General features: G+C 38.4%; 10 protein-coding genes and 3 long non-coding RNA genes across 21 annotated transcripts; 4 read left to right on the forward strand and 9 right to left on the reverse strand.

The window, feature by feature from the left end:
- Nucleotides 1-1,973: 1,973 nt before the first annotated feature.
- Nucleotides 1,974-5,711, reverse strand: LOC144084076 (uncharacterized). Its single transcript, XR_013303719.1, has 3 exons — nt 5,590-5,711; nt 5,128-5,187; nt 1,974-2,243 (listed from the first exon to the last, which is right to left on the reverse strand). It is a non-coding gene; the product is annotated as an uncharacterized LOC144084076 (long non-coding RNA).
- An 8,582-nt stretch (nt 5,712-14,293) lies between these two features.
- Nucleotides 14,294-24,335, forward strand: ankk1 (ankyrin repeat and kinase domain containing 1). Its single transcript, XM_077612170.1, has 9 exons — nt 14,294-14,593; nt 14,674-14,956; nt 15,659-15,810; nt 15,943-15,992; nt 16,424-16,579; nt 18,220-18,344; nt 18,933-18,966; nt 20,050-20,290; nt 21,510-24,335. The coding sequence occupies exons 1-9, from the start codon at nt 14,409-14,411 to the stop codon at nt 22,543-22,545; spliced, it is 2,262 nt and encodes a 753-aa protein (XP_077468296.1). The 5' UTR covers nt 14,294-14,408; the 3' UTR covers nt 22,546-24,335.
- Nucleotides 24,336-41,552: 17,217 nt separating this feature from the next.
- drd2a (dopamine receptor D2a) lies at nt 41,553-83,384 on the reverse strand. The gene is made up of 8 exons (XM_077612048.1): nt 82,958-83,384; nt 60,075-60,385; nt 56,590-56,699; nt 52,098-52,234; nt 48,111-48,319; nt 46,750-46,839; nt 44,998-45,379; nt 41,553-43,271 (listed from the first exon to the last, which is right to left on the reverse strand). Exons 1-8 carry the CDS (start codon nt 83,025-83,027, stop codon nt 43,075-43,077), a joined length of 1,506 nt encoding a protein of 501 aa, XP_077468174.1. The 5' UTR covers nt 83,028-83,384; the 3' UTR covers nt 41,553-43,074.
- Nucleotides 83,385-83,397: 13 nt separating this feature from the next.
- LOC144083888 (uncharacterized) lies at nt 83,398-89,406 on the reverse strand. Its single transcript, XR_013303661.1, has 3 exons — nt 89,338-89,406; nt 89,134-89,195; nt 83,398-85,343 (listed from the first exon to the last, which is right to left on the reverse strand). It is a non-coding gene; the product is annotated as an uncharacterized LOC144083888 (long non-coding RNA).
- Nucleotides 89,407-109,955: 20,549 nt separating this feature from the next.
- Nucleotides 109,956-121,404, reverse strand: scn3b (sodium channel, voltage-gated, type III, beta). Of its 3 annotated transcripts, XR_013303588.1 has the most exons (7): nt 121,113-121,404; nt 120,747-120,936; nt 117,868-118,046; nt 117,550-117,778; nt 115,290-115,428; nt 111,035-111,128; nt 109,956-110,010 (listed from the first exon to the last, which is right to left on the reverse strand). XR_013303588.1 is itself a non-coding variant. In XM_077611634.1 (6 exons), the coding sequence occupies exons 2-6, from the start codon at nt 120,799-120,801 to the stop codon at nt 111,122-111,124; spliced, it is 609 nt and encodes a 202-aa protein (XP_077467760.1). In that variant the 5' UTR covers nt 120,802-120,936; nt 121,113-121,404; the 3' UTR covers nt 110,473-111,121. The 3 variants fall into 3 exon arrangements, 1 of the variants encoding a protein (XP_077467760.1); XR_013303589.1 differs by lacking the exon at nt 109,956-110,010 and having other exon boundaries at nt 110,473-111,128; nt 117,563-117,778; XM_077611634.1 differs by lacking the exon at nt 109,956-110,010 and having other exon boundaries at nt 110,473-111,128.
- A 3,518-nt stretch (nt 121,405-124,922) lies between these two features.
- Nucleotides 124,923-156,877, reverse strand: LOC144083617 (uncharacterized). Its single transcript, XM_077611599.1, has 48 exons — nt 156,829-156,877; nt 156,371-156,586; nt 155,058-155,236; nt 154,108-154,204; nt 153,870-154,028; nt 153,620-153,782; nt 152,703-152,806; nt 152,422-152,601; nt 152,137-152,358; nt 150,986-151,165; nt 150,724-150,915; nt 149,461-149,604; nt 148,884-148,987; nt 148,294-148,496; nt 146,914-147,134; nt 146,693-146,839; nt 146,049-146,213; nt 145,792-145,943; nt 144,880-145,048; nt 144,672-144,780; nt 143,376-143,512; nt 142,558-142,683; nt 141,964-142,143; nt 141,327-141,551; nt 140,165-140,291; nt 139,796-139,995; nt 138,591-138,803; nt 137,866-138,011; nt 137,632-137,759; nt 137,342-137,486; nt 136,548-136,680; nt 136,308-136,454; nt 136,110-136,236; nt 135,831-136,042; nt 134,073-134,235; nt 133,898-133,971; nt 132,535-132,695; nt 132,333-132,450; nt 132,063-132,247; nt 130,883-130,931; nt 129,963-130,094; nt 129,532-129,867; nt 128,566-128,663; nt 128,406-128,482; nt 128,248-128,315; nt 126,781-126,809; nt 126,604-126,705; nt 124,923-125,703 (listed from the first exon to the last, which is right to left on the reverse strand). The coding sequence occupies exons 1-48, from the start codon at nt 156,875-156,877 to the stop codon at nt 125,482-125,484; spliced, it is 7,215 nt and encodes a 2,404-aa protein (XP_077467725.1). The 3' UTR covers nt 124,923-125,481.
- Nucleotides 156,878-163,004: 6,127 nt separating this feature from the next.
- Nucleotides 163,005-167,196, reverse strand: LOC144083618 (uncharacterized). The gene is made up of 8 exons (XM_077611600.1): nt 167,072-167,196; nt 166,778-166,941; nt 165,798-166,034; nt 165,546-165,718; nt 164,756-164,876; nt 164,004-164,154; nt 163,353-163,492; nt 163,005-163,084 (listed from the first exon to the last, which is right to left on the reverse strand). The coding sequence occupies exons 1-8, from the start codon at nt 167,194-167,196 to the stop codon at nt 163,005-163,007; spliced, it is 1,191 nt and encodes a 396-aa protein (XP_077467726.1).
- Nucleotides 167,197-172,290: 5,094 nt separating this feature from the next.
- Nucleotides 172,291-174,223, reverse strand: LOC144083154 (uncharacterized). The gene is made up of 3 exons (XR_013303488.1): nt 174,081-174,223; nt 173,657-173,803; nt 172,291-172,423 (listed from the first exon to the last, which is right to left on the reverse strand). It is a non-coding gene; the product is annotated as an uncharacterized LOC144083154 (long non-coding RNA).
- A 735-nt stretch (nt 174,224-174,958) lies between these two features.
- LOC144083619 (uncharacterized) lies at nt 174,959-180,386 on the reverse strand. Its single transcript, XM_077611601.1, has 10 exons — nt 180,158-180,386; nt 179,473-179,613; nt 179,220-179,405; nt 178,976-179,047; nt 178,775-178,901; nt 178,555-178,688; nt 177,736-177,933; nt 176,341-176,490; nt 175,287-175,466; nt 174,959-175,116 (listed from the first exon to the last, which is right to left on the reverse strand). Exons 1-10 carry the CDS (start codon nt 180,384-180,386, stop codon nt 174,959-174,961), a joined length of 1,575 nt encoding a protein of 524 aa, XP_077467727.1.
- Nucleotides 180,387-181,518: 1,132 nt separating this feature from the next.
- On the reverse strand, nt 181,519-191,114 carry LOC144083152 (uncharacterized). The gene is made up of 21 exons (XM_077610705.1): nt 191,064-191,114; nt 190,895-190,988; nt 190,723-190,810; nt 189,602-189,790; nt 189,418-189,523; nt 189,095-189,331; nt 188,927-189,028; nt 188,283-188,474; nt 188,054-188,164; nt 186,842-187,034; nt 186,637-186,773; nt 185,422-185,646; nt 185,189-185,330; nt 184,989-185,112; nt 184,141-184,332; nt 183,927-184,064; nt 183,088-183,270; nt 182,815-183,009; nt 182,081-182,229; nt 181,837-182,005; nt 181,519-181,759 (listed from the first exon to the last, which is right to left on the reverse strand). Exons 3-21 carry the CDS (start codon nt 190,771-190,773, stop codon nt 181,547-181,549), a joined length of 3,048 nt encoding a protein of 1,015 aa, XP_077466831.1. The 5' UTR covers nt 190,774-190,810; nt 190,895-190,988; nt 191,064-191,114; the 3' UTR covers nt 181,519-181,546.
- A 1,385-nt stretch (nt 191,115-192,499) lies between these two features.
- Nucleotides 192,500-204,929, forward strand: nrgnb (neurogranin (protein kinase C substrate, RC3) b). The gene is made up of 8 exons (XM_077611603.1): nt 192,500-192,853; nt 194,115-194,185; nt 194,282-194,319; nt 194,928-195,853; nt 197,424-197,571; nt 199,536-199,590; nt 200,958-201,113; nt 204,376-204,929. The coding sequence occupies exons 1-8, from the start codon at nt 192,700-192,702 to the stop codon at nt 204,397-204,399; spliced, it is 1,572 nt and encodes a 523-aa protein (XP_077467729.1). The 5' UTR covers nt 192,500-192,699; the 3' UTR covers nt 204,400-204,929.
- A 2,687-nt stretch (nt 204,930-207,616) lies between these two features.
- Nucleotides 207,617-214,152, forward strand: hepacama (hepatic and glial cell adhesion molecule a). The gene is made up of 7 exons (XM_077612369.1): nt 207,617-208,092; nt 210,497-210,844; nt 211,988-212,269; nt 212,363-212,453; nt 212,603-212,673; nt 213,280-213,350; nt 213,578-214,152. The coding sequence occupies exons 1-7, from the start codon at nt 207,744-207,746 to the stop codon at nt 213,941-213,943; spliced, it is 1,578 nt and encodes a 525-aa protein (XP_077468495.1). The 5' UTR covers nt 207,617-207,743; the 3' UTR covers nt 213,944-214,152.
- Nucleotides 214,153-218,351: 4,199 nt separating this feature from the next.
- pde9ac (phosphodiesterase 9ac) lies at nt 218,352-228,852 on the forward strand. Of its 7 annotated transcripts, none has more exons than XM_077612054.1 (20): nt 218,352-218,550; nt 218,659-218,826; nt 220,405-220,475; nt 221,235-221,312; nt 221,486-221,529; nt 221,615-221,669; nt 221,812-221,882; nt 221,954-222,041; nt 222,634-222,712; nt 222,791-222,865; nt 223,442-223,528; nt 223,749-223,853; nt 223,940-224,022; nt 224,117-224,273; nt 224,419-224,532; nt 225,038-225,142; nt 225,212-225,340; nt 225,399-225,494; nt 226,558-226,598; nt 228,148-228,852. In XM_077612054.1, exons 2-20 carry the CDS (start codon nt 218,758-218,760, stop codon nt 228,287-228,289), a joined length of 1,689 nt encoding a protein of 562 aa, XP_077468180.1. In that variant the 5' UTR covers nt 218,352-218,550; nt 218,659-218,757; the 3' UTR covers nt 228,290-228,852. The 7 variants fall into 7 exon arrangements, with proteins under 7 accessions (XP_077468180.1, XP_077468179.1, XP_077468185.1 ...); XM_077612053.1 differs by having other exon boundaries at nt 218,353-218,550; nt 226,552-226,598; XM_077612059.1 differs by having other exon boundaries at nt 218,353-218,550; nt 226,558-226,649; nt 228,148-228,295.
- The last annotated feature ends 1,766 nt before the right edge of the window (nt 228,853-230,618 follow it).

The raw sequence follows: 230,618 nt of genomic DNA on the forward strand, positions 1-230,618 counted from the left end.
CCCCTCCCGCCCTCACCCTCCCTCCCTCCCTCACCCTCCCTCCCTCCCTCACCCTCCCTCCCTCCCTCACCCTCCCTCCCTCACCCTCCCTCCCTCCCTCACCCTCCCTCCCTCCCTCACCCTCCCTCCCTCACCCTCCCTCCCTCCCTCACCCTCCCTCCCTCCCTCACCCTCCCTCCCTCACCCTCCCTCCCTCCCTCACCCTCCCTCCCTCCCTCCCTCCCTCCCTCACCCTCCCTCCCTCCCTCCCTCCCTCCCTCACCCTCCCTCCCTCACCCTCCCTCCCTCCCTCCCTCACCCTCCCTTACTTCTGATTCCATTCAGGCGTTGCATGGTTGAAGGACGACATCCATGGTATTCCTGGTCAGATCACATCGGGATGGACATCTTGCAGGTTCTCCTTGACAAAAAGCAAATGGCACATCTTGCACCAGGCATGTTTATTTAAATCCAATGTCACGGAGCCTCTGACCTGGAGCATGATTGGAGTGGATCTTATTTTATTCCGAAGAATCCCTTGAACAACCGAACAGATGTTGCCTGGCTCATCTTGCAGGTCTTCCACAGTTCAGGGGGCCATCGCCCTGTCACTCAAGTCGGCTGCCAACATTCGAATGTGCCACTCGATGCCCCTGTCGATGCTAGCAAACAGAAATCTGTAAAATCTCTGGTGTCAATGAGCCCCGCGGCAAAAACAACTCAAAACAAAACAAACAAAAAACTAAGTAAGCATAGACACAAGCAATTCCCTTCTGGCAACAAGTCACAATTTACAAATTTCACAATGCATCAAGGTAACAATTTATCTACCACCTGTAATCAGACAAAAATATAATTGTGAATACCCAAGATGGGTCATTTTTATAGTCATAACTGATGAGCTAAATTAAAACCGAACATGCAAACTGGAGATCCAAGATTTTTCCCAATGGGTAGTGGTCTAAAGTGGCTTGGCTGCATCTGTAAAAAAATAAATTAAAGTTGAAGTATAGATGCAGGTTCTCAACTTTTTTTTTTAATGCAATGAGCAAAACAAACGTATTTCGAGATTACTTGATTTTGCATCAGGTCTGTGACGTTTCAAATGTGCTCCATAACACAACTGCAGCAAATGATTAACCAAAGGAAGTAAAAATAAATAAATAAATTTGAGCGCTCGTGCTAGGTATATGATTTATGAAAAAAAAAGATCAAATTAAAGTGACATTTTTGATGCACATCTTTGCACATAAGGGATGTAGGAAGCAGAAATTTAATTAAAAGTTCCTTTTAATAACAAGTGTAAATGCTATATCATAATTCAATTATGATAGGTATCAGTTCCTCCATGTTGTAATTTACATTCAACAATTATTTCTTGGATAAACACGGAGATGTGCCGGAAGCCAAGATTCACTCATTAAGTATATAATAAAGGCAAATATGACTATTATTGGTTAAAAGCCATTGTCATTTTTTTTAAAAAAGCCTTGCTATACTTGGTAGTTTTTTTTAAAGAAAAAAGCCTTATTATACATGGTCATTAAAAAAAGCTTTACTGTACTTGGTTGTTTTTTTAAGAAAAAAGCCTTACTATACTATAAAATGAACATTTGATTACATTTGAAATGACTTTATTAGCAACTGATATTTGTTCTCGAATGCAAAACTTGTAAGGCCAGACAGATTAACCTGTTTAATGTGTTGTCACTTTTGATGAATGAGACAAGACTGTAATTAACCTTCAAAATAAACACTTGCCACTCTAAATATGTAATATTGAGTTTATTTCTTTAACTATCCTTTCTAAAAAAATGATCAGTTTCGAATTTCATGCCCATCTGCCATTGGACTTTATAAGTTTTGCACCTCCTCTACATGGACACTAATTGAAAAACTTCACTTTTAACATTTCAAATAGGTTTTAGTGTGTTTTAGTGATACTCTGCTTTTAAAAAAATTTACATGCTAGAGTCGTGTTTTGAAACACACTTAAGATTGGCCTTGTGCTTCTCCTTTCAAGTAAAAACTTTCAAACGATAGTCTACATTCAACTTGATGATAAAGCAAAAATAAACATCCGTTTACTCACGTGTCCTCAATAAGTCAAGCTTTTGTTGGAACGCTGACTGATGAACAACAGGACGCTATTCTATAGGAATCATTCATTAAAACAGTTGTCAGACCACTGCTGCGTCCTTTTTTCGCCGCCAACACATCAATTGGAGGAAGGCCAATTGATCACAGAGCTTGAGAGAAATAGTCTGAAAAGGGGAAAAGGAATGGAAAAGATTATTTGAATGCAGCACAGGCTGAAAATTGATGAAACAATTTAAAGATTAAGTCTCCCGGGCTACCAACCTTGACATTGTGCTATAAGCAACCAGGAGTAATTTCCTTTCATGAGTTACGGCGAGATTTTGGGGGATACCCCAGACTGGAATAACTGAGGATGTTAAAATAAAATCAATTTTCGCATGATGTGAGGTGTCATTCATCTTAGAAATGGTTGAAATTATTGCATTTTTGCTTTAATAGCAAGCTAATGATTTGTTAAGGATATTGTTAGTCACTGAGAAATGATAAAAAGACATGTTGGTCAATGTATGGTTTAAGTATACAACTTTGACAATATTTTTCAAAGAACTTCCTGGGATTCATTTATGGTAAATTCATCGATTTAAGACAAAGAAACTAAAAATCGACAATAAATAAATACTGTACATCGAAAGTGGAGTTCCAAATTAGTAAGGCTTTTTTTCGTAAAAAAAACTACATAGTATAGTAAGGCTTTTTTGTAAAAAACGACATAGTATAGTAAGGCTTTTTTTCTTAGTATAGTAAGGCTTTTTTTTTCGTAAAAAACGACATAGTATAGTAAGGCTTTTTTGTAAAAAAACGACATAGTATAGTAAGGCTTATTTTGTAAAAAACGACAGTATGGTAAGGCTTTTTTCTTAAAAAACGACAGTATAGTAAGGCTCTTTTCTTAAAAAACGACATAGTATAGTAAGGCTTTTTCGTAAAAAAGACAGTATAGTAAGGCTTTTTTCTTTAAAAACGACATAGTATAGTAAGGCTTTTTTTCTTAAAAAACGACATAGTATATTAAGGCTTTTTTCTTAGCATAGTAAGGCTTTTTTCTTAGCATAGTAAGGCTTTTTTTTTGTAAAAAACGACAGTATAGTAAGGCTTTTTTCTTAAAAAACGACCTAGTATAGTAAGGCTTTTTCGTAAAAAAGACAGTATAGTAAGGCTTTTTTCGTAAAAAAACGACATAGTATAGTAAGGCTTTTTTCGTAAAAAAATGACATAGTATAGTAAGGCTTTTTTTTCGTAAAAAAGTATTGAAGTAGAACATTATAGGGTAATTTAAATTTTACAGTATAAACTGTTGGATAGCAAATCTGAAGTTGCTTTAACATTTTCCAAGCATAACCATAAGCGTTATACTAAGTAATGATTTATGATTGTTACTTTCTTTTGGTCACGTACCGAACGACCATCTGTTTATAATAATAAAAAAAAAAAAAGAATATGCTTTGGGAACCCTTTGATAATGGAATGGAAATTGACTACTTGGATGCTCTCGAGACAAGACTGATTGAAAAACATAGAAATATCTAAAACGCTTAACTGAAAGAAACCACGAGAAATTTCCCAACGTTAATGAAAATGCAAATTATTTAGTGCCTTGCTCAGTTGGAGAAACGAATCCAGCATGAGCCGTGACACTCAAAGAGACGATGACCTTTATCTAACATGATTTCATCTCTCTTACCCTTTCAACTCAATTCAATTTAAGATATTGATTGCAAGCCGCTTTACCTTTCCACAGTACCCCCACCTCGTTTTAATTGGATGTGTTCGGCATGACGTTTTCCGTCTTTTTCTATTGTACGGGAGTATGAAGTGGGACGGCGTTGGTCTCTACGGTTAGTCAGCGCCCTGTCAAGTGGCGCCGGCCGGCCTCGCTATCGCTCAACGGCGAATGATTAATTACCGTGTAGTCTATGTGCACTGTGGTTCTAGGGGCTGTCTGAGGAAGGTGCCAAAGGCTAAGACAATAGAGAGTCGTTAACCGGATGCGAGTGGATGGTCTAGTGCTTTAAATTTGGTGGGGCGCTAACGGTGGGATGCCGCGAAAGAAAATGGGGGAGGCTGACGATGGCATCTGGGGAGTCGCGGTGAGAATCGAGTGCTAATGGGAGCTTATGTGATGAAAATCGTAAAAAGCAGGTATGGCCGTATAAAAGTCAAAAAGGGAGGATGTCGTTAAGAAGATGAAAAGTCATGCTTATAGGGAATACAGGAGGAATAATCGGCAGTTGCTTTTACGTGGGATGTGTTCGCTCGGAAATGATGGGGGAGGTTTGATTGACACATTGGTCGTGTCGTCATGCACTCTGGAGGTCAGATTTGGGCGTACAGGTTGAAGTAAAAGAGGGCGGGGCCGAAAAATAATGCGGATGTTCGGATTTTTTTCTATTTCCTGATGGTGTAGGAATAAACAATGTATGTATACCAACATTTTTTTTGTGTTTTTGCTGCTTTTGTCTATTTTTTATTGCATTTTGGTATTTCGTTTTTTTACTAGGTCTACAATGTCTACAATGTCTTCTGTGTCTGTCTTGCTACTGCAACCAAGAAATTTCCCAAATACGAAATATGAAATAAAGTTCGAACCTAACCTAAATACTTTTGAATCAGTTATTTTGCCGTGTAGATAAATAGCCATATATACCAATTCCTTTAAAAATAGCAAGATACAATAAATTTTCCAAATATGGGATGAAATAAAGTTCGAACCTGACCTAAATGCTTTTCAATCAGTTTTATATCATGTAGATAAATAGCCATATATACCAATTCCTTTAAAAATAGCAAGAAACAAGAAATTTTCCAAATGTGGGATGAAATAAGGTTTGAACCTAACCTAAATGCTTTTGAATCCGTTTTTTTGTCGTGTAGATAAATAGCCATATATACCAATTTCTGTAAAAAATAGCCTTGAACTGGATGCAATCAAATAAAATGACCATGTACGTATAGTAACTCATATAGCACATATGTGACAATGGGGAGAGGGCAATGTAGTTTGAAATGTATTTTCTTCAAAAGTACTATTAGAGACATGGTAGAACTTACCTTAAACGGACTTGCAGTAATTATGAAGGGAATCAAGCCGTAAATTAGCCACCACTCAACCTGCAAATACGAGCAATTAAGCATCCAAAGTTCCTCGGTTATGAACTATTCCTCAATATTTCTGGTGACCAAAAATCCACTCATAAAAGTGACATATTGTACTACAACACCATTGAGGCATTTCTAATAAAACAAATCGCGTGTATTGTAGACGTGAAGGTGACCTTGGAGGCGTCGCGCTAGCACCGTCGTTATTTAGCTTTGGATTATTTTAAAAAAGACGCGCAAAAAAACACACGCTCTTGGCTGACGCTGAACTTTGTTGAGCTGCTTTTGATTTCTTTTCCCATAACACACAAATCCATCTCTGCCCGGATGTCACTCTAAGACAGATCAGCCACAAAAAGCTGCGGGTTACATTTTACGGCACAAATGGATGTGTGATTTAAAAGGCGGTGTCACCTTAAAGTCCAAATCATTCTGTATTGCAGCTCTCATTTGAAAAGTCTTTGTTCCTGCACTTGAGATCCCAAAGTCAACATCTTGACATTAATCCTCCAACAGCAGCTGGTCTGCTTGGCTTCTTTGAGACAAAAAAGCATCCCTCATCTTTCTTCGCAAAAAAAGGCAATTACCCCTTTGCTACTTTGACACTTTAATACTCACACATTTTTCTATTACGCCGGTTTAGGCCCCAGCTTTTCTCCTTCAGAAGCTTTGTCTTGGGTTCTATGTTTGAAGAAAAAATCTGCCGTGAAAAGGGAAAAAAACTATTAGCAAATTTTTCAATAAAACATTCACTTTTAGTAGCACTATTTCATACAAATGTAGATTTAAATGGAGAAAAATCCTCAATCAAATTTAGTGATGGAAGCTAATTCATGTACCCCACAGGTGTCAAAGTGGCGGCCCGGGGGCCAAATCTGGCCCGCTGCATCATTTTGTGCGGCCCGAAAAAGTAAATCATGAGTTTCTATATTAGGATTAAATTCAAATGATGATAGATGTACATTACATTTCCTGATTTTCCCTTTTTTTTAATTAAATCAGTTTTCTTTTGTGTTTTTAGTTCAAAAAAGCATTTTGTAAAATCTAAAAATAAATATTTATATATTTATTTTTAGATCTTACAAAATGTGCTTTGAACTAAAATCACAAAATAAATAAAATTGGAATGAAAATACTGCAATGATTGATTTTAAAAAGGGGAAAATCAGGAAATGTAATGTACATCATCTATAATCATTTGAATTTGATCCTAAAACAGAAAGTCGGCACTCATGATTTACTTTCTCGGGCCGCACAAAATGATGCGGCGGGCCAGATTTGGCCCCCGGGCCGGCACTTTGACACCTGTGCTTTAGCTGATGCGACTTATAGTCCAAAAAATACATAAAATCAAGCATTTTCAAGCCCGTGGAGGGTTTCTCTTTCGTTGTAGCTTTATTTCAATAAGATTTAAACAACCTTCACTTGCAGCCTGCTGTTTTTTTGTCCGTTTTTTTTTTTTTAACGTATTGAGGACGTCTGCCTGCAATGACAATGGCCGCTGCCAATTGAGCAGATCATGTCCTTTACCAAAAATAGCCACAGTCAATTACATTAGTCTGTACTATTGTATTAGTCCGATATGAAACGTTCTGATTCGCACGTCAAGTCTGTTCCTATTAAACTTTCCACATCATTCCAAACACATTCTTTGACAAAATGAGTCACGGTCCGAATAAAATCGATTGTTACATCGTTGCTCATTCATATAGCTTCTACATAACGTGTGCATTTGTGGCCTTCTATTGAGCCAATTTGATACAGTTAAACAAGGGTGTCTGATAGAAGCGGAAATTCATGCTTGTTCATTACTGAAAGAAAATAAGAAGGCTGTTCTATATTGATCTTTGAATTTTAAACATCACTGGATCACGACGGTGTAGAATATCGTTATTATAAATGCTGGAATAAACAAAGAGCAGGTCTCATTCAGTTCCCACTCGAATACTCGCAAAGATTTCATAATCTGGTGAATACTAATATTTGTGTGTCGGGAGGTAAATCGATTTTCTTGTCAAAATGTGTGTATTCTCTTCTTTAATAAGCACATCTACACACCGTGTTAGTTTTGAAAATGACATCGCGTAGGAGAAGAGTAGCTGTTTATTATACAACTTGCGACCAATCAAAAATGAGCTGGGAAAAGCGAAAGCTTTCCCTGACCTTTAACAAATAAAGCAGTATAGAATATGGATTGCTGATGAAAATTTAAAACATGTAGTATACATTTATTTAATGTGAACCAATATAGAACTTGACCAGCCCAATACATTTTTAACCAATGTATTAAAATGCCCTATTACTTCAAAAAATCCTTTAAGGATGATATAAGAACACCTTTTTATAACACTATTGGATTATGTATTTAAAAAAACCCATTGCGGGCAGGACAGAAGATGAATGATTGATTCTAACTTTCACCAAAACTCGTGCGCTATTGGGTTGTATCGGATATTGTAAAAAATTAAGTAAATGATGATGAATATTAATAAAATTCCACTCATTTGTATCTTAACACACTTCACTGCAATATGGATTTCTGCCAGTGTCCAAATAGTGATGAATAAATACGGAATTATTTTTGATTGACCTCATTTCGGCGAAGATAAAAGGCGCTTTGTTCGACTTTGACTTATTTGACAAGAGACAGCACATATTTCTATTCATAAATGTTATATTTGTTGCCTGACAGATGCCTTGTACCCTTGAGCAAGACACTCCACGCTGTAAACAAGTGATTCGTGCAGTTAGTGGGAAAGTGATCTGAGAAATGGAAAAAAAACAAAAAAGTTAATTTCCTGCGGGGATTAATTATCATCAAAACTGATCTTTCCTAGTTTAGAAAGTCAAAAAAAAAAAAGATTCCACAAACTGACAATGAACTATTAAAGTACTCACGCAAGGCCAACAGAGACATCTTGATAGCAATCTAGTATTTTTTCCCTAAGGCTAATTATCAATTACCATGCACGCTGGTGTGAGACTGAGTACACTAATGACTAACGGTATTTGCAGGACAAGTTGTCAACACCCTGCAAAAAACCCACCCACCCATCTGGGGAAAAGCTATTTTCACTTGTATACTATCGATGTCCTGTGGATCCCTCATCATATTACAGTGGTACCTCCACATACGAGTTCCCCGACATACGAGCAAAATTTCGGGCAAATATTTATCTTGAGATACGAGACAAATTTTGATAGTGGACGCGAGAGGCTGCTCATAAGAACATCATGGTTACTGTCCTTCTGGTCGCAACTCCCTTGTGTAATGTCTCTACGAGCACTGGGCGGAGCATTGCATTTTTTCCATTTTTTTCCGTTAGTCAGTGCGAATGGCGGAGCGATCGCTAATACGAGAGGAGTATATACTACTTTCCGTTGGCAAGTGGTCGTGCGTTATCCTATTGTGAGGACATTTGTGTGCGTCTTTTTCGGAATATTTTGAAGGGAATACAAAAGCAAACAGCCCATCGATAGGATGCATCTGAAAGTCAGGGTGGAGGCGGGGCCAATATAGCCAACCCGGGAGAAGAAAGGTATCAAAATGTCAAACAAAATTAGAATTAAGTTTAATGTTAGGTTTGATTAAACTTATTTTTGAGTGTGTCTGCATCGTAATCCAAGTTCATTTAAAATTTGTTTGTTATGTTACAAGCGCGTTGCCATGCAAAAAGTCTACCCCCTGTTTCCCCCCCATCTCTGTCCCTCTCTCGCTACCCTCCACGAAATCCGTCTAATTTTAGTTCTATCAAACACATTTTAGTATACTATTAAACCACTAGTTATTGGTTACTTTGTTAATAGATGGCGAATTAGAACAAATAAAACAGTTTTTCCAATCCAATATCCTGTTTTTGGTGTTTATTCAGAGGGTTGGAACGAATTAATTTGTTTTTAGTTCATTTCTATGGGAACCGTTCGTTTGAGTTACGAGAACATCGACATACGAGCTCAGTCCTGGAACGATTTAAGCTCGTATCTCGAGGTACCACTGTACATAGTTTTTTCAAAAATACACGTGGTAAAATGTCGGTGCTGGTGACTGATTTAATTAAAGTGTGTTTGTAGCTTTTGAGAAAGCCATTAAATGGCGTGACGAGCAATCCGTCTGCTACATGGTAACGCTTTGGCGCATCCGTTGGCTTTGGCTTCGTTTCGGAAGTTGACGTGAAACATTTCAAGGACAATGGGATTTAAGCAGGTACGTTAATGGAGGTCGCTTCACAGGCTGGTGGCGTCGGCCACCCTGACACGTGTTGCTTCCCCCTCGGGTAGCCCATCGGAAATCCCTGCACGATTCGCTGGCTGTTCATCGGAACATTTATTCACGAGCCTGTTCCAAATAATTGTGTGAGCTGGTCGAGCGTGAAACTGGGGGTGCTGGTGAATGTTAAATTTATCAGGTGTGAAGGTAGAGGAGGCATTCGACAAGGAGCGCTGGTGCCAAGATCAAAATACGCTCCATTCTGGGATGCCATATTTCAAAATATCTATTCATTATTTTCCATAGCGATTAATGTCACAAGGGTCGCTGGGGTGCTAAATTGGTTGCCAGCCATTCACAGGGCACACTCACCGTTACACCGAGGGACCATTTAGGGCACAGGTGTCAAAGTGGCGGCCCGAGGGCCAAATCTGGCCTGCCGCATCATTTTGTGAGGCCTTTCTGTTTTAGAATCAGATTAAAATGAAGAGTATAGATGTATATTAAATTTCCTGATTTTCCCCCTTTTAAATCAATAATTGTAATTTTTTAATCATTTTTTTGTGTGTTTTTAGTTCAAAAATCATTTTGTAAAATCTAAAAATATATATAAAAAGCTACAATAAAAATTGTTTTAGATCTATAAAAAATTGAATATTCAGGGCTTTTAATCCAGTTATTTTAATCCATTTATGAAAAAAATATCTAAATATTATATCTAAAATGGTCCGGCCTACATAAAATCGAGTTGACGTTAATGTGGCCCGCGAACCAACCCGAGTCTGACACCCTTGATTTAGGCTGTTCAACTAGCCTACCATGTGTGTTTATGGTGTGTGAGAGGAACCCGGAGTACCCAAAGAAAACCCCCACAGGCACGAGGAGCACATGCAAACTAGACTCAGTTTAGGTTCAAGTGATATGTATATAAAAAAACTCAATAGGTTACATTAACAGGTGGCTATTTTGTTTGTTGTTCCTTATTTTACTATTCTTTTACACTATAACGGGTATTCTTAGTTTCTAATAAATGAAAAAGCTGCCCCCAAAAATGCAACTTATACTTCATTTGCGATTTAAATATTTTTCCCTTTCATTACGCTTTATTTGTTAGTGCGACTTATACTCAGGTACGACTTGTGTGAGCGTATAAAACAAAATGCAACGTATACTTCAGTGCACCTTAAAAAAATCCCTTTCATTGTGCATTATTTGTTAGTGCGACTTATACTCAGATACGACTTAGAATATATCATTTTCCCTTTCATTGTGCTTTTTTACTTAGTGCGGCTTATACTCGGGTGCGACTTATATTCCGAAAAATACAGTATGTGTACATACGTATGTAGAGAAATCAAGGTACTATAATTTTTGTGGGTGCTATTTGACTGTAAACTGATGTGCTTAAACGCTGCAACGATTGCATTAAAGAGGAAGACCGCGATTCCCCCCTGGAGCGACATGACTTAACGTGCCAAGCTCATCTTTAAAAGAGAACGACACCACGCTGTCAAAAAGGATAACAGTGTTGATGACGAGAGTCGCTCAACCCGTGACTCCTCCCCCCACGAGACACAATCTGCTTGCTAAAAATCACAATGAATCAATTTAACAACAAAGCAAAAATGGACCACTTCCCGGTGAGGGTTGCTCACGATTGCAAGTGTCATGTAACGGGCTCGCAGTGGGATCCACGCAGAATGGAAATCTACTCTAGATGATAAAACCCTTGGGAGGTGGCCCAAATATTTAGAGAGATGAAATTGGCTTGCAGTAACCTACATGTTCACAGAAACCACTCCATGTTTTTCCGTAATTGTACACATCTTTTTCTCTCAGGCTAAAAAAAATCGTCGTAGAGTTGCAACTTTGTTAAAAAAAAAATAAGCTGGGTGAAATACGAGTAATGAACCTGATTTGCATGTGAAAGTGAAACCAAAGGCTGACTAGATTTTGCCCGATGCAATTTTAACAAGCCAACTCATCCAAGTTTTCATCAATCAATAGCGTACTTTTTGTTAACTGTACGTTCTCCATTAGCCAATAGACGGACGGCATGCATTCGCTTTCATTTCGCTGGCCTTAGCAGACGTTTAGAGACCAAGAAGTACGGTCGTAGATCATTTGGAACTTGTTTCTTATCACATAAAGCATGGTTCGTGGGCCGCTTTAACGTCAACTTGATTTCATGTGGGCAGGACCATTTTAGATATAATATTTAGATTTTTTTTTAATAAATGGATTAAATGAACTGGCTTAAAGGCCCTGAATATTCAGTTTTTTATAGATCTAAAACAATGTTTATTTGAGCTTTTTTTAAATTGTTTTTAGATTTTACAAAATGATTTTTGAACTAAAAACACAGAAAAAATGGATTAAAAAATTACAATTATTGATTTAAAGGGGGAAAATCAGGATATTTAATATACATATATACTCTTCATTTTAATTTGATCCTAAAACAGAAAGTCGGCACTCATGATTTACTTTCCCGGGCCAGACAAAATGATGCGGCGGGCCAGATTTGGCCCCCGGGCCGCCACTTTGACACGAGACATAAAGTATAAGCAAGCATTGCCTAATCATGATGTCTCAAGGCACTTTTCAATACTGTCTTTTCAAGAACGTAGCCAAAGTGATGAGTTAGGTAGTAATTACAGAATATTTCATAGTCGAGTACATTTTTAGAATAATCATACAACCATGTTTAACCCTGCCACCTCACTACAATGTGTATCACACAAACAAATAATCATGAATTTAAAAATAAGACTTCATTAGACATTCAACGATTCATGCTGGGGAACATGTAAAATAGGAGATAACTATGAAAGGGGCATGGGTCACTCATTTTCTTGTTGTTCTGCATTTTGATAAAACCCACGTATGACAAAAAAAATAATACATGAAATTGTATTCTTTTGTCCAAATGGTGCTTGTTGAATTTTAAGTATAAAACAAGATTCTATAAGTTTTAATCATACGCCGTGACATTACGGCAAACAAGGAAACTATTCAGACAATGCAAATGAAAGTTTGGTGCCCTTTTGACATTATATATAGATAGCATAAAAGTATTCACTTCCATTTTTTCCTTTCACCTCTATTGAGAGAGAAGTTAGCATTCCGATCAGTACCTCGGAACTCCACAGCGTGCAATTTATCTCCGAGAACGATCGGCTCCGAGGCATTATCTACATGAAACACTTTCGCTTCTAAAATACAAAGAATAACCTAACGAGGTCAAAATATGCAGACGGATATGGATGTGTTTGGCAAATACCAAGTTTTCGGCATTCTTTTAAAAGCTAGTTTGTTTATTTTTTTAAACCAGGTTATATATCAAGTGCTCACAGATAACTTCATTGCACACCGTTAATCGCTTTAATGTGAAATATAGTTGGAGCAGTCGAGATGAAGTAGCTTGTTAAAGTGCTAATTTTGTCGGTTCATTAAGCACATTATTTAAAGATAAATGTGTATTGTGGGGATATCTGAAATACAATTAGAATGATATAGCTGGGTTCTCTTAGGGTTTTTTGATGAGCCTGGATTGAGGAATAGTGATTTAAACTAAATATTTTGAGCACTATGGATTGAAAACTAAATAAATAAATGATAATAATGTAAAAAAACGTGTTTTTCTTAAGTAGTAGGTGTCATTATAGTAGTGTTCCAGCAAATATGAATCATTCATGCAATATGTACGATCTTATTGTCTCTAGTCAAAAAAACAGATTTTGAGCACAATGGATTGAAAACCAAATAAATAAATGATAATAATGTCAAAAAATTGTGTTTAGTAGGTCATTATAATCTGCCAGCAAATATGGATCATTCATGCAATATGTAGGATGTTATTGTTTCTAGTCAAAAAACAGATTTTGAGCACAATGGATTGAAAACCAAATAAATAAATGATAATAATGTCAAAAAAATTGTGTTTAGTAGGTCATTATAGTCTGCCAGCAAATATAAATCATTCATGCAATATGTAGGATCTTATTGTTTCTAGTAAAAAAAACAGATTTTGAGCACAATGGATTGAAAACCAAATAAATAAATGATAATAATGTCAAAAAAATTGTGTTTAGTAGGTCATTATAGTCTGCCAGCAAATATAAATCATTCATGCAATATGTAGGATCTTATTGTTTCTAGTAAAAAAAACAGATTTTGGGCACAATGGATTGAAAACCAGATAAATAAATGATAATAATGTAAAAAAAATACTTGTGTTTTTCTAAAATAGTAGGTGTCATTATAGTCTTCCAGCAAATATGAATCATTCATGCAATATTAAGGATCTTATTGTTTCTAGTCAAAAAATGGCTTTTGAGCACTATGGATTGAAAACCAAATAAATAATTGATAATAATGTAAAAAGAAAAATAAGTGTTTTTCTAAAGTATTAGGTGACTGTAATGCAGTCTGCCAGTGAATATGAATCATTTATGCAATATGTAGGATCTTATTGTTTCTAGTAAAAAAAACAGCTTTTGAGCACAATGGATTGAAAACCAAATAAATAAATGATAATAGTGTAAATAAATAAAATAATTGTGTTTTTCTAAAGTAGTAGGTGTCATTATAGTCTGCCAGCAAATATGAATCATTCATGCAATATGTAGTATCATATTGTTTCTTGTCAAAAAAACTGCTTTTGAGCACAATGGATTGAAAACCAAATAAATAAATGATAATAATGTAAAAAATAAAATAATTGTTTTTTTTTTCTAAAGTAGTAGGTGTCATTATAGTCTGCCAGCAAATATGAATCATTCATGCAATATGTAGTATCTTCTTGTTTCTAGTCAAAGAACCGGTTTTGCAACACAAACCAGTTTTGGAGGTTTGCCTCCTTCCACATGACAAGAGTCGTTGACACCTCAAATCCGTGAATTTGTTTGTACACTACGTCTCGCACACTCCGAGGTGGGATTATGAGGCGGAATACTGTCGATGGTTGCGATTAGAGAGCACCCAAAGAAATTCCGTGTGACGTGGAGGACAGTGGCCGTCGCTCATGGATTATTCTGATGCGTCTAGCAGTCAGATCAAGAGCTTTAGGAAAAACGACTTTGAAAATGACTGGACTAAAGTGGCAGAGGGCAAATTTAGCAATGTTTATCGAGTCAAGATCAAGATTTGGCGTGAAACGTGTGCCCTCAAAGTCTATGACACCACTGTGGGTCTCAACCACCTTTACAGGTGAATAGAGAACACATTATTAATATTATTATTATTATTATCTGCTGTTTTTGTGTTCTACCACCATTATTTTGTTACAGGGAACCAATGGAGGAGGTAGCGAAAATCGCCAAAGTGAAATTCAAGTACCTGGTGTCTGTCTACGGAATGTGCAACGACGTGCCAGGCATTGTCATGGAGTTCATGAGCGGCGGTTCGCTATGCAATCTTCTCAACAACACTAACCTGTTGTGGCCCAAGAAGTTCCAGATGATTCACGAGATCTCCAAAGGCTTGAATTTCCTTCATTGCCTGAAACCGCCGCTCTTCCATCTCAACTTGAAACCATCCAACATTCTCGTAGATGACCATCTCCACGTCAAGGTTCGCTGTAATATGACAACAATGTGGAAATTTGGTTATCCGTGATGATTTTTTGGGTTTAAAGTCAGACTTTTTGGTAAACGTGGGTGTTCATCGTCATCTTTCTTTGCCTATTTTATGATTCTTTCATTAACTTTAAAACAGGCTGTTGATCTATTTCTTTCATTTCAAACTTGACGCGTTATAAAACTTTTCATTTTTAGAGCAGAACTGGTTTATCTGGCGCAATGAAGCATAACCGATGAGTTAATAAGTACTGATAGGCGGTTGAGTGGTTAGTGCGTCGGCCTCACAGTGGGAGACCTGGATTCAAATCCAGGTCCGTCCAGCTATGTGGAGTTTGCATGTTCTGCGTGGGTTTTCTCCGGGTACTCCAGTTCCCTGCATGGTAGGCAGATTAGACAATCTAAATTGCCCCTAGTTATGAGTGTGATTGGTTGTTTGTCTTCTCATGCCCTGCGATTAGCTGACTACCAATTCAGGGTGTCCTGAAGTCAGCTGGGATAGGCTCTATCACCCCCGCGACCCTATTGAGGATAAAGTGGGTCAGAAAATGAGATGAGATTGAATAGTTGGAGGTAAATAAAGTGCCTGGTATCGGAAGTAGTTTCAATTTTTCACATTTGACATGTCATCATTGCCTTTATTTTGTAAAAATACTAAAACTTTATTAAATTAACAGACATTTTCCCAATTGTTTAGATTTCAGACTTTGGCGTAATCCACTGGGAAGAGGGCACAGACAGGAGGTTGTTCTTGGAGCACCTGACAGCGAGAGGGAACCTGAAATACGTCCCTCCTGAGATTTTCAATCAGTTGTGTGATCCGCCTGGATTTCCCTTTGACGTTTACAGGTGTTTGCAAATCGGAAAATTCTTGTACTTTTCTGTGCAAATATGTGAAGTTCGGCTTGTGTGTTAGTGTACGCTCATTAGAAGAAAGCAGTCGTGTAAAACCCAATCTTCTCCCGCGTGTTTCTTCTACAGTTTTGGAATTTTAATCTGGGAGATTCTGACACAGCGGAAACCTTACGCAGGTAGGAAAACAAATCAAGCGAGTCAACGCCACAGAAAAGCAAAGGGAACAAGTACACGCTGTACGTTAATGGATGTAAAAGGAGAAATCTTTACAAAATAGAATAAAATGGCTCATCTTTGGGCCGTATTTCTCGTCAACATTTTACAAATTGGATTCCCTGCCGAAAGGGTAAAATCAAAAAGCCGTTTTGAAATCGAGCACCCTTCAATTTTAATTCGATTTAATTTTCCAAGGGCTTTAGGTCAGAGCGGATATGCATGACCAATTATGTCATCCATTTTTTTTCCTTTCCTCACTTCATTTTTACTGCATATCAATCTTTTTATGACTACGTATTTATGGTGAAGCTTTAAATCCTATTGTGCTTGTATTTAAATCAATCCAATGACTTTTGCATGGTTTTGGCTAGCATCCATTTTCTGTACGCAGGTTGCAGTACGACCACCGTGCTCTTAAATGTGTCACATGGCTGCAGACCCAGCATGGAAATCATACCCGAACAGAGGCCACGTCAGTGTGATGAGATGATCAGCATCATGAAGTGGTGCTGGCAGCAGGAGGAAAAGAAGAGGCCTCCTTTCTCAGGTATACAACTCACCCCAAATAAAATGATAGTGCTACATATCAAGCTTTGCATGGCAACGCGCTCATAACATAACCTAAACAAATTTAAATGAACTTGGATTTCGATGCAGACACACTCAAAAATAAATTTAATCTAACCTTACACTAAACTTAATTCTAATTTTGTTTGACATTTTGATACCTTTCTTCTCCCGGGTTGGCTCTATTTTCCCTGCCTCCACACTGACTTTCAGATGCAACCTATCGAGGGTTTTTCCGCTTTTGTCTTCCCTTCAAAATATTCCCAAAATGATGAACATAAATGTCCTCACAATAGGATAACGCACGACCACTTGCCAATGAGAATTACCGTATTTTCATGACTATAAGGCGCACATAAGTCTTAAATTTTCTCCAAAATAGACAGGGCGCCTTATAATCCAGTGCGCTTTATATATGGAGCAATACTAAAATTGTTATCACGATAAAATAAAATAAATCAGTGGATAGGGTACACCATCCTCTACAGCTCTCACAACTACGGCAAGCAGCCCCCGACTATTATTTTCCCCGTGGAAAAAGTACTGCGCAGTGACTGCTGGGAGATATAGTTCTTTTGTCAATACACCCAATGGATTGTGGCCTGTATACATCGACATCAACACAGCTTTACGAAGCATGGAAAGCAGCGTTGGAAAAGTTACGCTAGATACCATTTGCGAATGGATTGTGGCCGCCTGGACGAACGTATAAAACTCTGCGTTTTCGATGACTCATTTGGACAATTGTTCAATTCTGACACAGAAAATGAGGACTTTGATGGATTTGTGGGTGATGACGTGAGTACATTGTAAAATGGCTAAATAAAGTATAACCGAACTCAGTTTTGCTTCTGTCGCCTTTTGAAAAACGTGTTTTTAGCGCGTGTCCGTATGTTTAAGCTGGTGTATGTTTTGCCAGGCCTGGCTGCGTCTATAAAAACGGTGCGTCCTTTGTGTGTGTCAAATACAGAAATAGCACTCGTTATTGACACTGCGGCTAAAAATACGATGCGCCGTATAGTCGTGAAAATATGGTAGTATATATTCCTCTCGTATTAGCGATCGCTCCGCCATTCGCACTGACTAACTGGAAAAAAAAACTGAAAAAAATGCTCGTATCTCAAGATAAATATCTGCTCAAAATTTTACTCGTATCTCAAATTACTCATATCTCAAATTGCTCTTATCTCAAATTGCTCGTATGCTGAGGTACCTTTGTATACCCAAATCTCCGAATTCTTTTGACCAAACACGTAATACGTAGATTTCTAGATACACAAATACGTACATGCATACTATTTACAGTGAGTTGCTCAAAAGTTGACAAGTGCTAATAACATGAACTTGGCTCATGATAATTATTTGCGCTCCAGCAATCTCTTAAGCCACGTGAAGTCATGGTTATTCATAAACAGCTGCTAATAACATAGATAGCGTCTTTGAAAGCATGTAACACAGCAAGTCATGCGTGAAGGTGTGTTTTATGATACGGCGGCTGTGATAACAACCCTGGAGAGTCTTGGAAATCCCTGGAGAGTCTTGGAAACAAATGCAAATTAATAATTTGCTTTAATCGGGCAACTATATGCCAGTTCCTGACTGCTCTTGTTGTTTTTGCAGAAATTATGAGGAAAACAGAAGCCCAAAGTGAACTTTTGAGGATCCCAGGACCAATGGATTGTCCTGAGAGCTGCGCAAACGAATACATTTCGGAAGAGAAACATCCCATTTTTGCATCTTATGAAGTTAATACACTTTGATAAGTATAAACACATCACAAGTCCCACTCTTGGGCTCACACTGTTTCATGACCCAATTAGGAAAGGAACCCACTGCTGGGCCTTCGCACAAATTGATAACGATACAATTACATTTGAATACTAATGTAAAGCAATGATGATTGTGTCATACTTTGCTCACATATTCAATTATTCAGTGTGGAATGAGGCCAGATTCATCCATTTTTAGAGATTATTATTCCCATTGTGTACTCGACGAAGAAATATCCACCAAAATGAAATATTAGCCGGGCAGAAAGTTTATTTTAAACCTCGCTAACCCTTTCATTTTTTATTTAATCTATATTTCCACTCTAACATTTCTATAGACTGGACTGATATGTCTCCCAAAATATAGATATAATACATGTTTAAGGTTGTTTGTTAGCATTCCAATTGTCGTTTCTACTGACATTTAAAATAGGACATCAAAGTCTAGCAACTTTAGAAGTGTGGCGTTGTTATTTTACCGGGTTTTAAGCCAGATGTAGCACTGAAGCACAGGGAGAATGATATTCTTTTGTATCTTCTTTTCTTTTCATATTCCCTCCTTAGATTTCTCCGCCGGAGTTGTCTGACTCTTCTGCAGGTAAGCACAGAAAAGTGCGTCAAAGCAGCCACTTTATAAAAGTGTTTTTCACATCATTAATATACACGTAAACGCGCATGAAAAGTGAACTATAAGTGCATGAAAGAGAAAAAATATGATGTTATCACAGCAGTGCATCAGAGTTGACATCAGACATACTTGTAAATTTATAAGTTTTTCCAGTATTTTATACGTTTTTTAATCATTTCAAATTGTGTACGCCAGGGGTGTCAAACCCAGTTTAGTTGGCGGGCCACATTCATGGTGACCAGATCTCATGTGGGCTGGACCATTTTAGATATAATATTTAGTTGTTTTTTTATAAATGGATTAAAAGAACTGGATGAAAAGCCCTGAATATTCAGTTTTTTATAGATCTAAAACAATGTTTATTTTAGCTTTTTTAAATATATTTTTAGATTTTACAAAATGATTTTTGAACTAAAAACACAGAAAAAATGGATTAAAAAATGACAATTATTGATTTAAAAGGGGAAAAAAATCAGGAAATTTAATATACTTCTATACTCTTCATTTTAATTTGATCCTAAAACAGAAAGTCGGCACTCATGATTTATTTTCCCGGGCCACACAAAATGATGCGGCGGGCCAGATTTGGCCCCCGGGCCGCCACTTTGACACATGTGGTGTACACCATATAACATCTTTTGTACAGGATTTTTTTAAAGTACTTTTTTTTGTAAAACCAATCTCTACCCATTTCGGCTCACTGGTAGCAGACGAAAACGACATCGTCGACTGCTAATATTGTTAGCAGGCGCATTCCCCTTTCACCCATCTGCCTTTCACTACATAAATATATCGTGTCAGCAAGCAATGTACCCAGACAGTCAAGCTATCAGCGTCATACAGCAACATCTACAGAATCTTGAATTTGGTGCATACTGAAATTTTAGACTTTTAAGTGCACCCTATGTGAGTAAATATGCACTTATAATGGGAGCGAATTGGCCAAAGTTGACAAGTGTGACATCATATCATATCTAATGCTACTATAAACCAGAACTACAAGAGTGGAAGAGCATTCCAGTAACCGTGGTGTCCTTTGCTCTCATTTGACAGACGAGCAATGCAGCAAGGAGGCCGTTCTTTCGCTGCTCCTGGGGAAGAAGTTCTGTAATTTCCGAACTTCGGTGAAACGGGAGCACGTCAGCACGCACTATCACGGGAAAAAAAGTCTCCTGCACTACACGGTGGCCAGCGGGGATGCAAAAAGCGTGGAACACGTCTTGAGTCTGGGTGCTGAGGTCAACTACGTTATGGACAAAGGCTACACGCCGTTGATTGTGGCTGTCCTCAATAGGTCTGTAAGCTGACACATTGATGTAAAACAACAATATTTGGGGGTTGTTTGTTGAAAAAACTCAACTATTGTAGACTCATTCAAGTCTGGGAGAGCAGAATTCAGAAGGAACAGCATTTCTGTTAATATTTTATGCTCGTTTGAGATTGTCCGTTGCTTTCTTAGAATTCCTCGCTAAGTTGGAAACGGAATGTAATGGCCACCGGAGTTTTGAAAACACTTATGTACTCTTTGAAATGAAGCGGCGGAGGTTTAAATGGGTGTGATCGCAGTTCCGGTAATTATGCTGCACTTGTGGTTAGAAGGGAATTTTTGTTCGTTTTTTTCGTCGGTGCAAAAGTTGTGCAGAACTGAAACGACTAGTGTCGTTGGACTAGTTGACTTCTCGATGAACCCTTATTGTCAAGTTCTTCTCTACTTTCTTCAAATTTGGCCCCAAACTGGAAAAGGGGCCCCGATCTTTTCACAGCAGGAACAATCAAATCCTTCCAGTTTACAATTTTATTGAAGTTTTCCAGTGAGAGGAAAGAATTTGCTGTTTCTGAACAGATTAGCTTTTGCTGAAAGGGTTAGCTGTTATTATTGAAAGGATTAGCTGTTATTGTTGAAAGGATTAGGTTGAAAACGTTAAAAGGGACAGAAGGAAGCAAGCATGTGACATAATTCAAGGGATAGGAAAGTACAAAGAATGCAACTTATGGTTGTGAGAAAACAAACTAAGCATCAATCAGCTGGCATCTAAGTGGTACTTATATTTGATCCTACCAGTTGCGTGTGATCGGGTCTGAAGGGTTTTTCTTGTTCCTTTGTTGCCTGTCTTCTTTCAAGGCTGGACTACTGAATTTATATCCCGGTTCATGACCTATGACCTCAGGCAGGAAATGAGGGGAGGTGAGTTTGATTGGGTTTTCTTTTCTGCCCCCTGTTGGTCTGGAGGAGGGGCAGACATCTTCTCCATAGTTGACTTGACACTTATTTAAAAGGGAAAGAAAACACACTCTTTCCCTTAGGAATCCCATAGGATTCGTCCGTTTTTTTAAGCGTTGTTGCAAGTGGCTGCTGATTGGTGGAGAACCAAGAAGGCGTTTAGGCCGCTCTGCATTTTCTGAAACTTTTTTAAGCTTGTGATTGAGATGGAGAAATATTTTTTGCGTAAGTGAGTTTGTCAATTCAAGGTTTTGGCGAGGGTTTTTGATTGACGGTTGGCTTCTTCCGGCAGGCTTCACAATATCATCTCGTTGCTGCTGAAGCACGGCGCCGATCCGATGTTGGGAGACGAGGACCGCTGGATGGCCGTTCATTTCGCGGCGCAGAACGGCGACGATAAGACCGTACGCCTGTTATTGGACAACGGGGCGTCGGCGGACGCCCGTGAAAAGTCAGGATGGACGCCACTTCACTTGGCGTGCCAGAACGGCCACGAACCGGTGGTCCGCTTGCTGCTGACGCGGCTGTCCGTCAAAGCCGTGGAGGAGCGGGAGGAAGTGCAGGGAAGGACCCCTCTTCACCTGGCCGCCGCTTACGGGCACGTCAACATCACCGCGCTGCTCCTCACTCGGGGAGCCAACCCCAACGCCGCCGACGGGACCCTTTCGACGCCTCTCCACGTGTCCGCCGAGGCGGGGCATAACAGAATCGTGAGACACTTGGTGAACGGCGGCGCCGGGGTGGATAGCGCGGACCAAAGGGGACGAAGTCCGCTTCATCTGGCGGCTCTTAACGGCCACAAGGGAATATGCAGGCAGCTGCTGACCAACGGGGCCAACCCGGACTGCCGGACCCAAAAGGGCTGGACCGCCATTCACCTGGCGACCATGAAGCGACAGGAACCCACCGTGGAGGAACTGAAAAGCCTGGGGGCCAGCGTGAACGCTCCGGGCGAAAAGCGATGGACGGCGCTTCACCTGGCCTGCCACCAGAGCGAGTCCGACACGGTGGCCAAGCTCCTGGCCGCCCAAGCCGACCCCAACGTGATCGAGGACAGCCAGGGATGGACCCCGTTGCACCTGGCCTGTGCCAGCCTCAGCTTCCCCAGCGTTCTGCACTTGATTTCTCATCAGGCCAAGGTAAATGCGACCAGCACCGAAAAAGCCACGCCTTTGCACCTGGCCGCTTTGCACGGAAACGTGTCCATCGTCAAGGCGCTGCTGCTCAACGGCGCCGACGCTAATCTACGGGACTCTTCTGGGTCGAAGCCCGTCGAGGTGGCCCAGAGACACGGGAGAGATGAAATTGTGCAATTGTTGGAGGATTGACATCCAGGTTTCCACCGGCGCACCGGCTTCGTATTGGTCGAGCCGTGTCCCTTTTAATCCTGGAACTGAATAAGTGCGTGACCGGACGTTTGGTGGACCGGACGTTTGGTGGACTGGACGTTTGGTCGAACGGACGTTTGGTCGAACGGACGTTTGGTCGAACGGACGTTTGGTCGAACGGACGTTTGGTAGAACGGACGTTTGGTCGCCGGGTTCACTCGCTGTCAAATTATGACAGAGTTTACTGTTGATATTTTGATATTAGATATTTAGATATTAAACTCTCTCTCTCATGATTATAATTTTGGGAGCGGGTTTCAACAGTAACAACCCGGCGACCAAACGTCCGGTCGACCAAACGTCCGGTCGACCAAACGTCCGAGTACCGAATAAGTGGAACAGGTGGATATATTCTCTAAAAATAGACATTCAGGAGAAACAACAAACAATAGTTTATGAGGCCATAAACATGACAGAAAAGTTGTATTTTATGTAAAGTACATTATCCCTAAATACTGTACCGCCACCAATGAAAAACCTCATTATAGAAACCATTTGTTTTAAATGAGAAGTTAACCCATCCTTGTTTTTTTTTAAAAACATATTTATTATACCTATTAATTAAAGTTAATTCAATATGATCTGTATTTTTAAACGTCAACCAGTGTTGGGACTACCACCAGTCCAAAATTCAGTTCAGTGAGAAAAATTTAATAAAAACTAATATTTTATCGTTCAGAATTCAGAATTGAGGATTTTAACTAAGTGAACCATTCCAAAAAATTACAATAAAGAGTCCTAAAATAATTAGTTGTAAAAGAATATTTTCTGTAGGGTACTTTTCAACATGTAGCGAGTGTAAGTATTATATTAGTAAGTAATATTGACTGTATTATTCCTGAATACAAACAGAGTAAATTAACAATTGATAAATTTGTGTGTGTTTCTTTTAAACCTGCTTTTTTTTCCCTTTTACATCTAATCACTTCTAACACGTGGCCGCATTGAATTGAAAGGGGTTGTGAGGGTGTCTCCTCATTGGCTGTTAATTGATGCAATGAAGCAAAACATACTCCCAAAAAATCTTCCTCCACGTGTTGATAAATTTACGAACCGCGCCGAAAATAAAAATAAATCTCCGAGAAGCCTAGAAATATATTGAATGAAACAACAAACTCAATCTTCCTGTCATTTGTGGTACCATGACACTTTTTACAGAACTTTTCTAATTAGAAGCGTGTCAATGGAATGCAGCAAGATAAGATGTGGCGCGCTAAGATAACGCCAATGATTAAGTCTGTCCCGGCAGACAGAAAAAAAATGGCATTCCGCATGCGCGATGCTGGTTTACCGCAGTGACACCTTATTAAACTGAAATGAAATGCATGAAGTCTGGAGCTGTGTTGACTCCCGCATTCATATTTCAGTTTTTTTCTGACTCTGAAAGAGCCATTAGAGAATGAGATTTGGCGATTTGTGAGCAGAGCGGTATCAACGACTACCTTCTAGCGTTCATTCACAAGAAATGAATTTTTGAAAGGGTCGCTCGAGTACAGGGGTGGAGAACTTGTGGCTCGGGAGCCACGTGTGGCTCTTTTGATGGGTGCATAGGACTAACCTGTGAGGTAAAATATATACTTTAAAAAAAATGTAAGTTAGACTTCTGCATGCATACCCATTGATTAGCAACAGCTTAAAAATGTTGTCAAAATAATTCCGATATTTTTTTCTACATTAAAAGTGATGAAATTACAAAAAACTGACATATTTTTATGTATTTCAACTTAAGTGTTTTCAAAATTTTCTATTTTACGTTAAAAGTGATAAAATGACTAAAAAAACGGACATATTTTCATGTATTTCAACTTAAAAATGTTGTCAATTTTTTTACATTAAAAGTGATGAAATGACCAAAAAACTGACATATTTTCATGTATTTCAACTTAAATATATATATTATTTAAAATTAATAGAGATGAAAAGCCAAAAAAATTGACATTTTCATGTATTTCAACTTAAAAATGTCAATTTATTTTACATTAAAAGTGATGAAATGACCAGAAAACGGACATATTTTCATGTATTTCAACTTAAATATATATTTTTTTTACATTAAAAGAGATGAAAAGCAAAAAAAACGGACAATTTCATGTATTTCAACTTAAAAGTTGTCAATTTTTTTTACATTACGTGATGAAATGGCTAACAAACTGACATTTTCATATATGGGGATCGCAAGGAATAATATCTGAAAATATGAAATGTTCACAAAAGGTTCCTTCTCTAGTACTTTAATGTACAATAACAATTCTCTGGGAAAATGCGGACAAAAACCTATTGTCACTTTCACGTTAATGAATATTTTTTTCCATTTGCAATGGTTAAATGCCTTTTCTCCAATGTTCCACTCTTATTTCGTATTACAAAGCCTGGACTGTCCTTTCCAACTTGCAATGACCCCTGTTCTCCATAAATAACCACCCTCTTTTTCCCCCCCGAGCTTTTAGATAGCGATCAAAGAACACCCCTGATTTCCATGAGCAACACGCTTGATTTATAAAGTAGTCAAAGAGAACAATCAGTCGACCTTGTGTTCGCCATCATCATTTTTTCACTGGACTTTGCGGCGAGCGTGTACTGCTATGAAGTCTTATTGCGATGATTTATGAACTCTAGCCAGGCACTTTGAAAAAAAAAAAAAAAAACGATAACGCCCTCCGCATCTTACGAGTTACATAAAAACCACGGTGGGAACAGGCCACGCGTGCACGCGGCCGGGCGGACGCGTTCAAGCCCATTTTTTTTGCGCCTCCGCCTGTCAAATAGGCTTTCTGTGGGCAATGTTTACATTCCGGGCAGTCGGCCATTAGACTCCCCTTTGAAAGTACGTTTAATCAGCTGGATCAATTGCGCCGTTGCAACCTTTGGACACGTTGGGCGACACATTGGATCTCCTCGATTAGTCTCTAATTCAGTTAAGGCGGCTCAACTAATTTTATTTTCGGCCAGGAAGAAGGTTCCGCCCCCAGATTTCTGCAGGCCAATACGAGGAACACCATGTTTGTTTAGCAGTGTAATGCTAGGCTATAATATTGAATAGTTAAATCAATTCAATATTCTTATGGGATTTCAACCCTGGTCAACCTCTGCTTTAATGAAATTATTTGAAAAAAAATCATGTTTTCCTTTTCTGGACCATTTATCCTCACAAGGGTCACGGGGGATGCTGGAGCCTGTCCGAGCTAACTAGGCGGGGGACACCCTGAATTGATGCCCAGCCAATCGCAGGGCACAAGGATGGAAAAGGACAAGCAATCATCGCTAGGAGCAGTTAAATTAATCTAGCATTTATGCCGGAGAAAACCCACACGAGAAAATACAAACCGCACACAATTAGGACCAACCTGGGATTGAACACACGGCTGTAGGACTGAGGCCAACGCGCTAACCGCTCGACCAATGGAATTTAATTTTAAATTTCATTTGAATTTTTTTGGGAAAAACACAGCCAGCCAATCGCAGGCCACAAGGAGACAAAGGACAACCAATCATCGCTAGGAGGAGTTAAGAGTGTTAAATTAATCTAGCATTTATGCTTTTGGGATATGAGAGGAAACTAACATACCCGGAGAAAACCCACACGAGAAAATACAAACCTAACACAATCAGGACCAACCTGGGATTGAACCCACGACCCTAAGACTGTGAGGCCAATGCGCTAACCCCTCAACCAATAGAATTTCATTTGAAATTTCATTTTTTTTTTTTTTTTTAAATAACATTATATTCCTTTATTGTCATGATTTAGTACACATGTTTCAAAGTGGCGGCCCGGGGGCCAAATCTGGCCTGCCGCATCATTTTGTGTGGCCCGGGAAAGTCAATCATGAGTGCTGCCTTTCTGTTTTAGGATCAAATTAAAATGAAGAGTATAGATGTATATTAAATTTCCTGATTTACCCCCTTTTAAATCAATAATTATAATTTTTGTGTTTTTAGTTCAAAAATCATTTTGTGAAATCTAAAAATATATAAAAAAGCTAAAATAAACATTGTTTTAGATCTATAAAAAACGGAATATTCAGGGCTTTTAATCCAGTTCTTTTAATCCATTAATAAAAAAATTCTAAATATTATATCTAAAATGGTCCGGTCCACGTGAAATCAAGTTGACGTTAAAGAGGCCCGCGAACTAGTCTGACACCGTTGATTTAGTGTATTGCTTCCACTGTTACCAGGCAGATTTTCTATGAAAAATTTCCTCACACATTGAAGCAAAACGGGCCCAATTGAGGTTTGCATTTTTTGCAAATTTTTCAAGAGTTCTGTCAACGTTTTCTCAAAGAACAAGGCTTTATGTGTTCGTACTTACCGGCGGATGGGTGGGCTTCGTATGGCTTTGGCAGCTGAAACCGTGGTACCCCACATCTCCATCCTCTCTCCTGGGGGGGGTTTTGTCATCTCTTGTTGACCTCATTTTCTTGACAGTGGAAAAAACCCAAAGCAGGTTGCCTGTTGTCCTCATGACAGCTTCTCACAGGTTACCATGAAATGAAATGCTTTAGCGATTCAATTCACTTGATTCTCTGAAAAGACAAAAACACACACACATTCACAATGGTGTCTCGGTGGGGAGGATTTTGTATTTTTTATTTTTTTTTGTCTTTCTGAAGCTGAATTTATTTTCAGTGCTATTGAAGTGTGGCCTCAGAAGAGCCTTGTGGTCTCCAGTTTATTCTTATTATTCCTTCAAGCTGATTTTTCTTTGCTTTTGTCATGTTCCTATGCAATGATTAATGGTGGAGAACTGCTGCTATCTCTTAGGGACAGAACACAACCCTCTTTACAATATTTCAATGCAACGCACACGCTATAGAACGGCAACAAACACTTCTGTGTTTCTTGAAAGAAACCCTTGTGAGTTGAGAGCATGTTTATTTGATATATAACAGACTATCACAACGTACAGCGCGAAAAATACGAATCAGCCGACACGAACGCTGTTATTAATTGAAGTGAGAGTCAAAAACCATACATATACTACATAAATATAACGATACAGTGGTACCTCGACATACGATCGTAATCCGTTCCGAGACTGAGATCGTATGTCGAGTTTTTCGTAACTCGAGCGAACGTTTCCCATTGAAATGAATTGAAAACAAATTAATTCGTTCCAACCCTCTGAAAAAACACCAAAAACAGGATATTGGATTGGAAAAAAAATGTTTTATTTGTTCTAATTCGCCATATATTGACAAAGTTATAAATAACGAGTGGTTTAATAGTAATGAAATGTGCTTAATGGAAGTAAAATTAGACTCATTTAAATTAACTTGGATTAATATATACAGACACACTCAAACATACGTTTAATGTAACTTTACACAAAACGGAATTCTAATTTTGTTTTAATCTTTTTCTACCTTCGTTTTCCGGGTTAGCGGTTTGCCACGCCTCCACCCTCACGTTCGCTATCGATGGGCTGTTTGCCGTTTTATTCCCTTCAAAATATTCCGAAAAAGATGCACACAAATGTCCTCACAATAGGATAACGCACGAACACTTGCCAACGAGAAGTAGTCTTGAATGAGCGATCGAGGGAGCTAACGGGCTAAGGAAGGAATAACAGCCTACCCACGTATTGATTGTGGGTAATGAAGTTTGATTCTGAGAAAGGGTGCCATTGCCTATGGGTGTTGTGTGCACGAGTCTACTTCATTACCCAGAAAGCCCTCTTTTTGTCCGCGCATGCTCGTTGTGCGTTTCCTGGTCGAAATTCATCTGAATAAATCGTTCAGTGCTCGTAGATATCTGTAATACACGAAAGAGATGCGGCAAAAAAAGACAGTGCGCTACAATGATAAACAGCCTCTCATGTCATGGCCACCTGGCTTGGTCGCATCTCGAAATTTTGATCGTATCGCGGGCGAATTATTCGATCGAAATTTTCGTCGTACCACGAGCTGATCGTAGGTCGAGGTACCACTGTATATGCTAATTTTTGTTTCTAACCGATGTAATTCTAATCTTCCAAAGGAAATAACGTCCAAATAATCAAGCTCAAATCAAGTTTTCATCCTGGAGGACTTCCAATTAACGATGTATTCAATTAAGCGGCATTCACGGCACACCGCTCCAAACTTTCAGAAGCGTTATGTAGCGTCCCCGCCGCAATTAAGATGTCTGGAAAATGATGCATTCTGCTCGAGGAAAATGCGAAATCGACAACTCCTTTGTTTCAATTTAAAATTATGTAGATCGTTGCGTTCTGTACATCAAGTGGCCAAATACGTACAATCAGATTTTGGCTGTGTGATTATCGTACATGTTAAATTATCACTTGAGCACCCCCGACAATTCAGGCTTCATCCTGAGAAGCACTTCCAAATAAATAAATAACGATAATAATCATAAAAATAAACTTGCAGTGTTGTTTCGAGCAGAAAAGTGACGCACGCACAAATATGTTATAAGTCAGGATGTCACACCAAAGCAGAGTCATTTATAAAATAAATATGGTAAAACCTGCAAAGTGTTTGGTAGCTGTTTTTTTATGATTTTATTTTTGGGGGGTTAGAGCAGCTTGAATAAATTGAATAAATAAATAAATTCCCATGTGTAATCCAAAAACTTTTGATGGATGACGAACTGATGAGAAAAAGTGTGTTTTTTAAATTTATTTTTCTTTAAAAATGCAAAGAGGGGAAAAAATGGCTGCAGGCAAAGGACACATTTTCATGCCGAGCAACATTTCTGTTCTTAGAGCAGGAACATTTTGTCTCCAGGTATTTTTATGCAAAGTTTGACAAGTGTTACAAATATATACTGATAATCTATTACTTTAAATGGATTGTTTTTGATTAAATGTAGTCATATGGTATATAGTAATCATAAGGGTGATCCTACTTCGTGGTTTTTCAATTGTTGCGGCCATGTTTGGTCTACATTATCCGCGATATTCGAGGGATTACTGTAAAAAAGAAAATACATGATATATTGTGTGAGAAATGAATGACAAAAAGGCTAATATGCTGAGACATCATATGTACTTTGTTCTAAAAGTGTCTTTTACATGATTGTAAACTTACTATCACGATATCTGAGGGAGAAAATGACTTGGAAAATCCCGAAAAATTTAGTTTCTGAGCTTTAGGGAGTCCCCCGCCACAATAAAAGCAGCTGTCAAAGAATGTGCTCAGGTCTATGAACAGGCGCCTCACATCTACTAACTCACTCTTAATTGCTTTGCAGATATTTTGACAGAACTACGCACTTATCTTACTTAACTAGCCTGGTCAAAATCGTAAAACTCTTGAATGGCTGCTTGTAGTTTATTCAGAAGCCCTCTTAGGCTTTTTCCCCTTAAAGTGCAAGAAGAGTGAAGTCCTGATAGGACTATCCTTTCAGTAAGCCCATTTTTTTCTGTGTGGACAAAGTACGTTCAGCTTTTTCAAAGGCTCTTTTAAAGCTTTAACTTCATTTTTTTTCGCCAGACTGATGTAGACTTCAGGTTCGAAATATACATAAGTTCAGTCCAATCTCCAAATAGTACAATTCACTCCTTTTTTACACACCAAGAGCCAATTTCTTCTCACTTCTCCCCCTCATTTTCAGACACTTTAAATGGCTTTTTTCATCTTCTCCGGAATTCAAGTAGCTGTACTCGGAGCTAAAATTCAGAATATTTGCTATTTAATGCGACCCAATCTAAGAAGCGCATAGCTGTCAACCTCAGCCAATTGCTATTCACATAGGGCACATTTAAAAGTCTAAAATTTTCTGCAAAGTGGACGGGGTGCCCAATCAGTATGCACTAAAATCAAGATTCTGTAAATGTCGCTGTATGACGCTGACAGCTTGACTGTTGGTAAATTGCTTGCTGACGCGCTATATTTATTTCGTGAAAAGGCGGACGGGTGAAAGGGGAATGTTTTATGACAAGTATGACAATATTAGCGGTCGACGGTGATGTTTTCGGTGGCTAACAGTGACCGAGACGATCCGGATTACAGCCGAAGTGGGTAACACGAGATCAATTTTATAAAAAAATGTACTTAAAAAATCCCATCCATAAGTTGTTATACGGCGTACACAATTTGAAATGATCAGAAAACGCATGTAAAAACGGGAAAAACATACGTTGCCAGGTATGGAAGTGTGTTTCACAAAAGCTAATGGCGCCAAATTGCAGCAGTTTCTTTTCATAGAACTTGCGAAAAAAGGCAATGATTCCGATTAGAGCTGAAATGGGTAGGTAACACGAGATCAGTTTTACAAAAAAATTACTTAAAAAATCCCGTGCAAAAGTGGTTACACGACGTACACAATTTGAAATGATCAGAAAACGCATGTAAAAACGGGAAAAACGTATACGTTGCCAGGTATGCGTGTTTCACAAAACCTATTGGCACCAAATTGCAGGAGTTTCTTTTCGTAGAACTTGCGAAAAAAAGGCGATGATTCGGAGAGCCGAAATGGGTAACACGAGATCAGTTTTACAAAAAATTTACTTAAATAAAATCCTGTCCAAAAGTTGTTGTACGGCGTACACAATTTGAAATGATCAAAAACGCATGAAAAACGTATACGTTGCCAGGTATGCAAGTGTGTTTCACAAAAGCTAATGGGACCAATTTGCAGCAGTTTCTTTTCGTAGAACTTGCGAAAAAAAGCGACGATTCGATTAGAGCCGAAATGGGTAACACAAGATAAGTTTTGCAAAAAATGTACTTAAAAAAATCCCTTCCAAAAGTTGTTATACGGCGTACACAATTTGAAATGATCAAAAACGCATGAAAAACGTATACGTTGCCAGTATGCAAGTGTGTTTCACAAAAGCTAATGGGACCAATTTACAGCAGTTTCTTCTCGTACAACTTGCGAAAAAAAGTTGTTAATGCGGCCCCCAAATGTCGGCAGTCTCGGGATTAAGATTTCGGAAGGTTGTTGTCTTTCCCGGGATTACACACGCTCTGTCTATTTGTGATCCTTGCTGGTCTTTTGCTCCTAAGCAGCTGGCAAATAAATCCGCTCATGCCGAGGAGGGACTTTTCTCTGCTTTGTGGGTACACTTGGCCAACACTCACTAATTCGTTTTCTTTCAAAGAAAGCAGGCGGGCTGCTGAGCGTTTGCAGCTGGCCGTCCAAAATGTTCGTTTACAGATTGGCTAACGTTGGCTTCGGATTGCAGATGGATTTATTTACCGTTAAAGGTCTCAAAGGAAATACACGTGCGTTATTTCCAGAAATCAAAGCCGTGGTAAAATGAATTTCATAACATGTCCTGGCAAATGCTTCAAGAGGCATTGCATTTCTTATAAACTATTTGTTGTCTTGCTGAAATTAACCTATTTGAGATGGAGGCCCTGTCACATAAAAGTGAGAAAGTGGACATCAAACGGCAGCACGTCAAAATTCGGAAACATTAGGGAGCGACAACGCAAGGGCGATAGACGAGAAGGCGTCGTTAAGTAGAATTGGAAAGCCAACTGGACGTGCAGCTAATTTAAGTCTATTTTTTTTATAGGCATGGGATGAAGGCTTATAAAGATAGGACTTTTTTTTTTAAATATCATTTAAAAGTGTTGGCGCTCGGGTCATTACTAAATGGCCAACTTATAATGCATTTTAGAGGCAATTATTCTCTTCTTAGAATGGAGAATATATTCAAAACCTCATCATTATGAGTCATTGCTGTGATGATGGTGAGTTCAATGATAACAAAGACTCATTCTTAAACACAAGGGCAAACTCTGATGCTCGCATTTGATTGGCTAAAAATATGAGCATCACTGATAAAATAAACTGAACCAATGTCGGGCATTCCGTGGCTTTTATATACAGTTTCAATACAAAAAATTCAGGCTTTTTGGGTCATTGATTAAAATGATGACTAACATCACAAGGAATGCAGGGTAATCGCTAATGCTCGCATTTGATTGGCTAAAATATGAGCATCACTGAAAAAATAAACTGCACTATTTACGGGCATTCCGTGGCTTTTATATACAGTTTCAATACAAAATTCAGGCTTTTTGAGTCATTGATTAAAATGATTACTAACGTCACAAGGAATGCTGGGTAATCGCTGATGCTCGTATTTGATTGGCCAAAATACGAGCATCACTGATAAAATGAACTGCACCAATGACGGGCATTCCTTGGCTTTTATATACAGTTTCAATACAAAATTCAGTTTCTTTGGGTAATTGATTAAAATTATTACTAACGTCACAAGGAATGCTGGGTAATCGCTAATGCTCGCATTTGATTGGCTAAAATATGAGCATCACTGATAAAATAAACTGCACTAATGACGGCCATTCCGTGGCTTTTATATACAGTTTCAATGCAAAAATTCAGTTTTTTTGGGCCATTGATTAAAAAATATTGCGTACAGTAAAAGTGATGTTTGTCTCTTAGAATGTTTGAACTTATCAGCATGACAAGCTGTCGTGAAATGCAGTTTTTAAACGATTCAGGAAATAATGAAGGATTCTTACGTTCGAGAGATGCTTCTCCTCCAGTCACCGTCCAATGAGAGGTCACCAAAAGATGGAGGACATTCATGAGATGTCACGTTGTCTTGGAGTTAGACTGGGTGAAGAAATGGGGGGGGGAAAGGCCATTCAAGGTTAGGGAGGGTCTTCTGACTAAGAAAGCCGCATGGCTGGACGAAAACATCACCTGGAGAAAATTTGAGAGGACAGCACGGAGGTCATCAGGAGGGAAGTGAGCTCTCTCGTGGACGGGCATGCTGATATGATGTTTTGACAGGGAGTCTGCAATCCAATCACATCTGGGGCCGAGCTAAGAGCACAAGGACGCTCCACGCACCGACGCCATCGAGCTTGCCGGGTGGCGCCGTGAATAACATGTTGAATTTTCTGCCCGCTTGATGAGATGATAGATGGCAGGTGCGCTGGCTGATCAGCAATCAGACGGGTGCCTGAGGGTGACACACACAAACACACACACGTATATACACACTTGCGTGAAAAGGATTCAAATCACAGTATGATTTTGATTGGAAATGTAGCTGAGATTGAAACGCGCTAAATTGAGATCAATCTTATTGATGTCGCTATATTTAGAATCAACGGATTGTTTAAAAGATAACGTGGGTTTTAGCTAGGAAATTAATCTTAGCAAGGATATCAAATGACCACATATGATTTAAAACAAAAATATTATCATGATCTATCTTAAATGGTTTTTGGTAATTTTTGTGAGTTAGTTTTTCGGTCTTTTTGCCCCCGCGTAATTAAGAATACATTCAATATTACAATTAAAAATTACTTTAAAAAATATATTATCATGATCTTTCCAAAAGGTTTTCCCAAATATGAATTTGTGATTTTGGAGAAAGTTTTAAATTTATAAAATAAAAATAACTAAAGTTCTATCTTAAATGGCTTATGGTGCTTTTGCTCCCACGTAATTAAGAATACATTAAATATTACAATTAAAAATTACATTAAAAAATATATATGATCATGATCTTTACAAAGGGTTTCCAAATATGAATTTGTGATTTTGGGGAAAGTTTGGAATTTCTAAAATAAAAGTAACTAAAGTTCTATCTTAAATGGCTTTTGGTGCTTTTGCTCACGCATAATTAAGAATACATTAAATATTACATTTAAATATATATATATATATATATGTATATATATATATATATATATATATATATATATATATATATATATATATATATATGTATATATATATATATATATATGTATATATATATATATGTATATATATATATATGTATATATATGTGTATATATATATGTATATATATATATATATATATATATATATATATATATATATATATATATATATATATATATATATATATATATATATATATATATATATATATATATATATATATATCATGATTTTTCCAAAGGGTTTCCAAATATGAATGTGATTTTGGAGAAAGTTTGGAATTTAGAAAAATAAAAGTAAAACTAAAGTTCCATCTTAAATGGCTGTTGGTGGTTTTGTTGGTTAGTCTCTTGGTCCTTTTGATCCCACGTAATTAAGAATAGATTTTTCCCAAAGTTCTCCCATGTGGGAGGAAACCTTATTTAAAGACAAAACCGAGAGCGATGTTAAACGGAGCTGGAGTGGAACCACAGAAGAGCAAAGTCATCTAACAATGTGATTACAACTCCCTTCGTCAGGAGAGCAGTCACAATCATTCCTGCTAACTCCCGGCACAATTAGCAGCATCCCCTCGCTTCCTTTATTCCACGCTCATTGCCTTTGATTGGCTCGCTTGTGTATTGATTTAGATTGATATGCTGCCTGGGGGGATTAAATGATTAGAAATGCCTTGACAACTCATCTTTGCCAATTTCAAAAGAGAGCCAGACCGACCGATAACGAAAAGATTTGAGCGATTTCTGTGTATGTTACGACATGTGTTGTCCAATTGAAATTTTGTTTTTAATATTTGATTTCTACAGCAATAGTTTACCTAGAAGGCAATTTGTAATGGTAAAAAGTGCCAAAAATTGTACTTTGACATTGATTTCATTGGCAAACATGCATTTTTGACATTTAAAAATGAATAAATTGAATGCTTATATTGTCATTATACAAGTATGAGATTTAAAGCTTCATCACAAAGTGCATAAATAACATCAAACAGACAAACACAATAAAAAATGCATAAATAAATAAGTAGTGAGCATAACTAGTCATACATAAATTAGTAGGGAAGTGCACAAACAACAAACAGATAAATAATAAGAAATAATTAGTCAATAAATAAGTCATAAAAACTAAAATAATTGAAATGAACTAGTTTTAACTTCTTCAGGTGACATTTATCGGCAAAATATAAATGATTCCACTACAAAAGCATAATTAACGTTAATAGCATCACACTTTGTACAAGTAGATACATTCTAAACTACATATCCCACTTAATAGAGCTCTTAAAATGATCTTTTTAAAGGAGAGATTTTATCCCCATTAAACTGTTGGTCATTTATTCCCAGTAACACTTGTCGTGTTCACTGAATAAGATGATAAGAAGATGCCGTGCATGTTAAATGGAACAAATCACATAAATGTCAAATGTCGTGTCAAACACGGAGAGTTTTTTGTGAGGAGAAAAAAATGTGTTTTTTTGAAGTTGCACTTTGTTCTTCTTTTTCTGCTTCTCTGTGCATTTGATTTAGCTGAGCCACACTTGGAAGAACTACTACTACTCCGCTAATTTATAGCGTCATTAGCGGCGCTTCACCCTTCAGAAAATCAAGATGAACGTTTTGGCCTCGGTAACCATCCACACTGATCTGTCTGCTCCTTAACGCTTGGCCGATAATCTATGAGGAGTTTAAAAGTGCATATTAAAGAGCTTCACTTGTGATTGCGCTTGGAAATGAGTGCAAGAATTGCCATTCATTCTTTCACTTTGAAGCAACACACATTGGTCTAGAAATACTCATCATAGTATTGGATAGAAGGCTAGAAAAGTTAGAGTCAACCCTTTAAAATGTCAGAAGAATCTTCCTTAACAAAAAAAAAATCCAATAGAATTTAATTTTTTAATCTTCGATAGTGGAAAAAAAAATTCCAGTAAGTGAGCACCTGATTTTTATCACTGCCAGTACTATTTTAGCCAATCAAATCCATGTATCGCAAATTGCCCATCCTTTTTTTCAGTCCTTATAAACATAACTTTTCCTTGAGTCTATTTGTGTGAAATCACAAAAATGTTACCAGGTCGACATGATAATTAGATTATGTTATGTTGTTTTTCAAGCTATTTAGTTGGGCATTTCTGCTATTGTTGAATTGTTATTAACATATCTACGGGACTGAACACACGGCAACTAGTTCACGCAACACATCAGACTGACATCAAGTAGAATGCCGTGTTATTATTGCATATTAAGTCTAGTAAGACTGTTATTTGTCTACTTTTTAGTCTCGTGGAAGAACTTGATATGTTCGGCATCAAAGCTTCATCAAAGTTTCAAGATTCATGTTCTGGGGCACAACACGCATACCCCCCCCCAAAAAAAATGAGGGCATTGCAATTTGACATTTTACAATTTTTTTCTGTCTCGTTGTGTAAATGGTACAGGGTCGATTGGTCGCCGGTCTTTTGGTCGCCGGTCTTTTGGTTGCCCGGAAGGTTATTGATAATTACCATTTAAATCGTTGCTCAAATTCCCTAAATACAAACTGTGAATTACTATTTAGTCATACTTAATGCCCTATTAATTATTAGGCTAAAGAAAAGCTCCAAATTTCCCAGACTTTTATTGTTTTTTGTTGGAGAACTTGTTAAGACCCTGACTGACGTCGCTTCTTAAAGGGACAACGCATGTACATACAAACTCTTCTTCTACACTCACACATGTCGGCTCAATGAAACTGCTCATGGCCATTGTTGGCTTTTATTGATGCGTAGACCGTGTTGTTTTACCTTGTTTTGTAGCCGGTCTTTTGGCGACCAAAAAACGGCGACCAAAAGACCGGCAACCTAAAGACCCGCGACCAAAAGACCGGCGACCAATCAACCGCACACGCCTATCTTAACACAGTGGGCAGGTCACCTGTCAAAGTGACATCTAGCCCGTGTTGTTTTGCCTTGTTTTGTCGCCGGTCTTTTGATCGTCGGTCTTTTGGTTGCCGGTCTTTTGGTCGCCCGTTGTCGCGGTCGGGGCGACCAAAAGACCGGCGACCAATGGACCGCACACGGTGTAAATAGCCAAAGCAATAATATCGTTTTACAGAAAAAGGTCGTTGACTATAACTACGAACACTAAAGTCTACTGAGGCATAATGTTGATGACTGTATCTGTATTTTTTTGTCTTTGATGGGAGGTGGGGTTCCCCCTGGAACCGTCTCCAGCCCATTGTAGATGTCACAACAAGGCATAGCATATGTACAACGGATACTTAATAATTGTGAACCTTAGTAATTTAAAATAAAACCCCTTCTGCTCTCCTGTGACGACCACTGTGGCTTTTTTTAGAGTTGCTTGTCACCAAACTCTGGCATGACAAAAAAACGTCGGATCCCGCCATCATCCGCCGAGGTTATCTGACGCCGCCTCGGATATTCCTCCGGGCAAAAATCGATGACGGCTGGCGCGAATGAATAAATCACAACGGAGAACTGGCGCACAGTCATGTGTCATTTTAGGACGACACGTCGGGAGATTGATGAAAATATCCTGTGAGCAATCTGATATTTCCGTGTACGGATTAAAGCCACTTCAGGCGCACTTGCGTGTAGGTGGCCAATAATGAAGAGATTGCATCTAAAGTATTCCTGAAATTAATCCCTGCAGCAACAATAATGAAATAATAATCAAATTCTCAACATACACATAATCAGGTCTGATTAAATTACGCATGAAGACGATCCCTGCTGTGTTTTCATGCGCTTGCACGCCACAAAATCAAATAGTGCCTGGAGTTACTCATGTATTCAACTCGTGCATTCTTATCTCGTCACTTTTTAACTAACTGTAAGTTCAGTTACAAGGGGAGTTATTGACATTCATTCATTTTCATAGCCTGGCAAGGATCGTAGGGGGTGCTGGAGCCTATTCAAGTGGTTTGATGGATCTACATCCTTGATATCAGGGGTGTCAGACTCGGGTTGGTTTGCGGGCCGCTTTAACGTCAACTTGATTTCACGTGGGCCGGACCATTTTAGATATATTTAGTTTTTTTTTAATATAAATGGATTAAAAGAACTGGATTAAAAGCCCTGAATATTCAGTTTTTTATAGATCTAAAACTATGTTTATTTTAGCTTTTTTTAAATATATTTTTTAGATTTTACAAAATGATCTTTGACCTAAAAACAGAAAAAAAGGATTAAAAAATGACAATTATTGATTTAAAATGGGGAAAATCAGGACATTTAATATACATCTTTATTCTTCATTTTAATTTGATCCTAAAACAGAAAGTCGGCACTCATGATTTACTTTCCCGGGCCACACAAAATGATGCGGCGGGCCAGATTTGGCCCCTGGGCCGCCACTTTGACACATGTGCTTTATATGATTACTGATTATTAAAAATACTTGAAATAATGAATCATATGTGTGCCTCGCTATTTGATTTCGTGTGACACAGGAGCCCCATTGTGAATGTTCCGAAAGCCAATTGTAATTGACAGAACTCATTGGTTAGCTAAATAAAACACATTAAACTAGAGTCTGTAATTAAATTGCCTTTGTGGATATTACGACTGAAAGAGAGCGGCAATAAAATACGTGTCGGACATTATCGGAACGGAGGATTAATGTACGAGATTAGTTTACTTGGAGGGATTCCATATGGCAGAGATGGATCTCATTAAGTCGCTTTATTAGCAATTAAAACACATGAATTAGGCAACAACATGGTTTCTGCACATGAACATAAGGTCAGGGGTAGTAAAAATGACAAAAATGCTTCAAAACCTAACGATGTTTCGGTAGAATCTCCGACCGCAGAACGATGTACGGTACGTGTTGTATGCATTTATCGGAGTAATTTTCCTTCCTGTCCAGGAACCCTGTAAGCACTTGCCCCACCCACCGTACGTTAGCCAGGGGCCCCACACTACACCCAAATGTCCTTGGAGACGCTGTAAGTCCATTAAAGTGAGTCGCCAAGCATATCGCATCAGTCATTCACTGCCTGAAGGAACAGAGTGGAAATGACACGGCACCCTTCTCTCACTAAATCCAAAGCAAACCCACCTGAAATGTGCGCTGGCCTATCGCATTGCAGCGTCAAAAGCAATCCAACACGTGGCTTTCACTAATTATTTCTCTAAAAATACAGCAATGAATTTTATTAATTATACTTTGTAATATAATGCATTTAATTGTTCGGGAAATAAGATTAGATTACTATGTAGTATTTTGAAGGAGCTAGATAGTATTGTTCTAAGACACAGGTGTCAAAGTAGCGGCCCGGGGGCCAAATCTGGCCCACCGCATCATTTTGTGTGGCCCGAGAAAGTTAATCATGAGTGCCGACTTTCTGTTTTAGGATCAAATTAAAATGAAGATTATAGATGTATATTAAATCTCCTGCTTTTCCCCTTTTTAAATCAATAATTGTAATTTTTGTGTTTTTAGTTTAAAAATCATTTTGTAAAATCTAAAAATATATTAAAAAAAAGCTAAAATGAACATTGTTTTACATCTATAAAAAACTGAATATTCAGGGCCTTTAATCCAGTTCATTTAATCCATTTATAAAAATAAATCAAAATATTATATCTAAAATGGTCCGGCCCACATGAAATCGAGTTGACGTTAAAGCGGCCCGCGAACCAACCCGAGTCTGACACCCTTGCGCTAAGAGATCGACAACAAGTAAACTTTATATCGTAAATTAAGACAATTTGAAACGGAGCAACGATTGGTCGTAATTATGAACAAGATGCTTATTAGTTGACATTCACATTCAAAGGAATGGATTTGAAAAAGATTATTTTGGAGCCCAGTTGTGCATCAATAGGTTAACACATACACAACCCATACACCCACCCACCCATGCAAACCACATAAAAACTACTCTGCATTTGATTCCTGTCAACACAAGGACGACATTCCAATTGATGAATTACTTCAAAACACACAACAATATCGCCAACTGCTCAGCAAACATCAACCTGCCTATTTTTTTCTAACCAATCGGATTCTTCGAACCCAAATGTCATCATAACAACGGCTCGCAGTATTTTTTTTCTCATGTTCTCATGGAAATCTACAGAAATTGTAGCCACAGCGAGACAATTCTATATTTTGACCATTATTTCAGCCATTAAAAAATGCCAAATGCATCATTTACATTTTCTTCCACCTCAAAGGCACCCAACCAGACTCCCATCCCACACCTTTATTATAAAAGTTTTCTTTTGAAGCTTCTCTCCACATGATTTAAAATCTAGGGAACTTCAATCCTTCGTTATAAGAGACTGTTTGCATAATTTACATCATTTACGCCCTCATGGGTAAACCTACGCATTGTACTTTACCCACAGCTCGAATAATAACTACATTTACTTTTGCAATAAACCTCTTGAATGCATACTTCTATGAATTGTTCATCACTTTTTAAATCATGCAAATGTTTATCCTGCAGTGGTAAAACTCTGGATATATTATTTACAATATGTTGGTAACATGTTTCACAATCAATGGACAAGAAAATAGAAATCTTACCTTGCATGATGAGCCACAAAACTGATATCAAGGCATCACTTAATGAAATTACCTTAAAATCATGTGATACACTTTCCTTTTCTCCTCCATTTCTCATGGCAAATGAAATGGAAATCCATTTTTTTCACGATGAAACACCATAAAAAGACATCCTTTGAGAATATGTTAGCGCACACCTGAAATGATATTAGCAAAATGAGCATTTGCGCAGCAGTTTCATGGTTTTTCTTTTTTTAAATGGCATCCAAAGAAGCAGTTACTGAACAATTACAAGTATGAGATTCAAAACTTTCCCACAAAGTGCACAAATAACAACAACAAACAGACCAACAATAAAAAAACGCGTAAATAAATAAGCAGTGAACATAACTAGTCAAAACATAAATTATTAGTGCACAAACAACAAACAGATAAATAATCAGTAAATAAGAAATAGTCAATAAATAAGTCATAAATAACTAAAATGATAATTGAAACGAAATGACAATAGCTTTAACTTCTTTAGATGACATTTATCGGCGAAACAGAAATGATTCCATTACAATGTTTCCCCCGCTGTTGAATTATTTGTGATTATAAAAGCATAATTAACGTTAATAGCATCATACTTTGTACAAGTAGATACATTCTAAACTACATATCCCACTTAATAGCACTTAAAATGATCTTTTTAAAGGAGAGATTTCATCCCCATCAAACTGTTGGTCATTTATTTAACAATATCAGGCTAACCATATCCACAAATGCTAATACAAATACTGTTTTATCCAATCAAATGGCACTAGACAATGTATTATCATTTATTGGACACTTTTTTTGTCTTTTACAGTCGATGAGAAGCGGTTTAGCATGCATCACATTTCCGTCGCAGGCATATACAGGTCATATAAACACCGTAAATTGAGAAAAACCTATTTACAGCAAATTAAAACAAAAAACAATCATGTCATCTGACTTTCCAATTTATAAAATTGCAATAATGGAGGTACACTCTGTACCATAAAGTCTTAAGCCAAGAACAATAAGGATTTTAGAATATAGAGTAGCTCACATATCTTATTAGTTAACACTGAAATGAACACTGATATTCTTCGATTGATGTATATATACACGCCATGTACATATGTGTATATACCAGTGGCGGGCCATCAGGGCCTTCAAGGCCTTCTCTGCTGGCCTAAGAAATATCTGAATCATATATTATATTTTGTCCATCAATACTTATTCAATAATTCAAAATTGTCTGTCAGCTAGAAGGAAGAAAGGAGGATGGATATTGTGTACAGTTAAAAAGGATTTTTGGTGAGTAAAATATGGCTATATTCCGAAAAATATTTCAATTGTGGGCCAAGTTCTGATATCTGAAAAGCTCCAGTGTTTGTATTTAATCACTAAATGCTGCTTGGAAGTGGATTTTACCCCATTTTAGTGCATTTTTTGCCGTTTCGCCATTGATGTCCATCGCTGTCTGTATACATTTCGCGTATGGACGTATATGGACGTATCGACCATCATCGCTGTCGTTTTCCCGGGGAAATGATACTCCGGGCCTGGTTCTGATGTCTGAAAAGCTCCAGTATTTGTATTTAATCAATAAATGCTGTTTCCGGCTGGATTTTACCCTATTTTCGGGCAAATGTTTGCCGGTACGCCTTTGACGTTCATCGCTGTCTTTTCCCGGGAAAATCACCCCCCTGGCCCGGTTGTAATGTCTGAAAAGCTCCGGTATTTGTATTTAATCATTAAATGCTGCTAGGAAGTGGATTTTACCCCATTTTTGTGCATTGATTTATTGATTATTTTTTACGTGTCGCAGCTGTAGCTGCAGTTGAGGTTTTATAGCCATAAAATAGTTTTTGAGGGTTGGATTGATTCGTTGAAGGCGCTACGAGAAAATGCACGGACCGCCACTGGTATATACGCCATATATATATATAATTATATATGTATGTTTTGCATTTTTGGAAAGGGGAAATTCACACTAAACAGCAGTTCAAAATGTGTGCAGTGAATACGTTACACGTGACGAGCACAATGTTTTTCTTTTTTAACAATGTACGATTGACGGCCAAAGCCGCCATAATTACAGACATTTTTTTGTTTGCTTTACATTCAGAGTTTTGAAAGGGAGGGAAAATCCGCCCTTTAAACAATTCATAGGAAGTTTCCCGTTCATTTCAAGAACTCCCTGACTTGGAAAAATGAAACGTCGATTTCCCATCTGCAGTGCGGTTTTTTTCTCCTTTCCAGGATGAGGTATTTGTCCGTGAGTGGAAAATGCGCCGCTTTGTTTTTTTAATTTTTTTCTTTAGCAATGCAAAATCTTTATGAACGCTTTGCGGAATTCCACGTTAAAGGTGGTGTAAATGATGGGATTGACGGCGCTGTTGACGTAACCGAGCCAAGTGAAGGCATTGTACATCTCGGCGGGAACTTTGCATTTTGTGCAGTGGGTGTTCAAGATGTGTGTGATGAAAAATGGCAGCCAGCAGATGATGAAAACACCTGAGGAAAGAGGAGAAAATTGATATTTTCAATGACGGCTTTATGAACGGGGGGCACTCGCTGACAGGTGGAAGTGTGATAGCAACTATTTCCTTCCTCCATCATTGCACGGCTGCCTCCATAAGAGTAGTACCTAAACACCCACATTTTTTCTCCATATGTATTACCTGCAAAAGGGTTATTGGGCTGACCTTTCGTTTTTCTCTTTTCGTGTCATCTTTTTTTTTTAGGTTTAAAAGACAATACGAGCTGAGAAGGTCGTTTTCAATCGACTTTTGAGTAGGTCATTTTCTGGAAAACAGGTGAAGTTGCTAATGGGTTAAAATTGCAATATACACATTATGCACCTAATACTTGAATTTAAACTCTCGTATTATAAGATAATTAAATGCAAAATTAATCGTATCTCTGGAGTACATTTTCTATTTATTTATTTCAATAGGGGCATACAAACTCATCAATCATCCCCCTTTTTTAAGTCCATGTAAATTAACGCAGATTTTCAAGGTGAGCATGCACTGCATAGGTTAAAATTGCAATATATACATTACACACCTAATACTTGAATTTAAACTCTTGTCTCGTATTATAAGATAATTAAATGCAAAAATAATCGTATCTATGGAGTACATTTTCTATTCATTTCAAAATGCCAAGATGGCGCCGTCACGCGGAAGCCAGTGGCAGTAGCTCTGTCCACTCTTATTTGTTTTTCATGTTTTACAGGCCTTCTATATTTTTTTAAATTACATTTTAATATTTCTTAATACATTCCTTTTTACTTTACTTTGTACTTTATAATTTTTACTTTAATGTTTTTACAACTTTCTTTGTTCTGTTAGCCTGGCTTCTTTCTGCTACTTCTTTTTTTGGAACCATTCAGCCATGCCTACGCTGTCATACACATGGGACTAGCTGTTACAATATGCAACAGAAGGAGCAACACCTCAATACCGCAGGAAATTCGGAGCTGGGCAAAAGTGCAGGGAGAAGAAGCAACGTACTTTGTGCTTTTGCTTTGTTGTTCTGTCTAATCACCCTCTTGCTACTGCCACAATGAAATTTCCCGAATACGGGATGAATCAAGTTATCCAATCCAATAGGGGCAAAAAAACTCAATCAACCCCCTTTTTTAAGTCCATGTAAATAAACACAGATTTTCAAGGTGAGCATGCACTGCATAGGTTAAAATTGCAATATATACATTACACACGTAATACTTGAATTTAAACTCTTGTCTTGTATTATAAGATATTTAAATGCAAAAATCACCGTACCTCTATAGTACATTTTCTATTTGTTTATTTCAATAGGGGCAAAAAAACTCATCAATCAACCTCCTTTTTTAAGTCCATGTAAATAAACGCAGATTTTCAATGCACTGCAAAAAAATAAAAATAAAAAAATCACTCTTAACAAGAATGTGTCTAATTTTTGTTTAAAAAAATACTGCATCACACTAAGATACAATCTCCTAAGAAGTAGACCAGTCAGATATTAATGCTTAATTTTCAGAGATTTGTAATTGCTCTATTGGCAGTTTGGACATAATGTAATTAAAAAAAAAAAAATTCAAATAAAGCTGTGTAAAATTCTACTTGTTCTAACAAGGATCTTGACCATATAATTTTTTCAAATTCGTATTTTGCAAGCAAACCCCCCACAGCAAATATACATCCCAAAACTCCCCGAGTGCTTACCAAATCTAGAGCCAGTCTTAACTCACCGAGGACGATGGCTAACATCTGCGTGGCCTTCTTCTCCTTCTGCTGGGAGATCTTCCTTTTACTCATACTTTTCAACGAAGTCTGCGTCTTGCCGTTGGGCAGCGCCTGCGTCTGGAAGACTTTGGCCACGCTTTGCGTGGGCTCCTCCATGGCTTCCTGACCGGGATCTCCGTTCTTTTCCGCTCTCTGGCTCTCTTCGGGAGGTGTCGGAGGCGAAGAGGTAGGGCTGGCGTTGGCTCTGGCGGGCATCAACTGCTGGTGGCTGGTGGCCGGAGTATTTCCCAGGGTGCAATGTTGCTTCTGCTTATGGCTGCTGCTTCCGCTGTTGAGCTCATCCAGTTCCAAATCCTGGCTCTTGTGGGCGACGTCTTTAATAAATATCTGAAAAGTGTCGAGCGTGATGACGATATGGAGACAGATCATTCTCGTTAAAAGGTCACCCTTGTTTTTCTTGTCATTTTTCTCCTCCTAAAAAGGGACGCTAATCAGCATAGCGATGGAGTGAGAGCTTCAACCACTCATTTTTTAGGGTTGCACATTATTGACCCATCTGACAGCAACTAGCGCGTAGAGCATTTAATCACTATAACATTATATTAGCAACACTACGGCAGTTTAGCTATAGGTAAAAAACTGTGACATTACTTACCAACATTGCCATTGTTTATATGCACCTCCTCGCCATCTTTGTAGGGTGCACGCTGGGTTTGTCCCCAGGAAAATGGTCCAATAATTCATAAAAGGACCATGTTTTTGCCCTGTTACAATTTTGTTGTTGCCATCCTTAATTTCATTTAATCTAGTCATTGTCGCATATTTATTTATGAACACACTGTGGCAAAAACCTTGCACGTGCTTTCAATCTGTCTCGCAGACATCGGATTTCTACGATCTGTGACTGTTTCTGACTGCAGAAAAAAGCCAACCAATTACAATCTGGATTGCCTATTAATCAGATTTTGGCTGCCCGTCTGTACAAGGCCTAGACCAAGGGTTTCAGACTCGGGTTGGTTCGCGGGCCGCTTTAACGTCAACATGATTTCGTTTAGATATAATATTTAGATATATTTTTTAAATAAATTGATTAAAAGAACTGGATTAAAAGCCCTGAATATTCAGTTTTTTATAGATCTAAAACAATGTTTATTTTAGCTTTTTTTAAAATATATTTTTAGATTTGACAAAAGGATTTTTGAACTAAAAAAACAGAAAAAATGGATTAAAAATGACAATTATTGATTTAAAAGAGGGAAAATCAGGAAATTTAATATACATCTAAACTCGTCATTTTAATTTGATCCTAAAACCGAAAGTCGGCACTCATGATTTACTTTCCCGGGCCACACAAAATGATGCGGCGGGCCAGATTTGGCCCCCGGGCCGCCACTTTGACACATGTGGCCTAGACTAAAAAAGTAGTGTCTCTCAAATAGAGCCCTGCAGAACCCCATAACAGCTACTTCTGAAAGAATTGAAGTACAAACTGAAAGATTTTTCTTCCACGGGTGACAAACTATGCATTTCGCAAGCACGCACCAATTCGACAGTGCACATGGCCTGTTAATTCAAAACTAGATCATTTCTGAATCATGGAATAGCAAATTATTATGGGTATTCCTAGCTTAACACAGTGGGTAGGTCACCTGTCAAAGTGACATCTAGCTAAATCTTTTCTAGAGTCCATCAATTTCACTCTTCATCACAGACATGAAAAAAAAAAATAGAAGAAGATAAGTGTAAACGGGACGTACCACCTTCTTCTTCTTCTTGGCAGGGAAACTCCCGTTCGACTTGACAATCACTGTGCACAGCCTCACGTCCTCTGGATGAGTGCACTTATCCTGCATTTTGAAGACGGGATAAAAAAAGAAAGACATGTCAAGAAACCGTGTGTTGGATGTCGTCGGCTGAAAAGTGATAAACGCGGGCTGTCGTGGCAAAGATGGGGCAGACGGGAAGGTCAAAGCGGTTTAAACGAGCGTTGGCGAGGCAAGACGGCGACCCGCCGCCGAAAAGTCAGCCCATTAACTTCCTCGCATCATAAAATAGACACGGGGGGTTATTTGACTGCAGACAAACAAGTGCAGCGAGTCAGCCATTGGCTGTATCGAAATGTGATTAGTCTGCTCTATAATGATAATTTCCTCATCATAATCATTATCTGCTCATTTGTCAATACGCTACCGTATAATGTCTTCGCGGGCCATTGGATGTTGTAGCAATGTGCTATAAAAAGCCCACAAAACTTTGATTCCGTGTTAACATACCCACACCCACACCCACAGAGGAAGGTGTTTTCCATTCTAACCGTGCTTTGACTGCTTAAAGCAGGTTAAGTGCAGCAATAATTCTCTTGGAAGGTTTTTACAGGGTAAATATGGCGTTGTATCAGCTGTGTTAAGAGCTATTTCTGCCACAATTTCCAGTCTATAAAAGCTGTCACTCTAAAAAACTTGCCACATGATTGCCTGTCTGTGTTTTATTGGTCAAATGGAGTCAAACGTGGCGTTGGATTGATGAAAAAAAGATTCATTTGACAAGTATCGAGAATAAATGCCTGTAGGTACAGTGGAAGAGAAAAATATCACTTAGAGCATGGGTGTCAGACTCGGGTTGGTTCGCGGGCCGCCTTAACGTCAACTCGATTTCATGTGGGCCGGACCATTTTAGATATAATATTTAGATTTTTTAAATTTATAAATGGATTAAAAGAACTGGATTGAAAGCCCTGAATATTCAGTTTTTATAGATCTAAAACAATGTTTATTTTAGCTTTTTTAAAAAATATATTTTTAGATTTTACAAAATGATTTTTGAACTAAAAACACAGAAAAAATGGATTAAAAAAATTACAATTATTGTTTTAAAAGGAGGAAAATCAGGAAATTTAATATACATCTATACTCTTCATTTTAATTTGATCCTAAAACAGAAAGTCGGCACTCATGCATGATTTACTTTCCCGGGCCACAAAAAATGATGTGGCGGGCCAAATTTGGCCCCCGGGCCGCTACTTTGACACTTGTGACTTAGAGGAAGAAAAATAGAGTGAAAAGTAGCTTAAAATGGGAAGTAGGTGGTTCGTGTTGATGATAGGGAGACGGACGCCCACCTTGAGAGAAGTAGCCACGTCAGGAACGGCGGCCTGACACATGCGCTGCTTGGGTTTGGTGTTTACGCGCTTCCTGCGCTTCCGCAGAACCACGTAGATTTGAACGTAAACTAGCAGGGTGATGATGAAGGGCACGTAGAAGGACACGATGGAGGAGTAGACCACGAAAGCGGGGTTAGCGATCACACATAGCGACGCTTCTCGGGTGGCTGTGGGGAGAAAGAATAATACTTTTTAATATTTTGACTTCTGTACTGTATTTTGCTGTGTAATATACCCAGGTATGTTAAACGGCAGGGGTATATTAAATGGCGCACCAACGGGAAGGTACGATCCACTACGCACTCTTTATGCCGTGACGGGGTGCATCAACGTTTTGTAGACTTAAACTACTAAACGTACTGCTCAGGTTATAACTACGTACTGAATAAAGTCTGACTTAGAATTTTAATGAACTTAAGTATCTATAATTATACCCGCATGAACACCATACAAATCTTGCCAAAAAAGCTGAGTTGCCGTTTAATATACCCGGGTATATTAAACTGCAGGGGTATATTGAATGGCGCACAAACGGGAGTCTCAAAAAAAGCAAAAATCATTTTATATACCCGGGTATATTAAACGGCAAAATACGGTAGTTCTTAGGGGAAGCGGGTTTATTATTTTCTGCAATTTATCACAATAAGACATCTACTAAAGCCTACTTGGGAAAACTATGATCAATATTTTACCGTATTTTCGTTGGGGAAATAATTATGGCTCAACAAAGTTTGCTGTTAGGCATGTTTTTTTTAAATCTGGTAATTTGATGAATTGAAAGAAGGAATGAGAGAACAATCATTTGAAAAGAAAATATGTATTTTTCAATAGTCGCAGTGCTAGCATTTTTGTCCTTTATTTGCAAAGGTTTCTTCGGTGCATGACAGGGCGAACCTTGAAATTTCATTCACGGCAACAACTCAGGGTTGACGTTTTCAAACATCATAAAATGTGACGTCAAGTCGCTGGGAAGTTATTGACGCAATTTCCCGTCTCATTCTCTTGGAACATTTAGCTAAAAATCAAACAAATGACGCTTCAAGGTACCACTTTTGAAGGTCTTTTAGCTTTACAGACACATTTTATTGTCTTACTTTTTAATCAATATTTTAATTGAATATGCTACAAAAACAAGATAGGGTATTTAAATGTTGAAATGGAATGTTATCACGTTATATTCTCTCATTTAGAATTTGATACCGGCAACATATTTTACAAAAAGGGTGAAGGGAAAGCTGATAAAGTTAATAAAGTGAACTGTCAAAAAAAAAACAGCCAGATTGTTTTGGAAGATAAGAACAAGATGAAAAACCTACTGAACGTACTGCAAGTAATTTAGATACGTATCATCCTCTATAGCCGATAATATCATCTAATACAAGGGTGTCAAACTCGGGTTGGTTCGCGGGCCGCAATAACAACTCGATTTCATGTCGGCCGGACCATTTTAGATATAATATTTAGATTTTCTTTTTTTAATTGGATTATAAGAACTGGATCATAAGCCCTAATTATTCAGTTTTTTAATAGATACAAAAATGTTTATTTGAACTTTTTTTTCTTAGTAAGGGAAAACTAATAATAATTTGTTTTTCATTTCAAATGGAAACAATTTTTTTAAAAATTATATTCAATATTAAAGTGCAAAACCAAAAATATTTTCATATATTTATTTTTAGATTTTACTAACTTCTTTTTGACCTAAAAACACCAAAAGAAAAAAAAAGATAAAAATTGCAATTATTGATTTAAAAAGGGAAAAATCAGGAAATATAATGACCATTTTAGACACAATATTTAGATTTTTTTTAGTAAATGGATTAAAAAAACTGGATTAAAACCCCTGAATATTCAGTTTTTTTAAAGATCTAAAACAATGTTTATTTTAGCTTTTGTATATATTTTTACATTTCACAAAATGATTTTTGAACTAAAAACACAGAAAAAATGGATTAAAAAATGAAGATTATTGATTTAAAAGCTGGAAAATCAGGAAATTTAATATACATCTATACTGTTCATTTTAATTTGATCCTAAAACAGAAAGTTGGCACATGATTTACTTACTCTGGCCGTACGAAATGATGCGGCGGGCCTGATTTGGCCCCCGGGCCACCACTTTGACACCTGTGATCTAATATATAGATAACGATTTTAAAATAAATAAAAAAATAACCCTCATCACCAGCATGCTACCAAACTGTCACGTACATTTGTGACCTCCATTTTCCTTTGACCTGGTGGCCCCAAAATGCTCTTTCCTGGTTACAATCATATTACCCAGAATGCAAATGAAGGTTAAATAGGCTAATCCGTTCGAGTCAATGGAAAATTCCTTTCCTGACCTCTGCTACGTTTGACCTCATTAACCTCCAAATGAATCTAGAGTTTCCTAATGATGTCTTTATTGGTTCTTGAGTGATCTTGAAGCCAAACATAAGGACATATGAAATGAAATACCGGAGCGACCTCCACCTGAATGCATAATAAGCATGGCTGATGAAAATTCACATTCACTTTGTCTTCCATTTTTGAATTTACAGCAGGTTGAAAAGGATGTGCAAATGACTGTACTGTTTTCATTTGCATTTTACATGACGCAAATTCATGTTTCTCTAGTTTAGAGTCACAATTTGTCAACTTCAACTCATTGGGCGAAGCTTCATTTTTAAGACATTTCATGTTTTTCTATTCTCAAGTCACTGTTTGTCATTTTCAACTCATTACAAATATTGAACATGAATCGTATACGGTGAAGGTCAGCTCAACACAATTTATGAAAACTAAAATAACACAAGTCCAGGCTTCATACTTGTCATCTTATACGTTTTTTCCGTATTTTATACGTTTTTTGATCATTCCCATGTGTGAACACTTTTGTATGGGATTTTTAAATATGTTTTTTTGTAAAACCGATCTCGTTTTACCCAATTTCGGCTCTAATAAGGACCGCTCGGCCACTGGCAACAGACGAAAACGTCATCGTCGACTGCCAATAGTCCTGCTTTAAGCATACCACGTTTTCACTATATAAATATAGCGCGTCAGCAAGCAATGTACCCAGACAGTCAAGCTGTCAGCGTCACACTGACATCCACAGAATCTTAAATTTACTGCATACTGATTGGGCACCCCGTCCATTTTGGGGAAAAATCCTAGACTTTTAAGTGCGCCCTATGTGAGTAAATATGTGCCGTGTTGCATTTGTATCTTTTAAAAATCTTTTAATAAGTGGAATTGCAATCATTAATAAGGGTAGCAATTGGCTGATGTTGACAGGTACGAGACTTGATTGACCAAGGTTCAAAAACTTCAGGGGTGTCAGAATCGGGTTGGTTCGCGGTCCGCTTTAACGTCAACTTGATTTCACGTGGGCCGGACCATTTTAGATATCATATTTAGATATTTTTTTTTAATAAATGGATTAAAAGAACTGGATTAAAAGCCCTGGATATTCAGTTTTTTATAGATCTAAAACAATGTTTATTTTAGCTTTTTTAAATATATTTTTAGATTATACAAAATGATTTTTTAAACTAAAAACATGGAAAAAATGATTAAAAAATGACAATTATTGATTTAAAAGGGGTAAAATCAGGAAATTTAATTTACATCTATACTCTTCATTTTAATTTGATCCTAAAACAGAAAGTCGGCACTCATTATTTACTTTCCTGGGCCACACAAAATGATGCGGCGGGCCAGATTTGGCCCCCAGGCCGCCACTTTGACACTGTGGTTTAAGGGGAATTGCAATCATTAATAAGGTTAGCAATTGGCCGAGGTTGACAGGTATGAGACTTGATTGAGAAATGTGTTATCCACTTTGATCCCCAAGGTTGAAAATTTCTAAATGAAAGCAACGCAATCAATTGTTCCATCCCAATGCTAATGTTTGGGGGTAACAAGCTATTCCCCCCTTTTTAATGCCGTGCTTTTTCTTACCTGTGTTATTGAGCCCAAAGAGGAGAGGGCAGGATATGGCGAACGAGAGCACCCACACCACCGAGATCATGATGGTTACCCTTCTTCTAGAACTGTAGCGGGTGTTGTACAGCATCGGCATGGCAACCGCTGTGTATCTAAGAGAGGGGGGGGAATAAATAGATTTTCAGTTCTGACGGCAAAATAAATTCAGCTTTTCCAGCCTTTATTCCTGACAAGTTGTGCCCGTTTGCGGTGTGTGAGGAGTACCCGGTTATTTTCTAGCTTGTCAAGGATGTCACGGTAGTTTATGCAGCATGGCTAGAAGGTTTTGTTTGTTTCTGCGTAAAATCGTGGACGAGCCACCGGGCCAAACCAATTCACTTGCCGTCTATTTTTTTGAGTGGTGTCGTTTATGTTGATTGCTGGCCTCAAGTTGAAAGTGGTGACAACATTATTTGGGATATCTGACGAGCGACCCAATCTAGAACCCGATAAATTACGGGTGGAGGTTTTGATTTGTTTGTTGATTAGCGCCATTATGTTTACCCTGGTTTGATCACATGGGTGAAAAATTGAGTCTGACTACAAGAAAAAAAAGTCATTTGCAAACGTTTCCTCATTTAAAGAGACAGTGTTTAATATACCAACATAAATCAAAGTGTGTGATACGATCTTCCGTACGACACAAACCATATTCATTTACATCCGAAGTGGCGAATAAGTTAGACACAAAAAGAAAAAATGTTAAACGGTGAGCAGCATAAAAAAAAAAAAATCAGTCAGCCAAATTATTTTTTAAAAATACCTTATTATTATTAATGGGCTTTTTAGATCCGACGTGTCGTATAAGTTAGACACAAAAAGAAAAAATATTAAACGGTGAGCAGCATAAAAAAAATTCAGTCTGCCAAATTATTTTTAAAAATATCTTATTATTATTAATGGACCCTTTAGATCCGAAGTGGCGTATAAGTTAGACACAAAAAGCAAAAATATTAAATGTTGAGCAGCACAAAAAAAAAATCCAGTCTGCCAAATTATTTTTTTAAATATCTTATTATTATTAATGGGCCCTTTAGAGCCAAATTGGCGTATAAATTAGACACAAAAAGTTAAAATATTAAAAAGGTGAGCAGCATAAAAAAAAATCCAATCTGAATCTTAAAAATTATTTTTAAAACTATCTTATTAATATTATTATTATTAATGGGCCCCTGATGAATTTGAGTGTAATTTAAGAGAGAATAAAAATAAGAGAAACATAAAACGAGGCAAAGAGCCACAGCATATACAAAAAATAATATAAAAAAATAAAAAGCATTTTGGCTGGGAGCCGCATGGGGTTCGAGAGCCGCGTTTTTGCCACCCCTGGTCTCGTCAGCCACTTATCAATAATACTGATATCATACAGGAAAGGCAGCTAAATTCCAAAGGGCGACAAAAGCAATTAATAAGACACCCGGATTGAATATGTATTGCTATCCACGAGATATGACTTCAGACGGTACGTTGCGTAAAAAGCGATTGGTCGCTGCAAAGAAAGCAGACTTTTCTACTGTGAGTGCTGCAGGGAAATCTAATCATTTACCATCAAGTGACCTTGTTGAAAAGGCTAATAATCACAGGGAAGAAAATGCAGGCTTTCTCATACGCTGTACTTGCACGCTACAGCGCTCAAAAATGTATAATTAAATCATGTAGAATTTTATTTCATGTCCTGAATGCTTTTCACGTTATGTCAACTTTTCATGCCCTTTGGGGAAATTCTATTCTATTTTTATGCGTGTAACATTGGATTTCACTGCACGGTATTTTTTCCATATTTCACAATGGAAGCATGATACAATTTATGGACAAAACATCAGAGAGACAGATTGTTTGTAATTGTATGTGCCAATTAGGGAGCAGATTTGATTGTTTTCATGCACATTTTTTAGTAACTAATAAAAAAAAGAGATGGGGCATATTTCAATGCTGGTCTAGTTCAGTTTATTTCTATTACTATAATAGGTAGCATTCCTTAACATAATTAGCTTTAAAAACTAATAAAAAATAGATGGGGCACATCAATACTGGTCTGGTTCAGCTAATTTCTATTATTATTCTTTATGAGGAAAAATAGTTAGCATCCTTTAGCATAATTATTAGATGATTAGTGCTTTAAAAACAGAGAAGGCCATTTGAAGGTTGTTTTATACTTTAAAAAATGCCTGAAATTGCCTATTTTGCAATGTGGAGTTCTACAGAATGATTTCGTGTTAAAATATAGACTGGAGCCTGTAATGTGAGCCCATTTGCTTCATTTAGTGGAAAAAAAAAAGAACATGTCGATTCACGGGCCGCTTTAACGTCAACTTAATTTCACGTGGGCCAGACCATTTTAGATATAATATTTAGATTTTTTTTTAAATAAATGGATTAAAAGAACTGGATTAAAAGCCCTGAATATTCCGTTTTTATAGATCTAAAACAATGTTTCTATTAGCTTTTTTTTAAATATATTTTTAGATTTTACAAAATGATTTTTGAACTAAAACACAGAAAAAATGGATTAAAAAATTACAATTATTGACTTAAAAGGGGGAAATTCAGGAAATTTAATATAAATCTATACTCTTCATTTTAATTTGATCCTAAAACAGAAAGTCGGCACTCATGATTTTCTTTCCCGGGCCACACAAAATGATGCGGCGGGCCAGATTTGGCCCCCGGGCCGACATTTTGACACAAGTGCATAAACTTTCCATTCATGTATATATAAAAAAAGAAGGACGACGCTCAAGTGAACCAAGCATTTCACCCGAGAATTTCCCATGGATGAACGTTTATATGTTTTCAAGCAAGGGGAAAAATATCTTGGAAACCGCCAAGATCGTCCCCTTGAGGATCCACAAACATACGAGTCTTATAAACAGCATCTAAATGCAAATTGGGGTGTCCCTTACCTTTGACTATATACCGGCATTCTGATACAAACGAAGACGCATTAGTCAATTATGCGTAATAATGTGATTTTCTTGACAAACAAGAGACAAATAAGCAGAAATGTCTTTTTTTTCTGTGCAGGCATTCAGAACATGGTGTAAAATGACATCTGACAGCTTGATATATTATACCGTCCGTACATAACACATGCTTCTTTTCAGGCTAAAGTGGTTTGCAGGATTACATATTTACTCCCTATAGATTTTTAATGAAAGCAAAGAGGAGCATGCAGATCACAGACATGCACGGCTCTCGAGGAAAATCTATTTTCATGTCTTTTTTCATTTTTTTATAATGGCTTTTGATGGTTCCACCTCAAGACTTTCCTAAATAAAGCCCTTAGGGTGAACATGGTTTATTTTTTTTGTTTGTATTCAACGCTCATGATAATTCATTCCCGGCTAAACAAATAATTAGTTGATCATCTGACCCTGACGAAGGTTCTTTTCTGCATCTAAATTTGAACCGCTGCTAGTTGTGTGCTTTCCCTTGTGACTGGTTAAAAAGTCAAATTAGAATTCCAGCTAAGACCACAAACGATAGAAAAGTGGTCTTTACATAAGATATGTAGAAACCACTGACGGACATATTTAATTCATCTTTTCTTATTAATTGGCTCCTGCTGGTTGAACTTTTGGTAATTGTTCTGTACTCGTTAAATTAAGGGTGTCAGACTCGGGTTGGTTCGCGGGCCGCTTTAACGTCAACTTGATTACACGTGGGCCGGACCATTTTAGATATAATATTTAGATTTTTTTTTTTTAAATAAATGGATTAAAAGAGCTGAATTAAAAGCCCTGGATATTCATTTTTTATAGATCTAAAACAATGTTTATTTTAGCTTTTTTATATATATTTTTAGATTTTACAAAATGATTTTTGAACTAAAAACACAGAAAAAATGGATTAAAAAATGACAATTATTGATTTAAAAGGGGGAAAAACAGGAAATTTAATAAACAACTATACTTTTCATTTTAATTTCATCCTAAAACAAAGTCGGCACTCATGATTTACTTTCTCGGGCCACACAAAATGATGAGGCGGGCCAGATTTGGCCCCCGGGCCACCCCTTTGACACATGTGTGTTAAAGTGTTGAAGTAACATTTTGGCTTACTTTTAAGTGTCTTTAGAATGGATTACATTATTAATCAACTACATTGAATATTCACTTGCACACAATTACATTCAGATTTTAATTATAAATCTACATACAAACATTTTTCCTAAAAGTGTGTTTTTTTATCTGATCTTTTTATTCTAACTTTGATATTGCATTCTTTCATGTAATTTCATACGCATTTTTAGCCACCGTAATTTAACCCCTAAAGTCTGAAAATCCGCATGTGCTTGAAACTTTAGTAAACATTGTTTGCTAATTAGAAGAACAACAAAGAAATGTTAGAAGCGGCTCCCTAATTCCTCCGGTAAAGATTTCCCGTTATACAAAACCAAAACAATCCATGCAAGGAACAATCAAGACTGGGAAAAAAAACAAAAAAATGCAAGAATTAGCCAACTCACCGATCAATGCTGATGGCACACAGATTGAGGATGCTCGCTGTGCACATCATCACATCTAGAGTGACAAAGATGTCACAGTGGATCTTGCTAAAGCGCCATTCCCCGACGACCTAAAAAAGGAAAAAAAATACCAACAAAAGGTAAGCCACAAAGAAGAGGCAGTCAAAATATGTGCTTTGCGACATTAATTTCAATCATCCACGGAGTGCCGTATTGACAAAAAGGTGAAGCCTGATGATAGATGAAAATTGATGAATTCCTCTATTCCTTAAATGCATTCGTAATTAGAACGCCCTTGTTAAGAATGCCGAAAATGTGTCAAAATCTTCGAAAGGACAACGTTTATTACCGTATTTTGCTGTTTAATATACCTCCCCCCCATTTAATATACCCGGGTACCGTATTTTCACGACTATAAGGTGCACTTAAGTCTTAAATTTTCTCCAAAATAGACATATTTTAAATAATCCAATGTGCTTTATACATGGGAAAAAAATGTGTCATTCATTGAGGGTGCGCCTTAAAATGCGGTGCGCCTTATAGTCGTGAAAATACGGTATATTAAACGGCAGGGGTATATTAAATGGCGCACAAACGGGAAGGTACGATCCACTACGCACTCTTTATGCCGTGACGGGGTGCATCAACGTTTTGCAGACTCAAACTACTTACTGCTCAGGTTAAAACTACTTACTGCTGAATAAAGTCTGACTTGGAATTTTAATAAACTTAAATATCTATAACTATGCCCCCATAAACACCATAAAAATCTTGCCAAAAAAGTGGACTTGCCGTTTAATATACCCGGGTATATTAAATGGCAGGGGTATATTAAATGGCGCACAAATGGTAGACTCAAAAAAGCAAAAATCATTTAATATACCCGGGTATATTAAACAGCAAAATACGGTACAACTGCCACGTGAATGCGCATGTGTAAATAACGGGACGGCGCCGAATAAGATCTGACGGATAAAGCAGCAGACGCTTTTAGAGAGAAATATAATTGCAGGAATGGAATTCTTTCATATAGACGGAGGTCTTTATGCTCTGTATTGCAAGAAACACGCTTGTAAAATGGTTTAATGACTTTTTCCGTAGGAGTAACCTTACACTATTTGTTACTCGGAAAAGCAATATGATTATAGTACCGCTTTGTAATGATCAACAAAGCGATGATTTTCTTCAGTTTGTCGCTAATTAAACACTAGAAAAATACAGTTTTTTTCCTATCTAAATTGTCATTTCAGATAGGATAATCTCAAAGCATTTTTTTTCAGGTTGCCAAACTCACTTAGACAATCGAGTCACTATCCCGTCAAACTTTCCGATCAAAAGTGGCATGTTAAATAAAGTTATACATCAACTCGGACGAATAAATAAAGGCTAGCTAGTTTCCTGATTGTATCTAACAAAAATTGTGAGGCTTTATTTAAAACCGCCGAATCTGAAATGCTACTCCTTTATAAAACTTCTTGATCCGCATCCAGATTCCTATCAAAAGGCCATAGTGTTTAAATTTGCTGTCTTCTATGAACAACATTACTAATGTAACATGATCATCATTGCCCCGGAAGATCACCCATCTCACCTGAGAGAAACCCACCAGCTTCCTTTCCCCACTCTCAAAAAGGGTATTAAACGTACGCATCGGGGGGGTCGATTAATCTTTGTCCTGGAGGCCGTGTTGTCAGAAAATTAAGCGTCACATGTTTCTACGTTGACATGGATTACAGAAAGATAAGACCGTAATGAGTGGAATCCCCCCAATTCACACTTTCTTCCTGTTTTGCATTCATAAACCTTTCTAAACCTGATGCCTGTTTTGACCGACAACTTTTTTCTCTCCTTTGGAGTCGGAGGACTCGCCATTTTTAATATAAACACCAACACAAGTCTGATTTTAATCAGGATACAACAACACTTTTTAAAAGGTGACATCCCAACCAACATAAGGGAACGAGTCAGCAATGCCGAAACCGTTTATTCCCACTCGAAACTCTGGCCGACGCATACGTATTCCTTTAAAAATCTTCAAATGGTGTCAGCACTTTGGTTTAATATGCAAATGTGTTGGGATGAGAGATTGCAAAATGCCGTAATGGAGGCTGGGGAGCCAAAAGAGCAGATGGAGAGAGCAGTTTTGGAGGTCGGTTGGAATCAAAGCCATGGGAAAATAAAGGGGTGTTAACATATTAGTGGTAAAGAAATGGAGGAGATTTAAAATGCAAAAACAGCTGTTGAAAAAAAAACTGTTGCCACTTGACATCATTTCTCCCCAAAGCAACGGTATGCTCATTCAGATACACAAAAAGTAGGTTCATAAATAGGGAATAACGGAAAAAAGAGGTCAAGAATTGATCAGAATTCCACTATCACAACCCACAATAGTGAGCAAATTTAGTATCAAGAATAAAAACAAAAAGCAAAAACAACACTACTCAAATATGTGCCCCAATTAAAGTCCCACTCTATTACAACAATTTTCTACTCTAATTAAATATCGTCAAAAATAATTTAACGATCATTTCTAAAGACTAGCACGGGCCCCAAACAATTAAAATTGTGCAATAAAAATATTTTTTGTGGTGGTTTGCTCAGTAGAAATCAGTAGGTGAGACTCGATTTTATCGTGTGACGAGTCGCAATATGAAATTAAAAGACGGTCAGAGTGGGAAAAAAATTCTGGAGAATTAAAGTCCCACTCTAACAATTTTCCACTCTCAATTAAATATCATCAAAAAGTATTTAACGATCATTTCAAAGACTAGATAGCACCGGCCCCTAACAATTAAAATTGGACAATAAAAATGTTTTGTGTTGGTTTTCTCCGTAGAAATCAGTAGGTGAGACTCGTTTTTATCGTGTGACGAGTCGCAATACGAAATTAAAAGAGGGCCAGAGGGGGAAAGAATTCTGGAGAATTAAAGTCCCACTAACAATTTTCCACTCTCAATAATTAAATATCGTCAAAAAGTATCTCACGATCATTTCTAAAGACTAGAACCGGCCCCTAACAATTAAAATTGTGCAATAAAAATATGTTTTGTGTTGGTTTTCTCAGTAGAAATCAGTAGGTGAGACTCGTTTTTATCGTGTGACGAGTCGCAATATGAAGTTAAGAGAGGGCCAGAGGGGGAAAGAATTCTGGAGAATTAAAGTCCCACTCTAACAATTTTCCAAATATCGTCAAAAAGTATTTAACGATAATTTCTAAAGACTAGCACCGGCCCCTAACGATTAAAATTGTGCAATAAAAATATTTGTGTTGGTTTGCTCAGTAGAAATCAGTAGGTGAGACTCATTTTTATCGTGTGACGAGTCGCAATACGAAATAAAAAGAGGATCAGAGTGGGAAAAAAATTCTGGAGCGATCCTACCTCTGTAAATCTGGCTAAAACTTCAATGCTATCGAACTCAACATTAAGGAAAATATCACAATCGTACTACTTTGGTATTTGGTATGCGTATTTTGGTGGGAATACCTCCAAGTAGACCACCCATGGCATGACCAGCGTGGCCACCAGGAGGTCAGCGACCGCCAAGCTGACGATCAGGTAGTTGGTGGTGGTCTGCAGGGCTTTCTCCCTGGACACGGCCATGCACACCAGCACGTTGCCGAAGACGATGACGAAGATGAGCAGCGTGAGCAGCATGGCGTAGTAGTTGTATTCATGCTTCCTCTCTTGCTCCGTTTCGTTGAAGCCCCACGTTCCGTTTTCGTAAAAACTCTCGTTGTAGGCATAGTGGGTAAAGACATCCATCAGCTGTGAGTGATGCAGGCCAGCGACAGGCCCTGGAAACACACAACCACATAGCCATTAGAGATTGCACAAAATAAACAACCGATTGCTCAATGATTCAACATGGCGTCACAAACCACTCAAGATATAAAGACAAAGTTATAAAGTGCATTCTGCTAGATTTTCTTTAGGAAATAACTGTGGCTGTCTTATGGTGGCCGAAAATGTGAGGCAAGCGTTGCCCAAAAACACTACAAAAGAATAAAACATGAATGTAAATTGCCACATCATAAATGCCAATGGACACAACACAATGCAAATGTCCACAACACAAACCACACTGTCCACAAAATGAATCCAAGATGACAGCAAAACTGCAAAAAACTGCAAAATGAAGTTAGTCCTTTTCACCATTTTTTTCCCATAAGTCAACACTCTCACCCATTCAACTGTGTTGACTTTTTTTCTCCAAAATTGTTCAGCAGTATAACCATTTTTGGCCACAAAATGATTCAAAGATGACAGCAAAACTGCAAAAAACTGCAAAATGAAATTCCTTTTGGATCGGTAAAGAGCAGCACTTAGTCATTTTAACAATTTTTTTCCCATAAGTCAACACTCTCAACTGTGTTGACATTTTTTTTACAAAATTGTTCAGCAGCATAACCATTTTTGGCCACAAAATTAATCCAAGAGGACAGCAAAACTACAAAAACCTGCAAAATGAAATTTCTTCTTGGATCTGTAAAGAGCAGCACTTAGTCCTTTACATCATTTTTCCCATAAGTCAACACTCTCAACCATTCAACTGTGTTGACATTTTTTTTCTCCAAAATTGTTCAGCAGTATAACCATTTTTGGCCACAAAATGAATCCAAGATAACAGCAAAACTACAAAAAAACTGCAAAAAAAATTCCTTCTTGGATCTATAAAGAGCAGCACTTAGTCCTTTTCACAATTTTTTCCCATAAGTCAACACTCTCAACCATTCAACTGTGTTGACATTTTGTTTTTCCAAAATTGTTCAGCAGTAGATCCATTTTGTGTCTGTTTCTTGAGGTTGACAGTAAAATTGGACTGCCAATAATCCAAGAGCACTTGATCTGATTCATTAAATGATATGTATATGTTTCTGCCTGAAGCCAACTGGAGGAAAAACTGCCAGAAAGGTGTCAACTTCCTGTTTGTCAAAAGGTCATGACCCCACACACACACAAGACTTTTCATTGACTTCACTGACGCACATTTATTTTGAATAAAAATACTAAAATAGGCGCATCCAGAGCTGTAAAGACATTTATAAATAAAAACAAAAAGCTTCCACACCTCCTGAATCAATATGTTTTCATGCTGCTTCTTTTCAACCAATGACAATTGCTAATTCAATATCATTCCTTAAGATTGTAATGATGTTTTTGCATCAGTACAAATCAATATTAATGCATTTTGGACCACTTTGTTGCTTGGAAAAAATATGAACAAGGCGTGAAATAATTCTACTGACAACCTAGTTGTTGTTTTTGAACCAATTCTGGTCCGGAAAATGGCTGACGAGAACTATTGATTAACATACTTGGCAAGGCGGCAAGCCATATTTCATTTTGCCACGTCGAGGGTTAAGTAAGAGAGCAGCTGCAGAATCCAGTGAAACGAGGCAAACTGACCACATCCAATCGGTGTGGTGAAATGACCCCCATTGTCCCGAACACAATAAAGACCTTGACTTCTCACTGAAGAGGGAAAGGAGACAAAAACAGTGAAAATCGCAATTGTCTGGGAAGACTTCAATCTCTGTTTTCTAAGCTGTCCTTTAAAAATACTATTATAAAAGGCACTGTTCTTTAGTGAGCATTTTTGAGGACCATCAGCTCAGTGTGGCAAAATACAGGAGTATTGTGTAGCTAAGAAAAACGGTATTGGTAAATCTGTATTTAAGACACCGTAGAGCACAGGTGTCAAAGTGGCAGCCCGGGGGCCAAATCTGGCCCGCCGCATCATTTTGTGCGGCCCGAGAAAGTAAATTATTAGTGCCGACTTTCTGTTTTAGGATCAAATTCAAATGAAGAGTATATATGTATATTACATTTCTTGATTTTCCCCCTTTTAAATCAATAATTGTATTTTTTTAATCCATTTTTTTCTGTTTTCAGTTCAAAAATCATTTTGTAAAACCTAAAAATATATTAAAAAAGCTAAAATAAACATTGTTTTAGATCTATAAAAAACTGAATATTCAGGGCTTTTAATCCATTTATAAAAAAATCTAAATATTATATCTAAAATGGTACGGCCCACATGAAACCGAGTTGACTAGTAGTAGTAGAGTAATTTCGATCACCAAAAATGACATTTTACACCTATATCCATTTCCTATCCTCCCTATTCAACCTAAATGTATGGCATTGCTGACAAAAGGGAACCCTTTAGAAGCCAAAAATAAAAAACTAATCACAGTCTGTAATTTGGTTGTTTGGTCCTTTTCCCCCAAAAAACTGCGATTAAAACGCACAGTTCCGAACTTTCGTACCTTTTCTACTTCCCAATAACAGGTCTCCCATCTCCAACTTCAAAATCTCGCCTGGTCTTACACAAAGTTAAGTTGAAATACATGACATGAAAATGAGTTGGGGAAAAAAAAGTCCAAACTTGAACACCACATTACAAAAATGCGGGATAGTTACCAATTATGGTGACTTCAATGTCCGTTCCAAACGCCACGTATGGATGTAATTTTAAAATCATCAGACTGTTATGATGCCTCAAGGATCAACAACAGAAGCCTGCTGCGGTTGGTGAGCATATCTCAAAAGCCTGAGGCAAATACGCGGCAACATGCCTGGCAAACCTTTATAATATAAAGTTTCTATTAATGCGCACAAACACGTGGAAAAAAAGTCAACATCACAACGGGTCAAGGCCAAACAAGGTTTGCTAAAAGAATGGTGCAAAATAATAAAATGAGTAAACACAACCGCCAAGTCAAAAATAGCAAAGTTGACGTCATTGGGAATTGTCTTCATTCGTTTGTGTGTTCTTGAATGAAAATCCAACACAATATGAAGAGATGGCCACCACTGGAAAACTGACTAGGAAGCAATCCTTCGAGCCACACACAAAAAAGAATCAGCAATTATAGAGTAATCATACACAAGTGTCACAAGTACATCTCAATCAGCTGGACATGCTTGGCTTGAAGTACAATCTCGTAATACAGTAAGGGTCAAAAGATGTATTTCATGCTGTTTTCCCCCTTGAAAAGAAATGGAGATGTCCAATTATTATGACAGGTAGACTGCAATACAAATGCTAAAAATGAAATACAGTCTTCCCTCAATTATCGCGACTTCACTTATCGCAAATTCACTTTTTTTGCGATTTTTTGGGCTATTAATTATTTTTAAAAAGTTTATAAAAATGAGAAAATCCAAGCTGAAACTCGTAAGCTGAAGCCACTCCCGTCTTCCGTCTGCTACTAGGACTCCGCACGGAAGTGGCGATTTTTCGATTGATTTTGCCTGATTTTTAAATGCACAAAAATAAATGGGAAAAACAATCTTACATTGCACGATTGTCGTATCGTTTCAAAATCCCGCTGAATCGGTCTTTACGCATATTTTTGTTGTTGGAAATTAGCAACAACTGACTGCACTACCGCTGGCAATCACTGGGAAAACGTTAATCCAAATAAGAAGATTAAAAAAGCAAGATCTCACATTTACATATTCATTGGATTAGTTGATTAAATAAGGCCGAAAGAATAGCCAAGACATGACAATTTCAATAAACGAAATAAACAAAATGCAGCGGCATCTTCGTGACTTAGGACTTTATTTTCTTACATTTCCATCTCCAAATGATTCATCATCGGAACAACATCCCTCACACGCGACGCGGTATGTAAATATTCCTACATAATGAAGCCGTGTCCACACTTTGCAATGGTCTGCATCTTGGGTATGTGTAATGTGGGTGTGAGGGAATTTTTACCAGCACATAATCAGCCTCTTTAATAGGCGAAAATGCCAGAGGAGCCAGCCTCGGTGCATCGAGAGACGCTCCAATTTCAGCTACGAAACAATGAGAAGAAAGACTAAGTGAGTGAGTGAAGCGAGAATGATGTGCTCCGGGGGACCAGTTTGTGGATGTAGCCCGCGGATGCCCTGAGCTGTCCATTCTTATTTATTTTACTGGCGTTGCTTACCTACAGAATGAGAAACAGTTTTTACTTTAGCCGCCATAATTCCTCTGTATTTCGTCGATGGTTGAGTTGTGTTGTGTTTCATCATCAATGAAGCTCATTAGGACACATACATACTGTCTAAAAAGTTTACCGTATTTTCACGACTATAAGGCGCACATAAGTGTTAAATTTTCTCCAAAATAGACAGGGCGCCTTATAATCCAGTGCGCTTTATATATGGACCAATACTAAAATTGTTATCACGATAAAATAAAGTAAATCAGTCGATAGGGTACAACATCCTCTACAGCTCTCACAACTACGACAATCAGCCCCCGACTCTACTATTTTCCCTGTAGAAAAAGTACTGCGCAGTGACTGCTGGGATATGTAGTTCTTTTGTCAATACACCCAATGGATTGTGGCATGGCGATTGACATCAACACAGCTTTACGAAGCATGGAAGACAGCGTTGGAATAGTTACGCTAGCTACTAGCTCGCTACTATTTGCGAATGGATTGTTGCCGCCTGGACGAACGTGTAAAACTCAGCGTTTTCCATGACTCATTTGGACAATTGTTCAATTCAGACACAGAAAATGAGGACTTTGATGGATTTGTGGGTGATGATGACGGGAGTACATTGTAAAATGGCTAAATAAAGTACAACCGAACTCAGTTTTGCTTCCGTTGCCTTTTTAAAAACGTGTTTTTAGCGTGTGTCCGTATGTTTAAGCTGGTGTATGTTTTGCCATGCCTGGCTGCGTCTTTAAAAACGGTGCGTCCTTTGTGTGTGTCAAATACAGAAATAGCACTCGTTCCTAATACTGCGGCTTAAAATACGATGCACCATATAGTCGTGAAAATACAGTACATTGAAAAAATTCAGACAAAGAACAATTAAATAAACATTTTTGACAAAACACTGCTATGAAATAGTTGACGACAACCTATTTTAGCAACGTTGCCAATTAAAAAGGATTTTAACAATCTGAGATGAAATTATACTTGTATAATGACAAAAAAAATGCATTATTATTGTTCTGACATGAACTTTGATAACTTCAGCCAAAACATTGGATGTTTGGAGGATACTGAATTCCAATAAAGGTTCACATTAACAATTTTACAACTGACGTAGACATAATTAAAACAAATTATTGAATACCCGACGCGCCTCGGAGCCATAAAATTAACAGTCGTTAAAATTTTAGGATCCATGTGCTCGTAAAAAAAGACATACTGTCTAATATTGCAAAGGCAGAATAGTTGAAGCAAAATTGGAACAATTTGAGAAAATCACGACTTGTTTTGGATTTGTTGCAAAATGCCAAATATTCAATCTCCAACATTTTTCCCAAAAAATTATATTGACTTAAAATGTTGACATTTGCTAAATCCAGCAAACGATCACCAAAGTGTTCATAAAAAACATTGCATTATTCAATCAATTAAAAACATGTGCAGTCTTAAAATAGAATATACTCACAAAAAGTTAGAGGTATTCAACTTGTAAATCCAAATTTCAGGACGAATATAAAATCCCAAAGAAGCTGATGAACTGATTTCTGTCTTTCTGTTTCCGCACAAAATGTCTCAGGACAATAAACATCATTTTCAAGCACAACGGAGAGCAGACATGCCAATTTACTAAAAATACTACATATGCATCTATGGGAAATGTTTTTGGTGAAGAAAAATAGTTGAATGGCGTGCAGCCTGGGGGGCCTTGTGTAAGGTGCATGGATGGCGTGCTCAGCCAAGTGATGGAGGAAATCTTTCTTCCTCCCCTGTGCCATTGGGCTATTTAATCCCACCTATGGAGAGAATCAGATATCACATTTCCTCTGTAGTGCTGTGTAGTAAAGTAAAGGCTTCCCTCTTATGTATAATGTTCCTCCTTATAATGCCTCTAAATGGCCTGTAAAATTTGGACAGTGCCGGTACATATTTCGACTTTCCATTTTCGCACAGTACATTTGCAGTTTTTTTATCATCTTCATCACTTCATCAACAACATCCTTTTCTGTGTCTGTATTCTCACCCTCTTGCTACTGTGACAGTGAAATAATCTCGAATACGGGATGAATAAAGTTAAGTCATCACATCACATCTCATCATCTCCTCATATCATCTCCTCATATCATCTCCTCATCTCATCATCTCATCTCATCATCTCATCTCATCATCTCATCTCATCATCTCATCTCATCTCATCTCATCTCATCTCATCATCTCATCTCATCTCATCTCATCTCATCTCATCTCATCATCTCATCTCATCATCTCATCTCATCATCTCATCTCATCATCTCATCTCATCATCTCATCATCTCATCTCATCATCTCATCATCTCATCATCTCATCATCTCATCATCTCATCATCTCATCATCTCATCATCTCATCTCATCATCTCATCTCATCATCTCATCTCATCATCTCATCTCATCATCTCATCTCATCATCTCATCTCATCATCTCATCTCATCATCTCATCTCATCATCTCATCTCATCATCTCATCTCATCATCTCATCATCTCATCTCATCATCTCATCTCATCATCTCATCTCATCATCTCATCTCATCATCTCATCTCATCATCTCATCTCATCATCTCATCTCATCATCTCATCTCATCATCTCATCTCATCATCTCATCTCATCATCTCATCTCATCATCTCATCTCCTCATCTCATCTCATCTCCTCATCTCATCTCATCATCTCATCTCCTCTCATCATCTCATCTCATCATCTCATCTCATCTCATCTCATCTCATCTCATCTCATCTCATCTCATCTCATCTCATCTCATCTCATCTCATCTCATCTCATCTCATCTCATCTCATCTCATCTCATCATCTCATCTAATGCGTTAACATCAGTGGGGTCGCTGGCGTCTCATAGGGCTCCAGGAAAGACATTCCAGCAAAAATTATTGTCATTTTTTGTTGAGTACATTATGGGGGCACCGCCTAGCCACGCCTCTGGTGAACTTTGTAAACATTGTTGTCGACTAATAGACAAATAACTAACCTGCCAACCGATATTGCCTCTGAAATCCTAAACAAATCAGAAAAATAAAGAAAGATGGGAGTTAGGCCACAATCTGCCATTTTTATTATCATCTATATTGGGGTTTCCAGTTTTAAAAAAAAATACTGCTGTGAAACACCCGCAACGTCCACAAAGATGAAGCCGGTGAACTTTATGATGTTAATAATGTGCTTTGGAGGACTCACAAACCAAACCCAATTAGGCTTTATCAGAACACAACCTCCCTTTTTTAACATAGAAAAGACGTTTAGACACAACGAGACTTCAGTGACCAATAAAACTGTAAAATCACCACTTCTCTTTTTGCCTTAATCAGCAACTAACAAATTTTCTAACTACTGAATAGGCCAGTATCTTAATATGCCCACAGAATATTTCTCAGAGCAGCTAATTTATGAATAACAATCAATTTTTCTTTTCTTTCCCCGTCAAAAATCAAGCGCCGGTTTCTGTGGATAAACAAGTTTTTGCTCAACTTATTTCCGAACAAGCCACCACTTAAATATCACATCAAAATGATTATTTTCCCAGCTTCAATCTGCCTACAAATTTGACTGCAAACCTGCAACATTTAATCTTTATTCATTTCCTCTGACATTTTGCAATCCAGACCACTGTTGCTTTCTCGTATGAAACAAAATAAAACAATTACAAGTCACATAGTGGCACGTATATAAGTCAGTCAATTAAATTTTGCATGCTTTCCTTTAAATATGAAATCAAGCTGTGCGGTATAAGAGGATGATATTTTTTTTCAGGCTCTTAGCGTAATACCCACTTGGCAAACCCGGATAGTTACCGTTTTCAACTATTTTTCCCGCAACAATGCAAACACGATAACGGATGGAAACCTCTTGAATACACAATAACATTTCTGCTCTAATCCACTGCAAACAACTGGCAACACATTCCGAATTGAGCGAAAAGGACATTGGGCCAGATGCGTCTATCAATACCACAGATTTGCTTTGGCAGAGCGTAAAAGCGCATTCTGTCGTGTTTGGACTGTTTTGCATCTCTCCTGATCACTGGGCAAAATATGTGCTTCATTTGTGCCACTGTAAGCGAGCACAATAGACCGAGAAATGCTTACGATTTTCATTTGGAGCATGCTTTGTTGACTGATTCACTGATTCATTGGGAGGCCGATTAAAAGGCTATTTTAAAATTGCTGATGCTTGCACTGAGTCAATTTCTTTGCACTGACAGCACAACTAGAGAAGTTTCAACTGTCTTTTCAATTCCTCAAAATGATCAAGATCTTACTAAAAGTAAAATCTGATGTAATCCCTTAAAAATGACAATCAGTTAAAATTTTAAAAAGCCTCCGACAATTTCAAAGCATAATTCAAGCCATAAATAATTACCGTGATAACAATTTTAATATTGGTCCATATATAAGGCGCACTGGATTATTAGGCGCCCTGTCTATTTTGGAGAAAATTTAAGACTTAAGTGCGCCTTATAGTCGTGAAAACACGGTAAATAAATGCCAAACAAAAAAACTATTAAAAAAAAGAATATTAAATAGTAACCCACGGATTTGGATTGGATAACTTTATTCATCCCGTATTCGGGAAATTTAATTGTGGAAAACAAGGCTGAAATGTATTACTGAATATTTAACTTGAAATAAAACTCCCGTAAACACAGCAGTCTAACATCTTGGCTGATGTATTTGGGTGTTAACGTACACAAAATGTATTGTACTATGTGTTTTTAAAAGTTATTATAAGGTACATTTGCCTGATTTCACCTGTAATCAAACTGTATTTCTGGGCAAGAGTGTCTGATTTATGCACGCAAATTGGCCATTAAACTGTGAAAATGTGATAAGATCAACTATTTCAGATAATGTACACTTAATGGATTTCTAAAACAAAAAAATAGATGTGCCTATGATAGGCATTTTTCAACCGTATTTTCACGACTATATGGCGCACCGCATTATAAGGCGCACCCTCAATGACTGACACATTTGATTTTTTTAATTTTAAATCAGTAGTCCAATTTAAAAAATGAACTAACTAACTGACTTCTATGGAACAAAACATTGGAAAACGTCCACTGCATCGTTTTGTAGCTTGAGATGTTCCGAGTCGAGATAAGTACCAGAATAGCTCTTTTTTCTACACGCCATCTTTTATACTCCCCTCTTTTTCAAGTGCAGATAAGCAGGCCAGTTAATAAACTCATAATGTAGTATTAAAGCTTTCATTTGAAAACCGCTACGCTAACTCCATCTGACCATTAAAAAAAAAAACTTTAATTGGGTGCTAAAAGCTTCAGCTATAATCTCCCATATTTATACTTTCATAAATATCTATTGTCCTTAAAATAAATTAAACTCCAACTCTTCTCTATAGTTTGGAAACGTCTAGCTTCGATTTAAACAATTGAATATTTAAAATCAGGTTGAACAATGTAGTTCTTTAGATCAATGTAGACAGCAGCATACCATGTTTTTTTCTTTTAGGTTTTTTTTATATTTCTTAAATAAATAAAATGTTATTGCCAATTACCGTAACCGTAAAAGAGACATATGAGTAAGTTGAAACAAGAGTAAAATCCTTCAGTTCAGAGCATGGAGGCTACAAATCACATTTTAAGCGGAATAAAACCCTTTAAAAGTTTGTTCCAATAGTCTCCTATTTTTTAGCATAATTTAAAGCCATCTGCTATACTTTTTTATATCCGTTTTAAAACATAAAGACGTATTGCCATAAAAAACCATCTGCCAGCATTCCTTTATTCTGTAGTTATGTCAAAGTCACTGTTTTGCATGAGGAAAAACATTTTTAAAAAGAAGCCTTTTCAATCTATTCCATTGTTCAGGACTAAAGAAAGGAAAAAGAGGAATACAAAGTCAACCTGGTAGAGGAAATTTGATGATTGCATTGTCACACAAAATAATATTGAGGGTGTTTTGACAGCTGAGGCAACATTCTGACAAAGAAATTCTTAGCGTGTCTACTGTCATAACTGCAGAAACCAAATACAGTTCATGAATAAAAAGCACAAATTCCTTCTCTATACGTGCCTTTTATTCAACAAGGGACCAGTCCAACTTATTCTTCCAATTCAGTGAGCCTAGCTCCAGCTCCCTTCGACCCGGAACGGGACAAGCAATATAGAAAATGGATGGACACTTTTGAAGCGTCCCTCTGGTCTGTCCAATCTTTCACAAATAGACGTTAAAGCATACACACTGTAAACCTAAACTGACCTCAATTCTAACAGTGAACATTGACAGAATGTAAGTAACTGTAGAAAAGCATTTTTTTTTTTTAAAATAGCAGTCTTGGGCTAAACTAGAATGCAGTTTCGGACTGCAGATTCCATAATTCTAAAGCACAGGTGTGAAAGTGGTGGCCCTGGGGCCAAATCTGGCCCTCCACCTCATTTTGTGCGGCCCGAGAAAGTCAATCATGAGTGCCGACTTTCTGTTTTAGGATCAAATTCAAATGAAGATTATAGATGTGTATTATATTTCTTGATTTTCCCCTTTTTAAATCAATAATTGCATTTTTTTTAATCCATTTTTTTCTTTTTGGGTTTTGAGTTCAATTTTTTTTGTAAAATCCAAAAATATATACAAATATTTTCTGTTTTCCACTTTAGTGTAATAATTTCAAAGTATATTTTGTTTCCTTTTGAAATGAAAAACAAATGATTAAGAAAAAAGCTCAAATAAATATAGTTTTAGATCTATACAAAACTGAATATTTAGGGATTATGATCAATTAAAAAAAAAATCTAAATATTATATCAAAAATTGTACCGCCCACAAGTTGATGTTAATACGTCCCACGGAGCAATCCCCAAAATGAACATTGTGTATATTTAAACGAGCTGCCGAATTAGCGACACCGCAAAACTGTAATGAACTTCTTACGTAACAACAACGAGCTATGCGGGCTCCTTAAAATCCCTCTGCGGGCCGAAAATTATTAAAAAACAAATGACTTGACAACAACTGCAACATAAGCGCGTCGTATAAACTGCTGCAAACGGTGCAAGTTGCTTCACGCTGACTGACATGAAAAGATTGATCAGCTTCATTACTTTGTCCTCCAGTCTGACCTGCAACCATACGACTCTTGTTGGGCAATAATCTTTTTTTTGTTTGTCAAACAAAAAGACTTCAGCACAAGTGCAATACTTCCCATTTTATGAAAAAAAAGTCAGTTGACCTGTTCGGGATGAAATCCTTAAATAGCCTGACCTTACTTTCTACCCACAATCCTCGGTCTGGCTTCCGATCCAGACTACTTATTCCCTCGGTGACCCGGGGAGTGATCTATCAAAGTATGAGGAATTATCGGACTCTCCTGCACTCACTCGCTACGTTACAGTGACTGGACTCTCGGCCGGCTTGCAGATAAGAAGCACAGAAAGGATGTTTTGCTGTCTTCGCCAAAACTGTGTTTTTTGTTTCATCAGATAAAGCAAAAAAAAAATCTCACTTTCCAAAAGGCAATAGAAAGTGGATGTGACTTCTGACAGGAGGTCAAAAATAAACGTGACTGCAGTGCACAATGCCAGAGTGTGTTAGGGTGCTATAAAGCTAACTTTTAAACAGATTTAAACACTCTTGAACACATTTTTTGTGACGCAGACCAGTTGTTGGGGTGTCATTATTCCAAAGCAATGGGGCACCCAGATAATTTGAATAATTTAATAATCTTATCAAATTGGACACCAGAGGGGGAACCCAATTAACAAAGGTGGTGTACAGTTTTTGACAGTCGTTACCGGGATGCTAATAAGTGAGAATTCATTAGGAATTGAGTCAGTGATGTGATTTTCGGATTTTTCATGATTTGTTAAATATGGCATTGTCAAAAAAACGACATCAGCTGCGGGGACAACGACTAAACAAATTGTTTTTATTCAGTATGATCTCCATTATTTTCCCAATTTTTATTTTGATCATTTCAAGAATCGACACAAAGCACTCAAAAACTGACAGTTTAGTTTATCCTTCCAATATTTTGGTTCAAGACTGAGTATTCTCGTCAATTGCCTGACTTAAAATCCTCACATTTCTCCTTTGTTTTAACAGTAATCATTTTTCTTTCAAAAACCTTTGCAGTTCCCACCAATTCACCTGACCAGAAACTCAATAAAAACTCTGTTTTCCTGATTTCTGTACATCAAAACCCTCGCCCATCGCATCTGGTCAAAGTGCTGATTTAGCCGTTACTTCCACCTAATTAGCTTTCCATCAGCCAGCGGCATCTTAGCCGCTAGGTCAAAAGTCATCGATGCTGGCAAAGTGAACGACTATCACGTGAAAATCCATTTCCCCCTTAAAACAAAAAAAAAACCCTGCTACCGCGCCATATGAGGCTGGCAAAACAATCATGGCCGTGTTGTGGAGGCTGTCTGCGGAGGTGGAGGCTGAAAAGACTTTAACCGGGGCTGAAAATAACTCTGCGCATTCTGGCTTAAGCAATTACTGTGTCACCGTCCTGGCATTGCAATTATACACCCCTTCTCTGTGCACTTGTCACTATCAAAGATTTCAGTGTCACATCCTGAAAGCATGCGTTTATTCAAGTGGGATTGATCATTCTTCATATACGGGGCTGCAAATGATTTGATCAGGAATTGATGCGTCGCATTAATAAAGTCTAGCGAGGATTCAACTTGGCAAGTGGAAGCTCCTTCAATTAAATTAAGCTAAAACTAAGTATATGTTCTGTCCTGCAAATGGCAAAGTGGTGGTGCAAATATTTATTTAACACTACAGCGGTACCTCGAGATACGGGACTGAGCTCGTATGTTGATATTCTCGGAACTCGAACAAACGTTTCTCATTGAAATAAACTAAAAACAAATTAATGTGTTCCAACCCTCTGGGAAAACACCAAAAACAGGACATTGGATTGACAACGCTGTCGTAACAGAACAAAAACAAATGTAAATGAACTTGGATTACGATGCAGACACACTCAAAAATAAGTTTAATCTAACCTTACACTAAACTATATTCTAATTTTGTATCAAAGTTTGATACCTTTCTTCTCCCAGGTTGGCTCTATTTGCCCCGCCTCCACCCTGACCTTCAGTTGCAACCTATCAACGGTTATTTGCTTTTGTCTTCCCTTCTAAATATTCCCAAAATGATGCACACAAATGTCCTCACAATAGGATAACGCACGACCACTTGCCAACAAGAAGTAGTATATACTCCTCTCGTATTAGCGATTGCTCCGCCATTCGCGCTGAGTTACGGGGGAAAAAACACTGAAAAAAATGCAACGCTCCGCCCAGTGCTCGTAGATATCTGTTATACACGAAAGAGATGCGGCAAAAAAGACAGTGCTCTAAAATCATAAACAGTCTCTCATGTCTTGGCCACCTGGCTTTCTCGTATCTTGAAATTGGTCTCGTATCTCGAGAGAATTATTTGCTCGAAATTTTACTCGTATCTCAAAATGCTCGTATGTCGGGGTGCTCGTATGTCGAGGTACCACTGTATTTGCTTTTCCTCAGGTGTCCAAATAGCGATTCCCGAACAATGAACATTTTCTTCCCCAGATCATTTTCCCCCACTACGTAAAATACTATAATTAGGTACTCAACTGCTTAAATGAGGAGCCTTTGTCGAGCCGCCGTTGGCTGAGCAAAATTGCCAGCCTAATGGGACCCGGGTTTGTCAAAGTCAACCACAGCGGGGAAGCCGGATCCCCGCTTAGCACAGAATTTGAGCTTTTTATCCCAAAGTATGTTTGTAGTGTTGAGGAACGACGTCTCCTGCAGTTTAAGTACTTCCCTTTCACGTCGGATCACGAATCACAAATTAGGATGCTTTTCCTCAATAAGTCCCGCTTAACTTCCAAATTTAAATTAAAAGTAAGGAGATTAGATGTGCTATGGTAACCATGCTAATCCCGAATCGCCTACATTTGCCATACAACTTTATTAGACAATCTCACAGTAGTTTTAGCCACAACATAAATACTAATACAAAAGTCCAATAGCATCACTCCTGTTACCATGGTGACCATGAAACATTTACTCTAGTGGTCCATAAAATATCTTACACTGCTTCACTTCCCAGTTTTTATTCCAATTGTAGATCCACCATCTTTTTGAAAGTGGAAGCTTAACATAGCAATATCTTGCACTCTGGCAGAATTTTATAACAAAACAAAGTGGAAGCTTAACATAACAATATTTTGCACTCTGGCAGAATTTTATAACAAAACAAAGTGGATGCTTAACATAGCAAAATCTTGCACTCTGGCAGAATTTTATAACAAAACAAAGTGGAAGCTTAACATAACAATATTTTGCACTCTGGCAGAATTTTATAACAAAACAAAGTGGAAGCTTAACATAGCAATATCTTGCACTCTGGCATAATTTTATAACAAAACAAAGTGGAAGCTTAACATAGCAAATCTTGCACTATGGCAGAATTGTATAACAAAACAAAGGTTGAACGTTTTGATAATTCCAACATGTTTTTGCATTAACAAAGAAAAAACATACCTCAAATAAGGCTAAAATAGAGGACATTATTGTGATTAAAACTAGAGAACAAATAGGTGGTGAATCATCAACCTTATTCCAAAATAAATAAATAAAAAAGGAGCAAAAAGCCACTCCGTCATGGATTGAATGACCCATGCAGTGACCTGTTTTCCCCACAAGTGCTACTCAATGAAAATATTTTACAGCTGGGAGGGAATGACTCAGTCACAAAGTGATGAAAATGAAAAAATAACAAACACTCGACACCTTCCGGACGTGATATGAGAACTTGTATGAAAAATAGAAGGATAGGCAACATAAGAGGTGGTTGATTTCACTTTTTTTTTAAAGCCACCTAATAAAAATGGCCGAACGGCGAGAGAAACAGAGACAAAGAAAGATGCTGATAACAAGCTTCCATCAGACTCATTAGGATTGCTCCAACCTAGCAACCCGTCTCATGTGGCTCTCTTTCAAACACAAGCACACAAATCTACACGCATACACTCTTGCGTGCATTTCCATTACAAACATTAAACACTCACAAAGGAAAGCCTGCATAGATTATCTTCAATCTAAGACTGATGGGGGAATTGAACTCAAATGCGAGGAATACATACGATATACCGACCTTGAAGGCAATGAAATGAATCCAAGTAAACAAAAAAGTATTTGTTCAGACATGAACATCGATAAATTGGATGTTTGGAGGATACGGAATTCAAAATGAACAATTTTACAACTGACGTAGACATCATTAAAACTAATTATTGAATACCAGACGTGCCTCGGAGCCATTAAATTAAATGTCGTTAAAATTTTAGGAGCCGTGTGCTCGTAAAAAAAGATATACTATCTCATATTGCAAAGGCAGAATAGTTGGAGAAAAATTGGAACAATTTGAGAAAATCACGACTTGTTTTGGGTTTGTTGCAAAATGCCACTTATTCAATGTCCAACATGTTTTCCCAAAAATGATATTGACATAAAATGCTGACTTCCATTGATTTGTGTTATTATACTACTCATGTAGTCTGTATTAAAAGGTGAAAAATATTTGCTAAATCCAGCAAACGATCACCAAAGTAGTCATAAAAAAATTTAAAAAAATAAAAAGCCTTGAAAATTAACTGTCGTTAAAATTTTAGGATCCATATGCTCGTAAAAAAAGATATATCTCATATTGCAAAGTCAGAATAGTTGAAGTAAAATTGGAATAATTTGAGAAAATCACAATTGTCGCAAAATGCCACTTTTTCAATCTCCAACATTTTTCCCTAAAATGATATTGACTTAAAATGCTGACTTCCATTGATTTATCTTACTATATTACACATGTATGTTTTAGAAGATGAAAAATATTTGCTAAATCCAGCAAACTATCACCAAAGTAGTCATAAAAAAAATAAAAAATAAGCATTGAAGCCGCTTCAGAAAAATGTCAAGGAAGTTACAATTGAAAATGTTGTTTGGTACCGTATTTTGCCGTTCAATATACCCGGGTATATTAAATGATTTTTGCTTTTTTTGAGCCTCCCGTTTGTGCGCCATTTAATATACCCCTGCCATTTAAAATTACCCGGGTATATTAAACGGCAACTCAGCTTTTTTAGCAAGATTTGTATGGTGTTCATGGGGGCAAAATTATAGATACTTAAGTTCATTAAAATTCCAAGTCAGACTTTATTCAGCAGCAAGTAGTTTTAACCGGAGCAGTAAGTCGTTTTAGTCTGCAAAACATTGATGCACCCTGTCACGGCATAAAAACTGCGTAGTGGATCGTACCTTCCCGTTTGTGCGCCATTTAATAAACCCCTCCCGTTTAATATACCCGGGTAGATTAAATGGGGGGTATATTAAACAGCAAAATACGGTAGTACTTGGCAGATGCTCCAAATAATCTTGGAAAATGAGTCGTAGGTAGTCTGACCTGGTGCGTTTTGACCCATTGCCTTACTTCATCTTGACTGCGGCTTTTTTTTTCCAAATGTGACCTTTTTCAAGACGAGCAGAACCAAGTGATTAACTCAAGCGTTCTAAGGCAGCCGGGAGAAATAAATGTTGCCTGTGTGTCAGGTTTCAAGTGCTGCAATCAGCCTGGCTGATTTAACAATCGAGCTCAACATTTGTTTGCACACTTTCCTAAAAATCCGTCTTCTTATTTACTCTATTCTCTGATTTGTTAGGTTTTGATGATTCAACCATGTTTCTGGAATGAAAATTATTCAGAAAATTTAACCTGCTGGAAAATTGCTTTTACACTAACAACCTTGAAATGGTCAAAATTGTCTTTTTACAACCTTTTAATTTCAAATATTATGTACTAACTGGTTTGTAATGTTTTATTTTCATTATTTCTTTTAATTAACAGATGAATAGAACTATTAATGTGTGTTTATTATTATTTAAACATACTGTCAATAAAAAGTACAAATGTAATGGCACTTTTATAGAGTATTAGTATATAATATAGTATAACACTCATTCATATTGACTCAGTTTAAATGTTGATTTATTTATTTACAGAACTATAAAAACGTGTTTGTTATTATTTAAATGTATCGTCAATAAAAGGTACAAATGTAATGGCACTTTTATAGAGTATTAGTATATAGTATAGTATTCATTCATATTGAGTTAGTTTAAATGTTGATTTATTTATTTATAGAACTATAAATATGTGTTTATTATTTAAACGTATTGTCAATAAAAGTACAAATGTAATGGCACTTTTATAGAGTATTAGTATATAATATAGTAGAGTAGTCATTCATATTGACTTAGTTTAAATGTTGATTTATTTATTTACAGAACTATAAATACATGTTTATTATTATTTAAATGTATTGTCAATAAAAGGTACAAATGTAACAGCACTTTTATAGAGTATTACTATATAGTATAGTATTCATTCATAGAGTTAGTTTAAATGTTGATTTATTTAATATGCCTATTAAAAAGGCAAAACGCAATGATTCTCGGATTTTCTGTAGTTCTTGAGTCGATGATTATCTCTCAAAATTACACATCAAACATCTGCTTTTGTTTCATAAAACTAAGATATACTGATATAACAGAGTACATACTGTAATATACCATGATCATCCAATTTCTATTCATCTGAATTATGTCCATAATTGTCCATGCTTGACATGATTAGGGCTTTTTAAATCAACATTTCCGATGCATTTTCAGCCACGAGTCGTGCATTATCCACAAAATGGTGGCATAAGGATAGGATCGCTTTCCCCTGGCTTTTTTGTCAATTATCTTTTTCACACCCTCTAAATATAAAGGCAAACGTGTTTGTTAATTTCTAATGTTGTGACTTGAACACAGTGAGGCATGTAGTCTGCTCGTCACGTGACCACGTAGGCGGCCTAAGACGGAAATATGTGTGAACGCAATTCTAACAACTGCTAAAAATAATGACGATTCTGTCAAATTCAAACACGGCCAGGACCAAATGATGGGATATAATGCGCCAAACAATCCATAACAACGGATCGATGAGCAAGGCAGACGCACCGGGAAGCAAACACAACTTTAGGGCCAGATAATGATGAATCACCTTTGTTTGACTTGGCCTTAATTGCTCTTTTGCCGTTCATTTAAGAGATACAGCTGCTCCCCGGCAAATCGGATCTATTTCACATCCCACATCACGGGTGGCGAACATGTGGTTCCCGAGTCGCATGCGGCTCTGCTTATATTTTTGTATCATTGCATTTGATGTGTGTGTTGAGGTGGGCACTTACCAAGAATTCAATTATTTTATCGAGAAAATGGTTTGTGTAGGACATGTGTTAAAGTGGCGGCCCCGGGGCCAAATCTGGCCCGCCACATCATTTTTTTGGGGAAAAGGAAGAAAGTGTTATGGTGGTTTTAATTATATGTTTGTGTGTGTTTGTCTCTTGGCAGGTAGTGTGGCTTTTTGACTCAGTTTTATACGTTTTTCTCGTTTATTATACAATTTTTTTTATCATTTCAAATTGTGTTCGCCATCTAAGTTTTGTACGGGATTTTTTTAAGTATATTTTTTTGAAAACCGATCTGGTTTTACCCATTTCAATCAATCAAAACCCTTCATGGTCATCATACACAGCTGCGCATAACGAAATTGGTGGTGCTAATCCACAAAGTGCGTTTTCCCAATAAAATAACATAAATAGTCTAAGTCATACAAAAATATAAAGAGACACATATTAAGGTAAATTCTAAAATATTGCACTGTCGAAGATATTTCACATCTAATCTGGATCGTCTCGGCCACCGGTAGCAAAAAAAAAATGTCAACGCCGACTGCTAATAATATTAGCATGCTTTAAATATGATAAGAGGACACGCATTTTCACTATATAAATATAGCGTGTCAGAAAGCCGTCCACTTTGAAGAAAATTTTAGATTTTTACGTGTGACGCTTTGCATTTGTACGTTTTTTTTTAATCACTTAATAAGGGGAATTGCAATCACTAATAAGGGCAGCAATTTGACGAGATTGACAGGTATACAGTTTAATTTTTTTAACTAACTTGTTCGCCCCTGTCCTATATAATGAAGAGCTGGAGAATGTAGTCCATTCAACACCTGAAATATCTAATGACAACCACAAGACACGAGATGTAACAATCGCCAGCAATGATACAGACGGTCACCCGACACCTATCCAATATGCTTGAAAAATGTCCAAATTTCACTGCTGTTTCAGGGAAATGAACAGTGCCAGACGGCGTGTTATTTAAGGGTCATTCCTACCATCCGGTGGGTTAGTAGGAATGCAGGACGGTGCTCAAGTACTTCATCTCGGTGGCCTGATGATCCTGACGGAGGCACACGCAAAGGTCAGAGAAGCTCCTGTCAACATCCCTTTGCTTTTTTGGGGGGGCTGGGGGGTCGTGTTGGGTCAGATGAAATCGTTCTGCTCAGCCTTTTTCAGTCTATATTGCTAAGCAGAGTTATTGTAGGAAGCGCAATCGTGGATATTGGGAAGTTTCAAAAATATACAATGTTGATATTCTTACACTATAGCAGGCTGTGGTAACGTATATGCTAATTTAGTATGGTTTAACAATGCATAAAATGGTATTGAGCATTCAGGATGTTGTTAATTAGGACTGTTCTAGTTCAGGTGTGGAGTTTACGTAGGGAAAAAATGGTTGCCTCATTTTATATTAATGATTGGATTGGATAACTTTATTCATCCCGTATTCGGGAAATTTCGTTGTCACAGTAGCAAGAGGGTGAGGATGGAGGAATAGGAAAGGCATTTTAGACATAAATAGATAGGTAATAAGTAAGTTAATAAATAAATAAATACATGAATAAATAATCGTGTTGCTGAAAGAGATAGAGATACAGATAGACAGATACAGATAGACAGATACAGATAGACAGATACAGATAGACAGATACAGATAGACAGATACAGATAGACAGATACAGATAGACAGATACAGATAGACAGATAGACAGATAGACAGACAGACAGACAGACAGATAGACAGATAGACAGACAGACAGACAGATAGACAGATAGACAGACAGACAGATAGACAGATAGACAGATAGACAGATAGACAGATACATATATACACTTACATATACACATACGTGTACATACACACATATACATACACACATATACAAGCACATATATACATACACAGATGTACATGCATGCATACGGTAGGTCTTAACACTGAGCCATTTGTTTTGTTAAAGAGCCTGATAGGACGACAACTAAGACATTGTCGGTGAAGGACAGCAAGATGGCTGAATGGATGCATTTTTTTTATTATTATTGTGGTAATTTACAGTGGTGTCTGCGTATATGTTTCTAGTCTTGTTTATTTTTGTCAATATGACATCCAGTGTTTTGAACACCAAAAGGAAAATGTTGGAAACTACCACAGGATTGAAAACGATGCCGACTGCGATTGCTTGTTTTCCCTTTGATTAGACACAAACATAATCCCAATGTGACCACCATGTGGTAAGACTTCCCAGCATCTCCCCAATGTTTGCAAGTCACAAGTTGTGTTTGTTTTGCTTTTCTCAAATCAAAACTGTGACATGTTGGATTTGATTTTTGAAGACACGTGGCCTCTCTCTAGGGGATTTGTTTTTTTCCATTTAAATGTCAGTATTGACTTAGCAGTTGAGGAAAGTCATTTGACTATCAAAACACTGAAACATACACACACACACACATCCACACACAACAAAACTGTCTCCTTATCGCATGTAAAAGCTAGACTGGATGTGTCTTTCACACTTCTCAGTCTCCCTCCAGGAAATTTCATTCACTGGAGCTATTTCTGACAAATAAAAGAGCTTGATCAGTGCTAAAAAAAAAGCTGATGATGAAGATCCTTATGGGCCAATCCTTGAATACTACTCCAGCTGCAGAGCAAATATACATAACATCCTTTCTCATACATACGTATTACATACTGCAGAGTAAAGTGCCATTAAATTGGCCTGGTTTTGTTCCTACATTATGCATTTACATTGAGGAACTTGCTCAAAACCCAGCTGGTCTGAAGTTTCTGGATTAATGCAGTTCCAATTTGGTGCCGCTTGATAAAACAGAACAGCTGCTCAACGTATATCAAAAATATTTTTCTTCATGCACAAAGCAGCTTTTGAACGTCCACCCCGTGTGTCCAGAAAATGTAATTACACGGCCTCAATGCCTGCAGGTCAACAACAACAACAACAACAACCTTGATTCAAAATGTAATACAAATGGACTGAAACGTAATTATGAGCTCATATGTTGGAGCATCATATGCAATTTATTCCCAATGATGGCAAACTCAGATGATTGTCACAACAACTTAAACAGCACAGAATCATTTGCATATCAGCACAGTTTGGTTCTTTTTCATTGCACACAGCATCAAACCTGCAAGCAAACATTGTTTGTAAATGTTTAAACACCTGCAATAGCCAAAACCAGTTGTTTTAAAATAAACAAATAGGACTTTTGAAAAAACACAAATATTACCCTGTTGTATAATAAACCTAATGTGGCTTTCATGATATCTTTTCTAATGTTTCCTAAACTGGACTGACAGTAATTTCATTGGAGAGGTTGATTAGCACCATCTGGTCAATTGAAATATATATTTTAAGTGTTGGTGAAGATTGTTATTTCAGGAAGGAGGCAATTATACATTTGAACCCTGATGCAAAATAAACATAATGTGGCTTTCATGATATCTTTTCTGCAAAATAAACATAATGTGGCTTTCCTGATACCTTTTCTAATGTTTCCTGAATTGCAAAATGCATAATTTCATTGGAGTTGAAAAGGATAATCTATCTAATTGAAATACATATTTTAAGTGTTGGTGAAGATTGTTATTTCAGGGAGGGGGAATTACATATTTGAACCCTGATGCGGATTATAAACATAATGTGGCTTTCCTAATATATTTTCTAATGTTTCCTGAACTGCAAAATGCATAATTTCTTTGTAGGGGTTGAAAACGATAATCTATCTAATTGAAATATGATTTTAAGTGTTGGTGAAGATTGTTATTTCAGGAAGAGGACAATTTCACATTTGAACCCTGATGCAAAATAAACATAATTTAGCTTTCCTGATATATTTTCTAATGTTTCCTGAACTGCAAAATGCATAATTTCATTGAAGGGGTTGAAAAGCATAATCTATCTAATTGAAATATACATTTTAAGTGAAGATTGTTATTTCAGGAAGGGGCAATTATCCACACCTGCTTCTATGCAGGATTGCAAAAAAACAGACTGACAAACATTTAAAGTTCAAAATCAGGAACGCCCACTCCCAATAATCACCTGACCTCACCTGCACGTGCGAAACAAACAATTTCTCATACATGATCGATCTGAAAAAGTTTGGATATCTTACCTTCACGCCATAAGTTGTAACGTTTATCCGTCGCTGCCCGTGTTGCGTTCCCTTCCCTTAAATCCAGCATGGACGAGACGATCGCGGTCTTGGTCCCGGTCTCGGTCTCACGGAGCTGCGAGTGTCGGACGCATCGACTCGCGCGGAAGGCATCTGGAAGCGAACCACGCCGCCAAAGCCACAAAATCACTTTTTAGGGGAGGAACTAGAACATCCCGAGGAATGCGTAAGCCTTTTTAGGGGATCCACCGGACGCCAAGAACGGAGATCCAGTAGTTTTTGAGGGCTCGATGGGGAAGAAGAAGCGCGTTTTCTCGCATCCAGTGAGGCGGCTTTTACGCACGGAGATGCCTTGCCGTTACTGACTGAGGAGTCGCACGGTGAAGACGAGCAAAGGAGTGAGGGGGAAAAAAAGAGCAAAGAAGGCGGGGTTACTTGCATTACATCTGCCCAAATGCCCCCCCAAGTGTTCACTGTGCACACTTAACCCTTTATTGAATTCTATGTTTTTATTGTCATTATTCAAGTACAATGAATGAGATTTAAAGCTTTCACCACCTAGTGCACAAATCACAACAACAACAAAACAGACAAATGCATAATCAATAAATAAATAAGTAGTCCAAGTGAGATCAGCAGAGCAGAGCGACCTTGTTGTATCTGAAGTCCAGGTTTTGGTTTTGGAGACATTCAGTGCCAAGTTAGGGCACCACTCACTGAGTCTATGGGCTAAAAAATAAAGAATAAACAAACAGATAATGATAAATACATCATCAATAAATATTCATAGGTAAATAAGTGCTCAACATAATAAGTAGTATAAGTAGTAGTCAACACTTGTTCTATCTGAAGTCCAGGATGAGTTCCAAAGGTTTTGGAGACATTCAACGCCAAGTTGTTGAGAGCATGCCACTCGCAAATAAAAAACAACAAATAAACAAACATATAATGATAAATAAATCATCAATAAATAATAATAGGTAACTAAGTGCTCAGCATAATAAGTAGTAGTCAACACTTGTTCTATTTGAAGTCCAGGATGAGTTCCAAAGGTTTTGGAGACGTTCAGCGCCAAGTTGTTGAGAGCATGCACTTGCAAATAAAAAACAACAAATAAACAAACATATAATGATAAATAAATCATCAATAAATAGTTATAAATAATTAAGAGCTCAACATAAGTAGTATAAGTAGTAGCCAACATGGGTAAGTGGTGAGTAAAGTGGCTATTAATAAGTCTTGATTAGGTGTTAGATGCAGATCTCGAATTGGGTATGGTGACCCCTAGTGGGAAGAGACTGTTTGTCTTGGCTGTTATGGCTCTGTAGCGCCTTCTAGAGGGCTGCAGCTTGAACTGGTGGAAGCCGGAATGTGTGGAAAGTGATCGTTTTTGGTCATTAATAACGAAGAATTGAAAATCTAACCGCCAGGTCGCATGTTTTCCTTGTGGTTTTTTTCCGGGTACTCCAGTTTCCTCTGAAATTGCAAAAACATGCATGGTAGGCTGACGCCTCTGGTCGGAAGTGAGCTGGGATAGGCTCCAGCACCCCGTCAGCCTTGTGATGATAAGCAGTTCAGAAAATAAATAAATGAATATTCATTTGAAACAGAGAGGGTTCCATCCCCGCTGGGTTTCCGACCTTCGCGTATGGACCTTCTCCCTGTACCTGTGTGGCTTTTCTTCAGGTGCTCTGGCAGGTAAAAGGACTGCTGAAAAAAGGGCTAATAAAAGTAGGAAAAAAGTTCCATTTGGCCATGCCGCAGTGCCCTACAAGCAATTCAACGCAAACATGCGTAATGTATCGTCTGCGCTAGCTCGAGATGGAGTGGACACGTTTTTCTGCCTCGCCCCGGTTGTTAGCGCTGGTGGTAATGGCGCGGGAAATGAAAGGGGTATTAAGTGGAAATTAAATTTGGAAGGATGCGCTTTAAACAACGGAAATGGGGGGATGCTTGAGGCTTCATAAAAATACACACGACAAGACATCCTTCTCGTTTGAATGACCGTCTTTTTTGATGCAAATGTCCAACTTGCACAACATAAGTGAGAATTTAAAGTGTAAAAGCACCCCCTCTAATTGTGTGCTTGATTTGCCTTTAATGCCAAGAGTCAGCTGTCAAAAAAATAAAATGAAACTTTAAAATAAATGTATTTCTAAGATTTAGAAGTAAAGTGCGAAATGGGAAAACAACACCTGTGCAGTGTACTGTTGTACAAGTATAAACAAAGTTGAAAATAAATGAATAAAAGATAATACCCACTGGTATGAAAACAGTTTTTTTGTATTATGTGTTTCATTTTTTACCTTTTTATAGTTTGACAGTTCCTTGTGACATGAGTGTTTTTGATCTCTCGTACTTTTCCACCACATCACAAAATCAGATGCTGATAGGAAAAAAAATATACAAAAAAATAAACAGTTACCACATAGCAATCCTTCAAAAAAACTGTTTTTGCATGTGATTGATGCCAAGCTTAATGGTGATTCATTTGTGAGATTTACAAAGCTAAAATTGCCCATAATATATGTATTTTAACCTCATTGTAATCATTGAAATACGCTATTGTATAAAAAAAATCCTTCATGATAATAAATAATAAATAAAAAAACACTGACAGTTCTGCCATCATAAAATTATTTTCACAAAACCTACGGCAAAGTCATTATTTTCCCGTTTGTACATTTAAAAACAGGAAAAAATGCTTCTCGGGAATTTGTAAAAATCCGAGCCGTCGGGCAGAGAGAGACCTTGCCGCAAATGTGCTTTGCTTCCTTATTCTGACAGAAAAATAAAACTCCCCGAGTGCCAGCACGCAAACGTCAACTCAGGTATGATGCCCGCTTACGCATCCAGCCCGCTTACGCATCCAGCCCACATGCGCACGCACAACCTTGCAGTTTCTAGTGGGAAAACATATGTAAATGACGACTGCCTTCGGGAAAACTCTACAGCTCGCCGCCATACTAATATGGCGTCTATTAACCCGAGTTGACGACGAGGCGTCGGTAGATGGGGAACGTTGCCCTCTGTGCTTTTTTTTTCTTCCCGTTTTTAGAATTCTTTAGGTGGTCACCACTTTCGGGTTTCCATCCATTTTTCAAGAGTGGTGGTCACATAAAGCAAAGACATCTTGGCTTAAGATTGCGTCGGATTGTTCTCAGGAGAATCACGTACACGGAGGAGAAGAGTTATTTTCCGTTGGAGGGGGTTAAACAGCCCAAACTGCTATAAAACACGGACTTGTCTGTGTTAAATAGAGTCAGCCGAGGATATTTCAGGCGGCTTTCAGGCACAATTGTGGGAGTTTTTTTCACTCTGTGGTAGCTATCCTTACATATCTGTTGAAAAATTCTCCTTTTGTGCTTTTTCCTAGATGCCACGGAATAAGATGGTTAATGATGTCCGACCGGTGGTTAGGAATGAAGTCAGGCATCCATCATTGGGTTGTCGATTCATCACTATTGGACAGACTTAATCTTCATTATTATCTGTTTTTTGTTGTTATTTGTACACTTCCCTACCTATTTATGTTAGATTAGATTAGGTTAGATAACTTTATTCATCCCGTATTTGGGAAATTTCACTGTCACGGTAGCAAGAGGGTGAGAATACAGACACATAAAAAAGACATTTTAGACATAAATAAATAGGAAATAAATAAGTTAATAAATAAAAAATAAATATGTGTTGCTGAAAAAATTAAATAAAAAAATTATATATATATATATATTCATACATATATATATATATATATATATATATATATATATATATATATATATATATATATATATATATATATATATATATACATACATACATACACATACACAGATATACATGTATACATATGGTTGGTCTTAACATTCAGCCATTTGTTTTGTTAAAGAGCCTGACAGCTGATGGGAGGAATTAGTATTTATTATGTTGACTAGTTATTTATTTTTTATTTAATACTTATTTATTGATTATTAATTTCTCTTTTTGTTTGTTGTTGTTATTTGTGCACTTTGTGGTGAAGCTTTAAATCTCATTATACTCATGATACATTATACTTGTATAATGACAATAAAAACATTCATTCAATTCAATTAGTTGTTAGTATTACTATGGTTAGGTAATAGAGTGTTATTGTTCCAACCGTTCCGAATGTAAATATACATTCAGGGATTATTATTATTTATGGAGACAGTATTTTAATGAAGAAAGTATCTCGGCTTGATTCTTTAAATTAAAAATAATAATAATAATTTTAAATCAATGAAACTAGACACTATGGTAATGTAAAAAACATCAATCTTGATGACAAGCCACAAGCAGATTTTGACAAATATGAGAATCGTTTACAGTGGCCTCCATTTTCTATCAATGTTGTCCAACAGCACGGCTAGATAGATTCAAATATACAATGTCGCTTGGACATCGCAGGTCAAACAAAATCCATTGTTTGCAAAAAGGTGGTCGATAATCAAGCTCCCTTTGGGGGCTAAACAAACTACAGCGTGTGGCGTGAAATAGAAGCAGTGACAGAAGGGACACTGTCTCCTGGTTTTCTCAGCCCACAATAACGTCTCTAAATCAATCGATATGATGCCAAAGAACTCTTGGACTCAATAAATAGTGGTCTTGTACCACCACGCAATCTGGCCATTGTAATCTAGTCGCGTGACGCACTACAGAAAAATAAACTCTTTGAGAAGAAATATCAAGGGTACGGCAAACTAATAGAAGATTCTATCCAACATTGATCTGAAATGGAATCATTCCTAGAATATTTCAAAAATGTGTATGACACATACTTGCCTACTGTCGCCATTTGATTTATGATCGAATTTCAGCATCTCGTGCCCAAAAAGAAGAATTCTTGCACTGAATTCCTTCTTTTCAAACTATGAATACTTTCATGAGATCAATGTGGACATTCACGTTATCTTGGAAGTGTTTACTTCATTTTTCTGTTGAAGGTTTCTTCCTCTTTTGCAAAAAAAAGTAGTTATTTCCAAAGTCACTTTTCACCCGATCTTGGCTCAAGTTTTCCAATGAAAAGCTCTTTTTCATACAACAGGTGTTGAATTGAATGACAAATAAATAAAATTGACTTTTTCTTTCATAGCAAAACTGCAGACAAAGTCATAATTGCTTTCAAGAGACATCTCTAAAAGGAAAAAGTGACAATGACCGAAAAAAACAATTAAACTTTAAATTGTGTTGTGCAAAAAAAAAAACATTGAAGGTCCAAAACTGCCAAACTGAATAAAAATGTGAAATTAAAGTAGGAACTAAAAGGTAGAGGATTGATTTTTTTTTCCTGGAGTCGATGAAAAGCAAACTGTGTTATTTAATTAAAAGGGGAAATTATCACCATAGAGGGACAGACAGCAGAGCACCTTCATTTTTTTCTCCTTCGTAAAAAAAAACCATAATTTTATCGCACTCGCTCACCCTGCCAAAGCAATATGCGCATATTGGAAGAAAAATGCTCCCACTCAAGTCAACATATGGAGGCTGCCTGCAAATGGAGGATTGATGTCGACTCTTTTTTGTTTAACGACATCTTTTTCTGCACTCTGCAAAAGTATTGTACGGCGTTTCTATAGGCGTGCAAATATTTGACATTTTAATACAAGATTCATATTTGGCATTGGGAGACTTTTCGGTACTTCACGGCGGAAATCTTTGTTAAAAATGTCCCAATTGAGGCACTTGAATATGAGGAAATCTTATTAAAAATGGCCAAATTGAGGCACTTGAATATGATGAAATCTTATTAAAAAATGGGAAAATTGATCCACTTGAATGTGAGGAAATATTAGTTAAAAACAAGCTAAATTGAGGCACTCCAATTGAGGTCAAAAGATGCTAAAATGCTAATAGAGGCGTCTAAGGTTGGCAAGTCCTTCAATAAATGGCCTTTTGGCCGCTTTTGTTTGTGGAAATGAATTTGTTTTGGACGCATTTATGTTCCCTGATTCAAGAACATATAACTAGTGGACTGTATTGCATTTAAAAAGCTTTTATGTTTAGCCAGTGAATGTGAAGCATTTAAATGTGCCTTGGGACGTCAGTCAAATTGCCCTCATTTGGATATGAATTAAACGCCAGAAAAAGTCTTTTGTCTCATACACTTGCTGTACAAAATCATATTTCGAGTGCAAATGTAAAACTAATATTACCGTATAATGCGTATCCGGCTCCACACTGTCTTAGGATGGTCCTGGAACTCTTGTATCATGGACTAAAAAACAAATCAGACAATGCAATTAAGAATGGATTTACAGGCACAGATTTTACTCACAAATGCTAAGCATAGGAATTAAAATTAGCTAAATTCCTCCCTACAAATTTCCATAATGTCTGATGAAGGGAAGTCAGATTACCTGATGGTAAAGGCCATGTGGTGGAGGGATCCTAGGGGTCGAGATTCAGCCAATAATGACTAGCAAATCTGTCAATATAAAAAAATGGTTTACAGATACTGTTTTTTCACGTCTTCTTACCATTTTCTTCATGGCTGCCAAATTGTAAAAAATTCTTGATCTGTTGATTCTGTCGTCCGTGAAGTCGGTACTCGGACATTTCGTCACCGGGCAATTCGTCGCCGGACACTTCATCGCCAGACAGTTCGTCGAACAGACATGTCGCCGGACGATATGTCGAATGGATATTTAGTCGAAGAGCGTTTTGTGGAACGGTTGCTTCCTCGCGAACAATTGTTTTGTTGCATAAATAATTTGTTGAAAGCGATCAACCAGGTAATCTCTCTCTCAAAAATATAATCACCCTAACCTTAACCACTATCCCCTAACACTAATCCTAACCACTAACCTTAACGGTACTCGGACGTTTCGTCGAAAGACGTTTGGTCCCCGGACATTTGGTCGACCGGGCGTTTGGTAGAACGGACATTTGGTCGCCGGGTAGTTACTGTTGAAACCAGCTCTCAAAATTATAATCATGAGAGAGAGAGTGAGTTTAATATCTAAATATCTAATATCAAAATATCAACAGTAAACTCTCTGTCATAATTTGACAGCGAGCGAACCCGGCGACCAAACGTGCGTTCTATCAAACGTCTGTTCTACCAAACGTCCGTTCTACCAAACGTCTGGTCGACCAAACGTCCGGGGACCAAACGTCCGGGGACCAAACGTCCGGTCACGACCTTAACCACTATCCCCTAGCCCGCAACGAATTGTTTGCCGACGAAATGTCCGGTTGACGTACTGTCTGTCGACGAATTGTCCGGTCGACGAACTGTCTGGCGACGAATTGTCCGGCCACGAAATGTCCGGTCACGGTGAAGTCGCTCATACACAAAAGTAGTCGTCCCTTGTTTGGAGGATTTGTTTTGTCCATTCTTCTGGATCTTTGGAAAACCCCAAAAAAGGTCAAACCACTCTCTTTCCTCAAAGTTCAAACAGCAACCGGCAAAACGGTGTTGAAGTGACGTGAAAATTAAATTGACAAAGTCATATATATGGCTCTCAGTATAGGCAGTTATCCAGATGACATCACATCCACATTTCTCTCAAAAACATTGGAAAAAAAAACACAAATTCTTAAGTGGACGGCGAAGCGGTCTAGTTTTCAATAGCATAAAATAACATCCTTCATTAGAAATACACTCACTTTTTAGTATCTTATGCCTTTTTGCTAGCTGTTGTTGTAGCCAGACACACCAACACTAGCAGAACAAACAACCAAAATACCTTTAAGACCTTTGCATCGACCTCCATGTGTTTGGATAAGTGAACAAGCAACAGTTTGCTGTTGCTGGAGCCACAACACGGTCCATGGACAAACAAAAACGCATCGAGTGTAAGTGACCCCGTGGTTCAAAGAGGAGCATGCAGACGGATTCAGAAAAAAAACAGGTCAAACATGGCAGCATTTGACATTGTTTTTTTCGATCGATTTTTTCCTTCTTTTTTTGCTTGAGCTAGTTAGTTCATTCTTCGTTTCTGTGCTCTGGCCAAAGCACAAGTATATCACTATCACATTAATATGACACAAGACAGAGAAGAGAGTTGTTAACAAGCCTGACAAATTCAAGCCCTTCTACTCAGCTGTCTATCCTTTTAGGCGAGGAAGCCCAAAATAGCAATGCTTGACTCTTAAAGGTCCACTTGCACCTCAGGGGGAAACTTTAAAAAATTTGATAGATTGGACTTCACTGAGGCATAACCCCTAGTCTTTTTTCTTTGTAAAATAAACCGAAAACAGCGCAAAAACTTTGTTTTCATCCAATTTCGTTGAGCGGGAAGGCAGAGTCAATATTAGAAGGGTTGGAACGGCACCCTCACCTGTTGCTGTTGTGACCAAGAATTCAATTATTTTATCGAGAAAACGGTTTGTGTCGGACACGTGTTAAAGTGGCGGCCCGGGGGCCAAATCTGGCCCGCCGCATCATTTTGTGTGGCCCAGAAAAGTAAATCATGAGTGGCGACTTTCTGTTTTAGGATCAAATTAAAATGAAGAGTATTGATGTATATTAAATTTCCTGGTTTTCGCCCTTTTAAATCAATAACTGTGATTTTTTAATCAATTTTTCAGTGTTTTAGTTCAAAAATCATTTTGTAAAATCTAAAAATATATTTAAAAAGCTCAAATGAACATTGTTTTAGAGCTATAAAAAACTGAATATTCAGGGCTGTTAATCCAGTTCTTGTAATCCATTTATAAAAAAAAAAATCAAAATATTATATCTAAAATGGTCTGGCCCACGTGAAATGAAGTTGACGTTATAGCGGCCCGCGAACTAACCCGAGTCTGACACCCGGGGAGTAGGAAATTGCTCCTACATGAAGACTGCCAATATTATTTTTTTTCTGATTAAACGGCGAGCTAAGAGGATTGAGGACATGGAACGAAGTGGATTATCCAGTAAGTAGCCTATTCTGTATTTTTTTGGGGGGGATCAAAACGTATTAATGTAAAAAGCTTGGCCAATAAAAAGTTGACAATATTTTATCGTTTAAATAGTGTTTCAAAACTTGGCCATCCGAGAGGCATCCAGCTGAACAACATTTACAAAAGTTACCCTTGGTAAATGGTATAAATAATGCACAGTTGTCCCTACATCGATAGTAGAAAGACCAAGGTTGCCATGGGAATAGCAGGGACACAATTCTCCCTTATATGAAATCGTTTGACATCCAAATTGTGCTTTCCGCTTGAGACGACGTGACAGAAACAGGCGAGTCGTGGCAAAAAAAAAAATGATCGTACGAGTTGTGGTGATCGAATCAGCGGGGGCAACCAGAGCGGGAGCATTCTGATGGAAGACTTTGTAGCTAGTGAGCGAGTACCCACGCCAACGTGAGCCAAGAAGACCTGCCCGATTCGATTCATTGTCCGCTGACCTGCCACGTCGACAGCTTTTGCAAGACCCAAAACTCACATTGGTCTAATTCGCTACAATCCAGTACACGGCATTGAGTTTAAAAGCGGTTTCGCGGATTTGAATCCGGCCCGCTTACCTGGATAACCCGGATTATCCGTGAACCCAAAAGCAAAGCAATTAACGTAGAGCAAGGGTGTCAGACTCGGGTTGGTTCGCGGGCCGCTTTAACGTCAACTCGATTTCACGTGGGACGAACCATTTTAGATATAATAATTCGATTTTTTCATAAATGGATTAAAAGAACTGGATTAAAGGCCCTGAATATTCTGTTTTTTATAGATCTAAAACAATGTTTATGTTAGCTTTTTTAAAATATATTTTTAGATTTTACAAAATGATTTTTGAACTAAAAACACAGAAAAAACTGATTAAAAATGACAATTATTGATTTAAAAGGGGGAAAATCAGCAAATTTAATATACATCTATACTCTTCATCCTAATTTGATCCTAAAACAGAAAGTCGGCACTCATGATTTACTTTCTCGGGCCGTACAAAATGATGCGGCGGGCCAGATTTGGCTCCCGGGCCGCCACTTTGACACCTGTGACGTAGCGAGTACGGCAAAAAGCCACGAATTTCCTTGCCGGCAGGTTGGAGTGCGTTTGTATGCTTTGCGGTTCCTGAGTGATCGTTCCACAACCCCTGAACAACCCAAAAACCTCCATTAAGCTCTTGGAGGACTGTAAATTGTTCACAGGTCTGTTTGTGAACTTGTGTGCCCTGTGATTGGCTGGCGACCAGTTCGATAATAGTCTTGGACAACCCAATTAAAGTCAGGAAATAGGATGGATTTCTGGAACTTGAACTAGCAATGTTTACTAGATGCTCAATCACACATTACAGTTAGCCGCAATTAAGGGTTTTAAAGCAGCACTTTGACTGTCTTGGAAAGTGTTTTACATTTTACAGTACGTCGTGAAAATTGGAATCATTAAAATTACTTTCGGCATTTTTATTTATTGTTGACCAAAGTCAAAATTAACTGAAGAACTTTTTATGACTACCAATAAACTAATGTTCTAGCCTCATTGTGTACGGTAAGTCATCTTAAAAACAATATCACCAAAAGCAGTAATGCCAGTAAAATACTACTTTTTGAGTAACGTGTAATATTACACTTCATTATTTCCAAACTGCTAAGATGACTCATGACCAGCAAATCACTCCTCAAAACAAAGCACACAGAAAGATAAAATAAAACAAAATAAACAAGCATCTCAAACACTATAAAAAGGTCACACTAAGAACATAACATAATAATTTACCGAAACTCTAGTTTGTATTTCTTGAAAATCATATTTTTTGGCAGAATTTAAGCATTTACTCAATGTCAAATTTCAATTGATGTTGAAATTATAGCATCCGCTAAATGTGTTTCCAGCTGCCACATATGACAGTTGGATTTACCTAATGGCCCATATTTCAAGATGATACAAATGACCAAATAAATCAAATCAGGTAAGTCAATCAAATCAGGAAATGAAGACCTGCCTCACATCTTCTTTGGGCTTTTTTAAAATATATTTAAATTTGACGTACTTACCAAAGCTGAGCTTGTATCTCAAGGACGAATTTCCGAATTCTTTTCAGAGAACTGCAAGAAATGGAGATGAGAAGATGGACCTGAAATAAACAAGAGATATTTGCTTAATCTGCTGTGAGGCCATGAATAATACCAAAAGAACACCAAATCTTTTTGTCATCCAGTTCAAACCAAATCCTGTATTTAGAAGTTTTCTCAGTCGCAAACAAAAAGTATACTTGATGATCCATTTGGATCTAAGACGCCATACAGCACAGGTGTCAAAGTGGCGGCCCGGGGGCCAAATCTGGCCCGCTGCATCATCTAGTGTGGCCCGGGAAAGTAAATCATGAGTGCCGACTTTCTGTTTTACGATCAAATTAAAATGAAGAGTATAGATGTATATTAAATTTCCAGATTTTCTGCCTTTTAAATCAATAATTGTAATTTTTTAATCCATTTTATCGGTGTTTTATTTCAAAAATCATTTTGTAAAATCTAAAAATATATATTAAAAAAGCTAAAATAAACATTGTTTTAGATCTATAAAAAAATGAATATTCAGAGCTTTTAATCCACTTCTTTTAATCCATTTATTTAAAAAAATATATATAAAATGGTCCGGCCCAGGTGAAATTAAGTTGACGTTAATGCGGCCCGCGAACCAACCCGAGTCTGACACCCTTGCCATTCAGCAATCGTTTTTTTTTTTACATAAAGAAACTTGACAGAGTGTATTCGGAGGTTTTTGAAATATTCCTTGTGAAATATTCTTTTTTTTTTTAAAGTGTTCTTCAGGCCACCACCAATGCATCATCTGCGGCTTTGGCTGCTCTCCTGCCTGTCCTACCGCGATAGGAATGCCCGCCACGTGTAAAAGTCATTGCGTGTCAGCGCGTGCGGCGAAATGATTGGCGAGTCGTTCCCACTGAAGGTGGCGTTCACTGTCACATTGTGGAACCTTCACAACATTCACAATCAATTAATGTCTCGCTTCGTAGCCAAGAGGTAAGAAAGAATGTCCCTACCGGCTTCAAGGGCAGGCGCTGGAGATATTAGGTGGACCGGCGAAAGATTTCAAACATTTAATACCTCTAGTTATCATAAAGCATGCATTTTTTATATTTAATCCAACATGGTAATCCCAGGAGATATTTGCAGCCATTTTCCAGACTCAAGCCTTAAATCCTTCTATTTGCTATTCATGATGGCAGTCGTTGATAATAACGTTAGAATTAGGTATTTTTCATATTTGCTCATATTTACAAAGGTTGTGACATGCCTAGAGTATTTATGTCGGTTATACTAAAAAAAATTGTTCCACTTCCAAAAAAGGCTTTTATGACAAATGAAAAAAAGAAACGCTATTCATTTCCAAATGGTAAAAAAGTGTTTTTCTTTCTCCATACTATTGTAGTCAGTCTTGTAGGAAGAAAAAAACGTTCCACCCCAAAAAAAAGCTTTTTAGCCCCAAAAAAAAAATTAATTTCCAATTGCAATTCATAGAATTCACACATTAAAAGCAAATTTAAAAAAATCAGGATACAAAAAAGAGACAAAAACTACAAGTAGGATTGAGACAAAACTACAATTAGGATTAAGCCAAAACTACAAGTAGCATTGAGCCAAAACTACAAGTAGGAATGAGCCAAATCTACAAGTAGGGTTGAGCCAAAACTACAAGTAGGACTGAGTCAAAACTACAAGTAGGGTTGAGCCAAAACTACAAGTAGGGTTGAGCCAAAACTACAAGTAGGTTTGAGCCAATACTACAAGTAGGGTTGAGCCAAATCTACAAGTAGGGTTGAGCCAAAACTACAAGTAGGGTTGAGCCAAAACTACAAGTAGGATTGAGCCAAATCTACAAGTAGGCTTGAGCCAAAACTACAAGTAGGGTTGAGCCAAAACTACAAGTAGGGTTGAGCCAAAACTACAGTTAGGCTTGAGCCAAAACTACAAGTAGGATTGAGTCAAAACTACAAGTACAATTGAGCCAAAACTACAAGTAGGTTGAACCAAAACTACATGTAGGAATGAGCCAAAACTACAAGTAGGTTTGAGCCAAAATTACAAGTAGGGTTGAGCCAAAACTACAAGTAGTAATGAGACAAAACTACAAGTAGAATTGAGCCAAAACTACAAGTATAATTGAGCCAAAACTACAAGTAGGGTTGAGCCAAAACTACAAGTAGGAATGAGCCAAAACTAGAAGTAGAATTGAGCGAAAACTACAAGTAAGATTGAGCCAAAAACTCCAAGTAGGGTTGATCCAAAACTACAAGGAGGATGGGCCAAAACTACGAGTAGGGTGAGCAAAAAATACAACTAGGTTGTGTTATTTTACTGTGTTATTCTGTCATGCTATCATGTGAAATTATGAGCTGAAAAGTAAACAATCCAAATATGCATAAAAGCAACTTGAGAGAAACTGAAAAATAGCAGTTTATTGTAATGCTCATTTAAGGCTTTTGATTGAGCGTCTCAGTTGTAGACGTCTACCGACGCTACATCATGATTGCTCGTTAGTGCTTTTTCCTTGGCGCACAAACACGCTTATTGCATCTAATTATTTTTTAGAAGTGCAAGTGCTGCAAAACTTTAGGACTCTATTTTATCACAATGAATGCGTCAGGCATGATGATAAATGCCGACCATTTTAAGGCCGACTTTTATGATTATTTTGGGGTGGCTTATTAGTGGTAAAGGACGTGAGTTGGTTCATTTAAAGGGCCGTACATTTTTATTTTTCATGAAGATTAAATGGTTGGCAGATTTAGTAAATGAAATTGATGTAAACAGACTCAGGCTCTTGAGTAAAAAAATATTTTTTCTTTCGCACTTTAATCATACTTTGTATACTATTTTGTGACAAAGTGAAGAAAAGTTTATTATAGTTCTAGGAAATATTAAGAAAAAAACACATTTGGGGAGATTTTGATGCGTTTTTATACAGAAAAACAAAGTTTTTTGGGGGATTAAGAAGTAGGTTTGACTACGCAGATGCCATTCAACTGACCCGAACCCAACGGAGTATGCATTTTTGCATTTATTGTAAAGATTTGAAAGGATTACAAAAGGCTTTCAATTTCAATATGCAGAAGAAAGCCTAGAAAAATGACAACAGCCAAATGAAAGGCAGGGATTACATTTGAACTTCTTGTTGCCTTTTTTCATCTTTTTTGAATTACTAGATGTGTTCCACTCCTGAAACAGATGAACTTTTACACTGCATATATTCTGGCAAATAGGAAATATTGTATTGGGAAGTTATTCCAATATAAAGTAAAGAATATAAATGAATTTGTATTTTTATTTGGGCGTGGGCAGTCAATACAAAAGCGCCGGAAATAAAAGTGCACAATGAATTGTACAATATGACAAACCGGTAAGTAAGATCTACAATGGCTTTATTATAATCCATCAGGTTTTTTAATATGTCAGTAGAAATGAGAAGAAAAAGAAGCACATAAGTGAGCCTGTTGTCGAATGTCAAATAGACACGTGTTGCCAGGCGACGGGAAACGATAAGCATCACCTTAGCCCCTCACCCATCTACTCATTCCTGCCCATATGAAGAATCTGGACACTTGACCATGCTGCGAACCCCCCGTTGACCCCTTTTGTTGATTTTGCAGAGCTGTCAGCAATCAGACAGCTCCACCAAGATATTTCTATTGAAACTCTTTATGATTGAAACAATACATTTTGTCAATTCACCGTCTTCGTTTTTACCTAACTTTTAATTTCCTATCCAGGAGGCAAATCAACCCATGTTTTTGCTTAAAAAATATGATACAGAGCAATTTGAGGTTGTATTTCAAGAAGTTTTGTAATGGGTTGGGCTTAAGGCAAGGGTGTCAGACTCGGGTTGGTTCGCGGGCCGCATTGACGTCAACTCGATTTTATGTGGGCCGGACCATTTTAGATATAATATTTAGATTTTTTTAAATAAATGGATTGAAAGAACTGGATTAAAAGCCCTGAATATTCAGTTTTTTTATAAATTTAAAACAGAAGTGTCAAATTCGCGGCCCGGGGGCCAAATCTGGCCCGCCGCATCATTTTGTGCCGCCCGGGAAAGTAAATCATGAGTGCCGATTTTCTGTTTTAGGATCAAATTAAAATGAAGAGTATAGATGTATATTAAATTTCCTGATTTTCCCCTTTTTAAATCAATAATTGTAATTTTTAATCCATTTTTTCTGTGTTTTTAGTTCAAAAATCATTTTGTAAAATCTAAAAATATATTTAAAAAAAACTAAAAATAAACATTGTTTTAGATCTATAAAAAATGAATATTCAGGGCCTTTAATCCAGTTCATTTAATCAATTTATAAAAATAAAAAAATAAAAATATTATATCTAAAATGGGCCGGCCCACGTGAAATCGAGTTGACGTTAAAGTGGCCTGCGAACCAACCCGAGTCTGACAACCTTGTACATGATGTCCTTTTCTATTGTGCAGTAAAAGTATATACGAGAAAAGGTAATGAGTTTCTTTTTCAATAGAAATATTCTCAGTCACTGGCCACAATCAGGATGTTTTTCGACATTTTTGTGGTGCGCGATTACGAGCAAGATTCCGTTAAAGGGAGATCGGATTTACTCGGTTAAAGGATTTTGTGGTGGTCTGCAGATCAAATTCACTGGCTGAAGTCAATTTGATCCGCACTGCAGAAAGGTGCGGCACAAGGGCCTGTTAAAAGGGAATGGAATGCTTGTGTTGTGGTTAGAAATGACCTCTTTGGAGATCTCCTACATAGGCATAATTATCAATATTTTGTCTCTTGTAACATTCCTTGGGAGCTGAGGGACAGTCAATGGGGGAAAACAATATATTTCCAATGTTAATTACGAATCTAACTCTTGGCAGGTTCGCACGCTTTCATTGTTTTATTCAAACCCGTAAGTAAGTGATCACTCGTGATCTCGTATACATTTCAAGATGAGCAGATAAATACTTTTATGCTATATTTATTTGAAATCACCGTGCGCCACTCTAAATCCTGAGTGACAAAAAAACCATCAAAAACGATCAACCACATGACTAGAAGCACCAAAAAATGAGCAACTACGGTCAAATTGTGGAACTCGTATGGTGGCTTGAAGGACAAAATCATATTAAGTTACATTTTAAATGGGGAAATGAAAGCAGAAAGTCTTGGCAATTGCCGCAAAAGTGCCAGGATTGAGATTCTATGAGCAATTTCATTCAAGTCAAGTCAATTTACGAATAGGCTTAAATCACAAAAAGATTCCAAAGTACTCAGAATATTAAATGATGTCGTAATATTCATCCTTTAGCGCACAAGTGTCAAAGTGGCAGCCCGGGGGCCAAACCGGGCCCGCCGCATCATTTTGTTCGGTCCAAAAAAGTCAATCATGAGTGCCCAATTTCTGTTTTATGATCAAATTCAAATGAAGTTTATAGATGTATATGGAATATTTCCTGTTTTTCCCCTTTTTAAATCAATAATTGCACTTTTTTAAATCCAAAATTTCGTTTTTTTTTCATTGTGTTGTTTTTAGTTGAAAAGGCATTTTTAAAAATCAGTTTTAGATCTATTACAAACTGAATATTTAGGGCTTCTGATCCAGTTCTTTTAATCCAATATAAAAAAAATAAAAAAAAATCTAAATATGATATCTAAACTGTTTTTATTTTTCACTTTAAATGAACAGATTTTTAAAAAAGGCAATATTTACTATTTTTCCTTTTTAAATTAAAATCAACAGGTTAAAACATGATAGATTTAATATTTTCCCTCTTTTAGATTAGATTAAATTTACCTTTGTTAATCCTGTATTCGGAAAATTCAGTCTGTAGCAGTAGCAAGCACAGACACAGGAAAAGACAATGTAGACCTAGATAAAACTGGAACCACACACAGGAGGCTGGGGTTGAATTTTCTGATGAAAACAAAATTAAATACATTTGAAAAATCCATTACAAGAGAATATTTGCTACTAAGAGGCTCAAAAAGAAGATTTGTACTCATTTCAATGTCCCAAAATCATCTATCCATGATGGGAAAAGATGTCAATTCATTAATCGATTAATTTTGGCAGCCATGTTGGAAGACATAACGGCCCTCCGAATGAAAGTAGTTTTGGCTCAACCCTACTTGTAGTTTTGGCTCAATCGTACTTGTAGTTTTGGCTCATTTCTACTTGTAGTTTTGGCTCATTCCTACTTGTAGTTTTGGCTCAACCCTACTTGTAGTTTTGGCTCAATCGTACTTGTAGTTTTGGCTCATTTCTACTTGTAGTTTTGGCTCATTCCTACTTGTAGTTTTGGCTCAACCCTACTTGTAGTTTTGGCTCAACCCTACTTGTAGTTTTGGCTCATTTCTACTTGTAGTTTTGGCTCATTCCTACTTGTAGTTTTGGCTCAACCCTACTTGTAGTTTTGGCTCAAACCTACTAGGAGTTTTGGCTCAGTCCTACTTGTAGATTTGGCTCATTCCTACTTGTAGTTTTGGCTCAACCCTACTTGTAGTTTTGGCTCAACTGTACTTGTAGTATTGGCTCAAACCTACTTGTAGTTTTGGCTCATTCCTACATGTAGTTTTGGTTCAACCTACTTGTAGTTTTGGCTCAATTGTACTTGTAGTTTTGGCTCATTCCTACATGTAGTTTTGGTTCAACCTACTTGTAGTTTTGGCTCAATTGTACTTGTAGTTTTGACTCAATCCTACTTGTAGTTTTGGCTCAAGCCTAATTGTAGTTTTGGCTCAACCCTACTTGTAGTTTTGGTTCAAGCTACTACTGTTTTTTTTTTTAATGGATGGTACCCGAGGGGTGCCGACTTCCTGCAGAGACAGACAAATAGTGTTATTGAATACCTGATTTCACATTCACCTCTGTTTTTTCGCTCGTGTTTACATTTGCCGCCCTCGAAATGAAGCAATAGATTGACCATTGTTTTGAGAGCGACATGAAAGTGTGTGGGTAGTACGAGGTCAGCTTGAGCTTGAAAAGAAGTTCCTTTCATTTGCTTTCTGTTATTTCCATAAATATACTCGATTTCCGACTTAAGAGGCGATTTACTTTACAATCCTTTGACCCGATCTGGGTAACCATGGAAAAGAAAGCGCTGCTCGGGCTTTGGTATTGATGTATTGTCTTCATTACGTGGCGCTCCAAATGATGGGACGCTTACTTATATTCATCTCCGCTAGGTCAACTGGGGACTTGATACGGTCGTTTTTTATAGATCTAAAACAATGTTTATTTGATCTTTTTATATATATATATATTTTTAGATTTTACAAAAAGATTTTTGAACTAAAAACACAGAAAAAATTGGATTAAAAAATTACAATTATTGATTTAAAAGAGGGAAACTCAGGAAATGTAATATACATCTATACTCTTCATTTGAATTTGACCCTAAAACAGAAAGTTGGCACTCATGATTGACTTTCTCGGGCCGCACAAAATGATGCGGCGGGCCAGATTTGGCCCCCGGGCCGCCACTTTGACACATGTGCACTAAGCGGTTCAGATAACGAATGCATGAATGTTTAACCTTTTAATCTACTGGGTTTCTTACGTTCAAATATTCTTGTATGGGGTGATCGTTGGGGAGATGGTTTTGAAAATCCCTCCAATCTGCAACATTTGTTTGTCAAGCATTTGTTTACTCCCTCCTTAAACTGTTGAAGTCATTACCCTCTTCACGGCCCTGACAAATAACACTTCTAAAGTGGCCTCCATTAATAGTTGACACGTTCTCAACATGCAAGAACGCCCTTGATTCGCGACCTTTGCTGATTCAAGTGACCTGGAATCACTATGAATCTAGAGTGCTTACAGTTGTGGAGGCGACTGGACAGGATGGATTTTGTGGAGTCCCACGTCGAGCGAGGAAAAAAAAAAAGGGAAACGCTTTTGTTTGATATTTGCAAACGCGCAATCTTTGTGCAGCAGCCAAAGCAGCAGTTGGCCGATAATCCATTTTGACATTAGTGAGCCTGCAATGCAATCTCATGCTCACTGGTGTGTATTCATACCGAGTTCGGAAACACTAATATAATATGCACATACAGTACTGTACAAAGGTATTGGTCCACCATTATTATACATAACTATGTACACACCCCACACACAAACAATACAGAAGAGAGAATGAAATAAAAAGTTTTGAGAGAGATGGTGTAAAGGAGGAAAGCGTAGTACCCGAAGAAAACCCAAGCAAGCCCGGGGAAAACATGCAAACTTCACACCATGAAGACAGATCAGGGATCGAACCCACGATCACAAAACTGTGAGGCCAACGCGCTAAGCAATCGGCCGCCCTCAAGGTAAAACATTTTGTTCCAGTGGAAACCTCAAGGCTATTTCATTCATTTTACAACACCGCTCATCTTTGTCGTGGGGTGCCGGAGCCTATCCCAGCCAGACTACACTTTGGCAATGTTATGATATATGTTCGTCTAATTGACAGACTCCTCGTCAATGAAAAACAAAGACGGTCCTGGCGTGGCAACGTAATGCGGCGTTTAGTCGTGTTTTGTGTCGTGTGGTTTGGCACTCGTTTCACAGCCAGGTGTTCATTTCACTAACAATAGCGCCAACGCGTCATTGTGCGTATGCACGGCGCCCGTTTCGCCCTCTCACCATCGACGAGAGCGCAGTCTGACTTGTAAATGGTCTTTTTATTTAAGGCGTGCTCTTTGTCTGGCTAATAAAAGATGTCTCTTGTTTGAAATGCGGGAGAGCTCGGATTAGAAAGGTGGGAGACGGACGGCGGCGAGGTGATGCTTCAAGGGCTCTTCTTTAATTCGCTTTTGATTAGGAGCGCCGCTCTTAGACGGACTTGGTCTGGAATCGTACAATGTAACGCAAGGGTGTCAATCTCGGGTTTGTTCGCGGGCCGCAATAACATCAACTGGATTTCATGTGGGCCGGAACATTTTAGATTTAATTTTTAGATTTTTTTTTTTTTAATTGGATTATAAGAACTGGATCAAAATCCCTAAATATTCCGTTTTTTTTATAGATTTAAAACTGTTTATTTGAACTTTTTTTCTTAGTAAGGGAAAACATCTAATAATCATTTGTTTTTCATTTCCAATGGAAACACATTTTTTTAAATTATATTCAATATTAAAGTGGAAAACCGAAAATATTTTTATATATTTATTTTTAGATTTTACAAAATGCTTTTTGACCTAAAAACACCAAAAGAAAAAAATGGATGAAAAAATTGCAATTAAGGGAAAATCAGGAAATATAATATACATCTATAATCTTCATTTGAATTTGATGCTAAAACAGAAAGTTGGCACTCATGATTTACTTACTCGGGCCGCACAAAATGATGCGGCGGGCCAGATTTGGCCCCCGGGCCGCAACTTTGACACCTGTGATGTAAGGTAAAGTCCGAGTGAAAAAAAGGTACTTTTGAAAAGACTAACTGGAAATGTTGTAGCCTGGAAGGTCAGACGTAATGACTACCTTCTATCTCGGTGGGAAGTCATAGATTTTAATGTAACGTGGCCATTAAAAAAAGAAATTAATTGTTCAATATTTTCACTTTATCTGGGGTCGGGTGGTGAGGGGAGAAGCTTAATAATCGGGAAAGCCAGACTTTCCTCTTCAGAGTGACTTTATCCGCCTCCTCATGGGGCATCCCGATGCGTTCAAGAGCGTTCGGAAAAAGGAGATATTTTTCTATGGTTTGGCAAAGGATGGAAGAAACTTTGTATTTGATTTTTCTGCACGGGTATAAACGAAATTTGCGCTTTTGGACAGGCGAGTGATTAGTTTTGGGGTCGAGGTTTAGATCGCAGGTGAGCCATCACTATGTGGAGTTTGCATGTTCTCCCCGGGCCTGCGTGGGTTTTCTCTGGGTACTCCGGTTTCTTCCTACATCCCAAAAACATGCATGCTAGGCTAGTTGGTTGAACTCTAAATTGCCCCTAGTTTTATGATTGGTTGAACACTCTAAATTGCTTCTATCTGTGATTGGTTGTCCTTTGTCTGCTTGTGCCCTGCGATTGGCCGGCCACCGATTGAGGTTGTTCCCCACCTAGGTAACTGGGATAAGCTCCAGCACCCCCCATGACCCTTGTGTATATAACCGGTTCAGAAAATGAGTAAATGAATGCATTTGGATTGGGTTTTTTTGTAATTAACAGGCGAATCGTTGTTTTTTAACGTAATATATGCGACGTGCAGGAAGGTTTTGGCACTGTTTCAAGTCCAAGTGCCTTTTTCTATTTTTTTGTAACTTGTTCCCAAAAGCCCAGATACAGCTCCCTATTCAAGAACACAGATTTATACATTTTGCCATCCAAGGGGGAAAAAACCCCAAAACAAAACAACACGAGCGACCTGTTGTTGTACCAGAAAGGTGGTGATTCCATAAAAATGCTGATGCTTTGAATAATGCATCACGCAAAGACGCGGGGGGGGGGGGGGAACATCATCAAATAATTGTTTGCTAATGCAGACATTAGCCTCAAATTCATATCATACATTAAACAAGCAACCTTTTATTTTGATCACGAAGAAAGTGACGCCATATTAAGTCATTTGAGATGCAGGAATTAATGTTCTATTTAAATGGATTAATTAGAATTGCAACAGGGTTGAAAGCTATTTAGAAGTCGTCAAAATATGACAACCGTAAGCGGTAATTTGTCATGCTTCCAAATTAGCCGGTCTGCCAAATAAGGTTTTACAAGACATAAATTGGTTTTAAAATCTATGAAACTAATCACTTTGGCGGGCTTTATTATTTATTGGTTTGTGCGTTAAAATTCATGACTGTGAAGGAAACGGGATGACGTTTGGGAGAACACACACAAAAAATAAAAAATAAAAAATTAAAAATAAATAAAAATTAAAAAACAAAAAGCAACAACAACAAAAATATTTATTTTCTTTTGTTGTTGTTGTTGTTGTTTTTGTTTTTTAATTTGTATTTTTTTAAATTATATTTTATTTAAAATGCATTGTAATATCTTTTGCACACTGCCCTAAATATAAACACGTCAGCAACCACAAATTTTCCCTTTTTAGCAGGTTAATGGATCCGTATGGCGTGTGTAAATGAGGTCAAGCTTGGAAAAAAACAGCTCCACTCGAGTTCAATAGGAGACAATTAGAATGTTCGATATAAGACACCTTTTATAAAATGTCACCGTGTGTTTAATGCGGGTTGCTGCACTATTGAGCATAGGAAGAAAAAAGCATTGCTCTTGATTTATACCATATGACACAGGTGTCAAAGTGGTGGCCCGGGGGCCATATCTGGCCCGCCGCAATTTTTTTGCGGCCCGTGAAAGTAAACTTTTGGTTTTAGGATCAAATTCAAATGATATTTCCTGATTTTCCCCCTTGTAAATCAATAATTGCAATTTTTTATCCAATATTTTTTTTCTTTTTGTTTTTAGTTCAAAAATAATTGTGTAAAATATATAAAAATATTTTCTGTTTTCCACTTTAATAGTGAACATAATTAAAAAAAACTGACATGAAAAACAAATGATTTGTTTTCTCTTACTAAGAAAAAAAAAGCTCAAGTAAACATTGTTTTAGATTTTTTTTTAAATCCTGAATATTTAGGGATTTTGGTCCATTTCTTTTAAACTGATTTTTAAAAAAATCTATATGTCTAAAATGGTAAATATTTAAAGATTTGATTGATTTTTGGGGACTAGTCTACGTCTTGGTTGTCGTCCGCCATTTTGCATTCCACAGAAAAGTTCAATCCAGATTTGAAAATAAATACAATTAGAGCAAATAGAACTAAGGCCAGTATTCCAAATCAATGCATCAGATTTTTTGTTGATCAGTGGTATTTTTAAGGGACCCAATTTTGGATTAAGAAGTGGAAGAACACAGATTGGGAACAAAAAAAATCAATAACAAAAATATTGGAGGTGGGAGTATAGGTAAGAATTTTCATAGTATAAAACCACAACAACAAAAAACTGTCATATTCATACATAGTAAAAATCAATGTTTCCTCATTGTGGCCAATAAGTGCAGTGGGATGTATGGTCAGTAAAAAAAAATGTCATTAATGCCCGAAAAAACAAAAAATAACAAAGCAAAATCGTTATTAATAGTGTGTGTTTGAGAGATTTTTTTTGTCACAAGACATCATTACAGCTAAAGGACAAAAAAAAAGTGTGAATAAGAGAATTTCTGAAGTTTTCATGAGGGTGTTTGCACACGTACGTGTGTGTATGTGTGTGATAATCCTTAATTATGTCCCTGACGGCCCCTCAAATGAGAGTTCTCCAAAGCTCAGAGCATCATTACATTGACTGACACTCTACTTTGATGTCCTGCCTGCACTTAAACCTCACATTCAAACAACAATGACTATTTAAGGAATAATGTGACCCCAAAAAAAATGCCATAAGCTCTGTCACCTTCTGGGAAAGGCTGCACTAATTGGCTGAAAAATCTTCTGAAAAATGTTGATTAGGTTCGGTTTCGTAGAATGGCGTTATTTAAAATGTAAATTTAAACGTCTGCCAGTATGAGAGTGGATATTCATGAAAAAAATGGGGTTTTCGGGAGGTGAAATTTTATGACACTTCCATAGAAAAGCTAATGTGTAGTTATTTTTAGTCATTGTTTTAGTCTTCTTTGTTTTTGTCCTTTTATCTAAGTTAAAAAGCCACCTAGTGGCGATGCAAATCGGTAAAATACAGAATTATTATGCATAAACGGTATTTGTTTTTCCATTCCGGACACTCCTTTTTCATTAATATCTTAAACTGACAGCTTTATAATTACAAAACATCTTTGATGGATGTTTGGGGTGGATTAAAACGGATGCACAAGATTTCAGACGATTTGATCAATATAACGTACGTTTCTTAAGCCCAAACTTTTGTTTGATTGAAAACTGGAGAGTGGGTGCAGATTTAAGTCGAGTTTAATAAACGTACCTGGTCCAGAATTATTCCAGTCAGGTTTGTCTTGGATTTTTGGATTGATTTTGCTCGTCTGACAACCAGCGTGTCTTGGATTTTTTTATTTTTTTGAGGTTGGTGGAGCTGTCAAACAAGAGAAAGACAATTATCATTCTCATACTTTTTATCAGTAGCTTTCAAAAGTCTAATTCTATTGTGTGAAAGAACTCTACTTCTGAAAAAAAATGAATATCCTGAAAAGTGTTGTTTTTTCTGCTATTCATCTAAAAAGAAGAATTTGACATAGTAATAAATGATTGAATAAAATGTAAATCAATATATTTCTAGTTCTGTAAAACTAGTTGGAAAGGCTAAATTGCCAACATTAAATTGTTATTATTTTTTATTATTTTTCGGATTGTACTATATAATAGTGAAGACCTTTAAATGTTGCTATTGACCATAAAAAAAATCTAGTATTGTTTTTCTGGGACCAATTACCACAACTAATATTGTGCCACACCCTTCTGTGGTTGTCAAATTATAGCAAAAGAGACAACCAACTCATGAGACAATGAACCCTGTTCCCCCCCTATATAGTTGGGATGGCTGTAATATGCTTAAAGCCATATTCCAGTATTCTTTTGACTTGAAACCAGTATGTTTTACTTCACTTACTTGTTGGGAAATTCTACAGCCATTCTTGGGAATACCAGTGTGGTCACAGATCATAATAATGGCATCAGAAGGCACCTCTTTATTTGTAATTTCATATCTACCTGTGTCAACAAAGCAAATATGGAGTCATTTCTGCACACATTGAATGGCGCAATCGATCATAGCATACTTCATTTTTAAAATATCAACAGTCTTTCATTGTTGGCACTCTTGTGTCAGATGGTTGTAGTTCAATAAATGTAATACAGCACAGTATATTATATCTGAAGACTAAAATGTAGTTTAAAGGGGGCAATTCTTGCATTGGCTTGGAAATGCGGCAAATTTATGCCGACATTTTCCTTCTTTTACTGTCCTGAAAAAGCGCAATTAATAATAATAACTAAATAAATGAATAAATAAGAATTGACGAAGGCTATTGTGTCTGAAATTATTTTTTATATTCTCGATCTTAAAGATGATTTCAGTGTCAAAACAGATTTGCGTCCCATTGGGAATCAAAGCAAAGCATCACAAGGCCACACTTTGCATTGGATCAATACATCTATAATAACGCTTAAATGCTAGAAGAGATAGACCCCCAGTTTCGGGAAAGTGACTATTGATTGTCAATCCATAAAGCGTGTCTAGCTGCATCCAACTTTTACATTATCACGGAATGTTTCTTATCAACATGGCGCGCACCGCTCGATCCATCGATGACAAGAAACATGTCAAAATCAGTGTGTCATCGCGAGTAGCATGATGTCCTGGGGGGGCTTTGGGGGGGTCATAACTGTTGATAATACGGTGGTACCTCTACATATGAGCTTAATTCGTTCCGGGACTGAGCTCGTATTTCGATCTTCTCGTAACTTGAACGAATGTTTTCCATTGAAATGAACTAAAAACACATTAATTTGTTCCAACCCTCTGAAAAAACACCAAAAACAGGATTTTGGATTGGAAAAAAATGTTTTATTTCTTCTAATTCGCCATCTATTAACAAGGTAACACATAACTAGTGGTTTAATAGTAATAACATGTGTTTAATAGAACTAAAATTAGAGGTGGAGGGTACACAGACGGACATAGAAGCAAGGTGGGGGGACTTTATCCAAGGCAACGCACTCGTATCCGAACAAAGAAATTTAAATTAACTTGGATTAATATTTACAGACACACTCAAACATCCGTTTAATGTAACTTTACACAAAACTGAATTCTAAATTTGTTTTACATTTGTATACCTTCTGGCCAGGTTAGCTGTTTGCCACGCCTCCACCCTTACGTTCGCTATCCATCGGCTGTTTGCTGCTGTATTCCCTTCAAAATATTCCGAAAATGATGCACACAAATGTCCTCACAATAGGCTAACGCACGACCACTTGCCAACGAGAAGTAGTCTTGAATGAGCGATCGCGGGAGCTAACAGGCTAACGAAGGAATAACACCCTACGCACGTATTGATTGTGGGTAATGAAGTTTTATTCTGAGAAAGGGTGCCAATGGCTATCGGTGTTGTGTGCACGCGTACACTTCATTACCCAGAAAGCCCTCTTTTTGCCCGCCTATCCGCGTTGTGCGTTTTCTGGTCCATGTGTAGGATAAACTCGTGTGAAGAAACCATTCAGTGCTCGTAGATATCTGTTATACATGAAAGAGATGCGGCAAAAAAAGACAGTGTGCTACAATGATAAACAGCCTCTCATGTCATGGCCACCTTGCTTTCTCGCATCTCGAAATCTTTCTCGTATCTAGAGCAAATTATTTGCTCGAAATTTTTCTCGTATCTCGAGCATCTCGTAGGTAGAGCTGCTCGTATGTAGAGGTACCACTGTATAGGCCTGATGTGACATTACACTAGAGGGAGACAAACCCCCTTCATGGATGGAGACCGGTGACATAATGGTAGGATTAATACGTAATTAAAGAGTAAAATTGCTCCGGGTTGTCTTAGTAACGACCATATTGATCTAGGCATGAGTGAGAAAGGCTGAGAAAAGCTCCAAATCGGGTTGTTTCTACTCACGGCTTGTCTGATTGGCTGATGAGAAGCCGTTTTCAGCTTTAATTGAAATGGGTTTTGGGATGTGCGTCAGCCATATTGCTGGGCGGAAGGCGTTAGGAGGAAAGGAGTGATGAGGGTGCCGAATCAGGGCCGTGTTGCGCAATCAATAAGCAATTTTTGGGGACTTGATGGATGGCGGTGGGGATGGCGTACCTGTTAGTTCACCTGTTTATTTGGGGGCGATGGATCTGGTCCGGAAGAAATGCAAGAGTCCTTCAAAAGTCTGGAAAAATAAAGTATGAGGTAGAAAAATGTGTTTTTGTTACGAAACTATGTCGTGTGATCATCATTCCGCCATGAAATGGACCGTCTTCTGTCGCCGTGACAACAGAGGATGCTGTATCCATCTTTGCTCGGGTCAGTTTTGCATCCTTCTAGCCAGATTTATAAAACTACTTTAAAAAAAAACCTTTTATAGAGCACTTGTTTACCTCATAGCTTGACAATGACCGTGCTAGATGTCCAATCCATTCTGATTGGGAGGGTTGACAGCGATTATTCATCTTTATGGCCCTGAAACATGTGCATTTGGTAAAATCTATGGGTGAAAGATGAGTTCATTCAATTAAAATAATAAATAAATCATCTTTAGAGTGTTATCTTGGTCATAAGTACAGTGCATTGGTTTGTATTTTGTTTTATTTAGTTTTTAACATTTTAGTCATTTTTATTTTTTAGGGATGCCACTTGCTCACTTATATATTTTTTAAATAAAGAAAAAGTGACTTTTCCAATAGTGTTCGACTGATGTGAATAAAAAGCATTTTTATCGTCAACAAGATCTCGTGCCGCTCCCCAAAAAAATCGAGCATTAAATGTTATGGGTCTAAAGCGAGAAGTAAGTTTTTTTTTCCGCCGTACACTTGTGTAAGAGATAAAATGGCGATATCATTTTGTTTTATGATAGTGACAGTTTGACTCTGCACTGGAAAAAAAATCAAATAAAAAAAACAAACACACCCAAACTCGAGGCGGTTGCTTTCCAATTCTTATCTAAGTGGCATTTTAACTCACATATCTCACGTAACAATATTTCAGTGGAAACACGGACAACGCACGTGGAAATTAGTGGCATTTACTCAAAGATTTGCAGAACAAGAATCGGAAAAAATATGCGCTAAATATTCCAACGTAGTTACAAACCCTTTACGAGTTGTGCAACACCGGCAACAAATGCTGCGATTCTATTAAATATTTACAGAAAGAATAAAGGGGGATCAATTAAAAAGCATCAGAAAGACAGCAGGGGGAAGATAATCCCATTTCTCGATACATATACACGGCAGCAATAAAAAAGCAGTGTGATTTTAATTAGAAAATACACTCGCCGATATTATTAAAACCTGACTTGACATTTTATAAAATATGGCAAATTAAAAAGCTGCCTAGCAGTAAGTAGCATGTGGTAACTATTGATAACGGGTCCAAATGACAGAAGTAATCCAAAATAATCTCACGTGACAAACATATCATATTTTTAGTCATGTTACTACTATCGAGGGCACTTGAGTTTAGCATGGAAAGGTAAAAAACTGACATTTTTTGGGCTCTTCGCAGGGAAACGGCATCACTTGGGCAGGACTCGGTTAGCGCTGATGCTAGTTCAAAATTTTACTTCTTTCTGTCAATACCTGGCAGGGAAGGACATAAAGAGAGAAATATTAATATACATATACATATATATACATATATATACATATATATATATATACGTATATATGTGTGTATGTATGTGTATGTATATATATATATATATATATATATATATACACATATTTATACATATATATATATATACACACATATATACATATACATACACACATACACACACATACATATATACATATACAGACACACACATACATATATATATATATATATATATATATATATACACACACACACATATATATATATATATGCATATACATACACACACATAAATATATATACATACACACATATATATACACACATATATATACATATATATATATACATATACACATACATATACATACATATATATATAAAACCTATGTTTTGCAGACATGCAGTATCGAGACACAATTGTTATAATTTGATGCATAAAGGTTATCTTTAAAGCCATAAGAGTTTGATTACCATTTGGTTAAATTTGTATACGTTACAGAAAAAACTATTCAATACCACATGGAAAAAAAAGATGAACCCAGATATCAACCAAAAAAGACCTGTGCCTAACAAATTGCAGATATCTATGACCTTTGACCCTACCCTTCTCTTTTCATCATATAACGTGTGTGCTTACAATGTTTGAAAACAGCAAAACAATACGACACAGTGCTCAATATTTTTGTTTTTGTTCTCTGAGAAAACAATGTGAAGTCTCAGATCATCGATTCCTCCCCTCCTGATCCCTATGGCACATCTAAAAAAAAATCGATGTAGTATCCTTAGATTACTGGCGGATTTTGTATGGGTGCAGGCAGGTCTTGCTATTGATAACCTCATATTTCTTGTCCTCACGGACGGACAGCCGTCAAATCAGTTTTCTGTCACAACACAAAACCAGCAGTTGACGGAATAAAGCCTGGGAATTCTGCAGCTGTGGCTTGCGTTCGCTTAGAATGGTCTGTTCGCCGTATCGGGAAGATCGATAACGGCGCGGTCTATGAACCGTCTCAGCTGGAGGAACGGATAACAATTACCCTTCTGTCAACGTTCCATCACTTTGCACATGGACAACTTTGGCTCAATTAGTTTTGTACGCCTTTAGGTGTGGAAGCGCCGGGAATACAATGTTTGGTAGATTACGTATCTGTAGCTAACTAAAGTGCATCAGCAAAACATTGAGGAGATAGTGCTTTGAATACTTATTAAGTTTCGTAGTAGTTTTCGTAGTTTTTTTTTTTTTTTTTACGAGAGCGTGGAACCTCGAAGACTAAAAGCGAGATTCCTTTAAAAGGGGAAAACATTCATTCATTTTCTGAACCGCTTTATCCTCAAAGGGGTCACGCGGGGTGCTGGAGCTGACTTTCGGGCATTAGGCGGTGGCCAACCAATCGCAGGGCACGAGGAGACGGACAACCATTCACGCTCACAAATGATACGCATGCAATTTAGAGTGTTCAACCAGCCTACTTTGCATGTTTTTGGAATGTGGGAGGAAACCGGAGTACCTGGAGAAAACCCACGTAAGCTCGAGCAGAACATGCAAACCCCACACAGGTGGACCCCACCTGGATTTGAACCCAGGACCCCAGAACCGTAAAGCCAACCAGCCTACCATGCATGTTTTTGGAATGTGGGAGAAAACCGGAGTACCTGGAGAAAACCCACGTAAGCTCGAGCAGAACATGCAAACTCCGCACAGGTGGACCAACCTGGATTTGAACCCAGGACCCCAGAACTGTAAAGCCAACCAGCCTACCATTCACGCTCACAAATGATACACATGCAATTTAGAGTGTTCAACCAGCCTACCATGCATGTTTTTGGAATGTGGGAGGAAACCGGGGTACCCGGAGAAAACCCACGCAAACTCGAACAGAACATGCAAACTCCACACAGCTGGACCAATCTGGATTTGAACCCAGGACCACAGAACCGTAAAGCCAACCAGCCTACCATGCATGTTTTTGGAATGTGGGAGGAAACTGGAATACCCAGAGAAAACCCACGCAAGCCTGAGGAGAACATGCAAATTCCCCACAGGTGGACCAACCTGGATTTGAACCCAGGACAGAAAAGCCGGCCAGCCTACCATGCATGTTTTTGGAATGTTGGAGGAAACTGGAGTACCCAGAGAAAACCCACGCAAGCTCGAACAGAACAAGCAAACTTCACACAGGTGGACCAACCTGGATTTGAACCCAGGACCCCAGAAAAAAAATGTATTTTTGCTGGGTTCTTCCAATACCGAAAATAGTAGAGAAACTTTTTGAATGTAGTACATCTTCCTTTGTATCTTTGCTATCCGAACAAACATGAAAAATGTGTGATGCAGCAAATTGTCTGGCGCAGGCCTTCATTGTCAACGCCTTCTTAAGAGATTGATTTGGCGCATGGTGAAAAGACGGATGACTGTCGCACGAGGGTTCCAAACAGATGCGTTGCGGACTCAATGACTTCTTTCTATGCGTTTGACTGCTTTCTTCTCAGCTCCGTCAGCTGTTCGCTCTCGAGCCTCGATTTGATTGTCAACGACTTCCTGGCTTTTTAACACGTCAAAATGACGGATGTCATCTGCGAAAAGCCAAGCCACACAAAAACAACACCTATCATGTCGCGATGTAGTGTCAATTAGATGTAAGATACGACACGAGGAAGCCATCCATCCGGACGTTTTCTTCATTTCTTATCTCCGCGAAGGACATGGTTGAGCTAAAGTCTTTCCTGGATGATTTTGAGAGAGAGTTTACTCACAGAATGGTGGCAAAGTCGATTCATCTATTCCGAGTCTCTATTCCTAGTTACCGAATTTGTTCCTATATTTTGCATTGGTCGCTCCAGAATGAGAAAACATTTGGAATTCAAAGTTCTGGCAAAAAAACAAGTCATCACTTCTCTACTTTTCTTCTAAATCACGGGTGTCAACTCGATTTCATGTGGGCCGGACCATTTTAGATATAATATTTAGATTTTTTTTTTAATAAATGGATTAAAAGAACTGGATTAAAAGCCCTGAATATTCCGTTTTTTATAGATCTAAAACAACGTTTATTTTAGTTTTTTTTTATATATTTTTAGATTTTACAAAATGATTTTTGAACTAAAAACACAGAAAAAAAGGATTCAAAAATGACAATTATTGATTTAAAAGAGGGAAAATCAGGAAATTTAATATACATCTATACTCTTCATTTTAATTTGATCCTAAAACAGAAAGTTGGCACTCATGATTGACTTTCCCGGGCCACACAAAATGATACGGCGGGCCAGATTTGGCCCCCGAGCCGCCACTTTGACACATGTGTTCTAAATATTCATTAATATTAGACCCACGCTTTATCAGGTCATCGTTAAGCTCAATTATGAATTCATAACATTATAGGTTGGCTGTGTATTTGAAATAACCACAGTTGCAAATCCTTACTAATTTAGCTTTGCTGTCATTGGTGCAGAAAATAAAAGCATTTTAATAGAAATTCAAGCATGCGTTTCCCCTAGTTATATAGTTTCTTTTTAATTTGGTTTTAGGAAAACCTATTTAATGATTGAATAAACAGCGCGTTTCAATATTTTGTAAGTGGAATTTTAAATGTGGGAAAATAAAATTTCCTCCTCTTTTGAGTTTGATTAATTTAATAATAATACTAATGAACATATTCATGTTAATTAACATATATATGTAAATATGTAAGATTGTAGCCCAGCGGTTGAGCGGTTAACGTGTCGACCTCACAGTTCTGTGTCGAATCCAGGTGGGTCCACCTGCGTGGAGTTTGCATGTTCTCACCTGGCCTGTGTGGGTTTTCTCCGGGTACTCCAGTTACCTCCAACATTCCAAAAGCATGCTCTAAATTGCCCCTAGGTATGATTGGTTGTCTTTCTCCTCATGCCCTGTGATTGGCTGACCACCAATTCAGGGTGTTTATCCCCCGCCTGTGGCCCGAAGTCAGCTGGGATAGGATCCAGCACCCCCCGCGACCCGTGTGAGGATAAAGTGGTTCAGAAAATGAATGCATTTTGGAATGACCCGCCTTGCAAAATAAAACTGCAGCATCATCACTCTGCGATTTCTTTTTAAATGTCATCTTATTTTTGGCTTTGACGCTTCCTACCGACACATTTTTTTTGCAACTCACCCGGCGTCCGGCAGCAGCTCGTCGGACTTGGAGATCTTGCGGTAGCAGTACACCATCTCCACCAGCAACCAGAAGGTCAAGAAGATCAGGAGCAAGTACATCATGATCTCGGAGTAAAGGGCGGTGGCGTCCCGGCTGGCTGTGGGAGAAAAAAAAAGCAGCGCCAAATATTTTATTCCGTACATTGAATGCTCATTGTCATATTTCGAAAGAACGTGCAATGGACACTATTAACGGTCAATATTAATAAGATGAATTCAAACGCTGTTGACATGGAGGACGGATTGAAACCATGCTTTTCTTCTTTAGTTTTAAAAAACTACATTTTCTGAGACTCTCACCTGGAGAAAATGGAACGATGGATGGCGGAGCAATTTATTATGTAGAATTACAAAAAAATAATGGAAATACATAGATGTTTTTTTTTTTAATTTGTATTTACAAAGATCTCTGACCGTATTTGTTTGGAAGACGAGTAGCTTATCTCTTTCATTATCTGCTCAAAGTGCAAAAAATCATTTTCCCTATGGCTTATCCTCACTTATGGGGGTGCTGGAGTTTATCCCTGCCAATTGTGGGCAGCCAATGACATGTCGCACTGAGACAAAACAACCATTGACGCTCCCACTCACGCTTAGGGTCAATTCATAGTATTCGACCGCCATGTTTTAGGGATTAGAGAGGAAACCGAGATACCCGCACAAAACCCACACAAGCTAAACACTTAAACGCTCAATCACTGTCTCGCCAATATGCATATATAAGCTATAAAATAGCCTTTAACTATTCAAATGAGATGATTGATGCCTCGTTTTAAAGGTTAGATATGACTATGTAAAATGTGTAACTGCTTATATTTGTCTGATTAGAACTTCTTAATCATATCTAAAGTCGACACAGTGAGAAAGAGTGCCAGTGAAAGGAAGGTGGCAAATTTCTGGGTGTGATGTGAATCTGAAGCCTCTGCAAATAGAGCCTGTTGTCATTTAATCTCCTACATTGCAAAGCACACACAAACACACACACACACAAACACACACACACACACACACACACACACATGCACACGCATACACTTTTGCTGCGGGTTGCATAATCTCTTTGACAACAACGAACATCATTACTGGAACATAGTAGTGTCCTACCGTGTAAAGAACATGAGGGATTATTACAATTGTGATTTGATTGTATTTTACAGTAAATAAAGTCGATTTGTGAGCACAGAACCATTGGCTTATCTTGCTCTAATAAATATAATAATGACTTCAACATGAGCAATTGAGGATTGCGTCATGATGAAAATAGGTTCAAATGTATTCTGTTCTTTGAGCCAATAAATATATTTCTTTTTGGAATAAAGTTTTAGAATAGATGATGTGGTGAAGAGATTGGGATGCAAGCAAAGGATGCAGAAAGCAGAATGCATCTCGTTTGTTAAACTCAATGACTGATTAAAGAGGCGATGTGACACCATTGTAAAATCTAAATAGCGCTTTTAAAGTGCCATATTTTCCAGATTATAATTCACACTTATTTCATAGTTTGGCTGAAACTCCAACCAACGAATACTCAAGTGTGACCTATACATGATTTTTTTTTCTCTGGCAACCGACAGCCTGTTATGTTGTTTTTAAAGCTATAATTATCTTAAAAATAAGGTATGTTACAGAGGGCTATTTAGCCATTTGACCATTTTTAGGCCAATGTATATTTGTTCTTGGTTTCTGCTAAAATAAACAATTGACCTCCCCAAAAAAAAAAAAATTATACTCCAGTGTGACTATATTTCACATGTGTCAAAGTGGCGGCCCAGGGGCCAAATCTGGCACGCCACATCATTTTGTGTGGCCCGGGAAAGTAAATCATGAGTGCCGACTTTCTGTTTTAGGATCAAATTAAAATGAAGAATATAGATGTATATTACATTTCCTGATTTTCCCCCTTTTAAATCAATAATTGTCATTTTTTAATCAATTTTCTCTGTGTTTTTAAGTCAAAAATCATTTTGTAAAATATAAATATAAATAAAAAAGCTAAAATAAACATTGTTTTAGATCTATAAAAAAATGAATATTCAGGGCTTTCAATCCAGTTCTTTTAATCCATTTATATTAAAAAAAATCGAATTATATCTAAAATGGTCCGGCCCACGTGAAACCAAGTTGACATTAAAGCGGCCCGCGAACCAACCGAGTCTGACACCCTTGCTATATTTTGTTCCTTCCTTGTGTATTTTAAATACGAAAATAAAGAGGCGCACCTTTTTCTATCACCTTCAATGTGATGTTCTTCACGACGAGTGCCGACGGAGCGAAGGAGTCAAACTCAAACACGCGAAGCACGTGGCACTCGTAAACGCCGCTGTCGTTGTAGGTGACGTTGACGATGCTGATGGAGAGATCTTGAAGGTCTTGGCTTCCGTTCCACACCAGGCGCCCTTTGAAAGGTCCATCTAAGGCCGTTGGAGCATCGCCTTCATACTTGTAGATCTAGAAAAACAAAAGAGAAATGAGATATTCAGTTTAGTTTTATTAAGATTACTCTTTGTTTCAGTAAATGATATAAGGGGGCAACCTACAGGGTTTTTTTCAGGTGTGGGATCTTGGTCCAGATTGGTCATGTAGAACCAGTCCACGTAGGTTTTGGCTTTGACTTCCTCGCGTTTTAAGCAAGAGATGCAAGTCAGCTTCATCATCTTTCCAAGAACTGCAGTGGTTTCTGAAGGCACTTCCACGCAGACTGGTTCGCTTAAGTGAACTGGAATCGGAAATTAGAGCGTTTTTATCATCGCCCAGCAAAAGTATGGCATGAAAATTTGGGGTTTACTACCCTCTAATGCAGGGGTGGCGAACAAGTTAGACCAAGGGTGTCAGACTCGGGTTGGTTCGGGGGCCGCTTTAACGTCAACTTGATTTCACGTGGGACCATTTTAGATATAATGTTTAGATTTTTTAAAATAAATGAATTAAAAGAACTCGATTAAAAGCCCTGAATATTCAGTTTTTTATAGATCTAAAACGATGTTTATTTTAGCTTTTTTAAATATATTTTTAGATTTTACAAAATGATTTTTGTACTAAAAACACAGAAAAAAATGATTAAAAAATTACAATGATTGATTTAAAAGGGGGAAAATCAGGAAATTTAATATACAGCTACACTCTTCATTTTAATTTGATCCTAAAACAGAAAGTCGGCACTCATGATTTACTTTCCCGGGCCACACAAAATGATGCGGCGGGCCAGATTTGGCCCCCGGGCCACCACTTTGACACAGGTGAGTTAGACACAAAGAGCAAAAATTTTAAACTGTGAGAGTCAAAGAGCCACACCTTACCTCAGGAGCAGCATAACAAAATCTGTCAAATTATTTTTAAAATGTAATTTATTATTTGTTTTTGATGGACACTGATGAACTGGAGTGTGTTTTAAGAGAGAATAAAAATAAGAAAAGACCCACAGTATATAAAAAATATGATACGAAGAAAAGAGCCGCATGCAGCTCGAGAGCCACATGTCTGCCACCCCTGCTCTAATCCAGAATGAAAACATTTACACATCTGGGCAATAACAGTCCTCAATTTTCATAACGGTTTTGGAGTATAGTACTAACCACCATGTCAAAATCACACTTAAATAACATGCATTTATCATAATTTATCACTAAAATAAGGAATTATATTGTCTATGTCACAGTGTACGACTGAAATAATACAAAAGACAAATTATTAATGATTTAAGAATAAAAATAAAGGCTCAGGCCTTTTGTTCAATGGACACGGATCGATCTTGGCCGGCGTACAGTCCACACTAAATCTAATTTGGAGCAAATGGCAAAGCTCAGTAAGCATTAAAGTGACGTCCACTCAATTTTCCAGCTCTGTGAGCAATGGGAAAGGCCTTGACTCTCAGTAGTTGATCGCAAATCCCAGTTTATCCAGGCCAGTAAGCACTAATGATAGCCTCTACCCATTAGTATTGCTTCAAAGGGGCAGGACAATATAGCAGGACCTGAAGGAGAAGGAAAAATAAGATGACTGTGGAATTGGAGGAGACGGGATAAAGTAGAAAAAGATGTACGGGGGTAAATAAAGCGAGAGATGAAGGCAAAGACGGATGTCTTCCAGAGTGGAATGTGACGGCGGCGGCGTGTACGAGTGTTCCACATGGATGTCTCTTGTGTGACTGGGTAGTGTACAATTATATAACCCAAAGACCCCCCAAAGGCAGACTCTGACAACATTGATTTCATCATTTCTCATGCAGACGCAGAGGGAAAAGCAGCACAGAAAGCCTGGGGAATTTAATATAATATGGGATAAGTCACAGAATTACTTCATAATCTGCAAAGTTTAGTATTGAGGGAATACATTTATATGGGAAGAACTTTTTAAAATCAGTTTGCATCATTTCTTGAAAGCATCCACAAAGTTTGGATCGATGAAGTCGGTGTTATGGTCTTAGCAAAACTGATATTTGAGTGCATGGAAGGTTTCATCCCGGCAGCCATTATTGTCTGCCGCTCGCTAATGGTCGCATGGCTAGGATTTCAAAGTGATACAGATGGGGGGAGGGAATATTATCCTCATGATTAGAGCTTTGATTTTCAAACATAGGCGTCTACATTTGAAAAATATATCTATACGGCGCTTTGGGCACGATAAAACGTGTCAATAAAAGCCCTGAATAAAAGAACTCTCAATTTACCATTTCAGGAATCAAACTTCAGTGTTAGGTAAAGCGGGCCGCTTTAACGTCAACTTGATTTCACGTGGGCTGGACCGTTTTAGATATAATATTTAGATTTTTTTAAATAAATGGATTAAAAGAACTGGATTAAAATACCTGAATATTCAGTTTTTTATAGATCTAAAACAATGTTTATTTTAGCTTTTTTTATTTTTAGATTTTACAAAATGCTTTTTGAACTACAAACACAGAAAAAAATGATTAAAAAAATGACAATTATTGAGTTAAAAGGGAGAAAATCAGGAAATTTAATATACATCTATAGCCTTCATTTTAATTTGATCCTAAAACAGAAAGTTGGCACTCATGATTTACTTTCCCGGGCCACACAAAATGATGCGGCGGGCCAGATTTGGCCCCCGGGCCGACACTTTGACACATGTGCTCTACACAGTAATCAAAGAATGAATAGGAGAAGGTCCAGCACCCCCACGACCCTTGTGGGGATAAGCGACTCGGATATCTCCCGTAAACGCAATTTACCTCTCGAAATATTTACATTTCATATATTAAAACTACTGACCATAGTATTTTGCATGTGGAGACCGAAGTAAGAGCTTCAGAATGTGGTGTTGTACCTCAACTTTTTTAAACAGTTTCTTCTATCTAGGTGAAATGTATCTATCGCTACTGGGTAATAATCTACATGGACAATTTTGATGAATATAAGACTATTATGCATAATGTCATCTATAGTTTTCTACTTACCCAAATAGACCAAAAGGACTATTGTTTGAAGATTAATCTTGTCCGTAGTCTGCATGTTGGGCTTGTTGGGTTGCAGTCAAAACTTGATGACAACACGTGATGGGCCAGGAATTCGACGTGCGTCTTCAGGACCCTGGACAGCGCCTCTCCTCGGCGAAGATGCGCGCGCAGCTCACGTCCGTCCACGAGGCTGACAATCACAACCTTCAACTTGAGGACACGCACTACAAAATATCAACTTTTTAAACATGTTTCGGAAACGATGTTGACATTTTTTGGTTGTCTATACGCTTGAATCACGATAAAACACCAAATGTAACCAAAGCACGTTGATTTTTACGGCATAATTAGCTAAAATGCGCTCACCTGTCGGGCTCATTCGTTTGCAGTGTGTTCCCAAACAAGCAGCGGAAAGAGTGGAGTGAAACACCCACCGCTCAGGACCTGTGGCTTCTCCCCGAGATTTGCGCTCTTGACACCGATAAACAAGCACCCCACCTGTCTCTTGTAAAGCCTCGAAGAAAATCGATCAAGATTATAGTTGTTTAAAAGTCTATTCGGGCAATTAAACGATGAATTTCCTGGGGATGATCTCTTTCTTTCTCTCGCCCTTGCTTTTGTTTTCCGAGACTTAACGTCGCCTGTGCGCATGCGTAAACACCCACTCCATAACAGATGTGCAATCGCACATTTGTTTTGCCATTTAAATTCAGCTGTTTGTTTGATTATTTGATAATTAAGATCTTTTTGATACCTTTTGTCAAACTGTTAGAAAGAAACATTTTAAATACTGCATTCTCCAAAATACCAGGTCAAATATATTCATTACAGACTATATTACCATATTATTTTTTAATTCAATAGTTGGGGCATGAATAAAAAGCTGATTGGACTTAAATATGAACATATATTCTATAATGCAAGAAAATATAAAAGAATATGCTTTTTTAAGAGTCGTGAATGTGCATACAATGTTTTAAGAAAGCATTAAGGCATTAAATATTCCTATTAATGTGTTTTTGGAAAGACATTATTATTTTTTAATTCAATAATAGTGGCATAAATGAAACGCTGATTGGACATAAATATGAACATACATTTTACAATGCAAGAAAACATAAAACAATTTTTTTAAGAGTTGTGAATGTGCATACAATGTTTTATGAAAGCATAAAGGCATTAAATATTCCTATTCATGTGTTTGCACATTGTCATAAAAAAATAAAAACATAAAATAAATAATAATAATAAATAAAATAAAACAATATTAAGAAACTCATCTGGAAAATCCGAAACAATTATAATCCGTCGTCAAAATATGCAAAATTAAAAGATATGCTCCAAATTATGGTTATTAAAACACGAGGATATGACTGGACTGGAGATTTGTACTAATTTAAATGTCCAAAAATAATCAATCGAGCAACACGATCGGGAAATCCGTCAATTCATTCATCGATTAATTTTGGCAGCCTATTTGGAAGACACAAATCGAAACTAGGACGTGGCCATCTGCAAAAAATGGGAGTTTGCCACCCCTGCTTCACAGTAAATTGGAAGGATAACTAATGGATGTTTATGTAGGCCTAAACACAAAGGATTCATTTTATCCTCCATGACTTGAAGAAATCTGGATTAAAATCGTGATAATCCTTCAACTGTGTGCGCCGGACCACTGGGGGGTTTCGAAGATGAAGCGACAAGTCCCACATGAGCTCATGTGAGGTGCACATTGTTTAATCTGTGAGATAATAGTGTGCAGTGATGGCAGGATTAGGAGAGAACTGGGAGCAAATATTGGAAATGGCCTCAAATCAGGTTTTTATTTATATCCCTGATCTTGATGTGAAGTCTCACTCTGATTAAATCAGCAAAAACATCAGCCTCCCGGGGATCTGAGGGGAACACTAAATAAGGTAGGCATGATTTAAGACGTATCCTAGAGATAAAGAAACCATAGCAACAGTGATGCAGTGTCATGGTGACCAACTGAGGAAGCCTGCTTGGTGACAGTATGAACATACAGATTGGATTCAAATGGGTTTCGGGATCATTTCCACTTTTTCAATGAACAATTCAAGTGTTCCTATACAGTGACTATGTACCAATAACATGTTTGAACTACAGAAAGGCAGATTTTCAGGGATTTGGAAGGATTTCAAGATTATAACGTGACAACAGCACAATTGATGTGGATGGAACGTGTTGGATTGACATGAACGTCTCAGGCGCAGCTGGGAATTCTGGGAAATTGAATTTTTAGGTATGTACTTCACACAGGGTCTTTGCATCATTACCCTAGCAACCAAATTGATTTCATATTGATTCTTTAGTCATAAGAAAGCATAGGCGGTGTCCGGTCATTATGAATCTATTCGACTCTAATGCACAGGTGTCAAAGTGTTTGCATGCCGGTTTAAATCACAAAAAGAAATTACAATCAAAACACAAGCCACACAGCTCACACTTCAACCAAACCACACCCTCATTTCAACCCACCTCATGCATACACGTCTAATAAAACAGAATTCCACACAAGGTCACCTTTAAACAGAAAAAAATCTGGACTATGTATGGGCACCCATTGTGGCGTACTTAACATACGTGACCGTTAGCACCTAAGAATAGCATATGTGTGTCCAAAAAAAAAAATTGGAGCAAGCAAGCCTAATTATCATGAAAGCGTCAGTCTGGGACAGTGTGGAGGGAAGGCAATAGTGATGGAAACATCTCAGTGACACACTGCAAGTATTGTTATAGAGTGTTCTATAGGCACCACACACACACACACACACACACACACACACACACACACACACACAAACACACACACACACACAAACACAGATAGTAGGTGAAGACTAGCTCTGCCTGACCTCGTGACATGGCTCACAGACACCTTTGTTCTATTGTGAGAAGCCGCCACGGTAACACTTGTCACCAGAGAATCTGCGCTCACTCTGATAACATATTGGTGCTAATGAGGGCTCCTTCCAACAAGGAGGAGGATTATTAATTATACATGAACATATGCTGGTTATCACCCTTTAGGGTGAGGGGGTGCACAACAAATAGGCATAGGAGTGGGTTTTGTGTTCATTTAGTTTAGGTTTATTGGCTTCGTGAGGGTGTGGTAGGAAGAAATGGAGGTCATTTAAAAAGGTCTTGTGGCAGGACTGGGAAAGGAGCACATGGATTGGTGTACTGGTTGTCTGCTGCTGGTCTGAGAACAGCTGGGTTTGCTTGCTCGTATCCACTATGAGGATAATAGAGGAATGGCGTAATAGAATGTGATGGTAGATTTCAATGGTGTTGCCAGGAGATGCAGTTTTTTTATTTGTTCAGTGGCTATGCTCATAATTAAAAAGCTGTGTCTGAAATCATTTTATGCTAATAGAATGAATAGCCCATGCTAATATTTTGGTCAGGTGGCGGTCAAAATATTTTTTAATTGGTTCGTTAAATGGGAAAATGGATTGGCTGACTTTTGTTCAAAATGGGTGTTTGATTTCAATAATATAAGTTTAAAAATGATTTAATATAAAATATATAAATGGAAAATATTCTGAATTTTCAGTAATTCAGTCATTTTTACTTTCGAATTTGAAGACTTGAATAAAAAAAATGTTAGTTTTTTTGGAGTACTGGTGAAATAATATGCATTTGTGATTTTATCATGACTTACCAGGCAGGCATAATATTAATACGTATACTACTATGACATTATTAGCCCTCCCCTTCTATGATGTTCTCAACAGCAGGCCAGTGTGCTGCCCTTTCGTGTTATATTTTTGTCTCAGTATGTGTACAATTATGTAGCCAGGTGCAACTAGTGTTAAGGGGGTCATGGAGTGTATTATTTCAGATCGTTATCGGAGCTAAGACTATTAAAGAAACCAAGTAAACAGCCATATTTTAGTTTGAAATAGGAGCAAACACTATTAAACAGCCTTATTTATATAACCATTTATTTATGTTGACTACTACTTCTTTATTATGTTGACTACTACTTCTTTATTATGTTGACTACTACTTCTTTATTATGTTGACTACTACTTCTTTATTATGTTGACTACTACTTCTTTATTGTGTTGACTACTACTTCTTTATTGTGTTGACTACTACTTCTTTATTATGTTGACTACTGCTTCTTTGTTATGTTGACTACTACTTCTTTATTATGTTGACTACTACTTCTTTATTATGTTGACTACTACTTCTTTATTATGTTGACTACTACTTATTCATTATGTTGACTAGTTCTTTATTTATTACTTGATAATGTATTTATGTATTTTTGCTTATTGGTGTGTTTGTTTGTTGTTGCTGTTGTTATTTGTGCACTTCCCTACTTATTATCTGACTACTTATTTATTTATTACTCCTTTTTAGATTATTTATGTATTATGCATTGTTATTATTCATCGCTAATTTTTTTGTTTGTTTGTTGTTTTTATTTGTGCACTTGATGGTGAAGCTTTAAATCTCATTATGATTGTATAATGACAATAAAAGCATTCAATTCTATTCAATTCAAGTAAACAGTTCGAATTTGGGATCAGTAGATTGTCAATTCTTCTTAAAAATGGCGCTTTGTACGTCGCAATGTGCTCGTCCAATAGTGTGTCGAGGTTTGGGCTCTGGGGATTCTCACTCATTTGTTGTGAAGAAATATGACCCTCAAGGTCAATCTTATCGAGACCTCTGTCTCGGTGGGTTGCGGCCAGCTGGAGAATCACGATTGGTCGGTTCCACGCTGGCTTTCCGCCGGCGCCCGTTGAGCTCCGCCGCTGCACGCCGGCGTGCCGGGAGTGGACCCCCCGCCCCGGTGCTGCTGCTGCTGCTGCCTAATACGCTCCAATGTGGTTTGGAGCTCATTAAGGCGCTGACATACATAGCGTCTCTTCATTTCCAGCAGGATTGTTCCATTACGACTCGGGCTCGGCGGAGCTGCCCTCTGCCACGGGACACAACACGTGATGATGTGATTTAGTTTTTTTGCAATCTGATTCAATCACTGAATAACAATGAAAAATGAGCTTGTCAAGGCCAAGAAACAAGATACAATATAAGGTATATGTGCAAAACTGATGAGATCAAATACAAGGGGGCTATAAAAATAATTGCAAAAAAAATCAATCATATGGTTAAAAAAAACAACTCTTATGTGCTGCAGTTTTCTGCCGATCAAAACTGCAAAGGTTATTTGGAAAGATGTGAGTGCAATTGGGATTTCTTGTATCAAAATGTTGAAAAATGAAATTTTCTGTATGTAATGCATAGGAGCCAAAACCAAAAATTAATGCCCGTGACCTTGAAGCCCCGATGACAATTCAAAATAAATATATCAGAGCTTAAACTACTATATATCGGATAAATTTTGGCTATTGTGCCATCTTGGCCAAAGAAGAGGATCATCGTGATTTCCAGCACAAAGATTTTAAATCAGTATATTTGATGTCATTTATTTTTCTATAACTGATGTCAACATTGCCTAACCACAACTTTATATGTAGTGTTGTGTTTGCATAATTAAGTTCAGCCGAGACAGGTCCATCACCACCAACAGCCGCCGAATGGAAACATAACACCGGCCTACGTTTGAAGTGTCCAAGATCACGGTATCGCTTAATGAGCAGCTCTGACAGCCGCCACACTTTTTGCCGACGTGTCTAATGGGGAGCAGGGAATTAACTTTAATGAGCATTTTGAGGATTTGTGCCAGGACTTGTCATGATTAGCTTTAATTATCAGGGTGGTAATACGACTTTTGATTGCTCTTGCATTGGCTCTCCATTAAATACATGAAGTACTCTAGCGGCATAGATTAAATGGTAGTAATTATTTAGCTTCCTACCGTAGACTGGTCTTCTGCCTCCGTTTTTAACACATTTAGCTTCACGCTGAGCTCCAAGAAAACTTCATTCATGCGGTCTATCTCCTCTTCCACATCGGACACCTTGGAAAGATCAACTTTTAACGGGTTTGGAAAATAGAAACAACTTTTTAGCAACACCCACACACTGTTTCGTACCCTCATGGGAGTCCCACACGCTGGTAATCCTGTTAAAATACAACCGAAAAACAACGTGAGAAGGCTTAACGTCATACTGGTAATTGTCTAACAGGATCTTAATGAATGAAAAAGACAAGATAGGAGTGTTTGTGATAAAGCCACGGCATATTTTAGCCATGAACAATATTGAACGAGGCTCATTAATTCATTGTTTCTTTGAATTTCAACGCCGTTTTGCAACACGTCTCCTCGGTTGTGCATTTTTTTTATGGTCCAGTGCAATTGTACACTGGAGAAATGAGAGATTTATGATGATGAGGTGCATGAATATGAAGTAGTTATGTTTATCTTTCAGTGTTTGTGTGCGTGTCACTTGGTAGATGGCAATGTTGAAATAAATTGGCCCGTGATTGCACTGCAAAGCAATTTCCCAACGGGTACAATTAAAGTAAGCGTTCGAAACTAAAGTTGACGCCGCGGCGTGCTGCGAGCCTCGTGCCAACCCGGAGGCGTAGGCGGAGTTTGACTAAAACAGTGGGACAATTTGGTGCGTATGGAAACAGTTTTGCTCGATCAACATCCTCTTTCAAACTCCTAATTGCTGCTGCTCATCTCATTCATTATCTTCTCATCTTATATTCTGTTTTAAGGAATCACACAAGCCAAGGTCAGCCATTATTGCGTTTAACATTAATATGTTCATGGCTAAAAGCGGTGATTCTAAAAGTCTGCTATTTGATTTAGCAGTTTGAACTTATAATAAGTAGAGTACGTTTTCCTTTAAAAATGGTGTGATTGTGAAAAATTATCAAGGTTATTCTGATATTCTTCAACTTGGGCACTACATGTTCATTAAATCAGATAATAAAGATATTTTTTCTATTTCTCTGTATTTATCTATGTATGGATTTGTGTTCAGAAATGGAGATGCAATTTTAATTGCATAAAGTTGCGTGGATTATAAAAATGAATAAACACTGGTACACTACTGTCTTTTATCATATTTAACATTAATATATTGAATAATGTGGGCTCTTGAAATGAAGGTATTTCAGAGTAAAAATTATGCAGTAATAAACAAAAAAAAGACAAATTAATTACAATTCAAGTACATACATTGAACCAATAGGGACAGATTGAGTTAACTTTGATGAAATTGAGTAAAATTATGCAGTAATAAACAAAAAATAGACAAATTAATTACAATTTGAGCACATTGAACCAATAGGTGGACAGATTGAGTTAACTTTGATGAAATGTCATTTTTCCGACAACACACAATTGCATTTTAAATCTGAAAATTTGTTTAAAAAAGAGCCATAGTCATTCAAACTGTTAGTATTGCCCTCCTTTTGTGATCCGGAAAAAAAAATCAGCCCATGGAATACAACTAATCCGAAAAAGATGCACCTGTAGACACTCATTAATTATTTAATATGTATAAAAATAAATAAAATTAATAAATAAAACAAATGTGGTATTTACCTGTCTCCGTACTTGGAGTGAGATTTAAAAGGAGCTGTTCAAACATGGCATGCTGGTATTTCTCCCATCTGAAAGGTGAAAAGTGCGTTGTTATCTCATGCCCAAGTAGAAATTAAAGCTGACTCTTACTTTGGAGTTTTTGAGTTCACAAAGTTCACCTTGCAGCTAATAGATGCTCAGCAAAGTGCGTGCCTTGGGGAACGTTCATTTTGACAAATTCCTCGCCCAGCGCACCCTGCGGTCAAAAGAGATTCCGTCAAATATCAGCACGCGATATACGAAAATCAGCCGTGACATTGAGAGACGTCGGAGATGTACCTCTGCTGTGCTCGGTTTGAAAGATGTGTGGAAGAGTTCTAGACTTAGGACTGACATGGCATCATGGAGAGCGTGAGTGAAGGTTTTGTTGTTGTATCCTGAATTAAAAAAAAGAAATAAAGTTGTAAATAAGAAATGAAGTCATGGAGAAACCTAGTGGGGGGATTGGACCGCCATTTTTGACATCTTACAGGGGGTGATTTCAAGTTTTATGGCTGCAATGCAACTAGGCGCCTTTAAATGTTGGTGATTTATATAGTGGGGATTTCTTAAGGATGGGTGGGCCGATGGATGAGTGGTTAGCGTGTTGGGCTCACAGTGGGGGACCTGGGTTCAAATCCAGGAGGGTCCACTTGTGTGGAGTTCGCATGTTCTCCCCGGGCCTGCGTGGGTTTTCTCTGGGTACTCCGGTTTCCTCCCACGTTCCAAAAACATGCATGGTAGGCTGATTGGACACTCTAAATTGCCCCTTGGTGTGATTGGTTGTCTGTCTCCTTGTGCCCTGTAATTGGCTGGCCACCAATTAAGGGTGTTTGTCCCCCGCCTCTGGCACAAAGTCAGCTGGGATAGACTCCAGCACCCTCCGCGACCCTATTGAGGAGAAAGCGGTTCAGAAAATGAGATGAGATGGGATTTTTATCCAGATAGATTTTGATATCTTGCATTTGAATTATGATTTTTTTAATGCATTTTTATCAGTGTATTTTAGTAGGTCAGGGCTGTCAAACTCATTTTTTTGATCCAGTTCTTTTAATCCATTTATAAAAATAAAAAAAATCTAAATATTATATCTAAAATGGTCCGGCCCACGTGAAATCGAGTTGACGTTAATGCGGCCCATCAACCAACCCGAGTCTGACACCCTTGCTCTAGAAAAACTAACAAAAAATGGAATAATATCCCATTCTTGTATTCATTGGTTCACAAAGATGACCAGCACATTTTATCATGTAATTTTCCGATCACCTGATGTTATGTGAGCCATGGCTTGCAGAACGGTGGCCATAAAACTCCCCACATGCTCCAGTTTCGTCTCCGACAGATAAAGAACTTGACGGCCGGCATCAAAATAAAAGTCCTCGCGGCAATGCGCCAGCGGGCCGTTATCGGCGCAAGGCGACGAAATTGGGAAGGACTTGGCCAGCATGAGGGGGACGGAGCAGGGCGACGGGTGGCTTTTTTCAAGCAGCTCCATCAACCAGCGAGCGAAAAGAAAAATGGCGGAATGCTGAGGCGAGAGGCTGTCCAACGCCGTTGGAATGAGTTGCACTTCAGGGTTCTCTTGGAATGAAGTAGAGATAACTGTGAGAACAGAGGAAAATGTTGATGACTTTTTAGCTTTTGTGTAAACTGCTTGGCTTTATTTACGGCGTTTTACCAGAGTTTTAGTATTTTACCATTGGAACGAGGCCGACTCGGATTCTGGAGGGATTGGTGAATTTCTTCGAGGGTTTTATACAAGGGGGAGATGATGACGAGTTTGGATAAATCGACATCACTCAGATGAGGAGTCGCACGGTGTGTATGGACTGAGGAAAAACAAACAAAAGACGTACAGGCCTTGCTAATGTAAAGATGCAAACTTGCATTCAAAATAGCTTGGAAAGCTTGGATAGCTTGGAGTTTTTGTCCAACTTTACGTCTTTTTGAGTCTATCCGTTTTTGCTACCAAAACCCGTAGCTCGTTCATGTTTTTGCTGCTTTTCCGTCTTAATTATTTGGTGATTCTTGATGATCCCATTGACTTTGATTTGCTTTGTACTTTGTGCTTTTTGTTTTTGCTTTGTTGTTCTGCGGCTTTTGACTGTACTGTCTAACTTATAACTATGCCTTTTCTTGCTACTGTCACAATGAAATTTCCCGAATACGGATGAATAAAGTTATCCAATCCAATCCAATCCAAATCAGACTGATCATGATGTAATGGCATGGAAATAACAAAGGCTTTATTTTTGGGAGATCCAGTTTAAAAAATGTTCAGCCCTACGTATGTTATTTTGGGTTGCGGTTGTGAAAGTTCAATGAATTGGGCAGTCGAAGTGACAATGTATTATTATTGATGGAAATGGCGGAGTTGAAATGACCACTGATCTGTTACATTGCGAATATTAAACTCTTAACGGATTGCCACTTCCTAAACCGAAGGTTAGATCATGATGAGATGGCTAGTCATCAATTCAACTCCTCATTAATGGTACATTAATTCGAGTCATCCTTCTTACTTTTCTCTCAAGGATGATATTAGCTGAAAATAAAAACCTGGATTTCCCATAGCAAATGTTAAAATATGTATATGATGAATAACAGTAAGACTTACTTGCATGATGAGGGGGTGCTTCTGTTTGGGTCAAATCCGTAGATGAAACCTAGTGATGAGAAATTTTCATGACGCCTTACTCGGCCAATTGCTCCCCTTATTAATTATTGCAATTCCCCTTATTAAGTGATAAAAAAAATGTACAAATGCAACGCAGCACATATTTACTCACATAGGGCGCACTTTAAAGTCAAAAAAATTCCCCAAAGTAGACGGGGTGCCCAATCAGTATGCAAAAAAATCAAGATTCTGTAGATGCTGCAGTATGACGCTGACAGCTTAGCTGTCTGGGCACATTGCTTGCTGACGCGCTATATTTATATAGTGAAAAGGTGGAAGTATGAGTGTGTGCATATCATGCTTAAAGCATGACAATATTAGCAGTCGACGATGACGTTTTCGTCTTCTACCAGTGACCAGGAGGGTCCGGATTAGAGGGTATAAATATAAAGGTATAGACTATTAATGGGTAGTGATGGTTTTACAAAAAAACTACCTTTTTTCCCATACAGAAGTTGTTATACGGCACCGGTGTCAAAGTGGCGGCCCCGGGGGCCAAATTTGGCCTGCTGCATCATTTTGTGCGGCCCGAGAAAGTAAATCATGAGTTTCTATTTCAGGATCAAATTCAAATGATGATAGATGTACATTACATTTCCTGATTTTTCGCTATTTAAAATCAATCATTGAATATTTTCAATCCAATGTTATTTCTTTTGTGTTTTTAGTTCAAAAAACGTTTTGTAAAATCTAAAAATAAATATATAGACATTTTCAGTTTTCCACTTTAATATTGAACATAATTACAAAAGAATTGTTTCCATTTTAAATGAAGGATGATTAAAATAAATTTTCCATTACAAAGAAAAAAAAGCTCAAATAAACATTGCTTTAGATCTATAAAAACGGACTATTTAGGGATTTTAATCCAATTTAAAAAAATCTAAATATTACATCTAAAATGGTCCGGCCCACATAAAATTGAGTTGACGTTAATGCGGCCCGCGAACCAACCCGAGTTTGACACCCTTGTTATACGGCATACACAATTTGAAATGATCACAAAAAAATGTATAAAATACGGGAAAAGCTTATTAATTGACAGTTATGTGACGATTTGTAATCGAAAGGTTGTTGTTAGGAGTTATGTAGCAAAGACCGAGTGGACAAAAGTATGTACCTGAAAAGTATTGTTCTGGCTAAAATGAGGTTGCGGTTCAAATTCCTTGGCATTAACAGGCTGACTCCGGACATGTAAAAGAGATCCCTGATCCTGGGCATCGTGCTGGGATTCTCGGTTCAGCTTACATAAAAGTGCCTCTGCAGATGTGAAAACAGCTTCCAATAATGCTGTGGATTCACTGGCTGTGAAAACCAGTATTGGGGAAAAAAAGGCATGAATTTTTTAGGGGGAAAAGGATGTAAAATTTGGATTTAAAATGTATTTTACCTTTGTCATTCATCTTTTTCACAATATTGTTGCATGGTTTGTCTCTCAAAGCATTCTGGGAAGCCAACATTTGTTTTAGGAGGCTCAGTTTTTCAGCATCCATGTTCTCAAAGACGTTCTTGAAGAAAATACATGCTTTGTCATTTGAGAAGACCAAAAAAGGATTTATATAAACATCAACGTGTTAAGAGTTTAGTCTCACCTGTAGGCCTTCAACCTGTTGGCTTATGCGGCGATAAAACTCTTGCGTGTCTTTACAATGGCGCGCCAACTGGGAGGCCACGTGCAGGTTCTGGTCTTCCAGTTTATCGTACAATGTCCGAACGTTGAACTCCTCCAAATCACGGCACGCAAATGCGATTCCTACACGACAAAAGTGCCGCTTAAAGCGTTACTCAAAGTGGATTTTCAAAATGTGCATGTAATAATGATAAATACCACAATCAAAATCAATGACGGCACCTGAGAGATCAAAATACCACCTCAGTTCCATAAGATAACAGCCATTATTTTTTATATTTTTATGATCAATCACACAGGCGAAAGCTCTTAAACACTGCCTGGTCACGCTCTCTAGACTTTTAAGTCAACCGTCAGGCACTAAAATGTCCCAGCAACCTGCATGAATAATGCAAAAAAGCACTTTTATTGTCAATACTCGCTTACTACACTGCCACTGCTGGCTTGGTGTTTTATTTCATTTGTTGTTTTAAGCCATGTTTAACCATCATCTGCCAATAGGAACCCCAAATCTTATTATAAAGCATTCATTAGATCAAGGGTGTCAGACTCGGGTTGGTTCGGTTTCATGTGGGCCGGACCATTTTAGATATAATATTTAGATATTTTTCTTATAAATGGATTGAAAGAACTGGATCAAAAGCCCTGAATATTCCGTTTTTTTTTATAGATCTAAAAAAGTGTTTAAATGAGCTTTTTTTCTTAGTAAGGGAAAATCTCTTTTAATCATTATGTTCCATATTAAAGTGGAAAACAGAAAATATTTTTATATATTTTTAGATTTTACAAAATGATTTTTGAACTAAAAACAAAGAAAAAAATTGATTGAAAAATTTCAATTATTGATTTAAAAGGGGGAAAATCAGCAAAAAAAAAACGATTTTTGAACTAAAAACTGAAAAAAAATGATTAAAAAATTGCAATTATTGATTTAAAAGGGGGAAAATCAGGAAATTTAATATACATCTATACTCTTCATTTTAATTTGATCCTAAAACAGAAAGTCGGTACTCATGATTTACTTTCCCGGGCCACACAAAATGATGCGGCGGGCCAGATTTGGCCCCTGGGCCGCCACTTTGACACCTATGCATTAGATTTTAAGGTAATTATGGCAAAAAGCTAGCTATCGCACAGCTTTGTGCTCACCACGTTAATTTGGGCTTTTCTGAAACTACTGTATAGGAACCCAAGTGGCGTACAGGCCTTTGTGTTACAGTAAGATACATTGAATTTTTTGTCCTAAACATGACCACAAGCTCCCAACTAGTTATGCATACAGCGCATACATTCCGCCTACGTTGATTTTAAGTAAGGGGGCTCACCGCCTTTGGAGATAAGGGGCTCCTCTGCCTCGGCTCCCTCTCCCGCACTTCTAGGGCCCGGAAAGCCACAGAAACTGGAGAGACACAAGCCGAATGAATTTTAGAGCCATTTGTAAAATAACCCACAGAGGTAGGGAACAAGCAATTGCATTATTTTTCATTTGAAAAAGCGTACTTGTCTCCACCGCACGGGCACTCCATAGGACGAGGGGGGTCGCCGAGGCTGCGCCACCTGGGCTTCGTCCTCCCCTGAGCGACTAAGTTGGCTTTGCCGGGCCAAATAATCAAAGCCGTTATGCTGACGGCCACGACGAACGCTGACAACACGCTCAGGAGACCTGAACACATTACATTGCCGTCTGGTCGCTTTAATATGAGAACAGGGAAGTGTTGTAATAGGAATTGTCACTTTGAAGAAAATGTTTAGGGTAGCGTTGTGAAATAAATGGACGGTGTTGTGCTATGTCAACACTGTAAACCAGGGGTGTCAGACTCGGGTTGGTTCGCGGGCCGCTTTAACGTCAACTTGATTTCACGGGGGCCGGACCATTTTAGATATAATATTTTGCTTTTTTAAAATAAATTGATTAAAAGAACTGGATTAAAAGCCCTGAATATTCAGTTTTTTATAGATCTGAAACAATGTTTATTTTAGCTTTTTTAAAATATATTTTTAAATTTTACAAAATGATTTTTGAACTAAAAACACAGACAAAATGGATTAAAAAATTACAATTATTGATTTAAAAGGGGGGAAATCAGGAAATTTAATATACAACTATACTCTTCATTTTAATTTGATCCTAAAACAGAAAGTCGGCACTCATGATTTACTTTACCGGGCCGCACAAAATGATGCGGCGGGCCAGATTTGGCCCCAGGGCCGCCACTTTGACACGTGTGCTATGTAATAGGTGGCTAGGGCATATTTTTCAGGTAAATGGTAGCCTTTGAAAGGAAAATCAAGGGACAATTTTAGCTTGAGTTTGTTGGTGAAAGCTGTAAATTTCATTCAGAATTTCATATGAACTTTTTAAACTATTTTTATCATAGTTTTATCAAATGAATGAAAATGTGAACTCTCCACGGGGATTTTTTGCATCTCAAGAATATGTTTACTCCTTGAGATTTTGGAAAATCATTTAATTTGAAAATTTATATTATATGAGGTAGGTACCATCGAGTGGACTGTTTTTTTATTTATTTATTTTTTACCAGGTCTTATAACATCATTAAAGGTTAAAAATAAACCGTTAAATTAAAACAGATCTCAACTCTCAGACCTATTCATCCAATTATTAATAATAATTATTATTAATTTTCTGAATGGCTTATACTCCTTGAGATTTTGGAAAATCATTCAATTTGAAAATTAATATTATATAAGGTAGGTACCATCAAGAAGACTGTTTTTTTTAAATAATTTATTTATTTTTACCAGGTCTTATAATATTATTAAAGGTTAAAAATAAACCGTTAAATTAGAACAGATCGCAACTCTCAAACCTATTCATCCAATTATTAATAATTATTATTATTAATTTTCTGAATGGCTTATACTCCTTGAGATTTTGGAAAATCATTCAATTTGAAAATTAATATTATATGAGTTAGGTACCATCGAGCGGACTGTTTTTTTAAATTTATTTATTTTTACCAGGTCTTATGACTTCATAATAGGTTAAAAATAAACCGTTAAATTAGAACAGATCTCAACTCTCAGACCTATTCATCCATGTATTAATTAGCATTTACGTTAATTAGCCAAAGGGGGCAACAACTCAGTTTGATGTCCGCACCACAGAACGATCAACCACAATACAAAGCAAAATGTGAAATTATTACTGTTAAATTCATTTTCAAGCAGATGTTCAGGACTAGCCAATTTGTACGATTGCTTAAAAAGATGGAGGACCACCTGAAGAATACTGACCAGCAATTGTTGCCCACTCCGGTAGATGGTTTAATCGGTGCTGCTTGATGATTCCAAACTTAACAAGCTGCTCTGGGGTCATGGCCTGGAAGGCCGGGGTCCGCGGGTTACACTCTGTCCCGTCCTCACTCACCACGACCAGCAAACTCCAATCCGGGACGCTGCTGTCCACGAAGACATATTTCCCCGTTTCGTAAAAAGCGTGGGCGAACCTGCGAGGAGATCAAAACGCACTCGTCGCCATCTAAAAATATCCCGCCAGAAGTTCCTTCTCATTACCAACTGTTATTCAGATTCGAGTGTTTGATGAGCGTCTGCACACGTCGGAAGACCCCAAAGTCCCAGCTGGGATTATTATTGAACAAGTGGTCTTTCTCGTAGACAGGGAAGTGGCTGAGGTTGCGATCTTCAAGAAATTGGATGGAATATTAGTCAAGATAGACGAAGAAAGGAGTCAAATAAATGAGGATTGCAAACCTGTGTGGTTAATGGTCAAATGGAAAATTAGCATGTCGCCGGGTGATAGGCAGGCAATTGGGTTGGGGATACGAGGACTGATGAATAAATCTTCCTCATAATCTCCTGTGGTTTTTCTCCATGTGGAAGCTAGGTTAGCTTCCGATTCTGAAAGGAGACGAATCCAGTTAGGCTCTGCTTTTTAAAACTTACTTCGTTATTGTATAGTACATTGAGAAGGTTAAAAACAAGTCGATTCACCAGAGAGAAATATCTCGACATCCTCTCTTTGTTTAGGAATCCAGCCAAAAACTCCTCCAGAGTCAAACTCAACCAAATAGATTTTTCCAATATCCTTCGCATGGGGATCTGCTCCTAAAACATCCGTTAAAGTCTATAACAAGAAAGACATGAGGAAATGAGACCGACTATTTCGACACGGAATAGCAACAACACAAACTGAGGTTTAGAGCTTTCAATCATAGAATTGTATTTGTTCGCCTGTTTCCAAAGAACTCAAGGAGAGCTTCGGCGCATAGTAATTTACCTTGTAATAACAATAATGTTGGATTGAAAGGGTCAAAGTCAACAAAATTCCAGGTGCTCTTAAACAATGACACTCAGTTCGACAAATTCGAGGTAAATAAGACCAACTTTGGAACACACAAAAAGAAGTTCACATTTTTTCTGTTTCAAGTTAAAACACAAACCTTGCTCATACATTTGTTTTTCTTGTTTACATAAGAATAAGCAGTACAGAGAAAGGATAGTTTCTTATTATTATTATTATTTAACCTTATAGGGCACTGATTTAAATCATCGACTACCATTGGTCAAACTAAATTGAACTTTTAGCCCCCTATATTACATACTACATATTTATTTGTCATTCTTCAGCCAAGCCAAAATTCATTAAACACAGTATTATTAATTTTCATTCATTTTCTGAATGGCTTATCCTCCCAAAGTTCGCGAGGGGTGCTTGAACTAGAGGCTGACGTGCTAACCACTCAATCACCGGCCCGCTATTATTAATATTTATCTTAAAATCTCACTTTATCCCACACCGTGCCGTCTCTCTCTACGATGCTGAGCATCAGATGCCCACTTGGGTCGAAACGGGCCGAAAGTCGAGGCATTTTGTAGAGGCAGGAAGTGTCGCAGAGCTCATCAGCAGTCACGTATATACGGCAGCGGCATCTGTAAAATCCAAAGCATGGATATCAAGCAATAACATATTTGACTGTCACTTCACGCAAGAGATTTGTAACCATATCTGCAGTTTTTTCCATATAGACGACACAATGAGATAAATATGCAGATGAAAATTATAGCGGATATTTACATGCCCATCTCCACATCCAGAGTTCCTCCATGTGGTCCGCAGGTTGGAGTGCAGGAATAAGTGGAAGGTGATACACACTCTCTGGAGCCTGCGAGCCTAACCTGCCCTGGAGCGCACCTCTTGTACAACTAAAAATACATATATATGTTAATATACACCCACACACACACACTATTAAATACAGGTAGATCTGCTTTCTATTCAGGATTATTGATATGAAAAGTTGCGGCAAACCTCAGGTTGGCAGTCCAGTGCACTGTCATATATCGAGCTTTTGAAATCTAGCTCATTATAAAAGATGAATCCAGTTCGGCACACGCAAGCCCCGTCCGAGCGATGAAAAGCCCGATTTTTTCCGATGCAGGTACACGACGATGAACCTATGTGGGCATGTAAGATTGACAAATTGTGGTTAGACAATTATAGAGTTATGCAAAACTTTAAACTTTGTGGGCCAATCTATTTAGTGGATGAGCCTGAAAGAGCCTTTGAGAAGTTTTGCATTGAAAAAAAAACATTGCCTTCACTGTATAAAAGTCAAATCTGAGTTATCACATCCATGACACAATGCCACTGAAAATAAAATCTTTTTTTAATTAAATCACACATTTTGTAATATACCGTGTACCATAACGGCTTAATCATTTACCGGCGACCAGTCCAGGATTTATCCTGACTCTGTTCCAAAAGATCACAAGCTCAATATGAGAAAAAAGCAATATAGACAATAGATGGATGGACTTTAACATTTTCCATTTCCGGCCCTATCTGCACACCGGTGAACTGACAAATTGCCACAGACGTCTGCAAAGAATTGCCAATTCTTGACTTTTTTTTTACTTTTCCACTTCCAAGTCAGAGTCTCCCTAAACTCCCCTAAAATGTTGCAACTTTCAAATGTATTTTTTTCCCTCAGCATTTTAAAATAAGTGAAATGCTAGAGATCATTTAACATTCACCTGAGAGCGAAGTAGAGGAGCTGCCACAAGGGAAGCAGGCGCTCTGTGCGTGGACGTGGTTGAAGGTATCGGCGGGACACCGATGACAATCCGCCAAAGTTTTGGCATGGCTCGCATTGCCGAAGGACCCCGGGGGGCAGGGTGTCGGTCTTGTGGATCCGGGCGGACATACGTGCCCCTGAGGGCAAGGGTTGGTTTTGTACTCATCTGTACCTATAGGATAAAAACATTGAGACTTATATGACGGGAACAGGAAGTTAAATAATGGTTCCTTCTTCTAGGATGAGATAATGGTACGTGTGGTTGAGTTATTTTTCATAAAGGAGTGGTTAGTGCGTAAGCCTTGCAGTTCTGGGGTCCTGGGTTCGATTTCGGGTTGGTCCCCACTGTGTGAAGTTTGCATATTGTACTCCGGGCTTGCGTGGGTTTTCTATGTGTACTCCGGTTTCCTCCCATATCCTAAAACTATGCATGCTAGGCTAGCTGGTTGAACGCTCTAAATCACAGGTGTCAAAGTGGCGGCCCGGGGGCCAAATCTGGCCCGCCGCATTATTTTGTGCGGCCCGAGAAAGTAAATCATGAGTGCCGACTTTCTGTTTTAGGATCCAATTCAAATGAAGAGTATAGATGTATATTAAATTTCCCGATTTTCCCCCTTTTAAATCAATAATTGTCATTTTTAATCCATTTTTTCTGTTTTTAGTTAAAAAATCATTTTGTAAAATCTAAAAATATATTTAAAAAAGCTAAAATAAACATTGTTTTAGATCTATAAAAAATGAATATTCAGGGCTTTTAATCCAGTTCTTTTAATCCATTTATTTAAAAAAAAACAACTAAATATTATATCTAAAATGGTCCGGCCCACATGAAATCGAGTTGACGTTAACACGGCCCGCGAACCAACCCGAGTCTGACACCCTTGCTCTAAATTGTTCCTTGCTATGTCTCCTCGTGCCCTGTGATTGGCTGGCCACCGATTCAGGCTTGTGCCTGAACTCAGATGGGATAGGCTCAAGCACCCCCCCATGCTCCTTGTGAGGATAACCGGTTCAGAAAATGAATGAGTTACAGCAAACAGTTTAACCCAGTCTCAAAAGTCATGAGGTATCTGGTCACAAAGGACCCTCAACAGGAATTTGGATGGAAGGGTTGATTTGTTTTTTGGTTTTTTTTTGTCCTTGATACTACAAATATGCACATACCTGGCGGGCAAAAGAATCCTGGAGGGCATGGCAGGCATTCTAAAAGAGTGGACAGGGAAGGGCGGTAGGTGCCACCCTCACAAACACTGCAGGAGCAATTCTTGGATGTTCTGAACCCGCTGGTGTTCACAGGCTTTGTACCTCCATCGCAGGATTTCATGGAAGAACTGTTGGCTGGGCAATAGAAGGGAAATGGACAGCTGTGGAGAACAAGCAACAAGGTTATTTAGGAATCCTTTCTATTATTTAAAAAAAGAAAAATCCCCTGCAAAGTCAGCCACACTCTGTTAAGCTCTTATCTATAACACCTCTAAAAAATGAATTTCTATGCAAATAAAGGTAAGGGTATTGCAAGGTTAGTGAACTCACAGTTGTTCGGGGAGATGGTAAGATGGCGACCCCGCTGCACACACGTAACCTGCCGGGCATATTTGAGGGTCGGCCGTTTGTGGTTCGCAGTAGGATCCGGCTCTGCATAATTTCTCCGCACTAGAACCTGATGAGTGCGTAAAAAATGTCAAGGTAGAATGTTATTGTTGGCCATGCGCACGGAATTCAAAATAACAGTTAATATTATAGCAGGATGATGGGCTATTTGGCTCTTTTCCTACCCAGGTGTGTTCTTTCGAAACTGTGGCCACACGAATGAATGCTTTAAATCGCATTATACAAGTATAATGAGATTTAAAGCTCACCATGAAGTGCACAATTAACACTAACAAATAAATAGTCAATACATAAATAGTCAAAGCAACCACAAACAAAGAGATAAATAATAATACATAAATAATCAATAAACAAGAAACAAATAAATAGTCAACATAATAAATAAGTAGTCGTCAACATAGAGTAGTCACAAACAGATAAATAAAAATACATAAAAAAATTAATAAACAAGTCATACATGAATAGTCAACATAATAAATAAGTAGTAGTCAACATAGATAATTAGTCACAAACAGATAAATAATAATACATAATCAATAAACAAGTAATAAATAAATAGTCAACATAAATAAGTAGTAGTCAACATAGATAAGTAGTCAACATAGATAAGTAGTCAACATAGATAAGTAGTCTACATAGATAAGTAGTCAACATAGATAAGTAGTCAACATAGATTAGTCAACATAGATAAGTAGTCAACATAGATTAGTCAACATAGTTAAGTCAACATAGTTAAGTCAACATAGTTAAGTCAACATAGATAAGTAGTCAACATAGATTAGTCAACATAGATTAGTCAACATAGATTAGTCAACATGGATTAGTCAACATGGATTAGTCAACATAGATTAGTCAACATAGATTAGTCAACATAGATGAGTAGTCAACATAGATTAGTCAACATAGATTAGTCAACATAGATAAGTAGTCAACATAGATACGTAGTCAACATAGATAAGCAGTCAACATAGATAAGCAGTCAACATAGATAAGTATTTATGTAAATTGCACTCGTGAAATGAAAATGTTCTGCTTTGACTGTACAGTAGATGGAAAACTTTGGCAAATGTGCGGGTGAACCTACCCATGGAGCATTGGTAAGAAGCCCTGCATGGAATCCCCTCCACATTGGGCTTCCCTGTGGCCTGAGGGTCCGGGCAATAGGTCCCCCCAGCACAAGGCTCGCATTGACTGGGTTGGCCGGCACCAGGCAGCATCCGCTTTGTGCCCGCCGGGCAGAAAATTGGCGGCCCGTAACCGGTGCACCAGAATCCGGGTGGGCAAGGATGGTTGGAATAGTCGACAAGCCCTGGAGGAAATTCATGAATCATATAATCATGTCAATATGATTAAAAAAAATAGTCGCTCATGTTGTTTTCTGTCATTCAGACTTCATTTCTGAATCCAAAGAAGTGTCACTCATAAATATGGTAACACTACTCTGTGAGTTTTTGTGTCCATAATTCCACCACTCGCTTCATCATACTTTTTAATAATTCCGCTCTTATCTCTGCCCCAGGTTCAGCCCGAAAAATAATAGAAATTATGCAAACTGAAATGAATATGACCTGAAAAGCCATTTTCCCTTAAACTGTTTAAGTAAATCCCAGTCGGAGGACGGACCTATTTTTTTTTGCAATATTACAAGATATAGCTCGACGTGTTCAATTTGCATCCATCGTTTTTTTAATTAACGTTAAAAATGACTTTTTGCAAGGCACCTGTGCTGTTGCAGTTGGAACCGGGTGGGCAGGGAATGCATTCGCTCTTACTGCTTGCACCCGGGGGGCCTCGGTAGGTGTACACGGGACACGGCTCGGGTCCGATCCATCCATTATTGTCGTCTCCGGGAAAAACGTTACAGTAATGGCCGGCGGGGCAGAGACGAGGGCTTGGCACTCCTGTAAACAAGCGCATGGTTAGACTGTTGCTTTTCGGTGAGTGGATCAATGATAGATGGACGCTATTAATTTGTCGTGAAATTGAAGAACTGATTTCAGTATATCATTAATCATACATGATGAGGTCATCCAAAACAGTGCTCCAGTGGCATTTAGCTAGAATATTTTTTGTGTGTGTGTGTGTGTGTTATTGCTGCCATGTGCTTCCCGTTCTCGTTATTTTCAGCTCCGGATCCGTCCGGAAAGTGACCCAAAATGGCGGCCAAGAAAAAAAGGCCAGGTTGGTTTCCAGGCAAAGGGATTAAAAAGTTTCAATGGTTTCCACAGAAAGGGATTAAAAAGTTTCAATGGTTTAAGTGAAATTAATAATGGCATGCAATCCATTACATTTCTAAATTGTAACAACAATATTACCAGGTTGGCACCAATGCCCAGTTGGACATGGTGAACAGTCTTGTGCTCTAGCACCCCCGGGGTTACTTCGAAAGGTGTTTCCAGGACACACCACAGCTTTTTCAGTTCCTTCGGGACAGTAGAAGCCTAAAAGAAAAAGTACAAAGTTACTTCCACTTTATTTTTTATGTCTAATGTACATTTTGGGGCAACCAAGGTCGATAAAATAAACATGACTACTTGGAATGCCAAAAAATGATTGATAGTGAGAGGATGCACATTAAAACAGTTTTTGAAAAAGCCCCTTGTATAGATACTTTCCTTATACATTTTTGAGCAATCATATTCAAGCTTTACATCTCTGAATTCCCTTTACAGAGTTTGAAATAACATACACCAAATAAGAGTGCAGTAATACCTTGAGATACGAGCTTAATGCGTTCCGGGACCCGAGCTCGAATCTCAAATCAATTTTTCCCATATAAAATACTAAATACAGATTAATCCGTTCCCACCTAGGACCAGCTAGCGGCCACATCATATGCGTGTATCTCAAATTTGTGTCATATTTCGAGGCAAAAATGTGCTCAGAATTTTGCTCGTACCTCAAATTTCTCGTAGGTTGGGACACTCGTATGTCAAATACAGATTAATCCGTTCCCACCTAGGACCCCCTAGCAACCGCATCGTATGCGTGTATCTCAATTTTGTCTCATATCTCAGGGCAAAAATGTGCTCAGAATTTTCCTCGTATCTCAAATTTCTCGTGGTTTGGGTCACTCGTATGTCAAGGTATTACTGTATATACATTAAGTATTTCATAGCCATGGTTGTGTTACCTGGTGGACAAGGTCCAGCACACGGCGTGCCCCAATGACACAGGGTTGGGTCAAGTATTGATCCGTGAGGAGTGAAATCTGCACTACCCGAAACACAAAGATAGCCTGCTGCACACAAGCCTTGTATCCTTCCCGCTCTGTTAAAAAGGAAGAACATCCATAAATTAATACGCATAGAACAGCATAAGTATGTTCTAAAAGTCGTGGCCGGATGATTCGCTGAAAGACGTTTCGCCGACGGACGTTTGACAGAGGGACAGGTCGCCGAATGGACGTTCGGCGACCTGTCCCTCTGTCAAACGTCCGTCGGCGAAACGTCTTTCAGCGAATCATCCGAGCACCCGTTTATCAGCGATCATTTGAGAAGAAAAGCAAATGTAGACGTATAGAAAGAGCTTGATGCATCCTATAATGCACATTGAATCGTAAATATGAACAACTTTGATTTTAATCTGAATTTAAACTTGTTTTGGGTGAGAATCTTGGAGGAATTCCAAGAAAGCAAATTATGTTGACATCATTTTTGGCAAATTTTACTTACCAGGAAATGAAGAGATTTTGTTCAATGCAAATTTAATGCACTTTTGCATAAAGGCAAACAAATATCTTAAATATATGTAATTCTATCTTTATTAGGTTTTTATGTCAGTTTTTTGGAAAGAAATATTTTCAAACCAATTTCAGTTTCTGGCAACACATGGAGTAATTGTGTTGAACTATTTTTTTGTCACATTTAGTCACCAGATGGGATGGCATATAGTCAATGTGTTTTATGTTATGTTCTATGTTGTCTCCCTTCCTCTGTAAATAGAGAAGCAAACAGATTGTCTCCACTTAACATTACATCTGTGTTCTTTTTCACCACGTTAGATGTAAATAAGCCCGACACCAGACCTAATAGCACACCTGCGTATTTCTCATAAAGCATTGATGTGCACATTTCTGAGCAATCGCTAAAACGCTTCCTGCATATAAGTACGAAATCATTTCCAATCAATTATTCACATCATAATCATTTTTAAAAATCCCCACTATTTTGCATGCTGAACCCACAACTGGCACGGCCATGTTAAACTGGCCGAACGCCAACATTTTACTGGGAGCGCGTGAAAAGCAAAGCAGAAACGTGATTATTTTGTTGACTTCCCTCCGAGTGTGTACCGGTGCCATCGGTGCATCTGTGCTCCCGTCTTGGCAACGAGCGCGGGTTGCCAGACGTGAGCGCCTGTCACATGAGTGTGACAGGTGCATGCGCACATAGCTGATTGGCTGGGCATGCCCCAAAATTTTTTTTACCTGCAGAATCTTCCTGGCGGACAGGATAAGCATTCTCTAGCATCGTGTAGTCCTCTGTTGTTTGGATCACTGTATGACCCATTAGGACACGGATGAGGCACCATGGTACCTAAAAACAGCGGTTTCAGTAGAGGTTATAGCACAGGGATGACAGTTATCGGCTATATTCATTTAAAAAATGGTGTTTTATGATCTGAATCTTAATTACCTGCTGGGCAGAATGAATGTGGGGGGCAAATCTGAGGCTCTCCTACAATGGCTTCCTCACAAAAGAAGCCAGGTCGGCAGGGGATGCATTTGTCCGAGCCTGGGTTTGGTTGATATTCTCCTTTTGGGCATGGTAGGGCGAAGGGAGAACCTTGTGGGCAGTAGTGGCCCTTAACAAGAACCATATTTAAAGTATAAGAGAGCATCATAACATAATACGGGTGACGAATGTGGGGTAAAAAGGGTTCTCCAAGGACTGATATAGATATCATATAGACATATGGGTACTTAGACACAGATTTCTAGATTGAATGTGCTAATTAAATGAGTGTTTCTCCATTTTTATAGGTATGCGAGTCGGTTTAATCAGTGTACCAGAAAAGTGTGAATAGTCTGTGGTATTTCGCTAAAAGGTTGAATTTTTTTAAACTCATCTGTTCTGCCATAATTAAAGAAAGTTGATAGAGAAAGACTGAGGTTAAATTGGGATTTTGCACCCCTAAATTGAAAGGAGCGCTCCATTTCCAAAAAATAAAAGGTTGGATCTGTCATATTTCATCATGTGATTTCATGAATTATTTTAGACATTTAGGTGGATTGATTTTTTTTCTATTCAACATTCTGCATGCTACTCTGTATATTGATAATTAGATGCTATGTCAGATGTTGAGTACATTCAGACAGCAAAATAAGTCATCACTTATTGATGAGTTTATCAGATTTGTGTTTATTTACAAAAGACCTAGACATCACAATTTTATATTACGTATAAAGTTGACTGAAAGTGCTCTGTGAGATTTTTTCTTTTTGAAATGAGGGAAAACAGCACAGGAAGACCATAGTTAAGAACCAAAATTATACAAAATAAATAAAATAATAATAAATAAGTAATGGTTGCCTTGAAAATACTTACTTTAGGACACAAGAAGGAATATGGAGTGGTTGAGGAGAAGTCATACGGGCAGTAAAAACCAGCAGCACAGGGCCCACTTGGACTGGCAAGACCTTCAGAAGAGCAATAGTGACCTGCAGGACAGGTAGAACAGCTCTCCATGGAAACACCACCTGCGGTAAAACAATCATGGAAAATGACCGTCAAGCCAGTCCAATTTTTTTTAATGCATTCGTCTTTACAGTGCGCACCAAAACTGTTAAAAATACATAGATTACCGGTCATGTTGCGAATGCTGCCATGAGGGCAAGGAACTGGAGCGAGACACCCTGCTGGGCAAAAGTGACCCGCAGGGCAAGGCCCATTCTCGGGGAAGCTATCTGCATTTTTTGGCACGGGTCCCACGGCTCCACTTTGGCAAGAAAAGCCTTCCAAGCAAGAACCTACACCAAATCAACAAGGCGTTATATCATCGAGTTACCGTAGACCACAGGTGTCAAAGTGGCGGCCCGGGGGCCGAATCTGGCGCGCCGCATCATTTTGTGTGGCCCGGGAAAGTAAATCATGAGTGCCGACTTTCTGTTTTAGGATCAAATTCAAATGAAGAGTATAGATGTATATTAAATTTCCTGATTTTCCACCTTTTAAATCAATAATTGTCATTTTTTAATCCATTTTTTCAGTGTTTTTAGTTCAAAAATCATTTTGTAAAATCTAAAAATATATTTTAAAAAAGCTAAAATAAACATTGTTTTAGATCTAAAAAAATCTGAATATTCAGGGCTTTTAATCCATTTATTAAAAAAATCTAAATATTATATCTAAAATGGTCCAGCCCACATGAAATCGAGTTGACGTTAAAGCGGCCTGCGAACCAACCCGAGTCTGACACCTTTGCCGTAGACCGGGGCTAAACAAATACCTTGGGGTGACGAAGCTCCATACGTGCCGCAATACAATCCGGGGGGACAAGCGACGCAGGCTGAGCGGGAGTGTGCGCCCGTCTGGTTATTGAACGTCCCTAAAGGGCAAGCCTGGGGAAGGGCGGCTCCGGCAGGACAATAGTGACCTAGGGAGTTGATATCGAGGTCATACGGCCGTCCCCCCAACAACAATTAACGATCTGACTCGGTTCCGGCTCACCGAGTGGGCAGACCACGGGCTCCAGGGTGGCTAAAGAGGAGCATGTCATTCCTCTAGGGCACACCAGGCACTCGGTGGCTCCGGGGGCCGGACTGTAAGTGCCGGGCATGCATGGCAGTGCTCCGGCTGAGCCGACGGGACAGCTGTGACCCGGGGGGCATGGGTAGCCATGGGAACCGTCAGACGGGGTGGGACTGGAGCTGCCGCTGAGGCAAACGTACCTGTTTGTAGAAGCAGAAAAAAACAGGGAAAATTCGTTTAGGTTTTGGAATAGCATTAGTATGAATAATAGCCCAAAATATTAGACAACATGGTGTAACAGCCGAAAATTATTCCATGAGTGATGATAGAGTAAGTACATCGGTAGGATTTTTCCGTTTTTTTCGGTATATAAGTCGCAGAAGCCAAATAATGCACTATGAAAGGAAATACTATAACCAAAGTGCAAAATAAGACCCGGTTAGTGTATGTTAACGTTAACAGGGTCTTATTTTGTCCTTTGGTTATATTTCCTTTCATAGTGCATTATTTGGGTTATGCGACTTATATACCGAAAAAACGGAAAAGGTAACTTCATATTCTCCGTTTGTTTGAATAACTTTAGCCTAAAAAATATAACATAACAAGCAGTTCACAGTCAGGAGAAAAATAAGACATACATAAGTCATACTTGAGTATAAGTTGCAGGCCAAACTAGGAAAAATGTATGATTTTAGATTAAAAATACGGTAACTGTTAACTCGTTTTAGTTTTCTAACCTGGTCAGAAGCGGTAGGAGCAGTAGATTTTGGTCCAATTAAGTGAATAAATACCATTTAAAAAATGGCTCCATTGTTCAAATGCAAATAGTTTAGAGGATATTATGAAAATACAGTGTTTTGCATGTCCCGCCTCCAAGACAGACTTCTTAACACCATTTTTTTTTAAATGGTAATGACCGAAAAACAATTTGGCACAAGATTTTAAGACCTCATTGGAAGCCTGAACATTGACAAATGCGCAAATTTAAAAATGTTAATTATTTTGTCATTAGGCTTTTGATTCTATCATTGCCCATGTAATAATATATATTAACATTGATTTGCAGTTATGGATCACCCTCGATGGTAAAACCATAATGGATTTTTCCTCCTCCTCGTCACTTTATTTTAATTGTCAGGCCAAACTAAAAGCACGAAATTAGCATTTGATAGTAGCTTAAAATATTTTCATGAAAAAAGAAAAAAACCTAAACATTTTCCTTCCTTTTAGCAGCCAAGTGTGAGGGAAAAAAAAAACCAATCCCACAATATTCGTCTGAAATATTCATGAGCTCTCAGAAAGATGTCATATTAATCTGTAGAAGAGTAGAAAACGGAAAATTTTAAACAATGTTTATACCCGGCATAACATGGGAGGGCATCAGCGAGATCGGTGCTTGCAGGTCTATCACAGAACTTTCCAGGGGGGCAAGGGAGACAGTCCTCAACCCCTTTTAGACCACTGGAGATGGAAAATGAGCCCGCAGGGCACGGAATTGGATTTTTCGTTCCAGCGGGACAAAAGTAGCCAGAGGGACAAATATGGCTTCTCGTAGAATTACTCTGAGGAAGAGCCAAAAACAATTGAGCATGTATTGATGTACCGTCACACACAACATTGCTGTGCTGATTTAGAATAATATTTACTGCCAAGATGCCTTCCTGGAAATGCCATCCATGATACTAATATAAGGAAATATGACTTGTTTTGGGTCAGTCTGCAACCACAATTAGATTTAAAGGCTAGTTTTTGAAAATGGTAAAAGCATGGGTAAATGGATAGCATTTTTTAGAAATGCTGGTTGTAAATAAACAGGACTTTTAATTGGAATGATGGGAACAGGGTTCAGATTTTTTAATTCAATGGATTGTAAAATGGATATAAATATTTTTTTCAAGGAAATATAAGATATAGGCTATATTTTATGGAGGAAAAAAAGAGAAAAATACTTGATACTCGGACGAATTTGAGCTAGTTGATCCACTGGGACAATAATATCCAGCCTGGCACAATCCTGAGGGCTGCGAAAGACCAAGCTGAGAGCAAAACATTCCTTCAAGAAAGAGCAGAGAAAAGTTGTTGAAAAAACACCGATTCTCTACACAATACACCAATTACCCCAAACAAGTTGAGCGACTCAGTCCGCGGAGACTTCTAGAAATTCCAAAGCTATCAAAACTTTTTAAAAGCCTGTGTTTTCTTGTCTGCGGCAACTCAATTAAATCCCCCAAAAATGGTTTAAATGTGAACATGACCCTTACAGAGACCTCCATCTTTACACCCTTTCACTCATGGTTTGCAAGAATATCCAATTTTAGAGGACAATTTACCCGAGTTATATAGCGTCATTGACAAGGAAATGTTTGCAGCAAATAAGCAGCAACAAAAAAACTGGTCACATGGCAGAATTCCAACTAATAAACCATTATTGTGCTGTAAAGCACTGGTCTAGGTGGATTGTAATAGCAATACCAATAGTGGCAATAGAAATTGACCTCATGTGGATATTATAAATCAAACAATTACCCGCAGGGCACGGTTGGCAAGCCTCAAGACTTGACGCTCCAGGTTGGTTCTGAACAGTTCCAGCTGGACAAGGGAAGCCCAATTCTTGTGCCATTCCAGGTGGACAGTAATATCCAACCACACATAAAGTGGGCTGTCCAGTACCTGCAGTTGAAGCCACAAAAAACAAAGCAAATGAGATACTAATGGGTTTTAGGCTTTCAATAGATAAGGATGCCTAATTTGTAAAACTTGTCCAAGTTAAATGCCTTGTTAGAAAAGATGAATCCATATGAAAAAGAGGCATTAATTGATTTTCAACATAAATTCTGCTGTATTTTCCTTGAATTGCTGTAACATGGGCCTATGTTTGGTTTTTCTTTGTTATTCTTAAGACTCTCTAGTTCACATGTGTCAAAGTGGCGGCCCGGGGGCCAAATCTGGCTCGCCGCATCATTTTGTGTGGCCCAAGAAAGTAAACCATGAGTGCCGACTTCATGTTTTAGGATCAAATTAAAATGAAGAGTATAGATGTATATTAAAATTCCTGATTTCCCCCCTTTTAAATCAATAATTGTAAATTTTTAATCCATTTTTCTGTGTTTTTAGTTCAAAAATCATTTTGTGAAATCTAAAATTATATAAAAAAGGCTCAAATAAACATTGTCTTAGATCTACAAAATACTGAATATTCAGGGCTTTTAATCCAGTTCTTTAAATCCATTTATTAAAAAAAAAATCTAAATATTATATCTAAAATGGTCCGGCCCACATGAAACCGAGTTGACGTTAAAGCGGCCCGCAAACCAACCCGAGTCTGACACCCTTGCTCTAGTTCCTCACTACACATTCACCTTTCACCATCACCCTCCCATTTCACATATCTTCTCCCTTCATCTCCTTCAGTATCCCCTGGCTTAAATAGAGCCCCCCTTAATCGAGAAGGCACTGCTATGTACATTAAATAGCGTGTCTATCCAAAGGTGTTTTTGGATCACTATCCCCGCTGTTCTCTTCCTCCCTAAACTCTTCTTTCCAGTTGCATTCCCCAAATAAACAAGACAAAATAGCAACCGCAACACAAGTACATCAAACTGTGTTTTGGGATAAGGCTTTAATTAGCTACTTGGCAATTCTACCCAACGTATAAAACATCTATCTCAATTTGTGGGTACAGAATGAGGAGTGACTTTTGTCTATATAGTGTTTTCAGTTTGGGAATTTCTCTCTGTTGGTCTCACCTTGCCCAATAAAGTATTTACATAGACATCCCCTGTCTCTTACCTTGACAGTAGTATCCAGCAGTACACTCGGTACAATTGCTCAGGTGCGAGATGCCCGTCACGGAGCTAAATGTTCCTGCGGGACAGGGAATCGGGGCTGGAGTTCCACCAGGGCAGAAAAAACCAACGGGGCAGAGAGACTGATCCGCCCGGTTTGATCCCCGATCACAATAAAAGCCAGGTCGACAGTCACCTAAAGCATAACGAGAAGGGTTGGGATGAGCTAAAAAGTGACAAACGGAACATTTTCCAATGTCATGTACCTGCTTTAAGCCCCCGTTGGCAGAAAACGCCGGGAGGACAAAGTGACCCAGTCGTCATGTCAGTGGGGTTTGGAACCGAGGCGCCCATCAGGCAAAGAAAACCATCCGTGCACCATCCAGACGGTTCGGCTAAACCTTCCGAACCACAAAACAGTCCTGCGGGACATGCTAAGCACTCACCTGTAAAGGAGAAGTATATTAAAATATTTGATTGAACCTCACACACATAATTAAGTGATTCCTGCAAACTGCTGCTAATTAAAAATGGATTGGAAGTCTATCTAGTAGCTAACAGCAAGTTGCCGCTGCCTGATTGCATGCGTATTACTGTTATTGACAAAAATAATTAAATGCATTTGCCAAACTATTTACAATTACATGAACACATTTAGTGCACTCTTGGGCCTAAGCAGCCAAATTCTAAGCATTGTCATATTTCCGAATAAGATTGCGCATTTTTTTTAATGACATATTTGACCTGTGACCTTAATACCCCCAAATTCAATTACACTCGTGGTTCTGATTGCAACATATCCTGCAAATTTTACTAATTGTAGACAGAAAGACATAAAGAACAGAACACATCAGCATAGGTTTCACCTACTGGTGTGGGGGAAAAATTGGAAACATGTCTCACGTACTGTGTAGAACACTTGTCAAAGTGGCGGCCCGGGGGCCAAATCTAGCGCGCCGCATCATTTTGTGTGGCCCAGGAAAGTCAATCTTGAGTGCTGACTTTCTGTTTTAGGATCAAATTAAAATGAAGAGTATAGATGTATATTAAATTTCCTGATTTTCCCCCTTTTAAATCAATAATTGTATTTTTTTAATCCAGTGTTTTTAGTTCAAAAATCATTTTGTAAAATCTAAAAATATATTTTAAAAAAAGCTAAAATAAACATTGTCTTAGATCTATAAAAAAACTGAATATTCAGGGCTTTTAATCCAGTTCTTATAATCCATTTATAAAAAAAAATATCTAAATATTATATCTAAAATGGTCCGGCTCACGTGAAATTAAATTGACGTTAAAGCGGCCCACGAACCAACCCGAGTCTGACACCCCTGGTATAGAAAATAAACACCCCTAATTCGCTAATTCAAAAACATTCCAGAATGATTCGCCCATCTTGGCCTCAAACAAAACTAACCTTCAGATCCGAGACCCTGACTAGGTCCATATGTTCCTTTGGGGCAGGGAAGGGGCTGTCCGTCTGGACTCTCCATGGAACAGAAAAACCCGGCTGGGCAGGGAAGAGGGCTGTAAAAAACTGAAGAGCTCCCCCTGGTTGAGCTCAGCCTGAGGGTCTCGCAGTGGAAGCCAGAAGGACAGCGACGACACTCCGTCTGGCCTGATAAATCCTGATAGAAACCTGCAAAGATACCATGTGGAAGTAGGAGACATTTTCAAGCTGACAACCCATGGAATGACGTACCTGGAAGGCAGAGCTTGCAGTCGTCTTTGCCTTTTCCTCCAGTCTCGTTTCGGAAAGAGCCGGGTGGGCAGGGTGAGGGAACATCGCTCCCCTGAGCGCAGTAGTGACCTGCCGGACAAGCGCCTCCAGATACACTTGACACTGGTGCGGCAGTTGGAGATCCTTCGAGGCAGTAAAATCCTGAAAAGTGTTTATTGAACCCTTTCTAAAGCAATGTCTTGCTATAACGTGGAAGGTACCAGTTAAAATAAGTATGAGTTCATGATTTGCTATGTTATTACCAGGTAGGCAAGGTCCAGAAACCCTTGAAAGACCCGTCTCGGAGCAGTAGGAACCCGGACTGCAACGACGACACTGAGATTCATCCATCAGCCCGCTTTGTTCACTGTCATGTCAGAGAAAGGCAGAAAGAAAAAAAAAAGTGACATAATTTGTGGTTTTAAAATACATATTCCATGATAAAATGTAACAATACAAGAACAGGATAGGATCGGATAATGATAATAATGTTCAGTATTGATTGAAGTTTTCATTTGCAGCACATATGTCAAAATGGCGGCTCGGGGGCCAAATCTGGCCCACCGCATCATTTTGTGTGGCCCGGGAAAGTAAATCATGAGTGCCGACTTTCTGTTTTAGGATCAAATTCAAATGATAGATATAGATGTATATTATATTTCCTGATTTTCCCCCTTTTAAATCAATAATTGTCATTTTTTAATCCATTTTTCTGTGTTTTTAGTTCAAAAATAATTTTGTAAAATCTAAGAATATATATAAAAAAGCTAAAATAAACATTGTTTTAGATCTATAAAAAACAGAATATTCAGGGCTTTTAATCTAGTTGTTTTAATCCATTTGTTTAAAAAAATCTAAATATTATATCTAAAATGGTCCAGCCCATGTGAAATCAAGTTGACGTTAAAGCGGCCCACGAACCAACCCGAGTCTGACACCCCTGATTTACAGTGTTGGGAAACAGCTGAAAATGTTACAAAACACCCAACGGGGGAAAAATAACTAAATATTGCAATGCGTAAAATTGATTGCCATACTAAATTGGTCCCCCGACTGAAATAAATGTCTGCTTCTATCCTTTACCCCTAATTCAATATAAGCACATAAGGGATTATGAGTTATGAGTCAAGACAGAAATCCTTGAAATCATTGAATACTATAAAAAAAACTCGATATACACCTGAACGTTCCTTTAGGGCAAGGTTGTGGTATTAAAGTCCCAGAAGAGCAGTAAAACCCAGGTGGGCACAAATAACCGGTAAGGTTGTCTTTTGGGGAGGGTTCAAAGGCTCCCCCAACGCAAACAAACCCGGCGGCACACAAGCCGCTGGGAAACGTCCTTGCTAGGAGGAAAAAGTTCAGTAACGATGAATTAGAAACACATTTATGACTCATATTCCAAAGAGAGTCAGTGTGCGGATGCGTCACACCGGATCCTCGGCAGAACATTCCGGGGTCGCACGGCGAGCACTGCTGCCCTTCAGTCAAGCCGGACACGTTTCCGTAGGAGCACGCCGGGCAGGGACGTCCAGTCGCTGATTCACTCGGACAGTAAAAGCCTTTCTCGCACAGAAGTGGAGAAGAAGTTCCTGATTTAAAGGGAAATGAGAAATAAAGCCACTTGTTTCGCATTTAGACGAGCTGGAAAACTGATTGCTAAAAACTGACCTTGACAGTAGAAACCAGTAGGGCAGGTCTCACAGTGGCCCTGACCCTGTTTGAGCTGGTAGCTTCCTGGCTGGCAAGGTGTCGGTTCCGCACTGCCCTGAAGTGATCAGAACCGATACAATGATTCGTTTAGGCTTTCATTTATTAATCTTATTTAATAGTCACTCATGTGAAATTTACAGCCACTGCCAACCCTGAAAATCGGCGTCTAAACCAAGGGTGTCAGACTCGGGTTTGTTCGCGGGCCGCATTAACGTCAACTCGATTTGATGTGGGCCGGATCATTTTAGATATAATTTTTAGATATTTTTTTTAATAAATGGATAAAATGAACTGGATCAAAAGCCCTGAATATTCTTTTTTTATAGATCTAAAACAGGGGTGTCAGACTCGGGTTGGTTCGGGGGCCGCTTTAACGTCAACTTGATTTCACGTGGGCCGTACCATTTTAGATATAATATTTAGATTTTTTTTAATAAATGGATTAAAAGAACTGGATTAAAATCCCTGAATATTCCATTTTTATAGGTCTAAAACAATGTTTATTTTAGCTTTTTTATATATTTTTAGATTTTACAAAATGATTTTTGAACTAAAAACACAGAAAAAATTGATTAAAAAATTACAATAATTGATTTAAAAGGGGGAAAAATCAGGAAATTTAATATACATCTATACTCTTCATTTTAATTTTATCCTAAAACAGAAAGTCGGCACTCATGATTTACTTTCCCGGGCCACACAAAATGATGCGGCGGGCCAGATTTGGCCCCCGGGCCGCCACTTTGACACATGTGCAAAATTTTACTCCTATCTCAAATTGCTCGTATATCGGGGCTCTCGTATGTCGAGGTACCACTGTACTTTCCCGACAAAAAAAACCCCAAACAAAACACTATTTTACAGTATCCAGTGAATATCTACAACAGACACGAGTTGACTAATCTGACCTTCTCACAGTAGTGACCCGCCGGGCATACGTGACGTGGCGGTCTATCCGAGCTCTGTCCGGCAGGACAGTAGTACCCGACGGAACACTGGCCGCCTGGCTCGGTAGAACCTCTCCGATGACAGTAGTGACCCCGAGGACACGACTGGCATGATTCCAGCGAGACCCCACCGTGAGAGCCTGCAAGCAATGTTATAAAAGAGTTGTCACATTAATGTCATTTTCTAGTAGAACAAAAGGATTATCAAATAATGGGATGAGTTTGTAGTAGTGGACATTAAAGAGGTATTTGGACTTCCCCATACATAAGCAGACGGAGCAGACATTTAATAGGATTCTGGCGGTTTGCCCCTGGAAATGATTACAATTACCGAACATGATTAAGCCACTTTGTGTCTGAAATTATTCATAAGTGCCCGCAGGAGAGAAAGTTTTCATTTTCTTCTTTCTTACTGGGCAGTTAAAGCTGCGTAGGAGTTCATGTGAGGATATTACAGTGAAAGAAAGAGGGTTGGATTGGAATTTTTTGGTTCAGTATTGTGCATGTTTTTCAATAAGTGATGGGCTACTATTATATAAACTATTATTCCATATTTTCGGGGCACATCGCGGCATTGTTAGCGGGATACTATTTGACTTCTGAATTGGTGCTGCGTTAGCTCTCGTAACAATAATACTCAAGAAAAATGTAAACATTACTAAGGGGAGTTCATTTGTTCTGTAGAAAATATTCAGGGACGATAAGTCAGGTTTTGTTATTCATAATTTTACCTTGTTGTGACTTTTATATACTCGGGTGCGAAAAAAATTGTATTTTTTATTTTGAGAGCTGTCAGAAAGGCATTTTTAGAGGTGACCTCCACTTTGAAAATGGGCGGAGCTATTCAGAAGTGACACTTAAAATTGGTATTTTAATGGAAAGCCCTCGGGAAAACAATACTCTTAAGAAAAATGCAAAAACATTACTAAGGGGACTTCATTTGTTCTGTACAAAATATTCTTGGGATGATAAGTCAGGTTTTGTTTTTCATAATTTGACCGTGTTGTGACTTTTATATACTCAGGTGCAACTTTTTTATTTTATTTTGTATTTTGAGAGCTGTCAGAAAGCCATTTTCGGGGTGACCTCCACTTCAAAAGTGGGCGGAGCTATTCAGAAGTGACACTTAAAATTGGTATTTTAATGGAATCGTTAGTGAAGCTTTATGTTACAGATTTTCCAATACTTGTTCGACATTTATAATGACATATTTGAGGTCCCAGCGTCAATTTTTAAACGTTTTTTTCCCATTTTTACCCATGAATGCATCTTACTTTGCAATGTTCCATCAGGGCAAGGCAGAGGAAGAGTTGTTCCAAGAGGGCAGTAATGCCCTGGGGGGCACAGAGCCCCATGGGGGTCTTCAGAACCTCTTGGACAATAGTAACCTGCAGTGCATGGTCCAACCGGGGCTTCAAGACCACTTTGGTTGCAGTACAGACCACTCTCACACAGCAGGGGGTAGGCAGAACCCCGAGGGCAATAAAAACCTGAAAGGTAATAGAAAATTATCTCTATAACTTCATTAAAATGCCTTTACGTGTCGGTGAGTTTGATTAAAATCGTCCCTTCGACCTCATTGACTTCCCTACTTATTTTATCTGTGAATACTTATTATGTGATAAGCCAGCCAATCGCAGACTGTTTATGATTTATTTTTGAAAATAAATATAGGAAAGCATCAGGAAACAAGTTTCCAATAGACCTGACGGGAAATCAGTTTACATGTCACAGAAATGACACTTTGAGGGCGATTTTGTTGTGTAAAAAGAATACAACATTTGTACAATTGGATGGGGAAAACGCACAGAAGTTCACAGTCAAGATTTACTCACCTTTAGGACATATGTCTCCCGTGTAGCCAGCACATTTCCCAACAAGTGGACTCTTGAGGTGTAGTCTTGAGTGGGTAACAATATGGGGGGAATCTGACGGCGTATCCAATTCGACCCACTTGTAGCCTCCCTCTGCAAACACTTCAGATAAAGCATGAAATATGTATGAGATAATGTCATGTTGTTTCAGAGGTGGAACATCAAAGTGGTACTAGACTTCTCCATATGCTGATTTAGCTTTGTAATTATCAAAAGATAGAAGCAAAGGGTAAAATGAGTTTTTTTTTTTACTCCAAAAGGTCAAACTGAACGGAACTGAACAATTACAGTGGAATTAAAGTCATTTTTCTGTGAGGAAGCACAAAAAAGCTTAAGTCATTTTACCAGTCGTGTAGGAGTTGTTGAAGAGTGTTAATTTGTCGTACAGCCATGGCGTCATTTCCATATTTATCAGGTAAAATTCTTGAATTATTGCATAAAGACAGCTGAATTGAAATGCGTTGGCTCGTGGCGTTGGGCTGCCTGCTCCTTCAGTACAAAAGAAGCCAGCAGAACACAAGCCTGCAATAGAAAAGTTATCGGTACTCAGACGTTTGGTCGACCGGACGTTTGGTAGAACGGACGTTTGGTAGAACGGACGTTTGGTCGACCGGACGTTTGGTAGAACAGACATTTGGTCGAACGGACATTTGGTCGAACGGACGTTTGGTCGAATGGACGTTTGGTCGACCGGACGTTTGGTCGACCAAACAGTAACAACCCGGCGACCAAACGTCCGTTCTACCAAACGTCTGTTCTACCGAAGTTCCGGTCGACCGGACGTCCGGTCGACCGGAACTTCGGTAGAACAGACGTTTGGTAGAACGGACGTTTGGTCGCCGGGTTGTTACTGTTGAAACCAGCTCTCAAAATTATAATCATGAGAGAGAGTGTGAGTTTAATATCTAAATATCTAATATCAAAATATCAACAGTAAGCGAACCCGGCGACCAAACGTCCATTCTACCAAACGTCTGTTCTACCAAATGTCTGTTCTACCAAACGTCCGTTCGACCAAACGTCCGGTCGACCAAACGTCCGGTCACAAAGTTATCAATTCCACTGACGATGAGAGGCGTCCAATCAAGTGGCTCTTTTCACCAGTCAATGATGATGTCATATTTCATTCATACTAAAACCCGGATTTGTTGGGTGCAAACGCATTATAAAGTGTTGGGTCAGTTGCAATCCCCTCCCTCACCTGTAGGTTGTGAGGCTCCAGGACCGAGGCAGTATTTCCCAGGTGGACAGAGGGGACAGTGAGAGGAGGACGAAGCGCCGGGCTCGGGAAGGAAGCTGCCAACGGGACAGGGCTGGGGTGATTCAGTACCGGGGAGACAAAAGTGTCCGGGGGGACACTTATCTCCGAAAGGTTGGGAGACAGGGGACGGCTCGGGGGAGCCAAGAAGACAAAAATAACCTGTGATGGAAAGAAAGAAATGGATAGTTGAACTTTTTAATGAGAGTAACATTTTGTTGCAAAAGTTTCCTAACAAATGGGGCAAAATTGTTGAGATAAAATGACTTCAGTCCTGTTTTAATGCTGGTCTGCTCAATGTTCACACAAATTGAATAGAAGATCAATATACCTATTTTAGAAGACACTCCCAGAAAACATAAGGTGTGCTGAGTCAGTGCAGTTATTTTAAAGTTTTGAGACACAAATTAGACGACTGCCTTGAATTAAAAGACTATACTAACTTTTAAGCTCACTTTAATTACATACTACCGTATTTTGCTGTTTAATATACTCCCCATTTAATATACCCGGGTATGTTAAACGGCAGGGGTATATTAAATGTTTTTAGCAATTGCGACAATCGGCGTATGATTTGTGATTCCTTCACTCATTCCAAATGCTTTCTATCGAATACAATTTGTCCTATCTCTCATTTCCAGTGAAGGAAACGACACCCTCATCCAGAGATCATTCCCAAACCACCCCATGAGGGATGAGATTCCACCAAACCTGGACTGCAGGCTCCGGACGGCTCCTTCAAAGCAGTTCTATTGCAGAAGAAACCTCGAGGGCAGGGGGTGCAATCACTCAGTCCCGTTCTGCCGGCTGAAGGATTGACAGTGCCCTCTGGGCAGGGAGATGGCTCAGATGAACCCGCTTTGCAGTAAAACCCTGCACAAGCTTGACTTCAGTCTTCGCATAAAAAACATACTATACAGATTTATTTTTGTGACCATGTAGACCAAAGGTGTCAGACTCGGGTTGGTTCGGGGGCTGCTTTAACGTCTACTTGATTTCACGTGGGCCGGACCATTTTAGATATAATATTTAGATTTTTTTAAATACATAACTGGATTATAAGAACTGGATTAAAAGCCCTGAATATTCAGTTATTTATAGATCTAAAAAATGTTTATTTTAGCTTTTTAAAATATTTTTAGATTGTACAAAATGATTTTTGAACTAAAAACACAGAAAAAACGGATTAAAAAATTATAATTATTGATTTAAAAGGGGGAAATCAGGAAATTTAATATACATCTTTTTATAAATGGATTAAAAGAACTGGATCAAAATCCCTGAATATTCCGTTTTTTATAGATCTAAAAAAAAGTGTTTATTTGAGCTTTTTTTCTTAGTAAGGGAAAATCTCTTTTAATCGATTTCAAAAGGAACCAAATTTTTCTTTAATTATTTTCCATATTAAAGTGGAAAACAGAAAATACTTTTGTATATTTTTAGATTTTACAAAATGATTTTTGAACTAAAAACACAGAAAAAATGGATTAAAAAAGTACAATTATTGATTTAAAAGGGGGAAAATCAGGAAATTTAATATACATCTATACTCTCATTTGAATTGATTTCACGTGGCCCGGACCATTTTAGATATAAGATTTAGATTTTTTTTAATAAATGGATTAAAAGCCCTGAATATTCCGGTTTTTATAGATCTAAAACAATGTTTATTTTAGCTTTTTTTTAAATATATTTTTAGATTTTAAAAAATGATTTTTTAACTAAAAACACAAATTGATTAAAACATTACAATTATTGATTTAAAAAGGGGGAAAATCAGGAAATTTAATATACATCTATACTCTTCTTTTTAATTTGATCCTAAAACAGAAAGTCAGCACTCATTATTTACTTTCCTGGGCCACACAAAATGATGCAGCGGGCCAGATTTGGCCCCCGGGCCCCCACTTTGACACATGTGACATAGATGTTCACCTGCTGGACAAGTGTCGCATGCAGATTGAGCAGGAAGCGCTTGAAAGGATCCCGGATCACAGATGGTTGGTTCAGGACTTCCATATGGACACGTGTGACCAGTGGGACACTTAAAACCTGTGGCCAAATCAGATAAGAGAATTCACTTGGCGCCATCTTGTATACATAAAGTGCTTGATCCTATGCAGTACTGTCCTGATGTTCTATTTTTTTCATTTTTGATGCCATGGGAACTGAGCAATAGAGCTGAAAATGACTCCGTCCTGTCTGAGAACTCCTCGGGGAGGCGAGGTGAGGCGGGTGGGCTGACAGCAAAGAGCCGCCTGCTATTAATAGCGTCTGATTCATTTCATGGCCAAGTTAGCAAAACACTCGGAGAAACAAATTACAAAGGTGGTGAGAAATCATCCCGGAGAATGTTTTTGGGTTTCAGTGCGCTCGATGTTAATGGTGCGACGCAATAATGAGAGAAATTCCAAATGTGGATCAGCACATTTGGAGATGAGTAGCACCCGCGTACCTGAAATTTATCATTAAGATTCACTGAGGAATTGAGGAAGCTGTAATAATACAATTGGAAAAATGAATCAGGGTGAATGGAGCTTCATTTCGAGTCATTATATTTATTAACCGCACAAGGCTGTCAGTGCATTAGCTATAAAAGGCCTAAATAGACGGTTTAAAAGTCAGTTATTGTGATGTAAAAATGTGAACAGAAATATTTCAAAATTAATTAACCGGTCAATAGAAATTCAAATGGACCTGCCAGGTTAATATTCATGTAAAATAGGAGGTTGCACACATTTGACAAAATGACACTGATTATGATAAACAATGGAAATTAAGAAATATCAATTTTTTTTTAGCTAAGCAGGGTTTTCCTAACATTATTTTCACTCTTAGCAGTAGCTTGAAAGTTTTGTATTAACTCTGACAAAAAAATAATAATAATAATAATAACAACCTGAACGTATATGGGATACAGTCCAATGAAACAAAAGGTTAAACTTTTTAGCCGCAATTCCAACCAACCGTATTTTGCCGTTTAATTTACCCGGATATATTCAATGATTTTTGCTTTTTTGTACCTTCCCGTTTGTGCGCCATTTAATATACCCCTGCCGTTTAATATGCCCGGGCATATTAAATGGGGGGTATATTAAACAGCAAAATATGGTAATGTTTGTCAGGATAGCCATATAATTTGAATTTCATCAAAAATATTTGATAAGGGAACACATATATTTTTAGCCGACTTCCAGAATAGATTGTAACTTGGCAGTTCCAATGTATTTTGGACACTAAGAGGTGTTTCAAATGTGTTGCCATTATTCGGAGATTACCCAAGAATAGGAACACTTTTTAGAATGACCTAATAACCCCATTGGCGTTTAAAAACATATTTTCAAAATGAAAAAAAAACCCATACCTGGCTGATGTCCAGACACTGCCCCCGATGGACAGAACCAACCTGGAGGACATTGGAGGTCAACAGAGGATTGCCCCCAAGATGGGCAGTAGGACCCCGCGTAGCAAGCTTCACAATCAGCCTCCGACTCAGCGCCAACCCTCCCTTGAAAAGTACCTGGAAAATACATAACTGCTCATATACTGTAAATCACAACACACACACGTGGACAAAACAACAGAGCATCACAGTCTGCTTCTGTGAAATGGCTATATTGATTCACTTAGCAGCTCACCGACCATTTGGTCCATTTATTGAACCCCCATTAGGTTTTACGGCCTCCTTTTAAGATTTGGAATACATTACAATCTGTTGCACCTTGCCGGTTTATGGCGTTGTATGTTACGGTGGCAATCTTACAAGCAAAGCGGTGTCAGAATTGACAAGGGTCGGGGAAATTCATTGGCCGGCAGATGTCCGATGCTAGATTAGAATAATCGTGTTTCTTATCCAATGAGGTGAGGAATTTCTTACCTGGGGGGCAGGGGCTTGGTTTTGTGCTACCTTCGAGACAATAGTAGCCAGCAGGGCATGCACCCCCGTGGAAGTGAGTGTGCGTGGACGGACTTGGATGAGCAGATGGGGACATGCTTCCTCCTGGACATGAGATAATAAAGCTTTGTCAGATGTCTTTACTCATTACATTAACTGAAAAGAAATTGCAAAGGGAAATTGACTATGAAAAGAAAGTAGTATGGATGAGTCATTGGCGCCAAAAGTATTTTTTGTTGGTTAGTGGAAAGATTTCATAACTGTTTTGGTGGATTAAATAAAATATATTATAGGTTTAGTATGTGTAATCTTATGTAGGGTCCATAATGTATCTTTAATGATGGTTAAAAGAGAGCACAAAATCTGAGGCTTAAAATCTTGATTAAATCATAATGAATTATGGTGATATAAAATTAGACGGTATTGCACTACTTCAGTTGTCCTCATTTTTTAAGGCTCATTTTTTTGGGTGATTTGATTGACAGGAAATTACTAGGACAAAAGGCCTACTATTTCATTATACAGTAGTATTATGGTGATATAAAATTAAACTGAATTGCACTACTTCAGTTGTCCACGTTTTTTAAGGATCATATTTTTTGGGTGATGTGATTGACAGGAAATTACTAGGCCTACTATTACCTTATATAGTAGTATAATGGGAATATTTGATGTACCGTATTTTCACGACTATAAGGCGCACCGCGTTATAAGGCGCACCCTCAATGAATGACATTTTTTCCATATATAAGGCACACTGATTATAAGGCGCCCTGTCTATTTTGGAGAAAAATTAAGACTTTTAAGTGCGCCTTATAGTCATGAAAATATGGTACATCTAAAATATTTTCACATGCATATTGACGTTACCTGTGATATTACTATAAGGGGTTGCCGTTTTGGACCCGGATGTGCAAAAGAATCCAGCCTTGCAGGGTCCAGAAGGGGATGAGAGTCCAACCTGGGCACAATAGTGACCAGGCAAACAAACTTGGCAATCATCCACAGACATTGCACCTTAAAAAAAGAAAACAAATCATGATCAAATTGGATACGATTACAGTAGGAGATTATATAAAATATTTTCTATCCATTTATATATGGGAGCTCCCGTTTTTTTCCCATTTATTGTGCATTCAAGTTTATAGTTACTTAAAACAAATGGTACAGTTGACATGGGGTTTTTGGAGGTACATTTTTAATTCAATATAGGGTGAATAATGGGTCACCTTCTATTGAGCTGAAAGTGGTAACGGGACATGGAAGCATGACGCTGGTACCCTGAGGACAATAAAAACCGGCCTTGCAGCGGCCCCCAGTCGGGTTATCATCAGGTTGGGCAGAGATGGAACGCTGGCTGCAGAAGTAACTGGAGCGAAAGTGGGGGTGATGAGGACAGAAAACATTAGCGTCCAAAGATTTCCTTCACAAATTCACTTTAATTTTTTTTAAAGAAATGCATACGACACTGTATGTCAACCTAATTTGTGCCAGGTAGCCAGTGGTTATTGTAAAATTACCATGCATGAAATATGTTCAAATCTAACCCACCAAAAATGTAGCCTGACAAGTACTTTAAAATACAGGCACTAATTAAGTAGTTTTACTAAACTACTGTGTGCGACTGAGTAAGTTTCTTGAATATCAGTGGGATTTTGTAGAGGCTAAAAATACATCACGAAGTATGGTTAAATTGTCTGTTGTGGTACGGTTTGTGTTCAAATGGGATCATTGCCACTATGTGTGTTAGCCATATGGTGCCTTCTAGTTCGTGTCATTCCGTAGGTTTAGCAATCTTCACGGATGCGTCTGTGTTTTGTTTTATGGCAATGTTATTAAGGTGTGATGATGCTTTAAATATAATAAGAGTTCAATCTTACCCAGGAGAGCAAAGCCCAGTAGGGGCTTTCAGTCCGGATGAGGCGCAGTACGATCCTGGAGGACACGATTCGCAGCCCTGTTCACTAGACAAGCCCATCTGGGCACTAAAGGTACCAGGTGGGCACGGAAATGCCACTCCAGACTCTGACCCTGTAGAGAGCATGTCATATGTTCAGATGGTCCGGGTCCGACCACATAACACAAAAAATATTCAGTCGACAATTTGCCTTATCATAAGACAGTTACTGTTAAAAAAAAGAAGTTTTGGCGGTCAAAAAAAAAAAAGAATACATTTTACTGCGGCCCTAGGGCCTGCAGTTCTGGGGTCGTGCGTTTGATCCCAGGTCGGTCCATACTGTGTGGAGTTTGCATGTTCTCCCCAGGCTCGCGTGGGTTTTCTCCGGGTACTCAGGTTTCCTCTCACATTCCAAAAACATGCATGGTAGGCTGATTGGACACTCTAAATTGACCCTAGCTATGATAGGTTGTCCTTTGTCTCCTTGTCCGATATGATTGGCTGGCCACCGAATCAGGATGCCCACTGCCTCATCCCCGTAATTAGCTGGGATATGCTCCAGCAACCCCGTCCAATGACCTTTGTGAGGATAAGCGGTTCAGAAAATGAATGACAAAACACAGTTTGCTACTATGTCGCAAGCATTCAGCATTACTATTAGCATTACTTCTACCCTGCATGGTCTGATAACATGGTGAATTTGTCATGGGTATATGACAAGGAATTGTGTCCTACCTGGTGGGCAAAAGTGTCCTTTAGGGCACAGCGTGGGGGTGTAGCTCCTGGAAATATTGCCAATGTCGACATTGGTGAAGTCGGCGCAATAAAATCCTGCTGGGCATGTAACACACTTAGCCTGTGGAGAGACAATTTGGAAAATGCATGTTTAAAGAAAATATTATGACAATGAGCAGATGTCTGCTACGAGCGACAGACGCTAAGACTTGAGTTTCTTCTTTTGCAGGCAGAGAGTGAACTATAAACTTTGTAGCACACACACAGATGGTCCAATCTGCTCTCTTTGGACTTGAAGGGACCTGTAACACTCTTTTGATTGGACGATTAAAACGTCTAACTATGTTGTAAGGATTGTCAAAGGTTATCTGCACTCGCCTGCGTAATACAGCTAGATTTAAAACTAAGACTTAATAAAAATGTTGGCCTCAACTAATAGCCCTTTTTGAATAAATATGACAAACAATAGTAACTCAATAACATGTTTTTGCTGTGGCTGAATTAAAAAAAGGGTGTGGCTTTAAAAGAAGCTTCTTTTTAAGTGGAAGAACGTAAACAATTGGCCAACAGTTGACCAAACACTTTGTACATAATAAATGAATCCCCTCCAAAAACGGCACAAAAAATACATAAACAATCTTCATTTATGTTTAATCAGAACCACATAAAAATATCCCATTTAAAAACAACACCTTTTCACATTTTGTGGTTTCTCTCACTTTAGTTTAAGTATTTAAAGAACCCTAAACACAAATGTACCTTGCATGTAGCCTATCCACCTCGGACTTACCTGTCCTGGTAGATTTTGGAAGGCCCCTGGCAAGCATGATACTGGTCTGTGAGACCCACGTGGACACATATGTCCAGGAGGGCACTCTACTGATGCATTGGGGCTTGGACAGTAGGACCCTTCTGAGCAAATGAGTGAAGGGAAAGAGAGTCCTCTTGTGGTGCAGAGGAAACCTAAGAAGGAGAAGAAGACAGTGCATATTCTGTCAAATAAATTACTAATTGCTGCACAATGTGATGAACTGGTTCTGACCTCGAGGACAAGGCAGGCAGTCAGATGTTTGACTGTTCCCACTTCGGTTGCTGTAATATCCCACGGGGCAAGGTAATGGAGTGGAGGAGCCCCAGGGGCAGTAATGTCCCTCAGGACAGCGGTCACCTGTCAAACCGTAATCAGACGGGGTGGGTGACGAAGCACCGGAGGAGCAGTAATAACCAGCCGCACACTGGCCCGATGTAACAGCCATCCCGGGTGACGCGCAGAAAAAGCCTGCAAGGGTGAGAAAAAAGACGGTATTTCAAATTTGGAAAATAAGATAAGGATCTGTTTCAACGGGTATTGGCGGTAGGTAGGAAGGAAAATTTCTGTGGAGGCTCAGTAGCACCAGAAATGAGTAAGTTAATACACAAATTAATGATTATGCGTGTCACTGAATTGCTTTTCATTTGAGTTATATTTTGTCTTTTACATGTTAAGTTCATTTTTTTCCATTTAACATATTTTCCGCACCACAAGGCATCTTGAAATTTGGTTCATGTATAAATTGGATTATGAGGTGGTAGTAGTAGTGGTGGTGGTAGTGTTAGTGGTAGGGGATTGTGTTAAACATCTACTAGATTAGATTAGAATTAAAGTAATTAAACTAGATGGAGCTGTAGTAGTAGTGATTATGAGTTGTGTTATGCATCAACTTGATGTAGTTGTGCTAAAGGGAATTTCATACAATGATTAACCGATATTGATCCATATACAAAGCGCACTGGACTATAAGGCGCGCAGCCTATTTTAGTTGGGCCTTGTAGTGCGGAAATACTGTCATTTTTGTGTGTATTTATGTTTTTTTTGCATGTTGGTAATTAATTTGGCCACATTTGGGCATCTTGAACTAATTTTATCTGTCATTTATTCTCCCCTTACACTCACGGATGAGCGAGTTTCTCATCAACAGGGGTGAATCAATTAACATATTTAAGTGAAAAGTAAAAATTGAATCCCAGAAGAGTTTCTTAGACCTGGCGGACACGGTAGGCAGTCCTGGGTTTTTGTCATCCGAGTGAAGGGATTGATGGAACCAGATGGACATGGGTGGAGGAATTTGGACCGAGTCCCGACTGGGCAGTAATGCCCCATTGGACACTCATAGAAGGAAGCATTGTTGCCTCCAGGACAATAGAACCTATAACAAAAATAAATACAGGGTTATTGGAAATGAGGTCAAAGCAATGTAGTTGCATTAAATTAAAGGCACTCATATTGTCTACGTGTTTACAGTTGATTGTATTTATGGTTTGCATAGGCCGGTTTACCCCCGAGGACAGGCGTCGCAGCTGGCTCGGCCGTCCTCTGTACCGATGGTTCCCGGGGGGCAGAGCTGAGGAGTCGCCGAGCCCGCCGAACAATAATAACCTAGTTGCGTGTCCGCCAGAGTCATGAAAGAGATGCACACTTAAGCACAAACGCGCAGACGCTGGCAAACCGCAACGGACGCGCTTCGATTTCCATTGTCAACAAAGCAGCTGCTCGCTCGTGTTTAGGCCTATTTAGTTGAAGAAGAGCTTTGTTTACATGCTCCGAAGGCTTATGCAAATCCTAAATGAAATGACGTGCGTTGTAGTTTCTCACTTTTGCAATCTGTTGCAATTATTGGATGGTGGTTGAATGAACGTTAAATAATGTTTGTAACTGTTAAGGAGTGGAAACTGGAGTTTCATTGGACTTTAATTTTTGCTTTTCTTGTTTAGAAAAAGGATGAGCATTCAATTTGCTCGTGCATGAATGTGTAATAAAATGATCTGTACATTTTTTAAATGTATTTTTTAAGAGGGAAAGAGAGAGCAGGCCGGCATTTGAAGTCATCCGAGTTCATAGCACCCTTGATTTTTTCATACTTTAAATCAAGGATGTCAGACTCGGGTTGGTTCGCGGGCCGCATTAACGTCAACTCGTTTTTTGTCGGGAAAGTACAGTGGTACCTTGACATACGAGTGCCCCGACAAAAGAGCAATTTGAGATACGAGTAAAATTTTGCACAAGTGTCAAAGTGGCGGCACGGGGGCCAAATCTGGCCCGCCGCATCATTTTGTGCGGCCCGGGAAAGTAAATCATGAGTGCCGACTTTCTGTTTTAGGGTCAAATTAAAATGAAAAGTATAGATGTATATTAAATTTCCTGATTTTCCCCCTTTTAAATCAATCATTGTCATTTTTTAATCCATTTTTTCCTGTGTTTTAGTTCAAAAATCTTTTTGTAAAATCTAAAAATAGATTTTAAAAAAAGCTAAAATAAACATTGTTTTAGATCTATAAAAAACTGAATATTCAGGGCTTTTAATACAGTTCTTTTAATTCATTTATAAAAAATATATCTAAATATTATATCTAAAATGGTACGGCCCACATGAAATTGAGTTGACGTTAACGCGGCCCGCGAACCAACCACTTGATAAAACTATAAAATATTTCAAGTCAATCCAATAAATGTGACTGAACATAATGTTTTCTTTCTTTCCAAATGGACATAACTGAAGTGAACCCTAAAAGTAGTCCATCTTATGATTGCAAACTTGACTGAAAATCATGTTTAGTCTAAAGTTTGAGCTGTATGAGTCCTTGTTTTTGCTCCCTTATTACTACGCTGATAAATGTCTGCATCACATACTTTTTCTTCATCGGACACAAACAGAATAATTCACAACAGCAAGCAGCCTGACAAAAACACGCTCTGTTTTTCTGATGAAATGAGTTTCCTTTCAATTACTACACTTCGCATAACATTCCTGTTTTCTATTTTTTATATCACTGGGAAACCGTGTGGGTGGGGCATAAAGACATCTCTGGAGATGAATCAAGTTTTCAGCTTCAGAGTCGTGCAAAATTTAACTTTCTGCTGCATAACATACGACAGAAGTGGAAGCAACGGAATTTGCCATTTTTCCATAAATATTTAGATATTCCTCAGGGACATTTTTCGTCAGTTCCACAATGGCGGAATGTTTTGCAACCGGCTTCATTTCTATATTATGATCAGTATAAAATTATGTTTATTCTTATTAGATTATATCTATAAAAGTTTAAAGTAGTTTAAAGATTCAAACCTCATCTGCTTATTTTGTGTCGGAGGGTTCTTAAAACCAACACAATTTAGATTAGATTAGAATTAAAGTAATTAAACTAAATGGAGCTGTAGTAGTAGTGATTATGAGTTGCGTTATGCATCAACTTGATGTAGTTGTGCTAAAGGGAATTTCATACAATGATTAACCAATATTGATCCATATATAAAGCGCACTGGACTATAAGGCGCACAGTCTATTTTAGTTGCGCCTTATAGTGTGGAAATACTGTCATTTTTGTGAGTATTTATCTTTTTTTTTGCATGTTGGTCATTAATTTGGGCACTTGAAATAATTTTATCTGTCATTCATTCTCCCCTTACACTCACAGATCAAGTAAAAACAAAAATTGAATCCCAGAAGAGTTTCTTTGACCTGGCGGTTCTTAAATTCGACCCAACTTTAGCGACACACAAATGTATGTATATAAAACTGTTTAAACCAACGAATTAGAAAGGACTAAGCACCAAAGTCAACGTTAGCCATGAGAATCGAGCAGGCGGTATTTCTATTCCACCCAATGATTACCCATTTCGCTACAGTACTTTCTGCAGCTTTCCATTTGAGCAACAGCATCTAGTTTAGATAATTGCCACAGGGAAAACATATCAAACCTGGAGGGCACAGATGGAAGGTGCCATTCACGCAGTACCAGCCCGGAAGACAGGGTTGACACTGAGTGGCATGCGTAACGACCGCATATGTCCCCGGCTCACAAGGTATCGGTTCAGCGCTTCCTTCGGGGCAGTAAGAACCTTCGGGACAAGGTCCTCCCGTTATTCCATCGGTAGGAGTGGGCGTTATAGCTCCCCCAAGACAATAATACCTACGGTGAAAAAAATTCTAATCAGGAATAAAATGGCGTATGCAAAAGGAATATTCCAATTGATGAACAACATGGCAAATATAAACCGATATCTGTAAATATCGAAATATTGACCGATTGACCTATTGATCTAAAATCAGGAATAAAATGGCGTATGCAAAAGGAATATTACAATTGATGAACAACATGGCGAGCTAGCGTATAGAAACCGATAACTATAAATATTGGAATATTGACCTAGTGACCTAAAATCAGGAATAAAATGGCGTATGCAAAAAGAATATTCCAATTAATGAACAACACCAAGCTAGCGTATATAAACCGATAACTGTAAATATCGGAATATTGACCTAGTGACCTAAAATCAGGAATAAAATGGCGTATGCAAAAGGAATATTCCAATTGATGAACAACATGGCGAGCTAGTGTATATAAACCGATAACTGTAAATATCGGAATATTGACCGATTGACCTATTGATCTAAAATCAGGAATAAAATGGCATATGCAAAAGGAATATTCCAATTGATGAACAACATGGCGAGCTAGCGTATAGAAACCAATAACTGTAAATATCGGAATATTGACCTATTGACCTAAAATCAGGAAAAAAATGGCGTATGCAAAAGGAATATTGCAATTGATGAACAACATGGCGAGCTAGCGTATATAAACTGATAACTGTAAATATCGGAATATTGACCTATTGACCTAAAATCAGGAATAAAATGGCGTATGCAAAAGGAATATTCCAATTGATGAACAACATGGCGAGCTAGCATATAGAAACCAATAACTGTAAATACCGGAATATTGACCTATTGACCTAAAATCAGGAATAAAATGGCGAATGCAAAAGGAATATTCCAATTGATGAACAACACGGCGAGTTAGCGTATATAAACCGATAACTGTAAATATCGGAATATTGACCTATTGACCTTTAGCCTGAATATTGCCTGCATGCAAAAAATAGCAAGTACCCTCCAAGGCAGCGTCCAATCGGGGAAGTTAGCCCAGCGCTGTTACAATAAAATCCGCCAAGACATGTTTGGCAGTCCTCCTGCGTTTGTAGGCCAGAACTGTTTGACCAGCTGCCAATTGGACACGCCACAGGAGCCGTGGTGCCTGTAAATAGAAAATTAAAAGATGGCTAGAGGTCCAACAAAAACGGGAATAAACAACGTTTTTTGAAAACGGTAGCGTTACGGAAGAAAAGGGTTTAACAAAATCGGTGACCTCAAAACAAAGACCTTGTTTTTAAAGAAAAGGTCGGTGCAGGTTAGAAAAACATTCATGGCAATGTTAAAAGTGACAAAGATAGATGTTGTCAGGAAGTCCTTCAGGCCAGCAGATGTTAATAAGCATGAATAAAACAATAGCCTTAAATTAAAACAGGGGGGAATGTTAAAAACTTTATGCAGCATACATTTGATTAAATTTGCCTGTAAGACAAGTCACATCTTATCTTAAATTGGACAACCCTTGAAACGTAATTGAAAATGTTAGCATGCTACGAATTGAGACTACATAATAGACTACTAATACACACACACGCTTTAGTCAAAATACTGCTGCTGTGAAAAACAATAAGTGAAATGATACAAATGTTTGATGGCCTTCAGAAATTATGATCAAAGAATTTGATATCACATGAGAGGTAATCTAAGCCTTTATTGGATTGTGACTGAATTACTGTAATAATAAGATACTATTATGAGTCAGTACTTCTACAACTGTCTTAAAACCTTACCGAAAATACATCTTAACTGGAACATGCTAGAGCAAGGGTGTCAAACTCGCAGGCCGCATTAACGTCAACTCGATTTCATGTGGGCCGGACCATTTTAGATATAATATTTAGATTTTTTTTATAAGTGGATTAAAAGAACTGGATTAAAAGCCCTGAATATTCAGGTTTTTATAGCTCTAAAACAATGTTTATTTTAGCTTTTTTATATATTTTTAGATTTTACAAAATGGTTTTTGAAATAAAAACAGAAAAAATGGATTAAAAAATCACAATTATTGATTTAAAAGGGGGAAAATCATGAAATTTTATATAAATCTATACTCTTCATTTTAATTTGATCCTAAAACAGAAAGTCGGCACTCATGATTTACTTTCCCGGGCCACACAAAATGATGCGGCGGGCCAGATTTGGCCCCCGGGCTGCCACTTTGACACGTGCGCTATAGGGAAAACATAACTCAAATTCTTGCCTGCAAGTGTTGCATGTTGTCTCTAAATTTAATGAGCCATTTAGTACCTATTTACATCTCAAAGACGCCTGGTTTTCTTCTTGAGAAAGATTAAAACAATCACCTGCAGGGCAGTAATGACCAGGAGGACATTTGGAACCAGAGCGTCCATCCAACGGCGTTGGAGAGGATGCTCCTTCTTTGCACCAAAACCCAGCAAGGCACAGTCCTGAATCATGTGAAATGCATTATCACCATGAAGATTTAAAAAAGACGACTCATCAAGAGATTTCTTGATCCAACCTGCCGACTCGGAGAGTCCCGGCGAAGGGCAGTAGCGTCCGTTTGGACATGGCGTGCAGCCCTCCGGGCTGTCTGCGTGCTCTCTCGGGTTGAACGAGCCTACGGGGCAAGGGTGCTCGTTGGATGTACGTGTGCCCGCGGGGCAGTAATGTCCTTTTGGACAGAGCTTCAGTAAGGAGCCATTAGCTGGACTCAGCTTGGGATCGCAGTAGTAACCTTGTGAAACAACAAATGCATACATGATCAACGAATGGATAGTCAAAATAGTTAATAGATATCATTGCTGATGCAGAGGAGTCGTTTTCATTCACTTTCTGAATCTTCACGAGGTTTGCGGGGGGTGCTGGATTCTATCCCAGCTAAATAGGGTGGGGCATAAGGAGACAAAAGGACAACGAATCATAGCTAGGGGCAATTTAGAGTGTTCTACCAGCTGAACCAGCATATTTGGGGGGTGTGGGAGGGAACCAGGGTACCCGGAGAAAACCCACACCAGCCCAGGATAACATGCAAACTCTACACCACAGGTGTCAAAGTAGCGGCCCGGGGGCCAAATCTGGCCCGCCGCATCATTTTGTGTGGCCCGGGAAAGTAAATCATGAGTGCCGACTTTCTGTTTTAGGATCAAATTCAAATGAAGAGTATAGATGTATATTAAATTTCCTGATTTTCCCCCTTTTAAATCAATAATTGTCATTTTCTAATCCAATTTTTTTCTTTTGTGTTTTGAGTTTAAATATACAAATATTTTCATTTTTTTCCACTTTTAAAAAATATTTTGTTTCCATTGCCATCCAGTTCTTTTAATCCAATTTAAAAAAAATTAAAAATCTAGATATTAGATCTAAAATATGGTCTAAAATGGAGTTTGACACCTATGCTCTACACCAAAGGTGTCAGACTCGGGTTGGTTCGCGGGCCGCATTAACGTTAACTCGGTTTCATGTGGGCCGGACCATTTTAGATATAATATTTAGATTGTTTTTATAAATGGATTAAAAGAACTGGATTAAAAGCCCTGAATATTCATTTTTATAGATCTAAAACAATGTTTATTTTAGCTTTTTTAAATATATTTTTAGATTTTACAAAATGATTTTTGATTTAAACGGGGAAAATCAGGAAATGTAATATACATCTATATCTATCATTTTAATTTGATCCTAAAACAGAAAGTTGGCACTCATGATTCACTTTGCCGGGCCACACAAAATGATGCGGCGGGCCAGATTTAGCCCCCGGGCCGCCACTTTGCTCTACACAGTGAGGACCAACATTGGATCGAACCTTCGACCCCATCACCGACGCGTTAACCACTCTACTACCGGGCCACAGATTGAATTAATGTCAGCACGTGGATCATCTTGTGAACATTAAACATAATATTAAACAAATATTCTGTTCCAAGAAATCCATTGCGTTCCACGTGGAAGTCTAAAATGGACTCACCTGCGTCACAAATGTTGCAGAACGCTTGATTCTCTCGATCTTGGTAAGTTCCCGATGGACAAGGTTCTGGAGAGGCACTACCCTTGAGGCAAAAGTGACCAGTTGGACATGGAAGAGCAGAAATCTGTCCTGGGGGGCACCAATAACCTGTGAAAAGGAGCAGGTGGCCCATTAAAAAGGAGCTGCTGTTACAAATGAATTCCACTGCCAATAATGTGAAACACCAAATTAGCATACCGAGGCATTATGAATGTTACCGTAAAACCTCCAAAACTCCAAATTACATTTTTAGGTTGGCTTGTGTCATTTAGGATGATGGGGTAAAGTATTATTTGATTTTTTGGGGTGCACTTTTTTTGGAAGAAGTTGGATTCAAATCTGTTGGGATTAGATTCTGGAGGTTCTATTTTGTTGGCGTTATTACCTTGATTGCAAGATCCAGTTGGCGTACTGAGACCCGATTGGTCACAATAGAAACCTCCGGTACAAGGCCGACACTCTGTTTGGGTGGTCCTACCGGGTAATGGAGAAAACGTACCAGTGGGACATAACTGGGGTTCTCTTGAGCCTTCCACTAAAAAAAGAGAGTTCAGTAATGTCACTTGATAATTCCGTGACCGGACGTTTGGTCGACCGGACGTCTGGTCGACCGGACGTTTGGTAGAACGGACGTTTGGTAGAATAGACGTTTGGTAGAACGGACGTTTAGTCGCCGGGTTCGCTCGCTGTCAAATTATGACAAATTATGAGAGTTTACTGTTGATATTTTGATATTAAATATTTAGATATTAAACTTTCTCTCTCTCTCATGATTATAATTTTGAGAGCTGGTTTCAACAGTAACAACCCGGCGACCAAACGTCCATTCTACCAGACGTCCGTTCAACCAAACGTCCGTTCTACCAAACGCCCGTTCTACCAAACGTCCGGTCGACCAAACGTCCGTTCGACCAAACGTCCGGTCGAACAAACGTCCGGTTGACCAAACGTCCGTTCTACCAAACGTCCGTTCTACCAAACGTCCGTTCTACCAAACGTCCGGTCGACCAACTGTCCGGGTACCAGACGTCCGGGGACCAAACGTCTTTCGACGAAACGTCCGAGTACCGATAATTTACGTCTGGTTATGGAAGGTCTTTGAGTACCTTGACCACACAACAAAAGAAAAAACTTGCATTTTACTGACTTTGATGCTGCTATTTTATTTTCCAAGAAGTTTTGGCGTCAAACTACTCTCCTCCACCCAGACTGCTTTTTGACTAAATACCCTTTGATAAGCTCACTTACAATGTTTATTGGCCATTAGCGAGCCAACAGTTCCAAAGCAGTGAAGCAGGACTTACCACAGTATGCCCCACTTGGACAGATGCTCCCGGTTTCTCCATCTGTTGGCTTGGCTTCAATTGCTCCTCCTTCACAGTAATAACCCGGAGAACAGGGACCCGTTGGCAAAGCCAAGCCTGTTGATCAACAATGGCGGATTTACGTACGCTAAACCCAGAGGATACCACACATACTCCAATTAGGAAATCGGATACATCTTTTTACGACGATGACTTTTTAGTCATATTACCGCAAAATGTTGATCGCTATGTGATGGTTTTTCAATAAATTGTTATATTTGGAATACCTGAGGTGTTGCAGAAGGTTCCAGGTGGGCAAGGGAGGGGCTCCGGGCTACCTGTGGGGCAGTAAAAGCCCGGCTGACATCGCCCCCCCGTGGCAGTGGCGGGACACAGACAGTTGGCGTTTGTGTAATTGTCCAGGTCAAACGGCTGCGAGTTCCATGCCGCTGAGACGCAAAACCAACCTGGGAGAAATAAAAAGGCACAGTGATGCAATGGGGGAGAAATAAAATAAAAAATAATAATCATGTAAACATGCACACGCAAAAAATGCTTTTGTAACTTAGAGTATTTCATCATAAATTGAATTGTTGATGCTGCAAAACTGGATTTTTTTTAAGAGAGACAGCAAAAATTGTAAATGTAAATCATCAACTAAGCGCATAACTAATATAAAAAAATGGCAAAAAATAAATTATAGTGAAAAGGTAGAAAATTGTGTTTTTAAGATTAGTGTATATCTATCTAGTCAAGAAGATGAATTCATTTTGTGTTGATTTATATGCCAATTTGCAAATAATACTGGCCTTACATTTAATATTTGAACAAAGTTCCTGATATTTCTGCTTTTATTGTAGTATAGGTCATTATAAAAACAATCTTGGTAGTGGTTACAAGTTGATTAAACTTTTATACCAACACATTTATAGAAAAGAAGTAAGCGATAGTGCTGACCATACCATTAGTTATGTTAGTGCAATTAATGTTGTTGTTGTTCTCTTTTTCCCATTCCACTATCATTCATTTACACACATCCAAAGCAATTGCATTTTAGTTCAATTCAATGTGTTTTTCTATGTTTTGTTGTTGTTGCGTGTTTCTTTTTGCCTTTAAGGGTTATTGCCCTTGCTTTGGTTGACTAGTACATGCTTATCTGCAGTTAGTTCTGGTTATGAACTGATGCAACGTCAATAAAATGGCTCATGACTTGATTTCACACTGTTTTTGTTTCATTACTGCTTAATCTGCCAGACTGCAGCGACTGAGCTCAATAATAAATAGAAGAGCGGACCGACATGGACATATATTTATCCTTTTTTCCAACAACTTCTTACTTACCAGCTTTGCATTTTCCAGACACATTAGTCAGCTTCTCCTTCTCGCAGTAGTGTCCAGGGGGGCAAGGCAGGCAGCTGTCCAGACTCTGAGTCATCAGTTCCGGGTTGTAGTAGCCGCGAGGACAAGGATACTGGCTGGGATGCTTGGTACCTTAGGATGTACAAAACTTGAGACTTTTAAATGAAGTATTCTCCACTTACTTTAAAATTAGCTCTTGTACAATAACTTCAATGGAAGGATAAAGTAGCATTAACTAACTGAATCTGATTGCTACCAGTTGGGTTTGAGGTTAATGACGCTAACAAACAGCTGTGTGAGTCAAACATAGGAAGGAAAGCCAGAAAACAGAAGACAACAGGTGATACTTGTAAACAATCACATAGACAAGAAACACACTAAACCACCAAAATGGCAACAAAAGATGACAACATGAAATCTAGTTGGCATTAATGAGCCAAACGGAGTTTGACACTTCTAGTCTAGGCTGTAGTTATTGAAATAATTAGTAACAAGTAACATCTGCAGATGCCTACTTCACCCATTGTTCTCCATTTTGTTGTTGTTTTGTTATTTTAATGTTTTAATTCAATTGGCAGCTATTCATTTATTTATTTATTTCCTTTATTTCTTATTATATTTTTTCATTACTTATCTAGTGATTAGTTATTTATCATTTATTGCTTATTTATTTGTCTGTTTGTTTGTTGTTGTCATTTTTATTTACTTTATTTATTATTATTATATTCTTTTGTTGGTATTACTTATTTAGTGATTATTTATTTATCATGTAGTGCTTATGTATTTGTCTGTTTGTTGTTGTTATTTGCTATTTTTATTTACTTTATTTCTTGTTATTAGATTATTGTGTTGATATTACTTATTTAGTGATTATTTATTTATTATTTATTGCTTATTTATTTGCCTGTTTGTTTGTTGTTATTATTTGTGCACTTTGTGTTAAAGCTTTGTATCTCATTATATTTGACAATAAAAGCATTCAATTGAATTCAATTATTACTCTAAAGTATGATGTTTGTTCTTGTTATCTGATTTAAAAAAGAATAACAATAATTACAACAACAAAAAACATACTCCAGTGCAACTTTTAGGTTGTTTGACCTCTTAATTTTGCATTTTTTTTAGCTTGTGAGACTTCTACTAAGTCTGTCGGACTAATACAGCCATTTTGGAAGATTTTTGCCACTAAACTTTAAATATTTTAGAGTGCACAAAGTGAGATTTACTCCAGTGCAACTTTTATGTTGTTTTACCTCTTAATTTTGCTTTTTTATTTTTATTTTTAGCTTGTGAGACTTCTACTAAGTCCCTCTGAAAAATACAGCCATTTTGGAAGATTTCTGCCACTAAGCTTTAAGTGTTTTAGAGTGCACCTACCATCTGGACAATAGAACCCTGGCGGGCAGGGAAACTTGGCAAAGTCGCTAGTCTTCTCCGGGCAGTAGTGACCAGCGGGGCAGGGTGAACACAACCATTGGCCCGTGAGGTTTGCGTAAAATCCTGCCGGGCAGGATGCTGGGCCTACGCTGCCTTCCGGGCAGTAATGTGCGGGTGGGCAAAGACCTCCTTCTGAGCCTGGGGAGACAAATGCAATTAGATGTGGCAAAATACTGTAATCATGACTGTTAAACAGTTATAATTAATATCTCGATAAATATCTATAATCTATCTATTTTAGCTTTTTTTAAAATATATTTTTAGATTTTACAAAATGATTTTTGAACTAAAAACACAGAAAAAATGGATTAAAAAATTACAATTATTGATTTCAAAGGGGGAAAATCAGGAAATTTAATATACATCTATACTTTTCATTTTAATTTGATCCTAAAACAGAAAGTCGCCACTCATGATTTACTTTCTCGGCCCACACAAAATGATGCAGCGGGCCAGATTTAGCCCCCGTGCCGCCACTTTGACACATGTGCTCTAATGCTTGTTTGTGGTATTTCACACCACATAGTCAATAAATTGACATAAATTAAATATGAATACACTTTTGAAAACATAGATCGGGATAGCTTTGTACTTTCTGCTGGTTTAGAGATGTTACCTACCTTTCCAACCTAAATTCTATTCTAATATTGGTTCTAGTAAATAGTTTTCCTGACAATATTGTTTATTTCCGACATTTGTTTGTCTCTCTCTGGCATCTTCATCATGGATGGGAAGTATTGATTTACTATCATGTCCTACCTGTGGCTGCCGAATCTCCACCTGGACAGTAAAATCCTGCCTCACAATTTCCCGATGGTGCAGTAAGACCTTCACCAGCACAGAAATGTCCCGGCGGACATGATCTACAGCCAGTGATATCTGCCACATAAAGCCTAAAGAAAAAATAAAGCAAAAACAACACACAAACTAACACAAAGTAGAAAATATTTGAGAAATGTTGGATTTTTGGTCTCCTGACCGATCTGAGTAGGTGCCTGGAGGACAGGGAATGGGAAGACTGGTCCCCTCTGGACAGTACTTTCCCCGTGGACACGCTCCTCCAAGTCCAGTGCTGTAGTTTCCATCTGGGTTTGGGAAATTTACACCTGGAAAAGTCTTGATTTAGATTTGAAACCCAGATAAGGACCATGACTGTGTGATAGTGCCAAACTAGAATGACCTGCGATGCAGTAATAACCAGCCTGGCATGGTCCAGTGGGTTCAGATAGACCCCAGTCCTCACAGTAGAAGCCTGCCAACAAGAATTATAAAAAATAAGCAGAATACCAGTATAAAATAAAAACATGCATGATAATTAATCCATATATTTAAATGGAGTACATCATACAGTAGTCTTGTTGATACACTCCATACAAAAAGTGATTGTTTGATCAGTGATGACAAATATGGCACAATGCTTCTACCTGCTGGACAAATGAGGCACTGCTCCACTTGACTCAAGCCCAAATGAGGGTTGTAGGTAGCAGGTGGGCAAGGCAAGATGCCCTCGACCCCAAATCCAAGACAATAGTGACCTTTTGGGCAAGGCTGGATGCCCTCTTCTGATAGGCAGTAGGTCCCAAGAGGGCAATCGCTGCAGGATTCTGCACCTTAAGATAGAAAAAAATATAAAAATATTATTTTACATTGGATTTGAGCCCAATTTCATTTCAGTACCTGTTGTGTTGGAGTAGGTGCCATCAGGGCATGGTGTTGGTGCGGCTGAACCCACAATGCAGTAATGTCCGATGGGGCAAACGTCCCCCGTCAAACCATCAAAAGGCTTTGGAGACGATGCACCCAAAGCACAGTAAAAGCCTGAGGGAATAAAATATATTATGTCATATTTAGGGATTTAAAACCGTTAAATTACCGGCATTTTCCCTCTCTCATTGGGTCATGTCAATGGACTTTACTAAGCATTTTTATATGGGTCAAGTTAAGCTACTTAACCAAGCATTTTTATACAAATGTGCGTCATGGTAATGTACTTAAAAGCATTTAAAGAGTATATTATTAAAATAATCCCATCATATTTTGTCATATCCCATCATTAGTGCACAAAAAAAATCAATAAGGATTACTAAGATTTTTTCATTCACTTGTTTCACTTATCCCACAAAGGTCAACGGGGGTGCTGGAGCCTTCCCAGCCAAATAGCAGTTTTGGGATATGGACACCCTGAATTGGTTACCAGCCAATCACGTGGCCCAACGAAGATGAACAACCAAACTAGGGTCAATTTAGTGTGTTCAACTAGCCTATAATGAATGTCTTTCGAAAAACCAGAGTACCCAGAGAAAACCCACACAGGCACGGGACGCACATGCAAAACCCAGACGGGAAGTTGAAAACGCCTCACCCGTGTCGCATGTCCCTGACGGTTGAGTAAGTCCACTTGTGTTACAGTACAGCCCAGGTGGACAGAGCTGGCAGTAGGACAGGTTTTGAGCCCCCACATTGTTACTCCAAGTTCCAACAGGACAGGGGTGTTGCCGGGGGTGTTTGGTCCCCCTGGGACATACATAGCCTGCGGGACACATTCCCCCCGAGTCCACGGCAACCTGAGTGTGAAAATTGAAGTCATCCATTCAGACTTGGAACTCCAGAACTTCATTATTCGGTGTCCTCTGCATCGTTTGTTATCATCAATAAAAAGATGGAAAACAGCTACTCAAATGTTAAATGAGCATAGAATGATGTTAACTAGACCAAATGTGTGAGTCCTCGTCTGATTGGCTTACTGGGGAGGCTGTAAAGGCTGCTGATGTGCAATAATGACCAGGTTGGCAGAGGCCCTCTGGGTTCGAGAGACCAGCTTTACTGCAAAACCATCCGGCCTCACATGACCGGCAATGTAGCATATCGACACCGCCGGGTTGGTCAGAGTACCGCCCCTGAATGATCACATTTGATATTTTACATGGGAATATTTTCAAATTACTCACATCGATAGGGTCCATATAAAAAGGTTACATACACGTTGGAGTGTCAGATATTTTTGATGTAAAAAAAATGAGTGTCTTTTTAATTTGAATTGGATTGAATGCAAGTATAATGAGATTTAAAGCGTCACCACAAAGCGCACAAATAACAACAAACAATCAGACAAATTAATGATAAAAAATAAGTAAATAATAAATAGGTAGTCAACATAATAAGTAGGGAAGTGCACAAATAACAACAAAAAACAAAAGAAGAGATAAATAATCAATAAATATTAATAATAAATTAATAAGTAATACAATGATAATTTACGTATTATTATTTATTGTTTTTTATCTATATGTTTGTTGTTGTTATTTGTGCACTGCCAATAATGGGTATTAAATTGATTATTATTAATTATTATTATTTATAGATTATTTATCTCTTCATTTTTTGGGTTTTGTTTGTTGTTATTTGTGCACTTCCTAATAAATAAGTATGAAATGGATTATTTATTTATTTTGATAATTTATTGATTTTTTTTATCCATTCATTTGTTTGTCTGTTGTTGTTATTTGTGCACTTCCCAATAAATACGGATTAATTTGATTATTATTTTATTATCATAATTTATTGATTTTTTATACGTTCATTTGTCTGTTTGTTGTTTTTTGTGCACTTCCCAAAAAATACGGATTCAATTGATAATTTCTTTATTATTCTAATGTATTGATTTTTTTTGTCAATTCATTTGTTTGTTTGTTGTTATTTGTGCACTACCATACTTTGACCAAGCACTATAAATTTCTCTTGGTCTGTTTATTTATATCCCAAAGCCATGCATCTGCATATGTGTATGTAGACTATTTAAATTCACATACACTAAAGGCACCAAACTCACTGGAGGACAAGGGTGAGCAACAACAGTTGCTGGAGGACAATAATGTCCTCTTGGGCATGCTGGTGGCTGGATCAAGCCTGTCTGGTTGCATAGTCGCCCCCCTTGACACTGCACGCATGATCGTGCGCCTCGAAGCTATGAAAAAAATAAGCTGGAATAAAGTCAGTTGCATTTCGAGTCCGCATCAGTCCAACTTTCGTCTTTCCTCGTACCGGCTGGAATGTCCCGAGAGGACACGGCTCTGGCCTGAATGCTCTTTCTAATGTAAAGTGACCTTCTTCTGCTTCGTGCTGGATGGGCGAATCAGAGCCACCAGTGCAGTAATATCCAGGGGAACACGGCCCGGATGGGGAAGTGTTGTTGGAACCCAAACAAAACAATCTGACGGGGGAGAGAAGAATCCTTTTAGTGGAGACGTCAGGTTTCAAAAGTGGGGGTTTTACTGTGAGGTGTTACCCTGGTGGACAGCTGACACAGCCGAGAGGACTACCGAGGCCAGAGCTGTTGCTAAAGGTGCCAGACGGGCAGGGAATGGGAGAGGACGAAGCTGGTGGGCAGTAGCTACCTGGAGGACACAAATCACCTGTCCGCCCATCCATTGGAGTCTAGATTCGACAATACCCAAGTAGACAGAAAGTAAAGTGACATGTATGAATAAATCAAACCAGCAGCAACAACAACTATTCATAAAAAAATTAAAATGGCATTCTGGGATTCAAGATGGCGATTCAAAGGTCTGAATGACTTGTTATGATAGCCTAACGTGTATACCAGGGGTGTCAGACTCGGGTTGGTCCGCGGGCCGTGTTAACGTCAACTCGATTTCATGTGGGCCGGACCATTTTAGATATAATATTTAGATTTTTTTAATAAATGGATTAAAAGCCCTGAATATTCAGTTTTTTATAGATCTAAAACAATGTTTATTTGAGCTTTTTTATATATTTTTAGATTTTACAAAATGATTTTTGAACTAAAAACACAGAAAAAATGATTAAAAAATTACAATTATTGATTTCAAAGGGAGAAAATCAGGAAATTTAATATATACATCTATACTCTTCATTTTAATTTGATCCTAAAACAGAAAGTCGGCACTCATGATTTACTTTCCCGGGCCACGCAAAATGATGCGGCGGGCCAGATTTGGCCCCCGGGCCGCCACTTTGACACATGTGGTGGATACGTACCGCAAATTTAGCTCGCTCTCTACAGTAGAATCCATCTTTGCAGGTGCCGGAGGGTTCTGCCAGGCCCACGCCGCTACAGTACCAACCTGCACCACAGGGAGAACACTCGGACCCGTTACTGAGGCCTGAACGAGAACCGTAGCTTCCCTCAGGACACGGTTGTGCAGAGGAGGATCCTTCAGGACAGTAAAAGCCCTTGAAAAGTCACGAGAAAAGCAAAAGTTATGTTGTTGGAATATGTCATGTCGGACCGTAAGGGTGGGCTTTTTCCACCTGTGGGCAGACAGAGGGGGTCTGCATTCCTGGTTTGTCACAGTAGTGCTTGGATGGGCATGGGACACAAACATCTCCATGGTGACCAGATGCAGTGCTCCTGTACTGTCCAGCCTGGCAGGGGTAAGAATACAGAAAGCCAGTGCCAGTTGGGCAATAATGCCCATCGGGACAAAGGCCAGTCTGCAACAAAGCGAAAAGTGGACGTCAATAACAAAGTATTTTTGATTTTTCAATAATATTTTGGACCGTTCAAAGAAGGGAACTGTTTGAAAAGGCCATGTTCGTTTTGCATAATACTTTTAGTATATGTAGTTATGATCCTTGCCATCTTACAGGTGAAGTGATGTCAACAAAGCAATAGTAAATATGTTTTTTTTTTTTTTTTTTACATAAAGCTTGATTTTACATGACATTTTGGACCGTTCAAAGTTTCCAATTTACAGGAAGTGTTTCAAAAGGCCCTGTTCTTTTTCATAATATTTTTAGTATCAGTAGTAGTTATAATCCTCACCATCTTAAGGTGAGGTGATGTCAACAAAGCAATAATAATAAGTCAATTTTTAAAAGAAGCTTGATTTTACCATGACATTTTGGAACGTTCAACATTTCCAACGTAGCGAGAACTGTTTGAAAAGGCCCTCTATTTTGTTCATAATACTTTTAGTATTAGTAGTTATGATCCTCGCTGTTTTACAGGTGAGGTGATAGCAACAAAGCAGAAGTATAAGCCAATAACAAGATTTTTTTTACAAGATCTTGACATTTTGAACCATTCAGGCCTTGTTCTTTGGTCGTAATACTTTTAATATTAGTAGTTATGATCCTCGCCGTCTTACAGGTGAGGTGATGGGATCATCTTCAGGCTGTTGAGAATAACAATATTTCCCCTCGGGACATGGGACGCATTCATTGACCTCACTAAGACCAGGACGTTCGCCGTAGGTACCGTTGGGGCAGGGAACGGGGTTGGGGTCCTACAATGAAAAATGATAAGAGATAAGATGTCCTAAGGGGCAATAATGAGACTAAATGTGTACTTGTCAAACCCACAATATGGCCTCCAGGACAGTAGAAGCCACGAGGACAGAGAGCGGCAGAACGGCGAGGGTCTCGAGCCAAGCCCTGAGAGCAGAGATAGCCTGGGGGGCACACCATGACACTTAGCATGGCTTCCTCACTTGTGGTCTCATTACTGCAGAAATGGCCTGATAAGCATGGAGAACACTCCGTGGCGCCTTCATCCTACACACACGGATATATAAAGGGAATTATGGAAGGAGATACTGCAAGTTGTTGATTTAAAAGATATCTACAGGTGTGGGAGAGGAACAAAATACTAAATAAAGGTTAGAGGAAGGAGGAAGAAATGGGAAGTTCGGAAAAAAATAGGACATTTGCTCAATGTTGGAAGTAATGAGGCAATTGAGTAAAATATTAAAAGCACAAACCTCTAAAACAAGGGTGTCAAACTCGGGTTGGTTCACGGGGCGCTTTAACGTCAACTTGATTTCGCGTGGGCCGGACCATTTTAGATATAATATTTAGATTTCTTTTTTTATAAATGGATTAAAAGAACTGGATTAAAAGCCCTGAATATTCCGTTTTTTATAGATCTAAAACAATGTTTATTTTAGCTTTTTTATATATATATTTTTTAGATTTTACAAAATGATTTTAGAACTAAAAACACAGAAAAAAATGAATTAAAAAAGGAAAGCATAGTTAAACTTATATTGCATAATCCAACATAAACTGCTAGCCTCCTCTGACATTCAAAGATAGGAAATGACTAATATGAGCTGTATCACTGTGGAGGCTGAAAATATACCAATAATAAACATTTGACTGATCGCTTGACCAGTCAGAATAGCTCGTACGGGGGAGGAGGCGGGCCTTACGGAGAAACTGCCGCTTCCACACTTTCTGGGGTTAACGGTGGTTGACTCCGGGCAAAAATAACCGGCCGGACAAGTCGAGCAATCCTCCAACGCCTGACCTCCTTTTCCACGGCGAAACGTTGAGCTGGAAAAAGGCAGAAAGTGACATTGAAACCGAGAGCCCTCTCATAATAAATCCATCTTATTTAACACGTCTTTACAAGGGGCAGGGTGCCGGTTTCGAGCTTCCTTCCACGCAAAATGAACCTTCCGGGCATGGCGGGCAGTCTTCCTTTTGACGGTTGCCCATGTGGATGCTATACGTGCCCGCGGGGCAAGGAAACTGGCCGCCATATGCCGTCCCTGAGTACACACACATAGGACTCATGGGTTGATTTCTAGTTTTTTTTAAGTTTTGACATTTTATGACAACACCTTTCACGACTGTGTGTACCTTCAGGACAGTAGTGTCCGGAGTTGCATCGCCCAGAGGGTCCTGCCGACCCCACCAGACAGTACCAACCCTGTGGGCAAGGCTGGCACTCACTTTCAGCTTGTAATCCAGTCTGACCACTCCAAGTGCCCGCGGGGCATTTGTACTGGGTGGGGAATTTGGTGCCGGGTGGGCAATAATGGCCCACAGAGCAGGGTAGTGGGGGTCCGTGAACACTGCCTGTACCTGTGGGAATGGAATTTGAGAGAATATTACTAATGTGAGTTACTATCATTATGAATAGGAGTAATAATTACGGCATTTAAAGCAGTGTGTAACAGCTTTTTCTATGTAGTTGAGGTCATTCAAAACTTGAAATGCATTCAAATGGGAGCATTATTACTTGTTTTGATGTCAATCATTTTTATTTAGTTGAAATCTAGGTCAGTCCACCTGTGTGGAGTTTGCATGTTCTACTAGAGGCTGTGTGGGTTTTCTCCAGGTACTCCGGTTTCCTCCCACATTGCAAAAACATACATGGTATATGTGTCAAAGTGGCGGCCGGGGGGCCAAATCTGGCCCGCCACATCATTTTGTGTGGCCCGGGAATGTAAATCATGAGTGCCGACTTTCTGTTTTAGGATCAAATTAAAATGAAGAGTAGAGATGTATATTAAATTTCCTGATTTTCCCCCTTTTAAATCAATAGTTGTACTTTTATAATTATTTTTTCAGTTCAAAACTCATTTAGTAAAATCTAAAAATATATTTATAAAAAAGCTAAAATAAACATTGTTTTAGATCTATTAAAAAACTGAATATTCAGGGATTTTAATCCAGTTCTTTTAATCCATTTATTTAAAAAAATCTAAATATTATATCTAAAATGGTCCGGCGCACATGAAATGGAGTTGACGTTAATGCGGCCCGCGAACCAACCCGAGTCTGACACCCCTGCTCTAAAGTATGAATGGTTATCCATCTCCTCGTGCCCTGCGATTGGCTGGTCACCTGTGTCTGATCTGAAGTCAGCTGGGATGGGCTCCAGCACCCCCAGTGATCCTTGTGAGGATAAAGCAGTTGAGAAAATGAATGAATGAAAATGGTATGTGACAGCTTTTGATTTAGTCGGGGTCACGGGGTCATTCAAAACTTGCAGCCAAATGGTAGCATGATCATTTGTTTTGATGTACTCGAATTATTTGATTTGTATTTATGTGAAGAGGAATTGAGAACCTCGAAGACAAGCATATCGGGCGGGACACTGCCGACACTGCGAACGATCCGAGAGGTCCGTGCGGTTGCTCAGGGTTCCCGGAGGACACGCGTTTGCTGGGGCGTTGGGTTTCGAGGAACCGGGAGGACACACAAACCTAAAATAAAGAGATCAACGCCATCCAGATAAAAAACAGAACGTGTATGCAGAACCCGGGTCCCTCACCCTTGCGCGCAGTCCATATCTGGAGCCGTCAGACCGGTCTGAGTGCAAGCCTTCCCCGCGTGGCATTCTCTGCAGTCGGCCAAATGTGCCTGGCCCTCCAAAGGGTTGAAGGAGCCTGGCGGACATGGCACTGGGTCACTCGCCCCCTCGGGGCAATGGAAACCGGCAGGGCATTTGAGACAGTCCTTCAAACCTGGAGGATATTTACAGAGTGAAAGAAATGTTATGTTCTGCTGGACGGGCGACAACTCAAGTGCAGAATTGTCCCTGGACTGAAAAAAATACGATCAGAAATACAAACTTGGGTGTTGTGTTTCAAACAGTTCTTGGTATATATGATCTGTCTGTATAACTCATCCCTGTTCACTATTTTTGCATCAATGTATTGAATGCTTTTATTGTCATTATATGAGTGTAATGAGATTTAAAGCTTCACTATAAAGTGCACAAAAAATAAGCAAATAAATAATTAATAAATTAAAAATAAGTAGTCAACAACCTAAATAAGTGGGGAAGTGCACAAATAATAAGAAACACGCAAATGAACAGATAAAAAAATAATAAAAAAATAAATAAGTAAGAAATAAATAAGTAGTCAACAAATAAGTAGTCAACAAATAAGTAGTCAACATAATAAGTAGTCAACAACCTAAATAAGTGTTGAAATGCACAGATAACAAGAAACACACAAATGAACAGATAAAAATAATAGTAAAAAATAAATAAGTAAGACATGAATAAGACATAAATAAGTAAGAAATGAATAAGACATAAATAAGTAAGAAATGAATAAGAAATAAATAAGTAAGAAATGAATAAGTGAGAAATAAATAAGTAGTCAACATATTAAGTCGTCAACAACCTAAATAAGTGGGGAAGTGCACAAATTACAACAAAAAACACAGATAAAAATAAATAAGTAAGAAATAAAGAAGTAGTCAACATAGATAAGTACTAGTCAACATGAGTATAAGTACAAAAGTCACTAAAGTGGTTGGTAGCCTATGGAGTTTTAGTGCAAGTAGAAAATAAGATAAGTCTTGATTAGGTCTTCTTTCTTATGATTTATTAAAATTACATACTGTCTGGGTTTTTTTTAATATAATCACAATGCTGACATTTCAAGGAGCAGACTACAACACATTCTTACTCCATGTCTCTGGATATGACAAGAATTAATGTGTATATAAACAAGTGAAAGAGTAAACCAACTTTTTGCTCCTTGATTGGGAGTGAAGGTCCCTGGAGGACACTTGACTTCCTCCAACGTGCCAGCCGGACAGAACCGTCCTCGAGCGCAGGGCAGTCCCGGTGCTGAAGACCCTGCCAACACAAATACACTTTGACTATTCCCCCCACACGGGATTAAATTTTAATCACCCTGCCGTTTTGCTGTTTGCATTTCCTTCGTCAATGAGGTCAGTCCTTATTCCGCACTCACCCGGAGGACAGTATTGTCCTTCACTGCATCTTTTGCAAGCCGCTCTACTTGTCTGACCCACTTGTTCTCCCGCAGTTCCAGCGGGGCAAGGTGACCCGTGAGGGGTGGCCGTGCCCACCTCACAAAAGAAACCCGGTGGGCACAAGAATTGAGGAGATGGATGAGCTGAAGTCCCTTCCAAACAGTAAAACCCTAAAAAAAAAAGTATTTGCGTCCATATTACCATATTTAGCTGTTTAATATACCCCTCATTTAATATACTCGGGTAAACAGACAGCAGGGGTATATTAAATGGCGCACAAACGGTAAGGTACGATCCACTACGCACTCTTTATGCCGTGATGGGGTGCATCGACGTTTTGCAGACTAAAACTACTTACTGCTCAGGTTAAAACTACTTACTGCTGAATAAAGACTGAATTGGAATTTTAATGAACTTAAGTATCTATAATTATGCCCCCATGAACACCATACAAATCTTGCCAAAAAAGCTGAGTTGCCATTTATTATACCCGGGTATATTAAATGGCGCACAAGCAGGGAGATTCAAAAAAAGCAAAAATCATTTAATATACCCGGGTATATTAAACGGCAAAATATGGTACTGCGTTGATGTATAATGAACATTTCAATAATTCCGCTACCTGCAGGACAGATTGTGCAATCCACCAGAGTCTGAAGACCTTCTTTAGGACCATAACTGCCCCCGGGACATGGTATCGCTAAACCTCCTTCACAATAATATCCTGTGTTTAAATATAGAATATGATTGTGTGTACTTATCTTGTAGTATTACAATAAAGAATACTAACCTGCTGGACACACAACACATTCTGAACCCTCCCCCGAGTGTGTGTAGTATCTTCCTGGTCCACAAGGAGAGCCTAGACTTGACTTTTGACCCGATTGCCTCAGTTTGGGGGGCATCAGAACCCCACACATGAAATCGGCATCATCACATTTATGACACGAAGTCTGTCCAAGTGTAGAAGTCGAACCAGGAGGACAAGAAATGGGCTGGGACGTCCCAAGATCTGGACAGAAACTCCCTGCCCAAGTCAGATGGTCATTTTTATTAGTACGCACCTATTATTTATCACACATGAATTTATACGGTGTCTTTTTTTCACCAAACCTGCAGGACATTGAAGGCAATGGATAGTGCAAAAACTGGAGTAGAACCCCGGAGGGCAGTCTTGACATTCAGTGTGATCCAAGTTGGCTTCTTTTCCGGGCCCACACTGTAAAAAAATAGAAGAACCTCAAGTGAATAATGGATATAGATTCTACAGAGACACAATAACCATTTCTGTTGTTACCTTGCGCGCGTAACCGAAATTGCAGACAGAGTCCGCGGGACATGTTTGACACTGGAGAATCCCTTCCGGGGAATATTCTCCGGGAGGACATAAAGAGATATTTCCATTGGTGGGATGGCAGGAGAAGCCTGCTGGGCAGAGACGACAGTCGGCGCGGTCCTCGGACGTAATCAGACCTGCAAAACAAGGCTGCAGAACGCCGCGGGAAGTCGTGACATAATGCAGCCATTCATTTATAATAGAACACTTTATCCATACTGTAAAACTACAGTATAGATCAGGGGTGTCAGACTCGGGTTGGTTCGCGAGCCGCATTAACGTCAACTTGATTTCATGTGGGCCGGACCATTTTAGATATAATATTTAGATTTTTTTTAATAAATGGATTAAAAGAACTGGATTAAAAGCCCTGAATATTCAGTTTTTTGTAGATCTAAAACAATGTTTATTTTAGCTTTTTTGTATATTTTTAGATTTTACAAAATGATTTTTGAACTAAAAACTAAGAAAATATGGATAAAAAAAGAGCAATTATCAATTTAAAAAGGGGAAAATCAGGAAATTTAATATACATCTATGCTCTTCATTTTAATTTGATCCTAAAACAGAAAGTCGGCACTCATCATTTACTTTCCCGGGCCACACAAAAGGATGCAGCGGGCCAGATTTGGCCCTGGGGCCGCCACTTTGAGACCTGTGGTATAGATAGTATATGCATTAAACTATATACTCTACCGTGCAGTGAATGTAGTCGGAGCTCAACACTTAAATAATACAGCAGAATTCATTCAATCATTTTTTGAACCGCAGTGGTCGCATAGGGTGCTGGAGCCTATCCCAGCTGAGGCGGGGGACACACCCTGAATTGGTGGGCAGCCAATTGCAGGGCACAAGGAGACAAACAACCAATCACACTCATAGCTAGGGTTAATTTAGATTGTCCAAGCATCCAACCATGCATTTTTACACAGGGGGACCAACCTGGATTTGAACCCAGGACCCCAGAACTGTAAAGCCGATGCGCTAACCACGCATCCACTGGGCCGCCCACTTTATGTAATTATGTATAAAAAAATAATTATAATTGTCGCTAAACTCAACTGAGACTTAATTTGATGTACCTTGCAGTCATCGATGCTGCTTTTCCCTGCATATGGATTAAACGTTCCCATGATGCATTTCTGAGCCGCAGAAAGATTTCCAGGACAACTGCGAAACACACACACATTCATAATTTTTCACAATTTACATTAGATATTATATTTTAATTTGATATTTCGGTTTTTGGCTCACAAATGGCCCGAGGGACATTCCAAACAAAGTTGCTGGGAGAAGTATGTTCCCTCTGGACACCCAATGAGATTGCCTGAGGCTAGTTCTGCACTTGCTTAATGATTAAAAAAAATAACACTTAAAAGCTTTAATTTTAAATACATACATATTTTGCATTGTCTGCTCTTACCAAATATCAGTCCAGTTTGGTTCCACAAGAGAAAAAACAAGAATCCTGAAAACCACAAGAATGGCGTTGTCAATAAATATCCAATCCAGGCTACGGAGTGACTCTTATAGGCCATGTTTGTTCAGAAGTGCGACTGTTTAATGCATGAAAGTGAGGAGCACGCATCGCTGAAAGTGAAACGACAACACGGAACGCCAAAGTTGATAATGGCGTGTAACCGGATTATCCGTGTTCATAATGCATGAGCATGTGCAAAGGAGAACTTATCTGTGGATGTAATTATTCATGGGGCCTCTGCTAGTTATTCGTCTGGAGGCAACAATGAAGACGACAAATCATGGAAAAGTAAGAAACATAAATGGGAAAATAAACTTAAAAAAATAATAATAATAAAACATCATGTTGTTTGAATGTGCATCAGCCATGTTTTTTGAACCACATCTGCATTTTTTGTCTTTGTTTTTGGATGATACCTTAAATATCAACATATCACAACTTTGATTTGCTTTGTACTTTGTGCTTTTTGCTTTTGCTTTGTTGTTCTGCGGCCTTTGACTGTACTGTCTAACTTATAACTATGCCTTTTCTTGCTACTGTCACAATGAAATTTCCTGAATACGGGATGAATAAAGTTATCCAATCCAATCCAATCCAATATCAGAAAATGATGACAAGTTAAGATACTCTAAAATATTTTTTTTATTTTTTGCGTAAATATATATAAATAAATATGAATTATATATATATATATATATATATATATATATATATATATATATATATAGATATAGATATAGATATAGATATATATATATATATATATATATAGATATATTAGTGTAGATGATAAATAATATTAAATCAAGGCAAAATGACAGCAAATGACATCAGGTGAAATTGTTTTGATGAGATATGACACCCTTTTTTTCCTTTATGATGTCATATTTAATATTTCTGCACAAAATCTTTAATACATTAAATCTATTTAAAACATAGTTGACAACTATTAGTATTGGTACTAAGTATTGGTAGTATTGGTATTAGTATTGTTAAAATATTATTGTAGCAATGCAACCATCCTTGTCTGATCATTTTTTTTCATTTGATTGAATCAAACTCAAACTAAAAACAATACAATGAAAATGCTGGCTAGGATAGGCTCCAGCACCCCCCACGTCCTCTGTGATGCAGTTCAGAAAATAAATAAAAAGGAAAAGCTTGCTCTCTGTGTTTCATGATTTTGGTCACGTATGTTAAAAAATAAACTACTCCAGTGACATCCAGTCTTGCTTTTATAGAAGTACTTTCAGGAATATATGTTTTATAACAAGGTGGTATATACAGGGGTCTTTTTGCGTATTGTCGGGGGAGTTTTTTAGGGTTGAACCTCATCGGTGTCCGTCGTTATACATGTTACCTAGCAACAGTAAACAACATCAGAGCAGACAGTCAACGTTGTTAATGGCTGGCAGCAGCTTGTAAATTGGAAAAGCTATTGAATACATTTTAAAAACTACATTATCAATAGAAATTATCAATGACAACTCTTGACTTTAGAACTGTAGCTTCTAACATTCATTGGCAACATTTTGCTTAAGTACAAAAAGAAAGACTTGCACTTTAACGACCGGTGGAAATGTCGGTGCCTTTTTGCAACACCCACCTGAGAATCCCACGGGGGTTCGGCGCCCTGCTGGAATGCCTCGTCCGGGAAATTCTTCGCGATCAACCGGCGGACATTCCCAAATATGCCGCCATCTACTTTAAGCGTCTTCTGGCCCAACGAGATGGTAATAAAATTTTTGGAAATGAGGATTTTCACAGGTCATATGGAGATTTTTTTTTTAAGACGGGGGTGGGCAAAGTGATCCTGAAGGGCCATTGTGGGTGCAGCTTTCTGTTCCAAATGATCCAGCATAGACACTTTAATTAGCGGGGGAGGTCCTAAACAAGAAGCACCTGACGGTCATCCACTGATTGCACTTGCAACATGGCAGATTTGTGGAAAGGAAATAGAGCAAGGGTGTCAGACTCGGGTTGGTTTGCGGGCCGCATTAACGTCAACTCGATTTTATGTGTGCCGGACCATTTTAGATATAATATTTAGATTTTTTTTTTTTTAAATTGGATTAAAAGAACTGGATCAAAAGCCCCAAATAGACCGTTTTTATAGATCTAACGCAGGGGTAGGGAACCTATGGCTCGGGAGCCATATGTGGCTCTTTTGATGGGTGTATATGGCTCGCCGCTAACCTGTGTGATAAAATATGGGAACCGCTGTTGAGAGACCACCTAAATGGGAGCGTCACACTGTGGTGCCAACACTCTAGCGCCTTTTTAATCATAATTTTTCTTCATTATACTCTTCTGCAGGCATATTGTCATTGATACTCATTGATTAGCAACAGTGAAAACATGTTCTTAAAAGAATTCAGACTTTTTTTTACTTTCAAAGTGGTGAAATGATTAATAAATGCACACATTTTCATGTATTTTTACTTTTAAATTCTGAGTATGGCTCTCAAGGAATAATGTTTGAAAATATGAATTGTTTATGGCTGTCTTTGTCAAAAAGGTTCCCGACCCCTGATCTAACGCAATGTTTATTTGAGCTTTTTTTTTCTTAGTAATGGAACATTTCTTTTAATCCTGTTTTTCATTTCAAATGGAAACAAAATATATCTTTTAATGATGTTCAATATTAAAGTGGAAAGCGGAAAATATTTGTATATTTATTTTTAGATCTTACAAAATGCGCTTTGAACTAAAAACACAAAAGAAATTAAATTGCATTAAAAATATTGCAATGATTGATTTTAAAAAGGGAAATATCAGGAAATTTAATGTACATCTATAATCATTTGAATTTGATCTTAAAACAGAAAGTTGGCACTCATGATTTACTTTCCCGGGCCGCACAAAATGATGCGGCGGGCCAGATTTGGCCCCCGGGCCGCCACTTTGACACCTGTGCTTTAGAGTTTGGACTGAAAGTGGAATAGTTTGCACACCCGTGTTAAATCTAAGCTGCTTGCCTGTTCTGGTTTCCAGGTAGTGGCGTGGATCCAATTGAGTGGGCAGCCAGCCTGGAAGATAGATTTGACAACGACCGTGCATTCCAGGCCAGTTGGCAGCAAATCAACGTCGTCCGTGATTGATGTGACCTTGAGTCTGACTTCATCATTTTTTTCTCTGTGCCAATTCTTGTTATTTTACAGGCTGTTCCTGAAACGGTGACTGAAAATGCCATTCCTGAGTGAGATGATTTTTTTAGGAGCTGTAATGCATTGCTGGTCAATTTTTTGGGCGGGTCTTGGGGTCCAGCACCCCTGTGAGGATGAATCTCATATCGGGTGTATGTTTTACCCTTTTAGGAAGAGCCATTCAAAAGTTGATTCTTAAGGCCTTTAAATCCTGGTTAATATTTTTTATTTTTTTATTTGAACAAATCAAAATATTAGCTGTAATGATCATTTATTAATTTGTTTTTCAAGCCACTTGGCCTCATAAAGTCCGCGAGGGTGTTGGACACTATCGTAGCTAACAACGGGCTCAATTGGTTGCCAGCCAATGGAAGCACATCTAATTTAATTAAATAAATTAAACCAAAAATACACTTCTCATGGACACTGTAAAGTAGATTTTGTTTTCATAGTATTTATCACAATGCATATCATTGACGATATAGATGTCATTTAAATTACGTGTTGAAGGCAGTTAACTTTTTAACTATCTGTTTGAATACGGTTTGGCGGGGATGTTTTTTAAAAACATTTTACACATTTTAACTTAATTGCATTTGGGCTGTTACAGCTAAAAAACAGTACATCCACCTACTTTTGTTAACTGGTCTTTTTTTCCCAGAGAAAAACCATCTGAAATAGAGGGATCAGCTGCGTTAGCAGAGGTCCCGCAACCCGAAGTCGCGGCAGGAACTTCGAGTCAAGTTGACCTGGCGGAGGATCAGAAGGAGAAATCTCCTGATGAACCTCAGTCTGAGACATTAAGTGACTTTTCAGAAGTACAAGAGAGCACTGAAAGTAAACTGAGCGAGGAACCGGCTACGGAGGAAGAGGCAGAAGCTCCTGAGACGAAGGAGCAGGAAGTAACTCGGGAAGTTGCTACGGAGGAGGCCGAGGAAGTCGCTAAGGAAGAGACTGGGGAGGAGGTCCAAGAGGAGGATCAAGAGGACACTGAGGAAGTTGAGAAAGAGGAGGATGAGGAAGTAGCTGAGGGAGAATCCCAAGTGGAGGATCAGCAGGAGACTCAGGAGGACGTTCAGGAGGAAGACCAGAACGAGGTTCTGGACGAGGCCCAGGAAAAGGCTCAAGACGAGGATGAGGAGGCCTCAAAAGATGGCGCCGAAGAAGAAGGCTCCGAGGTGGAAAGTGTTGCTGATGTTGGAGAAACGGAGACGATGACGGAGGAAGTCAAAGTCGATGAGAACGAGGGAGATGATCCGTTGCAGGCTGCCGACGAAGAGAGTGCATTAGCGGAGACGGGGGAAGCCGAAGAAACGCAGCCTCAGAACGAAACAACCGAAGAAGTCCAAGCCCAGGAGGAGGAAGCGATGACCAATGAGAAAGAGGACCTGTCCACTAACGTGGAAGGAGACTCGGAGCTGTCGGAGGTTGAATCCGTTGACGTTACGCAAGACGAGGAAAGTGATCTGGCGGAGAAGCAGCCGGAAGAAGAAGGGATTTCGGAAGCGGGGGTGACGGAAGAGGATGCCAACGTTGAGACTGGAACGGGGGAGGAAGAAGCTGGCACCAACAATGAGGAAATGCAAGGTACAGAGCTGAATTTGAGTACCGTATTTTCACGACGATACGGCGCATCGCATTTAAAGGCGCAGTGTCAGTAACGAGTGCTTTTTCTGTATTTTTACACATACAAAAGACGCACCGTTTTTATAGACGCAGCCAGGCATGGCAAAACATACACCAGCTTAGACACACTCTAAAAACACGTTTTTCAAAAGGCAACGGAAGCAAAACTGAGTTGGGTTGTACTTTATTTAGCCATTTTACAATGTGATGTACGTCATCATCACCCACAAATCCATCAAAGTCCTCATTTTCTGTGTCCAAATTCAACAAATGTCCAAATGAGTCATCGAAAACGCTGAGTTTTATACGTTCGTCCAGGCGGCCACAATCCATTCGCAAATAGTAACTAGCTAGTAGCTAGCGTAACTATTCCAACGCTTCCTTCCATGCTTCGTAAAGCTGTGTTGATGTCGATGTATACAGGCCACAATCCATTGGGTATATTGACAAAAGAACTACATATCCCAGCAGTCACTGCACAGTACTTTTTCTACGGGGAAAATAGTAGAGTCAGGGGCTGCTTGCCGTAGTTGTGAGAGCTGTAGAGGATGGATTTATTTTATTGTATCGTGATAACAATTTTAGTATTGGTCCATATATAAAGCGCACTGGATTATAAGGCGCCATGTCTATTTTGGAGGAAATTTAAGACTTATCAGCACCTTATAGTCGTGAAAATACGGTATTTTATTGAATGTTTGTGCTGATAAAAGTGCGAGAGGAACAATTGGTTTTGCTAATAATTCCAGATGAAATGGCTAAAGACTCTCTGGAGGAGGCCGGGCCCGACGATGCACCGCAACCTGAGGAATAGAAGGAAACGAGGTAGTGTTTCATGTATATTCTTAATATTTTACTTTTCTTAACTAGACTGCAACACCAGAAAAAAAAACATTGCATTTTTAAATGGAAAAATGCTTGAAGTTGACTGGCATTGATTCAAATGGAGAGTTCATGAGACAAAATGGATTCAAAGTGAGTGTATGGTGTTCTATTCAATATCGTAATTATAAATCCATAAGTGTCGTGACATTTTATCCCAATAAACAATCAATAATTTCATCAATAATGTATTGAAACTGCATTTTAACCTAAATTCCTACAGATTTGAATTATTTTCAGCCTGTGAGTTCATCTAATAAGAAGTTGTAGGATCATTTATAACATTAAATACATTCAAGAATGAACAGTAAAAATGAAAAATTGCAAGTTGTAAAGTCTGTTTTGTTGGCATTATTAAAGCTGAAAGCAGAATTATTCAAAGGCTTGTTTTCAACAGCGTCTTATTAATTTGATAATGCGTCATTTATTCGCGCTTTGAGATCGAGTATTCCATCAAATCTTCCTGGAGTGCGTGCAGTAATTAAAAGAACCACACCATTAGGAATTGGATTAATGATGTGAACCATAGCTCAGAGGGTGGGCTCAGCTATTAATCATTACTATATCTTTTTCTCTGGAGTATTGACAGGTATTTACAATTTTATTGTGAATATAAATGATATCACTTGGTCTATTCGTCATCTGATAGACCTTGTAACCACGGAAGTCGGCCTGGATCTCGCCCAAATGTGGATGGCGTCCTTCTCGGGTGGTCAGCAGCGTTCTTCCCAGCTTAGAACACCAACCACCATGCATGCTTTTATTTTGATGGGAGGAGAAGGATGTGCGCTCAAGAGGTCACTAACTCACATGGCCCCAGATTTTTCTCTCCATTTCATATGCTCTGCTACTGAGTCAGACTATTGAGAATTCATTAGCAATATTTTCTATTCTTCACGGGTATTTTTTGTGATCAACTAGGCACATGAGGTCCATCTGCTCTCCCACTATCACAATAAAAACTATGTTTTAATTTAATCTTATCAGTAATATTTTTAAAAATCATTCTTTAGCCAAATACTGATAAAAAATACTAACTTGTTCACGTCTTGTGGGCGCAGAGATTCAGTTATATTATTGTGGTTGTCGTCCGAGCAATGTTTTTGTCATTAGTTAGGAGACGTGTGGTTGGTTTCGGTGGTGGGCGTGGCTTTTGAGGTCCGGCCAATGGTGCAGGAGTTATGCAAATAATATTAAACGGTCATATCTGTCTGGAGGTGGTGTAAGAGTGGTTAGCATGTACGCCTCGCAGTTCTGAGATCCAGCATTCAATCCCTGTTGACACCCGACCTTCCTTTGTGAAGAAGAACCCACCTGGGTTTTCTGCGGGTACTCCGCTTTCCTCCCACATTCCAAAAACATGCATGCTAGACTGGTCGATCACTCAAAATTGTCCATAGATATGAGCGTAAACGGTTGTCTCATTCTGCCCTGTGATTGGTTGGCCATAAATTCAGGGTGTTCGCCGCCTATTGTCAAAAATTGTCTGGGATTTACTCCAGCACTCTTGTGAGGACAAAAATGAATGAATGAATCTAAGGGAGTGAACATTACATTATTACATAGGCTCTTTAGTTAGAACTCATTATATGATAAAGTGTTGAAGGAGTGCACGCTCCATTAACTTAAGATCAAATTATTTCAATTTAAATTCAAATAGGCAGTATCATTTTGGTGGTTCTCACTATTGAAACACGCAATTCCCTTCCTTGTGGTCATGTCATCGTTTCAAAGAGGTGCTGCACTCAGACTTGAAACTTGATTGAGACCTCCATCTTCATCAAGTAAAATCAACGTTTTAACATTTTTGCCCCATTGGTCTGATTTAGCCGGCCTTCCGACGAGTACAGCGGTGAAGTCGGAAGAGAGTCGCTGAAAATGTTGCCATAGCGATGCCTCCCCGCTCACCCCGTGTTCTCGCCGCGAAATTTATAGGAGACGGCGAGATTGATTGTTGCCAGGCATGACGTGTACTCCTATTCATTGTACTTTTCCCAACATTTTGCTGGATTTGGGGTGCTTGAATTCCCTGTTCATGTATCTTACCCCATTGTTTGCAACAACTGAAACTAAAGAGCTTCATATGGGTTGGTGATTGAGGATGGTAAATGGAATCGAAGTTATTAGAGAGAACTCAAGCGTGAGGTTCAGTTATCGCGAAATAGAAATGACGGAATGACTGTGAGCGATGTAACTCCGATTAATGGCTGTTTCTCTGCCCCTGCATCTCGTCGCCGACGCTGGCAGTGGCGTGTGGGCGGCCTCGCCAGCTGGGATCAGAAGGACGGCGAAGGCTGTTAGCTCACGCTGCCTTTAATACATTTATAACACCGCCCGGCTCCACTCCGCCTGCCTTTATTTCCCCGCTTTTACGAGCTGGAACTGCAAGTTCAAAATGAATATTTGGAATTCATTCCAATTTTCTTGCCCGTTTTGTCACTCGCCACTCCGCGTGATGGCCGACATCTGCCCGTCTTTACGTGGTTGGCCGTACCGGGAGTGCAAAAGCAATAAGTCGGCAACCTTAATGAGGGTCTGAAAAGACAGAACACATGCTGACATGTTTGTAGGAGGTCCTCCTCACTCCCCTGTGAGTGTGTGTGTGTGGATGGGTGTGCGGATATGTGTGTGTTTCCTCTCTCTCTCTTCCTTTCTGCATGAGAGGATGTTACCGAGCATGCAATGACTGTTAGAAAGAGCCAGTGAGGCATCTGTATAAAAGCGCTGAGTGACTTTAGAAGAGAGATAGCGACCCATTAAGGCTACCGGAAGACCGAGTGAGACCTCATAAAAGCCCAGACATGGACTGCCGTAATGTAAGTAACATCTTTACGCTAACTTTGTTGAGCTTTAATTTCTGGACATTGAGTTAGTTGGGTGCTATTTATGTTTGTTCAACTCTAAGATTGAGCCTTATTAGGTTTTTTTTGTTTTTTTGTTACTGCGTTTTGGTATTTGGTGTTGCGTTGAGAGGATGAGCAACTAAGTAGTTTCTTTTTCTCAGAGCTGGCAGGTGAGTGAGCCGTCAGACACAGGGTAATGAATGCTGGTCGTACAGGTGGGTGGTCAACCCCACCCCCACATGGGAGTGGGGCGTCGGTGGGCTCGCTCCGTGGGTTGTCTTTTGTGTGAAATGTCAGACTGCCTCCAACAGTAATTATCTGGGTATTTGGGACACGGATTTTTAATGGGTGTTTACAGCCTCGGTAAAATGCTGCTGAATTTTTTATTCCGCTCGACACGTCTCCTTTGGGATGCTGACTGATAAAGATAATTTGGTCGTTTTAGTGTTTTTTTTCTTTCGTGCTGGAGTCTAAAGTCTTAACTTTATTTTATTATTTGCATCTTAATCAATTTCTCAATGATAGAAGTAGGTTATATAGTAGGAGGTTTGTCATATTTTTGCCATTGTTAGACGGGGCAAGTGTTGTTGCTTACTTATACTTTATTAAATATGAAGTGATGTAATGCTTTTTTATACACAGGAGGCACGTTTTTTTACTACATGGATTAGAAAAACAATTTGAATCATATTTTTTATTAATTTAGCGCATAGGATGGAGTATACACACTTGGTTTTTGGTTGAAAGTAACATTTAAAAAGCCATTACATTAAATTGCACATTTGACTGGGCAGTTGCCTAACATTTTCTTGCTAATTTACATTTCTATACACAGGATCGCAAAGTTCATTTTTTTATGTATTTATTATTTTACAACAAAAGGCTTAAAACCTGCTGTGAATTTTGTATATAATTTTTGGGGGACAAACGCAAGCAGCCAAATATCGATGGTATTTAGTCTGTCTAAATGCTAAGCTAAAAATACATAATTTTTGAAATTTGGTGTTTTCATAATCCTTTTTAGCTTCATCTGAGGTCAAATATTTAAAAAAAACACCCTAGACTGGTCGCCAGTCAGTCACGGGGCACAGAGACAGACAAGCATTCTCACAATCATTATTTATGATTACGATAACAAGAAAGGAAAAGAAAATGTAAAAAAAAATGGGAATGCATTAGATGAGGCTGACACAGTCACTCAGAATATGGCAGAGTGGAAAATGGAGGGAGAAATTCAAGGTGGATGACCTCTTAGGAATAAGCACTTAGCACACATCCCCAGCCATCCAAATGAAAAGCAAGCACGTAATATTCCCGTCACGCCACGGTCCTCTCAGCAGGAAGAACGCAGCAGGACCCAGGAGGAAGAGGACATCATGGATATTCCGCTGGATGACCCCGAGGCCAACAGGGCGGCCGCCAAGATCCAGGCCGGCTTCCGGGGACACATGACTCGTAAGAAGATGAAGCCGGAGGACAAGGCGGAAGGAGAGGAGGTGAGCTGGAAAGATGGATGGCCTTCTCGTAGTCAGGCCAACCGATTCGGCCGAAACCATGACGTCGGAAAAAAAATGGGAAACCGTGTGTTGCCGTCCAGTTGCAAAATGTCAATTCTTAATGAAACCTTCACCTCAGAAATTGATTGATATGCTATAATTGTTTTGAGCACGCTTTAGGAAGCAAACTCATTGGAAGTAGTCTTTATTAGTACTGGGAAATTCATACATTGAGAACTTTTGAAAGGTTTCCTGCGATTTGAGTGGAAAAATGTAACTATTTTCCAATGCTAGTCATCATTTGGATATTATAAGTATTCATTTTAATATTTATTAGTAATGAGCAACTAAATTATTGAGTTTTAAAGGACTTTGGAAAGGTTTTCCTGGAATTTGAATTGGAAAAATGAGAATTTTTCCAATGCTAGTCAAAAATGCCATTTGTCCAGGATATTTTGCAAAGTATTTATTTTAACTAGTCTTTATTAGTATTGAGGATTTTTGAAAAGTTTTCCTGGAAAATGAATGGAAAAATTGTCAGATGGTCAAAAATGGCATTTGTCCAGGATATTTTACAAATATTTATTTTACGTAGTCTTTATTAGTAGTGAGGATTTTTGAAAGGTTTTCCTCGAATTAGAACGAAAAAAATGTGACAATTTTTCCATTGCTAGTCCAAAATGGCATTTATCCAGGATATTTTACAAATATTTATTTTAGGCAGTCTTTATTAGTAGTGAGGACTTTTGAATGGGAAAAATGTGACTTTTGGCATTTCTCAGCATATTTTCACAAAGTATTGATTTAAAAATCCTTCATTTTTGCATTGCTGCTGATGTTGATTGATGTCACATTATTTTCCTTTTACGTCATGGACAAAGCAAATCTTGAAACAATGCATAATTAAATCAATAAGAGACCCCACCCCCTCCCTCCTGCACTGTTATGCGTGATTAATGCAAGGCGTAACTGAGTGACTCATTTTTAATGACTCCATAGGCGCTTCAGCAACCGCCAAATTAATCGTCAACCTTTAAGCACAGATGAGTGAACCTGCTTCACGACTGCTTGTTAAATCACCAATCAGAGGATTTGGATATTAATTGAGCTGACAGACGTCGCTGCTCTCCACAAGACATTGCTAAAAAAATGGAAAATGCTGCTATGGGAAATATGTACAATATTTCAGCCTCTAAAATTTCAGAAAAGCCCCAAAAAATCTCGAAAAAATCAAAATAAGACATCAACAGGTGGAAAAAAACGTCCAACAAAAAATGTATCACTCTTAAAAGTTTTAGTTTGAGTTTTGATTTATTTAATAATTGTAAAAATTGTAGCTGAGGGCTAATTTAAATACTAATTGTATTGGAAAATCAAGCTTAATGCTAATCATCAAAAGTGGTGGCGCAACACGTGTAGACAGACAAACCAGTAATATTCCTAAATATTTCTGGTTGATACACCCTATCTTGTGATTGGCTGGTGGTGGATGAGGGTGGGGCCTCTGTTTGAAATACAGACATGTTTCTTTAATGTCTATTGAAATATTAGGTCACTTTAATGAATAATTAAAGTCCAAATTTAACCTAGCGCACAATTCCCAACTACTTAGTACTAGTCGTAAGAACTATTCCATCAAAATATAAAGCTAGTACTAGAAAACCTGGCTCCAAAAAAAATAAAAAACTACACCGAATAAATTATACAAACTGATGGAAAAGGCCCGCCGTCGCAAAACAACATGTATCATATTTTTTTCACGATTTTAGCATCGCCGGGAGAACTATAAAAACTTAATTGACTCCTTCGGAAAAATATCACTCCCTGATGAAATATATAGCAGCTGTCTTGAGGGGGGGGGGGGCACTTGGTGGGCTTAAAAGCTCTACCATTGGTTGAATCTAACCCACTTAGCGACTAACTTTTACTGTATGTAGGAAACGTATTTATAGCGACAGGTATACCCGATATAGAATATTCCTCAGCAGACCGAGGAAAATTAATGATCCTGTCAGGGCCCCGCCCCAATTCCCCAACCGCCTCCCACTAGCGTAGACCCCCTTTTCGCCAAGTTCTGGCAGCAGTGGAGTCAAAATAAGACACGGTAGCTTTTTAAAAAAGCAGAATTGGCACTAAAAAGCACAGAGTTGTTGAAATAAACAGGTTACATAACAGCATTGCTAGAGAAGGTCTTCTTAAATCTTAAAGGTTGATTCCTAAATAAATGGAATAATGGGTCACATATGCTTGGGAGGTCATATTTAGTTACATAACTTGAACCAGGTCATCTTTTAGTGTTTATTTCTAAATGAGAATATTTAGTACTCAATAAGGTATAATGACAGTGTGTCCAGTTATTTTGGATTGGATTGGATAACTTTATTCATCCTGTATTTGGAAAATTTCATTGTCACAGTAGTAAGAGGGTGAGAATACAGACACAGCAAAAGACATTCTAGACATAAATAGATAGGTAAAAAGTAAGTTCATAAATAAATACATAAATAAATAAGCGCGTTGCTGATATATATATATATATATATATATATATATATATATATATATACACATGCATGCATGCATGCATGCATGCATACATACATGCATACATACATACATACATATATACATACACACACAAACACATACACACACACATACACACACATGCACACACATACACACACACACACATACACATATATACACACATATATACATATATACATATAAATATACATATATATATATATACATAGATCTACATGTATACATAGGGTAGGTGTTTTATTTACAGTGTTTGTGATTGGTTAGCACATGTGGCACATTTAAAATGCTTAGGCAAGTATTGCTAACATGAAGTGATAAATTCAGGGTTAGATTCTTGATTTCAATGGTCTGGTAGGATTAAATATGCATAAAATGGCACTTATTCAGGAGGGTCTGCATTGTTTTTGCCACTTACATTTTTAAAAGCCTTGCTGTGTGCACAGAGCTCTTATCGTTGTAAAATAGCTCTTAAGAGTAGAGACATTTCACTTATAATACAAGAACAAAACGAAGAAAAAATGGAATCTGGGCAAATTCCAGGTTACCCGGTGTGCAAGAATGTTATTTTCTACTTAAAAAAAGGTCCCACTGTTCTTGTCGTTTCCCTTAGCAACCACTGGAAGCTTGAACCCACGATGACCACCAATGCACGTCTATAACATTGCCGTTGTGTTGTTGTACTTTGAATCCACTCGTCCGTTTCTGTTTTTAGAGGCAGGAGGAACGGGGGCAGTAGAGAGCGATGACAAAGCTGTGGCAGAGCAGAGGTGCGGCTGTCCTGGCCTAGATGGAGAAAAAAAAAAAAAGAGAAAAGTGGAGTGAGAAACTAAGCAACGTAGCAAGCAAGTATGCTTCGGCGAGTACAAGCATAAGTTTGTGGTAGAAAATGAAGATTTTTGAGGATGTGTTTTGTCTTTTGGAGGTTATTTGAACTTTAGCACCCCTTCTGCTTGTGCAGCTTTATTTTTTTTCCAGCCAATTCAGATGTCTTTGACGCACCATTGGCAAACACACTGCATGTACTTGTGGAACTTCTGCTCATGTGCTAGTTTTTAGATGATCCGTGAATGTGAAAATGAATGTTCTGGAAATGCATAACAGGCATTTTTTTTGGGGGGGGGGGGTGCTCTGAGGAAAAATCTTGTGCGCATTAGCAGTAAATCTATATGACTTAACTTGTAAGTGATTAGTGCTCATCACATGCTTGTATATTGATATTTATGCAAAACTCATTAAAGATTGAAGGGAAAAAAAGGCAAACCAAAATCAGGTCTTTTCTCATGTAAATTACATTGTGCATGTGTTTTAGTGCTGCTTTAATATAATGACTGTACTATTACATATGCTAGTACAGGAGTGGCAAAAAAAAATAGACACAAAGAGTCAAAACTTTAAACCGTGAGAGCCAAATAGCCACATTTTACGGCAAAAGCAGCATTTAAAAAAATCCAACCTGACAATATTTGTTTTTAATAGTGGCCTTGATGAATTTGATTGTGTTTTGAGGAGAATAAAAATAAAATAAACATGAAAAGTAGGAACGAGCCACAGTATATATAAAAAAAAATATGATAAGAAGCAAAGAACCACATTCATTCAGGTCGGGAACCGCATGCGGCTCGAGAGCCGTGAGTTCGCCACCCCTGTGCTAGTCTATATAACAGTTTCTTTGGTCCAACTACCAAAATGTCTGCATTTATACCAGTAAAAAGTTTGTTAAACAACGGCCGTCAGCTCATGAGCATGAACCCAATGTGTAATTCAACTCTTTGAACAGGCACATAAGAAACATAAGAAAAATTATCGCATCTGTCAATTCAGATTTAAGAATAATCTTAATTTCTGCTCGTCTTGCTGAGACCATCGTCCATCATAAGAAAAGAGTAGGAACATCTTCAGCATCCCAGCGCGCCCACTCACCGGCCTACACGCTTCTCAGCAAAAGCACAGCGCGCAAAAAAAAAGAAAAAAAAACTCCTGCATACTTACACACACACACACACACACAAACACACACACACACACACACACACAAACACACACACACAAATCTTCCTCGTTGTGTATCCAGGTGCCAAGAGAAGAAGTCTTGAAGCACTTTTTGTCATCCCTCCTCCACCGCGCTATGATAAGCATCCTCAATGGGTTTTGTGTCGACCTAATTCTCTTCTTCTCCTACTCAGTCCCATAGGTGGCGTGGTCACGTTCTTCTATCTCTTTAATGGTTGTGGGTGAACAATCAATAATGCGCACACCCACTCGCTGTCGGTGAAATGAAGGGTTGGAAACAGGTTGGTTGGGGTTGAAAAAATTAAACTTGTACCAGCTAGTTTAAAAGCTAAATTCTGCCTCATTCTGCCTTTTGTTTTTTTTTAAATCAAAATCATATTTTAGATATGATATGTTGATCAAAGGATGGTTTTGATTAAAATGTCTGAAAAAATTTTGCAACAAAAAAGCTGATGGTGTTAAATGTAGTATTTTCACGACTATAAGGCGCACTTAAAAGTCTTGAATTTTCTCCCAAATAGACAGGGCGCCTTATAATCCAGTGTGCTTTATATATGGAAAAATAAATAAAATGTATCATTCATTGAGGGTGCGCCTTATAATGCAGTGCGCCTTATAGTCGTGAAAATATGGTAAACATATCTTTAGGCTATTGAACCAAATTGAATTATGGTAGACAGTAATTGAATTGAATTGAATGCTTTTATTGTCATTATACAAGTATGATGAGATTTAAAGCTTTCACCACGTGGTGCAAAAAACAACAACAACAAACTCACAAATAATCAATAAATTATATGTACATTGTGTGTTCCATGTAAATGTAAAAAATATTGTATGGTCCAAATAATCCATCCTGAAATTGGTTAGCATCTATGACCCTATTTATAATCTTTCCAAACTGTGCTGAAGAGGTCTGACATCACGGTGCAAAGAACCCCCATCTGACAAATCGGGACCAGAAAAAAATGGAAGTTTTACATCAAAGCCTGACTCAAAAATGCGAACCGCGTGGGTGACGGAACATCAAGTAGTTTGAGGCCGTGACAATAGTTCCTCTCATGGCACTCACAATCCTGCCGACTGCACCCTTGATTTTGGAGTGTCAAAAGATGAGAGCAAATGCCTGACTTTGCTATTCGCCAGGGCAGAGTTAGCTGATAGTGGGTGGAGTTAAGGGGAATTGGCCTAATACAGATTTCAATTAAGCTTGTTTGGGGAAAAAAGTTCTTTTGTAGTCTAATAATCTGAAACACCCATTGCAAAACTGAGAAATGATTATACTTGCATTAGTAACACATGTTTTTTTTCTTTCCGATCATCTCGGCTGTCAATCAAAACATCAGACTTGTTTGAAATGACAATCCTAAATCCAAATCTGTTTCAAACATAAATAAAACAGAATTCAATTATTTGAAAATCATGTCCGATCATCTCGAAAAAAAAGATTTGGCTGTCAATTGCAAACGTCAAACCTGTTTGAGATTATAATCTGAATCCAATCAGTTTTAAACAAAATTTAAACAGAATACTACAATGATTTGAAAATCCTGTTCGACCTAAATTCAAACTAGTTCCTTCTAAAACCCACTCGATACTCTCAAAAACATATTTAAGAGCATTCCTTCCCTCACGTAATATATTAATTGTATTGCATTCCTAACTCTATTCCTAATTCCTCTGCAAAACTGCTAACTCAACTTCAAGTGCATGAAAACAAGGTCCATTGCTAAGTAACCACTTTCAAGTTCACCAAAGTGGCCCCAGTTAGATTGAATAGCAGTTCCCCAAAAAATAATGAGGAGCTCAAGTGTACATCTTTTAAGGCCCATCAAGTACAATTCACAGTAATCCCTCGAATATCGCGGATATTGTAGACCAGATATTCGAAAAACCGCAAAGTAGGATCACCCCTATTTTTACTACCATATTACATACAGAAATCCAAGCACACAATTAGTGCTACTTTCAAACAAAAATGCTTCAAAATGGCCAAACGATTTAAGTTCATTCATCACTCCAATCCAATTACTTGAACTCTGGCTCGGTCTTTTACAATGTCCCTTCTCCATGTGTAACGTGGCGTGTAGTGGGCAGAACATCCATGTTATCCGTCAGTCAACCACACACGCGCTCACTGCCGCCCTCTTGTTGACTGGGGGTGCCGTGAGGAACCAGTGTGGGGCTCGCAGTGTCCAGAAGTGGCTAGCGCGGCAGGCAGCGCACCGCGGAGGGGAGAGTGTCCATCCACTGGGAAAAAGAGAGACGTGCCCAGAGTGGTTAAACCATGCTCACGAACTGGGAGAACGCCTCTGCCCAGGACACAAGATGAAGGTGGAGAGTAGGACCAGCCACAGTCTTTCTTCTGACGTTCCTTCGCTCCTCAACCTGCTCGGCCTTCTGCTTCTGCTCGTCACAGGTATGACCTATGACTTCTTTTTTTTTTTTGGAACTTGGGTAACTTTTCAGGTTGCGCTCAGAATAAGTTGCCTTTTGAAAATGATGGTTGTGGTATGCAGGCATGTTTCTCTCCGTTTCTTTGTGGTAGCCACACAATCGTTTATTTTATGACCCTCAAGGGGCACTTTAGGGATTTGTTACCGCCGCCAAGTGCAAAAGGGAAAGGTTTTGAAGGATGTTTATTGACTTGTGTGCTATTGGATTAGGGAAAAACAATGAGGGACTTTGAGGGATGAGGTAAAAAATACATTTTGTTGTGTGGTTTTTTTTGGCTAGTAACAGGAAGAAAACAATTCTCATCCTCGCTGAACCAGGAAGTACCCTAAAATTATTGCTGACAGGGTGATGCAACTATTTCTTTCGCGTTTCTATTCTGCTCAATGAAATAATTTCTGATCAACCAAAATGAAGCAACTCTATGGTTTTAAACCACAAAATAACAAAAACACTGATATTGGCTTCTATTGTTTTTATTTTTTTTTGTTCTTTATGGGGTTTTTTTAGTTTGTGTATTTTTTTAATTATGGGAGCCGATTTTTTTTCTGCAAAATATTCATTAGTATTTGTTTTTGTTTTTTATACCTATTTTAAATATATATAGCCCAATTGTTCGTTTGTTTGCTTTCGTGGCCATTTTGTCGCCTAGATTTTAAACAATTTAGACCATTTCTTAATCACTTTCCTTGCCCCAAAGTAGCCTGCTAACTAATCTAAACAATAAATTGTCGTGTTCCCTTTCACACTGACATTAAAACTGATTTTTAAATTGTAGGCGACTTACCTCATTTTGAAAAGCGGAATGTCAAGTGAGTGTCTAAAACACAGTTTTGTACTTCTTTTTTTTTTTCGTCTCACTGTTGAAACATTATGATCTCGATGTTCCCTTGATGCTTTTATAAAGTGACGATAAAACATTTGAAAACTAAGCCCTGTCATGCCGGTTCAGTCCTGTCGTGCTTAAAGCTCAGGATTCTGTGCCTATCCCCAACTTCACCAATGACAAAGACTTTCTCTCTGCTTACCAGTCCCTCGTTCACTCTTTTCAAGAGCGCCCCAACAATCGGGGCCTTTGTCTTATTGCCTCGGCAACCCCTGTCAGACGGCCAACCGGGTTGCCATGGCGAGGAGGCGATGCCCCGCTAACTGCCTGGTTTCAAAGAATTAGTCAACAGTGCAGAAATTCTCCCTCTCACCCTCTGTTGTCCGGCTCGATGGGACTCCCCGAAAGTCGGCCGAGAGCCAATGTTTGGACTCGCGTGTGTCCGCTAACGGTGAAGCGGCCTCCGCGGGAACTTACGCTGGTTTCCAAGACGAGGCGCTGCGACAAAAGATAATAACTACGTGGTCTCGTGGGAGGAGGAGAGAAACGGATGGAGACGTGTCAAAATTAGTAGATGGCATGTTGGGGAGGATGTCCCGCCGTTTCCGTGTTGGGGATTGATTAAGATGTGAGCAGACATGATGAGCGCAATGTGGCTGAATGTTTTTGTTTGTGTGCATGGCAAAGGGGGGAGGCCGCTAAAGGATGCATTAAGACGCCAATGCAAAGAATTTGTGTTCATTAAGTCGCTGTGTCAAAAGGGAGAAAAAAACTACGGGATAAATAATAGAATATTTCGGTGATTACATTGTACTATATATTCATTTTTAACTTGTGGGTGCACCCGTTAGGTGCTTTTTGTGACTTAAAAGTTTCAGATGCTGTAAATAAAATGCCACTGCCCACCCCGGTAAAAAAATGCAGTCGTTTCTACATTTTACGATGGGAGGGAGGGGGTGTGGGGTTAATTTGTTGAAGCTAAGGAATTTGATTAGATTAGATTAAATTAGATTAAAGTTTATTTGTCCCGCATTCGGGAAATTCAGTTTGTAGCAGTAGCGAGCACAGACACAGGTAAAGACAATGTAGAACTAGATAAAATTTTAACCACACATGATCTTCTGCAGACTGAGACTGAAGCTAAAGAATCCTGGACATAATAGAATTCCTGGAGAACTCTTTGTAGCCTGAATTTCTTTAGCTTTGCGCTTAACTGCATGATTGTGGCTTTACCGCCATGTTTCAATAGAAATGACCCTTTGTGGGGTTTATTTTTTATTTTTCTGACTCAACTGATTTTTGTCACAGTAAGTTGGGACTTTATTGAAACTTTTAATGTTTCAACTAAAGGCACAATCGCGGGCGTAGAAGTGGGCGGGGACATCAGACCTGACTAGCCTGGGCCCAAGCTGGAGAAGCAAAACCCGTACTCTAATGGAAAATGGTTTTAAATATGAATAATTACCTTTAATTGTTCGAATATAATGAGTCTGTAACACTTTTAACTCTTAACGCTACCCGTACTGGTCTTCATTTACTCCAGGTGAGGTGTCCGGGGTGAATGTGACCAGCCAAAGCCTAGTGGTGAGAGGCATTGTGGGCAAAGAGGCCCTGCTGTCTGTCAGTTACACCAGCAGCAGCGTGGACAAGCCCGTCATCAAGTGGCAGCTGAAAAGGGACAAAGTCAAGCCCGTCACGGTGGTGCAGTCCATCGGCACCGATGTGATCGGGAACCTCCGGCCGGAGTACCGCAACCGCATCCTGGTCTTTGAGAACGGCTCGCTGCTTCTTCACCACCTGCAGCTGTCCGACGAAGGCTCCTACGAGGTGGAGATTTCCATCACGGATGACACCTTCACGGGGGAGCTCCATATTGAACTCACAGTGGATGGTTGGTATTATTATTCGAGGTCAACATTAGGATGGTGCGCCATGGCAACATGCTCGTATTGTTACCTACTCAAATGTATACTCTCGGTACTCGGACGTTTGGTCGAAAGACGTTTGGTCCTCGGATGTTTGGTAGAACGGACATTTGGTAGAATGGACGTTTGGTAGAACAGACGTTTGGTCGACCGGACGTTTGGTAGAATGGACGTTTGGTAGAATGGACGTTTGGTAGAACGGACGTTTGGTCGCCGGGTTGTTACTGTTGAAACCAGCTCTCAAAATTATAATCATGAGAGAGAGAGAGTGAATTTAATATCTAAATATCTAATATCAAAATATCAACAGTAAACTCTCTGTCATAATTTGACAGTGAGCGAACCCGGCGACCAAACATCCGTTCTACCAAATATCCAGTCGACCAAACGTCCGTTCTACCAAACGTCCGGTCGACCAAACGTCTTTCGACGAAACGTCCGGTTACGACTCTCACCAGTCTATACTTGTATTTTTGTATGGGCACAAAATTTAGTAATAATTATGGTGATCCCTTAGCGGTTTTTCGATTATCGCAGCCACATCTGGTCTACGTTACCTGCGAAAATCGAGGGATTACGGTATAACCCTTTTTAACTGACGTGCTCTTGATCTTACAAATCTCAGTCCTACTTTAAAAATAGTCATTATGCTACAGGAGATGTGAGAATATTGTTTAAAATTAATTGTTGTTTTATGCACTCATTGCGTCAAAGCAAGACTTCTATTTTTTTTATCATTTTTTGGGAGACCAACGCGTTCTCTAGAGACAATGCAGCTCTGTCTGTGTAGTGTTTTTAAGCATGCCAAACGTGTCCAGGTTTTAGAGCAGAATAAGACCACAGATAGCTGATTTTGGTGAGCTTGCAATTCAGGCATTCAAAAAAATATATATGAATTATTGTAGAACTCAAAAATGTCAGGTCATAGCCACCAAATGGCCAAAAAATGGATCTGGAATCAAAGTCTGGTCTCCTCCCAGTGGAACATTTTTTGGACACATTGCTCGATCTCCAAATTATGGCTAGATGAATTGACTAAAAAGCTTCATTAACGATTCTTAAATCCCTGTTTTCTTTCTGAGATTCCATTCTTACGGTGTCCTCCTCAGTTCCAGTCTCCAAACCCTACATCCAGATGGTGGCGTCGTCCGTCCTGGAGTACAGCGAGCACTTCCACTTGCACTGCTCCCACGACAATGGCACCAAACCCACGTACGCTTGGCTAAAGGGAGGCAAAGCGCAAACCAACGACTCCCGCTTGCTACTCTCGCACGACCAGAAGGTCCTGACCATCACGCGGGTTCTCATGTCGGACGACGACGTCTACACCTGCACGGTGGAGAACCCCATCAGCAGCATGAAGAGCATGCCCGTCAAGCTCACCGTCTACAGTAGGTGGCACTAGAACTGGAATAGCATCAAGTTTCGTCGTACACCGTGGCAACTTTTGTTCTCGTTGTTTTTGCCTTTCATCTCTGGTTTAGGACGGAGCTCGCTGTACATCATCCTGTCCACCGGAGGCATTTTCCTCCTCATCACCCTGGTGACCGTCTGTGCCTGCTGGAAGCCTTCAAAGTGGGAATTCTTTCTTTTTGTTTCACCCTTTTCTTTCCTTCGCATAAACATGACAGTTCGCCTTTTAAACTGACAGTACTTGGATTATGACAAAAAAGGCATTCAATTCAAGTCATTCTTTTTTTTCTTCTCATATTTCTTTCCTAAAGAAAGAAGCATAGACCTTTACCACAGAGAGCTCCCATTTACATGGAACAGCAGGGTGAAAATGGACATGATGGTGAGCAATTATTCTTTTTTTATTATTTTTTTAAATCAAACTAGGAGCAGGGATTTAACTGCACAATTATATTCCAATTTTATTACAATGGTTCTAAATTGAAATGCAATTAATTGCATTTTCCTGCAAATACCATTTGATTCCTTTATATTTTCTCTTTAAACATTACATTTTTAGATTAGATTAAACTTTCTTTATTCCTCCCGTAGTCAGAAAACTCACTTTATTAAGAAGACTTAAAAAATTAAGATGATAAATACATAAATAAGCGTGTTCCATGAAATATACTATCACATAGATTTTTAGGACACACACGACTCTTTGATTAAAAGAGTAATTAATCAAAATTATGTACAAAGCCTCGCATTTATTTTCATTATTTTCCCACTTCTAAATGAAATATTTACTGTTCTTTGACATTATATAAAACATTAAAAAACCTATGTATATCAATTTTATTCACCCGTAAATAACACTTGATGGAAAATTGAAACGGTAAATATGTTCTTTAAATGGTGACAATATACTAAAATTAATATCTTGGGATTTTTCAAAGATTTGACAGTGTTTTTGTATCAAACTGTGTCCTTTTTGTTCTTATTTTAGTTGATGTTGTACCAAAACCAAGCACCCTCGGGCGAAGAAGCCCCATGCCCTTGTACGTACTCAATGAAGATGTAAGTAAGCCTTCCAAACAGTTTAAAGTTAAAAACAACTGAGTGGCACTCATAAATATATTTTGCCGGATTCATAAAACAACATCACGCAGACGTCATATTCCATATTCCACAATTAAAGCTCCTCATAAACCATCAACTATCATTAAAACACATCATCACCAGTACACGATCATAGCAAAATGGCCGACTTTTGTTGTGTCAAAACCCTACTTCTTATGTTTCAGGAGACTCTGGAGCGTTTGGAGGAAAGTTCTTGCAACACTTTCGGCCAACCGGATTTAAGTTACCCCGCCACCTACGTGCCGGTTTTCCCCCCTCAGGCCCACAGGACCGATCCGCCCATTTGGACCACCCCTCGCAGGTACTCCCGTAGCCCCTCGCCGCTGGCTCAGCTCCTGCCACAAGCCCCCGTGGGTCCCCCCATGACCCCCACGCGCTCGCCGGCCAACTCGCCCTGCTCGTCCCCACGCAGTTTCAGCCCCATCCGAAAATTTCGGCCTCCCGTTGGGCTCCCCAACGTTCGCCTTCCCGTGGAGGCCGAGGGTCCGGCCCAAGGTGAGGAAACGCAGGCTCCTCCTCCCCAGCAGTGACATGTGCTTCTGCGCTATCTTGCCAGGAGGAGGCGATCTTTCTGTCGCCTTTTCATGACATCCTGTAATAGAAAAAGAACATCCTGTCGAACGTTACCTAATAGGATGGATGCATGTTTCATGCAGAGGGACCATTTACCTATATTAATTTCACAGGGCAACTTTTGAAAGGTAGTTTCAATTCAAATTCCAATTTCTATGTATATATATATATATATATATATATATATATATATATATATATATATATATATATATATATATATATAATATATTATATATATGATATATATATATATATATATATATATATATATATATATTATATATATATATATATATAATATATTATATATATGATATATATATATATATATATATATATATATATAATATATTATATATATGTATTTTCCGCACTATAAGGCTCAACTAATAGACTTCAATTTTCTCAAAACCAGTTAGTGTGGCTTATGTTTGGATCAATATTCGTTAATTGTTGTATGAAATAATACACAATACTCAACTACCACCACTACTACTACTACTATTACTACTACTGCCGCTTATAATCCAGTGCGCCTTATATCTGAAACAAATTTTATGATTGGCCATTCATTCATGATGCGCCCTACAGTGCGAAAAATATAATAATAATTATGTGTATATATTATATATATATGTATATGTATATATATATATATATATATATATATATATATATATGTATGTGTATATATATGTATATGTATGTATATTTATATGTATATATGTATGTATGTATATATATATGTATATGTATATATACACATATATACACACACATATATATACATATATATACATATATATACACATATATATACATATATATATATATATATATATATATATATATATATATTCATAATTTAATCTGCTTTTTGACAACAAAATTAAATGAAAAGAAACTTCCATATTTTGTAGGTTGTAATCTTTTTTTCACATTCAAATTTTTGCCTTTATGTCAGGGATTGTTATGTCATTCTATTGTAGTTAGCAGTCACAACAATATATCATTAGGGTTGCTATTTTTGTACCCCCTCGTGGAGAATGTTATATATATTTAGCCCTGAAGATGTCCCCCTTTACAACGCCACCTTTTAATTCATTTTCCAAGGAGTCAATGGTCTATTTTATGATTATATTCAAACTGCTGGAAATCAAATGTGAATTGTTACTAAAATAAACTTCAAGTGAATATAGACGGCATAATCAACGTCAAGATATCTTTGTTCAATTGCAGTGCAATTACGAGCATTTATAAAGTCTCCATGCAATCATGCATAATTGGCTGATCAATTTGGCTCATAATGGAACCCATTCATGATTGTATATTATAAATAACTACATGCGTGTGTTCGACATATTTATTTGTCGAGAGGGACATAATGTAATATGATGTTAATATAATATTATGGGATAAGTTCAGCCAACCTGTAACCCTCATAATGATAACTATTGTTGAAAATGAATGAGTCTATGGTCTACAAAATAATAATAATAATAATAAATACTAGCATCCCTCTATTATTATATTGAAACTGCTGGAAATCATTACGAGGAAAAGTTGTGTGGAAAAACGAGGAAAAAAATGTAATTTTTTTAAAACACATTTTATAAAGACTGAATCAAAAAAGGCTGATATTGTAAAAGAATTCAATGCAGATGTGAGGTTTCATCTTCAGAGAAAGAGCACAACACGCACACACTCAAACACGATAAAAACAAAAGTGTCGGGCTCTATCGCTATTATTAGGTTAATGCGCCATCCCTTCAGATGTCCAGCTGCACCGCCGGGACTTTTGTCATTTAAATGAGCTATCATTTTATCAACGCCTTTCATCCCACTCTGTATTTTTTGGGGTAGCTGAAGGTGTGATGATTTCATCCCTCAGTTTTGTTGTCATGTGTGTGCTCCTTTCCATCCAAATAAACCAGGACCGGAAGACAAGTGCAATTTAAAGGTGAACAGGACCAGGCCCAGCTGTATATGGTGTATTTTTTATATATATTTTATATGGTGTATTTTTTATATATATATATATTTTTTAAATTTATACCATTGCGATTAACTGGTAACCAGTTTTGTGGTTACAGGCTTCCTGCCCTTAATTAACAGGGAAGGCTCCAGCACCCCACGACTCTTTGTGTGGATAAGCCGTACATAGGATGAATGACTGAATGACATTCAGCTAAAAGTGGTAAGAATTTTCTATATATGAACCAAAAACAGTAATCCCTCGAATATCACGGTTAATGTAGACCAGACATGACCGTAATAAACGAAAAACCGTGAAGTAGGATCACCCACATTATAACTACCACAATACATGTTTTTGTGCCTATACAAGTACAAGTACAATTATCAAAAAGTATATTTATTAAATATTACAGCTATAAGAATGCCAAAAGACTGAAAGGTATTAATATCTAAATGTTTAAAAATGTAACTACTTTAAATACTGTTCTCACAGTGAAAATAGTTCCTCTCCGCTTGATTTAAATTAAAAAAAACAGGTAAATGGGAATTTTAGTCCAAGTCCTTTGTCTTCTTATGGCCATGGTCCGCGATATTCGAGGGATTACTGTACTATCAAGGTGAAGCAATGTTGGCTTAACGGGGAATCAAATTACGAACGTAGAAATTGCCATGCTAACCACTCTTCCACTGGGCCGTTGTTACATTCTGAAAAATCAAAAATAGAAAAGTTGGAAAACAATAAAAATCCACAAATGAATGAATTTGTAACACTTCAGACATGAGTATGTAAGGATACTCGGTGATTAGGGCTTACACAGACACGATCGTGCTTTAGGTCAATCACTTGATGGGACTTTTATTTTATTTTATTTTATTTCCACGTGTTGATCACACAGACCTTCTGTGCTCGGTGTAGTGTGAAGTGGATTGCAGGATGCGGGGATGTTGATTAGCCTCCAGGGAACCCGATCACATCTATTTGTGAATCACCTGACGTATTCCAATTCTAATTAATGAAGCGCTCGTGCCTGCTAAAGCATTTTTTACTCAAGCGCTGTTGACGTCAAGCTCCCCAGACGAAGGTCGGAGGTGACGATATTGTCGGAAAACTGGCTTTTGGGAACCACTGTCGGTTAAAATCTTGACAATTATCACGTGACTGCTTCATGGCTAGGCTAGGAAGATATAAAAGTTAAGTTAGGATTGCTTGCCGTGATGTAAACATTTGAGATAGTCTTTTTTTTAGTCAGGAGTATTAAAACTACAAAAACTATGAGTGCAAGTGTTTTTTTAGATTGAGGACCAATACAAAAAAGTACCGTATTTTGCCGTTTAATATACCCAGGTATATTAAATGATTTTTGCTTTTTTGAGCCTCCCGATTGTGCGCCATTTAATATACCCCTGCTGTTTAATATACCCGGGTATATTAAACGGCAACTCTGCTTTTTTGGCAAGATTTGTATGGTGTTCATGGGGGCAAAATTATAGATACTTAAGTTCATTAAAATTCCAAGTCAGACTTAATTCAGCAGTAAGCAGTTTTAGACTGCAAAACATTGATGCACCCCGTCACGGCATAAAGAGTGCGTAGTGGATCGTACCTTCCCGTTTGTGCGCCATTTAATAGACCCCTGCCGTTTAATAGACCCGGGTAGATTAAATGGGGGGTATATTAAACAGCAAAATACGGTAATATTCCCTAAAATGTACAAAAAGCTTACTCAAACGTGAAAATCACATTATAGCCAATGCATGTTTTTTTTTCTACATTATGAAACAATAACAATTGTTCATTATATAAAAAACAAAGTCACTGTGTCATTTTTGCACCAATCGGAAAGAAATATACATGGAGTGGTGCCAAAAGAGGGCGGGAACTAAATTATCCAAATAATAAGCCAATGTTATTAGTTGTGTTAAAGTATCCCATGATTCCAAAGGACGCCATTCGCTCCATGTGATCACGATCGACCGATTACAAAATAAACGTTGCTGTTAAACCTCTTCAAGTGCTCGTGCGGGCCCAACTCATCTGACCAAACCATCTGGCGGGCCTGCTCTCAACAAGCTGCATGAGTGGACTTCGGATGAGGAGACGAGAACATTTCAAAAAAATTAAAATCGCCCTTCTCGTCCTCATCTCCCCAAATGGAGCCCATCATCTTAAATCAGGAAATCCGCTAAATAGCATCAGATCGAGACTCGGGACTCGGTTTCTGATCCAAACCTGGTCGATGTTCCTCCACCGATCATAAAACCCGAAGACCAATCAAATTCCGAGTTTTTATTCAAGATGACTTTATGTGTGGATGTGTTTTCCCCTCAATAGGAGGCCTTCGATCACAGCGTAGGGTCACAGGGGGTTGTCTTATTTCTCACCATGGCAACCGTCCCCCGGCAACCGTCCAGAAGAGCCACTTATATTGATGGTAGAGCAAAGCCCGGCGGCGGCTGGCATCTCCATCGCTCGGCTCCACGTTTCCGACAACTGCCGTTTCTTAACGGCTCGCTTCCCGAAGTCAACACCCCGGGGGTCGCCGCCACTTTCGCCGCTTTCGCTCTCCGCTGGGGAAGTCGCCTTGTGAGTGACTTTCCACTTTGCTAGAATGAAATGGTTGACGTTTTTTGGGGTTTTTTTCTGGTGGGATTATGATTCCATGGGGGTTTGACCTGCGTCTCTTTCTGAAAGGAAAACATCGCCTTGGTCGCCTTCTCCGCTTCGCCCGTCGGTGCCAGGCAGGCAGCGTCCGTGCCGCTACGGGCAAATTAGAGGAGAGGGAGGTCAAACATGGGCTCCAGCTCCTCCTCCTATGCCCCTAAAGCCATTTATCTGGATGTGGATGGGAAAGTACAGAAGGTGAGACTGAAAAAAGGGGAAAAATGGAACATTTAATATTTGGTATAGCTGTCTATATTTGTCTATAGCGTAATTTGGGATGAGTACCACGAAAAGTATGTGCATTGGGAAAGAAAGAATTTGAACACAATTCAAATTGAAACCCTTTCAAAAGTTGCTATCCACTAGAGTAGATTTTCTACTTTTCAAAACATAGTTTCTATACAAGAAAATTATGTTGGCTTTTCATTTCATGAGAAGTAAATGCACATTTTAAAGAACTTGTATCTTCACTATACTTAATTTTTGAAGCTATTTTTTTCCAATGTGACAGTAGTATAATTTTCAGGGGTGCTTTTGCCTTATATTCATTTATAGAAGGCATCTTTTTAATTGCTTAGCAAATAGTAGAGTTAATTTGGTTTGAAATCCCCGGACGACATGAGTCCCCCGAGTTCCATCTAAAATTAACATCGAGCCTTTCACTTCAGGTGTTTCTGACAGAACAAAAAATGCCCTCCACCAATCAATGCAGCAGAAAAGTGCAAAAGATTTACCGATTGAATACTTTGCACCAATCGACATCTTTGTGCATGCTTACATCTTGTGTATCTCTTCATTTTCTCATGACAAACCCTTTTATTATTGACTCAAAAGTGTTTTGAATTAGCCTAATTATGTAGTGATGTCGTCAAGTTATTATTTGATACACTGAAGTAAAAATGCATATTTCTATTTTACTTAATTTTCAATACCAACCATTTGCAGAATGTCCCTTATTCCCATTTTTAAATGTATTCTATATCATTTAATACAACTCTTTCAGATTAGAAATACAATAAAAAACATTTAATAAATACCATCCTACTAATTTACAATTTATCTACACGTGTAGAACAGCAAGGCCATAGTGGTTAACTTTTCTGCCTTGCAGTTCAGAGTTTCGAGTTCAAATCCTGGCTTCAATGCGTCAAAACTTTCTCTCGCGTTCAAATGTTTGGTTCAAGTTTGTCAGAAAAAGCATGAATTTCATCGGAACACGAAAATATGGTGGAACCTCAGTCCAATCTTTTTTGTTTTGGTTTATTTTGGTACATATCGGTACCCTGTATTTACATAAGCACCCTTTATTATCATCTCAAATCGTCTTTGCTACGCCAACCTTGCAAAGCATTGATGGCGCAGACGTAAAACGTCTATTTTGGACGTCCTTCACTCCCATTTAAAGTGCACATATGCATGGAGATTATCAAGCGACTCTTGGCGGCTTGCTGAGTGCTTCAAGTAGAGAACTGTTGATGACACATGTCGGCTCAAGAGCCCCACAACATTTGTCCGCTCCACCTGCTCCTTTTCAAAATCCCCACAAGATTGTTATCTCTCCCATTTATTTTCATTTTATTTCATTTTTTCCATCCATATCTCATCTCACCATACTTGTATAATGACAATAAAGGCATTCAATTCAAGCTAATGACTACCCTTTTTGAAAATACCTATATTCTTGATTATCTTTAGCCTTCATGCTTTAAGGGATGGACATAAATACATATGGATGTGCTGTAAATTAGCGTCTAATTGCTTGTATGTTCTTCGCAGGTGGTGTTCAGTCGACACTGCAGCCCTTGCGACATTAAGGAGCTTCTTTGTACTTCTTCTAACATCCCAAGGTCGGTAACTATACTTACTTGTGAACTTTTTCTGAGTGTGGCTCCAGTTTTTTTTTAGCTAGGTCTACAATGTCTTGTGTGTCTTGTGTCTGTCTTGCTACTGGGACCAAGAAATTTCCCGAATATGGGATGAAATAAAGTTCTAATCTAAACCTAATAGTCATACTGGAATGAGGATTCACTATATATCATTTTCATAAGACCAAAACCAATATTGTGACTAAATTGACTTTGTATGCAAAAATCTATATATTTTTTTTTCATCTGACGTATTTTGCAACATCAATTTTGCTTTTCCCATTTTATATAAACGGCCATTTAGTCATGTTTGACAGGAATAGGAACATATTTGTAGCCTGTATCGCTCCTAAATGAAATAAATTAAAAGAGATGGTGATAATAGCCATATATATATATATATATATATATATATATATATATATATATATATATATATATATATATATATATCACTTTGACATATTTATTGATAAAAAAAATGACGACAGTGGCAAACAGGCTATAAAAAATGCACAACATAATATTAATGTACAATTTACCAGTAGTATTTTTTATAGAAGTAATTATAGAAGTGGGAGGAGTTCTTAGTTGTAGTAGTCAAAGCACCGAAATATTTGATGTGACTTGTGTTTCTTTCGCCAAACAAAGAATTTAACAGCAAATCTCCAAAAGACGTGTCTTAAAATGAAAGTCACTGTAACCTTTTCTTTTATTCTTTCACCATACCCTTAACTCTAGGAACACTGCTATCATGATCGTGGATCCAGAAGGCGCCTTGGTCTCTATAGATCCCACCATGCCTTCTAACTCACCCAAGTATGCACACTACCTTTCTTATAACCCTCACACTTTTAAGTAATGCTCACAGCAGCATAAATCCTAATATCTTTACTTTTACTTGACAAATACGTGGTTTTTTTTGGATGACTTACATTCCCAACAAAGGCTATTTTGGATTAATATTAATTATTATTATGCTTTGTGTGAAGCTCTTTGTACAAAGTTGTCCCGCTGTCTACTGGCCAACTTGGAGGTAATTAAATCATTTCCATGAATTGTCAAACCAACAAGTTGACAATTTTGTGATTTTTGTGTGATTTTTGTGTGTTTGTGTGCAGAGAAGGAAGACATGTTTCAAAATGTTTTGTCCCAGGTGGCAGAACAATTTAGCAGGTAAGGCCTTTGTTGTTTACGTGAAGCCCGCCAAAGCGCAGTGAAGAAAAGTTTAACCAGACACCAAAACAATTGAGGATTTTATTGATCCTTATTGATTTTGATTGCGCCTTTATTGAATTGATCTGCGGTTTCCCGGCAGAGCCTTTCGCATCAACGAACTGAAGACCGAGGTCACCAACAGGCTTGCCATGTTGGAGAAGAGAGTCGAATGTGAGTGGCCAATATTTGTCAAACATTTCCTGATAAGTGAACGCTTTTAACTAGTCGTATCGTGTTTTTAGTGGAAGGTCTGAAGGTGGTGGAGATTGAGAAGTGTAAAAATGACCTGAGGAAGCTTCGGGATGAGATGACATCAAGAAGTGGTGGCAGGTGACAATTTGCATGCAATTGAGCAAGGGGGGGAAAACTCGGTTTGGTTGGCCAACTAGACCAGATTATTTTTTGGGCCCAAAAAGTGAACTTAATCAGCATCCACAGCCACTTGAAGTGTATTAAAAAGAGTCTTTGAGTTCTTACCGTATTTTGCCCTGGTATATTAAACGGCAGGGGTATATTAAATGGCACACAAACGGGAAGGTACGATCCACTACGCACTCTTTATGCCGTGACGGGGTGCATCAATGTTTTGCAGACTCAAACTACTTACTGCTCAGGTTAAAACTACTTACTGCTGAATAAAGTCTGACTTCTGAATTTTAATGAACATAAGTATCTATAATTATGCCCCCATGAACACCATACAAATCTTGACAAAAAAGCGGAGTTGCCGTTTAATATACCCAGGTATATTAAATGGCAGGGGTATATTGGCGCACAAACGGGAGGTTCAAAAAAGCAAAAATCATTTAACATACCCGGGTATATTAAATGGCAAAATACAGTAATGTTTTCCGTGTCTCCTTCCGTTTTCCTGTATCTCTCCGTCTTACGTCTTATAAAATCTGACACTGTCTTCCTTCAGGATAAATTGCCCATGCAAATACAATTTTGACGATGGGAAGAAGGTCACCCCGAGACGAGATGTCCCCAACTACCCAAAGGTGCTTTTGTGGTTTATATACCAACAAGCGTAGAAAAGAGATTATAATGGTTTTGATTCGTTTACATGTTCTCTGCAGTATACGCTGTCTCAGGAAACCGTGGAGGCACTAAAGAAGCCGACATTTGACGTCTGGCACTGGGAGCACAATGAGGTGGGCTGCAATATTTGCATTAACTTCATCTAGAAATGCCCTTATGTCAAGGGTGTCAAACTCGGGTTGGTTCGCGGGCCGCATTAACGTCAATGCCATTTCATGTGGGCCGGACCATTTTAGATCTAATATTTAGATTTTTTTAATTGGATTAAAAGCTCTAAATAGTCAGTTTTTATAGATCTAAAACAATGTTTATATGAGCTTTTTTTCTTAGTAATGGAAAATTTCTTTTAATCTTGTTTTTCATTTCAAATGGAAACAAAGTATTTTTTTAATTATGTCCAATATTAAAGTGGAAAACGGAAAATATGGACATATTTATTTTTAGATTTTACAAAATGCTTTTTGAACTATAAAAAGAAAAAAATGGATTAAAAAATTGCAATGATTGATTTTAAAAAGGGGAAAATCAGGAAATGTAATGTACATTTATCATCATTTGAATTTGGTCCTAAAACAGAAAGTCGGCACTTTCTCGGGCCGCACAAAATGATGCGGCGGGCCAGATTTGGCCCCCGGGCCGGCACTTTGACACCTGTGCCTTATGTAGTATGTCTTCCTATTTGTTGGCAGATGCTGAGCTGCTTGGAGTACATGTACCATGACTTGGGGTTGGTGAAAGAATTTAATATGAACCCCATCACGCTAAAACGTTGGCTGGTAAGGAATAATATGGCCGAATGTCAATGGAGTCCGTCCTACTATAGAATCAGGTTGATTTCATTTTATGGGTCTCGCCGGAATTGACATAAAAGTCATATTTGGAATATTTTTTTGTATGTACTGTGAAGTCATCATAAGATTTAACTGACTTATCTTTTTTTTTACATTTGAGGCAATTGCAGGCAAAATGATTGTTGTTGTGTTTGTAATTTTGCAGTTGGCCATTCAGGAGAACTACCGCAACAACCCCTTCCACAACTTTCGTCACTGCTTCTGTGTGAGTCAGATGATGTACGGCATGATCCACCTTTGTAACCTCCAGGTGAGGCACCTTGGGGACTCGGGTCGGCGCCGTGGGGACGGGGGCGTTTCCAAATTTGGTCAAACCGTCACTGTACTTTTGGACAGGAAAAGCTGACTCTCACTGATATGGGCATACTAATGACGGCCGCCGTTTGTCACGACCTGGACCACCCTGGATACAACAACACGTAAGACAAACTTGGCGGTCATTTCCCAATTCAATACAAGCTTGCTTTCAGTCATCATCATTTGATCTTTTTTTTTTTATTTTGTACCTATCAGGTACCAAATAAATGCTCGTACAGAGCTAGCAGTACGCTACAATGACATCTCGCCACTGGAGAACCATCACTGTGCCGTAGCATTCCAGATCCTTTCGCTACCCGAGTGTAACATTTTTGCTAACGTGGATCCTGAGGCATTTAAACAAATTCGACAGGTGGGTGACCCCCCAAAAAATGTAAAGATGTTTCTACACTTTGTAAGCAAAGCAATCCAAACAGGACAAATCGGCACCTCCAAAACTTGCTATACAGTTTTAACGCAAATTAGAACAATGAGCACATTTTGCCCGTTATCTGCAGGCCATCATCACCCTCATCCTGGCCACGGACATGGCCAGACATGGCGAGATACTGGAGTCCTTCAAGCAGAAAGTGGACAATTTCGACTTCACCAACGAGGAGCACGTGACCTGCGTAAGATTTCAGCAGTTGCCATGACAAGCCATCTTTTATCTCGTGTTGTACTCGGACGTTTCGTCGAAAGACGTTTGGTCGACCGGACGTTTGGTCGACCGGACGTTTGGTCGACCGGACGTTTGGTCGAACGGACGTTTGGTCGACCGGACGTTTGGTAGAACGGACGTTTGGTCGCCGGGTTGTTACTGTTGAAACCAGCTCTCAAAATTATAATCATGAGAGAGAGAGTGAGTTTAATATCTAAATATCTAATATCAAAATATCAACAGTAAACTCTCTGTCATAATTTGACAGCGAGCGAACCCGGCGACCAAACGTCCGTTCGACCAAACGTCCGTTCGACCAAACGTCCGTTCTACCAAACGTCCATTCTACCAAACATCCGTTCTACCAAACGTCCGGTCGACCAAACGTCCGGGCACCAAACGTCCGGTCACGGTGTTACATCGCCATTATGACAGAGTTTAGATTATGACAAACAAGTACAGCATTCCATTTTTAGCTCAAGATGGTTTTGATCAAATGCTGCGACATTTCCAACGAAGTGCGTCCCACCGAGGTTGCCGAGCCGTGGGTGGACTGCCTACTGGAGGAGTATTTCATGCAGGTGAGCATGGTTAGCCCACTCAATCTTGCAACGTTATTGACCTTAAAATGCAACGTCTGCATCCCCCAGAGCGACCGGGAGAAGTCCGAGGGTCTCCCAGTGGCCCCCTTCATGGACAGAGACAAAGTCACCAAACCCACCGCTCAGATAGGCTTCATCAAATTTGTCCTCATCCCCATGTTTGAAACCGTCATGAAGGTAGACTCACCTCCAGGCGCCGACGGCCCGAACGCCGCCTCACTCGGGTCTCCGACAGCTTTTCCCTCAGATCGAGGAGATCATGGTTCAACCCCTGAGGGACTCCCGAGACCACTACGAGGAGCTGAAACAGATCGACGATGCCATGACAGAGGTAGAAGCTTTTTTATGTTTGTGTATGTGGTGGAGTTTGTGCCTCATAAGTAAGCCATTTTTGGATGTTTTTATTGAGAAGGGTGCCGGATTGCACAGCAAAGCAAATCGAGGGGAATTAAGATACAGATGACACAACAAATATGATAAGAAACATTCATAATTTGTCAGGAAACATTTGATAAAAGTGTCATTGTATTGCGGCAGATAAACAAATCTCACTTTAACGCCACTCGCAGTGGAAGTTTACTATTATACGTAACATAAAGAACGAAGAAGCTAACGCGCTAACCCAGCGGTAGGGAAATTATGGCTCAGGAGCCATACGTGGCTCGTTTAATGGGTTCATACGGCTTTTAGATAACTGATGAGCTAAAATATTAAAAGCACTGGTGAGAGAGCCGAGTCCCGAACGCACCAATAGGAGCGTCACATTGGCACTGTAGGCGTCGACATGGTTTTTTTTCATTACTCTTCTGCATGCATACTTTTATTGATTAGCAACAGCGTAACAATGTTGTCTAAAGAATTTGGAGATTTTTTGTAGTTTAAAAGTAGTGGAATGACTAAAAAAATGTCACACATTTTCATGCATTTTGACTATGGCTCTCAAGGAATAACATTTTAAAAATAGGCAGTCTTTCTGTCAAAAAGTTTCCCCACCCCTGCGCTAACCACTTAGCCGCTAACATAACTTACCAGAGATTTTCTATTTAATCAGTCAGTAGGTGAATGAAAAGCACTTTAATTCCATTCAAATTTAGTATTAAAAAAGTAGCATCCAATTGAAAGCCTATTTGCTACCTGGCGAATTAAAAAAAACAAATGGGCGGGGCTTCCCTCTGTCCGCGAATCCTTCCCACACTTTGCCATCACCTTCTCAAGTCAAACCTTCCGATGTTGTGCATTCCAAATGTTTTGTCTTGTTGGTCAGCAAGTCTCCAAATTTTCATCTCGCGTCTTTATGAGGTGCACACGGTCACACATGCATGCATGCGCATCGCCCCCATCCAACGCCCCTTGCTAACATCAAGCTAATATGTCTTTTGTCCAATGAGGCACAGAAGAAAAAAACTGAAAATATGGCATTAGGTGGGAAGAAGAAGTAAGCTCTGCAGAGAGTGAGTGAGTGCAGTGGTATCTGTGTAAGTAAGAGGTGATGCCTTGGTTGTGTGCTAGTGTGTAGTGTCATGAGTGTGTGACTGTCTCTGCCTCTTTTTATCACTTTTATCACTTTTTGGTGCTGCGGGAACATGGACAGACTTTCATCACACCCAATTCCAATTTACATTCAACTCAAAAAAAGCCAAATGGAGAAAAATATCCTCAGAGTAGGCCAAGTTAGGGAGAAAATCTGATTTTTTATGTTTCATTTTAATGCAAAAAAGGCAAGTGATGAAATGGTCATGTATCCCCATGCTCCTTATCTCCTTTTTGCACCCCGCCCCCTTCCCACAATGCCTGATGATGTATCTAAAATGAAAATTTTTATGTCAACATGCACTCATTGTACACTTTATTCAAATGAATGGTACAAACGGGGTCAGTATTGATGGACAGTCAGAGAGGTATGTATTTTTTTTTCAGGTATTCAGGTATTTATAATTTTATTCCCGTCGTGTAGCGAAATTCATATTCTGAAAGACGGCTTGCTTATTCGATTTCAAATTAAATGATCATTTTAGATCACGTGTCAAAGTGGCGGCCCGGGGGCCAAATCTGGCCCGCCGCATCATTTTTTGTGGCCCGGGAAAGTAAATCGTGAGTGCTGACTTTCTGTTTTAGGATCAAATTAAAATGAAGAGTATAGATGTATATTAAATTTCCTGATTTTCCCCCTTTTAAATCAATAATTGACATTTTTTAATCCATTTTTTCTGTATTTTTAGTTCAAAAATCATTTTGTAAAATCTAAAAATATATTTTAAAAAAGCTAAAATAAACATTGTTTTAGATCTATAAAAAACGGAATATTCAGGGCTTTTAATCCAGTTCTTTTAATCCATTTATTTTTAAAAATCTAAATATTATATCTAAAATGATCCGGCCCGCGTGCAATCAAGTTGACGTTAAAGCGGCCCGCGAACCAATCCGAGTCTGACACCCTTGTTTTAGATCTACTATAAGGCACACTTAAACGTCTTAAATTTTCTCCAAAATAGACAGGGCGATTTATAATCTAGTGTGCTTTATATATGGAAAAAAAATAAAAATGTGTCATTCATTGAGGGTGCGCCTTATAATGCGGTGCGCCTTATAGTCGTGATTCTTTCTTATATGATTGTATTATCTCAATTAGTCCATATTCAACTTATATGGTTAAAGGTATTCAATATATGGCCTCTTAAATTTCTTAAAGACAAATTGTGAAATGCCCAGTTTTATATTTTTTTGTTCGTTTTTTTTTAAGACTTTCTGTCCGATAGAAAACGAAACGGATCAATTAATCAACATGAATACCTCTCTGACAGTTCACGTCAATCACAATCCGGCCGAGGTGGTCTATTATTATTATTATTCCGCTTTAAAAAAAAAAAAAACAGCCCTTTTTGGGCTGCCATCCGATTTCCGAACATTTTGACAAGAGTCTCTCTTCCTCACGGATTTCGCTTTCTCTTTTTTCCTCAACTGACTCCGGCGTGGTTTTCCCGCAGGGGTCCTCTTTTGTGTTCAAATTCAGCAAAGACTATAAGAAGAGCGAGTCTGGATGAAAACATTGCGGCGCTGCGCTCTGACGGTCAACAGATGGAGCAGCAAAAGCAAGCCAAGAGACGATTCAGCCACATACTCATCTAAAGTTAGGCACCAAAGGGGCATCGTATCTTCAACTTTGACTTAGACTTTTGCACGGAATGTAACAAGGAGGCCATTTGTCAAATTAACATTTGACTTTTTCATTGAACCCTAATTCCGTTTTTCTTCTTATCGCATCCAAATCAGCTAAACTCAATTTTTACGTTATTCCCATGTCACTCTTCAACGTAAAAAAATTCAACTCTATGAACACGACACAAAATGGCGTCCAAGGCAATAAGCAATGTCACCAAAGATGTGCGGTAAAAGCATCATTGATCAATTTCGCTTCAGTTTATACTTTAATTTGTTTTTTTCTCACTCCGTAATTGTTCTTCCTTTATTTGACACGATTTATAAGCTCCTAGATGACCGTTCCGAAGCAATACGATATTAATCCTCTTTCTTGTGATTGCAGTTACGATGAGAGAAAATGGCTATTTTGGTTTGTTTCATGTATTCTTGCACATTGTGTGACGCACTGAGTTTTAGGAATGTTTTTAAATGGGGAACCAAGCAGTAAATGAAACACTGATCACACACCAATAAAGTCATTTTGTAAAGTTGGGGCGCAATTTTCATCACTTCCTGATCTTACATTGAATTTTTAGAGTCTTAAACCCTTGATTCATTACGATCATTATCACACAATGGAATCAGATCAAAAATGACCAAATATTATACCTTCTGAAATAAGGTTATTTTGGAATTTTTGAATCTAGGCCACATGTGTCAAAGTGGCGGCCCGGGGGGCAAATCTGGCCCGCCGCATCATTTTGTGTGGCCCGGGAAAGTAAATCATGAGTGCCAACTTTCTGTTTTAGGATCAAATTCAAATGAAGAGTATAGATGTATATTATATTTCCTGATTTTCCCCCTTTTAAATCAATAATTGTCATTTTTTAATCCATTTTTTCTGTGTTTTTAGTTCAAAAATCATTTTGTAAAATCTAAAAATACATTTAAAAAAGCTAAAATAAACATTGTTTTAAATCTATAAAAAACTGAATATTCAGGGATTTTAATCCAGTTCTTTTAATCCATTTATTTAAAAAAAATCTAAATATTATATCTAAAATGGTCCGGCCCACATGAGATCTGGTCACCATGAATGTGGCCCGCCAACCAAACTGGGTTTGCCACCCCTGATCTCGGCCTATTAAAAGCCGCATATTCATGTGAAATGTAACAGTTTGTGACATATAACCTTCCCAAGGGTAAAAAACGATCCGATTTACAAACGCGCTTCCAACTTTTTGGCCCTAAAAAAAATTATTTCCACATCTACATTCCTTGTCTCCCACTGGTACCCGCTCCGTACTTTCCCAAATTAAAATCCTCAGCGAAGGATTACACACTGTTTGCGCTATGCGAAGGTTGAGGTCAAAGGTCAATTTCAGTGTGTGCGTGCTAAATACTTCGTCTAATGCTTTTGTCCCAGTACACAAGCTCTAAAATATATCGTCAAAGGCCAGAATTCCCCGTACAAAGTTCACACTAGCTTGTTTTCTGAATTCTATTTGTTGTTCCGTACACCCCCCGCTACTTTCTGGACCAATAGCGTGCGAGTAAAACGGAAGATTCCCGGCAACGTCTATGTAAACACAGCAAATTCCGCATTTATCCGGTGCCAAGCCACAGATTAGACGGGAACATCAAGCAAAAAGAGTGAATCACCCGTCCAGACTCGTTTTCTCTGCCGACTCGACAAAAATGGACAAGCCACGATGCTCCCACGGGACTCGAACCGTGGAGATTTCGTCACCCCTGTCATTGTTAGGAGCAGTTACGTCCCTTACAGAATGTTATTTCCTTATTAAACTTGTCATTGTTTGATAGATGCATGCCTGTCAACTTCTTTTTTAAATGTTTTTTTTCTGAAATACAGTGGTACCTCGAGATACGAGTTTAATTCGTTCCGGGACTGAGCTCGTATGTCAATTTTCTCGTAACTCAAACGAACGTTTCCCATTGAAATGAACTAAAAACAAATTAATTAGTTCCAACCCTCTGGAAAAACACCAAAAATAGGATATTGGAATGGAAAAAAATGCTTTATTTGTTCTAATTTGCCATCTATTAACAAATAGCACGGCAACGTGCTCGTAACATAACATAAACAAATTGGAATGAACTTGGATTACGATGCAGACACACTCAAAAATAAGTTGAATCTAACCTTACACTAAACTTAATTCTAATTTCGTTTGACATTTTGATACCTTTCTTCTCCCGGGTTGGCTCTTTTTGCCCCGCCTCCACACTGACTTTCAGATGTAACCTATCGAAGGTTGTTTGAGTTTGTATTCCCTTCAAAATATTCCCAAAATGA

Source organism: Stigmatopora argus, chromosome 10 (assembly GCF_051989625.1).
Source record: "Stigmatopora argus isolate UIUO_Sarg chromosome 10, RoL_Sarg_1.0, whole genome shotgun sequence".
NCBI lineage: Eukaryota > Metazoa > Chordata > Actinopteri > Syngnathiformes > Syngnathidae > Stigmatopora > Stigmatopora argus.

Excerpts from the sequence above, each read along its gene's own strand:
- ankk1 (XM_077612170.1), top strand. The coding sequence starts at position 14,409 with ATGGATTATTCTGATGCGTCTAGCAGTCAGATCAAGAGCTTTAGGAAA. Across the intron at positions 14,957-15,658 it reads ATGACCATCTCCACGTCAAG|ATTTCAGACTTTGGCGTAAT; the intron begins GTTCGCTGTAAT and ends CCAATTGTTTAG. Across the intron at positions 15,993-16,423 it reads ACAGCGGAAACCTTACGCAG|GTTGCAGTACGACCACCGTG; the intron begins GTAGGAAAACAA and ends TTCTGTACGCAG.
- drd2a (XM_077612048.1), bottom strand. The coding sequence starts at position 83,027 with ATGCTGGATTTAAGGGAAGGGAACGCAACACGGGCAGCGACGGATAAA. Across the intron at positions 52,235-56,589 it reads TGTGCCATCAGCATTGATCG|ATACACAGCGGTTGCCATGC; the intron begins GTGAGTTGGCTA and ends CCCCTCTCTTAG. Across the intron at positions 46,840-48,110 it reads ACGTGGCTACTTCTCTCAAG|GATAAGTGCACTCATCCAGA; the intron begins GTGGGCGTCCGT and ends TTCAAAATGCAG.
- scn3b (XM_077611634.1), bottom strand. The coding sequence starts at position 120,801 with ATGCAGACTACGGACAAGATTAATCTTCAAACAATAGTCCTTTTGGTC. Across the intron at positions 118,047-120,746 it reads AGTCCTTTTGGTCTATTTGG|TTCACTTAAGCGAACCAGTC; the intron begins GTAAGTAGAAAA and ends TTCCGATTCCAG. Across the intron at positions 117,779-117,867 it reads CCACACCTGAAAAAAACCCT|ATCTACAAGTATGAAGGCGA; the intron begins GTAGGTTGCCCC and ends TTGTTTTTCTAG.
- LOC144083617 (XM_077611599.1), bottom strand. The coding sequence starts at position 156,877 with ATGTTGTATTCTTTTTACACAACAAAATCGCCCTCAAAGTGTCATTTC. Across the intron at positions 140,292-141,326 it reads TTCTTACCAATGCTCCATGG|GTTCTAGTGCGGAGAAATTA; the intron begins GTAGGTTCACCC and ends CGCACTCATCAG. Across the intron at positions 128,664-129,531 it reads CATGGCTCACATAACATCAG|GATACAACAACAAAACCTTC; the intron begins GTGATCGGAAAA and ends TTTTTAATTCAG.
- LOC144083618 (XM_077611600.1), bottom strand. The coding sequence starts at position 167,196 with ATGACTCTGGCGGACACGCAACTAGGTTATTATTGTTCGGCGGGCTCG. Across the intron at positions 166,035-166,777 it reads CTGCCTACCGTGTCCGCCAG|GCTTTTTCTGCGCGTCACCC; the intron begins GTCTAAGAAACT and ends TCACCCTTGCAG. Across the intron at positions 164,155-164,755 it reads AGGACACTTTTGCCCACCAG|GGTCAGAGTCTGGAGTGGCA; the intron begins GTAGGACACAAT and ends TGCTCTCTACAG.
- LOC144083619 (XM_077611601.1), bottom strand. The coding sequence starts at position 180,386 with ATGGATGACTTCAATTTTCACACTCAGGTTGCCGTGGACTCGGGGGGA. Across the intron at positions 178,689-178,774 it reads CCAGGCACCTACTCAGATCG|GCTTTATGTGGCAGATATCA; the intron begins GTCAGGAGACCA and ends TTTTTTCTTTAG. Across the intron at positions 176,491-177,735 it reads AGGGTTCTATTGTCCAGATG|GTACCAAGCATCCCAGCCAG; the intron begins GTAGGTGCACTC and ends GTACATCCTAAG.
- LOC144083152 (XM_077610705.1), bottom strand. The coding sequence starts at position 190,773 with ATGGGAACGTTTAATCCATATGCAGGGAAAAGCAGCATCGATGACTGC. Across the intron at positions 189,332-189,417 it reads TTGCCTTCAATGTCCTGCAG|GGAGTTTCTGTCCAGATCTT; the intron begins GTTTGGTGAAAA and ends TGACTTGGGCAG. Across the intron at positions 185,331-185,421 it reads CGGACACTACTGTCCTGAAG|GGACGGCATATGGCGGCCAG; the intron begins GTACACACAGTC and ends GTGTGTACTCAG.
- nrgnb (XM_077611603.1), top strand. The coding sequence starts at position 192,700 with ATGTCGGTGCCTTTTTGCAACACCCACCTGAGAATCCCACGGGGGTTC. Across the intron at positions 194,186-194,281 it reads ACAACGACCGTGCATTCCAG|GCTGTTCCTGAAACGGTGAC; the intron begins GCCAGTTGGCAG and ends GTTATTTTACAG. Across the intron at positions 194,320-194,927 it reads ACTGAAAATGCCATTCCTGA|AGAAAAACCATCTGAAATAG; the intron begins GTGAGATGATTT and ends TTTTTTTCCCAG.
- hepacama (XM_077612369.1), top strand. The coding sequence starts at position 207,744 with ATGTGTAACGTGGCGTGTAGTGGGCAGAACATCCATGTTATCCGTCAG. Across the intron at positions 212,454-212,602 it reads GCCTGCTGGAAGCCTTCAAA|AAAGAAGCATAGACCTTTAC; the intron begins GTGGGAATTCTT and ends TCTTTCCTAAAG. Across the intron at positions 213,351-213,577 it reads TGTACGTACTCAATGAAGAT|GAGACTCTGGAGCGTTTGGA; the intron begins GTAAGTAAGCCT and ends CTTATGTTTCAG.
- pde9ac (XM_077612053.1), top strand. The coding sequence starts at position 218,758 with ATGGGCTCCAGCTCCTCCTCCTATGCCCCTAAAGCCATTTATCTGGAT. Across the intron at positions 223,854-223,939 it reads TCCACCTTTGTAACCTCCAG|GAAAAGCTGACTCTCACTGA; the intron begins GTGAGGCACCTT and ends ACTTTTGGACAG. Across the intron at positions 225,495-226,551 it reads TCGACGATGCCATGACAGAG|GCACAGAAGAAAAAAACTGA; the intron begins GTAGAAGCTTTT and ends TTGTCCAATGAG.